The 243,278-nt window shown below is 43.4% G+C and overlaps 1 protein-coding gene across 1 annotated transcript; it reads left to right on the top strand.

The window, feature by feature from the left end:
• The first annotated feature begins 78,479 nt into the window (after nucleotides 1–78,479).
• Nucleotides 78,480–223,108, top strand: DUSP22 (dual specificity phosphatase 22). Its single transcript, XM_077492108.1, has 7 exons — nucleotides 78,480–78,722; nucleotides 120,960–120,993; nucleotides 134,660–134,742; nucleotides 178,748–178,797; nucleotides 192,714–192,788; nucleotides 194,884–195,055; nucleotides 221,649–223,108. The coding sequence occupies exons 1-7, from the start codon at nucleotides 78,702–78,704 to the stop codon at nucleotides 221,835–221,837; spliced, it is 624 nt and encodes a 207-aa protein (XP_077348234.1). The 5' UTR covers nucleotides 78,480–78,701; the 3' UTR covers nucleotides 221,838–223,108.
• Nucleotides 223,109–243,278: the final 20,170 nt, after the last annotated feature.

Raw genomic sequence — 243,278 nt, 5'->3', positions numbered from 1 at the left:
TCATTCAGAAAGTCCACCGAAGGTCCGTCGGGAAGACCGTTAGACCTAGTCTGCTGGAAAGTCCGGTTCTGTGTACGCGCCATTACCCTAACCCCAGCTCTAACCCTATCTCTACCCCTAACCCTAAAATTTAACCCTAACCCCTAACCCAAGCCCTATCATGCGACTTAGGATAAATAAAGGTGCCTGCACTACTTTGATGCAACTTTTATGTGACTTGAGTGACAGAGAGTGTAAAATTGCTCCAAAGTCACACTCCATAAGTAGAACTGTCATACTTTCCTATTGGCCCCCTATAAGAACTTGGTTGCAGTTCTGAGTAATGGCCAGTAGATGGCAAAAGCTCAAGGCTGATTGTTACAAGCTTAGAGATCACAAAATCACAGATCTTATAGATTGGTATGAAAGTAAAACAGGATCAAGCAGAGGTGGGCAGACAAATGTTACATCATTGAAAGCCATTGGAATGAAAACATTTCCATAAAATATTTTAAGGGTTTTCAAGTTGGTCAATAAATTTGTATAGGGATAAGTGACAATGACCCATCTCTGTGCTACCCCACTACATTATTTGTAAACTGCAAAAAATAAAAAATAAAGTGTGCACTGACAGGCTGCTGCAAGCTGCTTCCAAGACCTGGCCATATAATTACAGAGAAAGGACTAAAATAGAACAATAAGCATTTAATACATTCTGGCAATTTTTTAATGATTATTTTACAAACACTCATTATCACTCTTAATCAATAACTATAGTTCAGACAATTAAATATTAGGATATTTCACATGAGCTAGTTTTCTGTATCTATATGTCATTTTGACACCTGTGTGCAACCCCTTGCAAAAAAAACAAAAAAAACCCACACAACTATTGTATATGGGTTTCCCCAGAAATACTGATTATCCTTCCAAATCCACCACCGCTCAGACCAACACCTGTCTTCAGCAGTTCCCCTCTGAATATTAAAGGTTCTCCTCCAGTGGTTCTTTAGTCACCCACCCAGTACTTCCTGTCACTGACCGCACTACACTAACCAAGCTTGTCTTCTTATATACCTTTTTCTATGCACACATACAGTATACTCTGTACATACAAACCCCAGCACATTAATTTAAAAAAAAGAATAAAAGCATGCAGGGTTTGGAGTGAATTACAAACAGGGTGCAGGGTTCTGGGATGAGCTACAAACAGATTACAGGCTTCTGGGATGAGCTATAAACAGTATGCAGGATTCTGGGATGAGCTATGTACAGAGTGCAGGGTTCTGGGATGAGCTATGTACAGAGTGCAAGGTTCTGGGATGAGCTATGTACAGAGTGCAGGGTTCTGGGATGAGCTATGTACAGAGTGCAGAGTTCTGGGATGAGCCATGTACAGAGTGCAGGGTTCTGGGAGGAGCCATGTACAGAGTGCAGGGTTCTGGGATGAGCCATGTACAGAGTACCATGCAAGCCCGGCTGGTCAGGAAAAGGGGTGGGTGCATTGGGGAAGGGGGGTGCACTGCGGCCCTCCCATCCCAAAGCACCTTGTCTCCATGTTGATGAGGACAATGAAATCTTCCTGACAACCCTGGCCGTTGGTTGTCGGGGTCTAGGGGCGGGGGGCTTATCAGAATCTGGGAGCCGCCTTTAATAAGGGGGCCCCCAGATCTTGTCCCCCCACTCTGGAGTGTCAGTGCTCGTCGGGTTCTCGGATTGGGGTAAAGGGCCAATCCCAGAAGCCCTTTACCACGTGATCGCTCCGTACAATGACGGAGCAATCATTGTCAACAAACTGTTCGTTTCTCTCATCTGCTCACACCAATTGCATCAGCAGAGGAGGGAGAGGCTGCAGCATGAGGCTGCTTGAGTTTTTTTTTTATCTATTCCAAGTACCCAACAGTGCCACATCTGTGCCCCAGCAATGCTAAATCTGTGCCCATCTGTGCCCCAGCAGTGCCACATTTGTGCCCCATCAGTGCATATCTGTGCCACAGAAGCACTGTACAGTGTCCCATCAGTGGGCATCTGTGCCCCAGCAGTGCCACATCAGTACCCAGAAGTGCCACATCTGTGTCTCATCAGTGCTTTACGGTGCCCCATCAGTGCCACGTCTGTGCCAAAATGGAGCCACATCTGTGCCACAGCAGTGCTCTACAGTGCCCCATCAGTGCACATCTGTGCCCCAGCAGTGCCACATTATTACCCAGCAGTGCTACATCTTTGCCCAGTAGTGCCACATCTGTGCCCAGCAGTGCTCTATCTGTGCCCCATCAGGGCTTTACAGTGCCCCATCAGTGCACATCTGTGCCACGTCAGTACTCATCAGTGTCACTCTATCAGTGGATCATCATCAGCGCCTATCAATGTTGAAAAATGTGTTTTTATTTTCTTTACACATTTTCCAAAAACTTGTGAAAAAAATAACTTGTTCAAAAGAATCATAACGCCTCATAGCATATACATTGGGGTGTTTTCTTTTCAAAATGGGGTCATTTTGTGGGCGTTTCCATTGTCCTGGTGCTCCAGGGCCTTCAAAAGTGTGATAGGTTGTCAGGAAATTATATGTGTGATTTATGTCCCTAGAATATAAAAATAAAAGGATAGGGCGCGCTATGGGATTTGTTAACCAGAGAGTATATATAATGTGATGTAGGTAAGAGCAGCCTCTATTATGTTTCCATCCTAATGGATGGAATAGTAAGAAAGGTGAGATAGAGAAAATAGATATGGCGCTATACCTTTTTAAACTCACTAAATATAGGTGTCATAAAAATGTACAGATTTTCCAGCTTGCTGGCTAATAATTTTAAACTCTTAAAATCCTGAATGAACCAAGATATACTAAAATAATAAACCCAATAAATATGGTGCTAAGAATCAGTCAATATTAAATAGTGAATACAGAAGTGAATATAAATTTTCCAGCGTGCTGGTTAAAAATAAGAATAAGAATAAGAATAAAATTAAAAAGTATGTGTAAATGTGAATTCCACAATAAAATAAATAAATTAGATAGCTGAGGTAAATGGACAAATGATAGTTACTAAACTCAATCTATAATCAACAGTGAAATTCTAAAAATTATACTCAAAGTGCCTGTGACTGTGGTCACAGCGCAACCAAGTGCCTTGGTCTGCAAATTCAGTAAAATAACCATAAAGCAAAAACAAAACCAAAAAACTTCAAATTTGTACAGTTGTGAACCCAAGTGAAAAATAAAAAATAAAAAGTGCAACAAATATATACACTGTGTTAGGTTTCAAAAAATTCCCAAGTAAAGATAAGAAAATTGGGAAAAAAAGAAAGTATAAGTAGTAATAGAGATTTAGTCCATAATGTGAAAAAATCTTGCGGTGACAAATCAGATATGAAAGTCTATTTGGGTAAAATTTAAAATAAAAATGAAAATTAAATAGTGAAAAAAGATTTTCTATGTATAGAAGAGGAGTGGAGGGAGTAACTTCGCTATCCGTTCGTATTTATGAATTTTGCTCTCACCAGAGTTACGACCCCGTCCGGGGTGGATCAGCCTCCACAGTATAAGCCACTGTGTCGCTTCTTGGGCTGTCTTTGCTGTAATGCTGGGGAGATCCCTCGTTCCTCCGTGGGGATGTTGTACCTCGTATTACATGTAGTAAAAAAGAGGACTTTCCATGGTATAGTATGTTTGCAACTCAGTTTATTTGTAACAACTTAAAAGTACTCACATTTAGTACGATAAAACACGTATTGTAAAAAAGCGTTCGGAACTTCCGCTCGGCTAGCACGCCGTTTGCACTGGAGGTGTACGTATCTGGCCACGCCCTACGCGTTTCGTCATTCAGACGTCATCTGGAGCGGCCATCTTCATACACCTTTCCACTTATATAGGGTGTAGTTACCAATCGCGCATGCGCGGGACCTAACCGCCATGTTTGCTAAGGGAATCGCCATTATTAAGCCGATTTTTGTGCCGGCTGTGCAGGGAATGTATCATTGTACCTGCTGTACAATGATACATTCCCTGCACAGCCGGCACAAAAATCGGCTTAATAATGGCGATTCCCTTAGCAAACATGGCGGTTAGGTCCCGCGCATGCGTGATTGGTAACTACACCCTATATAAGTGGAGAGGTGTATGAAGATGGCCGCTCCAGATGACGTCTGAATGACGAAACGCGTAGGGCGTGGCCAGATACGTACACCTCCAGTGCAAACGGCGTGCTAGCCGAGCGGAAGTTCCGAACGCTTTTTTACAATACGTGTTTTATCGTACTAAATGTGAGTACTTTTAAGTTGTTACAAATAAACTGAGTTGCAAACATACTATACCATGGAAAGTCCTCTTTTTTACTACATGTAATACGAGGTACAACATCCCCACGGAGACACGAGGGATCTCCCCAGCATTACAGCAAAGACAGCCCAAGAAGCGACACAGTGGCTTATACTGTGGAGGCTGATCCACCCCGGACGGGGTCGTAACTCTGGTGAGAGCAAAATTCATAAATACGAACGGATAGCGAAGTTACTCCCTCCACTCCTCTTCTATACATAGAAAATCTTTTTTCACTATTTAATTTTCATTTTTATTTTCAATTTTACCCAAATAGACTTTCATATCTGATTTGTCACCGCAAGATTTTTTCACATTATGGACTAAAATGGAAAATTCCTATCAAAATACTTACCGTAATTTTCCTTTCCTGATGGACTCCATGGCAGCAACGTGTGGCAGCAACGTGTGGGTTAAGTCCCACCTCCACTACCCCATAGGACACTACTCCCATAAATCTTTGCTCCCTGCCCCTGGCCGTGTTCGGTAACTAGCCTACTCCAGCCATTTGAGAGGGAACTCCTGCTGCCATGGAGTCCATCAGGAAAGGAAAATTACGGTAAGTATTTTGATAGGAATTTTCCATTTTCCTGACAGACTCCATGGCAGCAACGTGTGGGAAATAACTCGCCAAACACACCCGGGTGGGCAAAATGCTGAACAAAAGATTTATTTAACACTGTCGGCCGACAGGACTTTCAAACCAAAATCAACAGAGGATAAAGATGCTGGCTCAACACAATAGTGAGACATGAAAGTATGAATTGAAGACCAGGAGGCCGCTCTGCAGATTACATCAGGCGCAACGTGACGCGAAGCCGCCCATGAGGTTGAGAGACTTCTGGTAGAGTGAGCTGTAACCGCCTCAGGAGGAGCCAAGCCCTTCTCTCTATAAGCCCATTGAATTGCCTGGACCACCCAAGCAGCGATGGATCTAACGGAGGCCTTGGCGCCTCTACTTTTCCCGTTAAATAGCACGAAGAGGAAGTCAGATTGACGAAAAGAAGCTGTAACATCCAGATATTGTTTTAGAGTAACTCCCAAATCGAGTGGATGTGGATCCTGACTTCCAGCAGAATTGAAGGTAGGAAGAGTGATTTCCTGGTTTTCATGGAAAACAGAGGTAACCTTGGGATTTGTCCCCAACATCGGAATTAGGACTACCCTATCTGGAAAGAAGGTGAGAAAAGGTTCCTTTGCGCCTAGAGACTGAATTTCGGAGATTCTCTTCGCCGAAGTTATGGCTACCAGAAAAGAGGTTTTAAGAGTTAATTCTCTGATTGAGAGCGTTTTGTCAAGTTGAGAGAAGAAATCTAGAAGCAATGGAAGGTCCCATTTGGGGAATCTAGGCTTCCTTTGTGGCCTAAGCCTGACTGCTCCTTTGAAGAATTGTTGGACCAAGGGATGATTGACCCATGCGACTCCAGAAAAAGCTGAAATTGCTGAAACCTGGACCCGGAGAGAACTAACCGAAAGGGAGATATCCAATCCTGACTGCAAGAAGCTTAAAACGTCCCGGACTGTCAGGGTATTACAGGAACTGGACCTTGAAGACAAGTGATCTGCAAACTTCGCCCAAATTCTCTCATATACCCGGTTAGTACTACTTCTTCAAGCACTAAGAAGAGTGGGAATGACTTCTTCAGGACAGCCTAAAGCCTTCAACCGTCCCCTTTCAAAAACCAAGCCTTTAGGCGCAGGTGATCCGGCAAGGATGTAATCTCGACCCTTGAGACAGAAGGTCTGGCCTGGATGGTAAAGGAATTGGATCCCTGACACTGAGGAGCATCAGAAGCGGAAACCAGGGTCTGTTGGGCCAATAAGGGATTATGGCTATCACTTCTGCTGTCTCTGACCTGAGTCTCCTCAGGAACTGATGAATAATAGGAGTTGGGGGAAAGGCATAGGCCTTGTGGAACCACCATTTCTCTGTCAAGGCATCCACCCCGTAGGCTTGAGGATCCCTGTACCTTGAATAGTACCTCTCCAGTTTTTTGTTGCAGGGAGAGGCAAACAGGTCGACTTCTGGGGAGAGCCCCATTGTCAGGATCCAGTTGAACACTTCCTCGTGAAGAGACCACTCGTTGTTGTCCAGAAGTATCCGGGAAAGAAAGTCTGCCTGAACGTTCTGAATCCCTGGGACATAGGATGCTGTCAGATCCTTCAGGTTCCTCTGAGCCCAGGTCATGATCGGTTCCACCTCCTGGAGAAGGGATAGACTTCGGGTACCCCCTTGCCTTCTTATGTACGCCACTGCTGTGGTATTGTCTAGCCTGAGTGAGACCGAGGCTCCTGAAATCAGATGCCGAAAGGCTAGCAGAGCTTGAAAGGCTGCCCTTAACTCCAGGATGTTCGACACCGTCCCTCTGGAGGGGAGAATCCAGGTGCCCTGAGCCACTTCCGCCAGACAGTGGGCGCCCCAACCCCTGTTGCTGGCATCTGTTGTTATGGTGACCCATGAGATGGGGAGAATGGAATGGCAGTTGCAGAGATTTTCCCATTGGAGCCACCACAGAAGGGAATTCCTCATGGATAAGGTGATCCGAATCAGCTGGGTTTTGCTGCCTGACCATTGATGAAGGAAACCCTTCTGAAAGGGCCTCATCCTCCACTGTGCCCACCTCACCATCGGAATTGTCGCTACCATAGTGCCTATAATTTTCAGGCACTGGAGAGCCTGGAGATGAGAGGCAGAGAGGGCTGGACGGATTCTGTCCCTGACCACTGACAACTTCTCTTCTGGTAATGAGATGGTGCCTCTGACAGTGTTGAATAGGGCCCCTAAGAACACCAGCCGCTGCGATGGGACCAGCTGGCCCTTCTCCAAGTTCAAGATCCACCCGAATTCCTGTAGGGTGGAGATGACCTGCTTTCTGTGTACCAGAAGTTGATCCTTGTCTCTTGAGCCAACAACAGAAGGTCGTCTAGGTAGTGATGTAGACGAATCCCTTTGGTTCTGAGAAGAGCTACCACTGCCAACAGTACTTTTGAAAATACACGAGGAGAAGTTGATAGCCCGAAGGGAAGGCATGTAAATTGAAAATGGCTTTCGCCCACGGAGAAGCGGAGATACTGCTGGTAATTTTCTGCAACTGGGACATGAAAATAGGCGTCCTTGAGGTCTATGGAGACCATCCAGTTCCCTGCTTGAACAGATTGTTGAATGGTGGATAATGACTCCATCTTGAATTTTTCTTTTTTGATAAAACTGTTCAAGTCAGTTAGATCTATGACGGGCCTCCAGGCCCCGTTCTTTTTCTGGACCATAAACAAAGGAGAGTAGATTCCCATGCCTCGCTGAATGACTGGAACATTGAGCCAACAAAGATTCCACGTAGGCTAGAAGAATTAGCCTTTTTTCGTCTGAGGCCGGGAGAGAGGTGGGGACCCATCTGAGCCTGGGAGATTCCTTGAAGGTCCAAACATGACCTGAGGAGACGGTCTTGACGGTCCAGAAGTCTTGGATCGAGGCTGCCCAGACATGGCGAAAGTGGAAAAGACGAGCCCCCACCTGCCCTGTCTGAGCGGGCCCAACCTCAAAAGGATTTAGTTGGTTCCCTCTCTCCCTTTAAATCACTTTTTGTAGATTTTTTAAAAGAGGATTGTCTTGATTTCCAGGACCGGGAAAATTCACGGCCTGGTCTGTAACTGCGAGCTTCCCTGGCTCGTTCCTGGTACTGTCTCTTTGGAAAATACCTTCTCTGGGATTGCAAACGCCGGTCCTGGGGGAGGAACCCCGACTTCCCACCAGTGGCTCGGGTAATAGCCTCATCCAACTTATTGCCGAAAAGGGAGGACCCTTCAAAGGGGATACGGCACCATACTTGTTTTGAGGCTGGGTCTGCCAGCCAAGGGCGGAGCCAAAGAGCCCGTTTAGCCGTAACAGAAGAAAGCATCACCCGAGCCACCAGGCGTATGATGTCGATAGAGGCCTTCCCAAGAAAGGCGGAGGCCAGCCTAAGCTCTTGGATAGGCGAGCTCTTAGCTGTATCTTCAGAGATATTTCTAAGTGTCTCATCTACACTATCTGTCCATATCTCCATTGCTTTGGACATAGCGGCCAGAGCTAGCGCTGGCTTACAGGCCATTCCTGCTGTGAGATACACTCTCTTCAAATCAGCATCAATCCGTCTGTCCAGAACATCCTTAAAAGACACAGTATCCTCTAAGGGAAGGATGACATGTTTCACCAGCCTCATGACTGCTGCGTCTACCAATGGCGCTGACTCCAAATGCTTCACCTCTTCTTCATTGAAAGGATAGAGTTTCGAAACCTTCGATAGCATGGAATTTTTCTTCTCCACCTTGCCCCATTCATCTGTGATAATCTCACCTAGCTCAGAGATAAAAGGAAAATGAATCCGTTCCTTCTTTAATTGCTTAAAGAATTTTCTTTGTTTGGAAGGAGCAGCCACAGAATCTTCCCAGTTCAGTGTCTCTCTAACAGCTCTGACCAGAGGAGGAAGTAGAGCGAAATCAAAACCCACACAGGGATCACTTTCATCAGAGTCACTGTCAGATATGGCAGCTGAGGGGTGGCTATGCGCAGAGGATTCCCAAGTATCCTGCAGCTGAGTCTCCCTTCCTGGAGAAAGTGGCGGCTCTGCCGGGGAAACATAGGACTGGCCCTCGATATTTCTGAGGGACTCCTTAACAACTTTTTCCACCAGGGTTTTAAGTTGTTGATCCTCGTCACCCCTTTCATTGGAAGCCTTGGCGTAGCAAGGATCGCATAAAGATTTTCCTGCCGGTACAAGAGCTCTGCACCCCCAACAGGCACTAGCTGAGTGACTAGATTGAGTCCTCGAGGAGTGCGATCGTTCCTCACTACGGTGTCCTGATCTTGAGGAGGAACCGTAATGTTTTGATTTGGAAGAGGAGTGCCGGTGATGCGACTTGGAGGAGTCGCTCCCTCTATGAGAGCTGTGATGCTGTTCTGACCTGGAAGGACTGAAACAGGAACAAGACAAGAAACCACAAGAGACAAGACATCAGGACAGAGCTAACAGATAAATACCCCTCCCCCACCAGACCTTCAGGTGATCATTAGAAATACCTTTTATGAGAGGGCTGGCCACAAACAGGCGGTAAAGAATCCATGTCCTCAGCGATATCCATACGCGCTGAAAAGATGACAAGGGATCAGTGCAAGGGACAGGGAAGGGATAGCCACCCTGTCCCAGAATGCCACTTACCAGTAGATGCAACACAGAGGCAGGGGGAAGTCACCGCAACAGCCCGCAAGCATTCCCAAAGCTTGCAGACTAATTCCCCGTTTAAATAGCCCGCCCCTGTGATGTCACCGCCGTGCCTGTGCGCATGCGCGAAACAGCGGCAATTTGCCGCTATCGCGCATGCGCGAAACCAAGCCTCGATCTCAACCGCGTTCGCGCATGCGCAGTACGGCCGAAAACGCAAACCCGGAAGTAGAACGGCGGCTGGAACGCGGAAGAACCAGCCGCCATGCCTGCACATACAAACAAACAGAAAAAAACGAAGACAGATAAAAAATACAAAAACTGCTGCCATAATGAACTTATAGAACCTCTCACCACTCCCACCACGATCGATCACTCGGCCGAAGATAAGGTAAGATGACACCGGACTTTCCAGGGGGCAAAACAGGTCACCTGCTAATAGCTGGCTATCCGACCAATGCGCAGCCTGCCTGCCAGTGGCCAGGACATGGGCTTCTTCACAGCGCCTCTTCCACTGCCCACTCCATACCCTGCTAATAGCTAGGGCTTAGCGGAGTAATGCGACTTTCCAGACCCAGAGTCGCAGACCGGCCGACCTCGATCGTGGGGATGATAAATCTTCAGGTAGAAAGACCACCTCTGGGTCCTTCGGAGGAGGACAAAAAAAGAACACGGCCAGGGGCAGGGAGCAAAGATTTATGGGAGTAGTGTCCTATGGGGTAGTGGAGGCGGGACTTAACCCACACGTTGCTGCCACACGTTGCTGCCACACGTTGCTGCCACACGTTGCTGCCACACGTTGCTGCCATGGAGTCTGTCAGGAAATCTCTATTATTACTTATACTTTCTTTTTTTCCCAATTTTCTTATCTTTACTTGGGAATTTTTTGAAACCTAACACAGTGTATATATTTGTTGCACTTTTTATTTTTTATTTTTCACTTGGGTTCACAACTGTACAAATTTGAAGTTTTTTGGTTTTGTTTTTGCTTTATGGTTATTTTACTGAATTTGCAGACCAAGGCACTTGGTTGCGCTGTGACCACAGTCACAGGCACTTTGAGTATAATTTTTAGAATTTCACTGTTGATTATAGATTGAGTTTTTAATTTTATTCTTATTCTTATTTTTAACCAGCACGCTGGAAAATTTATATTCACTTCTGTATTCACTATTTAATATTGACTGATTCTTAGCACCATATTTATTGGGTTTATTATTTTAGTATATCTTGGTTCATTCAGGATTTTAAGAGTTTAAAATTATTAGCCAGCAAGCTGGAAAATCTGTACATTTTTATGACACCTATATTTAGTGAGTTTAAAAAGGTATAGCGCCATATCTATTTTCTCTATCTCACCTTTCTTATGTCCCTAGAATGCCTGATAGTACTCCCTGCATGTTGGGCCTCTGTATGTGGCCAGGCTGTGGAACAGTCTCACATGTGGTATCACCATACCCAGGAGTAGCAGAATGTGTTTTGAGGTGTAGTTGTAAGTATGCATATGCCATGTGAGAAAAATAACTTGTTACTATGACAATTTTGTGAAAAAAAAAAATCTTAATTTAGCAAAGAATTGTGGGAAAAAAATAAAACATGAAAAAATTCACAATGCCTCTTACTGAATACCTTGGAATGTCTACTTTTGAAATAGGGGTCATTTGGGGGTTATTTGCACTTTCCTTATGTTAGTGTCTCAAGAAATGAGCTAGGCCGTCAGTACATCGGGTATGATAAATTTTCAGTGATTGGCACCATAGCTTGTAGACGCTATAACTTTCACAAAGACCAAATAATATACACTGATTTGGGTTATTTTTTACCAAAGATATGTAGCAGTATACATTTTGGCCAAAATTTATAAAGAAAATTACTAATTTGCTAAATTTTATAACAGAAACAAAGAAAAATGCATTTTTTTTAACAAAATTTGCAGGCTTTTTTATTTATAACGCAAAAAATAAAAACCCCAGTGGTGATTAAATACCACCAAAAGACAGCTCTATTTATATGAAAAAAAGGACAAAAAATCCATATGTGTACACTGTTGCATGACTGAGTAATTGTAATTCAAAATGTGACAATGCTGAAAGCTGAAAATTGGTCTAGTTAGGAAGGGGGTTTAACCACTTCAGCCCTGGAAGATTTTACCCCCTTCCTGACCAGAGCACTTTTTGCGATTCGGCACTGCGTCGCTTTAACTGACAATTGCGTGGTCGTGTGATGTTGCCCCCCCAAAAAAATTATGTAAATTGTAAATATCCCTCAAAAATATGTAAAGAAAACTTTTTTTCCTCAGTTTAGGCTGATATGTATTCTTCTACATATTTACAAAAAACACAAAAAAAAAATCGCAATAAGCGTATATTGGTTTGCGCAAAAGTTATAGCGTCTACAAAATAGGGGATCGTTTTTTGGCATTTTTATTATTATTATTATTTTTTTTACTAGTAATGGCGGCAATTTTTATCAGGACTGCGACATTATTGCGGATACTAAGTGAAGGGGAGAAGAAGAGTGTAGAAGATATGACAGATCGCTACTCATACTCTGTATGAACAGAAGATCTGTCTGTTCTCCCCTCAAAGATCCAGGATCTGTGTGTTTATTTACACACAGTTCCTGGTTCTCCATGTGCCCCGAGCAATCGCGGGAAACCGGCGGTGATCGCGACCACTGTTGCTTCGCATCGGCTCCGTGGGCGAGAAGGGGGCGTGCGCGCCCCTAGTGGTAAAAAAATAAAAGCGACATAACATGACGGCGATTCGCTCAGTCGAGCCGTTTTGCCACAGTACAACTGCGGCAGCTGGTCGGAAATCTGTTAAAGTGGTTGTAAACCCTTAGGCTTGATTCACACTAATGCGTTTTTTTATGCATTTTGCAGAAATGCAAGGAATTTTTTTAACATGGGTTTCTATGGAACATGTTCTTCACATCAATGCATTTTTGTGCCTCTGCGTTTTTGGAAAGGGTCGGGGACTTTTTTTCATGCAAAATGCAGCGTTTTGCATGTAAAAGAAGTCAATGGACCTGCATCAAAAAGTCAAGTACCGCGTTTTTACCGCGATTTTGCCACGATTTGGGTTTTTTTTTTGCTTTTTTTTTCATTTTTTTTCACTGTATATAGCTGGTTGCTAAGCAACCACAGTGTAAATAAAAAATGCAAAACGCAGCAAAATCGTGGCAAAAACGAGACAAGCACCATAAAAAGCACTGCAAAAACGCTCAAAAGCAACATGCATAGATGTGAATTGAGCCTTACAGACCACATCTCCCTACAGGTAAGCCTATAATAAGGCTTACCTGTAGGTACTGGCAATATCTAATAAACCTGTAAAGTTTAGATGGTATTTACCATATACACTTGCACCGATGTCATTGGCACATGCGCACTGAAGAAAGGGCACGATCATGCCGCTTCTATAGTGCCCGTACCTTGACCGTTGGCTCCAGCACACATGCGTGAGAGTGACGCCACGCGACTCCAGCCAGTAACAGAGCCAAAGTCCACAGCCCAGAAGGAAGAGGGGTGAAGATGGATGCTTCCTGCAGTGGGGACAGCGTAGGCTTCTTTTGTAGGTAAGTACCATATAATGGGCTAGTATGCAATGCATACTAGCCCATTATGTTTTTACTTTGCAGGGTTTTCAGTAAACGAAAGAGGAAGTAAAACCCATCAGGGTTTACTTTCTCTTTAAGGCTGGCTTCACACCTATGCATTTTTAGTGCTTTTTGCATTTTGCAGATTTGCCCTACTGTCCATTTAACATGGTTTCCTATGGAACACGTTCTGTAGTGCAAATGTGCCAAATGCAAAAAGCACTAAAAATGCATAGGTGAGAATCCAGCTTAAGGCCTGTTTCAAACCTATGCAGGTATCAGTTTGCATATTCCAGGTGCATTTTGCATTTTCCAATACACGCTTTTGATTTATTGAAGTCTATGGAACCAAAAACCAGATAAGGCTGGATTCACACCTATTCATTTTTTGTGCTTTTTCCATTTTGAAGGTTTGCACTACAGAACGTGTTCCATAGGAAAACATGTTAAATGGACTGTAGTGCAAATCTGCAAAATGCTAAAAGCACTAAAAATGCATAGATGTGAATCTAGCCTAAAAGTCCCTGGCCCTTTCCATAAAATGCACAGATGTGAACTACATTCATAGGAAACCATGTTAGATGGGCTGTAGTGTGTTTCTGCAAAACTGAAAATTCACAAAAAAATGCATAGGTGTGAACCAGGCCTTAGTGCATTTTCAGTTTTGAAGAAACACACTACAGTCCATTTAACATGGTTTCCTATGGATGTAGTTCACATCTGTGCATTTTATGGAAAGGGCCAGGAACTTTTTTGTGGTTTTTGGTTCCATAGATTTCAATGGATCAAAAACGTGTATTGAAAAAAACACAGAATGCATCTGAATATGCAAACTGCAACCGTCATAAGTGTGAACCAGCTTTAGTGCCTAGTGGGCAAGTGGTTATATAGCCAATGCATTTTGGGGATTCAAAAGGTAACTGCCTTCTTTGGGGGTTCAGATAGTATATAAACCTGGGAGGCCTCAAAATGGCAGAATTACTACAAATAAAGCTGAACTCATGGCACAAAAATTTTGATATAAAAATATTTCTCAGTAGCCATAAAGGATATAGATCCACATTGTGTGCACCAAATGCCTTCGCAAACTCAGATTTTATCTTGTAAAAGTAGCAGTGACATCACCACTTTCCTATACATTGCTTGTTCAGAGAGCAGAGCTGTGGGAGGGTCCCAGCAGACACACCCACTACAGACTACTTGTAGAAAACTACAAGAGGGGGGTGGAGACAAGACCAGTCATCCTGCGCAAGGGGATAGATCAGCAGTGACCGGTCTTTATTACAGGAAACTTCTAAACAGAGGAAACATTTCACATTAGATTACTGCAGTGATTTGAAGAAATACACAAAGCACAGTAGCACACCAAGATGCAATGAACTATGCACATGACCCTTGTATTTAGACAATATTTACTTATACCTGAGTTCAACTTTAATTGATTGATGAAAAAATTAATTACACAGTGCCCAAAATAGCAGCAGCAATGTGTATATCCAACATCTAATTCCTGAAGAAGGGCGGTATGTATGAACCCCCTGAAATGCATTGGATGTTTTACAATGTTCTCCCAAATTAACTCTAAGCCCTTGTACACACGGTCGGACATTCCGACGGAAAATGTCCGATCGGACCGTGTTGTCGGATAATACGACCTTGTGTGGGCTCCATCGGACTGTTTCCGTCGGAATATCCGACCGACAAAGTTTTAGAGCTAGACTATAAAATTTTCCGACAACATGATCCGATCGGACTTTGTCCGAACGTTTGTAGAGAATTCCGATCGGACAAAGTGCCACGCATGCTCAGATCAAATTCCTAGACCAAAGCTATTGGCTACTAGCCTGAACGTAGTCCCGTCGTAACTAAATAACGTCATCACGTTCTGAACGATCGGATTTTCCGACAACTTTGTCCGACTGTGTGTATGCAACACCAGTTTCGGACAAAATCCGATTTTGTTGTCAGAATGTCCGACCGTGTGTACAAGGGCTAACATAAAACGTTTTTGGACCCTTAGCTCATTGGTCTGGCACTCTTTTTGGATACATCCACAACACTGGTTAAACACAGCAGCACCACACTCATGAGGCCTTCACTCTGCTCTCTCCTTCAGTCATGTTTAATTGCAGCACACTGGGCCACTGGATTTTTGAGTCCCCTTATTGCTGCTCAGCCAGGCAACATACAATTTCCAACTTCCACTCATAGTGAGTAACCAGTCCATGGGCTTGTTTTTGTTGTTTTATTGAGGAAAATCTATTTGGATAGCAATGAGGGGTTATGGGATGCCCAACTTGAACTTGATAAGAAAACTTGGACACACTTCCTTCTCTATGTACACAAAAATCAATTCAGGACTGTACTCCCTCTGGAATAATGTCCCCTTGGTGAAACGTACTAAGTCCCAAGCTTGCAGGAGCTCTATGTCCTCTTGGTGAACTCTCAAAGTGCAAAGGATTTAGGTTAGCTGTGACACTGTCCCAATGAAGGCTTGTTAAATATTGCATTGGCAACCTTATGCCTTATTTTCCCTGGGGTGATAGGTAGAGGTACTCACACTGTCCCTTGAATCTTACTGCCTTGGTCAAGACTGCTGTTCAGGCCTCCTGCTGTACAGGTCTTCCCATGCTAGACAGGGTGTCTGCTAGATGAGACTGAAGGGTGGTGAAGGTCTATCTCTTCAGCTTCCTGTTCTTCCTTCCTCAGTGCCAGCCTGGAGGCAGAGCCCCCTAGCCCTGGGGTCCCCTCCCAGGCATCACAATCCTCAGCACTCCATCTTCCACCCGACAACAACCCCCCAACTGGCCAGGCTCTTCAATATTTATGGGCCAATCTTACCACCCTGCCAAGCCTCCTGCCTGGGGATTGGTCAAACTCTCATAAATATTCAGATCTTTGCCTCTGGACCTCCACCCACTTGTTTGTAGAAGCTTCCATGAACCTCCAGAACCAGGGGGAGGTGATAGAGACCTGGTCTGAAGAGCCTTCTAGCCTAACCACAGCAATTACCCAGACAAACGGCCAATAGGCTGGTTGGTTCACGCATACAATGAAATAGTACAGCCCAGGGATTATTAGGATTAGAAAACCCTTGTATAACATCTTTCCAATGTAGAATATCAGATCAAATAGGTTGTATATGTGGTCAATCCCACCAGATGTGTACGTGGGTGGTTATAGCCCCACATCCTCTCCAGCAAGTTTTGAGGACATCAGCATTATCTATGAGGGGGGTGCCTAGGACCCTTATTCTGAAAATGATGAACTACAAAGATAGGGATACTATTCTGCAGAGAGCTAGGAAACTATCAGATATATACGGATGGATGGATGGTTCAAAGATAAGCTTTTTTCTTGATTTTTCAGCAGCAGTGCAGCGTAAGAGGGCGGGATTCATGGAAGTGAAGCGGCGACTGAGGCAGATGGATTTGCTCTATTCTATACTCTTTCCAGCTAAACTCAAAGTAACGGCAAGACGAACATGGGAAGAATATGAGTAAGGAAAAAAGGGCGGAGAAAGCACCATCTTTTTTTTTTTTTTTTTTGCGGCCTTCTCAAATCAGATAGCCCCTATGTATGTGTTATTGTTTTTTTATGTTAATAATGTCCTTGTCTGTGTATGTTTGTCCTGTATGTTGATTTATGTGCACCTTTTGTATTATATTTTTACCTGTGAAAATAGGGGGGAAATGCTGCGCTAAATCAAATCAAAGTGGAATAAAAATAGCGGCTAACACTCAAAGTCCAAGTCAAAATACCAAAAAACTATGTAGCGCTAAAAAAATGTAACCTAGTGAAAGGAAACATCCAAAAAATCAACCTCAGTGTGCTGAAATCGATGTAAAGTGACCCAAAACAACCTACAAAGTATTTGTGTAAGAGATAGGATCATACACAAAAGTACGTGTGAAATGAATAATATAACACAAAATTAAAACACAAAGAAACACAAGTGTCCATGTCCACACGGATATATGTATAGATGGAAATGTTCTTTCTCCTCAATCTCCAACTGAAGTTGAAACATATAATCAGAGTAGACTGTTGGATGCACTTATGGACACTTCAGAGAAATTCACAGATGAGAGGTTGGGTATTCTTACCGGATAAGGTGGGCGCACGTACCGTACGGCAGTGTGTCAAGCAGGCTCGTACTACTGGATTCCTGATGGTATTCGGGTGCCAGGCTGAGTTGCGCCAGTAAATATGCGATTCCAGGCCACTCGCTAGTTGGTTTGCGGCTCCAGAACACTCGACAACCAGATCAATCCAAGGGACGATATTAATGGGAAGGTAATCGTCAGTACCCAAATATAAAAAAGGAAGAAAAAAGGAGCTCCATATGGCACAGGTCAACCAAAAAATGGTTTATTAGAATAAACGTTATCTTACAGCGAAGTGCAGGATAAAAAGTATAGTAATCAAAAGAGATAAAAAGCAATGTGGGAAGCAGGAGGTGCTGGTCCCTTGGATTTGCAGATTTACTGGCCCAACTGAGCCTGGCACCCGCATACCATCAGAAATGTCTGCGACCGATCATGGAGCTGTGGCGGGAAACAGTCACACTGATCCTGGATGGCAGCACTTCTTCCTCTGCGTCCGGTCTTCTCTTAACCTCGCTGGTCTCTGCCCTTCTCCCAGGCAGCCTGTTGGTGTCTCTTCCTTCCCCCTTGAGTGAGTATCCTGGGGTGTGTAGTTTGCCCCCAGGAGATTACAATGGTACTGTCTCAGTTGGGGACTACAAGATCCTCTGGCTGGTGATTTAGCCCTGTTCCCCCTACCAATGATGAAGCAGGGGAAGGAGCAGAACGAACAGCTGCCTGTGCGAGCGCCGTTCACATGCTGTACAGTGAAGAGGGATGGGGGAAATTTCCCCAGCAGCTGCTGACAGGCTCTGTGTTCCGTTCAGTGAGCCTGTCAGTGTGTGTGTGTGTGTTGGAGGATCCGGAAACGGACTGAGTGGCACCCACTACACACCCCCCTACCAAAGAACCTTTGGTCCTCCAAAGGCGGTAAAGTCCAGGACTTGTTACATGCATTTTTCATACATGAGCACAGAACAGTTTAGTGAAAGCAAACAATTTACATGGGTATAAGAATCTTGCAGAGGAACCTCCCACCACTTATAATAGGAGGGAAGGTTATCCTGCCTACAGGCCATCTTTATTGGGACGGCCCAGCTAGATGTGCCAGGGGGTGAGTTAGGGTCACCCACCACCAAATCTGGGGTGGAAAGATCAGGCCTTTCAAGAGTCCTTTGAGAGGTGAGAACGACCTCCTCAGAGCTTTCTCCCAAAAAATCTTATGTCAGTCTCTTGGGTGAGCGAATAACTCTTCTCTCTCTGCTCTCTAGGCTAAGGTGTTACAGGCTCACTAGACTCTTCCTCAGCCATTTCTCCCTTCTGCAGGTCAGTTTCTTCCTCTTCCACAACAGGTCTTTCTTCCTCCACTATGGAAGAATTAAAGTCTTTGGGATCTCCTGCCGGCAGAGAAGATTGAGTGTCTTCCATGTCTTCTAGGGGTTGACTCTGAGGTACAAATTCTGGTGCTGGGTAATTGGATCCCACACAAAGGAAAAAGTGTGAGGAAAACAGACAATGGACACAAAGACACACAAGGAATGACATACAAATAACAAAAGAAATCAACAGAATGTTGCACTCTCACTCTGTGGTCGATGTTTATCTTGTTTCGCTGCCTTGGGCATCTGAGGCAGCTTGGATCTTCCCATAGGTGGTCTTCAGATTTCTCCTCAGATGATCCACATACCCTCTGTGGGAAGCTGTTGAGGTATGGTCTAGGGACGTGTCAAATACCAAGTCAACCGGCAGCTGAGCCTCCCATCCGAACATCAGCCGACAAGGAGAGTAACCTGTGGCATCATTTTTGGTACTGTTGTAAGCATGTGCAGTGGCCACTATATACTTGCTCCAGTGCTGCTTTTGTTCAAAAGCCAGAGTCCCAAGCATATCCAGGAGAGTTTGGTTGAATCTCTCCAGCTGAGGATCTCCGAAGGATGATATGGGGAGGTTCTTGACTTTTTGATACCTAACAGGCTCAGGAGTCTCTTGATAAGGGTACTCTCAAAGCCTCTTCCTTGATCAGAGTGGATACGCCGGGGCAGACCATATTGTACAAAGATTTTCTCCACTAAGATCTTGGCCACAGTCAATGCCTGTTGGTCTTGTGTGGGAAAGGCCTGGGCATACCTAGTGAAGTGATCAGTCACCACCAGGATGATTCCCTGTCCACTCAGTTCAGGCTCCAAGCACAGAAAGTCAATGCACACCATCTCTATGGGTCCTTGGCTTTGAAGATGGCCCATTGGGGCAGCTCGGTTAGGCAAAGTTTTCCTCTGTATGCATCCTATGCAGGAGTGGCAATAGCCCTCAACTTCAGCCCACATGCAGAGCCAGTAGAACTGGTCCCTCACCAGTTTGAACGTCCTCTCAAGCCCTAGGTGACCATGGTTGTCACGTAGGGCAGTTAGAACCATCTCTCTATGCTTCCCGGGTAAGAACAACGACCATAATTTTGAGGATAGTCATGGGGGCCCCTTTGGTAGACCACTCCACTGTGCAGCTGCAACCGATCTCACTCTCTGTGCAGCAGATGGGCATCCTTCTGGGAGTCAGTAAGTAGCAAGTCAAGGCGTCGGCTCTCCAATGCCTTCAATACCAAGCTACAAAGAGGGTCTTCCATCTGGTCCCGTCTCAAGTCTTTCTAGGAGAACTTGGGCAGGTCTTAATCCCTGACTTGGGTGACATTACAATAACACCTTGGGACAACAGCCGCTGAGACCCAAATGTCTTTGGCCCGTGACCCACCTCCAGATTGATGTTCTGCTCCTTGATTAAAAGCTTGTACACCTCCTGGAGAGTCTCTGGAACTGTGGGTCCTTCTTGACAAAACGTCTGCATCTTTGTTTCCGACTCCCGGTTGGTACTTCAGGCCGAAGGGCGGCCAACCCCCTGTGACCAGTGCCGTCCAACTTAGCGGTAGTGAGGATGTATGTGATGGGATTATTGTATGTCTTGATCACAAATTCTGCTCTGTGCAGATAAACCCTCAGTTTATCCACCACTGAACACTTCAAAGGCAGAAACTCAAGTCAGTGGCTACTCCTTCAGCAGACACAATATGGCCATTGTCATGGAGTCTCTTCAGGACCTTCTCCAGATTCTCTTCTTGCTCCACTAGTGTTTTTTTAGAAGATCATGATGTTGTCTGGGTACACCAACACCTCAATCAGGTTCATGTTACCCACTGTTCTTCTCCATCAACCTCTGGAATGCGGCTGGAGTGCCAGACAGGCCTGGAGGCATCCGTTCAAACTCAAAGAACCCCACTGGGGTAATGAAAGCCATCTTCTCACGGTCTTCAGGGTGCATATAGTTTTGGTAGTACCCACTCTTCAAATCCAACACACTGTACCGCGTCACCCCTGACAGGCTATACAGGGCATCTTCTATCCTTGGGGTGGTGTATTGGTCGTGAATGGTTGTTGGGTTGAGTGTCCGAAAGTCGATGCACAACCTCAGGGAACCATTTTTCTTCGGGGAAGCATATGGAATCCTGGAGTCTCGGATGATACCTGCTCTCTTCAGTTCTGCCAGCTGTTCATGCAGGTCTTCCAAGTCCCTTAAACAAATCCATGAGACTATTTCCCTGAATGGCTTATCCTCTTGAAGACAGATCTGGCGTTGGGCATTTTTTGCACACCCCACATCAAACTCACTCTTGGTGAATGCAGCCTGTCATCTAAGGAGTCTTGGCCCCTTCCTTCCATTCAGGCAAGAGGGGAGTATTCTTTGTGTAGAACTCCTTGACAGGGATCCCATCCTTCAATCCCCTTACCATATCAGAGCCTGTGAGACTGGGGTGGTGGGATTCCCTTATCCCAACAACATCCAAGCTGGTATATTCACAGGTGAGGCTGTGATGTTGCGGACACTAACCGGAATCTTCCCATGTCTTCGCTGCAACGCCTTGGTCGATATCACTTCTGGGATTATCTCTACCCCCGTATCTTCTTCAATTGAGCTTGGCAGACGCTCGCAAACAAGCCACCTCACTGGGCTGTAACACCTTCCCACACTGGTCCAGGCGCCATATCTTCCCCACTCCTTCAGCTGGGGCCTTCCGCTCTTGCACCAGGTACTGGTAAGCTTGTCTCAGCATGGAGTGTACACCCGTGATTGAAGCGCAAGGCTCCAGGACAAGATGGGTCAATAGATTTCTGGCAAGGTCAGTATTGGTCCCTATGATCAGGGAACTCTTGCTGGCCCCTGGTGGGCGAGGACAAACAACTGCCAGGATGTTGAAGGTCTCTGTCTTTCCAGCCACAGAAGCTTGAAAGGTCAGCTTTACTGGTAGATAGCGGTCATAGGATAAATTATAGGTCTCAATACCCCATATCTCTTACTCCTCCAACTTCTGCAATGGCAGGTGTTTAAGGTGCTTATAGCAGAAGTCTCAGTAGAGTCTCAGGAGGACTTCGGTGTAGATTTCATCTACTTGGATGGACACAACAGGAGAGGGTCCCGCGAGCTTGGCAGGGAACTTGCAGGATGTGGTAGCCTTGGCTTGTCCTGTGGCCTGTATCCATGCTTCTTTTTTTTTGAAAATTATTTTTTTATTTTGTTTTATACAATACATGTTATAACAAGCCACCCATTGTGGGAAACAACTGGCCACAAACTTACAGGTACAGAAAACAGTACAACATAAAAGGTATCGCACTAACTTGTGATGTATCCCCCCCTAACTTTGCCCAGATAGATACACAAACATTCTTACCTCCAGCCAGAGGCAGTCTGCCATAACACAAGAATACAGTTCTGCGACTTCCCATATGATATAGCAAATATCCTCCGTGGAGTGGTGACGTTCTCCTCCGCCCCACCCAATAGTGACATGGTTCAATTAAGGAGAGTTGCCCATCCCCAAATACGCAGTGCACCAGTTCTTCGACCGCTCACTAATTTCTAGCCCTTCAAGGCAATCTCCTCTCCGAGTTACTATGCCTAGCAAGGATCCTGGGCTGTGTTCTAGTGTGATTAATCTGATGCTGTGTCCATGAAAGCCATCCACCCCCATAATCCTTCTCAAATTTGTTCAGAGCCCCTCTGCTCAAGTATGTAGCCTTGTAAAAGTGTACTGCCTTGTTGACCAATGTTTTCCAAAGCCCCATACACACTATCAGTTTTTATGCTGAGTTTTCCTTCAGATTTACCAAAACCATATAATATGAGGTCAAACCTTAGGAGTTTCAATTTGTATGCAATCAAGCAGGCCCTTGCACTACATGGTTTTGGTAAACCTGAAGGAAAAACTCAGAAGAAAAACTGATAGTGTGTATGGGGCTTAAGACTCCAAAGTCGGTGACACAGAGCTCTTCCATGAAAGGATAATGTGCTTCTTAGCATAAAACAGTAACAGGGTAAGAAGGGCCCGAATGGAAAATGTAAAAAAAAAAAAATGAAATTGTAAAAAAGTAATAATAAAAAATTATAAAAAACAAACTACTAACGCTGCTTTTCAGACACTGCCCTACTGCTATGTGTGTACGTATATGTGTATATAAATATATATATATATATATATATATATATATATATATATATATATATATATATATATATATATTATATACACACATACTGTACAGTATCTCACAAAAGTGAGTAATTCCCTCACGTTTTCGTAAATATTTTATTATATTGTTTCATGTGACAACACTAAAGAAATGACACTTTGCTACAATGTAAAGTAGTGAGTGTTCAGTTTGTATAACAGTGTTAATTTTCTGTCCTCTCAAAATAACTCAACACACTTAATTAATGTCTAAATCGCTGGCAACAAACGTGAGTACACCCCTAAGTGAAAATGTCCAAATTGGGCCCAATTAGCCATTTTCCCTCCCCAGTGTCATGTGACTCGTTAGTTTTACAAGGTCTCAGGTGTGAATGGAGAGAAGGTGTGTTACATTTGGTGTTATCGCTCTCACTCTCTTATACTGGTCATTGGAAGCTCATGGCAAAGAACTCTCTGAGGATCTGAAAAAAATAATTAAAGATGGCCTAGGCTATAAGAAGATTGCCAAGACCCTGAAACTGAGCTGCAGCACAGTGGTCAAGACCATACAGCAGTTTAACCTGACAGGTTCCACTCAGAACAGGCCTCACCATGGTCGACCAAAGAAGTTGAGTGCATGTGCTCAGCTTCATATCTAGAGGTCGTCTTTGGGATATAGATGTGTGAGTGCTGCCAGCATTGCTGAGAGAGGTTGAAGGGGTGGGAGGTCAGCCTGTCAGTGCTCAGACCACACTACATAAAATGGGTCTGCATAGCTGTCATCCCAGAAGGAAGCCTCTTCTAAAAATGATGCACAGGAAAGCCTGCAAACAGTTTTCTGAAGACAAGCAGACTAAGGACATGGATTACTGGAACCATTTCCTGTAGTCTGATGAGACCATTTATTTGGTTCAGATGGTGTCAAGTGTGTGTTGCGGCAACCAGGTGAGGAGTACAAAGACAAGTGTGTCCTGCCTACAGTTAAGCATGGTGGTGGGAGTATCATGGTCTGGGGCTGCATGAGTGCTGCTGGCACTGGGGAGCTACAGTTCATTGAGGGAACCATGAATGCCAACATGCACTGTGACATATTGAAGCCGAGCATGATCCCCTTCCTTCGGAGACTGGGCCGCAGGGCAGTAATCCAACATTATAATGACCCCAAACACACCTTCAAGACGACCACTGCCTTGCTAAAGAAGCCGAGGATAAAGGTGATGGACTGGGGTTATGGACTGGCCAAGCATGTCTCCAGACCTAAACCCTATTGAGCATCTGTGTGGCATCCACAAACAGAAGGTGGAGGAGTGCAAGGTCTCTAACGCCCACCAGCTCCATGATGACGTCATGGAGAAGTGGAAGAGGACTCCAGTGGCAAGCTGTGAAACTCTGGTGAACTCCATGCCCAAGACAGTTAAGGCAATGCTGGAAAATAATGGTGGCCACACAAAATTTTGACACTTTGGACCCAATTTGGACATTTTCACTTAGGGGTATACTTACTTTTGTTGCAAGTAAGTTTAGACATTAATGGCTGTGTGTTGAGTTATTTTGAGGGGACAGAACATTTACACTGTTATACAAGCTGTACACTCACCTCTTTACATTGTAGCAAAAGTGTAATTTCTTCAGTGTTGTTACATGAAAAGATATAATAAAATATTTACAAAAATGTGAGGGGTGTACTCACTTTTGTGAGATACTGTAGATACATACATACACACACACACAAATGTGTGTTTGAGCTTTGGGGTGCACACCTTAATGCAATAGACTGCGCAGACCTATGTTGACAGATATAGTGCCTTGAAAAGGTATCCATACCTCTTGTCATGCTACAACCAAAAACATAAATGTATTTTATTGGGATTTTATGTGATAGACCAACACAAAGTGGCACATAATTGTGAAGTGGAAGGAAAATGATAAATGGTTTTCAAATTTTTTTACAAATAAATATCTGAGCCCCCCTGAGTCAATACTTTGTAGGACCACCTTTTGCTGAAATGCACATCTAGAGAGTGAAATTGTTGCTCATTCTTGTTTGCAAAATAGCTCAAGCTCTGTCAGATTGGATAGAGAGCGTCTGTGAACAGCAATTTTCAAGTCTTGCCACAGATTCTCTATTGAAATAGGTCAGGACTTTGACTGGGCCAGTCTAAAGCCGCGTACACACGGGCGGACTGTCTGGCCAACTTAGTCCGTCGAAACACATTTCAGCGGACAGTCCGCTCGTGTGTGGGCTTCAGCAGACTTTTTCAGCGTGCAGTCTGGCGGACTAAGTATTTCGGAATTTCCGTAATATTGTCCGTCGTACTTTGGTTTCAGCGGACAATCCGCTCGTGAGTAGGCTAGTTCGACGGACTAAGTATGGCGCATGCTCAGAAAGGATTTACACGGCGAAAGGTTGCATTGCTGTGTATTGGACTTCCTATTTCTAGTCCCGTCGTACGTGCTGTACACGTCATCGCGCAAACTTTCGACGGACTGTTTGTGCATCCGTGTGTGGTCAAGTCCGTTCATTCGAAAGTAGGACGGACTGTCCGTCGGATTGTCTGACGGACTAAGTTGGCCATACAGTCCGCCCGTGTGTACGCGGCTTAACACATGAATATGCTTTGAACTAAACTATTCCCTTGTAACACTGGCTGTACGTTTAGGGTCATTGTCCTGTTGGAAGGTGAACCTCCACCCCAGTCTCAAGTCTTTTGCTGACTCTAAGGCCGCGTACACACGGGCGGATTGTCTGCCCAACTAAGTTCGTCAGACAATCCGACAGACAGTCCGTTCAACTTTTGAATGAACGGACTTGACCACACACGATGAGCAGACAGTCCGCCGAAAGCTTGCGCGATGACGTGTACGGCACGTACGACGGGACTAGAAATTCGACGTCCAATACACTGCAATGCAACCTTCGGCGTGTAAATCCTTTCTGAGCATGCGCCATACTTAGTCCGTCCAACTTGCCTACACACGAGCGGACTGTCCGCTGAAACCAAGTTTGGACGGACAATATTACGGAAATTCCGAAAGACTTAGTCCGTCAGACTGTCTGCTGAAAAAGTCAGCTGAAGCCCACACACGAGCGGATTGTCCGCTGAAACACGGTTCAGCGGACTAAGTTGGGCAGACAATCCGCCCGTGTGTACGCGGCCTAACAGGTTTTCTTCTTAGATTGCCCTGTATTTGGCTCCATCCCTCTTCCCATCAACTCTGACCAGCTTCTCTGTCCCTACTGAAGAAAAGCATCACCACAACATGATGCTGCCACCACGTTTCACAGTGGGCATGGTGTGTTCAGGGTGATGTGCAGTGTTTGCTTTCTGCCACACATAGTGTTTTGCTTTTAGGCCAAAATGTTAAATTTTGGTCTCATCTGACCAGAGCACCATCTTCCACGTGTTTGCTGTGTCCCCCACATGGTTTCTCGCAAACTGCATATACGGGACTTCTTATGGCTTCTATCAACAATAGCTTTCTTTTTGTCATTCTTCCATAAAGGCCAAATGTGGAGTGCACATCTAATAGTTGTCCTGTGGATAGATTCTCCTGCCTGAGCTGTGGATCTCAGCAGCTCCTCCAGAGTTACCATGCACCTCTTGGCTGCTTCTTTGATAAATGTTCTCCTTGCCCAGGCTGTCAGTTTAGGTGAACGGCCATGTCTTGTTAGGTTTGTAGTTGTGCCATACTCTTTTCATTTTTGAATGATGAATTGAGCAGTACTCCGTGAGATGCTCAAACTTGGGATATTTTATACCCTAACCCTGCTTTAAACTTCTTCACACCTTTATCCCTGACCTGTCTGGTGTGTTCCTTGGCCTTCATGATGCTGTTTTTTCACTAAGGTTCTCTAACAATCCTCTCAGAGCTTCACAGAACAGCTGTATTCATACTGAGATTAAATTATACATAGGTGGACTCCATTTACTATTTAAATGACTTCTGAAGGCAATTGGTTGTCCTAGATTTTAGTTAGGGGTGTCAGAATAAAGGGGGATGAATACAAATGCATGCCACACTTTTCACATATTTGTAAAAGAATTTTAAAACCATTTATCCTTTTCTTTCCACTTCACAATTATGTGCCACTTTGTGTTGGTCTATCACCTAAGATCCCAATAAAATACATTTACGTTTTTGGTTGAAACATGACAAAATGTTGAACATTTCAAGGGGTATGAATACTTTTTCAAGGCACTGTATATACAAATAACTTAGTTGAGTCTCACTGACTGAAAGATTTGGAGTAAGGAAATTCAATACTATAATCAGTCTACTTCCAGGGGACTCCTCAAGGCGAATAACCCTGAAAGCAGAGGTCACCACAGAAACAATGACATATTGCAAAATGATAAAACACTAACAGATTGACCACCAACTCTACTTAAGTTGAGCTCTGTGGGTTCAGGCAGAACGAGGGCAGAGTCCAGGATTGTGTCAGGCCACTCCCTTCTATTTCGTGACACCACAGTCCCAATAAACTGTAAAAGCACAATATATATTTCAATGTAACCACTCTAAGCCCTTGTACACACGGTCGGACATTCCGACAACAAAATCCTTCGGATTTTGTCAGACGGATTTTGTCCGAAACTGGTGTTGCATACACACGGTTGGACAAAGTTGTCAGAAAATCCGATCGTTCGTAAAGTGATGACGTTATTTAGTTACGACGGGACTACGTTCAGGCTAGTAGCCAATAGCTTTGGTCTAGGAATTTGATCTGAGCATACGTGGCACTTTGTTCGATCGGAATTCTCTACAAACGATCGGACAAAGTCCTATTGGATCATGTTGTCGGAAAAATTTTATATCAAGCTCTCAAACTTTGTTGGTCGGACATTCCGACAGAAAAAAATCAGATTATCGGATTATCCGACAACACGGTCCGTTCGGACATTTTCCGTCAGAATGTCCGACCGTGTGTACAAGGGCTAAGTCTTGAGTCTTAAAACCCACTCACTTAACATATTGTAGCACTGACCCCGGAAGGAGCTGCTGAATTTTTATTGGGCTTACCATTACCTCACCTGCTCACTGTATCCGTCTCAGGGGTCCCATTGCAAAGTAAATTAAAGAATGTTAGCTCCGACACTTAGTCCTTTTTCCGAAGATTTATTTGAGATAAACAAGGTTTTGCAATAGAGGGCTAGAGGGTTACAGGTACCTTGTAATTGTGGGTTAGAGGTATTTCTTTGATCCAGAGGACAAACAGCTACCACAGACTGGATCCAGCAATCACTGGATAGGCCTCTCTCACTGACCTAGCAGCCGGTGGGATGCTCAAAGTCTCTGCCACAGACTTGTCAATTTAAATGAAATCGTTGTACAATCCTCTGCCATAGGAAAGCACAACCATCAACTTGATAAGAAATTGAAGAGTTGACACACATACCAGTTTTCTTCAGCCTATCCGGCAATACTGTGTGGTAGGTGACCCGGGATGCATCCTCCAACTGAGTCTCCATGCTCTTCCAGAGATACAAGCCTTGTTGCTCGGTCCTCTCCTGAAAAAGTTCTCCCCTGGATCCTCCAGTCGCTTGGCTTCTCCCCGCCGGCAAGACAGCGCAGGAACTCCCCTGGATCGATAGGCCCCAAGACATTTGGGCCTACCCTATCACTTGCAAAGCCTCGGGCCAGCCGGCCCCGAGACACAGGAACAGGCAGCACACACCCCAGGCCAGGAGGGCCATGAGTACCTTAAGTACCCCCACCCAGAATACACATCGAGTGAACCACTACCACTGGGCTATTTCCGAGTAAAAGGGGTAGTCAATGCATTCAGCCTGTTGCATTTCCAACACTTACCGGTGGTGACAGCAACACCTACGGCCAAGTGGGAACTAGCACAACCCAGCTGAACTGGTATAGAAACCAGAACTTTGAAGTAATTAGTCTGAGCCAAAATGCAGCTTCAGACAACTTAAATTTGCAAAAACAATAGCATCTGCTCATTAGGAGCAGGGTGCTACAATATTCCTGTGTGTATGTATGGGCCTATATGGCACCAGTGACTTTAATCACTTGAGGGGAAATATTGTAGTCCCTTGAAAGAAAAAGGCCTTGAATCTTCAGCTAGCTCTTTTGGAGCAGCACTGGAGATATCCTGAGAAGCAGATTACAGTAACTTAGGCTGATGTCCTGGCAATGCAGGGGAATGTAAAGTATGCTTGTGGTGTCTTTAAGCAGGATTAACCCTGTCTTTGCTAGGCAGGGAGTAAGTGTAGCACAGGATTCAAAAGGTTTAAGTGAGAAAAGGACAGCCTTGTCTGCATGCAGTGTCTCCTCTGATAAGGGTGTGGGCAAGTCTGCATCAGAAGGCCCAAAGGAGAGATGTCCTGGAACAGGTTCTTCAGGTTGCCCAACTGGGAACGCCTCATACCTTCAGAAATGCATCTCAGGTGGGATGTCTGTAACTGACCGTGGCGCTGTGGCAGAAAACAGTCACACTGACCCTGGATGGCAGCACCACTTCCTCTGCGTCCGGTCTTCTCCTCGCCTCGTGGTCTCTTCCCTTCTCCCAAGCAGACTGTTGGTGTCTCTTTCTTCCCCCTGGGGTGTGTAGTCTGCCCCCAGGAGATTACAATGGGACTGCCTCAGTTGGCGACTACAAGTCCCAAGATCCTTTGCTCTGGAAGCTCTGGCTGGTGATTGGCTGCCTGTGCGAGCGCCAGTCGCATACTGTGCAGTGAAGAGGAGAGGGAGGGTGGAGAAATTCCCTGCAGCTCCTGACAAGCCAATGGTGCTTGCTGCTGTCAGTGAAGCCTGTGAGAGCAAAAAGAAGAGAGAGAAAATGTGCAGATGAGCACAGTGTGAAGAGAAGAGAAGGAGGCAATCAGTTCATGTGTTGAATAGGCGCATGCTGATAGGAGTGGAATACAGAGTGACAGGAACAAGAGCTCTTGTACTGATTGATTTTCAATGTTCCATCACAAGGTGAGAGATGGCTCAAGTCAGCTGAGGCACAGAGGAGGTGGGTTGAATGATGATGGCTGCTATTCAACCAGTTGACCAGCCTCCAATCCCAGTTGACGCCTAACCTAGCAGTGTGGCGTTTTAGAGCACAGACCGTACTTTTATCTTAAAATAAAAGAAGTTTGGAACCAAAAAAAGCAAAAAAACTTTTGTCTGTTTAAGAAGTTAATGTACTATGAGCTTTTTTCTACCTCTCCAACACGCTTATTTTTGAGCACTTAAAGCCAGTGTCTAATGTGAATTCCAGCGACTGATTATTACTAGCTGAATTACCCTGGTGGGGACACACAGAAGGATCCTGTTGGGATTTCTTCTCCAGCAGGTGGCGTTGGTGTTCAGCCTGAGTTCCTGCGATTGATCATTAACAGCTGATTTTCCATTATAGAGACATGCGCATATAGATCATTTTAGGATCTTTGGATCTGATAAGCTGTCATCCTTAGTATGGTGATGAAGTATTTTTGGATATGTTTGCACTGAATCTTTAGGCTCTCTTCACACCAAAACCGGCCGCGGATCGCACAATAATGCTGTGCAACCCTGTTCTCCATTTCAGGGATGAATCAGGGCCCAATCTTTGCCTGATTTTTGCCCTGAAACGGAGCCAAAGACGCACATGCAGTGCGCTCTGCAGCCGCCCCAGAGATATGTAAACCGTCTCCATTGAGAGCCGGTCACATTTTCCTGTTATGGAAATTGGATGCGGGGAAACCCATATTCATCGGTGTGAACCCAGCCTTACTCCTGGATTGTTTTGGATGGATTTTCATTGGATCTAGCAGTTGATTCACAGATGAACTAATTTTTATACACCCAATTTATTGTTATTAAGGTTGTTTTAACATAATCAACATTATGAACTCACCTATTAGAGTTTTTTTTTTTTTTTGCAATATTTTTTTATTTCATTTCAGGACTTTTGTTTTTCAGACTTTGTTTCACTGGTTTATTTCAATTTTTTTTATCATTTTGTATTAATTGTTTACACACATATATGCAAATACCATAAGTCTATGAACTTATACATTTAGTTTTGACAGCACACTTTACACTTAATACCATATTCAACCAGGGGGCCTGAGGACATTTTGCAGAAAGGCGGCTCAGATTGGAGGTGAGTATTGCAGAAAAAGCAGCTTTTTTATTTTATCTTATTTATTATAATTTCTGTTATTTGGCTGGAGTTCTGCTCAAATATGTATGTTAACTGACTACATAATAAATAATTGAAATATGTTTTTGATATGGTGGTCACATTTCTTGAGATAGGATTTTTATTGAACACTATTTCTGGTTGGAAGTTTTCAGAAAGTATTTTCCTGTCAATGATCATGACAGTCCGCATTAGGCTGCAGGACTGTAAGACTTTCGTTCTTCTTGTAAACGCCCACTGACATTTCACCTTATGAAAAACCACTGATACATACAGCAAGAAACACTGCACACTTGTCAGACACAGAGAGAAATATAGATTTTCCTATTTGAGCAGTTGTATGACCAGGCAAAACAAGAACACAATATGATTAAACCTGAACTGGGAAAGTACAAATCCTCACTTGCAGTGGGGTTGCTCCTGCACTGCAATGGGTTTAATACTCTTTTACATCTGGTGCATAAGTCAATGAACAAGCAAGCAAACCGATTGAAAGATGCTGTATTAGATACATGACCAATGCCCTATAAGCTGGCAATAACTTTACCTGAAGCAATGTAAAACCATATTATATTTGATGCAAACAGGGTTAAAGTATTTCTCATCAACTAAACCAAGAAAGTAAAGATATTCCAGGGCACACCACACATATAGCCCCAATAGCAGGTGGGTGTTTGAGTTTCTGACAAAGGTGCACCCCTGGAGTTTGTTGAAAGTAACTGGCGTCTAATTGTCCGTGTTGGTGTCAGGGCTGGGCTCAGCCCTTCCTTCGCAAAGCTAGCTGCTCAGCTGTTGGCTAATTGCCAGCTCCTTTCTCTCCACAGTGACTCATCTGTTGATGATCCTGCTCGTCAGTAGGGATGGCGAACGGTTCTCCCGGCGGTCGTTTCGCAGCGAATTTCGGCTGTTCGCGGTCCGCCCAATCGGCGGATTATTGCCGCCGTTCGCCCAGCGGACTTCCGTGTTTACTGTGTAAAAGAACTTTGACCTATGATGACACATCCATCATGGGGTACAGGACAGCCAATTGAGACATTACAGCACATGGACACTTGGACATCCCCCCTAACTTATAAATAGACCCGATCCAGCGGTCATTTTACTGTCACTATAGGGAGAGGTTGCTGTGTGGAGCAGGGAGAGACTGCAGTGACCCAAATCGCTAGCTATTTGGTCCACAAAAGTTCTTTTCAGGACTGGTATAGGTGTTAGGTGTAGTTCAGGATATAGGTTTGAGGCACTGCTGTGCTACTGATTGTTGCAGCAGCCTGTCTTTTGTCAGTGTAGAGAGAGGGACAGGATGCTGTGTGCTGCAGGGACAGTCAGTTTAATCATTAGCTGTTACTATTAGGTCCACAAAAGTGCTATTCAAGTTATTGTTCCAGCAGCCTGTGTTTTGTCAGTTTAAATAGGGACAGGCAGGAAGCTGTGTGTGAGGCAGTGAGGGACAGTCAGTTTAATCAGTAGCTGTTACTATTGTCCATAAAGGTTCTTTTCAGGACTGGTATGGTAATAGGCTTGTACACGTATAATATTCTTTCTTCCAAATATAGAAAGAATATTATACTTGACTGCTGCCCTTCTGCTGCAGTAGTCCTTTATCAGTATAGGGACTGAGGTACAGTCTGCTAATCATTCACAACCTACTTGTTCCACAAAGGTCCTTATAAGGACTGGTAAGGTATAGGGTACTACAGTACATAGGGTTGAGTGAGGTACAGTCTGCTATTCCTTAAGGACTGGTATAGGTCCACAATATATAGGGTTAGAGGTGCACTACTGCTGACTGCTGCCCTTCTGCTGTAGTAGTCCTTTATCAGTATAGGAACTGAGGTACAGTCTGCTAATCATTCACAACCTACTAGTTCCACAAAGGTCCTTGTAAGGACTGGTAAGGTATAGGGTACTACAGTACATAGGGTTGAGTGAGGTACAGTCTGCTAATCCTTAAGGACTGGTATAGGTCCACAATATATAGGGTTGAGGTGCACTACTGCTGACTGCTGCCCTATTCTGCAGCAGTCCTTTATGAGTATAGGGACTGAGGTACAGTCTGCTAATCACAACCTACTAGTTGCACAAAGGTCCTTCTAAGGACTGGTAAGGTATAGCGTACTAGAGTATATAGGGTTGAGTGAGGTACAGTCTGCTAATCCTTAAGGACTGGCATAGGTCCACAATATATAGGGTTGAGGTGCACTACTGCTGACTGCTGCCCTATTCTGCAGCAGTCCTTTATGAGTATAGGGACTGAGGTACAGTCTGCTAATCACAACCTACTAGTTGCACAAAGGCCCTTCTAAGGACTGGTAAGGTATAGCGTACTAGAGTATATAGGGTTGAGTGAGGTACAGTCTGCTAATCCTTAAGGACTGGTATAGGTCCACAATATATAGGGTTGAGGTGCACTACTGCTGACTGCTGCCCTATTCTGCAGCAGTCCTTTATGAGTATAGGGACTGAGGTACAGTCTGCTAATCACAACCTACTAGTTGCACAAAGGTCCTTCTAAGGACTGGTAAGGTATAGCGTACTAGAGTATATAGGGTTGAGTGAGGTGCAGTCTGCTAATCCTTAAGGACTGGTATAGGTCCACAATATATAGGGTTAAGGTGCACTACTGCTGACTGCTGCCCTATTCTGCAGCAGTCCTTTATGAGTATAGGGACTGAGGTACAGTCTGCTAATCACAACCTACTAGTTGCACAAAGGCCCTTCTAAGGACTGGTAAGGTATAGCGTACTAGAGTATATAGGGTTGAGTGAGGTACAGTCTGCTAATCCTTAAGGACTGGTATAGGTCCACAATATATAGGGTTGAGGTGCACTACTGCTGACTGCTGCCCTATTCTGCAGCAGTCCTTTATGAGTATAGGGACTGAGGTACAGTCTGCTAATCACAACCTACTAGTTGCACAAAGGTCCTTCTAAGGACTGGTAAGGTATAGCGTACTAGAGTATATAGGGTTGAGTGAGGTGCAGTCTGCTAATCCTTAAGGACTGGTATAGGTCCACAATATATAGGGTTAAGGTGCACTACTGCTGACTGCTGCCCAATTCTGCAGCAGTCCTTTATCAGTATAGGGACTGAGGTACAGTCTGCTAATCACAACCTACTAGTTCCACAAAGGTCCTTATAAGGACTGGTAAGGTATAGTGTACTACAGTATATAGGGTTGAGTGAGGTACAGTCTGCTAATCACAACCTAAAAAGCACACCGTACTATATGGCCATACCCACCTGTTTGAAGAGGTTGAGCGGTGTCATATTTTTGGGGCCCAGCAGCAAGTTGCTGGTATCAGTGCTGCTGTTAGTGCTCTCTATCTCGGTGCTGGTGTCAGTGCACTCTATCACGGTGCAGGTGTCAGTGCTGTATATCACGGTGCTGGTGATCATCTCCTGCACCCTCTTCTTTGCCTACCCTGACCTTCCCTCGCCTCCATTGTCTCAAGAGTCCTGAATTGTCAGAATTTCACATATAAAAAAAGAATGCTTGTAGTTGTCGATCCCAGATTCACCTCATACATGTGTTATGTCATTGGCCATGTGGTGGGACTATGTGTGCACAGCTAGTAATTATTTTGTGGCTGCAAATATGACCTGCAGGTTTGTAAAGTTCACCATCCCTGTGCTGTGCTGACTTCCTCCTGGGGCTGTACCTCTGCTGTGCATATTATGAGGGGCTCCCACCATCCCCGTGCTATGCTTATTATGAGGGGCTCCCACCATCCCTGTGCTGTGCTGACTTCCTCCTGGGGCTGCTTATTATGAGGGGCTCCCACCATCCCTGTGCTTTGCTGACTTCCTCCTGGGGCTGTTTATTATGAGGGGATCCCACCATCCCTGTGTTGTTCTGACTTCCTACTGGGGCTGTACCTCTGCTGTGCATATTATGAGGGGCTCCCACCGTCCCTGTGCTGTGCTGACTTCCTCCTGGGGCTGCTTATTATGAGGGGCTTCCACCATCCCTGTGCTATGCTCATTATGAGGGGCTCCCACCATCCCTGTGATATGCTCATTATGAGGGGCTCCCACCATCCCCGTGCTATGCTGACTTCCTCCTGGGGCTGCTTATTATGAGGGGCTCCCACCATCCCTGTGCTGTGCTGACTTCCTCCTGGGGCTGTACCTCTGCTGTGCAAATTATGAGGGGCTCCCACCATCCCTGTGCTGTGCTGCCTTCCTCCTGGGGCTGTACCTCTGCTGTGCATATTATGAGGGGCTCCCACCATCCCTGTGCTATGCTCATTATGAGGGGCTCTCACCATCCCTGTGCTGTGCTGACTTCCTCCTGGGGCTGCTCATTATGAGGGGCTCCCACCATCCCTGTGCTATGCTGACATCCTCCTGGGGCTGCTTATTATGAGGGGCTCCCACCATCCCTGTGCTGTGATGACTTCCTTCTGGGCCTGTACCTCTGCTGTGCATATTATGAGGGGCTCCCACCATCCCTGTGCTATGCTCATTATGAGGGGCTCCCACCATCCCTGTGCTATGCTGACTTCCTCCTGGGGCTGCTTACGGTGCAGGTGTCAGTGCTGTATATCACAGTGCTGGTGTCAGTGCTGTATATCACGGTGCTGGTGTCAGTGCTTTATGTCACGCTGCTGATGTCAATGCTCTCTATCACGGTGCTGGTGTCAGATCACTCTATCACGGTGCAGGTGTCATTGCTGTATGTCACGCTGCTGATGTCAGTGCTGTATATCACGGTGCTGGTGTGAGTGCTTTATGTCACGCTGCTGATGTCAGTGCTCTCTATCACGATGCTGGTGTCAGATCACTCTATCACGGTGCAGGTGTCATTGCTGTATGTCACGCTGCTGATGTCAGTGCTCTCTATCACGGTGCTGGTGTCAGATCACTCTATCACGGTGCAGGTGTCATTGCTGTATGTCACGCTGCTGGTGATCATCTCCTGCACCCTCTTCTTTGCCTACCCTGACCTTCCCTCTCCTCCATTGCCTTCATGCGCTCCACAGTCCTGAATTGTCACAACAATTTCACATATAAAAAAAGAATGCTTGTAGTTGTCGATCCCAGATTCACCTCATACATGTGTTATGTCATTGGCCATGTGGTGGGACTATGTTTGCACAGCTAGTAATTATTTTGTGGCTGCAAATTTGACCTGTAGGTTTGCAAAGTTCGCCTCCCATTGAAGTCAATGGGGCCCGCCAGCGTTCGCGAAACATCCCGTCGGAAGTTCGTCCATCACTACTCGTCAGTTCTGCCTACTTAAAGTGGCGTTTCCCCCCCCCCCCAAAAAAATATGAGTAAAATTCGAAAAAAAAAAAAAAAATTAAAATTGGAATTTTTTTAAACTCACCTCTAAATGCCTATTGCTAGGGGGTCCCTTGTAGTCTGCCTCCTTCAGTGCCTGGGCACCCAACGTCACTTCCCCTCGGCACACACAGTAAGAATGCCAGCGCCGCCGAGCAGAAGGGGGGATGAGCAGAGCTTCGTTCCCCCTCATCGCTGGACCCTGGGACAGGTAAGTGTCCGATTATTAAAAGTCAGCAGCTGCAGTATTTGTAGCTGCTGACTTTTAATTTTTTTTTTTAAGGGGCAGCCCACTTTAAACCGTCCAGCCCAGATGATCTCTGCCTTGGTCACATCTCTAGAGACGCTCTCCTGTGTTCCTGTTAAAGACTTAGTTGGCTGACATTCCTTTTGGCTCCAGATCCTGCTTGCTGTTCTACTATGCTCATCTCTGGCTCCCTGACATTTTGGCTTGTCTGACTATCCGTTCCGGTTACTGAACTGGCTATGTTTTGACTACGTTTACTCTGCTTACCTATTTATTATTAAACAAGTGTGATTTAACTGTACCTCTGTCTCAGTCTGATTCATGGTTTCTGACAGTAGGCAAAGGCCATGAATTCAAAAGATGCAGTCACCGCATGGATCAGTTTGCCATTGCATTACAAAAGCTCCTGAGTCGCACGGCTCATCTGGAATCTCTCACTGTGGCTGCTTCAGTACAACCTGTGTTGCAGGTCTTTTGATCAATATTTGAATCACTAACCATACCTGCTATCATCTTTAACCTGGAACCTCCACACGCTTAACCACTTGAGGACCGCCGTATTGCCATTGTACGTCAGCACAATGGCACAGGCAGGCACAATCACGTACATCTACGTGATTGCCTTCCAGCGGGTGGGGGGTCCGATCGGACCCCCTCCCGCTGGTTACGGCGGTCCGATTCGGTCCAGGAGCGCTCCGTGATGAGGGGATGGCCGTTGGTTTTCGGTCACCCCCTCTGGATCGCTCCTGGCCAATGAGAAGCTTCCTCCCCTGTGTATTGTTTACACAGGAAGGAGAAAGTGATGTCATTCTCCTCGGGGCGGTCTTTTTGACCGGACTACGAGGAGAAGAGTAAAAGTAAGTGTGCACCATCACTACACTGACATGTAGGTACACACAGGCACACAAACCCCCCCCGATCCCCCCCCGATCGCCCCCTGATCCCCCCCCCGCCCCCCCTCCCCCCCCAGTCACAGTGTCACTGATTGCATTGATCATTTCTTTACTGATCAATGCATTCAGTGTCAGTTGTGACAGTAAAAACTGTCAGGACAGTTAGTGTTAGGTCCAGGGTAGCCCCCTATCACCCCCCAATAAAGATTTAACCCCCTGATTGCCCCTAGAGTTAACCCTTTCACCCCCTTTTGCCAGTGTCACTAAGCGATCATTTTTCTGATCGCTGCATGTGTCGCTAGTGTCGCTAGGTAGCTAGTTATTTTTTTAGGTTCACCGCCAGGTTTTTATATCGCTAGGTACCCGGATATACTACCCAATAATGTTTTTAACCCCCTGATTGCCGCTAGTTAACCCTTTCACCCCCTTTTGCCAGTGTCACTAAGCGATCGTTTTTCTGATCGCTGCATTAGTGTCGCTACAGTCGCTAGGTAGCTAGTTATTTTTTTAGGTTCACCGCCAGGTTTTTATAGCGCTAGGTACCCCGATATACTACCCAATAATGTTTTTAACCCCCTGATTGCCGCTAGTTAACCCTTTCACCCCCTTTTGCCAGTGTCACTAAGCGATCACTTTTCTGATCGCTGCATGTGTCGCTAGGTAGCTAGTTATTTTTTTAGGTTCACCGCCAGGTTTTTATATCGCTAGGTACCCCGATATACTACCCAATAATGTTTTTAACCCCCTGATTGCCGCTAGTTAACCCTTTCACCCCCTTTTGCCAGTGTCACTAAGCGATCGTTTTTCTAATCGCTGCATTAGTGTCGCTACAGTCGCTAGGTAGCTAGTTATTTTTTTAGGTTCACCGCCAGGTTTTTATAGCGCTAGGTACCCCGATATACTACCCAATAATGGTTTTAACCCCCTGATTTCCGCTAGTTAACCCTTTCACCCCCTTTTGCCAGTGTCACTAAGCGATAATTTTTCTGAACGCTGCATCAGTGTCGCTAGTGTCGCTAGGTAGCTAGTTATTTTTTTAGGTTCACCGCCAGGTTTTTATAGCGCTAGGTACCCCAATATACTACCCAATAATGTTTTTAACCCCCTGATTTCCGCTAGTTAACCCTTTCACCCCCTTTTGCCAGTGTCACTAAGCGATAATTTTTCTGAACGCTGCATCAGTGTCGCTAGTGTCGCTAGGTAGCTAGTTATTTTTTTAGGTTCACCGCCAGGTTTTTATAGCGCTAGGTACCCCGATATACTACCCAATAATGGTTTTAACCCCCTGATTGCTGCTAGTTAACCCTTTCACCCCCTTTCACCAGTGATCACAGTATAAGTGTCACTGGTGACGCTGGTTAGCCAGTTAGTTATTTAGGTTCCCCGTCAGGTTTTTATATAGCGCCAGGGACCCCCATATACTACCTAATAAAAATTTGAACCCCCTGATTGCCCCTAGTTAACCCTTTCACCACTGATCACCGTATAAGTGTTACGGGTGACTCTGGTTAGTTTGTTTTTTATAGCATTTTATATTCAAATCCGGAAGGCAGTGCTTGGTTTTCGGGGTCCCGTACGTGGCTAGGCTCCCAAAAAGTCCCCCACATGTGGTATCCCCGTACTCGGGAGAAGCAGCAGAATTTATTTTGGGGTGTAATTTGACTTCTGCCCATAGCATGTGTGAGCAATATATCATTTAGTGACAACTTTGTGCAAAAAAAAAAAGTTTGTAATATTCCCGCAACTTTTGGCAAAATATAAAATATTCCATGGACTCAACATGCCTCTCAGTAAATAGCTTGGGGTGTCTACTTTCCAAAATGGGGTCATTTGGGGGGGTTTTGTGCTATTTTGGCATTTTATGGCCTTCGAAACTGTGATAGGTAGTGAGAAGTTAAATCAAAAATTTGCACCCTTAGAAATCCTGAAGGTGGTGATTGGTTTTCGGGGTGCCGTGCGCGACTAGACTCCCAAAAAGTCCCACACATGTGGTATCCCCGTACTCGGGAGAAGCAGCAGAATGTATTTTCGGGTGTCATTTCACATATGCCCATAGCATGTGTGAGCAATATATCATTTAGTGACAACTTGGTGCAAAAAAAAAAAAGTTTGTAATATTCCCGCAACTTGTGGCAAAATATAAAATATTCCATGGACTCAACATGCCTCTCAGTAAATAGCTTGGGGTGTCTACTTTCCAAAATGGGGTCATTTTGGGGGGTTTTGTGCTATTTTGGCATTTTATGGCCTTCGAAACTGTGATAGGTAGTGAGGAGTTAAATCAAAAATTTGCACCCTTAGAAATCCTGAAGGTGGTGATTGGTTTTCGGGGTGCCGTGCGCGACTAGACTCCCAAAAAGTCCCACACACGTGGTATCGCCATACTCGGGAGAAGTAGCGGAATATATTTTGGGGTGCAATTCCACATATAACCATGGCATGTGTGAGCAATATATCATTTAGTGACAACTTTTTGTAAATAAAATTTTTTTTTTTTTTTTTTGTCATTATTCAATCCCTTAGGACAAAAAAAAAAAATATTCAATGGGCTCAACATACCCATCAGCAATTTCCTTGGGGTGTCTACTTTCCAAAATGGGGTCATTTGGGGGGGATTTGTACTGCCCTGCCATTTTAGCACCTCAAGAAATGAGATCGGCAGTCATAAATTAAAAGCTGTGTAAATTCCAGAAAATGTACTCTAGTTTGTAGACGCTATAACTTTTGCGCAAACCAAAAAATATACGCTTATTGACATTTTTTTTACTAAAGACATGTGGCTGAATAAATTTTGCCCTCAATGTATGACTAAAATTTAGTTTATTCGATTTTTCTTATAACAAAAAGAAGAAAATATCTTTTTTTTTCAAAATTTTCGCTCTTTTTCCATTTATATCGCAAAAAAAAAAAATTGCAGAGGCAATCAAATACCATCAAAAGAAAGCTCTATTTGTGGGAAGAAAAGGACGCAAATTTCGTTTGGGTGCAATATTGCATGACCGCGCAATTACCAGTTAAAGCAGCGCAGTGCGAAATTGCAAAAAGACCTCTAGTCCTTAAGGTGTATATTGGTCCGGAGCTGAAGTGGTTAAGTGAAGGTAGTCCTGGCCAAAGACGCAAAATTCTATTGTGGAGAAAATAAAAGCTGAGCCGCTTTTTCATTAAAAAATGACTTTTCATTGGAAAAACAAATGATTTATAAGACATATTTACAGACTACTGGCTGTACACTCCTGTGGCCAGAAAGACCTTCTAGCTTAATTGTTGGTATGTTGACTTATCAACATATGTAAACACAGACAATTCTACATAAAATGGAAGACATACAAAAGACAAATATGACTTTAACATGGCTAAACTACTTTTCAAATCACACAGAGATTTCTTTAATTTAGCCATTGAGGGACCAAACATGAGGACTAGTGAGGACTAGGATTCCTGGGACAGCTGACCACCAGACCTATGGAGTCAAACCTCTCATGTGCCAGGAATACTTAACCCTTTACACACACACAGTCTAAGCAACAGAGACTGGTCTCTACTTAGCAGTCCATCAGCCATTTAATTACACACTCTTAAAAGGGACAGCTACACATGCACCACCCACAGTAAGGCCCCAACTAAAGCTGGTCAACTGTCAGAAACCATGAATTAGACTGAGACAGAAGTACAGTTAAATCACACTTGTTTAATGCAAAGGCCACAGTAAAATGTGTTATCAGAAGTAGTCTGTAAGTACAGAGTGCAGAATCTACAGAGAGTAACAGAGGAAATCATTTTTATAGGAGAGTCCTTACTAGAAATTATGCAGTTTTATTTTTACACCCCCTTCTGTCTACAATGTAGCGGAAAAAGTAGAGTAAGAAACTAGAAAACTTTTGTCTGAATGTTTTCTTATATTTTATCAAACCCCTAAGGGGAATGTTGGACTCTCTCCCTATGGGATTTGGTTTGGAAATGTGTTACTCACTTGTTTATATTTTGTCTCAGCAGCTGAAGTCCTCCATTTGGATCTCACAGAGAATGTTGCTGATCTTTTAAGGTTTTTGACAAACTAATTTATGTATTTCCTCCCCAATTCCAGATCCTAAAAGTTTGGAAGGACCTAAAACTAAAGCCAGGTGACTTTTGGATTGTTAAGAGACATTTATATATAAGCAAATGTTTGAAGACTCAATACAGCATCTTTTTTATGTACAGTTGTGTAAAACTTGAACCTGGATCCACAGGCTCAGTCACCAAGCTCCACAGTGCACAGACTCCAGCGATAGATCTGCACTGTACTATTCCCGCAGTGGTTTGCCTGAGCTCTGGTAATTTTGCCTTTGGACAACTGCTATATATTTATCCTCCTCTCTATGCAGAGAATTATGGGCCTGTAGTTCTGCAGCCATTAGCCTCCATTCAATTGTATTGAGCAGCGCCCCTTAAGGACTACATATCCCCTATTCTTTAGTGGCTACTGTTGCCAGCAAAGGGGGGATCAGGGAATCCACACAGAACCACGCTATACAGAATAGGGCAGCATCAGTAAGGCAGTGAAAGGACAGAGTTGGCTGAAGGGCACACAGCCCGCCACTCCTCTCACAAAACAGGGGGAAAGGTGGGTTGAACCGGAATACACACAGTAGGCGGCTCCAGCAGGGAGGAGGAACTGGGGATTTCACAGCCACTCCAGCCACCGCTATATATACACAAAAGTGAGTACACCCCTCACATTTTTGTAAATATTTTATTATATCTTTTCATGTGACAATACTGAAGAAATGACACTTTGCTACAATGTAAAGTAGTAAGTGTACAGCTTGTATAACAGTGTAAATTTGCTGCCCCTCAAAATAACTCAACACACAGCCATTAATGTCTAAACCGCTGGCAACAAAAGTGAGTACACCCCTAAGTGATTATTGTCACACATTTATTTAGTTACTCCTGAAATTCATTTTTATTTATTTTATTTAATTAAAAAATGTATTTGTCTGAAAATCCGAAATAATTAAGTTCGAATCTGTCATTGAAGGCTTATGGTGTCTGTCGAATGCTCTAAGAAGATTCGACAGAGCAGCTAAACTGTACAACGCCGCAATCGTACATTTCCGGTCGAATGTTCCACCTACAAGCTATAGTAGAATTCTAATGTATGACACTAGTAATAATTATATTTATTAATTATTATTACTAGTCAACCAACATTAGAATTCTTCTATAGCCTATGGGCGTAGCATGTGACCATAAATGTCGATCTTTTCTCTCTATGTAGAATAATCATGGACTAATAGAGTTAGGTTAGGCACATTCAACCTTTTTTGCTATTGTCTCTATAATGTGGAATCTTTTCTTTCTATGTCGAATCTTTTCTCTCTATATAGAATAATCTTGGACTAATAGAGCTAAGGTTAGGCACATTCGACCACAGGTTCGATGGACACAGATCGCTATTGTCAGCGTCATGTCGAATCTCCTATCTATATCGAACTGTTGTCACAACGAAAACAAAAATAAAGCATTTGTTTATGTTGGATCTTTTGGTTTTTGGATTATGCACATTTGTTATAATGATAACGAATATACCCAAAATTCGGATGAAAATGCATTCGAACGAAAACTAATGCACATGTCTATTATTTTCCAGCATTGTCTTAACCCTCTTGGGCATGGAGTTCACCACAGGTTGCCACTGGAGTCCTCTTCCACTTCTCCATGATGAAATCACAGAGCTGGTGGACATTAGAAACCTTGCACTCCTCCACCTTCTGTTTGAGGATGCCCCACAGATGTGCAATGGGGTTTAGGTCTGGAGACATGCTTGGCTAGTCCATCACATTTACCCTCAGCTTCTTTAGCAAGGCAGTGTTCGTCTTGGAGATGTGTTTGGGGTCATTACCATCTTGGAATAGTGCCCTGCGGCCCAGTCTCCGGAGGGAGGGGATCAGGCTCTGCTTCAGTATGTCACAGTACATGTTGGCATTCATGGTTCCCTCAATTAACTGTAACTCCCCAGTGCTGGCAGTACTCATGCAGCCGCAGACCCCACTCCCACCACCATGCTTGACTGTAGGCAAGACACACTTGTCTTTGTACTCCTCACTTGGTTGCCACCACACATGCTTGACACCATCTGAACCAAATAAGTTTATCTTTGTCTCATCAGACCACAGGACATGGTTTCAGTAATCCATGTCCTTAGTCTGATTGTCTTCAGCAAACTGTTTGCAGACTTTCTTGTGCATCATCTTTAGAAGAGGATTCCTTCTTGGATGACAGCCATGCAGACAAATTTGATGCAGTGTGCAGCGTACAGTCTGAGCACTGACAGACTGACCCCCCCCCCCCCCACCCTTTCAACCTCTGCAGCAGTGCTGGCAACACTCATACGTCTATTTCCCAAAGACAACCCTTTTGTCTAAATTGGGCCCAATTAGGACATTTTCACTTAGGGGTGTATGTACTTTTGTTGCCAGCGGTTTAGACATTAATGGCTGTGTGTTGAGTTATTTTGAGGGGACAGCAAATTTACACTGTTATACAAGCTGTATACTCACTACTTTACATTGTAGCAAAGTGTAATTTCATCACAGTTGTCACATGAAAAGATAGAAAATATTCACAAAAATGTGAGGGGTGTACTCACTTTTGTGAGATATTGTATGTACCGTATATATATTATATACACACTGTATATATGATTTATAGGCAAATCCGTGGAAGAATCCAATTTTTGTGTTTTTGACTAGTGATTCATCTCACTCTTAATGTTGGTTGAAATTGGCTGAGTAATTTGATTTATGAAACTGAGAGAATGAGATTGTAAAACTGAAAATATTGGCAAGTGATATTTTTGTTTGTAGTGTATGAAGTGTCTTATGTGTTTTTACCAAGTAGACTTTATAGCATATGCTACTTCAAATGTAAAAACGTGTTTGTCTGCACACTTTATTAAAAAGTAATTGAACCATAGGATTTTTCTCTAAGGCTAGGCTTAGGCCGCGTACACACGCGCGGACTGTTCGCCCAACTTTGTCCGTCCAACAGTTTCAGCAAACAGTCCGCTCAAAATTAGCATGGACGGACATGCCCACACACGACGAACGAACAGTTTGCTGAAACCGTGCGCGATGACGTGAACAGCACGTACGACGGGACGAAAAATACGACGTCCTATACACTGCATTATAGCTTTCGGCGTGAAAATCCTTTCTGAGCATGCGCGCAACTTTGTTTGACGAACAAGCCTACACACGAGCGGGCTGTTCGCTGAAACAAGGTTTCAGCGGACAGTTTTTCGGAAATTCCGAAAAACCTTGTCCGTCCAACTGTCCGCTGAAACTGTCCGCTGAAAGCCCACACACGAGCGGACTGTCCGCCCAAACACTGTTCAGCGGACAAAGTTGGGCGAACAGTCCGCCCGTGTGTACGCGGCCTTACATGTAGGCATGTGCGTTTGATGCGTTTCTGCCACGCAGATTTTTGGCATATTGTGCATATTTCATGCACTTTTTTTAATGTGTTTTTAGTTTGTTTTGTGTTTTTTGGGGAAGTGGTGATGTTGCTGGTAGGTGTCTGTTGCCATGCAGGAAAACACACCAAAAACATGTACATGCATTTTTCATGTGTTTTTTTTTATGCAAGTCTAGGGAGCCAAAAACGCACCATGCTGCCTGTGAACAGGACCCATAGGAAATAAGGTTAAATGGATTGTAGTGCTTCTGTGGATCTGCGAGCGCACTAAAAAAACGCATAGATGTCAACCTAACCTAAGGCCTGGGAAACACCTTTGCCTTTTTATGTGAGTTTGGGAAAGCACAGAAACGCTAGTGTCATAAAAATACACTGATTCCAATGTAGTTACATTCTATGTATGTATTCTTGTCTACACTATATTACCAAAGGTATTGGGACACCTGGCTTTACACGTACATGAACTTTAATCGCATTACAGTCTTAGTCCGTAGGGTTCAATATTGAGTTGGCCCACTCTTTGCAGCTATAACGGTTTCAACTCTTCTGGGAAAGCTGTCCACAAGGTTTAGGCGTGTGTCTATGGGAATGTTTGACCATTCTTCCAGAAGCGCATTTGTGAGCTCAGGCACTGATGTTGGACGAGAAGGCCTGACTCGCAGTCTGCTCTAATTTATCCCAAAGGTGTTCTATCAGTTGGCTGTCAGGACTCTGTGCAGGCCAATCAAGTTCCTCCACCCCAAACTCGCTCATCCGTGTCTTTATGGACATTGCCTATGCATATGTCATTGGGCCAAGGAAGTTCTGTGCCCTTGTCACTGCAGCAGGAGGCTATGGAGCAAGATGATCCATCTGAGCCTTTGATGGGAGGAGGTATGCTAAAGTTCATTGCAGAAATGGAATCGCCTTTGCATGGTCACATATTTGCTGTGTCTGAATCAAAAAGATGAAAAAGAGGATAATGATTTCCCCCAAAACCTTTGAAACATTGAGTGATAGAAAAAGCTGTTTTTGTTCATGACTTGCCTATACAACATAATGGAGGTGTAGTTCCTATGTATGGTGCAGTAGAGGGCGGCAGAGAGCAAGCTCATCTCCTGGATGAGACTCCTACCTGTGTAAGGCCGCGTACACACGCGCGGACTGTTCGCCCAACTTTGTCCGCTGAACAGTGTTTGGGCGGACAGTCCGCTCGTGTGTGGGCTTTCAGCGGACAGTTTCAGCGGACAGTTTGACGAACAAGGTTTTTCGGAAATTCCGTAAAACTGTCCGCTGAAACCTTGTTTGAGCGAACAGTCCGCCCGTGTGTAGGCTTGTTCGTCAAACTAAGTTCCGCGCATGCTCAGAAAGGATTTACACGCCGAAAGTTATAATGCAGTGTATAGGACGTCGTATTTTTCGTCCCGTCGTACGTGCCGTTCACGTCATCGCGCACGGTTTCAGCAAACTGTTCGTTCGTCGTGTGTGGCCATGTCCGTCCATGCTAATTTTGAGCGGACTGTTTGCCGAAACTGTTTGACGGACAAAGTTGGGCGAACAGTCCCCGCGTGTGTACGCGACCTTACAGAAAGCCAGTGAAGGGTGTGCAGACCCTGTTGTGAAGAGTGCTGATAAGGACTCCACTGTTGGCAACTCTTTAGTTACTGGTAATGAAATAAGAATTACCAAGGGTAATATAAATTATAGTTCTGTGTCAGAAGTCTCTGCTCCATCTATTCCTGACAATAATGTTGTTTCTACCTTACCTAATGAGGGGTCTATAACTACAAGTGATATTTCCTATGCTGCAGCGGTGGCTGCACCGGTCCCAAGGATGAGTAGGCCCAGTTATTCTGCGGTCACTAGGCATGATGTGAGTGAAAGTTAGGTCAATCTGACACCATCTGGTAGCTCCTGTAAACAATGCAATGCGGTCAAACTGAGGTGTACTGGAAAAGCCCCCCCCAATAGGAGAGATGTGATGTACCATAGTCTGGGGATGGGTTTTAAAGCAGAGGAGACTTTTGCCCTTATCAGCCTAATTGGGTTATACGAGTATGAGCTCTTCTTTGCCAAGGTGGAAGGATAAGATGTCTTTTGGGAGAGGTGTGAGCAGAGGTGGAAGGAGTCCCCAAGATGGGCAGGTTTGTCACCCAAAGTAGTCTCTTGCCAACCATTATACAAAAACTTTACCATTTTAGTACATAATGAGTCCATTCCTGCTGCGGATCTGGTGGTGTTGTTGGGGAGATATGTGGATGTCTAAGCCCCCTTGAGGAAAGTTTTAGATGATAGGTGGGTATGGACATTATTAGTAAAACTGCATGTCACGGGTAATGTTGTTAAGCACATTCCTTCATCTGTTTTTATAGGTCGAGACAGGATTATTACGTTTTATGCAGGGTAACCGATGCTGTGTCATTGCCGTGGTGAAAAGGGGCATTTTTCAAGCTCATATTCTGTGCAAAAATGTTCCCTCTGTCAGGGCATGTTGCAAAGGACTGCAAACGTATTCGTTGTAATCTCTGTAACAAGTTAGGTCACCCCTATAGCCTTTGCCCTGAAGCCCTCCATAATCAGCCGGAGGTGGTGGAAGAACTACTGAGGATGGAGGAAGAGGAACATGGGGGACAGCAAGGGGTTGATGGAGCTGTTTCAGCTAGTCCTGAGGGCCCCCCAGGTGTCAGTTTCCCAATCTGAAGGTGTGACCCCTCTTGTGTCTGCTACCTAGTCTGTGCTCCCTACTGTGTCCTTGTGACTTTTGTTGTGTGTTCTTCCCCAGTGTTTCAGGTGTGCAGTGTTCCAAAAATAACTAAGTCATCCATATTGGCTGAGGCTGAGGGGCAGATTCATGCAGATCTGAGGTGGCAGCTTCATCAGGGCCTTCCCTGAGGCAACATAAGACCTCTAGTGGAGGTTCTAAGGTGAAGAAGAGGGAATTTGCCACTGCTAATGATGTAGATGAGGGCTTTCAGGATAATGCTTCAGGGGAGGAGGGAGAATGGACCAAGGTGGGGAGAAGGAGGAATAAGGTAGTCCTGACCTCTGCCTTTGTGGTTTCATCTTTAGAGGTAGATGATCTACCTCTGGGAAAGAAGTTTGGGTCCTTATCTGAGGGGGAGAAGGAGTCTTTTAAATCCAGAAGCTCAAGGTCTCCAGTAAGGGGGGAGGGAGTTCAGGCTAAGAAACAAGGGAAATCACAGCAGAAGAGGTAGTCAAAGCTACGGACTGGCTATTAAGAAAACACCTGGGATTGACGGCTGAATTTTATAAGACTTTCAAATCCAGCTTGGTACCTTATCTTGTGGAGGTATTTAAAGTGGGGTACCCCCTAAAAAAAAAAAATTAAAAGTCAGCAGCTACAAATACTGCAGCTGCTGGCTTTTAATAATCGGACACTTACCTGTCCCGGGTTCCAGCGATGCGGGGGAACGAAGCCCCCCCCCTCGCTCCCCGCTCCGCTCGCGGCGCCGTCATGCATACTGTGGGCACCCGGCTGTGGCTTCACAGCCGGGCACCCACTGCGCATGCGCGAGCGGCGCAGGGCGCCGTGATACGCCGTACAGTCACCTGGGACACGTGACAGGTCCCAGGTGAATGTGCGGCGCGAGGGGAAGTGATGTCACCAGCCCGGGCAATGAAGAAGGCAGACTACGAGGGACCCCCTAGCAACCGGTATTTAGAGGTGAGTAAAAATTTTTTTTTTTGCCAATTATTTTTTTTTTGATTTTTTTTAAGATTTTTAAGTGGTTTTATTTTTTGGGGGGCAACTCCACTTTAATGGCTGTCTGCAAGAGGGTTCACTTCCTCCCTCCTCCCTCCTCTGCTGTGATTCTGTTGTCAAAAGGAAAGGATCCCTCGATGAATGAGAATTGGTGCCCCATTAGCCTTCTCAATGTCGAAAGAAAGATTCTGGCGAAGACAATTTTCTGGCGCTTGTCGTCAGAAGCAGACAGATTGATTTCTCATCAGCAGCACTGTACCGACCAGGACAGGAGCACTTTTTCAGTGGTGTTAGATGTCCAAGAGGCTCTGGAAAATTGCAGGGCTGAAGGCTGGGGAAAGTATTTGCTGGCATTGGATCAGACGAAGGCTTTTGGACGAACTTCCGACGGGACGTTTCGCGAATGCGAACGCGGCCGAAAGTTTGCGAACCGCAAAGTTTTGTGGCGGGCCCCATTGACTTCAATGGCAGGCGAACTTTAAAAACCTACAGGTCATATTTCCAGCCACAAAATAATTACTAGCTGTGAACACATAGTCCCACCACATGGCCACTGACATAACACATGTAGGAAGTGAATCTGGGATCGACAACTACAAGCATTCTTTTTTTATATGTGAAATTTTGACAATTCAGGACTCAGGAGCGCATGAAGGCAATGGAGGAGAGGAAAGGTCAGGGTAGGCTATGACGAGTGTGCAGGAGATGATCACCACCAGCACCGTGATATAGAGCACGGACACCAGCACCGTAATATAGTGCACTGACACCAGCACTGTGATAGAGTGCACTGACACCAGCACTGTGATAGAGTGCACTGACACCAGCAACATGATATAGAGCACTGACACCAGCACTGTGATATAGAGCACTGACACCAGCACTGTGATATAGAGCACTCACACCAGCACCATGATAGAGTGCACTGACACCACACCAGCACCGTGATAGAGAGCACTGACACCAGCACCGTGATAGAGAGCACTGAGACCAGCACTGAGATAGAGTGCATTGTAGGGCTGAAACAACTAAATCGATTAATCGACAACTAATCGATTATGAAATTAGTCGATTACTATTTTCATAATCGATTAATCGGTCAGTAACATAATGGGGTTAAAAAAAACTAAAATGAGCCCTTTACAGTACAAAAAGAGCAAATAATCACTACTGAAAATATTACTTTCACAGTTCTACAGTAAAAAAATGAACCCCTTACAGTAGTGATCATCTGCTTTTTTTTGTACTATAAAGCAACATGATATAGAGCACTGACACCAGCACCGTGATATAGAGCACTGACACCAGCACCGTGATATGGAGCACTGACACCAGCAACGTGATATAGAGCACTGACACCAGCACTGTGATATAGAGCACTGACACCAGCACTGTGATATAGAGCACTGACACCAGCACCATGATAGAGTGCACTGACTAGGGATGAGCTTCGAGTTCGAGTCGAACTCATGTTCGACTCGAACATTGCCTGTTCGCCTGTTCAGCGAACAGTGAACAATTTGGGATGTTCGCAGCAAATTCCAAAAGCCAGAACACCCTATACAAGTCTACGGGAGAAATCTAAAGTGCTCATTTTAAAGGGTAATATGCAGGTTACTGTCCTAAAAAGTGTTTGGGGACCCGGGTCCTGCCCCAGGTGACATGGATCAATGTAAAAAAAAGTTTTAAAAACTGCAGTTTTTTCAGGAGCAGTGATTTTAATAATGATTAAAGTGAAACAATAAAAGTGTAATATTCCTTTAAATTTCGTAGCTGGGGGTATCTATAGTATGTCTGTGAAGGGGCGCATGTTTCTGGTGCTTAGAACTGTCCCTGCACAAAGTGTCATTTGTGCAGGAAAAAAAGTCTTTTAAAATCACTTGCGGCTAAATTGATTTATTCATTGATAAAAAAAAAAAAGAAAAAAGCGTGGGGGTTACCCTAAATTCAATTACCAGGCCCTTCAGGTCTGACATGGATATTAAGGGGAACCCCGTGTCAAATTAAAAAAAAAAATTGACGTGGGGTCCCCCTAAATATCCATACCAGACCCTTCAGGTCTGATATGGATATTAAGGGGAACCCCGCATCAAATTAAAAAAAAAATTGACGTGGGGGTCCCCCTAAAAATCCATACCAGACCCTTTATCCGAGCACGCAACCTGGCAGGCCGCAGGAAAAGAGGGGGGGACGAGAGAGCGGCCCCCCTCCCTCCTGAACCGTACCAGGCCACATACCCTCAACATTGGGGAACCCCTGGCTCCCTTCACCAGCGTCAGAGGGGGTGGGGTCAGGTGACGAGTGGCCCCGCCCTCCTAATATAAGAAACGTCAGCGCTGGGATCTCCGCAGTGTCTCCGCAATGGAGACAGAAGAAGGATGTATGGATAGCGCTGGACTGAGAGATCCCCCATCGCTGGATATGATCATCCATCGCTGGACCCCGGAGATTCGTCGCTGAATAGCAAGAGTGGATTAGCACCGCTGAAATCTTTTTTTTATTTTTTTATTTTTAATAAAGGAATTTTTCAAAAGTGTGTTTGTCTTATTTAACCATTTTTACACTTTCTTTGTGAAATGGTAGGGGTACTTTTGTACCCCCTTACCATTTCAAACAGGGGGGGGCGGGATCTGGGGGTCCCCTTGTTAAGGGGGGCTTCCAGATTCTGATAAGCCCCCCGCCCGCAGACCCTCACAACCACCGACCAGGGTTGTGAGGATGAGGCCCTTGTCCTCATCAACATGGGGACAAGGTGCTTTGAGGGGTCACAGACCCCCAAAGCATCCTCCCAATGTTGAGGGTATGTGGCCTGGTATGGTTCAGGAGGGGGGGGCGCTCTCTCGCCCCCCCTCTTTTCCTGCGGCCTGCCAGGTTGCGTGCTCGGATAAAGGGTCTGGTATGGATTTTTAGGGGGACCCCCACGTCAATTTTTTTTTTTATTTGATGCGGGGTTCCCCTTAATATCCATATCAGACCTGAAGGGTCTGGTTATGGATATTTAGGGGGACCCCCACGTCAATTTTTTTTTAAGTTTGACACGGGGTTCCCCTTAATATCCATGTCAGACCTGAAGGGCCTGGTAATTGAATTTAGGGGAACCCCCACGCTTTTTTTTTTTTTATCAATGAATGAATGAATTGTCGGCTAATACAGAGAACACTCATTGAGTGTTCTCTGTATTACGGGAGCCGACAATTTAGCCGCAAGTGATTTTAAGAGACTTTTTTTCCTGCACAAATGACACTTTGTGCAGGGACAGTTCTAAGTATGGGAAACATGCGCCCCTTCACAGGCATACTATAGATACCCCCCAGCTACGAAATTTAAAGGAATATTACACTTTTATTGTTTCACTTTAATCATTATTAAAATCACTGCTCCTGAAAAAAACGGCCGTTTTTAAAACTTTTTTTTGCATTGATCCATGTCCCCTGGGGCAGGACCCAGGTCCCCAAACACTTTTTAGGACAGTAACTTGCATATTACCCTTTAAAATGAGCACTTTAGATTGTGAACGTTCGAGTCCTATAGACTTTTATAGGGTTCTAAAGTTCACACGAAGTTTAGGTCTGTTCGCAGGTTCTGGTGCGAACCGAACAGGGGGGTGTTCAGCTCATCCCTAGCACTGACACCACACCAGCACTGTGATAGAGAGCACTGACACCAGCACCGTGATAGAGAGCACTGAGACCAGCACTGATATAGAGTGCACTGACACCAGCACTGTGATATAGAGCACTGACACCAGCACCGTGATATAGAGCACTGACACCAGCACTGTGATATAGAGCACTGACACCAGCACCGTGATAGAGTGCACTGACACCACACCAGCACCATGATAGAGAGCACTGACACCAGCACCGTGATATAGAGCACTGACACCAGCACCGTGATAGAGTGCACTGACACCAGCACCGTGATAGAGTGCACTGACACCAGCACTGTGATATATAGAGCACTGGACCTTACAAGGACCTTTGTGGACCAAGTAGCTAGTGATTTGCAGACTGTACCTCAGTCCCTACACTGATAAAGGACTGCTGCAGAATAGGGTAGTAATCTGCAGCAGTGCACCAAAACCCTATATATTGTACACCTATTCCAGTCCTTACAAGGACCTTTGTGGACCAAGTAGCTAGTGATTTGCAGAATGTACCTCAGTCCCTACACTGATAAAGGACTGCTGCAGAATAGGGCAGTAATCTGCAGCAGTTTACCACAGCCCTATATATTGTACACCTATACCAGTCCTTACAAGGACCTTTGTGGACCAAGTAACTAGTGATTTGCAGACTGTACCTCAGTCCCTACACTGATAAAGGACTGCTGCAGAATAGGGCAGCAATCTGCAGCAGTGCACCACAACCCTATATATTGTACACCTATACCAGTCATTACAAGGACCTTTGTGGACCAAGTAGCTAGTGATTTGCAGAATGTACCTCAGTCCCTACACTGATAAAGGACTGCTGCAGAATAGGGCAGTAATCTGCAGCAGTGTACCACAGCCCTATATATTGTACACTGTGAGGGGTTAGCTCGGCAGCGGGTGTGTGTGACCCCCTGGATGGGTACACAACACAAAATCAGGCACAGCAGACAGCGTTGTAGGTGCAAAAAAACAAAAGGTGCGGTTTATTTATGCTACATGCAGTGATACATAAAACAGCCAAACAAAAATAAAACATGAAAATAAGTCCTGGTCAGCTTGACCTCTAACTACACACTTAGATTTCCCTGTCTAACAACTGAGAGCAGCCTTGTGCTGCCCCAGTCCCTGTCCCTGTCGTAGAGGTTTGCCACACAGGCGTTAACTCACCGCACAGAACAGGTGTCACACTCCCCAGTCTATACAACACAAAAACTGGTTCCAGGATGGAGCATCTCCCTGAGCATGCTGGGGGTTTTTGTAGAGGTCTTAATGAGCCCACTTACTTCAGCTGGGCTCATTAACTCTTCCCCTCTAATTGTAAAGGTCTGCATAAAGCCTGAATCTAGGGCACACATATTTCCCATCCTGGATACAACCAGGTGACTTTACCTGCGTGCTGCCACATACCCCCCCCCTCTTGTTTCAACCTTGGGGTTGTAACACAAGCAGTCAGACACGCATGTATCCGAGGCAAAGCATCCACATTCCCCATTTTAACACCAGGGCGATGCTTAACTGTAAAGTTAAACTCTTGTAGGGCCAGGAACCACCTATTTACCCTTCTATTGGTCTCCTTGTTTTGAGCCATCCACTTTAAAGGAGCGTGATCAGTCACCAGGTCAAAGTGCCTACCTAGCAGATAGTACCGAAGGGAATCTAGAGCCCACTTCACTGCTAAACATTCCTTCTCAATCGTGGCGTAATTTACCTCATGGGACTTCAACTTCCTGCTGAGGTAAATGACTGGGTGCTCTTCCCCGTTCCAGACCTGGGATAACACTGCTCCTAACCCAACGTCTGATGCATCAGTTTGTACCACGAAGTCCTTAGAGAAGTCTGGTGAGTACAACACTGGCTGGCTACATAAGGCTGTTTTTAAGGACTGAAATGCTTCTTCAGCCTCTGGGGACCATTTAACCATGACAGACTCTTTCCCTTTTGTCAGGTTGGTGAGAGGCACCGCCTGAGAAGCAAAATGGGGAATGAATCGTCGATAATAGCCAGCGATCCCCAGAAAGGCTCGTACCTGTTTCTTGCTGTTGGGACGTGGCCAACTCTGTATGGCCTCGACTTTATTTACTTGGGGTTTTATCACCCCCCCTCCCAATAGTGTACCCAAGATATTTGGCCTCCTCCTGTCCAATGGTACACTTCTTTGGATTGGCCGTAAACCCAGCTTCCCGGATAGAGTCTAGGACTGCTTGTACTTTTGGCAAATGTGAGACCCAGTCTGTGCTATGGATAATCACATCATCCAGGTAAGCTGCAGAATGATGGGGCCTCAGAATCTTATCCATTTTCCGCTGGAATGTTGCCGGTGCATTCTGTAACCCAAACGGCATTCTCTTATATTGGAATGCCCCATCTGGGGTTACAAACGCAGTTTTCTCCTTGGCCGACTCGGCCAGGGGAATTTGCCAATACCCTTTGGTGAGATCAAGAGTTGTCATATATTGGGCTGTTCCCAGCCGGTCAATCAACTCATCTATACGCGGCATGGGGTAGGTGTCAAATTTTGTAACTTTATTTAATTGTCGAAAATCATTACAAAACCGCCAGCTCCCATCAGGTTTGGGCACTAGTACGATAGGACTGGACCAGTCACTCTGGGACTCCTCTATCACACCCAATTCCAGCATCCTCTGAACCTCCCCACGTATTGCCTCCCATCGGGCCTCTGGTATTCTATAAGGTTTTAGTTTTACCCTTTCTCCTGGCGGGGTGATAATGTCATGCTCTACGCCAGATGTTTGTCCCGGAAGCTCAGAGAAAATCTCTTTGTTACGAAGTACAAACTCTTTAACCTCCTGTTGTTGGGGTTTCGATAAGGTGTCTGCTATTCCAACCTCAGGAACTAAGCAATCAGGCTGTACTTGTGACAAAGTCTCTGCGACTAGGGATTCCCTATCCCTCCAGGCTTTCAGCAGATTGACGTGATAGATCTACTCCGGCTTTCGCCTTCCTGGCTGTCTAACCCTGTAGTTCACCTCACTAATTTTTTCAATTACTTCATATGGACCTTGCCATTTGGCCAGAAATTTGCTTTCTACCGTAGGGACTAGCACCAAGACCCTATCCCCCAGGGAAAAAGTACGGGTCTTGGCCCCACGGTTGTACACTCTCTGCTGTGCTAACTGCGCTTGGGTTAGATGTTCCTTTACAATTGGCATTACCTGTGAAATTCTATCTTGCATCAGGGTGACATGCTCAATCACACTCCTGTGAGGAGAACTCTCATTTTCCCAAGTTTCCTTGGCGATATTCAGCAGCCCTCTTGGGTGTCTCCCATAGAGCAACTCGAAGGGTGAGAAACCCGTAGAGGATTGGGGTACCTCCCTAATGGCAAACATCAGATAGGGTATTAGACAGTCCCAATTCTTTCCATCTCTATCCACCACCTTCTTTAACATTTGTTTTAGGGTTTTGTTGAATCTTTCAACCAACCCATCTGTTTGGGGGTGATACACAGATGTACGCAATTGTGTCACTTTGTACAACTTGCATAATTCTTTCATAACCCGGGACATAAAGGGTGTACCTTGGTCCGTAAGCAGTTCCTTACAAATACCCACGCGGCTAAAAACAAGAGATAGCTCTTTGGCTATGGTTTTGGCAGAGGTATTTCGAAGAGGAATTGCTTCCGGATAACGGGTGGCATAGTCCAATATAACCAAAATGTACTGATGCCCCCTGGCGGACTTCATTATCGGACCTACCAAATCCATTGCGATCCTTTCAAAGGGGACCTCAATGATAGGAAGAGGTACCAGCGGGTTACGGAAATGTGGCATAGGTGCCGACTTCTGACACACCGGGCAGGAGGAACAATAATTTTCTATTTCCTTCATGACCCCAGGCCAATAGAATCTCTGCAATATCCTCTCTCTGGTTTTCTCTGTCCCCAGATGACCTCCCAGAATGTGCCCATGGGCCAATTCTAACACCAACTTCCTGTAAGGTTTGGGCACTACAAGTTGCTCAATGGTTTCTTCTGCCCTTTGAGCCACTCGATACAGCAGGTCCCTTTCCATAGTGAAGTAAGGATAAGTGCAAGTCTTATCCGGGTTCACTAACTCGCCATCTATTTTCACCACATTTTCCCGTGCCTTTATTAGGGCGGGGTCTTTTAACTGTTCTGTGGCAAAAATTTCCCTGTGAACCTCAAGATCCGAAAACTCCACAGACGGCATGTTTTCATCTGAGGATGTTGGCTCCTCCCCAGTTTCTCGAGTTTCCCCCGCCAATACCGACAAGGGAAATTCAGGAGAGTCCTCACCACTCCCAGAGGAATTCTGGTCATCTTCCTGGTTTATAGGGGCACCAGTGGGGGGCTCAGGACAATCCCAGAGTTCCCAGAATTTTGGAAAATCCCTTCCCACAATAGCATCATGTGGTAAGTGAGACACTAACCCCACCTGATGAGAGAGGTTACCTTTGGGGGTCTCAAAAAACACTGAAGTTACAGGATACTCTCGGGTGTCCCCATGCACACAAATAACAGCCACCCTGTTCTTCCCAGAGACCTCTGTAGTAACTAATTCAGCTTTTATCAATGTTACCAGGCTACCTGAATCCAGCAACACATCAACATTTCTACCATTAATACACATTTTACATAAATGTTTCTCAGGTCCCCGAATGGCAGTGCATGCAACTGTCGCAAACAGCGACTGACGTCTCTCCCTTACAAAGTCACATTGCATAGGCTCATCCACAACGGGGCAATTGGCTGCAATATGTCCCTCTTCCCGGCAGCGGTAGCAAATAATCTTTTTCGCTGCCTCTTGCAGCATGGGCTTCCTGGGCTGCTCCCGCCAGACCTTAGGTAGAACTCCCACCCTCTCACTCTCTCCACCCTCACCCCTTGGAGTCATCTTACCCGCCACTGGAAATGATCTGGTCTTAGGGTGGAAAGTCCGTGAGTCCCTGGAAGAGGTGGTCAGGTTCTCTGTAGCCAAGTACCTCTCAACCAGAGCCACAAGTTTATCTGCATTTTCTGGGTCTCCATGGCTTACCCAATTTTGGATGGCAGTAGGAAGAGCTCTCAGGAAACGATCCATAACAACAAGTTCCACAATGTTTGGTGCGGTCAAAGTCTCTGGCTGCAGCCACTTCCTGCTCAGGTGAATGAGATCATACATTTGAGACCTGGGGGGTTTTCCAACCTGAAAAGTCCAATTATGCACACGCTGAGCCCGGACGGCCAGGGTGACACCCAGCCGTGCCAATATTTCTGTTTTTAGCACCACATAGTCTTTTGCTTGGTCAGGCTCTAGGTCATAATAAGCTTTCTGCGATTCCCCAGTTAACAGAGGGGCCACCAGTCCAGCCCATTGCTCCTTAGGCCACTTTTCCCTTTCAGCAGTCCTTTCAAATGTGGTCAAAAACACCTCCGGATCATCCTCTCCAGTCATTTTTGTCAATAAACGGCTCACACCAAAGGATGCGATATTATTGTAACCACTTGCTTCATTGGTCTGCGGACGTTGCTGTATTAATGTCTCTATTTTCTGTTGAAAATTCTGCTCTTGTTTCTGCAATAGGTCTATAAAGCGGGCTTCAGATTGCTTCTGTGCTTGTTGCTGAGCTTCCAGGCTCTGCTGGTGAGCTTTCTGCTGGGCTGCAAGGCTCTGTTGTTGAGCTGCAAGGCTCTTTTGTAAAGCTGCATTTGTTTGCTGCTGATTTGCATTTGCTTGCTGCTGGTTTGCATTTGCTAGAGCCAGCTGTCTCAGTATCTCCTCCATGCTGGCCTTTTAAAAAAATTGAAAAAAAACTGCCAAAATTCTCCACCAACTGTGAGGGGTTAGCTCGGCAGCGGGTGTGTGTGACCCCCTGGATGGGTACACAACACAAAATCAGGCACAGCAGACAGCGTTGTAGGTGCAAAAAAACAAAAGGTGCGGTTTATTTATGCTACATGCAGTGATACATAAAACAGCCAAACAAAAATAAAACATGAAAATAAGTCCTGGTCAGCTTGACCTCTAACTACACACTTAGATTTCCCTGTCTAACAACTGAGAGCAGCCTTGTGCTGCCCCAGTCCCTGTCCCTGTCCCTGTCGTAGAGGTTTGCCACACAGGCGTTAACTCACCGCACAGAACAGGTGTCACACTCCCCAGTCTATACAACACAAAAACTGGTTCCAGGATGGAGCATCTCCCTGAGCATGCTGGGGTTTTTTGTAGAGGTCTTAATGAGCCCACTTACTTCAGCTGGGCTCATTAACTCTTCCCCTCTAATTGTAAAGGTCTGCATAAAGCCTGAATCTAGGGCACACATATTTCCCATCCTGGATACAACCAGGTGACTTTACCTGCGTGCTGCCACAACACCTATACCAGTCCTTACAAGGACCTTTGTGGACCAAGTAACTAGTGATTTGCAGACTGTACCTCAGTCCCTACACTGATAAAGGACTGCTGCAGAATAGGGCAGCAATCTGCAGCAGTGCACCACAACCCTATATATTGTACACCTATACCAGTCATTACAAGGACCTTTGTGGACCAAGTAGCTAGTGATTTGCAGACTGTACCTCAGTCCCTACACTGATAAAGGACTGCTGCAGAATAGGGCAGCAGTCAAGTATAATATTCTTTCTATATTTGGAAGAAAGTATATTATACATGTACAACCCTATATACTGTACACCTATATCAGTCCTTAAAAGGACCTTTGTGGACCTAATAGTAATAGCTAGTGAATAAATTGACTGTCCCTGCTGCACACAGCGTCCTGTCCCTCCCTGCACTGACAAAAGACAGGCTGCTACAATCACCAACACAGCAGTGCACTGAACCCTATATACTGTACACCAATACCAGTCCTTAACCACTTCAGCCCCGGACCAATAAACACCTTAAGGACCAGAGGTCTTTTTCCAATTTCGCACTGCGCTGCTTTAACTGGTAATTGCGCGGTCATGCAATATTGCACCCAAACTAAATTTGCATCCTTTTCTTCCCACAAATAGAGCTTTCTTTTGATGGTATTTGATTGCCTCTGCGATTTTTATTTTTTGCGATATAAATGGAAAAAGAGCGAAAATTTTGAAAAAAAAAGATATTTTCTTCTTTTTGTTATAAGAAAAATCGAATAAACTAAATTTTAGTCATACATTGAGGGCAAAATGTATTCAGCCACATGTCTTTAGTAAAAAAAAATGTCAATAAGCGTATATTTTTTGGTTTGCGCAAAAGTTATAGCGTCTACAAACTAGAGTACATTTTCTGTAATTTACACAGCTTTTAATTTATGACTGCCTATCTCATTTCTTGAGGTGCTAAAATGGCAGGGCAGTATAAACCCCCCCCCCCCAAATGACCCCATTTTGGAAAGTAGACACCCCAAGGAAATTGCTGATGGGTATGTTGAGCCCATTGAATATTTATTTTTTTTGTCCTAAGGGATTGAATAATGACAAAAAAAAATAAAAATTTTTACAAAAAGTTGTCACTAAATGATATATTGCTCACACATGCCATGGTTATATGTGGAATTGCACCCCAAAATATATTCGGCTACTTCTCCCGAGTATGGGGATACCACATGTGTGGGACTTTTTGGGAGTCTAGTCGCGCACGGCACCCTCAAAACCAATCACCAACTTCAGGATTTCTAAGGGTGCAAATTTTTGATTTCACTCCTCACTACCTATCACAGTTTCGAAGGCCATAAAATGCCAAAATAGCACAAAACCCCCCAAAATGACCCCATTTTGGAAAGTAGACACCCCAAGCTATTTACTGAGAGGCATGTTGAGTCCATGGAATATTTTATATTTTGCCACAAGTTGCGGGAATATTACAAACTTTTTTTTTTGCACAAAGTTGTCACTAAATGATATATTGCTCACACATGCTATGGGCATAAGTCAAATTGCACCCCAAAATAAATTCTGCTGCTTCTCCCGAGTACGGGGATACCACATGTGGGGGACTTTTTGGGAGCCTAGCCACGTACAGGACCCCGAAAACCAAGCACTGCCTTCCGGATTTAAATATAAAATGCTACCAAAAAAACTGTTAGCGATCGCAGGGATCAGGCCTGACTCTGCGATCGCTGCAGTTATGTGTTTAGTGTTTTGTAAGTGACAGTGATCGATCGATACTGCACTTGGGTGGGCTGGGCAGAGGGGCAAAACGCAGGTGCTAGCAGGTATCTGGGCTGATCCCGCTAACAATGCGTTTTTTTGGAACCCTAAACTGCTGGGGACGCTAGTATAGATCTGATCAGATCAGATATTGATCTGTTCAGATTCTATACCACTACGGGAGGTTTATGCTTTGCGTGTGGGTGTTAGCGGTACTGGCACTAACCTAGCGCTGCCTGGGGCGACGCAGACCCTGACCCTAAAACCTAATTGATATCACCCGCCGGGTGATCAGGGGGTTAAACCTTTATTGGGTAATAAATGGTGGGTGCCCTGATGCTATAAAAAGCAAACTAACCAGAGTCACCCGTAACACTTATACGGTGATCAGTGGTGAAAGGGTTAACTAGGGGCAATCAGGGGGTTCAAATTTTTATTAGGTAGTATATGGGGGTCCCTGGCGCTATATAAAAACCTGACGGGGAACCTAAATAACTAACTGGCTAACCAGCGTCACCAGTGACACTTAAGCAGCGTACACACGGGCGGACTGTATGGCCTACTTAGTCCGTCATACAATCCGACGGACAGTCCGTCATACTTTCGATTGAACGGACTTGACCACACACACCACTTTTTGAGCGGACTAATACGGCGTACTAAGTCCGCCATACTATCCGCCCTACTTTTGAAATGAACGGACTCGCCCACACACGCGGAGGAAAGACCACTCATTTCGAGCGCGTCTCCAGGTAGGTGGGGCCCGCGAAGGAGACGTCGCTGACCCCGCCGCCTGGTATGGACTTAAAGGGGAACCCCAACGCCGAAAAAAATCGGCGTGGGGGTCCCCCCCAAGTCCACAACAGACCCTTGTCCGAGCACGCTACCCGGCCGGCCAGGCCGCGTGCCCTCAACATGGGGGGGTGCCTTGGGGAAGCACCTTGTCCCCATGTTGATGAGGACAAGGGCCTCTTCCCGACAACCCTGGCCGTTGGTTGTCGGGGTCTGCGGGCGGGGGGCTTATCGGAATCCAGGAGCCCCCTTTAATAAGGGGGCCCCCGGATACCGGCCCCCCTCCCTATGTGAATGAGTATGGGGTACAATGTACCCCTACCCATTCACCTGTAAAATAAAAGTACAAAAAAAAACACAACACACGAGATAAAATACTTTATTGCACAGCTCCGGGGGTCTTCCGTCTTCGGGGGTCTTCTCGCCGGACTCCTCCGCTAGCAAAAGAGCTACAAGAAGATAGCGAGGGAGCCACCTCCCTCTGTCATCTGCTGGTAGAATTAACTTGATCAAGATGATCTGGATGCCACAATTGCTGTACCAGTTACATAATTCCCCGGTCTGGATTAGAACGGACTGGTTTAAGAAAATTGAAACCCCATTCAGGGAATTGATTTGGAAGAAGGGTCAGGCGCGAATAGGCTTACAGACATTACAGTTACCTATAAAAGAAGGGGGAGCGGCAGTTTCACACCCTCGTAGCTATTTCTTGGCTGACCAGCTGCAACATCTGAGGGGAGTTAGTATTGCAGAGGACAGGAATGCAAATATATACGACTGATGTTGCAAGGAGCAATGCACAGTAATTTGGTTGAGGCCTTGGAGGCAGATTCTTTCTCTCCTGGGCTTCCTCCGTTAAAATTAATGTCTAAGGTATGGCAGGCAGCTAAAACAATCATGGGATATAAAGGGATATCTGACTATTCCCCCGATTTGGGATAATACATTTCCGCCAGAGCTTATGCCCGTTGGTAAAATAAAAGAATGGGAGGTTTGTGGCATCAGAAAACTCGCTCAACTGTATAATGGTAATACTCTTAAATCCTTTGCTGAGTTGAGGGAGGAGTATGATGTCCCAAACCATTCATTCTATCGGCATCTCCAAGTCAGACACGCCCTGAGCGCTCAGTTCACTGCATAAATAAAATGGTGTTGAATATCCCTTATACAAAATATAGTCAAGGCCAGTTCGTCTAAAGGTTTGATATCTGAGATATATGAACAAATAAGTGGGAAAATAATTAATGGTGAAAGATTGGCTAAAAATAAAAGTAGATGGGAGGAAGATTTGGGAGAAAAAAAATCACTGAAGAACAATGGAAAAGAATAATGGAAATGAGCTCCCAAGTGTCAGTACCCCCTCACAAAGAATGTCACAATTATTTTTGATACATAGGGCTTACTATACCCCAAAGAAACTTTTCCGGTATGGATATAGAGTAGATGATAAATGCCCAAGATGTAATGGAATAGGGGATTTGGTTCACCTGATGTGGAGGTGTCCAAAACTATTTAGGTACTGGAATTACATACTAGAGGAAATTAATAGGACCTGTGGGACCAAGTTGGAGATGGATGCCACATTATGTCTGCTGGGGAAAATAGAGGATAACAGCATATCTAAAAATATCAAGATTGCTGTAATAAGAGGCCTATTTCTAGCATGAAAGATAATTTCTCAAAATTGGCAATCCGTAAGGCCCCCCACAATAGAAGAATGGGGGAGGGTGATGGATGCTAATGTATTGAGGGAAAAAGTGGTATTTAATTTGGATAGATTCTTAAAAATGTGGCTGGATAAAATGGGGTGCCCATTATAGTGGTTAAGGGAGACTATTTAGAAAGTGTGAGGAGTGAGATGTAAAGTGGGACATGGTGAGGATAGGTGATAGAGAGTAGGAAATTAATATACACTATCTCTATTGAAACACAAACAACAAATAATGTGATAGATTGGAAAGCTTAGAATGCACGGGAAGGTGGTGGTGTGGGGGGGGGGGGGGGGGGTTATAAAGAGGAAATTGGCACTAACTGGGGGAAAGGAAACACGATAGGCGTAGCACATAAATTTTGGTTTGCCACCCCTGTTCAAGGGATCATCTCCTGATATGCTTTATAACAAATTGCTCCCAGCATCGGTTGAAGGAAGATGGGCAAAGAGCAATGGGTTTACTCCAAGTTATAGAGGATTTTCCCGGTTCTGCCAACTGATGGGGGAGGTAAAAATGGTTTGGTAAAATGTTCCTTTTTCTGTATTTCTCTGTTTAAATTGTATGTGCCTTTGGAGAGGTGCTGTATTTATATGTATGGAAAGAAAGGAAAATATAATAAAAAGAAAGCAGTTAAATAAAGAGAAAGGTCCTGCAAGTCAACAACAGGAGTCTGAAGAGGAGTCAGAGGAGGATGGTGCCAGGGCGGATGAGGAGGAGCAAGAAGAGCATGCTTTAAACCTTTCTGGGATCCCTGTTGTTGTGCGTGGATGGGGAGAGGAGAACGAGGAGGACGACATTATCCTGGATGATGAGCAGGAGCCAGGCCACCACACCGCTTCCAGTTTAGTGCAAATGGGGGCCTTCATGCTCCAGTGTTTAAACAGGGACCCCGTATAAAAAGCATAAGGGTCAAGGACCAGTACTGGGTGGCAACCCCCCGGTACAAACACAAAATGGCGGATATGTTACCACCGTCACAGAGGGCTGTCAGAATGGAGCACTTCCAGGCCTTGCTTCGAGAAATGCTGCATTCTGCTTTTGCGTGCACTGGCAGAGGAGGAATTCCCACTCCCAGAAAAAGAGTTGTGGGTACTAATCCAACAGCGCCTGCAAGAAGAGGGTGGTTTGAAGATGTGTTGGTGACTTCTGATATGAGGTCATTCTTTCAGCTGACCCATCGACAGGTCTCATCCAGATCCAGCATCAGGGAACGCCTAGACCGACAGGTGTCTGACTACATCGGGTTAATGGCCGATGTGGACGCTCTGAGGAGTGATGAACCCCTGGACTACCGGGTGGGCAGGCTTGACCTCTGGCCAGAGCTTGCCCAATTTGCAATGGAACTGTTGGCTTGCCCCTCATCCAGTGTCCTGTCCGAAAGGACGTTCAGCGCAGCAGGGGGGATCGTGACCGATAAGCGCACTCGCCTAGCTCACGACAGTGTTGACTACCTCACATTTCTAAAAATGAATGAGGCATGGATCTCAGAGGAATTCAACACATGTGACCAGTAGACCATGTATATCTCTATAAACGATTTATTTAATCGAGCACACAGACCTTTTTTCTACATTTGGTTCACTTCCTTGTACAAAAAAAGCACACCGTACTACATGCCCGTACCCTCCTGTTTGAAGAGGTTGAGCGGTGTCATATTTTTGGGGGCCAGCAGCGAGTTGCTGGTATCAGTGCTGGTGTCAGTGCACTCTAGTACGGTGCTGGTGCCAGTGCTCTATATCACGGTGCTGGTGTCAGTGCTCTGTATCACGGTGCTGGTGTCTGTGCACTCTATCATGGTGCTGGTGTCAGTGCACTCTATCACGGTGCTGGTGTCAGTGCTTTATATCATGGTGCTGGTGTCAGTGCACTCTATCAAGGTGCTGGTGTCAGTGCACTCTATCACGGTGCTGGTGTCAGTGCTCTATATCACGGTGCTGGTGTCAGTGCTTTATATCATGGTGCTGGTGTCAGTGCACTCTATCACAGTGCTGGTGTCAATGCACCATATCACGGTGCTGGTGTCAGTGCTCTCTATCACGGTGCTGGTGTCAGTGCTCTATATCACGATGCTGGTGTCAGTGCACTCTATCACGGTGCTGGTGTCAGTGCTCTCACGGTGCTGGTGTCAGTGATCTCCATCACGGTGCTGGTGTCAGTGCTCTCACAGTGCTGGTGTCAGTGCACTCTATCACAGTGCTGGTGTCAGTGCACTCTATCACAGTGCTGGTGTCAGTGCTCTATATCACGGAGCTGGTGTCAGTGCACTCTATCACGGTGCTGGTGTCAGTGCACTCTATCACGGTGCTGGTGTCAGTGCACTCTATCACGATGCTGGTGTCAGTGCACTCTATCACGATGCTGGAGTCAGTGCTCTCACGGTGCTGGTGTCAGTGCACTCTATCATGGTGCTGGTGTCAGTGCTCTCTATCTCGGTGCTGGTGTCAGTGCTCTCTATCTCGGTGCTGGTGTCAGTGCACTCTATCACGGTGCTGGTGTCAGTTCTCTATATCATGGTGCTGGTGATCATTTCCTGCACCCTCTTCATAGCCTACCCTGACCTTTCCTCTCCTCCATTGCCTTCATGCGCTCCTGTGTCCTGAATTGTCAAAATTTCACAGATAAAAAAAAGAATGCTTGTAGTTGTCGATCCCAGATTCACTTCATACATGTGTTATGTCAGTGGCCATGTGGTGGGACTATGTGTGCACAGCTAGTAAGTATTTTGTGGCTGAAAATATGACCTGTAGGTTTTTAAAGTTCGCCTGCCACTTAAGTCAATGGGGCTCGCTGCGAACTTTGCGGTTCGCAAACTTTTGGCTGCGTTCGTGGTTCGCGTTCGCGAAGCGTCCCGTTGGAAGTTCGTTCATCTCTGTTAAGGAATACATCAACAAATAATCTCAGCTGGACAATAGAGAACAAAACTTACAATGCATATCATGTGAAAATTATATAGTAATAATGAAGAAAAGTTTAACAAAAATTGTTACAATACAATATCAATACAATATCATCACATCACGTGACTTCACGTGATGTGATGTCACGCGTAGGGACGGGAAGGAAGCTGACTGTGGATGCACTTGCTGCTGATTACTAGAAAAAGGCTTTTTTCTATCTATTAATGTGTGAGTACCCTGTGTATGAAAATTTTTAATAAATGCTATTTGTGAAATACTACACTATGGTATTCCCTCTCTATTAATCTATTGGGTCCTCTGGAGCAATAAGAATAAAATTCAAAGGAGAAGGTGACCGAATTTACCAGGAGAGAAGACATATAACGAAATCTATATACCTCTATGCGAATCCCTCCTTGCTATAGGTAAGGGGCCACTGCCCACTAAAGTGTGATCACAGCGGGATTAAGCACTGGGAGATCCACACCTCAGTTGAATTTGCACAAGTTTGCATAAAGCACTTGCACTTAAAGGAGACTGTTGTTTATTTATGGACTTGAATATTTATATCTTTTTATTTTTGATGGATTTCAATATGTATATTTAATCTATAGAGGCCGGATTCATTCTGATATAACGTATGTTACAGCCGGCTCTGTAGTGCGTTTACTACTATATTTTTTTTTTGTTTATTCTAAAGTTTATTCCCATGTGATCAGGAGAGGGTGCCCTCTTTTTGGTCTAGGTATACTCTTTCTTATTTTCTTGTATATCATTTGTTTATTATTAGGGTAGTTCACTTATATCACCTCTGGAGAGTGTTTACTTATTTGCACATTTATAAGACGCACTTGGCACTTTATGATCAATTCACTGTTTTTTGGCTTTGCACTTAATTGAAGCAGTTGTGTTTCGGTGGAGGTTTTCAATTGACTCTGTAGTGCGTTTACTTTTTTTTTTTTTTTTCTGCACTTTATCAAAATAGTAATCTTTTAAGAGACTGTTTTTAGTTACTTACCTTTTGTTCACTTGATTTTCATTTGTTTGTATTCTATCACCTCTGTGGTGTGTTTATTTTATTTTATTTAATGTAGCACTTTGCACTTTTTGATACTATTCAGTAGACATTTATAGATATATATTTTTATATTACACTATTGATTTATGTAACTAGGCATTATACTTATCACCCTCGGAGGGCTATTTAATATAGGGACAGCGCAATACCAACATATCTTTAGTGACAAGTAGGTATAGATAAGGGAGGTAAAGATCAGGAATAGAGAAAGAGTAAAAAAAAGGAAAGAAAAGAAGAAAAAGAATAAGAGAAGCGGTCGGCGAGATTGCATGGATCCCCAAAGGTTTGCAATGCAAGGCTAAAATATCTGCGGGGGGACTATGGTTCTAGCAAATGAGTATCAAAGTCTGAGGGAAGAAAATATTTCCACCATGGTGTCCAGGTTTTGCGGTGTTGGGGGATTAGGTCTAGGATGGTAGCTTCAATTTTGCTATGAATCATAGCTTGGGTGACTCTATTTTTCACTTCCACTATACTTAATTTCGAGGTTTTCTAGGTTCTGGCTACAGTCTGTTTAGCCGCTGTAGTAAGTTGGAGAAGGAGACGAAGTTGGGCTTTTGTATAGTCCCCCTGCACATGGTTCAACAATGCCAGGGATGGGTCAGGGTCTAAGGTATCCCGAAGTAATGTGGAGGCCATGTGAAATATTATTGTCCAAAATTGTTACACAATAGGGCATGACCACCAAATATGGAAGTGCGTACCCCTCTCTCCACAGCCTCGGAAACATATGGGTGGATAGTTCGGTAAAAATGTAGAAATCCTTGCTGGGACAAGATACCACCGCATGAGGACCTTATAGTTTGCCTCCAACGCTACAATGTTATGTGATAAAGATTTTGTGTTGGTCCATATGCTTGCCCAATCTTCAGCATCCAGCTTGATCTGTAGGTCCTTGGACCACTGTGCAGCATAAGAAGGGAGGTTAGCTGGCGGGGAGGTGAGTTGATTGTAGAGATGTGATATGATGCCGGAGCATGTGGGTCTGAGTTGCAAATACCTTCATAGATTGATAGGTCATCCAAAGAGGAGCAAGAGCCTATTACTGTTTGGGCAAAGTGGGCAATTTGGAAATAGCGGAAGCATTCATTAGGAGGAAGTTTGGCTTGAGACTGAAGGGCAGGAAATGTTTTAAGGGCGGTATCAGTGACCAGATCACAAATTCGACTCAACCCTGCTTGGGACCAGAGCTGAAAAGAACTTAGTTTGGTAAAGGCTGGATAGAAAAGCGGTTGACCTAGGAAAGAGAGTAATGGGGAGTGAGGAGATATTAATTTGAAAGGGTCACATAAACTGTCCCATAGCCTGAGAGAGTGGTGTTTGACGGGGTTGGTTATAAGGCCACTGGTGGAAGAGGGCAGCCATAATAAGTTAAGCACCACAAGGGTGAAAAGTTCTAGCGCTTCCAGACTGACCCATAGTGGTATTTCAGTTTTTGCATGTAGTAGGGTTATTTGGGCCAGATGGGCTGCATGGTAATAGCGGGCAAAGTTAGGAAGTCCTAGGCCTCCACTAAGTTTTCTGCAGAGGAGAATGGATCTAGTCACCCTAAGTTTTATGGAGCCCCATATGTATTTACGTACCCGGGTCTGAAGGATTCAATGAAAATAGGAGGAGATTGCGATTGAGAGAACTCTGTAGAGATACAGAAGTTTTTGGAGTAAAGACATTTTAACAGCCGCAACCTGTCCAAGCCACGAGACACAAAGCGGTCACCAGGCATTCAGCAGGGAGGACAAGTGTGACAGCATAGTGAGATAGTTTGCCTGATAAAGAAAAGCGGGATTACCAGTTAGCTTTATCCCGAGATATGGTATTGATGATGTTGACCAGAGAAAGGGGAAGTGGTCCTGTAGGTGAGTGAATTCCTGTTGTGGGAGAGACACGTTGAGAGCCTTAGACTTGGATTGATTAACTTCTAAACCTGTTATATTAGCAAATTTGTCCAAGATCCGAATGAGCTTTGGGAGTATGGTGCGAGAGGAGGTTAAGAAGAGGAGTGCGTCATCAGCGAATAGGCAAATTTTGTGAGACGTAGATGCAATTTCCAATCCTTTGATATCCGGACTCGCTCTAATCAAAGCAGCTAGGGGCTCGATCACTAGAGCAAAAATTAGGGGAGAGAGGGGGCATCCCTGTCTGATCCCCCTTTGTATTTGGAAGCTATCTGAACGAAACCCCGAGTACTTAACATAAGCTTGTGCTTGATTATATAGGGAGCTAACCCATTGTAGAAAATACGGGCCCGAAGCCCCAGCGACATAGGATAAAGTGCAGCTAGGGCCAGAAAACCGTATCAAATGCTTTATATCCAAGGATAAAAGGTGCATTGGTATTTTACAAGATCGAGCTAGATGTTGGAGTAGGATAACCCGTTGGATATTGACGCTGACTTGTCATTGTGGTATAAAACCCACTTGGTCTTTATAGATTAGCCCCCCAATAATCTGGTTAAGACGTAGCACCATCATTTTGGCTAGAATCTTGATGTCCAGGTTAAGTAGGGAAATGGGCCTGAAATTGGACCAAAGGGGCTTAGGTATCATGGCTATTATAGCTGTCAACGTGTCTCGGCCAAAGGAATAATGTTGGAGTAAAGCATTAAAAGAATTAGAAAGAAGTGGAGCTAAAGTAAGTGTTGGAGGGGCCATCAGGACCAGGTCGTTTATGGGGTTTAAGAGTTTTGATAGCTAAGAGGACCTCTTCGGCTGTGATGGGGCTCTCCAGGGACTCACAAATGGCGTTCGACAATGTGGGTATTGGGATATCTCAAAATAATGCCTCAGCCTGAGTGAGAGGGAAGGAGGGTTTTGCTTTATATAGTTCCTCTAGCAAGAGAAGGCACGTAAACATAAATTTGAGCTAGCTGCGCACATCGTAACTTTATTCAAAAAAGAAAAGAAAGAATTCCCCGTGGGGTTTTCTGGTAGCAAGAAAGGACAATCACTTTGTAAAAGTCAACTAACTATTTTTTATTATCAAAATCACTCGTCAAATGACATTAGAGTACAAAAAATGTATTAAAATATGAGCTCTGGTGTACAATAGTGTGGAAAAAATTAGTGCAGGAAAATAAATACATATACATAATACTTTCAATCCATTGAAGTGGTAGTTTGAATTAAAGTCCCTACAGTATAAATTTCATAGCCTGAGACATTATACCCCTATGGATTTCGACCATGGGATTTACCGTAATAGTCTTCCTCAGGGGGTTTCAGATATCTCTGCAATAATATCAATATATAGATTACAAGCTGTGACATATCCGGGCTTAAATGAGTCTGTTTTGTTCGCACCTTTTCTAAAAGGTTACAGTTCAGGTAAAACCAGCTAGGATGGTTTTATTATTTGGATTCTATTCAATACAGTTTAATATTGGGATTTGTTTACAAAAAGGAAGGAATTATATGCTGCAACAACTCAAAAGGAAAAAAGAACAAAATAAAAATCTAATTATTATAACTAAATTAAAAAATCCCCCCACCTCATCTCGCACCCCTTTCCATCGTTATTGTGTATTTTTATAATAATGTTTTGTTCTTGGGGTGGTAAATGAGATCTTGATGGGATCTGTCATAACCTTTCAGAAAATACTTAAAATCTGTGGCATACCATTTATATTTATGTATTACCTTAAGACTTCTATACGTTATAAATATATAAACCACCAGAAATAATAAACAAAATCCCTTCCGTCCTTGCTGGATCCGGAAAACACTATAAAATATAATAATCAAATATATTTTTTTTATTTAAGTATATCACAGAATTTAGATTCATAATTCGTTTTTACAACTTTTATGTTTTTGGTTTTCCGTTTCACTGGCTCTTTCAACAATGATGTATCAGGATTTGATAATATTTGTACCATCAATTACAATATTCTAAAATAGTACAATTTAATACGAAATTGAATTCATTATTGATTACTGTATGTTTTTTCTTCCATCCCCCTTTTTATTTTTTTTTACACGCAGGTGTCTGGGTCCCCATTGTGGAGTCTACCCCATGTTATAATCATTTGTTGGGTCTTTACGGGCTTCCCGACATGGTGGGGAGACACATAAAAATCAGTGTGTGTCTTCTTTCAACAGCCCTGTCATTTTCAAGTTCCACCACAAGATGGGGCAGTTCCCATGCCGGCAGCGTTCCGTGATCGCAGCGGGCGGGATGCGGTTGAGATGCGCATGTGCGATGGGATTTCGATAATAAAAATAGCGATTGTCCTTTCTTGCTGCCAGAAAACCCCACGGGGAATTCTTTCTTTTCTTTTTTGTATATAGTTCCTTTAGCCTCTTGTGGAACCCGGAGAGTACTTTAACTGGGTTGCTAGTGTAAATATTTTTATCTAGTTAAGCCTAGTCCGGGCGACGAAGGCGCATTGCCAGGAAGGTATCTGGCTTGGTGGCCTTGGTATAAATGGTGTGATTGGATCTGCGTATGGCCTTATCAGTCAATTCGGCAAACAGCAGGTTCAATACAGCTTTGGCCTTCTCTAAGGCTATTCTATGGGGTTCAGCAGGAGAGGACTGGAATTTAAGAAAGCAATGGTGGAAATCCGCTTTCGGTTGGGTTATTTGTAGCTTTTTATCGCGTTTAAGATGAGTGGACACCGAGATGCACGTGCCCCAGATCACCAGATTGTGTGCTTCCCACAGTAGGACAGACGAGATGCCAGGGGTGGAGTTAGTTAATAAATAATCTTTAAGGGCAAGTTGAATATCTAGACAGTACGACTGATTGGTGAGGTGCACCTCATTAATGCACCAGGTGCGGTCTCTGGATTGTGGGATCAGGGAGGAGATTGTGGTAATTACTGCACAGTGGTCCAACCAGGTGATAGGTTGTATAGTAGAGCCGAGCAGGATCGGGGAGGATGCAACCGAAACAAAAATATGGTCAATCCTGGAAAAGAACTTGTGAGGGTAAGAATAATATGTATAGTTTTTCTTAGAAGGGTTGCATTCTCGCCAGGTATCAAGCAAAGAGGCTTGCTGGAGTCGTTTCTGAAAGATTATGGAGGGAGAGTATTGCTCAGGGGCGTAAGGAGATTTGTCTAGGTGTGGGTGTAACGCTAGATTAGAATCGCCACACAGAAATAGTATGCCTTCGCAGTGAGTACATATCACTTGGAACAAATGTGAAAAAAGGGGCTTGGGTTGCTATTTGGGGCATAATAGGAAACAGTAGTGGTTTCTTTATCTTGTAATAGATCCACCAGTATAATATATCGGCCTTCAGGATCCTTAATTTCAGTTAATAAAGTAAAGGGAAGAGTGTCATGAAGGGCTATTAAGCTGCCTCGCTGTTTCGTAGTGGCGGAGGCAGTGAACACTGGGACAGAAAAATGGGTTTCCTGTAGGGCCACTATGCTACCTTTCAGGGACGCAAATGATTGAAAGGCCTTAACCCTTTTGTTAGGGGAGTTAAGGCCCTTAACATTTAGAGAGAGTATGTTCAAAGGGGCCATCCGGGGGCATATAGAGAATTATTAAGAGTTGCCTCTAGGGTCATGCCATCTGACCGACTAGAAAAGAGAGGAAAGGAGGAGAAGCAAGAGCAAAGCAGAAGGAGGAAACAAGAGAAATAAAAGGGTAAGAGAGGAGTATTGTAGGGCAAACAAATGGTCATGGAAAAGCAGAGAGGTTGGACTTTGTTGTGCGACCAAATAGTGCACAGACTCACCAGCAGGCCAGCCAGCTGGAGGGTGGGTGCACCTTAGGAGGGGGGAGCAGTGACAGCTCCCCACTGCAAACCTGAGATAACAAACCTACTCGTGAATGTATACTCTTAGGGTGTTAACAGCTTACCTAATATTTCAACAAAAACAGTAATATAACCTATCATAATCAGAACTACAACTATAAGGTTATTATACCTCAGAGTAGGGAGGGTGCTGGGAAAAGGGGAAGAAGGGCAGGTGGAGCACATGGAGAGCTTAAAAAGATGAGGCAGGGAGGAAGGGAAGGTTAGGGGGGAGAAGGGAAGTATGTGGAGGGAAAAGGAAGTAAAGGGAGAGGGTAAGAGATGAGGGAAGGGGGGGGGGGGGGGGAGAGGGGAGGGGAAGGGATGAGAGGGGAGGGAAAAGAAAGGGAAGGAAAGATAGGAGGGGAAGTGAAGGGAAACTAACGTTCAGAACATCTTGGGCTACAATAGGTAAATTCCTGTGCGGAACGTGACAGCATAGTTACAACATGATAGCTTTAAAAATGAGTATAGCAGAGGTATAGATCAATTAAAACTTATAAACTAAAAAGTGCAATGAGTTATCAGATGGAACATACATTCAACATCAGGTGAAAGAAAAATAAATCTGAACCTGTGCAACGCCCTGAGGGTGGAGGGGAACTGCGTAGATCACCCCTTAACTGTGAGGGGGAACCCACTACAAAACAGTCCCCCTGTATCTTGATTGAAGAAACATCGTCAGAATTGGAATGTGGAATTTCTAGAACTTTAATCAAGAGTCCGCTGTCGGTACAGGGGAAAAAAGCAAAAGAGCAAGTTATTTGAGCACACTCAGCGGGGTATATATAGTTGCGGGTTATTAGTGCCATCCTGAGGTGAATAGGAAGGGGTCCCCTTCCAAATTGAAGAAGGGCCTGGTTGGGACCATTTTGGAGAGGCAGCATATGGATGAGCAGTAGTGCGGGCTGGCATGCGAGGTAACATAGTCTCTGATTGCTGGGCTGGGACGGTCAGATGAAGGGATTCAAGGAGATGTTGAAGGGAATCAGGTGATGTGCAGGAGTGTTGCTGCCCTTGGTAAGAGAACTGCAGGGCGAAAGTAAAACGCCATGTGTATTTCAGCTGGTGCTGCACTAGGATTTGGAGTTGAGGCTTCATTGCATGACGCTTGGCTATTGTAAGGGGGGCCAAGTCAGCGAAAAGTTGGTACGTATGGCTCTGGAACAGGAAGGCGTCTTTGTTGCGAGTGGCAGCAAGCAGTTGTTCCTTTGTGCGGAAGAAGTGCACTTTAATAATAATGTGCCGTGGTGGACCATCTGTTTGACGGCGGGTGAGAGCACTGTGAATTCTATTGAATTCTAAATGTTCTATTGGTACAGAGGGTGAAAGTTCTTGAAATAGGGCAGTGGAAAAAGATTGCAGATCATCTATTGTTTCAGGTATGCTGCATAGGTGCAGATTGGATTTGCGGGAGCAGTTCTCTGCATCTTCCAATCGTGAGAGAAGTGCGGCATTCTCGTCATGGAAAGCTGCCTGCTCTTGGGCCTGCTCCTGGAGAGTGAGTTCAAAATCCTCCACCATGGTCTCCAGGTCCACTGTGCGTTGGCCTAGCTCCCCAATCTCAGGGGACAGTCTATTTGTGATTTCATCCGAGGTAGCTTTAAGGGCCCTCTGCAGCATAGCTTCCATATATTTGAGGAAGTCTGACTGGGACATACCTGAGGGCGGCAGGGTAGGAGAACCGCCGATGTGAAAATCAGCTCCGTCTTCATCGTCACTGTCAGCATGTCCTGATCTAGCTGGGGAAGCGACGTGCTTTTTAGCTAAGGCCTTTGCCGCCATTTTGGGCCAGAGCTTCCTTAATGGGTTTTGGCTTGTTCTTGCTCCGGTGACCCTTCAGAACCATCCCGGGAAAGGCTGTGATGTACCGAGAGGTGATTGCTGTTGTAGTGGGGGTTGCAGGGCGGCTCGGGTGCACGTTGGAGTCCTGATAATGCAGCGGGGAGTATGGAGCTCTAGTGAAACACGTCTTCCATGTCGAGCCTTGCATATGCGCTCCACCAATTTGAGATTTTTTAATTCCTCATCTACATCAAAATGAGCCTCAACCAGATCATTGTTTGCGTCAGTGAATTCACACAATTTATTCTCCACATACTCCAGTCTGTCACCAATTTCCACTGTCTTTTTTAGACTGCTGCATGAAGTTAATCATGTCTTGCTGCAGAGCTCCCATTAACCACTTCGTACCCGCACTATAGACAAAAGACTGCTGGACGTCCTCCTGTTTACTCTTTCCCCGCGCACCCCCAAGGGGAGGGGGGCAAATCTGTGTTGGCCAATCACAGATCGCTGTAAATTACCAATCACAGCGGCCATTCACAGTGTGATTGGAGCTTCCAATGAGAGATGATCTCAAATGTAAACATATGAGATCATCTCTCATTGCCAGCTCTCCCTCCTCACACAGAGACCATGTGTGAGGAGGGAAAGCGACCTGTGCTATAGTGATTGAAAGTGTAAAACATATACAGTATTACAGTGCCCACAGTGCCATCTGCCAGTGCCATCTTCCAGTGCCACGTGTCATCAGTGCCATGTAGCATCAGTGCCACGTATCAGTGCCATCTGCCAGTGTCACGTGTCATCAGTGCCACATATCAGTGCCATCTGCCAGTGTCACGTGTCATCAGTGCCACATATCAGTGCCACCTGTCGTCAGTGCCACCTGCCACATCAGTGTCACCTGTCAGTGTCACCTGCCACATTAGTGTCACCTGTCATCAGTGCCACCTGTTAGTGTCACCTGTCAGTGTCACCTGCCATATCAGTGTCACCTGTCATCAGTGCCACCTGTTAGTGTCACCTGTCAGTGTCACCTGCCACATCAGTGTCACCTGTCAGTTTCATCTGCCACATCAGTGTCACGTGTCATCAGTGCAATATATCAGTGCCATTTGTGATCACTAAGAATGTCACAAAGATTATTTTCAGCCGAGGAGGCATACAATATTCCTGCAGCCGACTAGAGCAACGGGGAGCTCTCCGCTTCAGATTCCTCCTCATATTCAGATTCTGAGTCTGACGTGGACTACGAGCCTGTCCTAAGCAGTGGTACAATGACAGCCTCAGATTAGGAAGATGAGAGTCCGTCCGTCAGACAAAGGCGTACTGGTGAGGAGGCAGTGCCATCCACCAGCAACGCAGTGCCATCCACCAGCACCTCAGTATCTCAGCAAGAAAGGCCAAGTACCAGTGGGGTGTCACCTCAGCTCCAAAGGGTTAGGTCCCATGCCAGCCTTCCCTATTCCCTTCAAAACCCCTTGTGGCTTCCTCCTAATTCAGGAGAAGCTAACATTCCCCCTTTCACGGCCCACCCAGGAGTCCAGGTGGACACAAAAATTTTTTCCCTCGATAGACTTTTTACATTTAATTTTTACTGAGGACATGCTTGCATCGATTGTGGCCCAGTGCAACCTGTATGCTCAACAATTTATAGCAAGTAACCCAGTGTCCTCTTATGCCCTATGAGTGGAGAGCCCTAACAGTGGAGGAATTTAAAAAAAATTTGGGCCTCACATGCCACCAAAAGAAAGCTCTATTTGTATGAAAAAAATGACAAAAAATTCATTTGGGTACAGTATTACATAAGTAATTGTCATTCAAAATGTGACAGCGCTGAAAGCTGAAAATTGGTCTGGGCAGGAGGGGGGTTTAAGTGCCCAGTAGGCAAGTGGTTAAAGACATTACAATTTCTTTAATGGTGGAGTCTGAAACTGGTTGCCCTGTGGTGGGGATAGCATTAAATTTTGCATCATATGGATTTTAACATTTCCTTCAGAAGTATCAATTTTTCTTTTCTGTTTAGGAGGGCAGATAATATTGTTGTGAGAATCTTCATTGTCACTGGGATCCAGCGCCATGCTGTGAGGAGAATCCAACGCCATTCTTTTTCTCCTTAGGCTGCTTTCACACTGCAGCGGGAGCGGCGTCGGCAGTAAAGTGCCGCTATTTTTAGCGTCGCTTTACCGTCGTTTTAGCGGCGGTGTGCGGGCGCTAGCGGGGTGGTTTTAACCCCCGCTAGCGGCCGAAAAGGGGTTAAACCCGCCCGCAAAGCGCCGCTGCAGCGGCGCTTTGCCGGCGGTATTGCCGCGGTGTCCCATTGATTTCAATGGGTAGGAGCGGTTTAGGAGCAGTGAATACACTGCTCCTTCACCGCTGCAAAGATGCGGCTAGCAGAACTTTTTTCACCGTCCTGCCAGCGCATCGCTCCAGTGTGAAAGCCCTCCGGCTTTCACACTGGAGTTAAAGGGGCCGGTTTTTTTCAGGCGTTACACATGCGCTATTTTTAGCGCTGTAACGCCTGAATACCGCCCCAGTGTGAAAGCAGCCTTAGTCCCGGCCGAGTGCCGGTATTTGCTCAGTTTCCCTCTCCCCGCCCTCCCCCCCCCCCCCCCCCCGCATGTCGCCTGATTGGTCACCGCCGTTTCCAGGACTATCTTGTGTGTCCAGGGCAGGGGCAGATCCAGGGGAGGGGGGCAATGAGGCAATTGCTCCCCCCGAGAAAATAATGAGCGCGTGAGCCGGCGGGGGACTGAGCAGCCAGCGGGTGAGCGAGCGGACAGGCAGGCTAGTCAGTGAGCAATCATGCCAGCAAGCTGGCGTGTGACTGAGCGAGGCGAGCAGGCAAGTGTTATCGGGAAGCCGCTCCCCTTCTGAATATGTGACTGAAGGGATGTTGCGTTGAGGCCATCTTGATACTCCCGCACTTGTCCATCGTAAGCCTAGTGTTATAAGTCACAAGCGGACATCTTTATACACCCACCAGAGTTATGCTTTTCACAGTTATTTTTAACAGCAAACTCAACTTATAGTTCACTAAATAAGCTGAGTTTACTGTTAAAAATAACTGTGAAAAGCAAGACTCTGGTGGGTGTATAAAGATGTCCACTTGCCGACTTCTAACTCTAGGCTCACTGCTGATAATTGGGGGTGTACCAAGATGGATGCTGCTGTCTTCTTCCTCGTCGCCGCTGTCTTCTTCCTGGCCGCCGGTTACCCACTAAAAACAAAAAAGGCCACTCTTATCCCGAGGCTGTCTTCCTCCATTGGGACGTCCCCCACTGTCTGACATCTCTTATATAGCCATGAGGCGTGACCATCCAATGAAGAGAAGACAGCAGTGGCAAGGAATAAGACAGCGGCGGCGAGGGAGAAGACAGCAGCGGTGAGGGAGAAGACAGCGGCGGGAGAAGGCGGCTCGGGGCTAGGGATGAGCTCAGGCGTGTTCACATGGAACACGTGCAGAGCCCGCCAGGAAGTTGGCACAGTGCTGCGCTAATCACAGGCAGTGAGATATTGTCCGATCTCTGCAGCCGCGCATCAGGGCAATGTCTTACTGCCTGTGATGAGCGTAGCGCTTCGCCGACTTCCTGGCAGGCTCTGCACGTGTTCCATGCGAACATGCCTGAGCTCATCCCTACTTGGGGCATACTTCATGAACTCCAAGAGATCACTATTCAATACGACAGAGATACTCCAGCAGGCTGAAGGCTCACATGAATCCAAAGCTGTGGGTGGTGACGCTAACTTGTACAACTAGACTGTAGAATTAAATTTATATCAAATCAGACAGGCCTTTGCACTAAGTAATGGTAAATCTAAAGGAGATTGTATAATCATATTGTATAGTGTATGGCCAACTGTAGATCTACCAACAACTATATAACCCAAGAGCCTGCCTGATTGAATAGATTGACTGGGTAAGTTTAGGAAGTTCCTCATATTAGTATTTGGTAAATATACGATGGAGTGTACAAAGATTGCATTGTCAGATTGCAATGTGCATGGTGACACTTAAATGTCCCCTTTGACGGACACATATGACAACCACTGTACTGGAAAAAATAATAAGCCATATTTGTGCCTACAGTGAGGGGGGTTTACTAAAACTGGAGCAGCTGTGCATGACAACCAAACAGCTTCCAGCTTTTATTTGTAAAGCGCTGAACAAGCTGAAGACAGAAGCCGATTGGCTGCTATGCACAGCTGCGCCACTAGTGAACGTTTAGTTTCGTTTTGTAGCTGCAGCAAGCAACGCTGATAGGAAAGGGAGGTGGGCGTCCAGCAGAGGGCAGTGGTGAGCCTCATGTGACGGGAACTCGCCTGTAAACAAGGAGTCAGCATAGGAGGAGACGGCGCAGAGCGAGGCGGACCGAGAAGGGAGCAGCTTCAGCTGTTACTGAGTGATCAGTCCCCGACAGACTGAGCCCAGCCAGGCCATCCCACACACACCTCTGTACACATGTTCTAGCAGGACACACATTCAGGGACACTACAGATCACACAGCTTTGCTTCCTGTTGTCCTAGTCAGTGCAGCCCAGACACAGCCATGGGTAATGGAATGAACAAGGTATAGTACATGTGCATGGCTTTTACACTATATGCTATGGAGGGGGGCTTCTGATGGGGGCATGCTCCCTGTGCTGGGTGTGATCAGGGGCATCCATGCTGCTTCTCCTGTCCTTGTTTATCTTATTGACTGTGAGCTCTGTGGGTCAGGAAACCAGTCTGCATGGTGATCTCACAGAGGGGTGTGTCATGTCTTACAGGCATGTTCTACAGATTCTTATTAGGACATGTTCTAGGATGACACACGTCATCTGTATAGAGAATGATCAGTGATTGCACATTGATACAATCCCTACCGCTAACATCACTTGGATGTTTTACCATGGGATCATTATCACTATTATTATTATTATTATTATTATTTTATGACATGTTCTAGGATGACACATGCCAACTGTATAGAGAATGATCAGTGATTGCACATAAATCCAATCCCTACCACTAACATTGCATGGACATTTTTACCATGGGATTATTATTATAATCATAATAATAATAATATATTTTATGACATGTTCTAGGATGACACATGCCTCCTATATAGAGAATGATCAGTGATTGCACATAGATCTCATTCCTACCACTAACATTGCATGGACGCTTTACCATGGGCTCGTCATTGTTACTATTAAGGATTGTTCACACTATTGCGATGCGAGAACCCTGCGAATCAACCGCATCGCACCCGACACACACGGCCATATGCGAACTGCTGGGGAGTGTCATTATATGTTAATGACACCCCCATTTCAGCTCGCATATCGCACTACGAACTGACAGTTCGGACATGAATTGGATCGCATATGTGTGAACATATGCGATCCGATTCTGGTCTGAACAGAAAAAAGGGTCCTGTGCGTGTTTGCACCGAATGCAGTGCGATATCAGCCATACTAACTGTATGGCTGACATTGCATGTAATGTGAACAGCAGTGGCGCTGTGAATTACATGCGATGTCTGGTATCGCAATAGCGTGAACTTATTATTGTTGTTATTATTATGACATGTTCTAGGATGACAGGTCCTTCTCATTGAAAACAACGGGGCATCGCTGTAAACACGCCGCCAAAGCGTCGTTTACAAGCGGTTTTAACCCTTTTTCGGCCACTAGCAGAGTGGTTTTAACCCCGCTAACGGCCGAATAGTGCCGCTAAAACACCGGTAAATCGGTGCTAAAAATAGTGCCGCTTTACCGTCGCGCCCACCTGCCCCAGTGTGCAAGAAGCCTAACAGCAGGAGATCATTCACACTGAACAAAGCACTCAGTTGAGCTGTGGTTTTATGGCCCCAGTGACTGCCCACTTAAACACAGCAATGCAGCCACCCAGGGCTGTAAAATTAAATGACTTGTTGCATACGGCAAATGGTACCGCTTGCCACGTCACCTGCCACATCTCACTTGCCACGTCACCTGCCACATCTCACTTGCCACGTCACCTGACACAAGTTGTGGAATTTTAATTCAATACCCCTGCAATAGTCAGTAGTGTAAGATTCATCCATCCATACTGTTAGCGTATGGAGTGGGGTGGGGGGGGAATCAATTGATTTCTCTCATTCAGATCGCTTTCTCACCATCTATGAGAACTCCTTGTCAATAGATGTTTGAAAATGCACGCTTTAACACTAGTTACCTTGTGATTTTAGGCCCGTATGATTTATGACAGACGTGTAGCAAGTTCAGTTTATAAAAGAGAATTTTGACTTACTAAATGAGGTTAAGCTAATTTGAATATATTCTTTTCCAAGAATATCCATTTATGTAAAAGAGAATAAAAAATAAATCTGGATTTTTGTTTGCATATGATTGGACAGTTAAAGTTATCAAAGTTTTAGCCTCATTAGGAGAAGCAAAATGCAGGTAATAACATCAAAATAGTTTTTTTCCAAGCCATTAACATTGTTCTGTGCATAGTCTGGATGTCCCATGTCCCTGCCAAATATCCACATCAGTAGATATATCTATCCTCGTGGCTTGTTGAGGTTCCATTCACACTAGTGCAATTTCAGATGTGACTTGAGTCGCACAGAATTGCATGACAATGGGCATTGCATTGTATTCAATGGCGCCCGTTCACATCAATGTGACTCAGCACAGAACAATTTTTGGAAAAGGTTCCTGTACAACTTTGTGTGCGATTCCAGCAGGATTTTGGGCCCATAGAATATAGAAACCATCTCAAAGTTGCACTACATAATTGCGCTTAAAATCAGATCACAGCAGTGTGAACCTAGCATAAGTCTGCTGCAGGTGGAGATACTCTCAGCTTAAGAGAATTTCTGATGACCTGATTTGCCCTAAGTGACCAGCTTCACATAGAAACAGGCATTTTTGGAAGCTATTCTCTTACTTTTGGGCTAGTTTTGTGGCTGAAAACGTTTCAGTTTTGCTGCAAGTGAAGGTAGTATCATGGAACCTAGTGTGAATCCTTTTCCGAAACCCCAACACCACTAAAGTGTATGGTAGGGTATTCTGGAAATGGCTTGATGACATTGTAGTCCATTTCAGTATAGTAAAGGAAAAATGTTCCTTTTATCAGTTCATGCCACTGAGTACAGCCCAACTGGTAACATACCTGAAAGCCCTGATCCACGGAGGTTCCCCGTGTGGCTATGCCCCACGCTGTATTGCCTTCACAAAGAAAACCTCCATCTGTCTTTTTTTTCTGAGTATACAAATTGTGGTGATGTTCATTCCTATGGGACAGCCATATTCTGCAGGACTACTGTAGGCCACCAAGTTTCTTCATGCCGTCTATGTCCTGTTTGGGAGATTTCACATTAAAGTAGTGGTTCTCAACCTTTCTAATGCCGTGACCCCTTGATAAAAGTTCCCAAGTTGTGGGGACCCCTAAGAGTAAAATTATTTTTGTAGCGTGGGTTGTCAGCACCCATGGCAAGACAAGTAATTTGCGCCCCTAACCCATGGACATTTAGCGCTCCCCGAGTCCCTTCCACTCATACAGTATTAAACCCCTTATAGTACATTTTAGGATGTACCACTCTTTGTTCTCCTTTCTTTCCCTTTTATCTCTCTATCCTAATTTCTTGCCCCCCCCCCCCCCCCATCTTTTTCTAGCTGTCATTTTTGTTCTTTCTCTTATTCTTTCTCTCCCTTTTTCTTTGTTTCCCCTCCCCTCTTTTCCTCTCCCTTCCATGTATTCTTTATTTTTATTTCTTCTCTTACTCCTTGGTGGGGGGTGAGGAGAATGGGATGAGTGGCAGTGCTGGTGGTGGGTGGGATGAGTGGCAGTGCTGGTGGTGGGTGGGATGAGTGGCAGTGCTGGTGGTGGGTGGGATGAGTGGCAGTGCTGGTGGTGGGTGGGATGAGTGGCAGTGCTGGTGGGGGGTGGGATGAGTGGCAGTGCTGGGGGGAGTTCTGATCAGCCTACTTGGGTGCTCTTGATCAAGATCATCTGCTTATCTGAAAACTGTAGTGGGGACTTCTAATGGCAACCATAGTCACAGGTATTGTTACTCACTGTGTGTCCAGCTCTGTGGTGTCTCGCAGCAGTGACCCCTATGCCGAAATCGGGAGATGGGGTCTCCTCCAGCCCCTCCCACTTCACATTCCTCACCAGTCAGCTGACCTCTAGTCTCTGCCCCCCCAGCCATGCCGTGATCTGAATGGGCAGCAGGGAAGAGGCTGAGTGGGCTTCAGGAACAGTCCAGCTGGGTGGCCGCAAAAAAGCTAGGCGAGCAGTGCAGGCTTCAGGAACTGCCCAGGATTTGGTGACCCCTGGCAAATCGTCATTCGACCCCCAGGTTGAGAACCACTGCCTTAAAGTGTTATTAACAAGGTTTTACCCCCTTCCTGACCAGAGCACTTTTACAATTTGGTACTGCGTCGCTTTAACTGGTAATTGTGCGGTCATGCAATGCTGTACCCAAATGAAGTTTTGCGTCCTTGTTTTCCTACAAATAGAGCTTTCTTTTGGTGTTATTTGATCACCTCTGTGTTTTTTTTTTTTTTGCGCTATAAACAAAAAAGAGCGAGAATTAAAAAAAAAAAATATATATATTTTTCTTTTTGCTATAATGCATATCCCAAAAATGTTTAAAAAAAACAAAACAAATTTCTTCATCAGTTTAGGCCAATATATATTCTTCTACATATTTTTGGTAAAAAAAAAAAATCCCACTAAGCTTATATTGATTGGTCTTCGCAAAAGTTATAGCGTCTACAAATTATGGGAAAGTTTTATGGCATTTTTATTATTATTATTTATTTTATTTATTTTTTACTAGTAATAGCGGTGATCTGCGATATAATATTATTATTATTATAAATTTTTTTTTTTTTTTGCTGTATTGCAACGGACAGATCGGACACTTTTGACACGTTTTTGGGACCATTGACATTTATACAGTGATCAGTGCTATAAAAATGCACTGATTACTATGTAAATGACACTGGTAGGGAAGGGGTTAACACTAGGGGCCGATCAAGGGGTTAAATGTGTTCTAACTGTATAGGGATAGGACTGAGTAGGAGAGGAGACCTATTGCTGTTCCTACTTACTAGGAGCAAACAACATGTCTGCTCTCCTCTGACAGCACAGGGATTTGTGTGTTTACACACACAAATCCCCCATGCTGGCGCTTGTGTGTGGCCGGTGGTGACCGCTAGCCACCTGCATCGGGTCCCCTGCCGTGCAGTGGGCACACGCATGCCCTCTGGCGGCTCTTAAAGGAAAGCCCGTACGGGTATGAGGTTTCGCGTAGAGATGCTATTCTGCCCCCATAAATAGACGAGAGCCGGTCGGGAACCCATTAAAGTCTTTTTTGTTATTTTTAACCAAAAAAAAAAAAAAAAATTCATACTTATCTGCTATGTATAATGGTTTTGCACAGAGCAACCCAGATTCTCCCTTGCCAGCTTTCCTGGCCCCTCCTATTGTATTTTTATACTGGGCTTTGTGTGGGTATTATAACACCTATCATATACCTATACTGGGCTTTGTGTTGGTATTATACCAGTTATCAAATACCTATGCTCGGGTTTCTGTGGTTATTATAACACCTATTTGTATACCTGTACTGGACTATGTTTGAGTATTATAACATATTGTTGTTTTTCTGTACATGGCCTAGAAATGGTTATATAATGCGTCTGACCTTGATAAGTCTTTGGACCTGTTCATTGTGTGTGAGTGCTGCTGTCATATCATCATTTTGCTGCTTCCAGATTTAAAACTGCTAGTTCAGGACAATTTTCACATCTGATTTATTCTTGTGGACTTGGCCAGATATTCATTTGGTGCAGGTCATTGCACCATCATTACAAGGCATAAACACTATATGGCAGCAGCAAACCTAAACATCATAATCTTTTACTGAAAAAGGGAAGATTTGTCAGTTAATTGCAAGTAGGTGAACATACTCCAGTATGATGTACAGTAGTACCTTGGATTGCAAGAATAATTAATTAATTCAGAAACATGCTTGTAATCCAAAGCCCTCCTATATCGAAGCGAGTTTCCCCATAGGAATCAATGGAAACTCAGATAATTTGTTACGGTGTCACTTCTAGTGTGTGCAGTACCACATGTGGCCAGAGGTGGGGGGGAGGCACCGGAAACACTCGGAGACTGAGTGTCTCTTAGCGTCACCAGCACCCCCGCACCTCTGGCCACATGCGGTACTGCGCACCCCACAGGCTTGAATCCTGCTCGGGTTGAAGACGATGCTCACAAATCGAGTCAGGCTCATTGCGAAATGCTCGTAAACCGCGTTACTCGCAATCTGAGGTTTTACTGTATATACGGAAAATTATTTTAAACCTGTGACCCCTTGGGCCTGCTGGTAATGAGCTGTTGGTATTTTCCTGCTTTGTTGACAGACTGACCACAACTATATTCGTCATTGTGAGAAAAATGACATGCACATTTCACACACATTTGGTTTGTACTCTGCTGATGCCACTATAGATTCATACCTATTAACTGCCCTTTTCATGCGCTCTTGACTCGCACACACCTGAAGAACCTCCATTACAAAGCTTGTCCCTTTTAAATATTATAGTGCTCATAGAGCAGCAGTTACATGGACATAATGATGAATTTAGTGCGGACACCCAATCATGGCGAAAGAAAATTACCGATTGAGGAGTAAACGTCCCACTGCATCCACACAGAAATGGCTTTCTATTACAATCAACCTGGAAAAAAAAATCTATTACAGCTACCCTACTACTAAATAGTTGGAGGGGTGGGTCACAGATATTCAACACAGATTTTGACATCTTTTCTAGTTTTGTAAGTGAGAAAAGGTGAAACTGGAAAGCACCTGAAATACAATAGGAGAGGAATGTGCAATCTGTTGGCAAGGCATTCACTATGGTTTCAGTGGTGGGGCCTTTAGAAAAGCTAAAAATGTTTTTTGTTTGTAGGTCATTGGGCTTTGTCTCTCATATTAACCACTTCAGCCCTGGAAGATTTGGCTGCTGAATGACCAGGCCATTTTTTTTTTTGCGATCCAGCACTGCGCCGCTTTAACTGACAATTGCGCGGTCGTGCGGCGCTGCACCCAAATGAAATTGACGCCCCTTTTTTTTTTTTTTTTTCCCCACAAATATATATATATTTTTTTGGTGGTATTTGATCATCTGTGCGGTTTTTATTTTTTGCGCTATATACAAAAATAGAGCCACAATTTTGAAAAAAACCCACAATATTTTGTACTTTTTGCTATAATAAATATCCCCATTTAAAAAAAAAAAAAAAAAGCAATTTTTTTTTCTCAGTTTAGGCCGATGTGTATTTTTCTACATATTTTTGGTAATAAGAATCGCAATAAGCGTATATTGATTGGTTTGTGCAAAAGTTATAGCATCTACAAAATAGGGGATAGATTTTATAGCATTTTTATAATTTTTTTTTTTATATACTAGTAATGGCGGTGATCTGCGATTTTTAACAGGACTTGCGACGTTATGGCAGACGCATAGGACACTTTTTTGGGACCATTAGCTTTTATACAGCGATCAGTGCTATAAAAATGCACCGATTACTGTAAAAATGTCACTGGCACGGAAAGGCTTAACACTAATGGGTGATCAAGGGGTTAACTGTGTTCCCTTGTGTGTGTTTCTAACTGTGGGGGGGGGGTGGGGTCTGACCTAGAGGAAATTACAGATCATGATTCCTAGCTATTAGGAACTCACGATCTGTCTCTCCTCACAGAACAGGGATTTGTGTGTTTTCACACACATGTCCCTGTTCTGCCTCTCGTGCCTGCGATCGATTGTGGCCAGCGGGCATCGCGACCGTCGGCCACGAGCATCGGCACCCCCGCAGTGCAACAGGCACGCCTGCTATTCTGCTTTAAAGGAACCGACGTACAGCTAAGGCGGCTTGCGGGATTGTCCCTTTGCAATCACTTTAAGGTTTTTTGCATAAAAATGTAAAGTGATTCTGTAGTCAGAACAAGCATTAAAAGACAATACTATACCATGATCGTTGGTTAGTACAGCTAAAGGCTGCTGTATGACAGTCTACAAGTACAAAGTACTTCTTTTACCTTTGCATAGTAATTCAAATCCTCCTTTGTGTCTCACACGCTCCCCCTCCCGGACACTGCCGATCACAGTTGGAGGGCTTCAGTAAATGAAGCAGTGCTGTCAATACAAAAAGCAGCGAGCTGGACTACGTGTGGCTAGGGGTTGCAAAACTTATACCGCGTTTTTAAAAGTGGAGGTCTGCCCACCACTACAAAAATTAAAAGCTGCTGGCTTTTAATAATGGGACACTTACCTGTCCTGGAGTCCAGCGATGTCTGCACCATAGCTGATGGTTTCCATCGGGTGCTGCCTCTGCCATTGTGGGTAATGGAACCCGGCAGTGTAGCCTGACGGCTTCACAACGGGAACCCTACTCTGCATGCGAGAGGCACTGCTTTGCTTCTCTCTCCTACTGTCCAGGCAGCAGGGGGGTAGGAGGGAGCCAAGCGGTGACGTCAATGGCCACGTTTCCGGCAAGTGGGGACAGGATACCTGTCAAAGACGGGTACCCGTTCCCCCCTTCTCCTCCTCCCCCCCCCCCAAAGGTGCCAAATGTGGCGCCAGAAGGGGGGGGGGACAAATGAGCGGAAGTTCCACTTTTGGGTGGAACTCCACTTTAAGTACGCAAGTGTGAAAGGGCCCTATAGGTATACACAGGAGGTCAGTGAGGCCTAGTCTCAGTAACAGTTTGCCAAGTCATTAAAGAGATAATCTGACGGCAGTGTGACGAGTATAATTGAGACCTTTTTGAAGACATCAGAGCTGTTTTTTTCCCAGGTAGGTTGAGCAAAGACCATAAAAGCTTGCCATGTAAAGGTAAGGTGGAGATAGAGGGAGATAATTCCATATCAAGCTTCTCTGTATAGTAGATGTTTTAGCTTGTTTTTGACATCAAGAATGCTTGGCACTGTAGAGGAAGTGCATTTTCCGAGTGGCTCTACGACAGATAAAGTGCCGTTGCGAGCAGCGGGAGAGTCTCTCGGTTATTTCGAGGTGGGCTGACCTCCCAGTGAACCTTAGCCAAATAGTATTAGCAATGGATTCTTTGGGGTGGAACACTGAGAGGCCCCATAAATTAAGCAAATCCCAGTAGTTAGAAATAGGTGGACACAACCAAAGATGATACTTAAAGTGGTTGTAAACCCTTACAAACTACTTTGACCTACAGGTAAGCCTAGATTAAGGCTTACCTGTAGGTCCAAGAAATATCTTCTAAACCAGGGGTTGACAAATTTGCTTTGAATTTAGGAGCCAGTTAAAAAAGTTAGGAGCCAGTTTTTTTTTTTCAGCTCCCGGGGTAAGGCCACTCATTTTCACCCCCTATCCCTAACTCACAATGGAGCACCCAGTCAATAACTCCATTGAAACGCTGTTACATCAGGGGTATGGGCTGACCATAAAGAGTAAGGGTGGCAACAGGTGGCACTGGAAGGCACGTGGAACTGCCAGATGGCACCGACAGGTGACACTAGTTGGCATTGGCAGGTGACACTGGTTTGGAACTGGCAGGTGACACTGGTTTGGAACTGGCAGGTGGCCCTGGTTGGTGATGGCAGGTGGCCCTGGTTGGTGATGGCAGGTGGCCCTGGTAGGTGATGGCAGGTGGCCCTGGTTGGCGATGGCACTAGTTGTCACTGGCAGATGGCACTGATTGGTGGTGGCACTGGTTGGTGTTGGCAGGTGGCACTGATTGGCGGTGGCACTGATTGGCGGTGGCACTGGTAGGTGGCACTGGTTGGCGGTGGCACTCGGCACTGGCAGGTGGCACTGACTGGCGGTGGCACTCGGCACTGGCAGGTGGCACTGACAGGTGGCACTGGTAGGTGGCACTGGCACTGGGTGGTGGCAGGTGGCACTGGGTGGTGGTTGTAGGTGGTATTGATTGGCGGTGGCACTGGTTGGCACTAGCAGGTAGCACTGATTTGTGGTGGCAGGTGGCACTGATTGGCGGTGGCAGATGGCACTTGTTGCCGCTGGCAGGTGGCACTGATTGGCGGTGGCAGGTGGCACTGATTGGCGGTGGCACTGGTTGGCGCTGGCAGGTGGCACTGGTTGGCACTGGTTGGCGCTGGCAGGTGGCACTGGTTGGTTGCAGGTGGTATTGATTGGAGGTGGCACTGATTGGTGGCAGGTGGCACTGATTGGCACTGGCAGGTTTCACACGGAGCACTCTGTTACTGAAATGTAACAGAGGAGCTGGCGGGACCCTGCCGGGGTGTGAAACTGACAAGTAACAGAGAGGTGGATATGTCAGATTTCAGCCTGATGTCGGGGTGGGCGGGACTCAGCAGCTATCAAACACCAGCCAACGATTGGGCTGCTTAAGAAAAGGGGCGGGCCACATACACGTAGCGGCCCGCCCAGATCCCATTGGCTGGTGTTTGATAGCTTGCCGGGTCCCGCCCCCACCCCGGCCGGGTCCCGCCCACCCCGACATCAGGCTGACAGATCCTCCTCTCTCCATTGCATGTCAGTTTCACACACAGCGCGGTGCTGCAGGGTGTGAAGGAGGGAGGAGGACGGCAGTCAGTGTTAATGCTGCTGCATGTCTGGGGCATCGATAGTGAGTGGGCTGGTGGCAGCTTAGGCGCCAGGTCGCGATTTCTGGTCGCATTGGCGACCTGGCGCCTGGGGTTTGTCGAGCCCTGTCCTAAACCTACACGGTTTAGGAGATATTTGCCAAGGCGCATGCGCCGCTGTCTACTGCCACTGAGCGTGCCGCTGTCAACGGTGATATGCCGCGAGTGGCAGCTTCCGTGCGCATGCGCGGGAGTGACGTCATCGCGGCTTCGCCGAATGACAGCGCCGGAGCAGCGAGACCCACCGAGAAGATGGAGGCTCTGTACACAAGGGGACATCGTGACTTCGCTGGCTCCTGTGTCAGGTAAGTGACACATAATGGACTACTATGCGATGCATAGTAGTCCATTATGCTTTACCTTTGCAGGGAATCAAAGAGGAAGTAAACCCATCAGGGTTTACTTCCTCTTTAAGAGAAGGACTATAGGAGCTGCATAATGGACAGCTAGCTAACTGAGAATTTTCCTTTGCTAAAAGAAATGGGATATAGGCTCTGTGGATCATTTTAAATTGCAATTCTCTCCATGTCTCCCTGGTTACAAGCTTCAGAACCGTATTGTAGCTGCTGATAAGTTTATCAGCAAATGTATTATCTGGGAAATATATTCTTCAATAAGATACCAAAGAAGAGGTTTTGTGAAGCATAAAGGAGTTGTAAAGGCAGAAGGTTTTTTTATTTTTTATTTTTTTTTTATATCCTAAAGCATTCTATGCATTAAGATAAAAAGCTATCTGTGTGTAGCAGCCTCCTCAGCACCCCCTAATACTTACCTGAACCCCATCTGTCCATCGATGCCCACAAATTCCTCTGCCATCCGGAACTCTTCCCCCCCCAATTGGCTGAGACACAGCAGTGGTGCAATTGGCTCATGCGGCTGTCAATCAAAGTCAGTTAGCCAATCGGGGGAGAGATGGGCAGGGCTGAACAGCAGCTCCATGTCTGATTGGACACATAGAGCTGCAGCTTGGGTGCCCCCATAGCAAGCTGCTTGCTGTGGGGGCACTCGACAGGAGGGGGGGGGGGGGGTCCAGTAGCAGCAAAGAGAGACCCGAGAAGAGGAGGATCCAGGCTGCTCTGTGCAAAACCAACTTTAAGTTAAGGGGCTGGTAGATGTACAGTAGGCTCTTTTCTGATGCAAACGGTCAATCAAGGATAGCTGAAATGTCTTGGCCTTACCTGCCATGATATGGAAATATTAGATAATGTTTGTTCTGACTACAAGTTTGCTTTTACAAGTTGAGGACACTGGAAAGGCTACACGCACCCAAAAAATAGTCTGCAAGATACACAGAAAGTGTGTATATCACGGCTGATCTATTAAAGCCGCAGAGCTACATTTTACTTTACAAATAATATCTAATAACATGTAAGGAAAAAGATTAAAAAACGATTGCGTGCATATGTTTAATAATAAAAGTTGGTAGAAGCCTACACTTTAGTAAATCAACCCCTTTGTCTCTTCAAGTGATCTTAAAGTGGTTGTAAACCCTTACAGACCACTTTGACCTACAGGTAAGCCTACATTAAGGCTTACCTGTAGGTCCAAGAAATATCTCCTAAACCTATACGGTTTAGGAGATATTTACCCAAAGAGCTACCGCTGTCTACGCCGCATGCGCCGTAGACAGCGGCGCGCAGGCGCACTGGGCAGGCCGCAGATAGCGGCGATATGCCGCGAGTGTCGGCTCCCATGCGCGGGAGTGACATCATCGCGGTTCCGGCGAATCACAGCGCCGGAGCAGTGAGACCCGGAAGTTGCTCTGGGATACATGGCAGCGGCGAAGAGGAAGACAGAGGACCGCTTCGGGGGCTTTGTACTCAGGTAAGTTATTCATAATGAGCTAGGATGCTATGCATACTAGCTCATTATGCCTTTGCCTTACAGGGTGTGTTTTTTTATTTTTTATTTTTTTTGCCTTTACTTCCTCTTTAACTCCAGGTAGACAGCTAAATACACAAGATGAAATACATATATCGGAACTCTTTACCTGCTCAAAGATTTCTGTCCAGGTCTGAAATTTAAGCAGACCTGTCTTGTAGTGCATTTGGGGAACACTTGCAGATCTTGCCCCTACCCCAGCTTGTGACTGGATGGTGAAAGGAGAAGCAGAAGACAGATGATGATCTGATATCTGTGTCTGTTTTATACTATTATTAGCATGCTCCTTACACTGCAGCACAAGTGATTGGCTCATTATTTTGCTTCTTACTCACTTAGTATGAGCTGTGCTCTATAGAGATTGCAAGAAGAGGAAAACGAGTCACATTTAGCTACTTGCACTGCATTAAAAATAATTTAATTACAGGCGGTCCCCTAGTTATAAACATCTGACTTGCATACCGGCTCCTACTTGCAAATGGTGGGAGACAACAGGAAGTGAGAGGAAATCTACCCCTAGGAAGGGAAATTCTCTCCTGTAAGGGTCCTTTCACACGGGGCGGATCAGTTCTGATCCGCCCCGTGGATGTCCGTTTGCTCAGCGGGGATCACTCCGCCGATCCCCGCTGAGCAGGGAGATGACAGGTCTGTCTCCGCACACTGTGCAGGGACGGACCTGTCACAGCGCCGCTCTCCCCTATGGGAGATCGGATGACGACGGACCGCAGTGCCCGTCGTCACCCGATCCGATCCGCAGACGGATGGAAAAATAGCTTTTTCCTCCGTCACACTTTTTCGGATCGGAGCGGGTCGGATGTCAGCGGACATGTCACCGCTGACATCCGACGCTCCATAGAGCTCTATGGAGCACCCGTTCAGGTCCGCCTGAAAAACTGACAGGCGGGCCTGAACGGGACGTTAGTGTGAAAGGGGCCTAAGAGTTAATATGCAAAAAAGGTGTCCCTGCTGAAGCTTTATCACCAAGGCTTGTTTCTACATCAACCCAAAATGTTCAAAATCCAATTATCATTGGGACTGAAAGTGAGATGAAATCTTCTGAACAGGGGCACAGACATCAAAACAAATGTTACACGGGTGTTAACCCTTCCCTGTGCTATCCAAAAAGCTTAAAAATTGTTTTTTTTGGCTGGAGCTACAATTAAAAAATGTACCTGTTCCAACTTTTTTTTTTATTTTATTTATGACAGAGAAACCGATCCACAGGGATCACAGTACAGAAATAAGACAATTGTCACAAATATGCAATAAAACATCCACATATAATGCCCCCTCACAGTTTCTATAGGACAAAAGTCTCAAACATGAGAGGAGTTCGATTTTGGCCCTGTGGATTCAGTGACCCTTCTATTTTTTATTTTTTATTTTTTTTTTATTATTTTTTTACGTTTATCAAAGCAAGAAGCGTGATCTAGTACCACTAAGAGAGGAAAGAGCGGAGAAGAGTAAAGAGAGGTATAGGGAAGGGGGGAGGATGGGGAACATGGGCCTAGTGGGTGATGCCCTACGGGGCTGGGTCCCCTTAGCTACCCACACTGGGGGCAGGGAGTCTGGTCCTATCTGGTTGAATTGTCTAGTCAGGTCTTCTAAGTTTCTGTCCCTCTTCAGAATATTTAAATGCGTTTCATGCCTGCCATGTCCTGGAGTAGCTCTCCTGTCTATGTTGGCTGGTAAAGATCAAGTCCTCCATCATAACCACCTCATCAACTTTGTGAAGCCATTGGGCTATGGATGGCGGGTGAGGAGATTTCCAATTCAATGGAATGCAGGCTTTTGCCGCGTCCAGGAGGTGGCGAACCACAGTTTTTTTTGTTTTTTTTTTTGTACGCTCGGGGCCGGGTGTTCGTCGCGTGGAAGAGGAAGAACGCCGGTTCGTCCGATATTGTCCAGTCTGTGAAAAGTTGGGTTAGCCGTCAGACTTCTGTCGAGTAATGTCGTAATCGGGGGCAGGACCAGAAAATGTGTAAAATGGTACCTTCTCCAGTTTGACATCACCAGCAGCGGTCGGAGGTCGCTGGGAAAACTTTATGCAAGGGGGGGGGGGGGTTCTGTACCAGTGTGTAAAGATCTTATAGTTTATTTCCTGGGTTTTAGCACAGAGGGAGCATTCATGAGTGAAGTTAATGATGTTTTGTGAAACCTGGGTCGTAAAGTGGTTGTCTCTTCTCTCTCTCTCCCACTTGATAAGGCTTGGGGGTCGGTAGTCTCCGGGGGTGGTTCCATCAGTATGGCGTAGGTCAGCGAGAGGGTATGCATAATTACCCCAGTCTCGGTGCAAATCAACTCTAGGGTTGTGAAGGGTTGATGTGTATCATTGGGTGGGGGCGAGAGACTCTTAAGAAAGTGGCTGAGTTGTGAAGCCCTCAGGAAGTCCAGTTTGTACCGACCGCTAGGGTCATTCAGTTCCCTATGTGTCCTCCACCTTCCCAAGGTACTAAAGTGGGACGCTTGAAATAGTCCCGTGGTCCAGAGGTCTATAAATTTCTTGTCCCGCATGCCCGGTTCAAAACGGGAGAGGTCGGGTTTTGACATTAATTGTGAGCAAACTTTGGCCGTGGTGCCTATCGGGGTGGTGAGCGAGGGCAGACGGCAGTGCGGAAAAGCACCAGGGCGTTCTGTGAAGTGGTATGTCATACTGATCCTGTTCCAACTGTGCCCACAGCTTAACTTCTCTATGTCGGCACCAATCAATCAACCTGCTAAGAGGGGCTGCCTGGTAGTATACTATGACTTCCAGCAATGCCATTCCCCCCCCCCCCCCCCCCCCCCGAGACTTTGGGAGGGAAAGTACTTTCCCGCTCAGCCTGGGGTGTTTTCTGGCCCATAGGAAGCGCGAAAAAGTGGCTTGGACCTGCTTAAAGTAACTACTGGGTACATGAAAAGGAAGCGCTTGAAGGAGATAAAGAAATTTGGGCAATATTGTCATTTTGAGGATATTGCAGTGGCCAAGCCACAAGTGGAGGCCGTTGCTCCATCCGTTTAGTAGCCCTTGTACTGTTTTCAGCAGAGGGGGGGAAGTTAAAGCGGACCTCCACCCTAAAGTGGAAGTTCCGCTCATCTGATCCCTCCCCCCCTCTGGTGCCACAATCGCCACCTTTCAGAGGGGGGTGCAGATACCTGGATAATCCAGGTATCCGCACCCACTTCCGGGACAAGCTCGCCGCAGATGCCCTGCCCCCCCCCCCCCCGTTGTGTTCTGGGAAACACACAGTTCCCAGGACACAGCGGGGACCAGTACAGACGCGCAGCGCAACTCGTGCATGCGCAGTAGGGAACTGGGCAGTGAAGCCGCAATGCTTCACTTCCCCATTTGCCTGACAGAGGATGGCGACGGGGGCGGCAGAGAGACGAGTGATTGCTCGTCATCTGCCGCCGACATCGCTGGACCCTGGGACAGGTAAGTGTCAATTTATTAAAAGTCAGCAGCTGCAATATTTGTAGCTGCTCGCTTTTAATATTTTTTTTAAAGGTGCAGCTCCTCTTTAAGGTTGTACAGCTGGGATAGGGAAGCAGGGATAAAAGTGCCCAGGTATTTCAGGGCTACGTCGGTCCACTTTAGCTTGGAGCTGTTGCCGGGGTATTCCTATTCCCATGGCTTACGATTTGGAGAAATTAATCTTTAAGAGGCGGCCGTAAATGTCAAATTCTCTTGGGAGGTTCGGCAGCAAGACCAGGGGGTTCGAGAGGGAGAACATGAGATCATCCGCTTATGCGGAAACTTCATGCGGCATTTCCTTGACTCTAATGCCAGTAATGTCCGGGTTAAGTCGGATGTGGCGCAGGAATGGTTCCAAGGTCAAGGCGAATAGCAGGGGTGAAAGAGGGCATCCCTGCCTTGTCCAGTTTGTAATGGGGAATGTCTCTGAGAAAAAAACGTTCGCGCTTACCCTGGCCAATGGTGCGGTATAAGCTGCAGTAGTCCAATGCATAGTTTTGGGTCGGGTCTTTGCCCTCCTTAGGAATGACTGTGATTTGTAATAGGGATATGCAATTAGCGGACCTCCAGCTGTTGCAAAACTACAAGTCCCATCATGCCTCTGCCCCTGGGTGTCATGCTTGTGGCTGTCGGAGTCTTGCTATGCCTCATAGGAATTGTAGTTCTGCACCACTGGAGGTCCGCTAATTGCATATCCCTGAAATAGTAGGTTGTGAGACCGTCTGGACCTGAGGCCTTGCGTGTTTATATCTGCCTGGAGTTGAGCTTTAGGCCTCACGCACACTGCACATTTTTGGACATTTTTACAGCTGCTGTTTTTGGTTTCAGACATCTTTTATTTATTTATTTTTTTTTTTTTTTCCTACAGTCAATAAACTTTACAGCATATTATCCTATGTGCCCATGCACACATAGGCTGTTATCAACTGTTTTGGGTTCGGAGCGTTTTTTGGCTAGAGGGAGCAGGTGGAAGAAATGGACAAAAAAATGGTATCCTCCTGTGTAGTTAATAGTAAAATACATTAGTCTACAGTAGAACACCCTGGGAAAGTACTCATACAAAAAAGAAAGTAATAAATTACTTTTGTATTAGGCTATGTAATTGTTTTTCAGTGATTCATTTACTAAATACAAATATCACACATACAATAACAACACATCAGCACCTATTAGTAAATGCAATATGTGATAGTAGAGTTGTGCCCATACATAGTCATGTGCCATGCATATTGTTGGTGTAAAGTATGTCAACCATTTGGGAATTTTTCTAAATTTCTCTATAAATGGTTGCTTATTCTTGTTTTAATCCAAGTCAAAGTAATAGGTCAGTCTTGAAAAAAATGATATGCATGCTATGTTTTACATCGAAAAAATCCTGTAAACAGTTGCGATCGCTTATGAAAAGTATATATAATATAATCTATAATACAGACATATAATATCTCTCTCATTTTATAAAACCTAACTCTAACTTTGTTTTTAAATGTTATTTTAAATCCCTTTCCATTCCTACTAAATGCAGCTGCTTGTCAGGTCTGTATGCAGCATCAACTACACAAGTGTACAAGGCTGTGTTGTAGTAGCAGGAATATTTCCTGTTCTGTTCCTGAAACAAAATCGAGTAGGGCTGACCGCTGCTCAGCCATTCACAGGAAGCCTTGTATCTTTATGAATGAATACAAGGCTTCCTCTGATTGGTTGAGGTGGAGATTGTGAGATATCCTTCCCACAATCTCCACCTCAACCAATCAGAGGAAGCCTTGTATTCATTCATAAAGATACAAGGCTTCCTGTGAATGGCTGAGCAGCCTGACACAATTTTGCACCGACAACAGACAGGAAGTCATTGTACTGCTGCCAGAACACAGCGCTATATACTGTATGTATTTGTCGAGTTTTGTCCGGCTATGGATGAGCACCTAATGTTTCGCACCTCATCCAGAGAACGATTATTCAAAAGAGGGGGAGGTTTGGGAAGGGATTATAGCAGTGCTTACAAAAAATAATGGAAATCGTATAAATATATATATAAAAATATAATAGTTTTTAAAAAAAATGGTTTAAAACCAATAACACAACATGACAATTTGTTGATTTTTGTTGAACATCTCCATTATGGTAGTCAAATATAGAGGTTTCCATTTGAACAGAGATTGAGCAATCGTATGTTATCCCGACATGTTTTGCCTTATGCTTTTCTGGGGCAACAAAAAAAAGTTTTTAAGTTGTACATTAAATTAACTGGTTACAAGGATGGTCTACCATCAGATACCTATTCAGTTTTGTAGAAGACAGATTTAACTTATTCCTTGACTCCTCCTACACCATATTATTGCACAAAAATAAAAAAAGAAATTTGCTGTCCAATAACTATTTTTATAGCAAGCCGCAAAACAGTTTTTGCTATTTATTAGCACCGTTCCGATTTTTTTTTTTTTTTTTTTGACCAGCACAGCACCAATCAGCATTGTGCAGACTCCTAGTGCAAACATCCTCTGCTAACATATAGAGCAATTGTCAGCTTCCCCCTATAGATCTTCCCCCACATACTGCAAAGAACAGGGAAAGATCACGTGACCACTAAACAGCGCTGCTGAAATAATGTAATTAAGGATGAGCTCAGGCGTGTTCACATGTTCCACATGCAGAGCCCGCCAGGAAGTCGGCGCTGCGCCGACTTCCTGGCGGGCTCTGCACGTGGACCATGTGAACACGCCTGAGCTCATCCTTAAATGTAATGAGAGGAAATAAAAATCTAAATATAGTGGCAGTCCCAAATCCCGTGTTATGTCTTTTGGGTTTTGTAAATTCCAATAGCTTGCATTGTGATCAGTGGCAATTATGAGACTTTTAGCATGTGTGCTAAACGTTTCACCCAACTCTCCTGCTCCTGGGGACTGGATTTGTGAAATGGATAAATATGTAATGTTCGAAAACATACTTATACTCAACGCAACACTTCTCAGACGTTTGAAAGATGCGGAGAAAATGTATAGATGCATCACGTTCTAATTTTAATCTATAAGTAGGATTGGGTATATTTTTAGTGGAGGGGGAAGGGAGGGTCTGTCAAAGAAATGAAATGACAAGTTTTCTTATGTTATTTGCTCCGAAGTATCTCTGTATCTCCGAATATCTGGGAATATTCTGGGAAGAATTAGATGTATTAAATGTACTAATTCTGATATTGTTTGGAATGGTGATTTGACTTTGGTTAAAACGTTAATCTCCCCTTTTTTCTTTTCTTTTCGTTTTTCTTTACTTCTTTTTTTTTTTTTTTTTTTTTTTTTTTTGTTTCTTTCTTTTCTTTTTTTTTTTTTTTTTTATTCTTTAAAAATATATATATTAGAATAGTCACATGATATTTATGTATTAGCCAAACTAATTATGACAATGTAACTGAAGTTTAATGGTATTTTTGGGTCCCATAGGCTGAGAAATCCTAAAAAGCAAACGTAAGCGGTTGCTAGACAATTTCTGTAAACATGCAATGCATACAAGCAGAGTATTTTGAACATGTAATTACATATGTCACACAGACTGTTACATTTGTTGTGTTTCTAGGCAAGCAACATATTGTCATCAGTTAGTTTTGTCAGTACACTTCCTTTTATGTATCTACTGTATTTGTACATGAAAGCTTGTATTACAGGGAGTGCCACTAGTACTGTATGTCATCGTTTCTTGGCACTAACTCAATACCTCCTATAGCAAATATGAAAATAAACCTGCCATTAAAATACATACTTCACTTATACTTAACAGTATTGCAAGATACTAAGTTTGTAGGTTAAAAATCATTATCTCTTACAAAACAAAACAAAAAAAAAAAAAAAAAAAACAGGGATGTGCTCAATCGTGTCACTTGCAACTTTTAGGCCTCATGCACACTGGACCTTTTTACAGCTGCTGTTTTTGACTTCAAATGTTTTTTTTTTCTGTAGCCAGTAAACTCCCCAGCATGTTATCCTATGTGTCCGTGTGTCCTATGTGTCTATGCACACATAGGCTGTTGGCAGGGGTGTCAAAAAACAGAACTAGTGGGCTTTGAGCGGAGTTTTTCAGCCGTAAAACAGCTGTAAGGGCTCATGGCGGTTATTTTTTTTGTTTATAGCGCAAAAAATAAAAACCGCAGAGGTGATCAAATACCACCAAAAGAAAGCTCTATTTGTGGGGAAAAAAAGAACATAGATTTTGTTTGGGTAAAATGTAGCACGACCACGCAATTGTCAAGCGACGCAGTGCTGTATCGCAAAAAATGCTCTCGTCATTAAGGGGGTAAATCTTTCCGGGCTGAAGTAGTTAAAAACGCAAAACAATGCTGAAAAAAAACTGCTTTTTTACAGCTGCTGTTAGAGGCATACTAGCTCATTATGTCTTTGCCTTACAGGTTTTATTTATTTATTTTGTTTTGTGGGTATACAACGGCTTTAACTGCCTCTAAACGCCCCTCCATGTTGGCCCATGTGTCCATGCACACATAAACTGTCAGAGGCATTTGGAGGCATAAGCATTTAGGGGCAGTAGAAAAAAACGACAGCCTATGCTTCCAGGAGCAGTAAAAACGAAAAATGCTTCTAAGCGCTGTAACAAGCCGCACTTTGTCATTTTTACATTATAGGGAGTTATTTTAATGAAAAACCGCTAACAGCAAAAAACATGGGAAAATGCGCAATAACACTAATGTAAAAACGCGGCTAAATGTGGAAAAACTGGCATTTTTAAAATGTCCTGTGTGCATGAGCCCGGACTCTGGCTGAAAACTGCTTAACCACTATCCGACCTGCTAACGCAGATATACTGTGGCAGGGCGGCTCTCCTGCGCGAACGGACGTACCTGTATGTCAGTTCGTAAAAGCAGGATAGCTGAGAAGGGCGTGCTACAGGAGCAGGTCCTGCGAACTCCATGTCCACCGACGGACCGCAACCAGTAATTGGGAACAGTGATCTATGTCATGGTTCAGTAAGTCCATACCCCCTACAGTTAAAACATGGTGAGGGAACACATGCACATGTGGCTACAAACATGCCTGAGCTCATCCTTAGAGAAGATTCTCATCAAGAGTGCCCAACTATGCTCGCCCTTTCTAGCTCCTCCAAAAAGCCGTACTACAGCTACTGTAAATGAAATGTTGGGATTTCAGCAAATTTTATATATATATATATATATATATATATATATATATATATATATATATATATATATATATATAAATATAATAGTGTGTGTGTATGTGTGTGTATATATATATTTATATATATATATATGCAACTAATGATTATTTTCATAATCAATTAGTTGGCTGATTATTGTTTCGGTTAATAACCTTAAAAAAAAAAAAAAAAGTGGATCAAATTGACGTTTATTTTCAATCACAGTGACAGGAAAATTTGGAAATAGAAAACTTCTTAGTCAAAGGAATTTTCAGACAATGTATGTGGTTTTCGTTAAGAAATTACATTCATTTTAAAAACAGAATGATAAAAACCAAGTGAAAATTTCAAACAAAATTCTTCCATTCAGCGAATGTACAAAGATTTTTTTTGTCTGAATATTCTCATCTGAAAATGGATCTGTGTGACCAGCATAAGACTCTGAACACACCTATGCAGTTTGCTTTTGATCTGTTTCTGCAGTGCTTTTTGCTGTGCATTTTTGATTTTGGCGCACGTGATTTTACTGCAATTAGCATTTTTGCCTTTTCTTTGGGCAGATTAAAAAACACAAATTGCTGCAAAAATGCATTACATGCTTTTCTGCAGCTTCTCCATTGAAGTATATTGAACCAATAAAGCACCATTTTGCGTTAAAAGTCCCTGACCCTTTCAGATGTGAACGTGTCCCATAGGAAACCATGTTAATGAACTGTAGTGCATTTCTGCAAAAGGCACCAATAAACACACAGATATGAACCAGGTCTAAGACGTTTAGTAAAATAATGGGGTTAAAAAAAAACAAATTAGCCCTTTTATAGTAGAAAAAAGCAAATAATCACTACTGTAAGGGGTTCATTATTTTTACTGTAGAACAGTGAAAGTAATATTTACAGTAGCGATTATTTGCTCTTTTTGTACTCGAAATTATAAATTAACCCCATTATGTTACTGGGCGATTAATCGATTATGAAATTAATCGATTACTATTTTCACAATCGATTCGTTGTTTCAGCATATATATATATATATATATATATATATATATATATATTACACACACCAGCAGAATAGATCTCCTGCGCGAATCAACAGAGATCCATTCTGCTGCCGTGTATACAGGATCTGGTCTGGAAATGGTTATTCTTCTCATTGCAAGATTTCTTTGAAGAAAACCTATCCGGAAGGAAGCATGGAAGCTTCAACTGCTGCTCTTAACTTTTGAAAATGTTAGTTTCTAGGCTATAATGGTGATCTTCTTGGAGTACCTTTAAAACAGCCAGGCAATTGGCATGTTCAGAATGAGATCCCAATTGGCAGCCTCCTTATTTTCTTTATGACTTGTATATGGTAAAGACCTCATCAGCAGGACAAAGTAGCATTATTACATATAAGTTTTTTTTTTTTTTTTTGTTAATGTCTGACATAATGATTTTCTAAATGTTCAGCATGCGCGTGTCTGCTGTATAATGGTTTGGAAGACAGACTAGCGCTGGCTGTATTTAGAGGCTGACATCTCCTGCCTTGGTATTCGGAACAAGTGTAGTACAGGGCATTCACTGGACCTATTTTTATTTGCTGTTGGTCACTTAAAAATAGAAGCAAGCTGTTCTCCTCTCCCTTTGTGTGCAGTGGCATTAGGTCAGATCTGAAATGATTCCCAGGGGTCGGCTTTCTTTAGACGGGCACAGACGTATTTGGATTAAAATTCTTATGGTGCCGAATATTTTACATTTTAAGGCCACTTGTGGTTGTCAAAACAGAGGTTTGTTTCTGCACAACAGTAGATTGGGAAATATTGTACCTTTAGGCTCGGTTCACACAGGGGGCGATGCGAGGCGACACGACTTGCCTCGCCGCGACCTGCCGCGACCTCAGCGGCGACTTGCAAATTACTTCTGTATAGAAGTCAATGCAAGTCGCCCGAGGTCGCCCAAAAGTAGTACAGGAACCTTTTTTCTAAGTCGGAGCGACTCGAGTCGCTCCTCTTAGAACGGTTCCGTAGTACAGAACGGGGGCGACTTGTCAGGTCGCGGCACGGCAAGTCGTGTCGCCTCGCGTCGCCCCCTGTGTGAACCGAGCCTTTAGGTATGGCAATGATGATAAATGTATCCAGTGCAGGATTAACTGACAACAAAAATCGGTAAAAATCTGTACTTTTTAATTTGACAACCAGATTTATTTTCTGTGTCTGTGAAACTGCCTTCATCTGTCACATTGTTTGGTTTTTGTTGACATTTATGAAACCATTATCCATTTTGGATATTAAACTAAACCATGAACATTTTGGTTCTTGCTGTGGTTAAGTGTAGCCAACCCCCAAAAAATGTCATTGAAATTTTGCAGTTTACCTGCCTTTTTAGATGTGTCGGCTGTATTAGTTTTCTTTTAGCAGGCTTTTTTATTTTCACCTTGTGATCTTGCCAAATCTACACACCCTGTCCTAGGGTGACAATGTTCACCCGCCGTACTCTCTATATAGAGGGGCAGCGTTGTCAGCCTGGGCTGCTCTCCTGATTTGGACTACAAACACCTCCCCTCTTCTCATCTTCATTAATCTTCAAAAAATAGAAGGGAGGTGTTGCGTAGTTCTCTACTAGTCGTGTCACATTCATCCAGAAGCCACTCCACTTTAGAGACCTCTGCTATTACCAGTGGCAGGCATTCTATATGGGGTGCAGGAGCTCTCCCCCCCCCCCCAATCTACATGCAGGGTGCCAAACGTATGGCTTCCAATGTGTTGTGTTTTTTTTTTTTTTTTTTTTTTTTTTAAGCACTTGATTAAAGCCAGAGTCTTGGGGGCTTGGGGCACAGATCACTGTACCCTGAGCCCACACAGTTGTGTTACAATCGCAAATCCATATTGGCTATTGTCTTCCTGCTTCTCCGAATCAGGAAGCCTCCATTGACCGAGAAGGGATGCTATCGTTTTGGCCATTACGGGGGTGAGGAGGGTTTACGGGAAGATCTGGGAGATGGCCATCGTCATCGGAGTGATCTCTCATCGCCACCAAGAGCGTGGGGGGGGGGGCGTCTTCTTGCCGTCCTGGGGGGGGGGCAGGGCTCAATTGGTCAGTTTACCGCCACCCCGGCTGGAGCACCAGCTGCCACTGGCTATTGCCCTGGTATCTCCTGGGTCGTCTGACCTGCCAATGTTTACCATTACGGTTTAACTGAACTTGTCTGTTATTTTTATATTATGTATTCTGGTCATATGGCACTTTTGTACCCTCTTATTGCATCTTGGCAACGTATCTGTTGTCATCCTGTATCTACCATTGTGTACCCTTGTTCTCATGGTTTTTTAAACTATATATACAGTTCATGTTACATTTGCTGTTCTCTCAATAAAATATTTGCACAAGAAAAAAAAAAACTGTTAGCACCATTTTACAGGATATATAGAAGCTTTAGATGTACTCTCCAGTGCAAGTGATTGGAAGTTTCTTCCCGCTGTAGTCCCATTACTCAAAGAGCCTCTTCTCATCTGGCTGGTTCGGGGAGGGCGGAGGCTTTCCTTATCCTTTTTTTATTGCTACGCTGCCTCAGTCTTGGAAAACCATTGAGTGAAGTGAGTTTCCATGACTGGAGTTATGCTGTGCCAAAAAAAGAAAAGCAACTGTGTGTACTCTTATAGCCCCTGAGGCTTTCGTCTGTGACATTGTAGACAGCTGCTTGTTCAGTGGGGCAGTCCCTAAGAAGGGTTTTCCAACTTTTTTCATGTCGGGGACTACTTTGGGATTTTCTCTTGTGTTCTGCTTTGTAAGCTGCTGTAGGCAAGATGTGCTGCTGGCCCCTGCTTTCCTAGGCCTTCTGTACACGGCCATATGAATTTGTGCACCAATAAACCTGCCAGAAGTTGGCGGAAAAAATGCCTTTAATCTTGCGTTTTATGTGTATTTGCAGGCAGTGGGTTGATACGTATTTGTGCACCTTATAAGGGACATTTGTGCACCTTAACATCTTGCCGACTGGTCCACAGCAATATACGTCGGCAAAGTGGCACAAGTGCGCAAAAGGACGTACCCGTCACTCCGTTATCAGCGGCTAGCGGACGCTCTGTGTGCCGGTGGCCTGCGATCGTGGCATGGAGAGGCAGAACGGGGAGATGCCTATGTAAACAAGGCATTTCCCTGTTCTGCCTAGCAACATGACAGGGATCTACTGCTCCAGTTGATTGGGAGCAGTAATCTGTCATGTTCTAGTGAGCCCACCCCCCCCCCCCCACAGTTAGAACACACGGAGGGAACACGCTTAACCCCATTATCGCCCCCTAGTGTTTAACCCCTTCTCTGCCAGTGACATTTACACAGTAATCACTGCATTGTTATAGCACTGATCGCTGTATAAATGTCATTTTAATAAAATCTCTGATTGCCGCCATTACTAATAAAAAAATAAAAAATAAAAAAATTATAATAAGAATGACATAAATCTATCCCCTATTTTGTAGACGCGATAACTTTTGCACAAACCAATCAATATACGCTTATTGCGATTATTTGCAATATGTAGAAAAATTCATATTGGCCTAAACAAATTAAGAAATGTGTGTTTATATATATATATATATATATATATATATATATATATATATATATATATATATATATATATATATATATATATATATATATATATATATATATATATATATATATATATATATATATATATATATATATATATATATATATATATATTTTTTTTTTTTTTGGGGGGGGATATTTATTATAGCAAAAAGTTAAAAATATAGATTTTTTTTTTTCAAAATTTATGCTTTGTCTTTTTTTTTTTTTTTGTTTATAGCTCAAAAAATAAAAAACGCAGAGGTGATCAAATACCACCATAAGAAAGCTCTATTTGTGGGAAAAGACGTCAATTTTGTTTGGGTCCAACATCACATGACCGCGCAATTGTCAGTTAAAGTGATGCAGTGCCGTATCGCAAAAAAAGGGCTTGGTCAGGAAGGGGGTAATTCCTTCCCAGGGCTGAAGTGGTTAAATAATACTGCTCATAAGCTCCTCCAAATGCCGCATTCGGGCATTTTTTTTAATGCTTTTAAATGCTGCTCTTAAAATCTGGTTCTAAATGCCCAATATGCATGACCACTTAGGCTAACGCTGAAATTTAGTTTAAAGGCATTTGCTGCAAAGCAGGGTTTTTTACTCGTGTGCATGAGGCCTAAATGCTGCTTCACTGAACTTAAGGTCTTCAGACGAAAGAGTTAGCAGTGGACAGTACAGCCTTAAGTAAGTATGTTGGCTTGGAAAAGGGAGAAGCAGGGGTGTGCCTTGCCGTCCTAGGTTATGTGCCTGTGTGCGTCTATTGATGCATACAATGTAGAGAGGCACAACTGTAAACCCTGCATTGCAAGGGTGACTCCATAGCAAAACAAAACAAAAAATTAAATAAACCAGGGCAACCTAAAACAAGAAATCTGGAACGGGTTGTAGCACCAGCTTAAACCATACAGTGGGCAAGGACTAAAAGCTGCATACACAACTAAGGGTTTAAAGCCCAACCCTTAAAAGAGGAAAAAAAAAAGCACGCAAACCCCTCCAGGTCCTTAAGTGCAAACGGAGCCTCCATCGCTCCCCTGATACCCGGTGGCAACGGTGTTTCTAATCTTCAGCCCCTTGATTGGCTGGGAAACGGTAAGTGACGTATGACAAATTTTGATTCGCTGAAGTCCAAAGTGGATGGGTTTGCGGTGCAGCGCACAATGTTAAACAAGCCAATTAGAGCCTCACGCTCTAATCACGTGCTTGTTAAACAGTGACGGACCTAATAGACACCTATTACTCTGGCACCCTGCAGAGCACTGCACACACATATAACGATTTCTTTTTAAATAAATCATAATATGACTAATATTTTTTTTAACTTTAAGATGTTAAAAAATGTTAGTCATATCATTTATAAAAAAAAAAAAATCATTCTATAAATTGCATTCCTATTGGTGCACCCCTTATGGACCAGCCACCACTGGTGGTTGGCATAAACTCCATATATTGGAATCCTAGTACTGCACGGGTGGCACTTGTCTCTATTCGCTGTGGCCATTATTCTACTAAACTATTGGCTGCCCATTATATAAAACTGGTTGTGATTCCTTTTTGCATCTATAGATTTCCCTGAATATGGTGTTATGGTTACTGCTGACCACTTGGCCTGTTGGCCTCAGAAGGTTGTTCTAGTTTCTATATTTTAATGTCACAATACTTGGGGGGGGGGGTCGGGCAGAGGGGAGTCTAAACTATGCTGTGGAATTAAAGCAGATCTTCATGCTCAAGAATTTTGTTTTTATTAAAGTCATCAATCTTGGCCAATTGAAAGGTAGTTATGAAGCACTTGCATTGGTTCCCCCTGATTTTGAACCCCTCTAGTGTGGAGGCTTGCTGAGATGTTGATTGTGAGATTTCTTTTAAAAGATGGGGTGAAAATGCAAGCAGAGCCTCTAATGTCCTTTTGGCTACAAATAGAACTCAGCACTTTGGCCCTTTCAGCGGGACCATATGAGACTTGACTTGCACTGCTGAAGAAGTGTAGACCTAGAAATCGGAAAGTGCCTTTTCTTGTCTGTGAAGGTGATTGTTATAAGAGACATACATTTTTGCGGAGGGTATAGATCAACTTTAAAGTACGCCTGTCACTTTTCCTGCTTAGGCCAAAGTGACGGTTTTCTTGCTAACCCTTTCTGAAACTTACCCTTGCTGCTTTTTCCCAGCTGATCCATTCACCTGCTAGAACCTTCGCAATACACAGTATTTTCAGGTAAGGGGAAACGCCTGATCTTTTCCCTTGTACACACGGTCGGACATTCCGACGGAAAATGTCCGATCGGACCGTGTTGTCAGATAATCTGACTGTGTGTGGGCTCCATCGGACCGTTTCTGTTGGAATATCCGACTGACAAAGCTGGGCTATAAAACTTTCAGACAACATGATCCGATCGGACATTGTCCGATTGTGTGTGTAGAGAATTCCGATCGGACAAAGTGCCATGCATGCTCAGATCAAATTCCTAGACCAAAGCTATTGGCTACTAGCCTGAACGTAGTCCCGTCGTAACGAAATAACGGCATCACGTTACGAATGATCGGATTTTCCAACAACTTTGTCTGACCGTGTGTATGCAACACCGGTTTCGGACAAAATCCGACGGATTTTGTTGTTGGAATGTCCGACCGTGTGTACAAGGGCTTTTACTTGTCCTCCTACAATACAGTGCATAGCGCAGGAGTGGCCAATCGCTAGGCTCATGCTTTGCCATAAGAGAGTGTCATTAGCCCGGTTTAAACTCGACATGATTTTTCATTTAGAGGTCCAGTAGAAGAACAGAGCAGTGGGAGAGCACGTGGAAAGTGGCACCTGTCACTGGGATGTTGGGGTTTTAAGCGCAAGTGACACTTTATTCTGAATGCAAAGTGACAGGTTCACTTTAAGGAAAACATTTCTGTTTGTGTTTATCACATCCAGAACAGCATAAGTGCCATGGATTTTTGAGTTTAAGTAGACATCATTAAATGGCTTGCAATAAAACAAGAAAAAATCATTATTGAAAACTCCACTTTTTTTAAGGAAACTGCAAACTGCACAGTAAAGACAGATGTTGGCAGGCTTGAAGTATTGTAAAGGATGCAGTATAATGCCTCTGTCATCTTGCAGTTAATCATACATACACTATATCACATGTAAAAACATCCTCCCCTTCTGTCTGTAGTTGGTTACAAGAATATTAAACTGTTGCTATAGCTGGAGGAAGTGAGTAAAGCCTCGGTAGAGTCCCTTTTTTATGCTCTTACTGAATCAGAACAGTGACAATTCCCTTTTATTTCTCAGTGTTAATGTTCTCAGCCTGGCTCATACTGTCCTATGTTTCATAATAAATAAATATATATATATATATATATATATATAAACACGCACCTTCATTTTAGGGGGGGGAGTTTCAGGAAAAAAACTTACGTTTTAAATAAAGAACTTTGAAGCAAAATAAGGGTCCAAGACCATCAATCAGTGCAGCCTCACCGTTGCCCATCTGCAGTTTGATCAATGCCATCTGCTGCAGCCTTACAATTGCCCATCTGAAGCCTCACAATTGCCCATCAATACAGCTTCATCAATTCCCATCTGCAGTCTCACAAATGCCCATATGCAGCCTCGCCATTGCCCATCTACAGTCTGATCAATGCCATATGCAGTCTGATTATTGCCCATCAATACAGCTTCATCAATGCCCATCTGCAGCCTCACAATTGCCCATCAATGCAGCTTGATCAATGCCTATCTGCAGCCTCACCATTGCCCTCAATGCAGCCTGATCAATGCCCATATGCAGCCTCACCTCAGATTACTGCTGCCTCGGAGGGGACAGGGAGGGGGACGGGACGAGTGCCATCAGATTACATACAGCGAGAATCTCCTGTTTACTCGGCAGCTTCTTTAATACAAAGTCCCGCCTCCTGGACCGGCTTCTATGATAGACAGAACACTGGTCCAATGCCAGCCTGCCAGATGGGACTTCCTATTACAGAGGCCGCTGAGTAAACAGGTATGTATGTAATCTGACGGCGCTCATCCTGCCCCCCTCCCCATTTCCTCCTACGTAGCCCAAATTGCAGTATTGGCATATAACATGCACACACTATTTGCACCTGATTTTCAGGGTGAAAAAGTGCGTGTTATACGCTAATAAATAAATCTAAAATGTAAATTAAATGCAGAGCTTGATGTGACAAGATAAGTCAAAGCACTGAACTGTCAGTTGGCTCAATATATTCAAGGAGCATCAAAATAAAAGGTGTGCAAGGGTATAGGTCACATTCTCACGGTATATTCACTCCCAACTGTGGGAAGAATCCAGCCCACGCAGATACAGACTAAAGTGTTAAAGCGGAGCTCCACCCTAAAGTGGAACTTCCGCTCATTGGAACCCTCCCCCTCTCCGGCGCCACAATTGGCACCCTTCAGGGGGGTACAGATACCTGTACAGTACAGGTATTTGCACCCGCTTCCGGCATAGATATCCGCAGAATCTGCGGATATTTACGCCACTTCCTGCGGGTCCCCCGCTGTCTGCTGGGAAACGCACGGATCCCAGAGACAGCGGGGACCATCCTTATTGCGCAGCACGACTCGCGCATGCGCAGTAGGGAACCGGGAACCGCAGTAGGGAACTTCCTGATTCCCATATCCAAGATGGCGGCGGCAGCACCCGAGAGACGATCGAGAGATCGGCTTCGGGTGCTGACATCACGGGCGCGCTGGGCGTGTAAGTGTCCTTACACGCCCAGTCATCAGTCATCAGCTGTAGTATTTGTAGCTGCTGACTTAAAAAAAAAAAAAAAAACGGCGGAACTCCCGCTTTAAACTGGAACTTTATTCTGAAAATGAAGTCCTACTAGATCATTTCATGCTGGCCCGTTTTGTGGTTATAGCGATGTACTACGTTTAAAAATTGCCTATACGATTTAAAATCCATTAATGTACTGTCTCACCCTGCTTGGCACAAGCTCAGTTGCTCTCTATTTTTAGGCACTGTGATGAATTTGTAGAGATCTGCTGACGGCCTTAAAGTGTCATTAAGCCCTTCTATCCTTTACAGCCAAGGAAGCTGCTTCTGTTTGATCTGCAGTGGTGCTGCACATGTCATCAGTTATGACACCAGCCATTTGATGGTTTGACAGTTTAGTTGAGGACACGTGCAAATGTGATGCTGTGTACACACTGCTGGACTTTTCGACGGACTTTCGGTGGAGGTCCGATGGACTTTCTGAACAAACGGACTTGGCCACACATGACCGCACTAAGTCTGTTCGAAAGTCCGTTCGTTTTGAACGTGATGACGTAAACGGGACTAAAGGAAGTTCAACAGCCAATAGCTGCCCTTGCGTCGTATCTGGTCCATCTGACTAGCACACAGACTAATGGTTTTCCCGATTTTTTTTTTTTTTTTTTTTTTTTTTTTTTTTTTTTTTTTTTTTGTCTGTCGGACTTGAGTCCATCGGCTAGATTTGAAACATGTTTTATTTCTAGGTCCGTCTGACTTTTAGGGAAAAAAAGTCCGCTGGAGCCCACACACGATCGAATTGTCAGACGGATTCCGGTCCGCCGAAAAGTCCGATAGTGTGTACGCAGCATGAAAGTTAGCAATTACGACATTCCAGGAATGTAATTGGTTTTTGAAACTTGATGGATTTAGTTCCGCTTTATGATTTACTGCTGTTCAGGGGCTCTAGGCTTCAGCAAAATGGCAGCCTCCAGCAAAAAGAAACCGGAGCAATTCTGGAGGTAATTTACAGCGTACACTCATTTTTGGTAGCATAATTTATTCATGTGGAATGCATGTTCCTGTGCTAAAGAACATTATTTTTTTATCACGTTGGTATGGGTAAAGTTCTACTTCAAGGCTGCTCCGCATGCACAAAGCAGTGACAGACTGACAGACCACAGCTGGTGTTTAGATGTAGCTGCACATGGAGTGATTATCTGCAGTTAGAGAAAAGCAATTGCCTCTGAAGGGATGCAGCTTTTGTCCAAGGGCGATCATCTGTCCCTAACAGCAGGTAATTGGTCCATATACAAGTACACTCAAACACTTGTCGACAGCTGTTGCATAACGCCAGTCATTGCTTTGTGGGGCTTAAATGACTGCAAATGTCCACAAGCACCTATGAATTTAGTCACAGAATGCTTTCTGCAGCTGGAAGTAAAATGCCTTTAGAATAAAAAGCTTTGCAGTTAATTTATAAACTAGCCACAGCTTGTAATAAAAAAAAAGTCTGTCCCTTGCCAGTAGGCTAACTTTGCTCTGTGTGGAAGCAGTGGTCTCTTTGCAAAGTCAGACACGCCCCCTGTTGAGCACTGTACAATCAGCAGGCAGTATGAGCGTGGCTGATTGGAGAACTCAAGTTCTGTCTAGTTCAGGGGGCGGCATGTGAGACCTGCAGAGAGGGCAAAGGGCCTTCCCTACAGCATACTGGCTGGGGACAGGCTTTCTTAATCTGGCTGTGGCTGCTTTCCTAAGATAACAATCAAGACTTTGCACATGTTTTCTTTTGATGCATACTGGAATGTAGTTAGCTAGTTTAAGCTGGATGTTTAATTGGGCTTTAACTCCGTCACGATGGTAAAACAAATCTTAACGTCTCAAACCAGTTTTGCAACTTTGACATGTGTTGTTAAAGTGGTTGTAAGCCCTTACAAACCACTTTGACCTACAGGTAAGCCTAGATTAAGGCGTTATATATATATATATATATATATATATATATATATATATATATATATATATATATATATATATATATATAATTATATTATAAACAAAACTGACCCAAATTAGTTTTAAAAAATAATTTTTAAAAATGTTATCTGTATATTTCTTTCCATAACTATGTCCTACCACCAAAGAACAAGCCAAAACAAATTCATCTACTCCTGACAACCACAACAATACCACATTTGTAGATTTTTTTTTTTTTTTTTTCTTTCCCAGTAGTAATAGTAATTTGTGCTTTTTTTTTTTTTTTTTTTTTTTAAATGTATTTATTTATTTTTATATTCAAAAGTGGGGCCGGACTCCCACATGCTAATATGCTAGTATCCCTTTAAATCTGTTTGCATAGCAATTTCCATACTCCGCTTATCGTAAAACAGGCTTGTGTTGACATAACAAACGACTGCTTCCTTAACCACTTAAGCCCCGGACCATTTTGCTGGCCAAAGACCAGAGCACTTTTTGCGATTCGGCACTGCTTCGCTTTAACTGACAATTGCGCGGGCGTGCGACATGGCTCCCAAACAGATGTATTTTTTTTTCCCCACAAATAGAGCTTTCTTTTGGTGGTATTTGATCACCTGTGCGCTTTTTATTTTTTGCGCTATAAACAAAAAAAGCGACAATTTTGAAAAGAAACGCATTATTTTTTATATTTTGCTAAATTACAGCGTTTACAAAATAGGGAATAGTTTTATGCCATTTTTATTAAAATATATATATCTCTTTTTTTTTTTTTTTCTTATTAGTAATGGCAGCGATCAGCTTTTTTTTTTTTTTTTATGGCGGACACATCGGCCATTTTTGACACATTTTTGGGACCATTGTCATTTATACAGCAATCGGTGCTATACAAATGCACTGATTCCTGTGTAAATGACACTGGCAGTGTAGGGGTTAAGTGAGCCCTAGGGAGTGTTTCTAACTGGGGGGGGGGTGTGGCTGTGTATGACACGTCACTGATCTCTGCTTCCGATCACAGGAAGCAGAGATCGGTGACACTGTCACTAGGCAGAACTGGGAGATGCTTGTTTACATTAGCATCTCGTACAGGCTGCAGCGGTGCTTTGCGGGCGGTTTTAACCCTTTTTCAGGCGCTAGCAGGGGTTAAAACCGCCCACTAGCGACCACAGACCGCCGCTAAAACGACAGTAATGTGCTGCTAAAAATAGCGGCGCTTTACTGCCATCGCCCGCACCGCCCCAGTGTGAAAGGGGCCTTATACTACAAAAAGAGCAAATTGCTACTGTAAATATTACTTTCACAGTTCTACAATAAAAAAATTAACCCCTTACAGTAGTGATTATCTGCTCTTTTTGTACTAATAAAGGGCAAATTTTTGTTTTTCTAACTTCATTATGTTACTAAACATCTTAGACCTGGTTCATATCTGTGTTTTTTGGTGCTTTTTGCAGAAACACACTGCAGTCCATTTACATGGTTTCCTATGGGACGCATTCACATTGAGGCTTTTTTTAGCTGCTTCGTATTTAGAAAGCGTCAGAGATGCAAAACGCTGCAGAAATGCATGCAATGTGTTTTTGCAGCAATTTGTGTTTTTTAATCTGCCCAACAACAAATTGGCCAAAAAAAAATCAAAAACGCAAATCGTAGCAAAATCATGTGCGCAAAAATCAAAATGCACAGCAAAAAGCACTGCAGAAACAGATCAAAAGCAAACTGCATAGGTGTGTACTGAGCCTTATGCTGGCCACATGGATCAATTTTCCGACGAGAATATTCTGATGAAATATCGTTTACATTCACTGAATGAAAAGATTTCGTTTTTTGAAATTTTCACTTGTTTTTAACCTTCTGTTTTTAAAATGAATATAATTTCTGAATGAAAACTACATGCACTGTCAAAACTTCTTGATCAAAGGAATTTTCAATTATTTCCAAATTTTTCCATCACTGTGGTTGAAAATGAACATCGATTTTTGACCCCACTAATGATTAGAAAATCGGACAAACGTTCTTAAAATTGCATTTTTTTTTATTTTATTTTTTTAAAGGAAGACATTTACACTAACTTATATACCACACTTTTTTTTTTTTTAAGGTTATTAACCGATTTAATCAAAACAATAGTCGGCCAACTAATCGATTATGAAAATAAACGTTCGTGGCAGCCCTACACTGAAACGTTGCTTCTGTTACAAAAGATGTGATTGCCTATTAACCACTTCAATACTGGGCACTTTGGACACAGCTGATCACGTGGTAAAGAGTCTGTCAGAGACTCTACCTAGATTGGAGTTGCGGTGTGTCAGACTAACACGCCACAACAATGATCGCCGTAATGCGATGCACGCCTCCGTCCGCTCAGGATAACACAACCACTTTGTCGATGTCATTTTGCTATGTGGCGGGTGGCAAGTGGTTTAAAGCTTTGGACCCGTCCTGGATTGCGTTGTGTGCTTGTGACATTCTTTAGCTTTGAATTGCCATGACCATGGAAATCGCATTGTTTTCAATTGTGTCCATTCAGATCGGTGCATCTCAGCGATTTTGGAAAAGGTACTACTTTAATGTGACTCCAGTGCGATTTTGGCCCCATAGAATATTCAAACCTTATCATAGTTTTATCCAAGTAGCACTATATAATCGTACAAAATCATGGCAGCAATGTGAACCTAGCCTTAAAGATACAATTTGGGGGGGAGGGATGGGCATTGACTGATCACTGTTCTAGCTATCTTAGCCCATCACAGTGATCATGTGACCAAGAGCTAGTCCTCCCAGCTTCTGATCCTAAGTAGGAGACCCTGATGGTGACAGCTTTATGCAGTGCGCTCCTAACACAAACACAGAAATGTGGCCCCACAGAAGACCGACTTCAGCGAGGCTCCATATGTGCTTTGTGCTTACACTCGGCAGCGGTTTTTGCTCAAAAACCCAAACGTGCCCAGAGCACGTTCTGTTTATTGTAAAGAGATATTACCAGATTCTATTAAAACATTCAGGGATCTTAAAGGTTAACTTAAGACATGTCATGAGAGAAATATGTACACTGCTTATAGCAGCCTTTCTCAACCTTTTCAACACAGAGGAACCCTTGAAATAGTTCTCCAGTCTCCAGAGCTAGAAGCAAAACATTTTTTTCATTTTCGATAGCAGAAGGGGAGGGTTATATTCCTGTTTTTTATTTATTTTTTTGTTTTTGCCATCTGTGTCCCTTTTGTGGAGATTTACCTTCACTTCCAGTCCCATAACCAAACACTAAGGGAGAGGAAATCCATGAAAATGAAGGGAAGCCCTTGGGGACCCCCAGGTCACCAGAACTGGTGTCCTCATTGGAAGGTTTCTCCCTTATTACTTTTCTGGGGACAACCCCAAAATTTTGGGATTTTATTTTACTTTTTGCTTTCAATGATAATGGTAAACAGGACAAATAGAGAGGGGGGATCTCCCTAACAGGCACACAGACAGCAATAAAAACTGACCGATGTTCTAATCCCTCTCTGCTCTATCCAAAATGAAAAACTTTTGCCGTTTTAGTTATACGTTAATGTTTTCTAGCCACTGGAATAGAGTTACATGTATACATCGCTCCCACCTGTCCCTGATTTTGAGGGCCTGTCCTTGATTTGGAACAAAATCCACCTTTCCCTCTTTCCTCCTCATTTGTCCCTCCATTTTGGTCTGATCTTTATAGTTGAATATAAAATGAACTTTTTATCTTTCAAAAAGTGTTTTCCCAGTGCTAAACCTTTCATCCAATTTCTAAACTCCAGCATTTAATTTTCACAAGCCAGTATAAAAGTAAAAGTGGTATAGCCATGAACACTGCTCTAAAATACGATTGTAAATTACACAATGGGGCTGATTTACTAAAACGGGAGAGTGCAAAATCTGGTGCATGGTAGTCGGCTTCTAACTTCAGCTTGTTCAAATAAAGGATATGTTCAAATTTTTTTCAGATAAAAAAAATGCATTTATTATTATTTTTTTGTTGTGGACCTGTAAAGCATCTGCTGATCATAGGTGTAATTTCACAGTCCTGCAGATTTTCTGTGTATCTGTTTGCCTGTACCTCTGATAAAGACAGGCAGTTACAACCTAGAGACAGGAAGCTCAATGAACTTCCACAGCACTCCATATCACCCTGGTAGTTCATTGAGCACTATAAGCCACAAAGGCTTTTGGGCCTTGTCGTTTTCCCTTTTACAGAGCATTGTGGATGAATGACATGGCCATGTGGCCTGCACAGCCACATCTTTTTTAGATTGTGATAGCTAGTCCGGGGGAGAAGATTGCCCGGTAACTGTCAGAACAGGGGATGGGGGAGAGCGGGGGCTGGTGCATATGTTACACCCTGAAGATGGGTGTAGCATGTTACAAAAGGTGAACTTATCCTTTTTTAAGCTTTGACAATAAAAAATGGAAGCTGATCGATGTCTATTCAGAGCTGCACCATATTTTGCACACTCCACTGTAGCTGTTTTCAGAGGGGTGAAAAAACACCCCAGCCATGCATTTTTTTTCCTGCCATGTGCATGAGGCCTTAAAGTGGTTGTAAAAACACATATAAATTATTTTGATTCTCTCTGTTTTAGGTCACTGTTCAGTACAGTGTGTGTTTTCCTAAAATTATAATACTAAATACCTTTACAGAGTCCTGCTGTGCTGTCATGTGACCTCCCTCTGCTTCCCTTCCTGACTGAGTACAGTGGAAAGGGCTGAGATTCCTCTCTGATGAATGCAAGCTAGCAGAGGGAGGTCACATGACAGCACAGCAGGGCATTGCAAAGAAGGTATCTAGCATTATAATTTTAGGGAATCACACTGCACTGAACAGTGACTTAAAACAGAGAGGATCAAAGTAAGTAATACGTGTTTATTTACTTGACATGCACTGGAACAGCTGCAGGGAATAGAATTACACAGGCACGAGAGGAGAGGATTGGCTCTCACACAGACTATGGAAGAGCCGGAGAGGGGAAGATGCAGAGATGCTGAGGAGAGAGCTTGATGAGGGAAGCAAGTAAATTGATCACGCTATCAGAGATCAGCAGTCATGATAAACGTGGTCAGTTTACAGAGGGGGAGACATGAACAGGCAGCCCATCGGAGCAGAGCTGAAGTTTGTCAAGTCATCAAATGATTTTTGTATGACTGTTTGTACCACTGTTTAAAAATCTACTAGTGTATGGCCAGTTTTGCTTCCCAATCTACATGTTTTCCATTTAGTCGAAAATACTGAAGTCAAAGAGGCCCATGGTAAAGAATGACAGCCAGGCAACTTACATTTTCAAAAGTAGATGAAGAATGGCAGCTTCCTTATTTCTCATTTAATACTTGTTATATTCACTTTTAAATGAAAGAAGCAAATATGTCTCCTCTGGCCATCTAGACATGAAATATGAACAAAGCTTATTCCTCTCTGGTGTGTACTTGTCTCAATTAAGAGCACTAATGCCACGTACACACGATCGTAATTCTCGTTGGAAAAAGCTCTGTGGTTTTCCCGACGGAATTCGGCTCAAGCTGTCTTGCCTACACACGGTCACATCAAATTCCGTTCATTTAGAACGCGGTGACGTACAACACATACGACGTGACTAGAAAAAGGAAGTTCAATAGCCAGCAGCCAATAGCTTCTGTCTCGTAGTTGAATCTGAGCATGCGTGATTTTTGGCATGTCGGAATTGCATACACACGATCAGAATTACGGATAGAAAGTTTTTCTGTCGGGAAAATTGAGAACATGCTATCAATTTTTGGCTGGTGGAAATTCGGACAGCTAAATTCCGTGGGAGCATACACACGGTCGCATTTTCTGATGAAAAGCTCTCATCGGTCTTTTTCTGTCCAGAATTCCGATCATGTGTACGCGGCATTAGTGTCATTTTTGACTGATTTGTTCCTCTGCTATCAGCATGAATCACTTCTGATAAGTTTTCCTGACAAGAACAGATACAAATGATGCCAGGATCAGCTCTGTCCTTATGAGCTGTTTGGTGGGGGTGTGTTTCTTCCCTCCAATCAGCTCTCTGAGCTATGCATAGTTTGACTTTAGCTCTCCACCCCCTTTTTTTTTAATTCTCAGAAAAGCTTATAAATTCAGCACTTGGAATGGATGTAGGGACGTAAACCCTGCAGATAAACAGTCACAACTTATGTAGGAGAATGTGTTTTTAATCTGTGTATCACCTTAGGCCAGTTACTTCACTGGGTATATGGAAGGGTTTACAGCAACCATAACTAAGTGGGTAATTGCGGGAAAGGGAGGCCCAGATGGCAGGACAGGAAGGTTAATGGTAGTACTAGTTCTGCCAGTTGTCGAAGTTATTCTTGGACCACCATGCAAAAAGTTTGCAATTTCAGACATGTCGGACATATATTTAGAATTAAAAGCTGGTGACTAAGTTGCTTCACCAGCATTTCAATGATCTTGCAGAATTAAGAGTGTAAAAACTTTGTGGTATGGTACCAATCATACATTTTATATTGATTTCTTCATATATATGCTACAAGTAGATTTGCTGTCCTTATGATTTATTGCCTCACAATCCTCCGTGTCTAGCTCCTGTCGGAGAATTTGCTCCCATTTAAAGCGGTATTAAACCCTGAAAAGCGTGCCTTCACACCCCTTGAAATATTCCACATTTTTTTTCATGTTACAACAAAAAAGGTAAATGTATTTTTTTGGGGGATTTGGAAGTGGCACATAATTGTGAAGAGGAAGGAAAATGATAAATGTTTTTCAACATTTTTTTTTTACAAATAAATATGTGAAAAGTGTGACATGCATTTGTATTCCGCACCTCCTGAGTCAATGCTTTGTAGAACCAACAGTCACTGCAATTACAGCTGCAAGTTTTTTGGGATGTGTCTCTACCAGCTTTGCACATCTAGATTAGAGAGTGACGTTTTTGCACATTCGTATTTGCTCAAGCTCTTGTCAGATTGGATGAAGAGCGTCTGTGAACAGCAATTTTCATGTCTTGCTACAGATTCTCAATTGGACTTTACCTGAGCCATTCTAAAGCCTCATATACAATCCGATTGTTGGCCAACCAAGCGTCTGATTTTGTCCAAAGGGCGTGTGCAGGAAACTTGTCTTGCATAATAATGGTACACAATTGTCGGCCAACAAACACGAATGTAGTGACGTCCTACAAGGAATTTCAGCTCTCGAGTGCCACCCTTTGGGCCCCTTCTGCTAATTTCATGCTTGGTGAGCATTGATTGTGAGCATGTTTTTGTATGTTCGACTTTTTTGTGTGACGGACTTGTGTACAGACAATATGAAAATCGGACAACTGACCATTTTCCGCCGAAAATTTACTATCTATTTGTTGGCCAAAAGTTGGACAACAATTGTCCGAAGGCGTGTACTGATGGTCTGATTTTAGGACAATAGTCTGTCAACAGAAAATCCTCTGCCAACAATCAGATCATGTGTATGAGGCTTTACACATGAATATGCTTTGATCTAAACCATTGCATTGTAGCTCTGGCTGTATGTTTAGGGTCATTTTCCTACTGGATGGGGAACTCCGTCTCAAGTTCAAGTCTTTTGCAGTTTTGAACAGGTTTTCTTCTAAGATTGCCCTGTATTTGGTTCCATTCATCTTCCCATCAACTCTGACCAGCTTCCCTGTCAGTGCTGAAGAAAAACATGCCACCACCATGTTTCACAGTGGGGATGGTGTGTTCAGGATGATGTGCAGTATTCGTTTTCCGCCACACATTTACTTTTAGGACATCTGACCAGAGCACCTTCTTTCACATATATACTGTGTCCCCCACATGGCTTCTCGCAAACAGGACTTCTAATTGCTTTCTTTCAACAATGACTTTCTTGCCACTCTTCAATAAAAGCTAGATTTGTGGCATGCACAACTAATAGTTATCCTGTGGACAGATTCTCCCACTTGAGCTGTGGATCTCTGCAGATCCTCCAGATTTACCATGTGCCTCTGGGCTGCTTCTCTGATTATTGCTCTCCTTGCCCGACCTGTTATTTTAGGTGTGTAAACACACACGCATATCCCTGTTCTGTTCTGAGAGGCGATACAGATTGTGCGTTCCTAATAGCTAGGAACCAGGATCTGTCATCTCCTATAGTCAATTTCCTCCCCCATCTGTTAGAACACACAATCAGGGAATACAGTTAACCTTTTGATCGCCCCCAAGTGACATACAGTAATCAGTGAATTTATATAGCACCGATTGCTGCATAATTGTCAATCGTCCCAAAAATGTGTCAAGTGTCCACCATAATGTCGCAGTCATGATAAAAATTGCAGATCGCCCCCATTACTAGTAAAAAAAATATAAATATAAATATAAATGAGATAAATCTATCCCCTATTTTGTGTACGCTATAACTTTTGCATAAACCAATCAATATACGATTATTGCGATTTTTATTACTAAAAATATGTAGAAGAATACATAGTAGCCTAAACTGAGAAGAAAAAGGGCTTTCTTTTAAATAAATTGGGGATATCTATTATAGCAAAAATGACAAAATATTGTTTTTTTTTTTCTTTCAAATTTGTCGCTCCTTTTTTGGTTTATAGTGCAAACAATAAAAAAAATGCAGAAATGATCAAATACCACCAAAATAAAGCTCTATTTCTGGGATGTCAATTTGGTTTGGGAACAATGTCGCACGACCACGCAATTGTCGGGTAAAGCGACGCAGTGCCATATCGCAAAAAGTTTTCTGGTCATTGAGCAGCCAAATTGCTACTCACACTTTTTTATAAAGATCAATAGGCATATAACAGTATAATACTGTGGTCACTCAACGGATCCCCGGTGGATGGTGGTGTGTAGATGTTGACATGAGAGGTGAGGAACAACTGGCGGGACATCCATCTCGTTGTCTCAGAACCAGCATGGAATGCACTCCGGGTCACATCGGAAGTGACGTCAGAACATGGAGATAACGTTTCAAAGCATCTGCTTCTTTGTGAGATCTAAATGTCTAGTTAACTGTTATATACCTCTTGATCTTTATAAAAGTGTGAGTAGCCATTTGGCTGATTTGATTTAAATACACCATTTAATTAAATACACCATCTTCTGCTGCACTTAGTTTGGTGCACCTTGCATTTCTCCTATATTTGAATTGGGGGCATCAGAGTTAAATTGGGCTGAATACAAATACTCGCCACGCTTTTCAGATATTTGTGTAAAAAATGTTGAAAACCATGTATCATTTTCCTTCCACTTAACAATTATGTGCCACTTTGTGTTGGTCTATGACATAAAATGGCAATAAAATACATTTGTTTTTGGTTGTAAAATGACAAAATGTGGAAAATATCAAGGGGGTATGAATACTTTTTTAAGGCACTGTATGTTGCAAGGTGTGTACTTATCAAAAGTTTGGGTAAGAGAAATGGATAAAATATCTAAAGTGATTCTAAGGGCCGGTTCACACTGCGGCGCGAGGCGAGGCGACACGGCTCGCCTCGCCTCGCTCCCGCAAGTCGTCCCCATTGAGTACAATGGAACCGTTCTGAGAGGAGCGACTCGAGTCGCTCCGACTCAGAAAAAAGGTTCCTGTACTACTTCGGGGCGACTTCGGGGGCGACTTGCATTGACTTCTATGCAGAAGTCCTCTGCAAGTCGCCCCTGACCCCCCCTGCAAGTCGCGGCGAGGAAGTCGGAGACGCCTCGCCGCGGCTCGCAGTGTGAACCGGCCCTAAAGGAAAAAATTTTTATTTAAAGAAAATAAACAAACATATTCTACATACTCCCTCAGTCAGTTGTTTTTCTTAGAGCAGCCCCGGTCCTCTTCTTCTCAGATTCCCTGCCGGAGCTCCTGGCACCTCCCCTCTGCTGAGTGCCCCCATAGCAAGCCCCTTGCTATGGGGGCATTCGTGTGTGTGCTCTTTGTGCCAGTTCTGTGGGTCCATTGACAAACACAGCGTGGCTCGGCCCTGTCCCCCACCCTTTCCATGCTGACTGTAAATACATCAAGATAAAAAAAAACGTCCTCCTTCGCAACTCCTTTAATTCATAGATTGCTGTGAATGAATGAGATGGCTCTGCAGGTGGAGAGGATCCCCCCGCCTGTTGTCACATGGAGAAGGGCTCTGGCAACAGGAGACGAGTGAATAGGAGAATGTTGCATGTTACATGTTGCATGTTACACCCTTAAATATTTGTGTAACTTGTAACATGCCCCTAAAGGAGAGCCTATCCTTTAGCAGGTTTTCCACGAGCTTCAAAGAAAGTAAAGTCAATGGGACCCGAGTTGCCATTTAGTTTTCTATATATACTTGTTACCATAGTGACCATGAAGCAAAATATGGTTTTAGAAGATATTTTTTTTTTCCATGGTTAAATAGTTTGTGCAATATTTTGACAGTTTCTATTTGAAACAAAATATATATTAATTCAGTTCTGTTTTCCACAGATTCTCCCTGGCCTATTCTTGGGGAACTTCAAAGGTATGTTCATTTTCTGTTTATATACTTTTTGCTAGCAGTTTTTTATTTGAAAGGACCAGTATCTTTTTAAAGCGGAACTAAACTCATGGCAATAACCTCATTCCAGTGATGCCGCTGTTGTTAATACCCCGCTTGCCTCTGGGGTAGATTTATCAATCTTGTTGCATACCAGGGAAGTACAAAACAGGAGCAAAGAGGCAGATTTAATAAGATACCAGAGAGTTTGTGTGAGTAATTCCTCCCTCTGCTGCACAAACGTAGTACTTTGCCAGAATTAAACAATTTCCTAACAACTTCATTCTTTTTGTTTTAAAGGGAAAATATAATTGTACGGGGCTAAGGTTAATGTAGATTAAGTTTCTCTTTCAATATTTTTATTCAAGTTTTTCCACTTAGAAATTACAATCTCAGTATTTGACATCATTAAGACACAGAGAGGCAGAAATCTTATAATATTACAACTCAAATAGCATAACAGTAACCGTAAGAAAAAAGGTAGGTCCGCATATGCATGGCTTAAAAGGTGGCTCAAAGGATAATTAGATCAACACATACCGGAATCCAGTGTTTATCCTGCTCTATATGAGAGCGGCGTGGCAAGTACTGGGACCCCGCCATCCGGCCCTCAATTCCGGCTCCTGTACCATAATCAGTACAACCTAATAACCGTACTGTAATCAAAGGCACATATGCGACCAAAAACAAAGAACTCCCCCGGTAGAGAAGGGGAAAACCAAATGAGATAGCTATCATAGACTGAGATGAGTGAAAAAGAGTAGAGAGAGGAAAGAGAAGAAAAAGGATAGAAGAGATAGAAGAGGGGATGCACTCCGGCTCCGGGGGGGGGGGGCCCCGAACCCTGGCGGGCAAGGTAGACCCATTAGACTGTAACCAGGTCCCTAATCCACGGACCCCACACTCTATTGAACCAAGCCATTCTATCAGTTAGTATTGCCGATAGACGTTCATTCACCATAATCCAGGACAGTTTTGTTTTAAGTAAATAAAAGGGTATTACTGGTGACCTCCACGATTTAGCTATAGAGACCCTTGCCGCCACAAATATGAAAGCTATAAGCGTTCTCATTGGCTTCGATGCCCCCTCCACGGGGCGCCCCAGCAGCGCGTGCAGCGGCGACTTCCGAAGGTTCACTCAGGTCAAAGAGTATATAAAATTGTACCTGCGTATCCAGAACCTTCGCACCTTAGGGCATGACCACCATATATGATACATGGTCCCATCCGCTTTGCAACCTCGAAAGCACCGCGGGGACACCCCCGGAGCAAAAGCACCCACTCGAGCTGGAACCATATACCACCTCAGTATCACCTTGTAGTTTGCTTCAATCAGAGAAGTATTAATAAGGGCTCTAGATGCACTTTGTACTACCTTATACCATTCTTCCATTCGCAAGGTACATTGCATATCTCTTTCCCATCTCTCCATATAAGGCAGCTTCTGAGAGGTCGGGAATAAGATATTGTATATCATGGAAATATGACCCTTGTGGTTGTCGTATGTCCTGCAGGCGATTTCCATTGGGGTACACGTAGTGAGGTCAGAAGTGCGACTTAATGTTGCCAGAAAGTGCGCTATCTGAGTATAGCGATAGAATTCCGACCTCGGGAGCTGATGTCTATCTTGTAATGATACTCGCGACAAGGCCCCTTTATGGTCGCATAGGTCAGCTATGCGCAGCAAACCTTTATTAGTCCACCATAAAAAATCTTGAGGCCGTAGACCCGGGGCAAACGGAGGATTATTAAGCAGAGGGGCTAACGGGGCATGCCTTAGATTAAGTTTCTTTAATGCAAAGCCATCACTATACAAAGGGTACCCAGAAAAGCTCTTCCTGTAAACCAAGACAGTACATACGTTTTTTCAGCTCGCTGTGCCACTCAATTCTGCTCTTGTCACATGCGTCTTGATGTCCGTGTTGCAGTGGACTTGTTCACACTGCAGCCGCTACTCTGCCAGTCTAAGAACTCTTATTCATGTTTACTGCAATACTCAGATTTCGGGCGCTGAAACATCAACTGGCGAATAAGCACGATCCAAGTTCCTCACTGTTTATCCCGGGTGGGTCTGGCCCCTATCGGAAATTAGTCGCTATGTGGGAGTTATAGGAGCTGTGGACTACTGATTAGGGAGTCATGTAATGTTCAGATAAATAAAGACTAGATGAAATCAATGATATGTGCATAAACCCTGATGAAGCAATCTGCGAAACATGTCGCTTTCCCTGCCTGTCAACGCTTCTTTGAGATGTTAAGCATCATTCTATGGTCTATTTATTATGTTATGTATATGTGTGTGTGTGTGTGTGTGTGTATGTGTGATATATATATGTATGTATGTGTATGTGCATATATATATATATATATATATATATATATATATATATATATATATATATATATATATATATATATATATATATATATATATATATATATAGTGTGTATCTTTTTATTATGAATTCTATTTTTGATACTTTGTAATTAAACTATATATATATTTTTTAAATCTGATGTTGTTGGTGCTCGCCTTATTCACAGACTTATTGTCTCCGTTTAAAATCCCATTATGTTTGCATGAGATTCCTCTCTTGCTTCATGCTTTAAAAAAAAAAAAGAAAACGGTAACGTTAGCCCAATTTTTTAAAGTAAATAGATTACTAACATGTCATGCTTCAAAATTGCACACACTCAAGGAATGGCGCCAAACATCGCTACTTAACCACTTCCATACTGGGCCATTGTCATATGGCGTGTGCATGATCTCTCTCTCTCTCTCTCTCTCTCTCTCTCTCTCTCTCTCTCTCTCTCTCTCTCTCTCTCTCTCTCTCTCTCTCTCTCTCTCTCTCTCTCTCGGCGGGCGTCATATGATGTCCTTGGCTTCCTGCCGGCATGGGGACACACACGCCGCGTCACCAAGGAGCCGATGTGTGTACCTGGCAGCTGCGATGACCGCCGGGCACACACGATCTCTCCTGACAGAGCAGGAACGTGGATCAATGTGTAAGCACACACCGATCCACGTCCTGTCAAGGGAGAGGAGACAGATCGTGTGTTTCTAGTATATAGGCACACCGATCGGTCTCCTCCCCTAGTCAGTCCCATCCCCCCACAGTTAGAACAAAGAGAACCCCTTCTCTGCCAGTGACATTTACACAGTAATCGGTGGCTCTTTATAGCACTGATCGCTGTATAAATCTTAAGGGTCCCATTAAGTGTCCCATTTGTCTGCCGCAGTGTCGCAGTCACGATAAAAATTGCAGATCGCGACCATTACTACTACAAAAAAAAAAAAAATGCCATAAATCTATCCACTATTTTGTAGACGCAATAACTTTTGCGCAAACCAATCAATATATGCTTATTGTGATATATAGATATATAGATAGATAGATAGATATATGTGTTTAAATTTTTATTTTATTTTTACCCAAATTATGTAGAAGAAAACTTATTGGCCTAAACTCACAAAGAAATTTGTTTCTTTTATATATTTTATGGGGATGTTTATTATAGCAAAAGGTAAAAAAAAAAAAAAAAATATATATATATATATATATATATATATATATATATATATATATATATATATATATATATATATATATATTTTTTTTTTTTTTTTTTCAAAATTGTCGCTCTTCTTCTGCTTTTTTTTTTTTTTTTTTTTTTTTATAGCGCAAAAAATGTAAAACTGTAGAGGTGATTAAATACCACAAAAAAAAGCTCTATTTGTATGGAAAAAAATGATCAAAATTTCATTTGGGTACATACAGTGTTGCATGACTGCGCTATTGTCATTCAAAATGTTACAGCGTTGAAAGCTGAAAATTGGCCTGGGCAGGGAGGGGGTGAAAGTGGCCAGTATTAAAGTGGTTAGAGATACGCATAGGCGATGCTTAAAATGTTTTGAGTTACAGAGGAGGTCTAGGGATAGAATTATTGCTCTCGCTCCAACATTCGCGGTGTTACCTCACGTGTGGTTTGAACACCATTTTTATGGATGGACTTTCGTATGCGTTCACTTCTGCGTGCAAGCACACAGGGACAGGGGTGCTTTAATTTTTATTTTATTATTGTTTAATTTGACTTTTGTTTAAAAAAAAAAGTGTCAAACTAAAAACAAAACAAAAAAAAAACACTTCTTTTTTTTTTTTTTTTTTGATCGCTTTCATTTCTATTTCAAGGAATATAAACATCCCTTGTAATATGAATATGGCATTACAGGTCCTCTTTACAGCGAGATATGGGGCTAATGATAAGACCCCACATCTCACCTCTAGGCTGGGAAGCCTGAAAAAAACAAACAGAAAAAAAACGATCTCTGCTTCCCAGCCGAGTCAGCACCGTTTGTTTGAATGCAGAGGCCGGGCGTGTCATCATAACATCGCGCCCGGCCTCCGAACGATCATAGAAACTCCGGCAACCATCTAAACAGCCGCTATAATCATTCTTATGGTGTAGGGAATCGCTGGGCGAAAAAGATAATATCTGAATGATGCCTGTAGCTGGCAGAAGCTTCTTTGAACTCACCGCTCCTCCACCACTGCTCCCCATTGAAATCAATGGGACAGTGCTGCTATACCGCCAGCAGAACGTCAATCCGGCTGTGTTTTGTGGGTGGATTTAACCCCTTTTCGGCCGCTAGCGGGGGTTTAAAACAGTCACGCTAGCGACCGAATAGCGGCGCTAAAACAACGGTAAAGCAGCGCTAAAAATAGCACCACTTTACCGCCGACTAACCCCCCCCCCCCCCCCCCCCCCCCCCCCCGTGGCTTGGTGTGAAAGGGCTCTAAAAGTAAATTAAAGCCCAACTCCAGGGCAGCTGGGGAAAAAAAGCGTGTTTTGTCTAGGGGTACAGAAAGGTTGCCTGCGCCCAAAAGGGTGCGACAGCTTGACTCATGTCTCTTAGGGATGAGTCCTCACCAGTGTGCCTTAAGCAGTAGTAGTAGTTGGTAAGTAGAAAATAATCTTGTTTATTTAATCAAAGGGAGAGAACAAAAGAATTGGCGTGTAAGTAACTGATTGTCAAAGTATTGCTTTTAAAATCATCTGACAGTCATTGTAAATTGTTTCATAAATGTATATTGTTTGACTCATAAAGTTTGAATATGTTTTTGTTGCTGGAGACCTAAGGATTTCAAGAAGAATGGATCATGAATCTGATTTTGCGAACAAATCGAGATCTTAAAATATAATATGAAAGCAAGTCATTGGCGGAGTTTTGGTGTGCAGCACTGGATATCTTCCCAAGACTTGGTGGAAAAGCACTCCTATGTTCTTACTCCATTTGCAACAACATGCTTGTGTTAATATGGTTTCAGTTCTCCTTTGTCAATCAAGATAAAATCTTGGAATCGCTTGAATCCATAGGAATACCTGCGTATTGCAGTCAGCAAGAAAGTTCTATGTGCTGACAAAATCATGAATGACAGAGCTTCCCACTTTTTGGGCCCGAGGGCATGGAAGAGTGTCCTGACTATATATGAGCCATTGGGGCACACTGCCCTGGGCAGGTGGAAACTGGCCCAGCTCTCTCACTTTTTGAAGCCCTTGCCCAACAGTGAGAGCTTTCGCAGATCCTTAACACCATTCGAAGACCTGTGCTTGGGTGAGGGGCCGATCCGTGGGTCTCTTTTCCCAATCGTATGGGATCTTAATGGATCTTCTATCTCAGGGAGACCCGACGTTTATAGGAAAATGGGAGAGGGACCTTGATGTCAGGTTCTCGACGGAACAAAAGACTCGAGTGCTTCTTTTTGCACACAGGTCTTCCTTGTGAAGCAAATACCAGGAAATCACATATAAGATCTTGACTCGCTGGTACAGGACTCCCACAGTCCTAGCAGCCATGTTCCCTGGGCATAGTCCAGAGTGTTGGAGATGCGGCGCACATGCAGGTACGCTGCTCCATATATTTTGGGAATGCCCACAATTGTCCCATTTTTGGGGGCAAGTTATCAAGATTATACTTGACCTCACAGCTATTGATCTTAGGGATAACCCAGCGGCGATCTTCCTTTAACCTGGCTCCACTTTCTGGTAAGAGATTTCGTAAGTCACTTTTAAAACACCTCCTGAACGCAGCCAGGGCATGTATACCTAGTATGTGGAAGCAGCAGGCCGCCCCGACAGTATCTCAATGGTTTGCAAGAGTTTGTGACATCTATCGAATGGAACAGCTTACATCATCCCTGAATGATAGAGAGGAGGAGCACACCGCTCGATGGATGCCTTGGAGCCTGTTTAGGTATTCCGATGCATACAGAACTTACTTGTGACACTTGGCAAGAGAACAGAGTGGCGGTCCCGGTCTGGGCACACCACCGGGGTCCCCACAGTCTTTATCTCCACCTGGGGATCGTTTTGGTCCACCCCACCCCCTTTATTCCCTTTCTACCTTTTGACCAAATTTACCCCCCCTATTTTCTTTCTGATCCTTAACCTCCCTACCCCCCGCCCCCCTTTCATTACCTCTCCCACACCCCCCAATCCCGATAAAAATAACTGGTGATTGCAAGGGCCTTATCGAACTATTTACCCAGTTTTCTTTCTAAAGACTGTTGGCCTTGGGAGTGGCCCCGACTGGGCTTTCCATGCTGCGAGTGATCCCAAGCCATTAAAGAAGACCCCTCGGGGTCGGCCCAGGGGGCACCACTCCAAGAGCCACATTAATATAAAAGAGAGTACTGAGCGGGAGAACCAAAGACGCCAGTAGGTGTTAGGGCCTTAGCTACCCTAGGTCTGATACTGCTGTAATATGATAAGCTACCAAATGCTTCCCAACATGTACTGAATGTATTATTCGATGTAATGAGAAGATTGGGTGTCTATTGTTTGTTTTACCGTTTGTTTCTGTATTACCTGCAATCCATAAATAAAGAATAAAAAAAAAAAAAAAAATAAAAATTGTGAATGAGAAGTAGGAGCAAGAAGTCATTGAATTTTATGTTCATAATTGGGATTGATTTTACCTTTCAGCAATTAGAATCTAATTGCTCAATTTCCAATCATCCGCAGCATTGTAAGTGGATCAAGTTGTGGTTCAAAAATCAGAAATTGGACTTCTTCATCCTAAAATATGATATTACTTTTGTTGGGGGGTGTGAACATTAATCAAACATTTCTGGGGGGTGTGGGACAATGTCCCTACTGGGGTAGGTGAATAAGCAGCTAGACTTACCTTATTTCTCACACCTGCAAGTTTCCTTTTTCGCTTCTCTGCTGGTTACAGGCTCCCTGATGTCATTATGCATATTGCAGAACTGGCATTCGTGCTTTGTACATAAGGATTTTGAGTGCCTGCCCACATCTCAAATAGGGCCGGAGAGCACTGAATGTTGGGGTTAAGAGGAATACTTTAATAGGTTATTCTGTTCCTGTAGACCTGGGCAGTGAATTAAAATTGAATTAAAATTCAAGGAGGTCCTGCCACTTAAAAAAAAAAAAATTTCCAGCCAAGGTCTGAATCACAAGTCTAAATGACAGAAAAAACTGCGCTAGCAGAATAAAGTGCTTGTGCATGTATAGTGCTATGACAAGTGAAGTACTAAACTTATAACGCCGTAATATAACAAGTGCTGACAAACGTGCTTAAACAATTAAAAGTGCTGAGTGCTTTAAATAGTGCTTTCAATGATGATGAAAAAACTCTATTCCTTGATGTGATGATCCCCTCTGCTAACCCCACTCACCAGAGTTGCTGGACTCTCAGCTTTGCAGTCCAGAGGTCAGAGAGAGCTTAAAGAATGGGGGAGATCATGTATAGACCATCTAGAGACTTAATCCATAGGTTCTCAAAAGAATCCAGAATGTTGGAATATGCCAGGGTGAAAAAGAGAGAAAACGTACATGTGAAGTACCTCCGATACACACTGCGCTGCTAACATATGTCGCTTACAAGACATTTAGATGAAACGGGCATCAGCGTGTTTCCGGGTCCACACCTTCATCGTGTGTTCCACAGAAACCAGAAGTGGCGTCACTGCTTCTCAATACCGGTAATACGTCAAAACTCTTATACTGGGTGTTTCTCATATAGTTTCCCCTGCATACACTGGTGACTCCATGCTGTTTGAATTTTTTTTCACTTGCGAAATCAAAAGCCACCTTTCAAAACTATTAGATATTACCCTCTCCACTCTTGCTCAGAAGGTTATTTCCTGTTTCCATCTTCTCTGCTAGGCATGTGTCCGAACTGGCCCTTTTTGTCCTGTAAATAACCCTTCTAGGTCTTGACAAGGTGGTTTTGAAGAGCTAGTCTTCCTTCTCAGAGTGGCTTTCTCTTTTTACCTCAAACCAAGACATTGTATATCCCTCACATTTTTGTAAATACTTTATTATATCTTTTCATGTGACAACACTGAAGAAATTACACTTTGCTACAATGTAAAGTAGTGAGTGTACTGCTTGTATAATAGTGTACATTTTCTGTCCCCTCAAAATAACTCAACATACAGCCTTTAATGTCTAAACCTCTGGTAACAAAAATGTGTACACCCCTAAGTGAAAATGTCCAATTTGGGCCCAATTAGCCATTTTCCCTCCCCCGGTGTCATGTGACTTGTTAGTTTTACAAGGTCTCAGGTGTGAATGGGTAGCAGGTATATTAAATTTGGTGTTACCGCTTTCACTCTCTCATACTGGTCACTGGAAGTTCAACATGGTATCTCATGGCAAAGAACTCTCTGAGGATCTGAAAAAAAGGAATTGTTGCTACACATAAAGATGGTCTAGGCCAGTGATGGCGAACCTTGGCACCCCAGATGTTTTGGAACTACATTTCCTATGATGCTCCACTACACTGCAGAGTGCTAGAGCATCATGGGAAATGTAGTTCCAAAACATCTGGGGTGCCAAGGTTCGCCATCACTGGTCTAGGCTATAAGAAGACTGCTAAGACCCTGAAACTGAGCTACAACATGGTGGCCAAGGCCATACAATTTTAAAGTTTTACAGTTTTAAATGGACAGGTTCCACTCAGAACAGGCCTCGTCATGATCTACCAAAGAGGTTGGGTGCACATTAATCGTTAAAAAATTGTGATCTCGATTCACCCCCTCTGACGATCTCTCCTGCAGAGGTTGCCAATTCTTTCATATAAACAAGTGGAGAAACTATCTGCGCACTCAGCTGTCAAAAGAAAACATCCAGTCTGCCAAGTTTTTTTTAACTTGCAACATTGTAACGAAGTTTCCTTCTTAGATCAAAGGTATAGAACTTCTGTGTAAATAAATAATCTGAGCAGACTGCCAAGTTTTCAACAAATTTAAAGAGTTGAAAGGACTCTTTAACCACTCTTTAAAGGAAGTTTAACCACTTTAATGTCTAAATCTTTTTCTGACGCTTCTTAACCGCTTAAGGACCGCCTCCTGCACATTTGCGTCGGCAGAATGGCATGGCTGGGCACAACCACGTACAGGTACGTTGCTCTTTAATTGCCCAGACCCGGTCCTGAGCTCCGTGACCGTGGCCGCGGGACCCACAGACTCGATCGCTGCTGGTCTCCCGCGATCGGGTCACAGAGCTGAAGAACGAGGAGAGGTATGTGTAAACAAAACTCTCCCTGTGCTTCCTAGTGTGGCTGTCACCGATTGTCTGTCTATTCCCTGTTAAAGGGGAAAGATGATCAGTGACATCACATGCCAAGCCATGCCCCTCAACAGTAAAAAAAACAGACACACATCACACTTAACCCCTCCCCGCCCCCTAGTGGTTAACTCCTTCACTGCCAGTGTCATTTACACAGGAATCAGTGCATTTAAATAGGTCCCAAAAATGTGTCAAAAATGTCCGATGTGTCCGCCATAATGTAGCAGTCACAATAAAAATCACTGATCACCACCATTACTAGTAAAACAAAAAAATATATTAATAAAAGTGCTATAAAACGATCCCCTATTTTGTTTGTAAACACTATAACTTATGCGCAAACCAATCAATAATCTCTAATTGCAATTTTTTTTTTTTTTTACCAAAAATATGTAGAAGAATACGTATCGGCCTAAAGTGGGAAAAAAATTAATTGTATTTATCGGCGTATAACACGCGCCGGCATTTAGCACGCACCCCAAGTTTAGGAGGGAATTTAAAAGAAAAAAACTTTTAGGAGGGAAGTTTAAGGAAAAAAACTTACATTTAAATGCCCATCAATGCAGCCTTGTCGGTGTCATTTGCAGCCTTGTCAGCTATTTGCAGGCTTGTTAGTCATTCGCAGCCTTGCATTGCAGCCTTGTCAGCTATTTTCAGGCTTGTCAGCTATTTGCAGGCTTGTCTGTGTCTTTGCCATTTTAAAAATGGCGCTGCCGAGATACAGAGCGGATGTCCTGTGTATCTCGGCGGCGCTTGTTCTCGGTGGCTTTCGGGTATTTTCGGCCGTTCTCGCCTATTCGAGCCCTTCTCGCGGCTTTCGGCTTTCCGAAAGCGGCCGAATGTGGCCAAAAATAGCTGAGGACGGCCGAAAATACCTGAAAGCCGACGAGAGCGGTAGAGAAGGTTAGGAACGGCGGGGGATCGGTGTATAACACGCACCCCCGATTTCCCCCTGATTTTAGGGGGGAAAAGTGCGTGTTATACGCTGATAAATGCGGAAGTGAATCTCATTTTAGCCAGAATCGTGCAGCTCTACTGTGCATTAACAATATGTTTGCATACGGTACATACACTATGGGGGTTATTTACGAAAAGGTAAATCCACTTTGCACTACAAGTGCAAAGTGCACTTAAAATTGCACTGAAAGTGCACTTGGAAGTGCAGTCGCTGTAGATCCGAGGGGGACATGCAAGAAAAAAAAACAGCATTTAGCTTGCACATGATTGGATACACTTAAAATTGCACTGAAAATACACTTCCTATCCATTTTCAGTGCAATTTTAAGTGTAGTTTGCCCTTGTAGTGCAAAGTGGATTTGCCTTTCGTAAATAACCCCCCTATATTTCATATCAAAATTCTACATTACTTTAAAATTTTTACTGACTTAAACCCCAAAAAAAAAAACAATTGACTGCATAACACTTATAATGTAAGTTAGAGTCCCTTTGGGATAGGATACACATGTAAAGCTTGTACTCCGTTTGGCATTGACAACTACAGATTAGTATATGCTGGTCATAAATTCAGTCGGTGCTAATTCTACCTATCATCATATGTCTGGAAAAAGCCTCCGTGTGTCACTGGAGGATTCATCTTCTCAAATATATTGTTACTGGCAGCATTAGAGGTTTGTTAGAAACTCTCGCAGGTCCTTGGCTGTATCACTGGTCATGTGAGCATTTGACTTATTTGCTTATCATAGTACTCCATGTGCTATAAACGCACAGATGCTCTGCTGCTAATCTTCTTAATGGATAACAGATTGCATGCAGAGCACTAAAGTATGACTAATAATACTTGTACACATTTAGATGCAACCAGCCCATGTACCCATTCAAATAAAGCAGGTAAACTGATCTTTATGCCTTTTTTAAATGCTTTCCTTTTCTGTGTACCTACAGTAAACCCAACTAAGTGGGGCCAGGTTACAAGCTACTTTTGCAAAATTTTGGAAGAGTTTTTGTCATGTTACAGGAGCCCTTTTGGGATTTTAAAAACTATTTTTAATCTGTTTTCCCAAGTGATACCAGCCTGACATTGGACAGTTATTTGGTCTCTGCTGAAGGGAAGGATGGGAGTTCAGAAAGGTTGGTTCTTTCAGCAGGGATCACATGATTTGGGCACTGTAGGACTACAAAACTGTAACTTTTTAAGCTTTGTAAAAAAAAAAAAAAAAAAAATACCCCTTGCAGTGTACTGAACAGTCCATTGATGGTGCTTACTCATATTAGGCCCGGAGCTTGCGAAAATAACTCATTACTCATAATAATAATAATGTGCCCCTATACTCTACAAAAAAAGTCATGTACCGGTAAATTATTAGCAGCCATTAGGTGTCTGCTCCTATCTTCTATTGTAGCACTAGGTGTGCTTTCCAAAAAGGATGGGAGTTCAGAAAGGTTTGCTTTCCAAAAAAATGCAGATGCCTACACATACCTGCAGCCACCCTTACTACTTCCAGAACAGTTTCTTACAGAGAAAACTTCAAACACTTATGGCTAGCATTAGACTTTGAAACTGAGCCCTTCTCCTCGCACATTCCTATTAGCCAATCTTTGTGATGGGCACATTCACATTTTTGTTATTTAGTTTTTGCAACAGGTGGAATTAACCATTAAAAACATGTTGTGTACATAATTGTAGCATATGTTAAGATTGGCTATAGTATGTTGGCTTAGCCTAGTCTCTCTTTAGCCATGCTAAATCCAACATCCTGTCCATGACCACCATTCTGTATCTTTTTTTTTTTTTTTTTTCTTTCTTTTTGAACGTCACTCGGTGCTTCTCTAAATGTTTTTGGAATCCTAGCAATGCTATACTGTGTGTGTGTGTATATATAGAAACTGTATGCTAACTTGAAGCTTTGCTTTTTTCGTTTTTTTTTTTTTTTTTTTCATTTTAGGATTTATATCAAAAGCGCACTCAAATGATAATTTAGTAAATCTTTTACCAACCTAAATATTTCAAGTATATTTATAGCCAAATATTTTTATATTCGTTTTTGGATAGTCAGGAAGGATTTGGAACCCCTGTCAGGTGTCAAAACCTTCGGAGGCTCAATTTTTTAAAAAAATATTTATTTTCCTATCTGGTTAAAAGGTTGTCTCCAGGACAAGAAATAATGGGTAATCTCTCTAAGGGTGTCAATCCAATATACAATCTGATTTATACAGTCTCCTTTAGATTTACTGTCAGCTATGTAGTACTGTGAGAGCCTTCTGGATTAGATGTCTTCATATTAAAGGAGAAGTCCAGCCTGAGCTCGTTTGGCTGGGCTTCTCCTATGGGGCACAGGAGTGCAAATCGTTTTGCACTCCTGTGACCTGTTTTCAGAAGCTATCCGAAATCAGTCCAGTCACCGCGTCATCATGACAATTTAAGTCTGGATCCGCCAGGTGACTGGACTGATGCATGTCTCAGTGAGTCGCTGAGAGACTGAGACGGCCTCTCCCCGTTCATCGCCAGCTCAGCACTCCAATGAGCGTGGAGATGATGACTGACAATATTTATCACGCCTTAAACTAAACCCAGATACATTTGGCTACTCCTTAATTATAACCTAAATTTTAAATTGTAAACTCTCTTGAACAGGGCCTTCCTGAACCTCTTGCATTGGATTGCATTGAAATGATACTGCCTTTATTTTATAAAATGCAGCAAAACCTTCCGCTTTATATATCTTTAATAATAACATAATATGCATGTACCAGTGTAATGCTCCTCATTTCAGATTATTGTTATTATGTGATAGATTGAGATTAACACTTGATGTGTACAGCTCTAGTACGTCACGTCTCATCACCTACATCTCGCTTTACCCTGTAATAAGTCTAGGCCAAAATGTCACTCTGATAATTTGTAAGATTAAGATAACCCCCTTTCAGCAAAGTGATAGCATGGCTAACTAGGTCATTTGACTAATCTCTGGGTTAAATTTAGAATATCTTTTGCTTGATGCTTAGAGCAGTCCTTTTAGATGTATGATAATTGTAAATAAATTAAATTGACCTTTTTCTACGTTTTTTGCAAAAAACTTTGTTTTTCTTGTCCCTACAGATGCTCGTGATATTGAACAGCTTCACAAAAACAACATTACTCACATTTTATCAATACATGACAGTGCAAGGCCAATGTTAGAGGTAAGCTTAACTGCCTTTCTTTTTTTCTCCTCTTGTTGGAAGAGTAACTTTTTGACATCCTTCCACATGTCTGTCTTTGTAAAATGAAATGTACAGACAAGGGCATCTCATGAAAATATTCTAATTTCATAAATACAAGCAGGGTTTGAAGATCATGGTAACTTACATGAAAGCAAAATATAGCTTTACTTTAAGCTCCGTATTAGTGTATTGATTATTTGGCTGTATTAGGTATGTGAAATATCATTGCAACCTTTTGGATTGCTAGACATTATGTCATGTTCTGTGTTTAAAGGATGGTGACATCATTGAGCTAAAACTGTAGCTAACATCATCTGTCACTGAGAGCACACTCTTGGGTTCTTAAATTAGGGAGTGCAGAGTGCAGTAGCCTATGGAAACCAGTTAGTTTCCACTAGTTGTCAGCTGAGATTATTTTTGAATTGTTGCTTTGTGTTACTTAACTTTTCAGTGCATGGTGCGTAAACCGTAACCTAAAAGCAAACCTCTCAACTTTCTGAGATAAGGAAAGGACAACTAAGCAGGGTGGACATGGTCTGACTACAACAAAGGGATTAAATATGAAAGAATGTATCAGCCGAACTCCACTGTTGGCTCCTCTTGCGGTATTTATTAATTGTCAAAAAAGTGACTGTATAGAACGTCTCCATCTGAAAACCAACCTTTCTTGATGCATTTTACCACTCCTGGCTTGCTGGAATTACTTCCTCTTTCCTTGTGAGCAAGCCAGAGGTGGTGAAATGCATCAAGGAAGGTTGGTTTTCAGGTGGAGATATTGTTGTATTCAGTCACTTTATTGACAATCCATAAAAAAGGAAAGAGGTGCTAAGAGTAGATTCGGCTGACACATTCTTTTATATGTCTGGTGGAGAGTGGAGCCCGACTATAGTGGCCAGCGCCCGGATTGTTCATGTATAAGAGGGGCATGTCTTGAGTGGAGCCATGATTTTGGGTATATTTTTATCAATGGGACTAAGTGACCATAATTTGTGTGATATAAAAGTAATGGTAATGTTAACCACTTAAGCCCCGGACCATTTTGCAGCTAAAGGACCATACCACTTTTTGCGATTCGGCACTGCGTCAATTTAACTGACAATTGCATTGTCGTGCGACGTGGCTCCCAAACAAAATTGGCGTCCTTTTTTCCCCACAAATAGAGCCTTCTTTTGGTGGTATTTGATCACCTCTGCGGTTTTTATTTTTTGCGCTATAAACAAAAATAGAGCGCCAATTTTGAAAAAAATGCTATATTTTTTACTTTTTGCTATAATATCCTCCAAAAATATATATATAAAAAAAAAAACATTTTTTCCCTCAGTTTAGGTATTCTTCAATAAGTATCAGTGGAAAAGAAGTATTCCTGCGCCACGTCAGGGAAATAGAGGGAGATAGGGTACTGCTGCACACACTGAAAGGGAAATATCTGAACCCCGGGGAATAATGAATAAGAAAGGTAGTGGTGCGCTGTACACAAAGAGGATATATCTATTGATAAAAGCAGTATATAAAATTCGCAATGGGGGGATATTAAGTAAACAATACCGGTCTGGGTATGTCTATGTGACTAGTTTAAACAGCAACACTCATTTCTACTAATGGTCCACAGCATAAATACATAAAATAGTGAAAATTCATATAAAATCCAAAGTGCAACGTGTTGCGATCCTGTAGTCGCATAAAAGTGCAAATATTCCAATGTACCGCTGTGGCTGATAAAACAATAATGCTCGTTGCTATTAGTGTAAAATCTACAACATGAAACCGTGAAACAATAAAAACAAGAAATAAGAAAAAACACAATATAACATTCAAAAGTGCAGCGTGTTGCGATCCTAAAATCGCATAAAGTGCAGGTTTTCAGCTGTGGTGCACATAGGCAAACCTTCAAACATAAATGATAATTAAGTGACAAAAAATATAAGTGTATCAGACACAAAGTCCGTTTTCAGTGCAAAGTGCTGCGATTATTCTCAAAATCGCATAGACTTCTTCAACAAGATATACGAGCTGTTACAATGGGAAGGGCAGTGGTGCTGGTGGAAGGGGAGAATTATTAGCGACTTTTAAATCGCACCAGCAAGTTTTTTTTTTTCCAGGAAAACAGAAAAATCAATCTACTCTTCCTTAGGTGGTTTATTGAATATAGGAGAATCGTAGGCACATTCGGGGCACTCCCCCCACTATGGATAGGCTTTTCACGTCTTTTTATAGTTATCTTCCCTTCCCCCTCCCCCCTCTTATGATTAATGATTGTTATTATGTCCATTATCTTTCTCACGTTTTAATATAACTGTTAGATGAATGGTGTTATTCACTCGGCGATATACGTCATTTCCGGGTACGTCTATATTAAAAAAAAATTTATATATTTATTAATTATGCGACTTTTACCCTAGTGCTTTAATAATTTTAATTGTTAATTTTAATAAAAAAATTCCTCTAATATTTTAAAGATTTTCTCCAGGAATTTTTAATAATTTCTTTCCTTTCCCCTCCGATTATATTAAATGTAATTTTATTTTTATTTCCCCCTTATAGTTATATATATATATATATATATATATATATATATATATATATATATATATATATATATATATATATATATATATATATATATATATATATATATATATATATATATATATATATATACCTATTGGTATATACATACACATATCTATTAATATATTTTTCATATCTTAACAGTGTATGGTTTATTCAGTGCCACATAACTCAATACGTCCCTTAACTAGCAATCTTGCTTGTTTTATCTGTGTTCACATTTCTTTATTTATATTTACATATGTAAAACGGTCCTCTATATCCAGTATGTTCACTAACCATTCTGTGACATATAACTAACTATATCAATGGTGCCGGCCGCATTTCCTGTTTAATGGATAGATGGGCGGGTGCCTTCTATCCATTTCCGGGTTTTAAAACGCAATAAGTATGCCAGACACCAAAAAAATGGCCGCGGTGCCCTTTCCGGCGACATTATCAACAACAAAATGGCCGCCGGCTGATTTCCGGGTCTCCATAATGGCTGCCATATACTAGCGCTGTTTAAGCTATTTAAGGACACTTCCTACTGTTGTGTTTATACCCTGATGAAGTCACGTGACCCGTGACGAACACACGTCGGGACACAGCAACCAGGAAGTGACGTAGACCGAGCCCGCAGCTCGTTTATACACTGCTTGTACAGACTGTTTGTGAGTATTTTTAAACTGTTTTAATAACAATAAACCTGTTGAAGCACTTTACACTATGGAGTATTCTTCCTCCATCTCTGCTTAAACCCATGTATATGCCATACCCCCTTAAAGGGACCATATCATTGGTCAGGACCTGGGCACCCCACATTAAAGGGAAAACTCCACTAAAAGGATCCCAAAAAGCTCTCTATATATATATATATATATATATATACGCTGTTACCTTACAGCAGTAAGGTAAGGGGACATCCATTACTGGTATATACGGGACCACCAAGGCCATATCCCCTTCCACCAGCACCACATCCCCTTCCACCAGCACCACTGCCCTTCCCATTGTAACAGCTCCACATCGTATATCTTGTTGAAGTCACATCCTATGCGATTTTGAGAATAATCGCAGCACTTTGCACTGAAAACGGACTTTGTGTCTGATACACTTATATTTTTTGTCACTTAATTATCATTTATGTTTGAAGGTTTGCCTATGTGCACCACAGCTGAACACCTGCACTTTATGCGATTTTAGGATCGCAACACGCTGCACTTTTGAATGTTGTGTTTTTTTTTTCTTGTTTTTATTGTTTCACGGTTTCATGTTGTAGATTTTACACTAATAGCAACGAGGATTATTGTTTTATCAGCCACAGCGGCACATTGGAATATTTGCACTTTTATGCGACTACAGGATCGCAACACGTTGCACTTTGGATTTTATATGAATTTTCACTATTTTATGTATTTATGCTGTGGACTATTAGTAGAAATGAGTGTTGCTGTTTAAACTAGTCACATAGACATACCCAGACCGGTATTGTTTACTTGATATCCCCCCATTGCGAATTTTATATACTGCTTTTATCAATAGATATATCCTCTTTGTGTACAGCGCACCACTACCTTTTCTTATTCATTCTTCAATAAGTGTTTATTGATTGGTTTGCTCAAAAGTTATATCGTCTACAAAATAGGGGAGAGTTTTATGGCATTTGTTATTATTATTATTTTTTTACTAGTAATGGCGGCGATCAGCGATTTTTAACCAGGTTGGGCACTCCGTCTGTGGCAAGAGAATGGCTGTGTGTTGAGTTATTTTGAGAGGATAGCCATTTGCACTATTATACAAGCTGTACACTCACTACTTTACATTGTAGCAAAGTGCAATTTCTTCAGTGTTGTCACATGAAAATATATAATAAAAAAGGTTGTTGGTTCAAATCCCAACCACAACAATACCTGCCTGGACTTCCTGTGCCTGCATGGGTTCCCAGTTACTCAGTTTTCCTTCCACGCTCTGCTGGTAGGTTAATTGGATCCTGTCTAAATTGACCCTAGTATGTGTATGTATGAATGTGAGTTAGGGACTTTTAGACTGTAGGCTCCTTGAGGGTAGGGACTGTACACTGTATGTGAATGTACAATGTATATGTAAAGCACTGCGTAAATTGACAGTGCTATACAAGTACCTGAAATAATATAATAAAATATTTACAAAAATGTTAGGGTTTACTCACTTTTGTGTGTGTATAATATATATATATATAGTGTGTGTGTGTGTGTGTGTGTGTGTGTGTGTGTGTGTGTGTGTGTATATATATATATATATATATATATATTATATATATATTATATATATATTATATATATTATATATAATCTCTCAAAGCCTAGCAGGAAACTTTGGTTTGGCAGGGCTATCCCTGAGTCTCAAAGGCAGCCTGGCTCCTCTATCATTCTTGTCTGGACTCTTCAAATCAAGTGATAAACATGGTGAAATCCATGCCTAGTCTCCTTTTAGAGAAAATTCTCCATATTTAGGTCTGTTTTATGACTGCGTTGCATTGTAGTAAATTATTGTAAGGTTAGTTTTCAGTATACTCAAGGTCATTTTAAACCGGTTTGGTTTATTTGTGTAAAGGGTGTGGTTGAGGTATTAGGCCTAGTACACACGGGCTAAATCTCGGGCACATTAGCCGGTTCAATAGAAACGTTTGGCTGGCCTTTGTCGAAGGGGCATGACTGAAAAAGGTCTGCCGATCGGTTCCCGATCAGCACTCTCAGCCAGTGGCTGAGATTGCTGTACTAACGTAGATGGTACAATGACTCCTCCTGAGCTGTTAGGTTTTTTGTTTTTTTTCGTTCAGAAAACATGTGTACCAGGGTTAACACTACTCAATTCACTTTGAAAGCAGGATAACTCTAGAGGAATTACTAAACTGCAGGGGTGTGCTACATATGTTTTCTCCTATACTTAGAAATGATTACATCTTCCTATTGTGAAGTTTGCTTTAGTAATGCAGTTCAGGGGTGTTCTGTTTTCATGTTGAAAGTTCAAAAAGGCCATTATAAACGGCCTTAAAATGGAACATAAGGAATATCCCCACCGCTGCATTCGGTAACATTTGTTACCTGCCTTGGCGCACTGAAGTGTAATGTATACTGAATAGTACAACAAAGCACCTGTACAGGCATACATGTAAAGATTTCTTTTGTTCAGCCTGCTAGAAATTTTCTTCTGACTGTACACAGATCGATGCATGCGCATCTATGTGTACAATCTCTGCCCATTGTGGGTGCAGGAATAAAGTAACTCCCTTGTGCATTCGTGGGAGTTATGTTGACCCCATGTAAGCTAATCAAGATTAATAAGGACATTAGACTTGAGAGAAGGCTAGGAGAAGATGTCGGCGGTGGCTGTAGGGGAAGGCATGGATGTCACATTGCTGGAAGGGGAAACTTTGGGTAGTAAATTTGCTTTAATGTGTAGATATCCTCTGCACATTATGGCAAGAGCCCTGGGGGACCTTCATGTTTTTTTAGTTCTGCTTTAAGTGCATTTCTTTACATATGTTTCTTGGTTGACTTAAAAGCAGCTTTAGGGTGGCAGAAGTACTCCAGGTCCAATCTGATAGCCAATAGTAATTGGTATTTTTCCATAACTAGGGATAGGTTGTGTCAAGTGTCAAGCGGCTCCAGTGTCATGGGATTTGAATGAGTGAGAAGTTGCTTTTTTCAATCCAAGTAGGGAACCCACCTTTCTATAGACCATTTAGCCTAGCTATACAATGCATCTAAATACTGCAGGTACTTTGTTTTTCCTTCATCGTTTTGACAGACCGCTTCTGTGCATGGGAAGGTGTGTCACTCGCTTGGCTCTGTGCAGCCTCATCTCACTGCTGCATCTGCTGAGTAAAGTACTATGCATTACAACCCTGACACGTGAAAAACACACATGTCCCCAGGAAGGGAGGTTCCTCTTCCTTGATGAAACTGGAAAAGTCTTTAAAGTATGTTTGTTTAAAACTAACAAACAGCAAACCTGGAAAGCAGGCACCTGCATATACTGTCTGATAGATTGCACAGTTCCCTGGGAGCACCATAGTTGACACAATTGGGTTTATTTAGGAAAACTTGGGAGTGCAAAATCTGGTGCAGCTCTTCATAGAAACCAATCCGCTTCCAGTTTTTTTTTTTTTTTTTTTTGTTGAAGCTTAATTGAACAGGCTGAAGTTAGAAGTTTTAGGAAATCAACCTTAAATGTTCCTGTTCCCACTACTGGTCCTAAAGAATGATGGGTGGCCTCATTGACTGATCTGAGTGTATGCGGCAACAGTCCCAGGAGCAACCACTGAGAAAATGGATAGTAGTGAAAACCATTAAGGTAGGAGCAGGGTTTGCTACACACAGACCAGTTCTTAGAAAAAAAAAAAAGCAAAAAATTGCAGATGCCACTGTTACTAAAACCTCTCAATTTGTCCTCTTGGTGTAGAGGAGTAAGTTGTAAATAAAATATGAACTTACTGGGGCAACCTTGAAGTACTTGCTTTGTTGATATGATAGCATGGCACCAATGGCCCTAGATGTCAACTTTTTGCAACCTGAATTTAAAGTAATTTGTAGAACTAAGTGCAGATGGTTTATAACATCTTTTCAGGGTTTTTGTTTATTTTTATTTTTTTCCCTCTCTGTGTCCTCAGATTCTAAAGCCTATTACACACCATTAGTTTTCTTTTCTTACATCAGGGGACACAGAGCCATAGTAATTACTATGTGGGTTATATCGGCGTATCAGGTGCTGGACACTGGCACGCCCCTTAAGGCGTGAACTTCCCTCATATAACCCATCCCACTACTGGGAGTCCTCAGTTTTTTGGCCAGTGTCTAAGGTGTTTGGCATGAGTAAGGATGTGTTGTACTGAGCTTCACGGGCAGTAATCCTTTGAGAGCCAGCCATCCTGACCGGATCCATTCTGATGTCTCCGTAATGGACTAAATGAATGGTACCCGGACCTTGTAATCCTAAGACACAAGGTTTTGCTTGCGAATGCTTTAAAGAGCTGGCCCTGGGATCTAGTACTTTTTGGTAGTAAGGCCAATAAAAGTTTACTGGCAGGGTCTTCTCGCAGGTCCAAGATTGTGGGTCAACTTGAGTGTTCCCTGGTTCCTGAAGGTTTCCTTTTTTTTTTTTTTTTTTCCCAATTAACGTTTTATTTATTTTTCGCTGTTTCGTAAGAAGGTAAGCAGTACATGTATACAGTAGAAGCAGCGTACCTTCAAAACATTGCAAGGTTAGGATTAAACATACAGGGTGTAGCGTTGATTCACAGGTATATGCGACAGCGTTAAACAAACTGGCCGACTGTGTACTGCGGAACAGAAGACACCATAAGTCAGCTATCCGTGCCAACACCCGTATAGCCAGATAGGGTCTACAACTTGACCTGCGTGCCAAACTATAAGCGTAGAAGAGAGAGTCTGCTTTGTAAACAAAGAGAGAGGAAAAGGAAAGGATAGAGAAGAGTAAGGTAGTAGATAGCCAGAGGTCCGTGTCACCATACCTACACCGGTTCGCCCTTAGTCCTCCAGCAGCCGCCATCTCTCCCAGACCAGATCGTGTTCCTCCAGCCTGTCCCATATTCTAGCAGTCATCTTTTCCATGAGTTCTACGTCCTTAATCCTGGAGTATAGGGCTTCCGCAGTTGGGGGCAATTGATTCTTCCAGTTAAGAGCTATCAAGCAATGGGCTGCAGTCAGGACGTGCCTAAGGAGCTTCCGGAAGGTTTCCTTTTAAGGTCTCGGAGCCTACCGTGAAGGGCGAAGATTGGGTTTTTATCTCTGGGAAAACTGCTGCGAGGATAAGGTAGGGTAGATTTTCTCGGGAATCTCTCCTTCCATGTATTGTGTTGTGATGTCATGTCTGTGTCACCACTGGGGGCTGTATTGAGGACTCGCCATTCTGATGCTGGGAACAGCAGAAGCTCCACTTTCCTCTCTGTCCAAGCCAGCTCAGACCTTCAGGTAAGAGAAAGGGGGGTCTGATCACTTCCTGGGCCCCCAGATTGGTGATTTTTGTCTGATTGAATGGCAGCCAGCTGCCTTTTTTGTCTTTCATGAAGTTTTTTTTGGCAAGCCACGGCCGCTCGCTGAGCGGAGGATTTACCCCACCCGCCCGCCATGATGCCAGCGCTCGCACAGGAGATTCAACTTCCCTGTTTGAAAGAGGAAGGGGGCATGGCTAAATGGTGTCAGACGCCGACCTCACGTGTAGGAAGTATTTTAAAGCTCTGCAAGAGAAGCTGCTGCCTCGCGGTGGAGGGATAGAGCAGAGTGGTTGGTCAGGTTTGGTGACACAGGCATTCCCCTTTGACAACATTGTACTGTATAGCTAGGATTAATAGCATTTATTGTACTATAGCCTAGCAAGTGAAACATTCTTTTGCTGGTAGTGCCTCTGCTTTGTGCTGTAAGCTCTGAGTGGCAAGGGAGCCAAGAACTCCTCTAAGGGTTCTAAGGGGTCACAACTAAGACCCTGTCCAAAAGAAGGTCATCCTCCTCTGAGAGTGTTGCGGCCAGTCAGATTGAGCCATCAGGGGAAGCTGTAATTGCAGTCACTCAAGACGCTTCAGCCCCTGAGTATGTTACACATGAAGTGTTGTCTTCTACCATTGCTGGTTTAGAGAAGTAACTTGATGTGATTTTATCCCTTCAGAGTGGGGTTAAACGCAGTAGATCCCCATAAAGTGCTCAAGATCCTCCTCTGGAGGTTCAGGATGCCGGGGATAAGGCAGATCTTCCTAGAGATTTGGAAGATACTGGCTTATCCTCTTCTGAGGATCCTAACACGGAAGGAGTATCACCGCAAGAGAGCTTGCTTGTGCACGCTCTCACCAAGTTGGTTCACTCAACTTTTTTTTTCTAGCTGCAGCGCAGGCTTCTGATGATCCCATCTCCAAGTTAGAATCATTAAAATCATCCTCTGGCTGGGGATGCCTTTCCTATCCATGTGTGGCTTAGAAAGCTTATGTATGCAGAGTGGGAACATCCGGATATGCAGTCTTATCCTCCTAAGAGATTCTCCAAACTGTATCCTGTAGAAGTGGATTTCAATAAGAAATGGGGGGTTCCAGCGGTTGATGCTGCAATTACCTCTGTAAATAAGAACCTCACGTTTCTGGTTGATAATGCGCTCATGTTAAGGGATGCAGCAGATAAGAAACTGGAGCACCTTTCTAAGAACCAGATGGCTTTATCAGGTTTAGCAGTGCAGCCGGTTCTTGCCGCAATGGGTATATGCCAGGCCATTAAGGAACAGTTTGAGGAGATGCTTAAATTTTTACCTGTTGAACATGTCCAGCAGTACACTGCTTTAACAGACGCACTGTATTTTACAATAGATGCTATGAGAGATGCGTCCATTCAGATCTCACATCTGATGTTGGGACTGGTGCATTCTCGCAGAATTCTTTTTGCTTAAGAGTTGGTCAGCCGAAGCACTGTGGAAGAAGCTCCTAGTCAGTTTCCCTTTTCATGGTGAACGGCTATTTGGAGAAGATTTGGATAATGACCTAGAGAGGATTTCCAATGGCAAAAGCTCTCTGTTACCAGTAAAGAAGAAATTTTGACATTTCTCATTTAAGCGGCCCTCTTCTCCTGTGCCAGGGACATCGGCCTCTAGGCAGTCTCGACAGCCTCAGCCATCAGGTTCAAGGGGAAAACCTCAGGGACAGCACCAAGGTCAGAAAAGATCTTAGGGAAAGAAGCCCACCAAGTTGAGTACTAAAGCCTCCTTATGAAGGGGCGCCCCCACTCGCTCGGGTGGGGGGGAAGGCTCCTTCAATGTTCAAAGATCTGGCAGGAGCAATGTCAGGACAAGTGGGTGGCATCTGCGGTTTCTTTAGGTTACAAACTAGAGTTCCAAGTTTTGCCGTCTCCCCGGTTTCTAAGGTCAAGTGTTCCCAAAGACCCAGAAAAGACAGCGGCTCTCCTTCTAGCACTGGACCGGACCATCTGCTATCCAAGGCAGTCATATCAGAAGTTCCCTTAGAGAAACAGGGCACAGGTTTTTATTCAAACCTCTTCACGGTCCCAAAACCAAATGGGGAAGTAAGATCTATTTTAGATCTCGGAGATCTAAATCAGCACTTGAACATCCGATCCTTCCGCATGGAGTCAATCCGGTCGGTTGTAGCCATCCTCCAAGGAGGGGAATTTTTGGCTTCAATCGATATCAAGAATGCCTTTCGTCATGTGGCAATATTTCCTGCTCACCAGAGGTTTCTGCGATTCGAAGTAGAAAACCGTGATTTTCAGTTTGTGGCTCTGCCATTCAGTCTAGCCACAGCTCCTCGGGTGTTCTCAAAGGTTCTGGCTCCTGCTTTAGCCAGATTAAGGGCTCAGGGCATAATGGTCCTAGCCTACTTGGATGTTCTACTCTTAGTAGATCATTTGGTCTCCGGGTTAGACCACGGTCTGGGGACAACGGTAAACTACCTGGAATCTCTAGACTGGCTTCTGAACCTAGAAAAATCCTCCTTGAGGCCATCGAGGAGAGTACAGTACTTGCGACTAGGCAGGGAAACGTATTTCTGCCTCCAAAGAGAATCGGTTCCATTGTAGAACTAATCCATCTCATCAAGGCAACGAAAAAGCCTTCCATTCGGTTGTGCATGAGACTGTTGGGAAAGATGGTGGCCTCCTTCGAGGCCATCCCTTACGCACAGTTTCATTCAAGATTGCTACAAAGCGCAATCCTGTCAGCCTGGAACAAAAAGGTTCAGGCCTTAGATTTTCCGATTCAGCTGGCTCCCGACGTACTTCAGAGCCTAAATTGGTGGCTGATATCCAGCAACCTTCAAAAAGGAAGGTCATTTCTACCTGCCACTTGGAAGGTAGTAACTACGGATGCCAGTCTTTTAGGCCGGGGAGCGGTCCTGGAAGAGGATTCTGTCCAGGGGAAGTGGTCCAGGTTGGAAAGGACTTTGCCTATCAATATTTTGGAATTTCGGGCAATTCTTCTGGCTCTAAGAGCCTGGATGGTCAGACTGAAGGGCTGTCCTGTCAGGATTCAGTCTAACAACGCCACGGCTGTGGCTTACATCAATCATCAGGGGGGCATGAGGAGTTGTGCAGCCCAGAGAGAGGTGAATTACGTTCGTTCTGTCTGTCTGTCCTCTGACTTCCTTTTCTATTTTGTTGTGACCCCCACCCCCCCTTCAGTTGCCATTGCTATGGGACATCCCACGTAGTAATTACTACGGCTCTGTGTCCCCTGATGTAAGAAAAGAAAATAGGATTTTTAAAACTGCTTACCTGTAAAATCCTTTTCTTTGATGTACATCAGGGGACACAGAGGTCCCTCCCTTCTTATACACTTTTATTGCTTGGCTACAAAACTGAGGACTCCCAGTAGTGGGAGGGGTTATATGGAGGAAATTCACGCCTTAAGGGGCGTGCCAGTGTCCAGCAACCTGATATGCCGATATAACCCACGTAGTAATTACTACGGCTCTGTGTCCCCTGATGTACATCAAAGAAAAGGATTTTACTAGTAAGCTGTTTTAAAAATCCTATTTTTTTGCAGCTTTGATCGGAGCCGTTGTACAGATGTTGGTAGAACAATCTCCCCTGCTGTTCTAGTGTGTCCTGACAGGGGGACGGCCCTCCTTCAGAACACTGCTATTGGCTGAGAGCGCTGATTGGGAGCTGGTGCAGCTGCTGGTTTTTCATCATGCTTGTCCAACAAAAGCCGGCCAAGTGGACCGGCTGCCATACACACGGGCCGAATGTCAGTTTTTATTTGCCGCCTGATATTCGTCCAGTGTGTAGTAGGCTTTAGGTCTGGTTCACATTGGTGCGTTTTTACATGCAATTTAGCACTGTCCTAATCAGTGCAACGCTGCACCGATTTTAAAAAGTAGTTTCTGCACTACTTTTTGTGATTTTTGGGGGTGCAATTTTCATTGACATCTGTGCAGAAACACGCACAAATGCCTGTGAAATCGCCGCCAAAATTGGGACTGACATGCAGGAGTGAAATCGTGCGAGTTCAGCTGAATTCCCGCAGCTCAGTGTGAATCTGGGCTTAATCCTTTTTTTTTTTTTTTTTCACTAGAACAGAAAGTGATATAAAATCCCCAACTTAATTGTAATATTTGAATGCATTGTTGTCAATGATGAATTAACCACGTCAGGGGGGGGGCGTGTCTGACTTCCGGTATGTGAAGACCTGTTCCTGAGAGCTCCTGACCGCGCCAAAATCCTTAACTTATCCTGACCAGCCTGAGAACCAGGATCGCCCCGCTGAGCAGTTCACTCGATGCGGGAACACACCGGGCACATGAGCATGGTCAACAAATACGGCCCGCGGGTAGGTGGAAAGCCCGCGGACCGTTTAGCCCGGTTCGCACATGAGGCCGGCCAAGATGGCGCCCGGACGGGTGCAGGGACACATGGCGCAGCGGAGCTGAATGCAGGCCGGGACACCGAGGGGGATCCAGACTGACCTGATCTCACGGATCCTCTGGCTACTCCCCTGCCATCCCCTCCGCCTGATGCAGAGGAAGGAGGCTCCGGTGCACAGGTAAAAGAACCCACGCTGGCTCAAATCATGCACTCTATTAAAAGCTGCCATGCGGTGCTATCTACCCAGATAGAAACCATCCGAGTAGACTTTGCTATACTGAAAGATGATGTCCAGAAAATCAGGCAGAGGGTCAGTGAGGCAGAGCAGCGCATCAGCACAGTGGAGGATGACCTCAATCCCTTAATGGTGCAGGTGAGAGATACTGTGGCAGACAGCAAGTCCCAGGAGGCCAAATTGGGGGACATTGAAGACCGCCTTCGGAGGAATAACCTACGCTTCTTGGGGTTCCCGGAGGGTTCCGAGGGAAAGCAGGCAGAAGAGTTTCTGTTATCCTGGCTTAAACAAACCTTTGACACAGACTGCTTCTCTCACCTCTTTGCTATTGAGAGGGCTCATAGAGTCCCACTGAGGGCACAACAACCTGGCAGGTATCCTAGACCCATACTAGCTCGCTTTCTCTACTTCAGAGATAAATAAGCCATATTACGCAAGGCCCGCAACATGCCTGAGATACTGTATAACAACAACCGGATAACTATTTTCCCTGACTTCTCGGCTGCGACACAGAAGCAGAGGGCGGCCTTTCAGAGTGTGAAAATGAGGCTGCGGGACCAGATTACATGTGGTCCAGGGAGGGAAAACACAGTTCTTTACATCACCCAGGGAGGCCAACAACTGGATCGAATCCTTGGGCCCGGCTTGATGAACACTGACATACCTGTTGTGGAACCGGAGGACGGCGAAAGATGTTCAGCCAGTGATTACCTGACAAATGACACACCAGAAAGCTCACATTGCACTGAAACTTGAAGTATTGCTGCACTTGAACTGTTCCTGCGGCCTGGCAGGCTGGGAGAAATCCTGCTAGCGACGCGGTCTGTACTTTGCTCTTTTGGAATCGCATACCCACCCTTGATCCCCCGGTCCGGCTGGACTGGGAGTATTCCCCTCTCAGGGGTGAACCTGTCTATTGGTTTGCAGTTTGGGGTACAGGCTCGTGGGTTGTTTGGGGCTACGGCAGGGTGGGGGGAGGGGAAGTTCTGATCCACGGTTATGGATCACAGTTTACTGCAGATGGATCTTCTGACTTTTGCACTATTTTTTATAACATGTTCGTATTGTGGGGTTTGAATGTTCCCCCCCTATTTTGGGGGGAGTTGTTACTGCTGCTCTATAATGCACTAGGAGGCATGGGAGGGTGGGGTGGGGTGGGATGCTCTGCCGGCTCTATGTGGATCCCAAACACACCATTCATAGACGCTGTCACGCTCCTTACTTGTTGATTTTAGTACTCACTCACCATACAATCACTTAAATTGATATCGTGGAATGTGAGAGGCCTCAACTCCAAGATTAAACGTGCCTTAGTATTCAAATATATCCAAAAACATAACCCAAGTGTAATCTTTCTCCAGGAAACACACCTGACGGGATCTAAGACATTGGCCCTTCATAGGGCTTTTGTGGGCAGGGCGTTCCACTCTACGTATTCCAACTATGCCAGAGGGGTCTCAGTCTTGGTTTCCAAGACATTATTGTGTCATACTAAGGTGGTCAAAACGGATCGTATGGGTAGGTTTGTGGTTCTGGTGTTGGAATTAGACAACAGAGTGTATACGTTCATAGTTGTATACATTCCCCCCCCCCCTTTTACTATAGAAATATGGGGAACAATAAATGGAGGCTGCCCTCCGAGTTGCAGCGGGTCCCATTATTCTTGCTGGGGATATAAATGTGGTGCTCTCACCTGATGCCGACAGATTTGGAATGGCGCCTAAGCATGGTTCCCCCTTGGCTCAGTGTATTGGGTCATATAACCTGGTGGAGGCCTGGAGGTGGAAAAACCCACATGTTAGAGCTTACTCCTGTCACTCCACCACGTTTAATACTCTTTCTAGGATTGATTTATGTTTTGTGTCCAATGAATTACTGCCGAGAGTGCTGGAGGCCCAATATCTGCCTCGTGCTGTCTCGGATCCCTCCCCACTTCTGGTCACCTTTGACATGGAGAGACCGAGAGGGTACGTGGTGTGGAGGTTGAGCCCATTGTGGCTCAAGGAGGAAAGTTTTGAGAGGTCTACGCAGTCGTCTATTGGTGCCTTTGGGTTGACAACCGGGCAGGGGCCCCTGTCGGAATCACCTGGGATGCGTTTAAGGCCACACTTAGGGGCTCGGTAGCTGGGGTTATTAAACAACTTAGATCAGATAGGCAGTGGAAACTCCTGGAGGCAGAAAGGAAGGTGACAGATGCAGAGGTGGAATGCATAGCAAACCCCAATTCCGATACATATAGAGGTTGGAGGGAAGGGGTGCGCCACTTAGATCTTGTCTTAGTAGAAAAGACCCGGAAAAAACTTTTTATATCAGGCGCAGCGCATATTTGAATTTGGTAATAAGAATAGTAGCCTGTTGGCATACCTGGCCCACTCGCAGCAAACCCCAGCTTCTATCCCATGTATATATGACAAGCATGGGACCTTATGTACCACACAAACAGAAATAGCGCACGCGTTTGTGCAATTTTATTCTGAATTGTATTCTTCTAGGGTGGACTATGGGGAGGAGGAAGTGCATGACTACCTGGCCCCCATCCTGCTCTTAGAATTGGGGGTGGAGACGGTGCAGGACCTGGAACTTCCCATTACTGTCGAGGAGACACTCGCTGCAATTCGTGCCCTCAGCCCGAACAAGACGCCAGGTCTGGACGGCTTTCCGGCTGAGTGGTACGACACATATGCGGACAGCCTGGCCCCCAGATTGTTGCAAATGTTTATAGCTGCTTTGGAACAGAGGGAGCTTCCCGAATCCCTGAGGGAGGCGCTTATTGTACTGATACCGAAACCGCACAAGGACCATGAGCTATATGAGTCCTATAGACCCATATCATTGATTAATGTTGATGCCAAAATATTAGCAAAAATGTTGGCCCTGAGACTTAATAGGGTGATAGCGTCTGTTATTCATCCGGATCAAACGGGCTTTATACCCGGGAGATCGACGGCGATCAATCTTAGGCGTCTGTTTACCATTCTTCAGTCGGAGGGCCAGGATCCGGACACACGAGTAGTGGTGTCCCTAGACACGCATAAAGCTTTTGATTCCATAGAATGGTCCTATTTGCTAGCGCTCCTTGGGCGGTTGGGCTTTGGCCCGAGATTTGTGGCGTGGGTGAAATTGTTGTACACTAGGCCGAGGGCGAGACTCAAAGTGAATAATATTATTACAGACCCATTTGAGATTACAAGGGGCACTCGGCAGGGGTGTCCGTTGTCGCCCCTGTTGTTTGCCCTAGCTATTGAGCCACTGGCAGCGAGCTTAAGGTCCAACTTAGGAATCCAGGGCAAAATAAATGACAGAGAAGAAAAAACCTCCCTCTATGCTGATGATATGCTTCTCTATTTGGCAGACGCAGGGGACTCACTGAGGAATGCACTGGACCAGATTTCTAGGTTTGGTGCATACTCTGGATTTAGAGTAAACTGGAATAAGTCCGTGCTTCTCCCTTTATCCCCCGGATATGATCCTGATTTGTCACCGGAAGTACCCTTAAAGAAGGTCTCCCAGTTCCGTTATTTGGGGGTTGAGGTGCAGTTACCACTGAGTAATTGCACTAAAAACAATATCTCACCTCCTGATCCTAAGACTGAAAGAAAATCTGCAGACATGGCGTACCCTGCCCCTTAACCTTCTGGGTAAAATAAATATATATAAGATGATATACCTTCCTCGTTTTTTGTATCTGTTGTGGCATGCACCGATTTACATCCCTAAAAAAGTATTTCAGGGTATCAATAAAATCCTGGTATCCTTTTTGTGGGGAGCCAAACCGGCTAGAGTGTCATTGGACACGTTGCACCTGCCGATTCGCTTGGGAGGTCTGGCTTTGCCAGATTTATAGGGTTATTATCTAGCCTCCCAATTGACACATGTGCACTGGTGGGGCTTCCTAGCACTGGATATTGCCTCGGTGGCCACCCAGGCGGCCCAGGTCCACTCTTATGAGGCACTAATCAATGTGCTATATAGGAACGGTCCCTATCCTACACATGGAGCTGGTATCCTGAAGCTATCCCATAAAATATTCCATATCTGTAATGCTAAAATGAAGGGAACTAGCCTAGCTGAGTCGCCCAATGCCCCCCTGTGGCATAACCCCCAGCTGGTGGAGATCTGTAAAATGCTGGATGGGGAGTGTTGGGCGAAATATGGGATTAAGTACTTTTTTGGGCGAAATATGGGATTGATCAACTTTTTCGAGAGGGAATTTTCAAATCCTTTACACAATTTAAGACTGAATACAAACTGCCTAATACATTTTTTTTATAGATATTTGCAGCTACGGCATGCTGTATGCACACAATATGGTAGACAGGAGGTGATACTGACCCCTTCTAAATTAGGACAGCTAATAACTGAGGAGGACCACACCAAGCTCATATCAAGGTACTATTTGGCTTTAATGGCATCTTCCTCTGTCAGGAAGGGCAGGGTGTCCGCACAATGGAAGTCGGACATTCTGTCCATCACAGAGGAATCCTGGGAGGAGGTCTTGGACACAGCCCTCCCATCGGTGATTTCGGCTAGAGACAAACTGATACAGTTTCACTATCTCCACAGGATCTATTATACCCCACTGAGGCTCCACAAAATGGGAAGGACGGACTCCCCTGAGTGTTATAGATGTAGAGGGGCGGTGGGGGACTTCTTTCATATGGTCTGGCTGTGTCCGGAAATTGTAAAATTTTGGAGAGCAATCCTTGCATATCTAGAAGATGCTTTAGCCCTACCCAATATCTATTCTCCTGCTCGGTGTTTGTTGGGGGTGCTGGAGGAAGAAGGTATATCTACATCTCAGAAGTCTCTATTTAGAATACTTTTTTGTTATGCTAAAAAAGCAATTGCTCTTAAATGGAAGGAGGCCTCCCCACTTTCCTTACAATATTGGATTGATATTGTCAACGGCTCACTGCCGATGTATAAACTAACGTATACAGCCAGGGGAAGCACTAAAAAGTTTGACAAAATTTGGGCAGGCTGGATTCAATGTGCTCCGTGTGATGTAATAACGGATTAGGGTAGGGAGGGAAGAGGAGTAGACAGTTGTTAAAGTAAGGGGTCTATGTAATGCTCAAGATCTTGCACATGATGGTGATTCTCTTCTCTAAAAACACGTTGGCATTGGTGAAGAATTTGAAGGGAAGCTGGTGCCTACATAGAGCAGTAGGATGGAAATGTTGTTGTTATTTGAAGATTGTAACTAAGCAACACTGGTCTCTGGAGTCCAGAGTCGATCCCTGGATGTACAATTTGAACATGTTGTATACAGATGTGGAATGTTACTTTTGTTTATTTGTTATAAAGGAAAAAAAGAATAAAATGTAACCTTTAAAAAAAAAAAAAAAAAAACACGTCAGAGGATGGAAGAGGGGTAAAGGTAGTCGGTCATGAGAAAAATGTGTGCTGCAACTGTCCTACTTACCCTCTGGCCTCAGTACTGTGAGCTAGTGACCCAGAACAAGCATGCAGGAAGTGAAGTCTGATTCACATTCTTTTCTTGGGCAGTGACTGAAGTACTAAAGTCCGAAGATTTATCTTGTGACAGATATCCTTTAAAATACTCCTGCCCTCTGATGGCGATGACATATTGGCCCTAAAAATCGATGTTTAAAAACAATTCTAAATTGCATATGTGTACATATTGTACAGATCTATTGGATCTTTTTTTTTGGAGCTTGCATTATTTGCTAGTAGGCTAAAAAAAAAAAAACTTACACAAAACTTGGAACCGTACCAGTTTTTCCGGCTCACAAAAGGACAGCAAGAAGACATGCATGAAAAGTTTAAATACACCAAAGGTTTAGGAAGAGATATGCAGAATGTCAGCAGTACTTAAGTGTTAGTACAAGAGGTCACATCCTGGAACTGGGAGGGTGGATATCTGAGCGGTATGATAAGAAGCTGTACTCTACTGAAAGTGACAATAAATGATATCCTTATTCTCCAGAAATAATATATACACATCCACTGCTTTATTAGGCTCCATTTGGCTACTTTCACTCTGGGGCGGTGAAGGCGTTGGCGGTAAAGCGCCGCTAGTTTTACCCATCATTTTAGCTGCGCTTTTTTGCCGCTAGCGGGATGCTTTTAACCCCTGCTAGCAGCCAAATAAGGTATTACTAGTGCCACTGGCAAAGCGCTTTGCAGGCGCTTCAGCAGCACCACCCATGCATTCCAACAGTATACCCACCACCCCAAAGAAGCTGCTTGCAGGACTTTTTTTTTTTCCGTCCCACAAGAGAACCACCCCAGTGTGAAAGCACACAGGCTTTCACACTGGAGTGACAAGAGAGGCGCTTTACAGGCACTATTTTTAGCACTAAAATGTCTCTAAAGTGCATCAAATCGCTTCTTATTGTAACATCTATTTAATATCTTCTGTATGCTCCCGAATCTCTCCTTTTTCTCCCACACCTTTTTGTTTGAAACAAGCAATGCATGTTAGTTATGTGCACTACTCTATGTACACTACATATCTAATAGTCCGTAGAATGTATTAAGGTGAAAAACCATGAGGGTTTACAACCCCTTTAAGAGCATATTAACCACTTGAGACCCGCACTATAGCCGAATGGTAGCTACAGCGCGGATCTCCTTTGCCGGGACTACGTCTATTGACGTCGTCCTGTGCACGAGCGGTCTGCGCGCCCCCTGAGGGGCGCGCGCGGCACGCTCTGTGATCGGCGAGTCTATGAGACTCGCCTGATCACCGATCCAAACAAGGGGTCGGTTATTACGTGATCAGCTGTCAGCCAATGACAGCTGATCATGTGATATAACGGAGCCGGTTATCGGCTATTATTCCTCCTCGCGCTGAAAAAAAAAAGAGCCTGTCCCGATCACGGCCAGCCCTGCCAGTGCCCACCTGCCCCCTGCCAGTGCCCACCTGCCACCTCATCACTAAAGATCATTAAAAAATAAGTGCCCCCCCCTCAGTGCCACCCAGCAGTGCCCACAGTGCCACCCAGCAGTGCCCACAATCTGCCTCAACAAAGGTGCTGCACCCCAGTGCCACATATCGGTGCCCATCAGTGTCATCTACCAGTGCCCATCTGTGCCACCCATCTGTGCCATCTTATCTGTGCCCATATTTGCCCATCAGTGCCGCCTTATCTGTGCCTATTAGTGCCCACCAGTGCAGCCTATCAGTGCCGCCTCATCAGCACACTTCAATGAAGGAGAAAAATGACCTGTTTGCAAAATTTTATGACAAACTATTAAACATGATTTTTTTTTTTTTTTGCATCTTTTTTTGTTTGTTTAGCAAAAAATAAAACTCCCAGCTGTAATTAAATACCACCAAAAGAAAGCTCTATTTGTGGGGAAAAAAATTATAAAAATTTCATTTGGGTACAGTGTTGTATGCCCACGCAATTGTCATTCAAAGTGCATCAGCGCTGAAAGCTGAAAATTGGTCTGGGACTGAGGGGGGTTTAAGTGCCCAGTAAGCAAGTGGTTAAAGAAGAGTTCCCCTAAAAAAAATAAAAAAAAATGAAAAGTCAGCAGCTACAAATACTACAGCTGCTGACTTTTAATAATCGGACATTTACCTGTCCTAGGGTCCATTGATGCGGGGGAACGAAGCCCCGCTCATTCCCCCCTCCGCTCAGTGGCACCGGCATTCTAACTGTGGGCACCCAGCAGTGGCTTCAAAGCCAGGCACCCACTGCGCATGCCCGAGCAGTGCCGCACACCGTGATTGGCCGCGCAGTCATCTGGGACCTGTCACGTGTGCCAGATGACTGACAAGAGGGAGGGGGCAGAGTTGAGCCCTTCCTGTGCTGAGGGGCAGTGATGTCACCAGCCCAGGCACTGAAGGAGGCAGACTACGAGGGAGAACCTCTGGGGGAATCTAGGATGGAAAAGCACCTGGGGGTCCTAGTAGATTAAACGATAATTCTCCCACTCTACAAGACTCTGGTCCGGCCGCACCTGGAGTATGCCATCCAGTTCTGGGCATCAGTCCTCGGGAAGGATGTGCTGGAACTGGAGATAGTCCAGAGAAGGGCAACAAAACTAATAAAGGGACTGGAGGATATTGGTTATGAGTAAAGGTTGCGAGCACTGAACTTGTTCTCTCTGGAAAAGTGATGCTTGAGAGGCGATTATAATTTCAATGTACAAATACCCATAAGGGGGACCCCACAATAGGGATTAAACTTTTCCGCGTATGTGAATTTAATAAGACACGTGGCCATTCATTAAATTGGCAGAAAAGCGGTTTAACCTTAGACTACATAGAGGGTTCATTACTGTAAAGCCCCGTACACACGATCAGATTTTTCCAAAGGGAAATGTTGGATGTCACGCTGTTGGCGGAAAATCTGACCGTGTGTATGCTCCATCGGACAATTGTTGTTGAACTTTCCACCAACAAATGTTGGCTAGCATGTCTTAAAATTTTCGGCCAACAAATGTGTGTTGTTGGATTTTCTGATTGTGTGTACAGACAAAAGTCCAAAGTACAAACACGCAGGCTCAGAAGCAAGGACAGGCCAGAAGCGGTTGGTCTTGTAAACTAGCATTTGTAATGGAGAATTAACATTTGTGACGTGGCAAATTATGAAATCTCCAAATGCAGCGCACAATTCTCTTCTTATTTAATGGGATAATAATGAAGCTGCTTTGCTGCTCATACTGATGGAGTTATTGCAAACAAATTTTTTTTCTAGTGATAGGAAGAATAATAAGATGTTTTGTTTTTTTATTTGTGCAAGTTACCACAACACCATTATCCTGTGGTTTTTAAGATCAAAGATACAACTATGTTGGTGTCCCTTGTCAATTTTACATTGTGTTTTTTAAAATGTAACTGCCTATTCCCAAACTGTTATGTGAAGTAAAACACATAGCCAAGTATTATTCTGCACAATTTTCTTATTGTGCTTTAAAAAAATAAATAAAAAATTAGACATGCTATCTGCCAATAGAACTTAACCAAAAAGTGCATTCTGTGCATCCAAAAATATAGAAAATATACCAAATCAAATCATTATTCAACCAAAAAAATAATGTCAAAGCAATAACTCCAAGGCCAATGATAAATAACACGTTATCTCCTCCGATTCTGCAACATGTCTGGTTGACGAACGGCCGTTCAGAAACAAACTGAAAAGCACAAAAAGAAAAGCGCACGTTCCATATAAAAAAAAAAAAAAAAAAGCGAATCAACACTCACCAAACTTCTACTAACACGAAATTAGCAGAAGGAGCCCACAGGGTGGCGCTAAAGAGCTGAAAAACCATGTAGTACATCTAGTATGTCACTACGTTCGTAATTGTTGGCCAACATTTTTATGACTGTGTGTATGCAAGATGAGTTTGAGCCAACACCCTTCAGACAAAATCCATAGTTTTGTTGTCGGAAAGTCCGATCGTGTGTACATAAGATCGTAAGGATTTGGAATTCTCTTCGACAGGTGGTGGTCTCAGCGGGGAACATCAATAATTAAAAAAAACTATTAGATAAGCACCTGAACGACCACAACATGCAGGGATGTACAATGTAATACTGACACAAAAGCATACACAGGTTGGACTTGATGGACTTTTTTCAACCTCGCCTACTATGTAACTATGTGTAAAAATATGAATTTATTCTATGCCAATGCACAGATTGCTTAATTGTACATGTTATCAACCTATGGCAAGCAATGTTGTATACATGTTTTTTTTGTTTATTTTTAAAACATTTTTTACTCTAAAGCCATGTACACACGAGCAGAATGCCCGGCAGAAAAAGTCAGATGGAAGATTTTCTTTGTATATTCCGATCGTGTGTATGCCCCATCGGACTTTTTACATCGAAAATGCTGACAAACCTAGAAATAGAACATGTTCTAAATATTTCTGACGGAACTAATTCCTATTGGGAAAACCGCTGTATGCTGTTCTGACATACCAAAAAACGAAGCATGCTCTGAAGCAAGTATGATATGGAAGCTACTGGCTATTAAACTTCCTTTTTCTAGTCCCATCGTACGTGTTGTATGTCACCGCAATCTTACCGGTCGGAATTTGGTGCGATCGTGTGTATGCAAGACCGTTTCAGCGAAATTCCATCAGAACTCCGTCGGAAAAACCGTCAGTTTATTCTGACGGGAAAACCGGTCTTGTGTACACGGCATTAGTGTTTTACTTGATTTGTTGGTTGTTCATCATGGAAGCAGATAATACTGCTTTGTCTACAGTCAGCCAATAGAGGGAAAATCCAGAAATCTGTATATGTAATATGGTCATAAAACTATGCAACACAAAGCATATAAAAAGAAAATGAAAAGTCACACCATTCATGCTTTTATTTTTTCATTGCCCGCCCAAAGCAGGCCTTTCCTGTTAGTAATGTTTGTTGATCTGTTTACTGTACTAATAAGAATACTGTTTACCCACATTACCCAGCCTTCTCTCTGAACCCTACTAAGGACTGTGGGTATTTAATATGGCAGCATTACAGAATTGTCATATTAGAAATCTGTGCGATTTCATTATTTAGAAATATAAAAATGAGGTCCTCCTGATTTTCCAATCAGAAGTGCAGTGCATTCCAGTGGTTGTTTCAGACTCTAAACTCTTCTGGAAAGCTGTGTCTGCCATGAGTAGCGACCAGTCATAGAAATGATTGCAGCCGTGGCTTAGAAGTACATTAGACACAGACCACAACTGGAACTTTTTCGTGCAAATGATGTGCAACTTCAGGTAGAGTTGCATAATGAAGAGCTCCAGAATGGGGCTAAATGGAAACATTTTACTATGTGGATTATACTGGGGAGATTTGTGTGAATCAAAAGACTACAGATTTGCAAATCATTTTGCAAATGTACCATTTATACATGCATGCATGCATTTCAGCTGTTTACTGGGATTTGTGCTTTACATTTAGGAAATTACCGCTTTCTTTTTCACACACCATGGGAAACAGTGAGGCTAATATTCATTACCTGCTGGGTTATACTTCATCTCCAGGTGAATGGACACTGGTAGACCAAAGGTCTTTAGACAGGAAGTGATCCCCTATATTAACCATACAGGAAGTACTTCAGTTTTTTTTTACCAGTGTCTGCAAGGTAGATGGCACAGTTGTTTGAACTCTCTGAGCTCCAGGTCTCTAGTCCCACAAACGGTTCTTAAATAAATCAAGGGTTTTGACCGATCTGATCCATTTGACACAGGCTCTATATGCTTAGATAAATGGTACTCGAGCCTTGAAAGAAGACTCAAGATCCTGCGAGGTTTTGCCTGTAATGCGGCCTCCGGGCGCTGGACCCTGCGAAGTGGAATCCTGGACAACACAGAGCTAAGGTATTTCTGAAGGGTGTTATACAGGTCCAAGGGAGTGGACCCTAAACATAAAAGGTCATGGTTTATTTGTCTAGATCTGTAGAGATCCGAGGATCAGACTCCTTTTTTTGTTTTACCATAAGGACCCAAGAAAGGACAGGCAGCTTTCAGGGCTTCCATTGCCAATTGAGTCCATCAATTGCTCATTCAGGCCTATGGCCTTTTAGGGTGAGAGCTCATTCTAAATATACAAAAAAAAATTGCGCTAAAGGAAGTGAACTGCAGCCTCCCTGAAAAAACTCCAACAAAGTGGAGCCAGTAAAAACAAATATCTACAAAGGGCTGTTCTCTACACTATATAAAAGTGCATACGGTAAGTGCACGCATAAACAAATTACGTAAAAAAAAAAAAAAAAAGCAATAAAGAATTGATATGTGATGAATTATTGAACTATTTATTGAATTATTTACACCATATGATACACCAATTTTTCTTATTGATGCTGTCTTTGGATAATTATATATGTAGATATATGTATTCATTTGTATTGCACTATTCACTTTTATATTTCAGATTTTTTGCACTTTATCATTATTACGCACGTTGCACTTTTTTCTACAGTGGTTTACATCTGGTTGCTCACATGCACGTAGAAATTCTTTTGTTTTTTGTTTTTTTTACGTAATTTGTATATAGTGTACTTTGCACTTGTAAATAGTGTAGAGAACAGCGCCATCATCCCTTTGTAGATCTTTGTTGAGAGCTCAGTCTACCAGGGGTTTAGGAACCTCTTAGCTTTTCGCCATCCGGTATCTGTGCCTCCAATTTGTAAGGCTGCTACCTGGTCTTCAGTGCATATGTTCACAAAATTTTATCAAGTGGATGTTTGAGCAGCCGAGGACTCGGCCTTCGGCCGCGGTGTACTGCAGGCTGCCGTATAAGTGCTGATGGCTATTGTTTGTCTGGTTTCTCCCTCCCCTCAAGGCTATTGCTCTGGGACGTCCCAGCAGGAAATAGCCTAACACTGTGTCCCATGATGTATGATAAAGAAAATAGGATTTTTTTTTTTTATCATACTTACCTGTAAAATCCTTTTCTTTAACCACTTGCATACTGGGCACTTAAACCCCCACCCTTCCTATCCAGACCAATTTTCAGCTTTCAGCGCTGACGCATTTTGAATGACAGTTGTGCGGTCATACAACAGTGTACCCAAATGCCATTTTTATCTTTTTTTTTCCCCCACAAATAGAGCTTTCTTTTGGTGGTATTTAAACACCTCTGCAGTTTTTATTTTTTGTTAAAAAAAAAAATGTAAAGACCAATTTTTTATTTATTTTTATTTTGTTATAAAAATTATAAAACAGGTAATTTTTCTCCTTCATTAATGTATGCTGATGAGGCGGAACTGATGGGTGGCAGTGATGGGCACTTATCGGTTACACTGATAGGCAGCACTGCTAGGTGGCACAGATTGGCACCACTGGTGGGCATTGATAGGTGGCACTTGTGGGCATTGATAGGTGGCAATGGCAGGTGGCACAGATGAGGCATAATTGCCTCTTCCTCATCAATGTCCCTTGCAGATGAGCTGGTGATCGGCTTTTTTTTTTCTCCTCACGCTGTCAGGGTGAGAAGAAAAAAACGATTACTGAGCTTTTGTTTACATCATGTGATCAACTGCCATTGGCTGACAGCTGATCACATGATAAGGGGCCAGGACTGGTCCCTTACTCGGATCGGTGATCACCGGAGTCTGTGACTCGGGTGATCACAGCGCGCCCTGCAGGTGCACCCATCATATGACCGCACTGTGGCCGTCATTCGGCTATAGTGCGGATGGCAAGAGGTTAAATACATCATGGGACACATAGGTCCCTCCCCTCTTTTTGAGTATTCAGTGCTTGCTACAAAACTGAAGTACTTCCTGTATGGGAGGGGTTATATAGGGGATCACGTCCTGTCTAAAGACCTTTTGGTCTACCAGTGTCCATTCACCTGGAGATGAAGTATAACCCAGCAGTTAATGAATATTAGCCTAATTTTGTGTCACCATGATGTACTGAAAGAAAAGGATTTTACAGGTAAGTATGGCGAAAAAATCCTTTTTTTTTTTTTTTTTTTTTTTTTTTTTTTTTTTTTTTTACATTTTAGGCCTCATTCATGCTAATTGTGAAAAAAGCTGCTTTTAGGGGCATCTTGCATTTTTTTTTTTTTTAATGGCTCTAAAAGCCCCACTGTGTTAGCCTATGTGTCCATGCACACATAGGCATTTAGAGGCAGAAAAAAAAAACACTGCCATGTCCAGGGGCTGCAGCATTGTGGCATAAAATAAAATGCTTATGAACGTGCCTAAACATGCATTAACGCTAAACCTGGCAAGTGCTTGAGAATTTTAGTTCATTTCAATGGTTAGAATAAATTATTATTCTTGCCAATGAAATGAATTAAGGCCAAAGTGCTTCATGTGCCTAAATGCATCTAGACGCGCTTACATGCATGAAATGTTTATTCTGCCAAAGCACTGTTGGCAGGAGGAAAGGTGTTTAGGAGAGCTGGAGAAGTAAGGGTTAAATGTTCCCGTATTGCGCTTCCGGAGCACCTTTCAGGCACTTTGGAAGCTCTGCCCATTAATTTTAATGGGCAGGGAGGTTTGGGAGCGGTGTAACCACTCCAAAGGTACTGCTTGCAGGACTTTTTTTTTCCCCCATCCTGCAAGCGCACACCACCCCAGTGTGAAAGCACTTGGGCTTTCACAGTGGGGAGGCATGAGAGGCAGTTTTTAAGTGCTTTACAGGAGCTATTTTTAGAGCTAAAGCACCTGAAAAGCGCCTCAGTGTCTGAGTCTTTGGCTGGACATACCCTATGCAATTTTCTTATTCAATTTCCTTTAGATTTACCTTCAACTATGTAGTACAAGTGTATGTACTACCTGATTGCATACAAATTGAAAGTGTTTAGGTTTGACGACCTATTACATTTCGGTAAATCTAAGGGCTCATACACACAGGACGATTTAAAAATCCCTACGCTACAGCAGTGCTAAAAAAAATAGCGTTTTTTGGCGTTGGCGTTTTTCTGCATTTTTTAATTAACCACTTGCAGACCGGACCATTTTGCTGGTCAAAGACCAGACCACTTTTTGCGACTCGGCACTGCGTCGCTTTAACTGACAATTGCGCGGTTGTGCGACATGGCTCCCAAACAAAATTGACGTCCTTTTTTTCCCACAAATAGAGCTTTCTTTTGGTGGTATTTAATCACCTCTGCGGTTTTTATTTTTTGCGCTATAAACAAAAATAGAGCGACAATTTTGAAAAAAACGCATTATTTTTTACTTTTTGTTATAATAAATCCCCAAAAATATATAAAAAAACTTTTTTTCCCTCAGTTTAGGCCGATACGTATTCTTCTACATATTTTTGGTAAAAAAAAAATCGCAATAAGCGATTATTGATTGTTTTGCGCAAAAGTTATAGCGTTTACAAAATAGGGATAGTTTTATAGCATTTTTATTAATAATTTTTTATTATTTTTTTTTTTTTACTAGTAATGGCGGCGATCAGCGATTTTTATTGTGACTGCGACATTGTCGGGGACCCATCGGACATTTTTGACACATTTTTGGGACCATTGTCATTTATACAGTAATCACTGCTATATAAATGCAGTGATTTCTGTGTAAATGACACTGGCAGTGAAAGGGTTAACCAGTGGGTGGCAGTGTAGGGGTTAAGTGTTCCTAGGGGTGTGTTACTAACTGTGGGGGGGGTTGGGCTTTCATTTAGTGAACACTGAGCTCTGCTCCAATCACATGGAGCAGAGATCAGCGTCACTAGTTGCTAGGCAGAATGGAGAAATGTTGTTTACACAGCATTTCCTCCATTCGGCCGCTCCGTGAGACGATCGCGGGGATGCCCGCGGCAATCGAGTCCACGGGTCCCGCGACTGGACTCACGGGGGTCCCGACCAGCACGGGAGCGCGCCGCCGGCGGCGCGCTCCCGATGGCAGGGCGGCATTGAATATTGGACGTACCTGTACGCCAATATGCCTGCCCGTGCCATTCTGTCGACGTACATTGTCGTGCGCTGGTCGGGAAGTGGTTAAAAACACTCATAAAAAAAAAATGCTAAACACGCTTAGCCATGTTTTTCGTTTTTACTGCTCCTGGAAGCACAGCCTGTCGTGTGGTTGTTTTTTTTTTTTTTTTTTACCTACTGCCCCTAAACACTTATGCCATGGACACATAGGCTAACATGGAGGAGCTTTTAGAGACAAGTTAAAAAAAAAAAAAAAAAAGTCAAATGCCTCTAACATCAGCTGTAAAAACATCCTGTGTGCATGAGCCCTAAAGGAAAATGTAATAATGTATGGCTACTCCAAAGTAAAGGGCTTTGCAAAAGTATTCACCCCCTTGGCATTTTTCCTGTTTTGTTGCCTCACAACCTGGAATTAACATGGAATGTTTGAGGATTTGCATAATTTGATTTACAGAACATGCCCACAACTTAAGTTTTTTTTTTCTTTTTAATTATACAGCAAACAAATAGGATAAAATAACAGAAAGTCGATATGCATAGCTATTCACCCTCCTAAAGTCAATACTTTATAGAGCCACCTTTTGCAGCTATCACAGCTCCAGGTCGTTTTGGATAAGTCTCTATGAGTTTGCCACATCTTACCACTGGGATTTTTTCCCATTCCTCCTTGCAAAACTGCTCCAGCTCCTTCAAGTTGGATGGTTTGTGATTGTGAATAGCAATCTTTAAGTCTGACCACAGATTTTCTGTTGGATTGAGGTCTGGGCTTGACTAGGCCAGTGATGGAGAACCTTGACACCCCAGATGTTTTGGAACAATATTTTCCATGTTGCTCATGCACTCTGCAGTGTAGGTGAGCATCATGGGAAATATAGTTCCAAAACATCTGGGGTGCCAAGGTTTGCTATCACTGGTCTAGGCCATTCCAACACATCTGTCATAGCCTCAAATCACACACAGAGTGGTACAGGTTTTGCTCAAGAATATCCCTGTATTTAGCACCATCCATCTTTCCCTCAACTGTGACCAGTTTCCCAGTCCCGACTGGGATCTTATTCTTTGAGTGATGTGATGTGTTGGGTTTGTGCCAGACATAGCGTTTTCTTTGATGGCCAAATAGTTGAATTTTAGCCTCATCGGACCAGAGCACCTTCCTCCATACATTTTGGGAGTCTTCCACATGCCTTTTCACAAACTCAAAACGTGCCATTTTTTGTTTTTTGCTGAAAGTAATGCCTTTCTTCTGGCCACTCTGTCATAAAGCCCAACTCTATGGAGCGTACGGCTTATTTTCATCCTATGTACATATATTCCAGTCTCTGCTGTGGAACGCTGGAGCTCCTCCAGGGTTACCTTAGGTCTCCGTGCTGCGTCTCTGATTAATACCCTGCTTGCTCGGTCCGTGAGTTTTGGTGTGCTGCCGTATCTTGGCAGGTTTGCTGTTGTGCCATGTTCTTTCCATTTGGTTATGATAGATTTGATGGTGCTCCTAGGGATCATCAAACATTTGGATATTTTTTATAACAACCCTGACTTGTACTTCTCAACAACATTGTCCCTTACTTGTTTGGAGAGTTCCTTGGTGTTCATGGCAGTGTTTGGTTAGTGGTGCCTCTTGCTTAGGTGTTGCAGCCTTTGGGGCCTTTCAGAAAGGTGTGTATATGTAATGACAGATCATGCGACACTTTGTACACCGGTGGCATATTTTCACTAATTATGTGACTTCTGAAGGTAATTGGCTGCACCAGAGCTTTTTTATGGGCTTTATAACAAAAGGGGTAAATTCATACACACATGGCAATTATCAGTTTATAGTTTCTGAAAAATTGTTTTATTTATATATTTTTCTAATTTTACTTCACCAACTTAGACTATTATGTTCTGATACATCACATATAATTCAGATTAAAAAAAAAAACATTGAACTAAAGGCTGTAATATAACAAAATTGGTAAAAAGCTAAGGGGGTGAATACTTTTGCAAGGCAATGTATATGCATTAACCCCTTCAGTAATCAGTTTATGCACAATAACCCCTTAGCGACCCATGTATGTACATGGGCCCCTTGGTAATAAGTCTTAGTGTATGTACAATAACCCCTCAATAGTCAGTCTTCCACTTATGCACTTTAACCCCTCAGTGACCAGTGTATACATAGTAACCTTTTAGTGACTAGTGTGTGGTGTATGTACTTTTAGTCCTTGTTGGCCAGGCTACAATTCATGCACATTAAGCCCTCAGGGACCAGGGTCCAGTGTACATGCAATAATTCCTTGACCAAGAGTCTCCAGTATAGGTGCATTAATGTGACCCTGTCAGTACCCTAGAAAAAACTGTCATGTCCTTGCAAAATAGAAGGGCTATTATACAAACCTATTTTTGTCCCTAACATTATCCATGTTGGTATTTTGCTTGTTAATTAAAACTTGCTCCATATAAGTGTTTTAAAGTTAATATTTTTTTTTTTTTTTGGATAATGCATATAAGGTTAGAACTCCTGACAGGTTTGAAATGCATAAGTTGTTAGAAAATGTAGGTTTCTTTTTTTTATAGTTACAGGGACAGGAAATGGTGGTACCAAAAATCCAATACAAATCTTAAAGTGGTGTTGCGCCCCCCCCCCCCCTTCAAAATTTAAGTCATACTGTAGCTGCTGACATTTAAAATTAGGACACTTAGCTGTCCTGGAATCCAGTGATGTCAGCACTTCAGTCAATGTTTCAATCGGCTGTCGGGTGCTGCCATTGCCGTGGCTTCACAGCCGGGTCCCTATTGCACTTGCGCAAAGCACGCTGAGCTCTCACTCGCTCTGGCAGCAGGGGCAGGAGGAGGGGGCTGAATGTGTGACGTACTTTACCGCAGAAAGGTACGATGGAAGAGGGAATAGGGTACCAAATAGGGTGCCAAAAGCAGGTACCCCCCCATGAAAAGGTGCCAAATGTGGCACTGGAGGAGGGGAGGAATCGGATAACCCACTTTTGGGTGGAACTCCGCTTTAAAAAAGTTTAACCCTTCCCCAATCTATCTAAAATGAAGCCCTGGTTCACACTGCTGTGAATTGTAATGCAACTTGAGAGTTCAAAGTCATATGCAAGCCGTGATGAAGTTGCACAGATAATTTGGATTCAAAAGCCGTGCCATTGTGAACAAGGGCTAAAATGTCTCATGTTAAAGCAGAACTAAACCCTCCTATTGTTTTCAGCCAAGGAAGCTGCAATCTTGGCCTCTGTTTGATCTTCAACTGCCATGATGGTGCACATGTGATCATTTATGACATCAGTCATTTGATGGTTTGACACTTTGGTTGAGGACACAAGCAAATTTGAGTCGGCAATGGCAGCATTCCAGGAATGTAACTGTTTTTTGAAAGTGTTACATCGATGGGTTTCGTACTTCTTAAAATATCAGATAGCTTTGTTGGCATACTAGGAACTTGCTCTTGACCTCTATGTTCTTTGTGTCTATGCCATTAGAAAGTACTTGTTGCCAGCACAGTACTCTACTGAATAAAGCTTGCCTATTATATTATTGAGCAACAGAAGAAAGATATGTTTAAGCAGGACTGGATTCATTATTTTACACAGTAGCACTGTGCCTATAGGTTGCAGTGGACAAAGGCTTCTCCATGTATGGTTAGTTGATACAGTTTTTATTCTATCATGAGAAGAAACAGTCCTTCCATAAAAGTTGATTTTCACAAAGTTCTATGCCATTTATGACCAGTAAAACCAAAAAAAAAAAACTCTTGAATAATAGTTGATCTTAGCAGAGGGTTGTTGTTTTGGATATCAAGGTGCCTACAGGCTCCAATGATGTGAAAAATGTCCTGCTTACACCTATTCAATGACAATATCATCACGCTAAAGATAAAGTAAAATGGATTCTTTGTGGTCATGATACTGGACTTTCTGAAGTCATACTTGTTGAGAAGTGCAGCACAAGCAGATGTATAACTCTTATAATGGCTTGGAGGGCATCCTCCAGACTTTCAGAGTTCCCACAACTAACCACTAACAGTTTTCATACTGCCAACTTGTTTACACAGAAATTGCAATGTCCTTGAAAAGTTATTTTAATCCCCTGTTGATGGTAAAAGTCAGCTATGGTTTGACAAACCTGAAAGGACTGGCCAGGTGCAAACAGTGATTTGCATATAACAGAACAGAATAAACTTTCGGGTGAACACTGAGGTAACACGTATTGTTACAAATTTTCCTGGAAATCATCCATAATCGCACGCATGGTTTCTACAAAACATCATAATAAAATTACCTGTATAGTTATGTAAATGTGTTTTTTGTTTTAGGTGGGGGGAAGGGAGGAGTATAGCACAGTACAGTACTTTCGTATAGAGTTCTATGGGGCCATGTACGAGTTTGTCAGATAAATAAACCTATTCTAGGAGAAGACACATTATGGGAAAATATAGCTGTTACAACCAAATTTGGTTTCCAATTAAGGTTTTAATATAAAAACAAACTTCTTTTTACAGCGATTTGTTTAATAAGCTCTACAATATTAATCGGGTTGGACTCTGACATTAATACGTGTTTGACATTTGTAGCCATCCGATACTTTTCCATACATTTTTAAGGCTAATTCGTGAATTTATGCAGACATTTGTAATGCCTGCAAGGGCATTTTGAAGGAACAATCCCTTCTAAAAATGAATAGTTGTCCAATTCCTATATGTAGTAACATACTGCATGTATAATGGCTGAAAGATATTGTGAACGCAGAAATGAGCTTTCTACAATGCATACCAAGGTCCATTTAAAACGAGCTGCAATGGCACAGGAAACTACTCTTTTGGCTGCAGGCAAACCTTATCTCCCGCCACGTCTCTCCAACCACCTCTAATTCATCACTCCCATGGAAAGATTAACAAAAAATTGCCCTTTTACTAAATCCATGGTCTAGAGATGACCCAGCCCCAGGTCTTTTCTTTATTTATTTTTTGGTGTAAAGGAAGCATGGTCCTTCCTATGGGCTGTCTAATGTTGGGAGCCTCACTGGATCCAGAAGATGGTTTCTTCAAAAGGGAACTGACTTGGACCAGCAATTGCAGGCACATCTGCAGTGTTGGATTACTAGCCCCCCGTCCCCAAAAAAAGAGCTGGTGAGCAACGTGGGTGGTATAGATGAGGATCAGTACAAGATGCTTCATAAAGTAAAAAAAAAAAATATTTTGCACAGACATGGGCTTTAAAACGGAACTTACCCTTTTGGGTGGAACTCCACTTTAAATTCACCCTTTAAGAGAGTCAGTTATGATTTTATTCATGTGGGGAACTGAGCATGCGATCTTTAGTTCTAATATTTCAGCCCTAATTACGTCAGATGTAATTTAATTTTGTTTAAGCAAGCTTTAATCTGGCCATATGTGGATTAAAATTCACTTTGTTCCTGCTGAATTTCTATCCATTTAGCCATTTGCGTTTTGCTATCTAGTGATCATCACCCGAACTGAATGGTTGGTATGTTTTTGCTTGATCATCACTTGCAACCATTCGGCTGCAGCGCTGTTCAGTGTTTTCTGGCACCCACTGCCAGAATACCATAGCACAGCAGGTGATTCCCCGTTCACCGTGAATGGGGGAATCGGTTATGTTTATTTTTATTTTTTTTATCAGCTGGCTGGCTGACAAGCGAACCATACATTTTTTTTTTTTTTTTTAAAAACACTTTACCTGGAGTATCAGTAATTCAGAAGTTACCTTAAGTCCTAGGCCCATGTCAGACTAGCGATTTTGTGCAAGCTAGAGAAGCTTGTTATTTAATGGAGCTGCTGATGAACATGACAGTGATTTGTAGCTTAATATAGACGCGCCTTGTAGTGCGCTATAGCAGTAACTCTAGCTAGCTAGTCGCCAGAGAAAATAAGCAGAGATTTGTAGTTCCATCTGATCTCTGCTACAAAGATGACAATGTGAGATGATGACCGTGGTTGCCCATTTGCAGACCTCATATGCTCTGTGCTTAGAAGATGGGACTAGTGGTTGAGGTCAGGCAGCTCAGTGGTCATCAACCCTGTCCTCAGGGCCCACTAACAGGCCAGGTTTGCAAGATAACTGAAATACATCACAGGTGATATCATTTGTTGCTTAGTGATTGCAGTATTCTAGTCTGCATCTCCCCAAGGTAATGCATAAAACCTGGCCTGTTAGTGGGCCCTGAAGACAGGGTTGATGACCACTGAGGCAGCTTACAGTTTGAGCATATTTCCCACTTTAGGTGACATCTGTTTTTCTGATTGCTTTAGCAATACTAATTCCTATATTTTCAATCCTGATGGGGTCTTTTTAACGTATCCAAAAAATGAAGGGCCAGTTTAACTTGTACAACCAATGCTTATGCTTATAACCATACATATTTTAATTTAGTTTTCATTTTAAGTTTTTTTGTTTTATGGGATAAAACCCAGAAAGTTCAATCACTGTTCAATATTTTGTCAGAATTTCAAAAGCTTAATTACTCCAATTCCTAACCATCAAAACTAGATAAAGTATCTCCTGAAACCAAAAATCAGCCAAACCGATACAGTGAGAACTTGAAAAACTAGAACAACTTATAAGATTTCCCAATTGTCAAAGATTGAAACAAGCGAGAGTTAAATGTCTAAAACAAAATCAGTTTTCTGTAAAGCGTGATGGAAGGAGTCGGTGAATGAACTGCTCACAAGCACCTTTTCCATCTATGCTGAATATTTCTGTGGGAAGAGTACATCATTGGAATGGCTGACCAACAACCATATCAAATGTTACCACTGTTACAGCATATGTCACTGGGAATATGGGTGATGAGATCTAAACTACAGAAACCACTCGGTTATAATTAATATAATTACTGTGGCTACATTTAGTAATCATTTACTTCAACTGAGAGGCAATGGTTTAAATCACGCTTTTCAAACCCCTTTTTTTATTTATAGCTGCTGTTTGTCTCATGTTAAATGATCATCATACATTTTAATGTCCTTAGAGCACATATATACTTCGACTTGGCTAACACTTTGGGAATGTTCTGGCTGCTAGATATCTTTATATGGGCAGTACTGTGGTGTAGTGGTTAGCACTTTCATCTAGCAGCAAAAAGGGTCACTGGTTCAAATCACGACCACGACACCATCTGCTTGGATTTTTCATGTTCTTCCTGTGCTTGCGTGGGTTTCCTCCGGGTACCCCAGTTTTCCCCTGCACGCTAACGACGTGCTGGTAGGTTAATCAGATCCTGTCTAAATTGGCCCTAGTATATGTATGAATGTGAGTTAGGGACCTTAGGTTGTAAGCTCCTTGGGGGTAGGGACTGATGTGAATGTACAATGTATATGTAAAGCTCTGCGTAAATTGACAGCGCTATACAAGTACCTGAAATAAATAAATATCAATTTCTACTATTGATGATGAAGTAATGGGACATTCATATTCTATTAATGTTTGAATTGAAGACAGTAAGTGGTAGGTCTTTATTATAGGTTTACTCTCTTATAAAGAAGGCCATCATAGCTTCTTGTTGTTGATGTTCCCAAATTGTGTTCACACTTGATAGTATACATGGAAATAAAAGGTTGGCTTAAATTTGGATGGCATCGCTTCACTGCTTCATCAAACTGTGTAGATATTCTTTTTATATTTTTTTTTGAACAACTGTGTATCTCTGCAAAGAATTTGTTTTTTTTTTATATACCTAAATGTAATAATCAACAAAAGCTTTATTTATAAGTCTGTTTTTGAGGAATTTTTGAGAAGAAAACCGCTTGTCCAAAAATGACTTGTGCCAGCTTTGTGTATTCATGTGTGTGCACTGTAGCAAGTAATAAATATGCAGAATGTTGCGTGTGTGTGTGTGTATATATGTACATATGTATATATATATGTATGTATGTATGTGTGTGTATATATGTATATATATACCGTATTTTTCTTACTATAAGGCGCACGTAAAAGCCTAAATTTTCTCACAAAATCGACCGTGCGCCTTATAATCCGGTGCGCCTTATATATGACCTGTTGACATCGCTGGAGTTCTTTGCTTAATGCACCCGGAATGATGGCAAGCACCGAATTAGTTTCCTTCACTTGGGCTTTAACAGTATCTGTCAGATGGGCGCGCATGGAGTCACAGATCAATAGGGATGGAGATTCGTGGAAAAAGCCACCCGGTCTCTTACTGTAAACCGACGTACCGTAAACCTCTCTCAGGTTGTTCTACTGCGTGACTGATAGCGATGAGTTTGAAATCCGCTTCGTAAGCATGTCTCTTAACAGGAGCCATTTTTGGGGCAGCGGGTATACCGTAGAAAATGAACGAATGAATGCGCACACCTCCTGACTAAGATGGCCGTAATGCCCAATCCAAGCAGTGCAGCTTCGTGGGATTACCAAAGCTAGGAAGCTGCACTGCTTGGATCGGGCATTACGGCCATCTTAGTCAGGAGGTGTGCGCATTCATTCGTTCATTTTCTACGGTATACCCGCTGCCCCAAAAATGGCTCCTGTTAAGAGACATGCTTATGATGCGGATTTCAAACTGAAGGCTATCAGTCATGCAGTAGAGCATGGAAATAGAGTAGCTGCGAGAGAATTCAACATTAATGAATCAATGGTACGGAAGTGGAGGAAGCAAGAAGATGCCCTGCGCCAGGTAAAGAAGACCAAACTGAGTTTCCGAGGAAACAAAGCAAGATGGCCACAGTTGGAGGACAAAATTGAACAGTGGGTTATTGAACAGAGAACCGCAGGTAGAAGTGTCTCTACTGTCTCTATTCGACTCAAAGCAACAGCGATCACACGCGACATGGAGATCAACGACTTTCGAGGAGGTCCCTCTTGGTGCTTCCGTTTCATGAAAAGGCGGAATCTCTCTATCCGCACAAGAACCACTATGTCACAGCAACTGCCAAAGGATTACGAAGAAAAGCTGGCCATTTTCCGTACCTACTGCAAGAACAAGATCAATGAACAGAAGATCCGACCAGAGCACATCACCAACATGGACGAGGTCCCCCTTACCTTTGATATCCCTGTAAACCGTACTGTCGAGAGAACAGGGACCAGTACGGTATCTATACGCACTACAGGAAACGAGAAGTCATCCTTCACTGTAGTTCTCGGTTGCCAGGCTAATGGCCAGAAACTACCACCCATGGTAATTTTCAAGAGGAAGACTCTGCCAAAAGAAAAGTTTCCGGTTGGCATCATCATCAAGGCTAACCCGAAGGGCTGGATGGACGAGGAGAAGATGAGTGAGTGGCTGAGAGAGGTTTACGTCAAGAGACCGGGTGGCCTTTTCCACGAATCTCCATCCCTATTGGTCTGTGACTCCATGCGCGCCCATCTGACAGATACTGTCAAAGCCCAAGTGAAGAAAACTAATTCGGTGCTTGCCATCATTCCGGGTGGATTAACCAAAGAACTGCAGCCACTAGATATAGGTGTCAACAGGTCATTTAAAGTTAAATTGCGAGCTGCGTGGGAGCATTGGATGACAGAAGGCGAACACACATTCACCAACACAGGGAGGCAACGCCGGGCGAGTTACGCCACTATCTGCCAGTGGATCGTGGATGCCTGGGCGAAGGTATCAGTCACCAGTGTAATCCGAGCTTTCAAGAAGTCCGGAATTATCACTGAACAGCTAAGTACCGGTACCGATGACAGCAACGAGACTGACTCGGATACTGATGAGAATGATGAGAGGGATACGGGCGTGCTTGATGCCGAAATCGCCCAATTGTTAAACTCAGACACTGAAGATGAAGAATTTGATGGATTTGCGGGAGAAGAATAAAGTGAGTGTCTGTCTGGTTTTGTACGGTATTCACCGGTAACTGAACAGTGTTAAGAGTTATTGAAGAATAAAGTGAAAAAGTGAGTGTCTGGTTTTGTATTTAACTGAACAGTGTTAAGAGTTATTGTTATAGACCATTTTATGGTTATTGCTAAAGAGTTGAATAAAATTTGACTTACAGTACCGCATCCGAGTTGTGTTTCATTAAATGCGCCTTATAATCCAGTGCGCCTTATAGTCCGATGCGCCTTATATATGGAAATATCCATTTTATCAGCCGGTCGTTGCTAGTGCGCCTTATAATCCGGTGCGCCTTATAGTCCGAAAAATACGGTATATATATATATATATATATATATATATATAAAATGTGCTCTGTGTGTGTGTATAATAATCTCTTCATTCCTTGAATTTTTGTAGTAAACTTTTGTCCAGTTTTATTTGCATAATCAGCTGTAATGCTTATTTTATATAAATGTTTTTTTCCAGTGTAAATATTCTCTGTATTGCCCTATTCTTGTTTTGTCATTTTAATAAATGGACTAAAGCAATTGATTTCCTATATTTAGGAAGCATTTTAATTTAGATATTTTGTTAGAAAGCTCTTGTTACAGGATAGGCTACCCTTTTATTTTATTTTTTTATTTTTTTTAGACCTGTACAGCATATCTAGTAATCTTTAAAATATGACTCCACTTTTGTTGAGATCAGTAATCCCCTGGGTGATGGGTTTACATTGCAATGCTTATTGGGAAAAATCAGTGAGCCATTCATTGAAGCAGGAAAGGACACTGAAATTAGATTGAAAAGCAGAGGTCATTTTTAATGACATTAAATTACAATATGGCTCTTACAGCAGTTGTATGTGCTGTAATTATTTTACAGATGTTGAGTTTTGCTTTACAGCAAATACCATTAGTACTGTATCATTGTAGTGAGATGACTCACAATTATTAAACTAAACAAGATATGGAGAAGAAAGTAACACAATAAACAGAGAGCAGAAGGGTTTGGACCACAAGTTTTCAGAAAAAGGAGTTTGAATTCTGCCTTCCATTCTATTGATGTCAGGTCTGGAAATCTGACATACAATAAATCATAGCTGTAGCTACAGTTTGCCCCCCCCCCCCCCCCCCCACCACATTTTTTTTTTTCAATGCTGATTGCAATTTTCAGATCCATTTATCATTTTCTTCTTCAGTGGATTATAATTTACAAATCTGGAGATATATCCAAAAGACACCACATTAATTAAATTTGGAAAAATAAATATATACTAATAAATGATTCTTGTCTTTTTAAAGAACATTTCAAGTGGCACAATATCTAAATGTTTAAGCATATAAACTACAAAGTCTTTTACATATTCATTTGGATATGGGTTACCAGCCAAAGTGCATTCAATATACAGTATGTGGCTGTGAAGTGATTTGATTAGTATTCTTTAGCAAACACTACTACTATATAAAATATAGAACAACGCTAGTGCTTTTGTGGTCATCCCGTAGTCTGTTAGTGTGGTTGATTTACTATATGAGTAGAGGTTGTTTTGCAAAGTTTATGTTCACTTAACTTCGTAAATAAGGTAAAGTTCTGTTCATTGTGAAACCCAATCGTGGCCAAGAAAAATGTTAAAAATTTGATTTTTGTTTGCACTGGATTGTGGTAATTAAACCAAAAAAGAGCTTAATTTATTCACTTAGTGAGCATCGTCTATGCGGCTGATCCGTGCAGCAGATCTACTACTATGGATAACCTCACAGCTGCCAGGTTCTTCTGCCACAGCACCTGTTTTTCATGTGAAACAAAATCTCTCGTTATAGCTCAGCATGTTTCACATAAGCTACTTTTTCTTCTCTCGACATTCAACTTTCGAGTTTCATATGAAACAGCTGGCTTAGTTTTAAAGTTATTTCCTAGTTATTCAATTTGAAGCGTCTTTTTTTTAAATTGTTGGTAGATTGTCTTGAATATACAGTACAATGAAGTTCTTGAAAAGTAATTGTGTTTGCAAATTAAATTCAGCCTTCTGCAAAGGGAAGCAGGGGGATGTTTGCGTTGTAATGTCCTTATGCGCAGTATATTCATACCTCCCAACTTCAAGATTTGAGAAAGAGGGATAGTTTTGGATGGAAAAGGACGCGTGGAGTGTTCTGTGATGAAAATGAGCATGGCTAATTTGCTCTAAATATTGGGCCTGGCTTAGGCTTGTAGGCTTGTACACGAGCCTACACTGGCAGTTACTAAACTGGAATTTAGGAGCTTTGGGCGTTTTTTTATTTATTTTTTGACAAAGCTTCTCAACTCAACTCCATAAAAGCCTATGTGTCAATGTAGAGTTCAGGATCTGCCGTGTTTAGGTGAGCTTCAACACTTTGACCACCGGCCGTGGCAAAAACGTTCTGCATTTTGTTTTTTTCCAGCAGCCATGGTAACTGTAGTACATAAAGCCTAAAAGGAGCATGAGATAAATACTCTGAGCCTACATACTGTATACACTCTACACAGTCTTCAGTCCATGTACTAACACAATATTCCATAAATACAATACTGTGTGAGCCTCACTTACATAAACCCAAAGGATGAAAAGTTACAGAGCTAGAGAGCCAACGCTTTGTCAGAGCATACTTTAAAAAATGTCAATAGTGGCAGATTGCACAGCAGTAAATGCCGTATATATTGGCGTATAACACGAGGCGGCGTAAAACGTGCATTCCCAAGTTTAGGAGGGAATTTTAAGGAAAAATATATTTAAATGGCCATCAATGCAACACTATCAGTGTCCATCTGCAGCCTTGTCATTGCAGCCTTGCCCAGTGCCTTTGCAGCCTTGCCCAGCCGCTGATTATTTAAAATTGGCGCCGATCCCTGCTGGAGAGGAGCGAGCGGCACATACAGTTGTTGCGGACAGGGGGGGACCTGTGGTCATAATGAATGGGGGTAGGGCAGCCCCCCTCGTGATGTGTACCCACAGCAACCAATAGAGACTAACTGTACATACAGCACTGTTTTTACATCACACAAGTTTGCCTTCTTCAATACACCTCATCCATCTGCCTAAACAATATCAACAATTGCATGTGCAGCTGTTCCATGTCATTCTAAACATGCTATGTAATAGTTTTTTATCACACTTTTGTTCATTGCCTGTGAGTGTAGGCACCGAGATGTGCTAGTATCACAGCTGGATCTCTACTAGTCTACAGCACTACACAAACGTTCAGAAACACAGCCTGGATCTGTGGGAGACAGGATTTTGAAATCTGGCATGGTTGGAAGTCAGGAGTATGCACCCCAAGGAGGAATGCAATGCACCAATGTTATTCCTCCAGCTCATCTCTGGATGGACATATCATAGTGAGCTGGAGAATTAATAAGTCATGCAGATCCTCTCCTTGGCTTTTAGTATACAGCGGGGATATGCAATTAGCGGACCTCCAGCTGTTGCATAACTACAAGTCCCATATGGCTTAGCAAGAAACTGACGGCCACAAGCATGACACCCAGAGGCAGGGGCATGATGGGACTTGTAGTTTTGCAACAGCTGGAGGTCCACTAATTGCATATCTCTGGTATACAGTATTGTTGCCAGCACTGTTGTACTGCAATATTCAAAAAAAAACTAAAAGCCTTTTGTAATGTGGCTATGTGCAAGCAGCAATAGTATGTGCATTGTCAAGGCATAACTTTGGGCTGTAATCATTTTTTTTTTCATATGACACCAGGTCTTTGGCATGCTAATTTGTACTGGGCACTGCAAGACAGTGGGAAATTTTGTAGTTGTTAGTATGGCCACCATTACTTTGTTTTTGTATTAATCTTGGCAGTACATTGAAGGGTTACAAAACCTTTTAAACCTTAAAATGACTAACCAAATATGAAAAAACATCTTTCTAGGTGTGTACTATGGAGACAGATATCATTAAAGCAGATCAAAACTAAATTACTAAAATTGTATATCATCTTCAAAATGTAACAAAAAGGGCCATTTCAAACATATTTTCAATACTCCTACACTTTCAATTATGAACATTTATATGTTACTTTCCTATGTAATGACAGAGAAACTCTCTCACCCTTTTAGTCAGAAGAGTTTACTATTATCCAATTTAAAATTTTGGTAAAGACTAGTAATTGCTTGCTGTGTTTTATTACATGTTCCGTTCTTTTGGTTTTGTACATTTATTCTGCACACTTGAATTTGACACCACAGATTTAATACTTACATTTGGAATGTACCGGTAGCTTAGTTTTCAATGGCTTTCTCAATTTCTTTTGCACAGCTAGATGTAGAATTTTTTCAACAGCTAGTAATCAGACCGTACGCCTACAAAGTATATGCAATGGACACAAGCTGTGTGCTTTAATGTCAGTACGATCAGGGTTTGGCTAATTCGTTTAACACAGCACTTAATGATTTCAGAGTGTGCGTTCTGCTGGGAAGGAGGTGAGAATGAGGCCATTCTCCTTTACACCCTGGATCTGGGTCTCCCCCCTCCACTTTGTTCAGCAGGGATTTCCCAACTAAGTCATCAGATTTCTCATCAATACTTGTTCCACTAACAAAAGTGTAAACATGAAACTAATACATTTCAAAGAAAAGTGTTGCGAGTAAATAGTTGCTGACTTTGCTTTCTGAAAATGCTAGTTGTCTGGCTGCCATACTTATCTGCTTGCATCGCATACCCAGAACGTATACAACATGCAGACAAGGACTTTGGATTTACTTTCGTTATCCTGATCTGCATACTTTTTGTAGGTCAGTGACTGTACATTAAGGGGCACTTCACACTACATGCAGTCCAGTGCGTTTTTTTGTGGTGTGAACCAGCCCTATAACTAGTGGGTCAACTGGAATTTTCAGGATGTCAGCCCCCCCCCCCCCCCCCAATTTATCTGGATGGCATAATTTATTTCAAACTACCCCAGTGTTTTGAGGTTTTATTGTTTCAGTGATGTTATTTCCATATGTAGGCAGTTGTGACTTTTATTGCACACACACACACACACACACACACACACACACACACACACACACACACACACACACACACACACACACACACACACACACACACACACACACACACACACAGTTCAATATATGTAATGCTTTAGAGGACTGTCAGAAACTGCAGACCTGATGGAGCAAATGAGGGTCAGGGTGTGTGCACCCTATTACATTTTTGGCTAGTGATAGGGTGCAGAAGACAATAGGAATTTATTTTTATTTTTTAAGGAGTCCCCTTTACGGGGGCTTTGGTGAAATATCAGGAGGACAACTCTCCATCTCCTTCAGCTTTCGCTTTAGCTGAACACATACTTTTTCCTATCACTGTATTTTTGGGATGTTTTTGTTTAAATAAAAAAAATTAATAAATAAAAAAATTTATGAAAATAAAAAAAGCCGCCGAGAGCGGCCGAATGTGGACGAAAATAGCCGAGAACGGCCGAATATACCCGAGAACGGCCGATAATACCTGAAAGCCGCTGAGAGCCGCAGAGAAGGTTAGGAAAGGAAGGGGATCGGCATATAACACGCACCCCCGATCTCCCCCTGATTTTATGGGGAAAAAGTGTGCGTTATACGCCGATAAATACGGTATATTGATGTGTTCCCTATTAATGAGCTTCCAAAAAATGCGATTGTGCAGTTCAGCATGTTGTAGTAGTCTTACAAAAAAGTACACTTTTATTTATTTCTCTATTCAAATTATACAATTTTCTCTCCAGGGCCTGAAGTATCTTTGCATTCCAGCATCTGATTCACCAAACCAAAACTTGTAAGTAAGCTTTTCTTCTATTCTTCATGTGGACAATATAATATGCACGTTATTTGTGTGGCCTCAAAAAAAAAAAAAAAAAGACAGTTGGCATGCAACTGGTATTTAAATACTTATCGGATTAAAAAAAAAAAAAAAAAAAAAAACGGATGTATGGACTTAAGGTAGAACAATTGGCAAAACCTTTTTTTATTTATTTTTTTGTCATTTTTTTTTTTTCATTTTGGATAAGTAAGAGAGGGTTATAACCCCTGTCAGATTTGTTTTCGTTATCTGTGTCCCATTGCAGAGATTTCCCTTCATCTCCTGTCCCATAGCCAAACAGGAAGTGAAGGTGAATCTCAGGAAATATAGGGAATTCCTTGGGGACACCTAGGTCACCAGAACTAGTGTCCCTATTGGAGGATTTCCCCCCTGTTACTTTTCTGGGGAGAACCAAAAACTTGTGATTTACTTTTACTTTCAATGATAATTGGAAACAGGACACATAAAGAGTGTGAATCTCCTTAATGGGGACACAGACAGCAATCAAAACTGACAAGTGTTCTAATTCCACTCTATTCAAGACTTAAAAAAAAAAGTTTTGCCGTTAGTTATACTTTAATGACCATATTCAGCAAATAACCACTAAATATGCCATACAATCCACAGGGCATGAGCTGTAATCCAGAAAGATCGTAAGTTTAATGATATGTTGCATGTAATCAAGACATGCGTAAAAACCATGGTAGAAATTAAAATATCCTGCATCGCAAATATGTCAACCTCCTTTAGTGTAATGCCACTCAAAAATTAATTACAACGTTTATGAGAAGCATATATGTTGAAGACTTTGTGATGACAGGCATATGTCACAAAATCAGCAATTCAATGTGAATCCCAATGACATCCTTATTCTGAGCAGTCACAAAAAGCTTTAGCCGGTATACTCGGGCATCAATGGCGTCCCTCCACATACATCCCAGGGTCATCAGCTTACACTGTTCCTTTAAAAAGCTTTGGTTTGATCTCCAGCAACGCCAAGTGGCTGCAGTATAGTCTTGGCTGACCACCTGTTGCTCCCCAGGTCGGCCCTGGGATGTATGTGGAGAGACACCATTGATGCCTGAGTATACCATCTAAAGCGTTCTGTGACCTCTCTGAGGAAGGGGGTCATTGGGATTCAGTAAGCCTTGCATCCTGCCACTATTTATGGTGACGGGTGGACACAGTTGGCACTTTTTTGAGGAACAAGGAAGTTTATTAATCTCACACATTTGAAGGAGAGCATTTTGGTTTGCTGGAATTCTGGGACTATTTCTGATCACCATCTATATGCTCTGGGCATTGATTTTTTTTTTTCTTTTCATATATACAGTGGGGAAAATAAAGTAAGATCTCCTGCTGATTTTGTAAGTTTGCCTACTTACAAAGAAATGAAGGGTCTATAATTTTTATCATAGCTGTATTTTAAATGATAGAGACAGAATATCAACCAAAAATAGAAAAATAAATAAATAACTCATAATACAAAATGTTATAGATTGAGTTGCAGTTTAGTGAGCAAAATAAGTATTTGTTCCCCAAGCAAAACATGACTTGGTGGAGAAACCCTTGTTGGCAAGCACAGATGTAAGACGTTTCTTGTAGTCAGTGACCAGGTTTGCACACATCTCAGGAGGGATTTTGGTCCACTTTTTTTTTTTTTCTTCTCTAAATCCTTCAAGTTTTTGTAATGCTTCATTATTTAAAAAAAACCAAACAAACAAAAAAAAGAAACCCATTATACTTGCCACCTCTGAGCTTTGCACAGAGTAGTCCTGCCCCCCCACGGTGCTTCTGGCTCCTCTTCTTCTCAAGTGCCCCCACAAAGAGATACTTTTCATGGGGGGCACTTGTGTGGGCATGCTCCCGAGTTCTGCTGCTGCGTCCATTTGCGCAGACAGCAGGACTCAGCCCCACCCCCAGCTCCCTTGTCACTGGATTTGATTGTCTGCTATCTATCCAATGAGGACCTGAGACAGCGGCTGGAGCTGCTGTGCTCAGCCCCGTCACTGGAACGATCAGGCTCAGGTAAGAAAAAGAGGGGGTTTGGAGGGGATGCTTCAGCACAAGAGGTTTTTCACCTTAAAGCGGGGTTCCACCCTAAAGTGGAACCTCCGCTGATCGGATCCCCCCCCCCTCCGGTGTCACAATTGGCACCTTTCAGGGGGAGGGGGGTGGAGATACCTGTCAAAGACAGGTATTTACACCCACTTCCGGCATAGACTCCCGTGGGAGTCTACGCCATTTCCTGTCCTGCCGCGCTGTCTGCTAGGACACACACGGGTCTCAGAGACAGCGCGGAGAATTCCTATTGCGCGGCGCGACTCGCGCATGCGCAGTAGGGAACCGGGAAGTGAAGCCGATTCGCTTCACTTCCTGATTCCCTCACCTAGAATGGTGGCGGCAGCAGCCGAGGGATCGATCGGCCTCGGCATCGCTGGAACCTGAGACAGGTGAGTGTCCATTTATTAAAAGTCATCAGCTGTAGTATTTATAGCTGCTGGCTTTTAATATTTTTTTATTTTTTTTTGGTGGAATCCCTCTTTAATGTATAGAATAAACAGGAGGGCTGGGGGTTGGGACTTTGAATGAAGCAAGCAGGTGTAAAACATTTACATTTATTGGAAAATCAGTGGTAAATGCATGAGGGTAATCATGAGTACGCCAAGAAAACCAATATATTCCATTGAATGGATAAACATGCAGCAATAACAATTGACCACTAAAAATACAAATCACATGTTATAAGTGATCATTGAGTAAGTAAAACATATAGTTGGCATATAGTAGCTCTATGCATTTTGTGGATTCATCCACTCTTCAGGAGCATGCACGTGGAAAACTGAATGCTGTAGTATAATAGTAACAAGAATATCTGTAAGGTCTGACCCTGTCACAGAAAGGAGGAGATTAAATTAAGTAATTAGAAGTAATATTGCCTAGGATAAACCCCCCCAAAACCACTCTCAAAAGTACTTACATTATCTGTATCTATGCAGTAGCAATGTGCCAACATGAATCAGAATAACTCCATAGGGGTATCACTGGTGGGAGCCGAGGTGGTTAACCAGTTGCCGACCGCCGCACGCCGATGTACGTCGGTAGAATGGCACGGGCAGGCATAAGGACATACATGTACGTCCCTTGCCTCCCGCGGGTCGGGGGCCCGATCGGGCCCCCGCCCGGTGCCTGCGGCGGTCGGTTTTCGTCCAGGAGCGATCCGGGACGAGGGGGCGGCCATTCATTCATGGCCACCCCCTCGCGATCGCTCCCGACGAATAGAAATCCCCGGTGACATCACTTCCTCTCCTGTAATGTAAACACAGGAGAGGAAGTGATGTATTCTCTCCTCCGTGTCGGTATTTTTCGTTCCGACACGGAGGAGAGCGGATCGGTGAGTTGCACCAACACTCTACACACACAGTAGAACATGCCAGGCACACTCACACCCCCCCTTTACCCCCGATCACCCCCCCCAATTACCCCTGCCCCCCAGTCACAGTGACACCAATGTCATTTTTTTTTTTTTTTTGCATTGGTGTCATTTGTGACTGTAATAACTGTTAGGGCAGTTAGAGTTAGCCCCCTTTAGTTCTAATGTACCCCCCTAACCCCCCCAATAAAGGTTTAACCCCGTGATCACCCCCCGTCGCCAGTGTCACTAAGGCTGGGTTCACATTGCAGCGGTTTATGAGAACGAATGTGATTCGCACCGCACTGCAGTGCAAATCACATCCGATCTCTGTGCGATTCGAGTTCAGCCATTCGCCGCACCCGCCGCAAATTCGCACGGGACCCTTTTTTTGGCCCGCAGCAGAATCGGATCGCATGGGTGTTCACACCATGCGATCAGAGTTTGCAGATCGCACTGCGATATGCGAACTGATCTGGGGGTGTCAGTAACATTTCACTGACACTCCCAGCAGTTCGCATAGGGCAGTGTGAACTGCCGCCGGGAGGCATGCGATGCGGGAACCCGCCGCGGATTCGCGGCGTTTCCGCATCGCTCCAGTGTGAACCCAGCCTAATAAGCAATCATTTTTCTGATCGCCGTATTAGTGTCACAGGTGACGCTAGTTAGGCAGGTAGGTATTTAGGTTCGCCGCAGCTTTTTATAGCGCCAGGGACCCCCATATACTACCGCATAAAGCCCCCTGATTGCCCCCTAGTTAACCCTTTCACCAGTGATCACCATATAACTGTTACAGGTGACGCTGGTTGGTTAGTTATTTTTTTATAGTTTCAGGGCACCCGCAATTTATTACCTAATAAAGGTTTAACCCCCTGATCACCCGGCGGGTGTCATTTGTGACTAATAACTGTTAGGGCAGTTAGGGTTAGCCCCCTTTAGTTCTAAGGTACCCCCCTAACCCCCCCAATAAAGGTTTAACCCCGTGATCACCCCCCGTCGCCAGTGTCACTAAGGCTGGGTTCACATTGCAGCGGTTTATGAGAACGGATGTGATTCGCACTGCACTGCAAATCACATCCGATCTCTGTGCGATTCGAGTTCAGCCATTCGCCGCACCCGCCGCAAATTCGCACGGAACCCTTTTTTTGGCCCGCAGCAGAATCGGATCGCATGGGTGTTCACACCATGCGATCCGAGTTTGCAGATCGCACTGCGATATGCGAACTGATCTGGGGGTGTCAGTAACATTTCACTGACACTCCCAGCAGTTCGCATAGGGCAGTGTGAACTGCCGCCGGGAAGCATGCGATGCGGGAACCCGCCGCGCATTCGTGGCGTTCCCGCATCGCTCCAGTGTGAACCCAGCCTAATAAGCGATCGTTTTTCTGATCGCTGTATTAGTGTCACAGGTGACGCTAGTTAGGCAGGTAGGTATTTAGGTTCGCTGCAGCTTTTTATAGCGCCAGGGACCCCCATATACTACCGCATAAAGCCCCCTAATTGCCCCCTAGTTAACCCTTTCACCAGTGATCACCATATAACTGTTACAGGTGACGCTGGTTGGTTAGTTATTTTTTTATAGTTTCAGGGCACCCGCCATTTATTACCTAGTCTCACTAGTGTACCCCTAAATTTAGGGGTGTCTACTTTCCAAAATGGGGTCATTTGGGGGGGGGGTTTGTGCCATCTTGGCATTTTATGGCCTTCAAAACTGTAACGCCCTTAGAAAGCCTGAAGGCGGTGCTTGGTTTTCGGGGCCCCGTACGCGGCTAGGCTCCCAAAAAGTCCCACATATGTGGTATCCCCGTACTCAGGAGAAGCAGCAGAATTTATTTTGGGGTGTCATTTCACATATGCCCATGGCATGCGTGAGCAATATATCATTTAGTGACAACTTTGTGGAAAAAAAAAAAAAAGTTTGTAATTTTCCCGCAACTTGTGGCAAAATATAAAATATTCCATGGACTCAACATGCCTCTCAGCAAATAGCTTGGGGTGTCTACTTTCTAAAATGGGGTCATTTGTGGGGGTTTTGTGCCATCTTGGCATTTTATGGCCTTCAAAACTGTAATAGGTAGTGAGAAGTGAACTCAAAAATTTACGCCCTTAGAAAGCCTGAAGGCGGTGCTTGGTTTTCGGGGCCCCGTACGCGGCTAGGCTCCCAAAAAGTCCCACATATGTGGTATCCCCATACTCAGGAGAAGCAGCAGAATTTATTTTGGGGTGTCATTTCACATACGCCCATAGCATGTGTGAGCAATATATCATTTAGTGACAACTTTGTGTAAAAAAAAAAAAAAAAATTTTTTTTTTTGTCATTATTCAATCGCTTGAGGCAAAAAAATAAAATATTCAATGGGCTCAACATGCCTCTTATCAATTTCCTTAGGGGGTCTACTTTCCAAAATGGGGTCATTTGGGGGGGTTTTGTACTGCCCTGCCATTTTAGCACCTCAAGAAATGAGATAGGCAGTCGTAAACTAAAAGCTGCGTAAATTCCAGAAAACGTACCTTAGTTTGTAGATGTGACAACTTTTGCGCAAACCAATAAATATACAATTATTGACTTTTTTTACCAAAGACATGTGGCTGAATACATTTTGGCCTAAATGTATGACTAAAATTGAGTTTATTGGATTTTTCTAATAACAAAAAGTAGAAAATATCATTTTTTTTCAAAATTTGCGGTCTTTTTACGTTTATATCGCAAAAAATAAAAATCGCAGAGGCAATCAAATACCATCAAAAGAAAGCTCTATTTGTGGGAAGAAAAGGACGCAAATTTTGTTTGGGTACAACATTGCATGACCGCGCAATTACCAGTTAAAGCAGCGCAGTGCCAAAGTGTAAAAAGACCTCTGGTCATTTACCAGCAAAATGGTCCGGTCTGAAAAGGCAGACCAGGACTGGACAAAGATGGTTTCCAAGAAAGGAAATTCCAAAAAGTAATAATGGTCAACAATGACCATACGTGCTAGAAACAATAGTGAGATTGTAAAATAGGTTGAAAACTCATTATGTGGGACCGCCCTGCACTACGCATCGACGTCACGCTTTATGTGATGGAACTGCTGGACCATGTAGATTGACTCACATGGTGATTCCAGCTTTTTATCTGTACACATTGTGGATCACTCAACACTTATTTATGCTGCACCTTTATTTTATCTTACCCAATCTCTTTGGTTGATATGGTTTCTTAATATTTTTCATTTTCTATGTACTTCACCCTTCCAATCATTCTAACTTTCTACTCTCACTAACTTAACCTTACCTATACACTCATTAGCATTTCATTATCCTATCCTTTACCAAGTTTAGGACAGATGACCTATTGTACCACATAATATGAGTTTCCAACCTATTTTACAATCTCACTTTTATTTCTAGCACAGTCATTTTTGACCATTATTACTTTTTGAAATTTCCTTTTTTGGAAACCATCTTTGTCCAGTCCTGATCTGCCTTAACCACCTCAGCTCCCACCAGTGATACCCCTATGGGGTTATTCTAGGGGTTTATCCTAGGCAATATTACTTCTAATTACTTAATTTCATCTCCTTTCCGTGACAGGGTCAGACCTTACAGATATATTCTTGTTACTATTATACTACAGCATTCAGTTTTCCACGTGCATGCTCCTGAAGAGTGGATGAATCCACGAAATGCATAGAGCTACTATATGCCATGTTTTATGCCAACTATATGTTTTACTTACTCAATGATCACTTGTAACATGTTTGTATTTTTAGTGGTCAATTGTTATTGCTGTATGAGAATGAGGAAGTGTCTATAGGAGATGGTATGTATCGTAGGGTGACACTTCGAACGCACCAGTAGTAATGTGCCAACATCCCGATATGGGTTACATAAGGAAAAAAGACCAATATTGGGTGGACTTTATACGGCACATGAGTATTCAATCTAAAAAGTATTAGAAATATTTTATTTAATTATCAAAAATATCATACACATAAAACAGTCACATAGTACAGCAATTATTTTAATAAAACAGTGTTGCTTGACCCATATTGCCTGACCACTGATATTCTCCAGTAAAGTATATAATACAATAGTTAACAATACAAAGCCATTGGTTTGGTCTCCAGTAGTAGAAAAATATTCAGAGTCTCAGAGAGTGGTGTCGGGTATGTGGGTCCGTATTTTTAGTTGACAAGATAGCTCGACATGTTCCGCGCTAGTTTAGTGCTTCTTCAGGAGTGATTCGGGATTTGAAAAGCTCTAAGTGTAAACATTTTTCAGCTTGCTGGTAAGCAAGCAAAAGATGCTGCGGAAATGTTCATGGCTGAGAGTCACTTTGTATATACCCTTCACAATTGAGTGTGTCTTTAACCACAGATAGTATATACTGGACACTTAGATCAAATGGCCAGACCAAAGTATCACCCGCTAAATTGCAATCTCCTGAAGGAGAGTGAACACCTCCACCATAGCTGAATCCTGCTGCATCAATGACAGAGCCGTAGGTATATATACTTCCTCCAAACACGACGAGTCCCCCTCTTTAAGAAGGTACATGTACAATAATGCCAATGAATATCTAAATGATTCAGAGAAGGATACGGAGAAAGTGCTGTGATCAGATGAGACCAAAATTGAGCTCTTTGGCATTAACTCGACTTGCCATGATTGGAGGAAGAAAATTACTGACTGTGACCCTAAGAACACCATCCCTACAGTCAAGCACGGAGGTTTAAACATGATGCTTTGGGGCTGTTTCTCTGTTACAAGTACAGGCCAACTTTGCCACATTGAGGGGCAATGTATTGTAAAATCTTGGATGAGAACCATCTTCCCTCAGCCAAAATATTGAAGATGGGTCGTGGTTGGTTCTTCCAGAATGACAGTGACCCAAAACATACTGCCATGGCAACAAAGGAGTGGTTCCAGAAGAAGCACATTAAGGTCATATAGGGGCCTAGTCAGTCTCCAGACCCTAATCCTATAGAAAATTTATTGGGGGGAGCTGAAACTTCAAGTTGCCAAAAGACAGACAAGAAACCTTTAAGGGTTTAGAGAAGATCTGTAAAGAGTGGACCAAAATCCCTCCTGAGATGTGTGCAAACCTGGTCACCAGCTACAAGAAACGTCTTACCTTTGTGCTTGCCAAGGGTTTCTCCACCAACTACCAAGGCACTACTCTGCATCTATCATTATGATTTAAAAAGCGTAAACACAGTTGATTGCTAATAAATCGCTTCAGCCAAACACTAACCATGAGTGAAAGAAAAGTTTTTGTGTTATTCATATTCTCTGAAAAATGGCCAAGAAATAATAAATTCTGCCAGGGTATGTAAACTTATGAGCACAAGTGTATGTGTATGTATGTGATATATATATATATATATATATATATATATATATATATATATATATATATATATATATATATATATATATATATATATATATATAATTATAATTCAGAATTTGAGAATGTCTTGCTGTGCATACTGGGTAAATCCATTTGTGTAATGATGCCATATCTGAGTTGACAAAGGACAGATGGGAAAATAACATACCTTTCTAAAAAAAAAAAAAAAAAGCCTGACAAACATTGAAGTAAAAAAAAAGTTAAAGGGGTTGTAAAGCTTCAAGGTTAAACCTCCTGGGATGCAGCAGCCCCCCACAGCCCCACTTTTACCTGAACCGAGCCTTTCCAGCGACTATGACGAGCACACCCACTCCAGCCGGTGGAGTTCACTCAGGTCCTGATTGGATAGATTGATAGCAGCACAGCCATTGGCTCCCGCTGCTGTCAGTCAAATCCAATGACGCGGGGGACAGGGCCGAGTCATGCTGTTTGTGTCAATGGACATTCACTCTCGGGTCCTGATTGGATAGATTGATAGCAGCGCAGCCATTGGCTCCCGCTGCTGTCAGTCAAATCCAATGACGCGGGGGGCAGGGCCGAGTCATGCAGTTTGTGTCAGTGGACGCAGCAGCAGAACATGGGAGTGCCCCTGCCCAAGTCCCTGAGGAAGAACGGCTGTCCAACGGGGCACTCAAGAAAAGGAGGAGGAGCCAGGAGTGCCGCTGAGAGACCCCAGAAGAGGAGGATTGGGGGCCACTCTGTGCAAAACCAACTGCATAGAGGAGATAAGTATGATGTGTTTGTTTTTGTTTTTTTTGTTTTTTTTACATATCCACTAAAGGTGATGTGAAGGGGAAGTCCCTGTCACTATGCAAAAGCAAACTCAAAATTGATTTGGCTACACATACTATCCTGGAACACTATGCTCTAGTTACAAGGGTAATGCGTCTTATTTATAGTTTGGATGTATTTTCCTGCACATGGGTACTCAAGCAGATGGGCATAGATGAGCAATTGTTATACATCATCAAAAACCCCAAATGTAAAGGAAAAGTGTAGTGTATTATCAGCAAGGACACATATTAAGTTATTATTGCAGTACTTAGAACATACCTGCTCTCATATTTTATTCTTGTTCATTGTGGAGATTTTGTAGATAAACTGCTTAAGGAAAGATAGGTTAGCTACTACTATGACTCTAACTGCAATCAAACTGTTCTAAAAGACAGATTATTTCAACTCTTTGTCCATTAATATTCATTCAATTTCTTTTAAAGGCAAGAAGTTTAAGTAACTGACTTGGATAGTTTATAGATAGGCAACTTCTATCCTCATATTGATTAGTGGTTCCAAATTAATAACTACTACTGTAGTAGGGAACAGACACAAAAGATATGCTCAGCATCTTTCCAAATAACCGTTCTCCTTTATTATGACGCATTTGAAGGTTTTTATACACATGATTACGTAGGTATCACATTAATATTACAATTGTACATTTATGGTAACAAGGGGCGTAACATAGGCAGGATAATTCTAATCAGGGCTCGAAAGAATGCAAAACATGTACTGAAAACATTATTAGTACCCTGTGCACAGTGAGGGCAGTGTGCAATACATATAAAATAGAATATAATTATATACAGCACTTACAAATTTCCATTACAGTAACTGAATTGGACTTGGTAGCCTATTGCAATCCTTGTACAGCAGAGCTCAAACTGGAAACAAGGGGGGGGGGGGGGCAGCACAGGGAGCTATTCAGTAATGCTCATGTACTAACAAGGAGAATGCTTATAGGAAGAGAGAGCAATGTAAACGAGAAGAGTGCCTCTGTCTAAACCACTGTTTCTTAATTCCTCAAGGCCCACCAACAGGTCATGTTTTTGGGGGTTTCCCTCAGATGAAATGGCTGTGGTAATTACTAAGGCAGGGAAACTGATCAAATCACCTGTGCAAAATAATGGGAATCCTGAAAACATGACCTGTTGGTGTGCCTTGAGGACTGGAGTTGAGAAATGCTGGTCTAAACTAACATTCACAAAAGTCTAACTAAATATTATTTACATTACATTGTCATATATATGCTTCAAACGTGTTGTGCAAAAATCTTCTTCCCTCAGTAAAAATATGCAAGACAATTTCATGCATATACCAAATTATATCACGTAGATCAGATTTGGAGCACAGAGCGATCATTAACATCCTGTTTGCAATATCCCAGTTTTAAAACTCGCCTATGATAAAATGTTATTTTTACAACACCTGTTCCAAAGTTTTATTATGTCCCTGACATATTCTGCTAATGTTACCGGACAAAAACTGCATAAATAGCAAATCTAACCCTTCCCTGCGATTCTTTAGAAGTAGGTGCCCTGATTTTATCAAGATTTTGTAAGTTCTACCTTCTGTATCCTGCCTGAACAGAGAGTCCTTTCCAAATATAGCATTATCACTGGTATTGGCTACAGGCAGATGTTTAACTGTTTGTGTTTGGCAGCATAACTTAATGTCTTATAGTAGAGCATTAGATGCGTATTGTTGCACTATTATAGCTAATAAATGGGACATACTGTATACAGTTTGTGATAGTAGATTTAGACACATGACCACATCCTGGCACAATTTGAATTGCACAAGAAACTTGCTTTTTATGAACAGTAAGGCTACTTTCACGCTGGGGCGTTGGGTAGAGCTGGGCGATTTTGTAAAAAAAGATTCGAATCGACTTTTTTTTCTTTTGATGGGACACCTCGCGGACTAGGCCGAAGCCACGGCCTCGCCTAAAAACTCAGCGCTGATCCTGGTGAAAAAATAAATAGATTTGCTGAAATTTTGAATCTATTTGACCTCTCAACTTGATTCAAGATTTAAATAGATTTTTTCCCCAGCCCTAGGGGGCGTCCGCTCTTTTTAGCGGAGCTTTACCGTAGTTTTTTTGGGGAGGTTTTCGGCCGATAACGGGGTGCTTTTAACCCCCGCTAGCAGCTGAAAAAGGGTTCAAACTGCCCAGAAAGTGCCGCTGCCCATTGATTTCAATGGGCAAGGGCGCTTTATGATCGGTGTATACAGCGCTGCAAAGATGCGGCTTGTAGGACTTTCCGGCATCCTGCCAGTGCACCGCTCCAGTGTGAAAGCACTCAGTCTTTCACAATGGAGTGAGGTGGAGAGGCTCCTTGCAGGAACAATTTTTAGCGATATAGCGCCTGTAAAGCACCCCAGTGTGAAAGTAGCCTAAACAAATGAAGAATGAGAGCGAGATAGAGATCTAGATCTATAAATATAATACACACACACACACACACACACACACACACCATATATATTTGGACACATGCACAATGTTCGTACTTTTGGCTCTGTATGCCACCAGAATACATTTAAAACAAAACAATCCAAATTAATTTGAAGTGCAGACTTTCAGCTTTAATTCAAGGGGTTGAACATAAATATAAAGTACAAATTTTAGGAACTGCATCCATTTTTATACACCGCCCTCGGGACATGGTTGTTGGTTATAGGTTTATATAAGTGTGAGATTAAAACATGCTATTATTGTAAAGTACATGGCAACACAAAATTTGTCAAGTGACAGGAGAGACCTTTCCAATTCAAAAAATTCATCAACTATTTAAACCATGTCCTTTGCAATTTGTAGGCTGCACCATTCATCCACTTAGACCCTTTTCACACTGGGGTGTTTTTCAGGTGCATTTGGGCTAGAAATAGTGCCTGTAAAGTGCCTTAAAAACTGCTCCCCTGCAGTCTGTGAAAGCCGGAGGGCTTTCACACAGAGACCATGCGCTGGCAGGACGTTAAAGAAAACCTCCTGCAAGCAGCATCTTTGGAGCGGCGAAAGAGCGGTGTATATACCACTCCTAAACCGCTCATGCCCATTGAAATGAATGGGTGCCACTTTGCGAGTCGTTTTAACCCCTTTTTCGTCTGCTAGTGTGGCACTTTTTACCCCCCCCAAAAACAATGGTAAAGCACTGCTAAAAATAGCGTCACTTTACCGCCTACGCCCAGTGTGAAAGGGGCCTTACAATAAGAATTGGTGAACATTACTGCAGTGGTTGCAACTCTGATGCTTGCATCCATCCGTACAATGTATCCAAACACTTTTTATGAGGTGCACAGGGGAAAGGAGGTGTGGGGGGGGGGGGGATATGTTTTCATTCATGTCTTCCAGAATAGCAAGCGTTGATTTACCAGATCGAGGAGATGATTTGCATTGTAAACTTTTGTAACACAAAGGGGTTGAGTTACTAAAATTGGAGAGTGCAAAATCTGGTGCAGCTGTGCATGATAGCCAATTGGTTTCTAACTTCAGCTTGTTCAATTAAGCTTTGACAATAAGGCCCCTTTCACATGGGACGGATCTGTGATGAGCCGCCCCATGAACATCTCTTTGCTCAGCAGGGAATGCTCCGTTTATCCCCGCTGAGCCGGTTGATGACTGCCCTGTCAGATCTCCGCTCTCCTCTATAGGGGATCAGATGAACACGGACCGTCTATCCTTGTTCATCCGATCCGCTCTGCAGACGGATAGAAAAATAGTATTTTCCTCCGCCTGCAGAATCGGACCATAGCGGAGATTGATAATATCGGGTGTCAGCGGATGTTCATCCCATAGGGATGTATGTATGTCCGGGTTTCATCTGAAAACGGATGGATGAAATACGGACATACAGTCGGCGCCTGTGAAAGGGGTCTTAAGTCTGGAAGCTGTTTGGTTTCTATGCAGAGCTGCAATAGTTTTGCACACTCCAGTTTTAGTAAAATCTCCCCCAAAGTGTTTTAAATGTGCTTTTTTGCTTTTTTTTTTTTCAATACAATTTGGGAAATTGGGACTGAGTGCAGAGTGTTTGCTACCTTCATCCTTGAACAGCATATTGAAGTCTTCTCTTGCAATTCAGTTTCCCCCAGAATTAAAGACTGATAGGGTTGAGCAGGTAAGCATCTTGTCTACATGCATACATTGCAACTCTGCACCGCTAAATTTTCATCTAGTGTCTCAGTTGTCCGGACAAACATTTAGAACTGGCTTATAAACTATAAATTGTAACTAAGTGCTATCTGTGTTCAACCTGGAATGTTTAAATACTGTTATAACCATTGCTTTCCTATTATGTTGTTTCTAAGGATACAACACTTTAAAGAGAGTACAGCATTCATCCATGAGTGTCGGCTGAAAGGAGAAGGATGTCTTGTTCACTGGTATGTACAGCTTTGATGATCGACAATTGCAATGACTACTTTTTGGCATTTATTTTGTAAACCAAAAAAAAAAAAAAAAAAGGTAATAGCTGAAATCTGTTTGCTCATTAATGCAGTAATGTCCAATTACTACATAAACTACAGGTCTATCTTTAACTAAACTATTTTTAGCCCCCTGCCCCCCTAAACGAATCTGCTTTAGCAAATGGGTATATGTCTATAGCCTTCTAAATCTGGATGTTGAGAATATAAGGAAGCATCAGAAAGTTGCATGCCAAAATCCTGATAAATGTCTGGCACTTAGTTGTGAAAGGATGGTACAAGAATGATCTTCTCTACACAATATGTCGTGTAGCCAAGGTATCACATATGGGTAAAAAAGGTTTAGCTTTTTTTTTTTTTTTTTTTTTTTTTTTTTTTTAGAAACTCTAAGGTCTCATGCACACAGGACATTTGGCCCCTGTGCATGAGAGCCTGGAGTTTTTGTGCAGGCAGATGGCACAGGCGCACAAGTCAGCTCCACTGTCGGCAGCCTGCACAAGTCTGAGAGGCTGAAAGATGCTGCTGCTGGATGGTGCACTGAGTAATTCTAACTTTTAGGGCATTTTTCACCCAGGGACGAATGCCTGGAATGCACACTTCTTGCGTTACGGGCATTTCTCTCTGGTGCGTCCCAGGCATACAGCCTCTCAAAGACTTTTACAGACTGCATGGCTGGGCGCTGCACTGTTGCCTTCTGCCTGCAAGAAAATGTCCAATGTGCTTAAGGCCTAAAGCCCCGTACACACGATCGGATTTTCCAACGCGAAATGTTGGATGTCGGGCTGTTGTTGGAAAATCCGACCATGTGTATGCTCCATCGGACAATTGTTGTCAGACTTTCTGCCAACAAATGTTGGCTAGCAGGTTTTCAAATATTCCGACAACAAATGTGTATTGTCGGATTTTCCGAGTGTGTGTACACAAGTCAGTTGGACAAAAGTCCAAATTACAAACACGCATGCTCGGAAGCAGAAGCGGTCGGTCTTGTAAACTAGCTTTCATAATGGAGAATTAACATTCGTGACGTAGCAAATTTTAATGAAAACTCCCAAATACAGCGCACAATTCTCTTAGAGATAAATAGATAGAGATATATCTATCTATCTATCTATCTATCTAATTTTATCTCTGTTTTTAGTTTATTTTTTATTTGGTCAAGTTACCACAACACCATTATCCTGTAGCTTTTAAGATCAAAGATACAACTATGTTGGTGTCCCATGTTAATTTTACATTGTATTTTTTAAAATGTAACTGTCTACTCCCAAACTGTTTGAAGTAAAACACGTAGCCAAGTATTCTACACAACTTTTTTATTGTGCATTAAAAAAAAAAAAAAGATACATTAGACATGCTATCTGTCAATAGAACTTAATCAAAAAGTGCATTTTATGCATCCCGAAAATATACCAAATCAAATCATTATACAACCAAAAAAATTATATCAAAGCAATAACTCCAAGGCCAATAATAAATAACATGTTATCTCCTCCAATTCCACAACATGTCTGGTTGATGAACGGCCATTCAGAAACAAACTGAAAAGCACGAAATGAAAAGCGCAAACTGAAAAGCACTAAATGAAAAAACGCAAAAAGAAAAGCACGAATCAACACTGACGAAGCTTTTACTAACACAAAATTAGCAGAAGGAGCCCAAAGGGTGGTGCTAAAGAGCTGAAAAAACACATATTACGTCACTACGTTCGTCATTGTTGGCCAACATTTGTGTGACTGTGTATGCAAGACAAGTTTGAGCCAACACCCTTCGGACAAAATTACACAGTTTTGTTGTTGGAAAGTCTGATCGGGTGTACAAGGCATAAGGCTTTTTGTGAGTCTTCTCTGTGACTGTGTAATGTTATGATAGGCTACTGTTATACAGATATTGGACTGCTGTTACTGTACATGTATCTAAACCACCTTATACAGCTATTGTACAGATACTCCCATCACTCCCTTTTTCTTTTCTTTACTTTTCTTATATTCATGGACAGCTAGAGTTGCATGCTTTAAAGCTGAGACAACTATTAACTCATCTTGTGCTCTTTAAGCTTGGCAGGTGTTTCCAGGAGTGTGACTTTGGTAGTAGCTTATGTAATGACAATTACAAATTTGGAATGGGAAGACGCGTTGGCAGCTGTTAAAGGGGCAAGGACGTGTGCCAACCCTAATATGGGTTTTCAGAAGCAACTTGAGGACTTTGGAAAACGTGATGTCCACCATGTAAGTAATCAATGAATGTATGCTTAAATTAGGGCTGTAATATAAAAAAGGTTATGTAAGCTTTTTTGTATTATTTTTGTAAATAAAGAAACTTGATATATTGAAAAATTGCCTGGTTGGCATAGAAATTGGGGAGCTGCTGTTGCTGACTTGTCTTTAAAGGTTCAGACTCTGGGATTTTCATGACCGATTCCTCTAAGCCAGAGATCTCCACACGATGGCCCTCCAGCTGTTGCAGAAATAAACGTCCCATGAGGCATTGTAAAAATCTGACATTCACAGACATGACCAGGTTTGATGGGAATTGTAGTTCTTGAACAACTGGAGGGCCATAGTTTGGAGACCCCTGCTCTACGCTATACCTCCCTGCTGGCTCTTGAATGCTGGGTGCTGGGAATAAACCCGAGCTGTCCATGTTCATATCTCACTCATTTAGAGATGGGAGGGGGGCTGAGAGGAGAGTTCTTCTATATATGCTGAGCCAAGTACAAAATCAAGGCACCCAATCACATCTTAAAGTGCATCATACATCCTAAAAAGGAATAAAGTATATGGATATATATTATTGCCTGAAACGCATCATATTCTACTATTAGATTTCCTAATAGTATTCCAGGACAACATTGGGTGAAAAGTGTTAGAGGGGGCAGTCCTAGAGTGGGGATTGTGGCTTGTTTTATGAAATAAACTTCAATTCCAGTAATGCCAGTAAGTAATTGTGCTGCAAATTTAAAAATGACTTGCTAAGCTATTGCTAGACTTGCCAGGCTTCACAAGTTTGTTGCGCAATTGCAGCAAAACCACATTGCATGACTCCAGATCAACTTTCTTTGCAAACATTCTGCAAGTCTGCTGCAAGTTCTGGTTCAGACATGTTGTGCAATAGTCATCCCACCACAGGGGTCACTGTGGCTGAATTTTCATTCTGTAGACTTGCAGAGCTCTTGCCGTAGACTCACCACTGCAACTTTGCTCTTGTTTAGAGACTTGCCAGTGAAAATATGCAGCAAGTTAACAGACTTGCAATTCAACATGCCAACATTTTGTGGCAAGTTATCCTTGCTGTCTGGGGGGGGTTTGTCATCTTAAAGTGGAGTTCTGCTGTGTGCTGAACCTGGAACATCAATAAAACAAATGTTTTTCATTTATCCTCTACTCTCCATCCTGAAAGCAGAGATGGATGTCTCACAGAGGGCACAAATAATCCCAGGAAACACATGGAGGGTGCACAATTACTGGGTTACAGAAGTGATCAGGTGACTTTATACAGGCGTATCTCAAAAAATGTGAATATCATCAAAAAGTTAATTTCAGTAATTCAATTCAAACAGTGAAACTCATATATAGGGCTGCAACTAATGATTATTTTCATAATTTAATTTATTAGTTGGCTGTTTATTGTTTAGATTAATCGGATAATAACCTTAAAGTGTGGTGAATAATTTTAGTTAATACGTAAAGTTTAAAATAAAAGGCAATTTCTTCTTAAATATCTATCTATATACAGTGGTAAATATAAATAACGAATTATATGGTTAGGGAACAAAATCTCTCATTTAAAACAATGTTAAAAAGCAAGTGAAATTTTCAAACGATATTCTTTCATTCAGCAAATGTACAAAGATTTGGCCAGCATAAGGCTCGGTTCACACCTATGCCGTTTGCTTTTGATCCATTTCTGTAGTGCATTTTGCTGTGCGTTTTAGCACGTGTGATTTGCGTTTTGCATTTTTTATGCTTTTTTTTTTTTTTGCCCAATTTTTGTTGTTGGTCAGATAAAAAAAAAAATGCAAATCGCAGCAACTACGTACTACATGCTTTTCTGCACCGTCTCCATTGAAGTCTATTAAACCAAAATGCACCATGCTGAGCTTCCCAGTGAATGGCTATTGGGGGTGTCAGGACAAGTCTGATCATTGGAGGAGAACAGGCCGAGTTCCCAGCATAGCTACAGAACTTATCACGTTGTGCACTCATGCCTAGTCTGGTCAGTTTTTAATAGGATAGCAAAATTACATAATCAAGTCTGATACAACAGAACCCGCACATGGTAAAACACTACACCCCCATGCCTATATTTCCCATGTTGCCTGCCTGTTAATCTAAATAATGCGAATACTGTCTTCTAAAAGTCCACCTCTATCACTGGTAGGAACACCAGGGATTTCATACAAGTACATGGTTCAGCAGGCACATATCAGGCAATGCTGGGTTTACATATTCTTTAAAAAATAAGTGTATTTTAAAAATATCTTAAAATAATATAAAACGCCTTGCAAACCTAAACGTACAGTTGATCTGGAAGAAACCCTTATAATGCATAGCCCAATTTTGCTCTTGAAATCCTTCCTTGTCCCCTATTAATGCAAACAACTAGATCAGAAAACCTGAAGAGACCAACTATCTTGTTAACGAGATCAGGTTGGATGGAGAATTTTGACTAATTCGCTGTTAGTTTTTGCCGACTTAGCAGGGTTAAGCTGCGCACACCACAGAAACAATATTATTGTGGAGATCTTCAACTCATGTAAGCATCTGGCTCTGTCTGAAAGAAGATAAATCGGAATGGATGGAAGCAAAAAATAAAAAAGGCAAATAAAACCGAGAACATTAACCACTAGAGATCCGCGCTATAGCCAAATGACGGCTACAGCGCGGACCTCCTTTGCCGGGACTACGTCTATTGACGTTGTCCCGTGCACGAGCGGCCTGCGTGCCCCCTGAGGGGCGCGCGCGGCACGCTCTGTTATCGGCGAGTCTATGAGACTCGCCTGATCACGGATCCGAGCAAGGGGTCGATCCCGACCCCTTACCACGTGATCAGCTGTCAGCCAATGACAGCTGATCATGTGATACAACCGAGCCGGTAATCGGCTATTATTCCTCCTCGCGCTGACAGCGTGAGGAGAAAAAAAAAAGAGCCGATCACCGGCGGCCGTGATCGGGACATCAGTCCCGATCACGGCCAGCCCTGCCAGTGCCCACCTGCCCCCTGCCAGTGCCACCTCATTAATAAATAAGTGCCCCCCGTCAGTGCCACCCAGCAGTGCCCACAGTGCCACCCATCAGTGCCCACAATCTGCCTCAACAACAGTGCTGCACCCCAGTGCCACTTATCCATGCTCAGTGTCATCTACCAGTGCCCAGCAGTGCCACCTATCAGAGCCACCTATCAATGCCCATCAGTCCCATCTATCAGTGGTACCTATCAGTGCCCCTTAGTGCCACCCATCCGTGCCATCTTATCTGTGCCCATCTTTGCCCATCAGTACCGCCTTATCTGTGCCCATCAGTACTGCCTTATCTTTGCCTATCGGTGCCACCTTATCTGTGCCCATTAGTGCCGCCTTAACTATGCCTATCAGTGCCCAATAGTGCAGCCTATCAGTGCCGCCTCATCAGCGCACTTCAATGAAGGAGAAAAATGACCTGTTTGCAATATTTTATAACAAACTATTAAACATGATTTTTTATTTTATTTTTTATTTTGCATCTTTTTTTGTTTGTTTAGCAAAAAATAAAACTCCCAGCTGTAATTAAATACCACCAAAATAAAGCTCTATTTGTGGGAAAAAAATGATAAAAATTTAATTTGGGTACAGTGTTGTATGCCCGCGCAATTGTCATTCAAAGTGTATCGGCGCTGAAAGCTGAAAATTGGTCTGGGCAGGAGGGGGGTTTAAGTGCCCAGTAAGCAAGTGGTTAAAGGATATTTAACCACTTGCCGACCGCCGCACGACGATATACGTCGACAGAATGGCACGGGCAGGCATATGGGCGTACCTGTACGTCCCTGTCTTCCCGCGGGTGGGGGGCCCGATCGGGCCCCCCCCCCCCCCCGGTGCCTGCGGCGGTCGGTATTCGTTCGGGAGCGATCCGGGATGAGGGGGCGGCCATTCATTTATGGCCACCCCCTCGCGATCGCTCCCGACTAATGGAAATGCTCTGTGACATCACTTCCTCTCCTGTAATGTAAACACAGGCAGAGGAAGTGATGTAATCTCTCCTCCGTGTCGGTATTTTTCGTTCCGGCACAGAGGAGAGAGGATCGGTGAGTTGCACCAACACGACACTACACAGTAGAACATGCCAGGCACACTCACACCCCCCCTTCACCCCCCCAATTACCCCTGCCCCCCTAGTCACAGTGACACCAATTGCATTTTTTTTTTTTTTTGCATTGGTGTCATTTGTGACTGTAATAACTGTTAGGGCAGTTAGGGTTAGCCCCCTTTAGTTCTAATGTACCCCCCTAACCCCCCCAATAAAGGTTTAACCCCGTGATCACCCCCCGCCGCCAGTGTCACTAAGGCTGGGTTCACATTGCAGCAGTTTGAGAACGGATATGATTCGCACCGCACTGCAGTGCAAATCACATCCAATCTCTGTGCGATTCGAGTTCAGCCATACAGATAGTATGGCTGAATTCGCGCCGCACCCGCCGCAAATTCGCACGGGACCCTTTTTTTGGTCCGCAGCAGAATCGGATCGCATGGGTGTTCACACCATGCGATCCGAGTTTGCAGATCGCACTGTGATATGCGAACTGATCTGGGGGTGTCATTAACATTTCACTGACACTCCCAGCAGTTCGCATAGGGCAGTGTGAACTGCCGCCGGGAGGCATGCGATGCGGGAACCCGCCGCGGATTCGTGGCGTTCCCGCATCGCTCCAGTGTGAACCCAGCCTAATAAGCAATCGTTTTTCTGATCGCTGTATTAGTGTCACAGGTGACGCTAGTTAGGCAGGTAGGTATTTAGGTTCGCCGCAGCTTTTTATAGCGACGGACCCCCATATACTACCGCATAAAGCCCCCTGAATGCCCCCTAGTTAACCCTTTCACCAGTGATCACCATATAACTGTTACAGGTGACGCTGGTTGGTTAGTTATTTTTTTATGTTTCAGGGCACCCGCCATTTATTACCTAGTCTCACTAGTGTACCCCTAAATTTAGGGGTGTCTACTTTCCAAAATGGGGTCATTTGGGGGGGTTTGTGCCATCTTGGCATTTTATGGCCTTCAAAACTGTAACGCCCTTAGAAAGCCTGAAGGCGGTGCTTGGTTTTCGGGGCCCCGTACGCGGCTAGGCTCCCAAAAAGTCCCACATATGTGGTATCCCCGTACTCAGGAGAAGCAGCAGAATTTATTTTGGGGTATCATTTCACATATGCCCATAGCATGTGTGAGCAATATATAATTTAGTGACAACTTTGTGAAAAAAAAATAAAATAAATAAAAGTTATTTTCCCGCAACTTGTGGCAAAATATAAAATATTCCATGGACTCAACATGCCTCTCAGCAAATAGCTTGGGGTGTCTACTTTCTAAAATGGGGTCATTTGTGGGGGTTTTGTGCCACCTTGGCATTTTATGGCCTTCAAAACTGTAATAGGTAGTGAGAAGTGAAATCAAAAATTTACGCCCTTAGAAAGCCTGAAGGCGGTGCTTGGTTTTCGGGGCCCCGTACGTGGCTAGGCTCACAAAAAGTCCCACATATGTGGTATCCCTGTACTCAGGAGAAGCAGCAGAATTTATTTTGGGGTGTCATTTCACATATGCCCATAGCATGTGTGAGCAATATATCATTTAGTGACAACTTTGTGATTTGTTTGTAGATGTGACAACTTTTGCGCAAACCAATAAATATACAGTTATTGACTTTTTTTTTTACCAAAGACATGTGGCTGAATACATTTTGGCCTAAATGTATGACTAAAATTGAGTTTATTGGATTTTTCTAATAACAAAAAGTAGAAAATATTTTTTTTCAAAATTTGCCGTCTTTTTACGTTTATATCGCAAAAAATAAAAATCGCAGAGTCAGTCAAATACCTTTAAAAGAAAGCTCTATTTGTGGGAAGAAAAGGACGCAAATTTCGTTTGGGTACAACATTGCATGACCGCGCAATTACCAGTTAAAGCAGCGCAGTGCCAAAGTGTAAAAAGACCTCTGGTCATTTACCAGCAAAATGGTCCGGTCTGAAAGTGGTTAATATAGGGCTCCCTGATAGGGCCTGGGGTGGAGCCATGCTTAGAGGAGAGGTTATAAAAACCACCAGGTGGAAGTGGCTGGCCTCTTAGTCTGAAGACATGAGGGGAGGTAAGCAAACACAGGAAGATCACTGCATAACCATGACAATAGAATATTATATGACACAGTGATGTATAAAAATAACAAAATTGTATTAAATACATAAAAATTCCTTATATAGTTTAAGACATATGTAACAAAAATATGAAACCGCAAACTCTGTATACACCCGTAAACAGCCCCTACAACAACAAGGTGAGCAATTGCATCAATAGTCACAAAAAGGTGTAATCATGAACTATGATAAACACTCAAGACCAAAGTATGAGAAAAGAGACACAGCCCAACATGTTTCGCATGGTGGCTTCTTCAGGAGTTTTTTGTTGACAGAAGTTGGTGCAATAGACTTGATTCAGTGGGGAGTAGTTCTGGAAAACCTCAAAAGAGGCGTTCCCACCAGGGCACCGCAGAATGGGTCAAATGTCTGTCTCCATCATGTAGGTCTGAAACCAGCCAAAGAAAAACTGTCCCACAAAGCACATCAGAAATCATATACACAGGAATTGGCGATTCTAAGCTAAATTGAGCAAAGTTCCGCCATGCTGTACTGGGAGGGCTAGGGTTTTGTCTCGATAAGGGGGGGGGCACGTACCCCCATCATGTCCTTTTGGTTTTTAGAGAAACCCCGTGAGTTGATGTTCATTATAGAGCTCAAACAGCTAACTACACAGATGTAATACATATGCAGGAGCTTTTTTAGCTGGAAAATGTTTTGTATTTCTGTATATCTGGTTCTGAGATTTTCACAGTTCTGCAGCACAGCACTGGAAAGGGAGAGGACTGATTTTTTTTTTTTTTTTTCCTGCTGCAGTTAGGTTACTCTCCCAGGCTGTGACTGGACAGTGAAAGGTGAAGTAGCACAGTCGTGAGCTTTTCTCTGTCACTCTGCTCTCTCCTACCAACATTTTAGCACATGTGCACTGCCACACAACTGATTGGCTCCTTGTTCTACTTCTCGTTCTCTCAGTCTGAGCTCTGCTGTACGGGAGATTACAAAAGGATGATATCAAGCTGAATTTGGGTACTTTGTGCATTTAAATAAAATACATTTATTAAAAGGCTGCACTAATTTGTGCCTTTTTTACCCTTGTATGAAGTTTAGCTTTAATAAACTATTTCAGGGACTTAAAAGCATTATTGCTGTCAAGAAAATTGAATGAGAGTCCTCCATAATTTCACATATTTTAAAGTAATAAAATCTCTTCTCGTGTATAGGGCACGTACTATTGTTTGTTGTGCCTGTTAGATTTTAGAAGCTTGTAAGTTAGAACTTCCAGGTCCTGCTGTCTGCAGTGGTGGCTGAGCTACAGTAACCTCAGAGCTTCGGGGAAGGGGGAACCTGCTTTGAAACTAGGGGACCTGAAAACCGCTACATGCTGCAGCAACAAGTGTACTGTAATTATAGCATATACACATGGGACCTAGAATTGGAAAACACCTGAATTTTTCTGGAAGGCATACATTAAATGTCTCTGTAGTACTTTATTATGTCTGAAACACTTCTTTTTTGTGGTATCCTTCAGAATTGACAGTGCAGAAACATATTTGCAATCATTCATTTATTAGATAATTAATGATTTTAAATATAATTTACAGCCCTGGTGCCCAACACGCGGGCCCTGTGCTGTTGCGCACCATATAGATAGCAGAGTGGTTGCCGCCCAGGGCTGTCACCCAATCAAGTTAGGCTGTCCCTCAGGGATCTTCAATATCTCCCGAGGCAACTGGAGTTTGTGGGTGGAGCCAGGGGTGTGGCTGTCTCCTGCACTCCTCCCAAAGACTGTTTCACTCAAGCTGAGGAGGAGAGACCACAGCAGCCTCAGGAGTGTTCAAATCTAGCAAAGCTGTAAGTGACTAAGCACATTGTCATAGCATACAGCCCTAAACTGCCACTATACTGCTCTATACTACCCAAACCTGCCACTGTACCACCCTATACTACCCAAACCTGCCACTGTACCACCCTATACTAACCAAACCTGCCACTGTACCACCCTATACTAACCAAACCTGCCACTGTACCACCCTATACTAACCAAACCTGCCACTGTACCACCCTATACTACCCAAATCTGCCACTGTACCACCCTATACTACCCAAACCTGCCACTGTACCGCCCTATCCTACCCAAACCCGCCACTGTACCGCCCCATACTACCCAAACCCGCCACTGTACCGCCCTATACTACCCAAACCCGCCACTGTACCGCCCTATACTACCCAAACCTGCCACTGTACCGCCCTATACTACCCAAACCTGCCACTGTACCGCCCTATACTACCCAAACCTGCCACTGTACCGCCCTATACTACCCAAACCTGCCACTGTACCACCCTATGCTACCCAAACCCGCCACTGTACTGCCCTATACTACCCAAACCTGCCACTGTACCGCCCTATACTAAAACCTGCCAATCGGTGCCTATAGTAGCCAATCATATTTTGTGCTTATTTTATTTATTGCAGTCAGATCATGAATATACTACCAAAACCTGCCACTGTACCACCCTATACTACCCAAACCTGCCACTGTACCGCCCTATACTACCCAAACCTGCCACTGTACCACCCTATACTACCCAAACCTGTCATTATACCGCCCTATACCACCCAAACCTGCCACTATACCACCCAAACCTGCCACTATACTGCCCTATACTACCCAAACCTGCAACCGTACCGTCGTTTACTACCCAAACCTGCCACTGTACCGTCATATACTACCCAAACCTGCCACTATACTACCCAAACCCTGCCACTATACTGCTCTACACTACCCAAACCTGCCACTATACTGCTCTACACTACCCAAACCTGCCACTATACAACCCTATACTATTCAAACCTGCCAAATGGTGTCTATAGTAGGCAATCATATTTTGTCCTTATTTTATTTATTGCAGTCAGATCAATGAATATGCTTTATGTTGATATTGTTAAAGTTGTTAATATTTATTTTTGTAACCTAATTCTGCATAAAACCTTTAACACTGTGTCATTAATTGAGATAATTTACAAGGGGAGTATTTAGGGCCAACATTAGGGGTTGGGTGGGCCAGCTGTTGGCTAGTAACTCTTAAGGCCTATAGTATGTATTACACAGCGCTATCACTTTTAATAATTAATTTTCTGCCTGGACTGCTGCTGTTCACCAAATGCAAATATACAGTTGTACTCATAAGTTTACATACCCTGGCAGAATTTATGATTTCTTGGCCATTTTTCAAAGAATATGAATGATGACACAAAAACTTTTTTCACTCAAGGTTAGCATTTGGCTGCAGCCATTTATTATCAATCAACTGCATTTACTCTTTTAAATCTTAATGGCAACAGAAACTACCCAAATGACCCGGATGAAACATTTACATACCCCAGTTCTTAATACCTTGTCTTGCCCCCTTTAACGTCAATGACAATTTGAAGTCTTTTGTGGTATTTATCCAGGCTCTTTATCTTCTCAGATGGCAAATCTGCCCATTCCTCTTGGCGAAAAGCCTCCAGTTCCTGTAAATTATTGGGCTGTCTTGCATGAACTGCACATTTGAAATCTCCCCAGAGTGGCTCAATGATATTGAGGTGAGGAGACTGAGAAGGCCACTCTAGAACCTTCACTTTATTCTGCTGTAGCCAATTACAGGTCGAATTGGCCTTATGTTTTGGATCATTGTCATGTTGGACTGTCCAAGTACGTCCCATGCGCTGCTTCCTGGCTGATGAATGTTCCTCCAGTATTTTTTGATAGTATACTGCATTCATCTTGCCAACAATTTTGACCAAATTTCCTGTGCCTTTTGTAGCTCACACATCCCCCCAAAACATCAGCGATCCACCTCTACCTTTCATCATAGGCCCTGTTGACTCCTCTCCAAATGTAGCATTTATGGTTGTGGCCAAAAAACAAAATTTCCCTCATCGTCTTTCAGGACAGCCACTATGAGAGATAGACTCCTCCTCTTCCTCTGGAAACACTGCGCCAGCCCATAAATTCTTACTTCCCCTGCCGGACCTCAGTTATTAGTGTTTCCTCCGGCGGGGAGACACTGTGCAAGGAACCAGGCCGATCAGTCGGGGAGGCTGTGGCCGTTTTGTCATTAAAGAACCCGGTTGAAAGAAGCAGGGGCTTCGTTTGGAGAAAGCTGGGTTCAAACCGTTCGAAACCAACGTCCGCGTGTTGGGCGGGTCGAACGGTTTACTTACCTCACCTAGGTACTGCCACCCCTTCCGAGTCGAGCGCGGCTTCAGGTCGTGGGGGACTCCTATCGCGTCTACAGGGACGCAGCTGGCAAGCCGTTCGGAAGATTTCCCTGTACAAGGGTACAGTCCGCCCCTTTTTTTTCTTTGAACCGAGCGGGCCGAACAACGTCGTATCCGGCGGAAACGAAGGCTTGACCTCGAATACGATCGACTTCCGGTTCCGGGTCGTGGAGCTGATAGGAGGGCCGGGCACAAGCTGGAGAGGAGTTCGGAACGCGCACAGGCAGCGTGGAACTCTGTAGTAAGCAGCCACCTGCAGTCATGTCGGAAGCTCAGGCTCAAACAACAGACTCTATCTCCAGCATTCCTAAGGTAAGGGCACCCTGGGGAGGGTTACTCTCTATCTAGGATCCCCCCACCCCAATGTATGGTTCTATCATGGGGGGGGGGCAGACCCCCTGGGTGGCCAGGGGGGAGGGGAGGCTCAGATTCCTTCTTCTAAAAAAAAGGGTCTAGTGCACTCCCAGGGTTGTATCCCGAGCTTTGGATTGACTTTGTCTTTTTCTGTTTTCTCTTTTTTCCTTTTTTTTTTTTTTTTTTTTAGAAAGCTACGGAAAAAACTAGGTCTACGCATAGCTCTAAAAAGAAGTGTGCCTCCTGTAGGGACATTTTAGGGGAATCTTGGACCAAAGTGTTGTGCAAAGGCTGTATTGACTCCCTCGTTAGGGAAAGGGAATCTGAACAGGAGTCAGGACTAGCAGCTTCAGTCAAAGAGCTCTCGTCCACCTTCTCTTCTTTTAGGTCCCTTTTTGAAAAAATTTCAGCTTCCCACGGGTCCATCTCCCCAGGATACAACCCCACCTCTAGCACAGAGTTCTGCTCCGGTCCAACCTGCTAGTACAGGGGGGACAGAGGTTGCAGGCCCTTCAGGGACAGGTAGGGAACTTCCAGACAGTTCCTCTTCCGATTCCCAGGAGGGTTCCCAGGGGGAGGACCAGGACGGGGGGTCCAGGAAAGCCTCCAGATATAAATTATCCCTTAATGAGGTAGAGGACCTCTTAAAGGCAATTTATGCAACCCTCGGTATCCAGACGGATAAAAAGCCCCTAACCCTGCATGACCAAATGTATTCAGGTTTGGGGGAACCAAAAAGAAGGGTTTTTCCAGTGCACAAAGTTTTAATGGAAACAGTTAAAAAGGAGTGGCAGGATCCGGAGAGAAAACCCTTTTTATCTAGATCCCTCAAAAGAAGGTTCCCATTTTCAGAGGACCCGGCATGCCTTTGGAATAAAAATCCCAAATTGGATGCCGCTTTCTCCCAGGTCTCCAGACACACAGATTTGGCGTTTGAAGACATGGGGGCCTTGGCAGATGTCATGGACAAAAGGATTGACTCTCTGCTTAAAAAAACATGGGACTCGGCTATCGGCAATTTAAAGCCTGAAATGGCAGTTACAGTTGTGGCTCGCAATTTAGAGCACTGGCTCTCACAGATCCAACAACATATTGAGGCAGGCACAGATAAGGAAACCATTCTGTCATCCTTCCCTACTATGCTGCGAGGGTTCACTTACATAGCAGATGCCTCTGCTGAGTCCGTCCGCATGTCCGGCAGAACGGCGGCTCTAGCCAATTCGGCCAGAAGGGCCCTCTGGTTAAAAACATGGCCAGGGGATAATGCCTCCAAGATAAAGCTATGTGGGATACCTCTGACGGGGACCTCCTTTTTGGCCCAGGGCTAGAGACTGTTCTAGACCGGACAGCGGACAGGAAAAAATCCTTTCCTCTTAAACGGAAAACCCCCGTACAAACTAAAAAGGGGTTTCGTCCGCAAGGGCGTAGGGAAACCTCTAAACCAGAGGGGAAAAAGAAAACCTGGCCCCAAAAAGGCAGGGGCAGAGGAGGGGCGATTTTTCGCCCTCCTGTCCAGCCCCGTAAAACCCAGTGACATTCCAGCTACAGTGGGAGGAAGACTGGGGGCCTTTCTACCACAGTGGGAGACAATATCCCCCAATCAATTTATTTTAGGGGTAATAAGAAGGGGGTACCTCTTGGAATTCTTAAGACCACCCCCTCAAAGGCTCCTTGTCACGCATCTACCCAGGTGCATGGTAAAGGCCGAGGCCTTGCTAGAAGCTCTGAGGGAATTGGAGAATCAGGATGTTATTCTCAGGGTCCCAAAAGCAGAAGAGGGAAGGGGGTTTTATTCTCACATCTTCGTAGTGAAAAAACCCTCAGGGAAGTTAAGGTTGATTCTGAACTTAAAGCCCCTGAATGCTTCAGTGACATACAAAAGATTCCACATGGAATCGATCTTTTCAGTAAAGGCTCTTCTGCCCCGCAACTGTTTCATGGTATCTCTGGACCTACGGGACGCGTATTTACACATCCCTATAGCGGAAGCCTCGCAGAGTTTTCTACGCCTTGCCATAGATTTAGGGGGAGAAACAGTACACTTTCAGTTTCAGGCCCTGCCATTCGGGCTATCCTCTGCACCCCGCATTTTTACCAAGGTCCTGGCAGAAGCCATGGCCTTTCTTCGGCTCCAGGGGATATGTATAATAGCCTACCTGGACGACCTGCTTTTATTTGCAGCATCCCCAACACAGTTGGTCAAGGATCTCGATCTAACCAAAGGGGTCCTTACAGACCTGGGGTGGCTTCTGAACTTGGGAAAGTCCAGCCTGATCCCCTCACAACAGATCTCCTATCTAGGTTTCCTGTTGGACTCAACACTGTTGAGAGTTTTTCTACCAAGAGAAAAGGTACAAAAGCTGGACAAAGCGGTGGCCTCTCTTCAGAGCAACCAGCTGGTTTCCATAAGGGTTCTGATGTCAGTATTGGGTCTCCTTACATCTACCCTCCCAGCAGTGCAGTGGGCAGGGCTACATTTTCGTCCCCTACAGACCTTCATCCTAGGGGTGTGGGACCACAGTCAGGAGGCTCTAGACACCCTAGTACATATTCCACACCAGGTAAAGAGATCCCTCTGGTGGTGGAGGAAAATGACAAATCTGTCGCAGGGGCGTCTGTGGCTCATCCCGGTTTCTCGGGTAGTGACCACAGATGCAAGTGGAAAAGGTTGGGGGGCACATTTGGGTTCCCTTCTAGCCCAGGGCACTTGGGAGGACGGCGAGTTGACTCGATCGTCCAACTGGAAAGAATTAAGGGCAGTGGGACTAGCCCTCAGATTCTTCAAAAAAGAGCTCCGGGGTCACCACATTCAGGTGCGGTCGGACAACTCTTCCGTAGTGGCCTATTTAAACAAGCAGGGTGGCACGAGAAGCAGAGCCCTGTTGTCTTTAGCGACAGAGATCCTGTCCTGGGCCGAAACCTACACCCTTTCGCTCTCAGCAGTTTTCCTGAGGGGAGACAAAAACGTGGTAGCAGACTTTCTCAGCCAAAAGAGGCTGAGGGAGGGCGATTGGGTTCTCAACCAGGAGGTCTTCAATCTCATAATAAAGAGATGGGGGTCTCCAGAGGTGGACCTGTTCGCGTCCAAAAACAATGCAAAAACCCCCTGTTTTTTTTCCCTAAAAAAGGGGAGAGGGAGCCTTAGGTGTGGACGCCTTGAACCAGAATTGGCACTTCAGAACTTGCTATGCCTTCCCACCTCCAGCGTTGTTGCCAGCAGTTCTGAGAAAGTTTCAAATGGAAAGCACATCTCTGATTCTGGTGGCTCCACATTGGCCCAAGAGAGCATGGTTCTCAATGCTAAAGCAGTTGGCGGTAGAACCTCCCTTACTCTTGCCCCCTCGGGACGATCTCCTCTCTCAGGGGCCAGTCCTCTGCCCACAGGTACGCCAGTGGAAGTTAGCGGCCTGGCTACTGAGGAAGGGTTATTAAAATCTAAAGGATTTTCAGAGAGACTAGTTTCTACCCTCCTGGACAGTAGGAAGAAGGAAACTCGCCAGATCTATGAAAAGGTCTGGTTGCGTTTCAACAAGTGGTGCGCAGAGAGCTCTTTCCCAGTACGGAGCTCCTTCGCAGTTTTGGAATTTTTACAATGTGGGGCAGATAAGGGCTTATCCATTAGTACCCTTAGGGGTCAAGTATCAGCCCTCAGTGTTTATTTAGAAGATCATTTGGCTGCCAACCCATGGGTAGTCAGGTTCTTTAGGGCCCTGTCCAGACAGAGACCGGTCCAGGGTCTGTCCTTTCCCAGATGGGATTTATCTTTAGTTTTACAGAGCTTAACTGGACCCCCCTTTGAGCCTTTAAAGGAGTGTTTTCTGAGAGAGCTTACTCTGAAGACAGTGTTTCTGGTAGCAGTAACAACTGCCAGGAGGGTCAGTGAGATGGAGGCCTTATCAGTCAGGGCTCCCTTTTGCGTTATTTTTCCGGATCGGATAGTTTTAAAGACCGATCCAGCCTTTTTGCCGAAAGTGGCATCCAGCTTTCATAGAAGCCAGGAAATTGTTTTGCCCTCTTTTTGTCCCAATCCCTCCGGTGAGAAGGAACTAAAATTTCATTATTTGGATGTTGGATGTATCCTACACTATCTGGAACTGACCAAGACATTCAGAAGGTCAGATTTCTTATTTGTTTTGTTTTCCGGGGCCAGAAAAGGTTGTAAAGCGTCCCGGCGCACTAATGCTAGGTTGCTCAGAGTAGCCATCGAGCAGGCTTATTCAGTTGCAGGGAAAGAAATCCCAGTGGGTATTAAAGCACACTCCACTAGAGCTATGGCAGCCTCCCATTCAGAAAGAGCGGGAGCAATGCCAGAGCAGCAACATGGTCCAGCTACTCCACTTTCGTAAAACACTACAGAGTGGATCTGGTGTCGGCAGGTGAGCAGACCTTTGGGCGAAAGGTTTTGCAAGCTGTAGTCCCACCCTAACTGGTAAGTGCTCGCTTATCCTCTCATAGTGGCTGTCCTGAAAGACGATGAGGGAAAATTAGAGTTACGCTTACCGGTAACGTCTTTTCCAGTAGTCTTTCAGGACAGCCCTAGTTCCCACCCGAAAATTGGGGGGGGGGGGGGGGAGTCTTACAAAAGACCAGAGCGCAGCAAGATAATGGTATTTGATAAATATGTTATTAATGTGTTCTTGTGTCTCCCCAGCTGGCCGGAGGTATTCTCGATATAAACTGAGGTCCGGCAGGGGAAGTAAGAATTTATGGGCTGGCGCAGTGTTTCCAGAGGAAGAGGAGGAGTCTATCTCTCATAGTGGCTGTCCTGAAAGACTACTGGAAAAGACGTTACCGGTAAGCGTAACTCTAATTTTTGGTCTCATCACTCCAAATGACTATGCCAGAAGAATTGAGGCTTGTCTCTGTGCTGTTTGGCGTATTGTAAGCAGGATACGTTGCGACATTTGCGTAGCAATGGCTTTCTTCTGGCGACTCGACCATGCAGCCCATCTTTCTTCAAGCGCTTCCTTATTGTGCATCTTGAAACAGCCACATCACATGTTTTCAGAAAGGTCTGTATTTCACCTGAGTTTTTCTTTGCATACCCAACAATTTTCCTGGCAGTTGTGGCTGAAATTTTAGTTGGTCTACCTGACCATGGTTTGCTTTCAACAGAACCCCTCATTTTCCACTTCTTGGTTAGAGTTTGAACACTGCTGATTGGCATTCTCAATTCCTTGGATATATTTTGTAGCCCTTTCCTGTTTTATACAGTTCAACTACCTTTTCCTGCAGATCCTTTGACAATTCTTTTGCTTTCCCCATGACTCCGATTCCAGAAAGGTCAGTCCAGCACTGGATGAAAGATGCAAGGGTCTGTCGGGACCTTTTATACACATACACTAAATTACAAGCAACCAGATCACAGGTGAGGATGGTTACCTTTAGTAGCCATTCAAACTCCATTTGTGTCAACTTGTGTGCATGTTATAAGGCCAAAATCCCCAGGGTATGTAAACCTTTGATCAGGGTAATTTGGGTAGTTTCTGTTGCCATAATGATTTAAAAAGAGTAAACATAGTTTATTGATGATAAATGGCTTCAGCCAAAAACTAACCATGAGTGAAAGAAATGTTTGTGTTATTCATATTCTCTGAAAAATGGCCAAGAAATCATAAATTCTGCCAGGATATGTAAACTTTTGAGTACAACTGTATTGGCCACTTATTAACAATGTTTTACTCCACTCACAGCGCTGGCCCTTCAATGATAATCTATTTCCATCAAAAATCAATCTATAAAGCGATTATTTTGTTCTTGTGTATAAATAATATATACATATGTGCAACCGATATAGTAAAACAACATAAAGTGCTATTATTATAAGTCCCAAAATAAATATTCATCTGTTCATCAAGTGTTTTCAAATAATTTGTGTTTAAAGTGCTTCAGACTTTCAATAAGACATCATTAAGGTGCTCCCTATACAAAATGCTTCAGTGCAGCTCCTATGATTTCTCAATGCTTCATGCAGCACTCTGTGCTCTGACACTCAAAGTCTGACTTTGTGCTTTTCAGCCACAGGGTAGTCACAGCAAATATTGATTTGATTTAAAAAAAAAAAAAAATCTGTTTGCTAACTTTGCATTTAGTAAATTGATAAAAAGAATGAACAATTAAAATACACACTTTTGAAAGCATTCTTGGTTTACATCATTTTTTTTTACACCTTCACTTGCACAGTCCACATATATACATATACATTTTATAATATATATATATATATATATATATATATATATATATATATACACACACACACGCCTTAGTATGTTGGTGTCTGACAATTATTCATGCACTATATATACACATCAGTAAGGCAAATATTACTACCACTATATATCCATATGTCGTTTAATTTGACCCTCTCAATCTGTCATATTTTACATTTTTTGTTGACAACCAAAAATGCTGCCAAAATGCTTGATCAGCTGTGCCTTCGTTCCCCCTAATTAGAAACTTCCTCACAGAGGCATGGTTACAGCTCTATCTTCTCTAGCCCAAGAAGCATCAAAGGTTCCTCCGCCATGTTCCCCTGGTGACATTATCACACCATGTAATAATAAAAATGATGATTACATTTCTTTAGATTAAATATAATTACCATTGCTATAACTGATCTTGTATGTAGTGTTTTTAAAATCATATACAAAACATAGTATATAATAACTTTTATTATAGTTAACGGGGCAGTAAGAAATCTGCTTGAGTGGAAATCTGGGCTCCAGAAAAATAAAATACCATGAATCATGCGTTTTTTTGAATTTTTTTGTTTTATTGCATATCACAAGTGGAGGATACTATTCCCACCATAGATCAGTAACCCACCCTAACCGTAATACCACTAGTCTATTTGACAATGTGCGTATCATTTGGGATTTCTGTGACAAGCAGCTAAGGCCTAATGTACACGGGACACTGAGGCAACTTCTTCTGAACAATTTTTTTATTTTTTTTTTGGCAGCTTGAAACCGGAGTTTAAAAATGCCAGTTTAGTCGCGTTTAGTGGTGATTTGCCACGTTTGCTTCTAGGAGTGTTTATTTAAGATAACTTCATAAGACCCTCCAAAAGCACAAAAAAAAACCCCAGTATTTAACTGTTTAAGCTGTTCTATGAGACCAGAGTGAGTAGCAGCAGTGTACTTGTATCTGCCTCAATCTTGGGGCTTTTACTATGGATCCCATAATGAGCATATGTGAGGAAAAAAGGCAGATTACATTTCATGCAACTATGCTTGTCGGGGTCAACTGGTTCAAATCTAATGTCCTATAGGTCAAATTTGAGTAATACTTTGGCTAACAGCAATGCTAGTGGTGTATGGGATTGGATCATTTTTTATGTAACAAAAAATAGGGCACCTTTAAAAACACTTCTAAACTAAAACACGGCTAAACGCCGGTACACGTTTAGACACGTTTGGCGTCTGAAACATCAAAAACTTCAGTGTCTGAACTCATTTTTTTGCCTTCAAAGAAATGCCTCTAAACGCAACTGCCTAAAAACAAGATTAACCACTTACGGACCGCCCGCTGCAGTTTTACAGCAGCTGTTTGAAGGAAGATATTGTTATGGCAGCAGCTAGCTGCCATAACTCCAATAGCCCCTTCTTCAGCAGGCGGTCCGCTACAAGACAAAAGTGGTCTCTGCAGCGGATTTGAAAAGTCGCATTTTTTAAAGATTTTTTTAAAAAAAATTTTTTTTTTTTTATTGCATTTTAGTCTAAATATGAGATCTGAGGACTTTTTGAACCCAGATTTGAAGGACCTGTCATGCTTTTTTCTATTACAAGGGATTTTTATATTCCTTGTAATAGGAATAAAAGTGACAATTTTTTTTTTTTTTTAAACAGTGTAAAAATAAAAAGGTAAAATAATGATAATAAAAAAAAGTTTAAACACACCCCGTCCTGCCGAGCTCACGCGCAGAAGTGAGTGCATACTTGAAAACAGTGTTCAAACCACACATGTGAGGTATCGCGCGATCGGTAGAGCAAGAGCAATAATTCTAGCCCTAGACCTCCTCTGTAACGCAAAACATGCAACCTGTAGAATTTTTTTAAACGTCGCCTATGGAAATTTTTAAGGGTAAAAATTTGTCGCCGTTCCTTGAGCAGGCACAATTTTGAAGTGTGACATGTTGGCTATCAATTTAGCATAACATTATCTTTCACAATAGAAAAAAAACTTGGCTAATTTTTCTGCCGTAGTATTTTTTTATTCAGAAAAGTGAATTTTTTTTTTTTTTTAAAGTGAGCTTGTAAGACCGCTGCGCAAATACAGTGTGAAAAAAAGTATTGATGACTGCCATTTTATTCTATAAGGTGTTAGGAAAAAAATATATAATGTTTGGGGGTTCTAAGTAATTTTCTAGCAAAGAAAACGGTTTTAAAAATGTAAACGCCAAAATCTCAAAACGAGGCTGGTCCTTAAGTGGTTAAACAAACCTGTGTACATGTACACATAGGATAACATTGGATGAGTTCAGGGGCAGCTGAAAAAAGCATCCAACTGCCTCTGAACGTCCATTTACCAGCAGTAGTGTACATGAGGCCTTACATGATGGTGAAGGCCAATGCCGCGGCCAGCAGTGGTAGATGATTGTTTTACTGTGTGGCTGGTGCGGAGTGAGCGATGCCCGGATTGTGCTGGACAAGCAGACCACAGTTGTACAGGACTTGCTGTGGAAGCAGATATTCTGGGTGTCCACTGTTTGGAGGCCTGGTTGTTGCCATTGAATGTCCTTGAGTCCAAGGAGTGGGTGCACATGATACAGTGTTATTCACCTTAGGAGTGCAGAGAGCTGAGGTGCCGGCTGATATGGAGAGCAGTATTCCCGTCATCCTGGGCACTGGAGTAAATCAGTGAAGAGAGCTCAATGTGTGGAACGATACAACAACCTGCAGACTAGAGCAATTCCAGAGGCGTTGAATGAAGATAAGTGGATTGGGGCTTCTAGTGATAGCCAGGACAAAGTACAGGCAAGCCAAGCAAGCTTGAGCAGTGGACAAGGAATGTACTGTAAATGTATGGGTAAGTGTGGATGGAAGCTGGGGAGAAGATGTGACAGACCCAGACAGGGAAGAAAGCTGGACTGAGAGCAGGGCTTGGTTGCCTTGGACCCAAACTTATTCTTCCCAGCTTGTTCCCTGGATGGGAAAATGGGTGAGCTACAGATTTGCATTGCGCAGCCGAGAGACATGGGAGAGTGTTGTGCACTCATCTTTTCACAAACTTGGCTTCACAGGCTTCTGTTCAGACCTGATGGGATGCAAGCATCGCATAAGAAGTGCAGGGCGAGGGCCTGTTTATGTACATCAGGGATGGCGTCAGAGCAGTTAAGCTGGATTTGCAGGGTACACCAGACTTGATAAAATGTTGCCCCTTTTATCTCCCAAGAGAATTTATTATTAATTTTTATTTCTGTGGTGTATATCCCATCTGACACATTGTAAAGTTGCACGCAGTTGATCTGAGTCTGTGAATGCTCAAATGGTACAGAAGTACTTTGACAGAGTTTTGTATAGTGGCAGGTGACTTTAATAAAGCAGAATTGAGACCAGTGCTGCCAATGTTTCAACATCATGTCGAGCTCCCCACAAGGGGAAGAATAACTTGAACCACATTTACACTAATATGCCTGGTGGGTTTAAGGCTAACTCTCACCCCCCACTTGCCCACTTGGAACTATCGGACCATATATCAATCTCTATGGTACCTTCTTACTCACAGGATATTAGAAGAAACCCGTACTAAGGACTGATGGAGCAATTAACACCTTACGTTAAAAGAACCGGGTGATAGTTATTTAGGGATGCTGCTACCACAGGCATTAAGCAAGACATCGCAACGTGCAAAAAGGAATTTCATGGAGGTGGGTGTGGCTTAAACCATGCTACATATTGCACGTGAGGGGAAAAGTGTTGGGTGTCAGCGCCGCAATACAAAAAAACAATTTGTTGATAATATACCAATGCTGTACCTAAAATTAGAAGAAACTAATAACAAAGCAAAAATATATATATAAAGGGCGCAAAGCAATCAATACAAAAATCAAATGTCAAATTAATAATATACACTGTATCTAATTAATAGAGTGCACAATAAAATCATCAGATAAACCATATTGCAAGTGGCTTACATGGGGTGTGGTTTTATAGAGTGTGAGATGACTTGCATAGTGAAGAATGTAGTAATGTTAAATAGGGAATGTACAGTGCGGAGTGCATGGCGGTGGGTAGTATGTGCAGGAGAGGAGTGCAGCATGTATGAAGGTGGGTATAATGTGCATGTGAGGAGTGTGGCATGTACAGCAGTGAGTAGTATGTGCAGGATGGTGTCAGTAGTTCTTTATTTTTATTTTTTTACAATTTTTATTTTTTGTTTTTCACAATGATTGTCAGTAGAGTCAGTAGAGCAGTGCGTCAGTAGTTTTGTTTTTATTATTTTTTACAATTGTTTATTATTTTCTTTAATTTTTTTTTATATTTTTTTCACAGTGCTTCTTATGTGGCGGTGATGGTGCCAGTAGTTTATTTATTTATTTTTTTTACAATAATTTTTTTTTGGGGGGGGGAGGGGGTTTGCTCAGTGGACAGCGTTGGTAGGGCAGGGGGGTGGTGCCAGTATTTTTTTTTTTTTTTTTTTTTTTTTTACAATTTTTTTTTTTTTTTTTTTTTTACAATTTTTTTTTTTTTATATATATTTTTTTTTAATCAACACTGTTGGGGGGAGGGGGACTTTGGTAAGATATATCAGGGGTCTAAATGAAACCCTGACATCTCCCCTTTGAGACAGGGAAAGAGCTTGAGGACATTGAAGATGAATGGACAGAAGACAGCGGCTCTTGTCCGTTCATCAATTGAGCAGAGTAGACACAGAGGTTACTCTGCTCAGTTTTCACAGGACACAGGAGCGATCTTGCTCACTGTGTCCAATTCACAAAAGGAAGGGGTCGGTAAGTGACTGGTCCCTTCCTCCACTCCATACTGACAGAATCCCACAGCCTGCAGGATCAATGCAGCAGGAGGGACAGCTGTGATCACCAATCTCCCTGAATAGCTTTTTAGCCGACAGCCGTGGAAGGGGGGAGAGGAGAAGCGGCTGTCAGTTATACAGGGAGATCGGTGCAGCAGGAAGGACAGCTGTGAACACCGATCATCCCTGACGGTGAACCAGGGGACAATACAGGATCAGCCCCGCAGCCGGGATATTGGGCAGCACTTGCGGGTGTCCGGGAGCTGCCCCCCAAAATGTGGGAGGTTCCCGCCCTTCGTGGGAGATTTGGGATGTCTGTTAAGCCAAATGTAGATGAGCATTGCTGTGTTGCAATACATGATATATGGCATACATGAGTAAGGCCCCTTTCACACATACGGACAGTATGTCCGTATTTCATCCATCCGTTTGCGTATGAAATACAGACATACATGCATTCCTATGGGATAGCGGGTGTCTGCGGATTCAGTAGAGCTAAAACCATGAGCAAGACGATCCAGTCAGCTACAGGTTTTAAAAAAGACAGACTGGTGCAAGGGAAGGTGTGGCCTCTTATCAGAAGAATTTATGGGATTTTTGCCTGTTTTGATCATCTAAATATGATGAGATTACTAAATTATCTATCCTACCCAGGGATACGGATGCTTTAACTGACAATTGCGTCATACAACGCTGTACCCAAACAAAATTAATGTCCTTATTTTTCCCACTAATAGCTTTCTTTTGGAGGTATTTGTAGTCTGCAGTCTTTATTTGTTACGCTATAAAAAAGCGTCAATTTTGAAAAAAAATAAATAATAATTTTTACTTTCTGCTATAAAACGTTTCCAAAAAAAAAAAAGTATTTATCCATTTAGGCCAATTTGTAAAAAAAAAAAAAAAAAAAATCCTAATAAGCGTATAGTTGATTGGTTTGCAAAAAAGTTAGCGTCTACAAAATGGGGGATAGATTTATGGCATTTTTATTATTTATTTTTTAACTAGTAATGGCAGCGGTCAGTGATTTTTAGCAGGACTGTGACATTGCAATGGACAGATCGGACAGCTAATGGACATTTGACACTTTTTTGGGAACAGGTAACATTACTACAGTAATTGTTGCTAAAAATATGCACTGTTATTGTACTAATGACACTGGCAGGGAAGGGGTTAACATCAAGGGGTTAACTGTTTTCACTCACTGTGTGTTCTAACTAACTGCAGAAAGACTTGATCTGTGTGATCTCCCCTGTCAGAACCGAGTTCTGCAACTGCAGGGAACGATCGCTGATGGCCGGTGGACATCTAGGTCACTGGACACACTCATTGGCTCCATCCATGACCAATGGGAGCGTGTACCAACGGACCGCAGTGTACGAGCCCTACCTACACCTATGGCGATTTGCGCAGCAGACTCAACCTGCTGCAGTATAACTGCGGCCGCTGATCGGCAAGTGGTTGAAGAGATTGTAAAGGTAAAAATAACATGCTTTTACTTACCTGCCCTGTGGAATTGCACAGAGCAGCCATGAACATCATCTTCTGGTGGCCCCTGCCAGCACTCATGGCTCCTCCTCTCCGTCCAGTGCCCCCCTGGAAGCTACTTCTCATGGGGGCACTTGTGCATGCTCACCCCCCCCCCCCTGCTCCCTTGTCACTGACTTTGATTGACAGCAGTGGGAGTCATTGACTCCCGGTGCCCCAGCAAAGCCAGTGGGACCCAGAAGTGAGGGTAGAGAAGAGCTGCAGATGTGCACAGTGCTGGATCAAATGAGGGCTCAAGTAAGTAAAAGGGGAGATGAGGGGGGATGCTGATGCCCAAATATGTTTTACCTTAATGCAAGGAATGCATTAAGGTAAATTAGGCTTTAGAGCCACTTTAAGGTTTCTGCTCAGGATGTGCATTTAGACTTGCTAAGGGTTAATTTCCGGAAAGCTGCAGGGCCTGATAAAATTGCAGGGATTATTTTAAAGAAATGTTTCTATCAATTGGAAGATGTCTTTATGGAAATCTTTAATGCTTTCTTAGGCTAGGTTCACACATGTAGTATGTGTTTTGCAGTACGTTTGCAGAAACGCACTATGGTCCATTTTATATTAGTTCCTAGAGGTCACGTTCACATCTATGCAGTTTCCACTGGTGTGTTTTTTGGAAAGGTGTAGATACTTCAATGGAATAGCAATTCATTTTTGAGGCTCATTTTTCGTCATGTTCTAACTGAACATGCACAGCTAGCCTTAGATCAGAAGGTAGTGTCTTTTTGCCAGAAAACATCAGTAATTGTCTGAGTTCCTAAGAAATCTATTTGTTCTTGTCTTAATGACTATCGTCCTGTGACTCTTCCCCAAATGTAACAAGATGTTTTGAGAAGTTCATTTTAAACCACATTAAAAACTGTATTCCAACAGGGCTGGATAGCTACCAATTTGCCTTTAGAGCTAATCGATCCACAGAAGATGCTATTGCATTAGCCTTACATTCTGTACTGACCCATTTAGAAAGTAAAAACAGTTATTTTTGTATGCTTTTTATTGATTTTAGATAAGCATTTAATACAATCATGCAGATGAAACTTCTTGCCAAGTTAAATTTGCAGGGACCGTGCCCAACCCTTTGTAACTGAATTGTGGATTTCTTGGCCGATACACAGCAGAGGGTAAAGGTTGCCAATTCTAAGACCCTTTTTGTTTACTTTATATACAGTACTTGTGATTGTGTCTTCATCTTCAAGGTTAAACTCTGTTCTAAAATCTGCTGATGGCACCATGTTAGTTGAGAAAATAAGGGGTGGTGACAAGGCTACATATCAGCAGGATATTGAAAACGTGGTGGATTGGTGCAGACAATAATTTTGAGTGCTCTTTTGCCTCAACATATAAGCTTTGTGGAGGGATCAGAGGCATCCCACAGTTCTTTTATCTACTTCAGCAGTAGGTACTTGTAATCCTTCAGAACCTAACTTCTATTCAGCCTGTAGGGCTCAAAATTTGAAGTCCACTAAGCCTTCCGAAGAGCCTTCATAATGAAGTTGTGAACCCACTTCTACAAGTAGGAATGTGAATCCAGATGGATCTTTGTGGAGTTTGCCTAGCAATTGAGTGTTCGCAATGCCTTTATTAGCCCACAGGCTTTGTGTCTGGCACTTCCTTCTGTTGCCTCCCAATGTCTCTCTTGTGCTACTGCAAAAAAACAGTGCAACGTCATTGGTTTTTTTTTTTTTTTTTTTGGAAGGGGTTCCCCTCACCCCATGTCAGAGTGGGTTTCCAGAGTTGTAACCCATGTGGACTCGCACACCCTTTGAAGGCACCTGCTGCTTTTTGGAGCACTGGATCTTGTGTCTACCTCAGTGCCATTTCTACCCATTGTGGGTTTTTCAGACAACCTTCCTTGAATTTTTCAGCTTTTTGTACCCTTGGAAACATTGTATTGGTTTCTGGTTCTCCTCAACCTGTGAGAACAGCAAAAAAATCTTAGTTGTTGCTAGCTTGTGTATTTGATTTACTTTTTTCTCTCAATAAAAAGAAAATCTTTATGATTTTCTTTCAGCTGTTCTGTTACAAGCTGTCTATATGTAAAGTAAAACTAAGTTTTTGACCTATTTTGCAGTCATACTGGACCTAAGAAATGGTGATGATAATGCCTTTAACTCTGGCGCAGGGGGAATGGTTTTTCTTAGTAAACAAAAAAAAAAAACCCACACTCAAAAACAACACAAGGTCACAACAATGAATAGAACAAGACACAATGACAAAATTACCAATAACAGCAATTAGCACCCATAAAACTATACTCTAATAAACAACCCATACAATTAAAATACAACATAGAATAAATAATTAGAAAATCAAACTACCAAAATGCAAATACACTGCTTTCTCTAGCATGACCCAAATAATAATTAACCTAATCCAGATTTAAATCTTCACCTCCAGCCCTCACAGAGGAGAATTATATAACTTGATAGCCACAGGCAAAAAATGATTTTCTGTGGTGCATCGTGGTTATAACAAACCTGTTAGTGATGGTACTGCAGCCTGACAAGTGTATTGTGGAGTGGGTGGGAGAAGTTGTCCAAGATTGAACGTACCTCAAACAACATTCTCCTCTCCAACCCTGTTCTTGAAGACTCCAACTTCAATCCAACAACCTGACTGGCCTTACGAATCAGTTTGTTGAGTCTGTTGGTGTCGGCCACCCTAAGCCTGCTTCCCCAGCATGCCACTGCATACAGGAGAGTGCTGGCAACCACAGATTCATAAAACATCTTCAGCATCATCTTACAGATGTTAAAAGACCTCAGTCTACTCAAAAAATAGAGGCGGCTCTGGCCCTTCCTTTAGAGCAGTGGTTCTTAACCTCAGACCTCAAGTACCCCCAACAGGCCAGGTTATGGAAATGTCTCTTCGATAAAATAGCTGTCCAAAATACCAAGCCATTGACTCTGATTTAATGCACCTGTGCAAGATAAAGAAAAACCTGCAAACTTGGCCTTTTACCTTCTCAAATCCACATAAATCGATTTGTTTTGACCCCTGCGAGTAAATGTACTGCCCATGTAATAACCCCATAGGTCTAGATTGGCCTTTGACCAGCTGGCCAAATGTGATAACCATTATTTAAGATTCTAGATGTCTTGTTTTAAATGCTAAAAAAGTCAATGTGGCATATTTATAAAGTGGTGAATGTGGTACTCAGCAAATATTCACTGCAGGTGAATCAAGTACTGTAATTTAAAATGCATGCAACAGGAAGATACACATGCAGTTAAAGTTTGGTGAATATCTATATTACTGCTATATAAATATAACCTAATCATTTAAAAGTGCATACAGACTACAAGCAGTACATGTTTTCATACATACCTTAGTTTATCTGCTGCTTAAATATTATTTCACCAATCTTAATCTTCTAGCACCGAGTATGGTTGAAGGAGACCTATGGAGAAAGTCCTTTCCTGGATGAGGAGGAAGCCAAGCAACTTGTAGCCAAACATAAGCAGAGGGAAGAAGAGTCCAGCGCTGCAAGCTCGAGCAGACAGTGGAGCAGTCATTTAACCTCTCTCTCTTCCATGGCATACAGCAATTACACAACAGAAACATAATTTTTTTCACTGTAGCACGTGTGTTTACTGTCTAAATTACTTGTCACCACTAAAAAGTATAAAAGCAGACACCACATTGGTGACTGACAATTGTTGATACAGAATTGGTTGGATATGAGTTAAGAGGTCTTAAGAACACAAATTAATGTGTATATTCCTGCAAAGATGAGTATCATTTTGCTGAATTGCAATTTGAGTCAGGATTGAATCTAGTCTGTCACATGAAGAGGGTGAATTCCACTACTGTTGTGTATTCTTGGCATCCTGGCACTTTATTACATATCTCCTTAACGCGGGTCTCCCTAAAAGCTTTGATATTAGTAAGCACTGTTTTATGGCTTTACTGTGCTTCTGTTTTTAACATATATTTTAACGTTTTCTACCTCAATATGCCATTTGTTTGTATATTTACCAAGCTAAACCACTTCCCAATTGCATCCTTAACCAACGACAAAAATGTTGAGTGGAAATTTCTCAGGTAGTACAGTGTCCAATAGTAGTGATTTTACTGTTCTCCTGCAAGACCAATCTGAAGTGTAAACATATGGTGCCACAATAGACTCAGGTAATGTAGACGTCAAGTGTTCTTTTTCCTATTGGCTGCTTTCAAAAGCTAACCATTCTTTTAGTGAAAGAAAAGGTGGCCACACAATATCTGTAAGGAGTTATTGTATTGAGATCATGCACTTTATATAATAAGCAAGAACTTAGTTTAAAAACATATATCTAGGTAAACGTAGCCCACCATGCTTCGAATTGTAGAGCACATAGAACTGTGGGATAGCGCCATAATTGGAGACAAATTTGTGTATTATTACTTTTGTGGTTACTAAGAATTTATGCATAAAAATGGCAGGGAAATATCACGTGCTAGTTAGGACTTTGCACTATATTATAAAGAATACTGAAGGATGACAGCCACATTTCCAGACTTAATAATGAAGTTAGGAAAGTTGCTGTACTCTGATCATTCACATGCCACCTTATGGTCTTTCATCGTTAGGTCACACGTATGGCAGTTTGATCAGACAATACTGAAGGCTTTGTGTAAAACTTGAACTGGGCATCGAGAGCATCTTTTCTTCATGTGCTATGTGGTTATTAAACTGAAAGGATACATATATTCCTCTGGATAATTGTTTCTATATAAATACAAGCCATGTTAAAATGTTTTTACATTCCCACTGTTATACATGTGGACTGTTATTGTGTGAATTTTTTTTTTCATATAGGAAAGGTGGATCCAAATAAAACAAACTGTATTCTGTCAATGTGTGGACTTTTCTGACATTTTATTTTATCTCCATCATGGTTTTTGGTCTATAACCAAAACTGAACCTAAAACTGCAATATGTTTGGGTGGACTGACCCTTTAAAGAAGAAATTCCTAACTGAATGACATTTCACTTGTTGAAGCACTTTGTATAATTTTTTTTTTATTTTATTATATGCCATTTGAATCCTTTCTTCATTCTTTGCAGCAGCAATAGGGCTGATTTACAAAAACCGGAGAGTACAAAATCTGGTGCAGCTGTGCATGGTAGCCAGTCACCTTCTAACTTTAGCTTATTCAATTAAGCTTTGACAAAAAAAACTGGAAGCAGATTGGTTTCTATGCAGAGATGCACGAAATCTTGCACTCTCCAGTTGTATTAAAGCAACCCCTGTCTATATGCATGCATTTTAGTGATCGCTGCATGGCAATTCTCACAATGGGCTTCTGAATAGTGACAACAGTGGAACATGCTTGCCTAATATGTTCTGAAATGGCCTCTTGGCTCCATTGGAAGCCTGTGTGACTAGATATGCCAGTGAATTACAGTGAAACTGAATTACAGTGAAATTCACTGGTTTGAATTCCACAATTTAAAACTACAACCATGATCAACAGTCTCGGGTAAATACTTTGAATCAGACAAGCAACAAAAGCAATGATATTGATAATGTCAGCAACATGAGTTTTTTTTTTAATGTACATCTAAGGTTGAAAATCATAAAATGTTTTACCCAGTTCAGCTATCACACTTGTATATCCCTTTATGGACCAGAGCAATTTTTACATTTCAGCTCTAGGCCTACTGATGAGGAATGACATCGTTTTTGCTAAAGGATGACAAAGATCTAGATACTTCGTTTTTTTTTTTGTAAAAATTTGTTAGTGATGGCCTAATCGAGAGAGAAAACCATGTTCCACACCTAGGGGACACCAGCTCGATATATAATGGAAAAATAAGTATTGTAGAAGATGGGCTACTAAATTGTAATCCTCATGGTTCAGGTAAAACACACACACACACACACACACACACGAGATATAGTTAGTAATTTCATATTAGCATGCATTCAAACATATTTACAGTAAACTGTCCCCAGCGGGAAAAAAAAAAAACACACGCACACTCCACGTCACAAAAACGTACCTTTTAACATTGAATGTGTTGTGGGGAGACCAAACAAGGAAAAAGACATTCTACCTCACTGATATGGAGCATATGAGAAACTTGGTCACCATGTATAGTGTGGGCTATAGTAAAAGACACACCTAATGTGAATAAATAAAGCACACATAAGTAAGAGACCAGCGTTCCCATTTCACTAGCCATGTTGACAACAGCACATGAGATGGTCAGACAGCATAAGTGCTGCTTCACTAACCTGTATAGAGGTGTGACAGGAGCACATAAGTTCAAACTCTAGTAGAAAAAAACTGAGCTAGAAGTTTGCATCTAGGTACAACATTAATCGGAGTTAATGCACCTATAAACCACATCAAAAGAGAGAAAGAAGCCGATAAATATCCTCTCACCAAATAAACCATGCAGACACTCACCATTAGGAAAGAAAAAAGATACACAAACTCACCACAAAGCAAGGAACATTCCATTAGATGTCCGGTCCATCATGTGTAAGAAAGTCTGCACTAGCACCCAAGACATTAAAAAGGAGTCCAACAGAAGATGTGTGTCTGGGTCTCCCGTGAGCCCACTGATCCAGCAAAGCAACCCCCACACAGACCTGCCCTTAAGGCAACCAAAAGAGGGATGGTCACTGCAAACTGGGTGGGTCCTCTCTCAATTGACCAGTTAAAAAAAAAAAATGCATAATGAGGAACTCAAACACACCTGCATAGGGGTTTATCTGGACCATGGCCATAGGGTCATCCCTTCTGCCCTAAAAGCGGAAGTGATGTAATGGTGTGCTAACTGGAAATGATGTCAGAGCTCGGTGGGCAAAGAAAGACAAGGGCTGGCAAACCGCCAGCCAGGTCCAACGCCACAGGATGATAGTCTTTGTACTTAAAAACTTTCTCTGGCAATATTGTATTCAAAAACATATTTTCTATGGAGTCTATAAACAAAAGATGATGGAATGCAATTTTTTTTTCTGATTTCACAAGTAGTAATAAAAAAAAAAAAAGGGTGCCTGTCATTACAAATTCCACATTTATGCTATAATGTCTCCTATGTATAGTATATAATTCTTCCTGACACTACAGGCACTGTTCTGGTTGTCGGGTTACGCTGAATTAGAAAGATCAACACACACTCAAACTATTTAGATGAGCATCAGTTGTCACCAGAACACGTGTCCCAATAGGAAGGGTTAGGGCCCTTTCACACCTGATGTAGTTGGATGTATTTTTGACTGGACTCCATCTGCATAGACCATCCAAAATCCAGGCTATCCTATGGGCTTTTCACACCACTGCAGTGCAGAAAAGTACAGTATTCTGCATTTTTCCACACCGCAAACGTGCAAAATGCATGCAAACGCGCACTGCAAAGCATCACAGTGCACAAAGAAGCCCAAGGAAAGAAATAAGAAGGAAGTGACCTCACAGGACAAATGCAGGTAGAAAGACGCACATCAACTGTATGTAGAACATGTATCAAATGTATACATTGGTAAAAGGAAAAAACATGCAGTTACTTGCAGTTTTTGGTGTGAAAGGGGCCTTGCCCTATATTCCTGTTCTGGGGACATTTGAGCATTTTGGTTACTTTTAGTCCAGGGGACAATGGACACCAAAACAAATCGTGAGCATTATTTACATATTAAATAAAGGCTTCTTTTCAAATTGTGTGCTTTTTCATGCAACACTAAAACAAAAAACCAACAAAAAAGTTTAAATATCAGTGGTTATAAATAGAAAAGTAACAGAAAAAAAAAGAAAGTATGTTAACCACTTGCTTACTGGGCACTTAAACCCCCCTCAGTCCCAGACCAATTTTCAGCTTTCAGTGCTCTCACATTTTGAATGACAATTACTCAGTCATGCAACACTGTAACCAAATGATTTTTTTGTCCTTTTCTTCATACAAATAGAGCTTTCTTTTGGTGGTATTTGATCACCTCTCGGTTTTTTATTTTCTGCGCTATAAATTAAAAAAGACCGAAAATTTTGAAAAAAAATGAATTTTTCTTCGTTTCTGTGACAATTTAGCAAATTAGCAATTTTTCTTCATAAATTTTGGCCACAATTTATACTACTACACATCTTTGGTAAAAATAACCCAAATTTTTGCATATTGTATGATCTGTGTGAAATTTATAGAGTCTACAAGCTATGGTGCAAATCATAAAGATTTGCAAAAAAAGATCACATCTGATGTACTAAGGCCTATCTCCATTCTTGAGACCCTAACAAGCCAGGAAAGTACAAATGCCCCCCAAATGACCCCTTTTTGGAAAGTAGACATTCCAATGTATTTAGTAAGAGGCATATGGTTAGTTATTTTAAGTTGTCATTTTTTCCCACAATTCTTTTCAAAATTACGATTTTTTTTTTTTTTCCACAAAATTTTCATTGCAATAGCTTATTTCTCCCACACAGAATGTGCATACCACAAATAACACCCCAAAATACATTCTCCTACTCCTCCTGAGTATAACGATACCACATGTGTGAGACTTTCGCACAGCCTGACCACATACAGAGGCCTAATTTTGAAGTAGCACCTTCAGGCATTCTAGGAGCATAAATTACACATTTCATTTCTCAACCACCTATTACAGTTTTGAAGGCCCTGGAACACCAGGGCAATGGAAACGTCCAGAAAATGACCCCATTTTGGAAAGCTAACACCCCAATGTATAATCTATGAGGCATAATGAGTCTTTTCAATGGTTCATTTTTTCCAGAAGTTTTCGGAAAATGTGGAAAAAAATGAAAACGCATTTTTTTTTACACAAAGTTGTCCGTTTATAAGATATTTCCAACGCATAGCATTTACATAGCAAAAATAACACCTCAAAATACGTTCTACTACTCCTCCTGAGTATAACGATACCACATGTGTGAGACTTTTACACAGCCTGACCACATACAGAGGCCTAATTTTGAAGTAGCACCTTCAGGCATTCTAGGAGCATAAATTACACATTTCATTTCTCAACCACCTATTACAGTTTTGAAGGCCCTGGAACACCAGGGCAATGGAAACTTCCAGAAAATGACCCCATTTTGGAAAGCTAACACCCCAACGTATAATCTATGACGCATAATGAGTCTTTTCAATGGTTCATTTTTTTCCAGAAGTTTTCGGAAAATGTGGAAAAAAATGAAAACGCATTTTTTTTTTACACAAAGTTGTCCGTTTATAAGATATTTCCAACGCATAGCATTTGCATAGCAAAAATAACCCCCCAAAATACATTCTACTACTCCTCCTGAGTATGGCAATACCACATGTGTGAGAGGTTTACACAGCCTGACCACATACAGAGGCACAACATGCAAGAAACACCATCGGCGTTCCAGGGACACGTAGCCTGCACATACCAAGAATTACACCCCCAAATACATTATGCTAAGCAAAGGGTAAAGAAAAGATTACCTGTGGTTTTAGAAGCGCAGTTGTCCACAGGAGGATATCACTGGTCCAGGCAGCAGGCAGGGACTTGGTCAGCAACAGCGAACACAGTTTTTTAGGCAGCAGGCAGGGATACTGTCCATATTACAGTCCAGGGTCAGTGCAGAGATGTCAGCAGTGCCAAAAATATTGGTCCTGGTAGTAGGCAGGTCCTTGTGGTGTGGTCAGTGCGGCATGATGGCAGTAAGTCCTACAGGCAGCAGACAGAAGTAGAGCCTCGTTCAGGACAGAATGGGGATAGGGGTAGAGGCTTCTCCCTCCCAAATCTCTTTGAAGCCTCCGAGTCTCCAGACCCTAATCTAGGAATAAGAAAACAAAGAAAATTGTTTTCTTCTTCCAGAAAAACTATACTGGAGCCCCTCACATATGTGAGACCCCGTGTTGAATCCCACTAGTCCAGTTGCAGAATACAAGATCAGTCCAAGAGGCAGGCAAATATCGTGGTCAAACAGTCCAAGGTCAGTTCCAGATCAGGCAGAGATATGTACAGAATCGTTAGACAGAAGCATGGTCGAATAACAGTCCAGGGTCAGTTCCAGATCAGGCAGAGGTATGTACAGAATCGTTAGGCAGAAGCATGGTCGAATAACAGTCCAGGGTCAGTTCCAGATCAGGCAGCGGTATGTACAGAATCGGCAGGCATAAGAGTGGTCAAATAACAAGCCAGGGTCAGTTACAGAGCAGGCAGTGGCATAAGGGGTGTGAAGGTGTATGAAGGCAGGAACTGAGGATTATGTTTACCATACTTCACTAAAAATGTATTGAAGTATGGTAACGCCGAAAACAGTCGCCTATACAGAGGCCTGGTTGGGAAGGACATTGTGCACAATAATAAGATGTGTCTCTTCTGACTCCTGCTTTGGTACACACCTTACATCTTTTTTGGCGTCTTTTGCCTGTTGGTGTGGGGGGGATTTTATCCGGAAAGTGGCGCTCGGAGAGTCGACTAACGTCTGATGTGATATTTTCTGGTGGGCCGTTTGGGAAAATAAGGGCTGTGAAAACGTTGCGGTAAATGACATATGAATTATAAATGGCCAATTGAAAAAAATAAATTGCTACTTTTTTGTACCAATGATATGTCTGTCTTGTGACCAGATATGGTTCCATCATTTGGTCGTTGAAGTCGACTCCTCCCATGAACAAATTATATTCGGAAATGCATTTGGGTTTCTTTACGGGGCCATTCCTTCTGGGGATTTCCACGAAGGTATCGTTGTGGATAGAAGATAACATGTATACATCCCTTCTGTCCCTCCACTTCACTGCCAGAACCTCCTTGTTTCTTAGACTTGCGGTTTCTCCTTTCCGCAGCTTCTTGTTCACCAGACTTTGAGGAAAGCCCTTCCGATTCTTTTTTACAGTGCCACATGCTGGCGTCTTCTTCCGGTGAAGGTTGTGGAACAGGGGCAGAGATGTGTAGAAGTTATCTACATAGAGGTGGTAGCCTTTATCCAGTAGGGGGTATATGAGGTCCCAAACAATTTTTCCGCTGGATCCCAAGTAGTCCGGACAATTAGGGGGCTGTAGCTGGGTGTCCTTCCCTTCGTACACCTTGAAGGAATATGTGTACCCTGTGGCTCGGTCACATAATTTGTAGACCTTCACCCCATAGCGGGCCCTTTTGCTGGGCATAAATTGCTTCATTCTAAGCCTGCCACTAAATTTAATAAGGGACTCATCCACACATATGTGTTGGTCCGGGGTAAACAATTTGGGGAATATTTCTGAAAAATAATTTAGTATTGGTCGAATTTTGTAAAGGCGGTCATAATTTGGATCATTTCGTGGAAGGCACTGGGAATTGTCACTGAAATGTAAGAACCTCAGGATCATCTGATATCTGGTTCTGGGCATTACCGCGGAGAAGAGCGGTGAGTGGTGGAGGGGGTGGGTTGACCAGTAGGTACGTAATTGATTTTTTTTGTTGAGTCCCATATTAAATGTGAGGCCTAAAAAAAGCTTGAACTCCTCCACTGTTAGGTCTCTCCATTCGTAGGGACGGGCATAATAGGAGGTTGGATTTTGAAAAATAAATTGTTGTGCATACAGGTTGCACTGGGCCACAATTGACGCCAACATGTCCTCCGTAAAAATTAAATTAAAAAAATCTATAGGGCTAAAATTCTCCGTGTCCACCTGGACTCCTGGCTGGGCGGTGAAAGGGGGAACATTGGCCTCTCCTGAATTAGGAGGAAGCCACAAGGGGTTCTGAAGGGCATAGGGAAGGCCAGCATGGCTCCTAACCCTTTGGGGCTGAGATGACACCCCACTGGTACTTGGCCTTTCTTGCTGGGGCACTGCGGTGCTGGTGGACGGCATGCGGTGCTGGTGGACGGCACTGCATTGCTGTATGACGGCACTGCGGTGCTGGTGGATGGCACTGCCTCACTAGAACGCCTTCGCTTGATGGGCCGGATATCTTCCTCCTCGGATTCATCAGTCAGTGTTTCACTGCTGAGGACTGGCTCATAATTTACGTCGGCTTCAGAATCCGAATCCGAAAAGGAATCTGAAGAGGAGAGCTCCCCGTTGCTCTCGTCGGCCGCGGAAATAATTTGGTACGCCTCCTCAGCAGAAAAGACACGTTTAGCCATGGTAGCACTGATGGGCACTGATGAGGTGGCACAGATGGGCGCTTTTGAGGTGGCACAGATGGGCGCTTTTGAGGTGGCACACATGGGCACTGATGGGTCGGCACAGATGTGCACTGATTTATTGCACAGATGTGCAGATTTATTGCACGGATGTGCACTGATGAGGCGGCAGATGGGCACTGCTGAGGCGACAGATGGGCACTGCTGAGGCGGCACAGATGGGCACTGCTGAGGCGGCAGATGGGCACTGATGGGTCGGCACAGATGTGCACTGATTTATTGCACGGATGTGCACTGATGAGGCGGCAGTTGGGCACTGCTGAGGCGGCAGATAGGCATTGCTGAGGCAGCAGATGGGCACTGCTGAGGCGGCAGATGGGCACTGCTGAGGCGGAAGATGGGCACTGCTGAGTCGGCACAGATGGGCACTGCTGAGTCGGCACAGATGGGCACTGATAGGTCGGCACAGATGTGCACTGATTTATTGCACTGATGTGCACTGATAAGGCAGCAGATGGGCACAGATGGGCACTGCTGAGGCAGCACAGATGGGCACTGCTGAGGCGGCACAGATGGGCACTGCTTAGGCGGCACAGATGGGCACTGCTGAGGCACAGATGGGCACCGATTGGTACAGATGGGCACTGATTGGCACTGGCGGGCACTGGCGGTGCACAGATGGGCACTGGCGGGCACTGGTGGTGCACAGATGGAGCACTGGCGGTGCACAGGTGGGCACTGGCGGTGCACAGGTGGCCACAGGTGGGCACAGGTGGGGTAGATTTGGACGCAGGTGGGGTAGATCTGGGCACAGGTGGGGTAGATCTGGGCACTGGCAGGCTTTATATTAGGTTTATACTGCACTGGCACTTTTGTACTGCTAGAAAACACTCACTATCTCGTTCGGTCTCCTCACACGCTATCACTGTGTGAGGAGACACGTTCGGCAATGGGTGATGATCTCATTTGTTTACATTTGAGATCATCACCCATTGGAGGCGGCGATCGCGCTGTAAACGGCCGCTGTGATTGGCCGTTTACAGCGATCTGTGATTGGCTGTGTCCAGGGGACACGGCCAACACAGATTTTCCCCGATGCGCGCTCCCGGGAGCGCGCGGGGAGCTCTTAAAGGGGACGACGTCAATAGACGTAGTCCCGGAAATTGAGATCCGCGCTGTAGCCGTCATTTGACTATAGCGCGGATCTCAAGTGGTTAAAGTATTTCACCATACCTATGTGTAAAATCATAAAAACAATATTGTTTCAACCAATAGTATAGGAAAGGAAACTCTGGCAGAATGGGTATAACTGCTTGAGGTATTAAAGTGGGTGTGAACTCCCATCTCTGACTTTTACCTATAGGTAAGCCTATAATAAGACTTGCGTATAGGTACTGTAAATAGCTCCTAAACGGTGCACGTTTTAGGAGTTATTTACTGTACATGCAGCCAGTGACCTCACCATGCGCTGTGAAGGAATGGCCAACCGGACCATTCCCTCAGAGTCATGTGCCGTAAGGGGCGGCTCATGCGCGGGAGTAACGTCATCACTGCTTTGGCCAATCACACAGCCGGAGTCCGCAAACCCAGAAAGGAAGACCGGGTGAAAATGGATGCCCTCTCAGCACGGACAATGCTTACTAGCACATTATGGCTTTACCCTGCAGGTTTAAAAAAAAAAAAACAGCAGTTTACTACCACTTTAAGGGCCAGCAGCTATAGCAGGGATATGCAATTAGCAGACCTCCAACTGTTGCAAAACTACAGCTCCCATCATGCCTCTGCTTCTGAGTGTCATGCTTGTGGCTGTCAGAGTCTTGCTATGCCTCATGGGACTTGTAGTTCTGCAACAGCTGGAGGTCCGCTAATTGCATATGCCTGACCTATAGCCTCCTAAAGCCATTGCATGTAGCTGAAACATGTTTAAAACCGTAATTAACAAAAAAAAAAAAAAAACATTCATAGCTTTAGTGAACATAACAAAGAATGTCTCATATTGTGCAGGCAGCAGGATCATGTAGAAATCATCACTGCACGGATGGTCCAGTCGACAGCTTCTTTGAAGGTACTGTGAAAAAGTTCCCAATAAGGATCTGTTCAGTGGCTGAACCATATGCAAGCAGCTTAGTTAGCCCACTATATAAGAGTAAAGACTTGGCAGGTTTTATTGTGACAGAGTTGTATGCAGAGTGTACTATCTCAAAGACACTAGTCACAAATATTTTTAAGTGCATTTTTGATTATTTGGGGCACGATGCAGAATTTTCCTGCAACAAATGTTAGAAATTTGGCAGCTGAGGTTAAAGTGGCTGTAAATGAAGGTTTTTTTTTTAATCTTAATGCCTTCTCTGCATTAAGATAAAAAGCCTTCTGTGTGCATTAGCCACTCCAGCACCCCCAATACTTACCTGAGCCCCATCTCTATCCAGCGATGTGCACTATTGGCTGGGCTGTACAGGACTCTGCCTCCTATTTTGAGGAGACACAGCAGTGGCACCATTGGCTTCATCAAACCAAAAAATAGTTGGCGTACAAATGAATGGTCCCTTTAAAAAACGCTTATCTATCTCGTGGGATATTCGTTATTTAAATGAGTGTCCTGTAGTTGGTCTCCATGTGCAGCTGTTAACCCATTATGGACTTGGCTAAAAAAAAATATTTGCTGCACCATTGGCTTCCGCTGCTGTCATGCAAAGTCAGATAGCTAATCAGGAGAGAGACGGGGCGTGGCTGAACCAGGGCCTCTGCACACGGACACACGGCTGTGCAGATCGGCTCGCGTGCCCCCATAGCAAGTGTAGTGCCCTGCTCCTGATGGGCAGATGCTATTGTTCTTTTTCAAATGTATTTGTCTAAAGCTGTAGTTTGGCTTAGACTAATTTCTCTAAAAGTTCTGGTTTCTATACCAGTCCAGCCAGGTTGCACTGATTCCCACTTGACCGTAGGTATCGCTGTCACCGTCGGTGTGTGTGGAACAGCAGCAGGCTGGATGCATTGAAAGCCACATCTTGCTTGGAAATAGTTCAGTGGGTGTGGTTTCCCTGCTGTGCATTCTGGGAGAGGGTATTTAAGGTACTGGTGCCATTTTTTGGGGTCGGTTCTATCTGTCTGTTCCCGGGTCCCTGTCTTGGGGTCCGCTATCCAGACCCTATGGCCCTCCTGGCCTGGGGTCTGTGTTGCATGGATCTGTGCCTCGGGCCGGCTGGCCTGAGGCCTCGCAACTGAGAGTATAGGCCCAGCAATGTCTTGGGGCCTACTGATCCAGGGGTGGTCCTGTGCTGTCTCGCCTGCGGGGAGAAGCCAAGTGACTGGAGGATCCAGGGGAGGACTTCTCCGGTGGTGGACTGAGCGCAAGGCTGGTGTCTCTGGAGGAGCCTGGAAACTCAGTTGAAGGCTGCAACCCGGATCAATATCCTTATAGTATTGCCAGGTCAGCTGAAGGAATCTGGTACTGTATGGTAGTTCTTCCTAAAACTCTCAAAACCACTAAGTTAAATTGACAGAGTCTGTGGCAGAGACTTTGTTTAGCATTTCATCGGCTGCTAGGTCAAGTTAGAGGGGCCTATCCGGTGACTGCTGGATCCAGTGTGTGGAGCCGTTTGTCCTCTGGATACGACTAATACCTCTAACCCGCAGTTACTAGGTGCCTGAACTCCCCTTTATCCTCTAACCCTTATTGAAGGACTGTGTCTTTTGTCTTTCTTTGGTGTTATCCCTCAATAAACCTTCAAAAAGGACTAAGTGTTGGATTTATCATCATTTGGCTACTTTCCACGGGACCACCCTAAGACGAAGAGGCGAGCAGGTGAAGTAAAGGTAAGCCTGAATAAAACCAGCAGCTCCTTCGGGGGTTAGTGCTACACAAGCTTCTTGCTGTGGGGGGAACTCGACCGGAGGGAAGGGCCAGGAGCACTGAAGAGGGACCTGTGAAGAAGAGGAGGATCTGGGCTTCCCTGTGCAAAACCACTGCAACAGAGCAGGTAAGTATAACATGTTTGTTATTTTTTATACAATAAAAATTTTTACTTTACAATCACTTTAAGCTGTGGAAACATAGAATGGGCCTTTACAGTGCTGGATAACTAGACTAGACCAAGAGAGACGGTAAGAGCTGGTAATTGTGGCAGATATCTTTTTTTGGGGGCAATATAACCATCACAACCTAGTCTGTAGGCATCTGCAGCAGTGGTTTTGCAGTCATTGGTAATCCATGATCAGTTTGTCTTAAGAAGGTGAGTCAATCCAAACTATCACAATGTAGGTAGCATCACCTCTTTGTAACAAAAAACCTGCTGAGCTGATGGGTCAGACAGCATACTAGCTGCAGGGCAAGCCAGCAACTCCAAGGTATAACTGTAAACCTCAGTTAGAGGTCCAGCTTTTATATCCAATAGTTTATAAGGTTCTCGCCTATGAGTACCTGCGCTAGACCTATACCCGATGGAGTCCACAAGAATGTGGTTCAGGCACTGCTTGTGTCTCTTTCCTACAGCCAGACCTTGTAGCTCTGGTTAAATGAAAAAGCACAGACACTACCTTTGCTGCTCCTTTCAGGGATCAGATTGAAGGCATACTGGTTGTCAAAGGGGATTCTACCATGGGAAATGAAGCAGAAAAGTCCTTATGAAGCGTGTCCTCAAAGTGCTGGATTTTAACCTACCTGTTTTCACCTTATCCACCTTCTCCAGCTGCTTGAACATTACTGCCTCTTGCTGCTCCCTGCCTAATGTCCCTTCTCTTTATGGTCATGGTGCTATCTTCCTCATCCTCAATATCTGAAAGAAGGAATGCTTGCACGTGACCAGGATCATCCTCCTGTAGCAAGTCAGTGATCCTACTACCTCCTGCATATGCTGTGTCTGTATAATGTGGCCAATCTAAGATAGAAAAGACAGACGTTCCATGCCTCTAGATCAGGGATATGCAATTAGCAGACCTCCAGCTGTTGCAAACTACAAGTCCCATCATGCCTCTGAGTGTGTCATGCTTGTGGCTGTCAGAGTCTTGCTATGCCTCATGGGACTTGTAGTTCTGCAACAGCTGGAGGTCCGCTAATTGCATATCCCAGCTCTAGATGGTGAGGTCCAAATACCACTTCCTTCTGCAGAAGCTGCTCACCTCCTACTTCCTCTCTAAGCAGAACCTATGCCTCTCAATTTAGGCCTGTCTTTAGAGGCAGATTTAGGCCTGTCTTGACAATTCGTTTTTATATATTCGACAATATACCAATGCAGAGAAATTCATACACCGATACCATAATCCAACAGTTTCAAAACTCAGTGTATCAATGATATAGTTTTCCCCCAACCCCCCCCCCCCCCACGCCAACCACTATACACCCACCAACTTGTATCGAGTAAACAGTATCACAATATTCTGTCAAGAACTAATTCAACAGGAGCCAAACCAGGGGGGTCTAGTCCTCTGTGTTGAAAGATATACTTTTCTAAATGTAATGTGTCACCCAATTGGGCTATCCACTCCTAGCTTGAGGATGGGTCATTCGACTTCCAGTTTCTAAGAATCAATTTGTGTGCTTGAAATAGAGCCCTTGGCCCTTGCTATTACTATTGTTTCATAACTTTCTCTACCTGCAGTTTGTCCCCAGAACACAAGGCTTGGGATCAGCAGGAATTACTTGGAATATCCTATTCAGAGCAGGGCTTTTTTTTCTCAGAATAGGTGCAGGAACTCACCCTCCCCAATCAACGCCTCACCCCCCCCCCCCCCCAAACCCACCCCTATTCCTGCCCCCCAATACTGCCATTCCTCGGGAAAGAAAAGTAAATTGTTGCCAAATAATGGGTGTAGTCAAGGCTGACCTTCTCCTCCCTGTGGCCACAGCTCACCTCCCCATCCACAGGTCACTTTCTCTTCTCTCATCCACAGCTCATACCCCCCCCCCCCCCCCCCAACACACACATGCAGGTTACCTTTTCCCCCCATGCACAGATTACATTCTCTTCTCTTGTCTGTTCACCCCCTACCCCCACAGCTCACCACTCCCCCCACTCACAGGTTACCTCCCTTTCTCCCCCCCCCACAGCTCACCCCCCTCACAGGCTACCTTCTCTTCTCTCATCCACAGTTCACCTCCCCCCCACAGCTTACCCTATCCCCCCTCCACAGCTCACCAACCCCCCACTCACAGGTTACCTCCCTTTCCCCCCACCCCCCACAGCTCACCCCCCTCACAGGCTACCTTCTATTCTCTCGTTCACAGTTCATACACCCCCCACAGCTCACCCTTTCCCTCCCTCTTAAGAGCTCACCTCCCCGACCCACAGGTTACCTTCTCTTCCCTCGTCAGTTCACCCCCCCACAGCTCACCTTCCCCACCCACAGGTTACCTTCTCTTCTCTTGTCATTTCCTCCCCACAGCTCAGTCTCCCTCCCCTTTCTACAACTCACCTCCCCCACCCACAGGTTACTTTCTCTTCTTTCATCCACAGTTCGACTCCCCGCACAGCTCACCCTTTCTTCTCTACGGCTCACCCCCACCCACAAGTTACCTTCTCTCCCTCTCAACAGTTTAAGCTTATCCCCCATCCACAGCAAGTTCATCTTCTCTGCCCCCACATTCCACAATTCACATTAGCAGCCCCCTCCCCCCCATCCACAGCTTACACCCCCAGTCCACTAACCCCTCTGAACCCCCACCCATACCTTGTCTTTCCCTCCTCCACATTTCACTTTTGCACCCCAATCCACAGCTCTAAACCTCTACAACCCCTCATCTTCCACCTCTGCATCCCAAGCCCCCCCCCCCCAGCGCTCTGACCTCTGCAGGACATCTACTACTTCACAGCCTCTACTCTCTCTGCATGGCCAACCCCTTTCCCTCTGCAGCTCTCTCGTCTGTATTGGTATTAGAGCAGTAAAGCAAACGTCTGTTCTGTCAGATCAGTTTTTTTTTTTTCAGCTTACTGTTCAGTCTTCTCCATGCAGCTCCACCTGTCAGAACTGAGGAGGAGTTTCAGAGAGCTTCACTCGGCTCTGTGCCACACAGATCTGACAGGCAACAGGCAGGGATGGCTGCCTCTGAAATCCCCCATTAATGCCGACAGTTGCGTCATGTGCACTCGGTTCTAGGGCACCGATCAGTCAGATGTGGGGCACGTGCCCTGGATGCCGGTGCTAGCATACAGAAGTTGGTGCAGGAAGTGAATTGTATAAAAAACTTCCTCTGCCGGCTTATGTTTTATGCGACAGGCTGCAGGCTGCAGGCTGCAGAGGAGATGGTGCCTGAGGTGGTGGAACTGCGTTTCGACTGAAGCCCTGTTTCAGAGAATCCAGGATGCTCCTCCAATAAAGGTGTATTAGGTGTACAAGAGTTGAATTGGATAATTAGATCACCATGTTCTCTAGAACATCTGGTACAGGTTAGGTTCTCTCTTAGCCACAATTTGAATAATTTTGCAGGAGTAAATTTGACCCTGAGGAGAATATATAACTGCGGTAAACGACGTGTAACATTAAGGGAACAAGATTGTACTGCCTCTTCCCACTGTTAATACCTCAAACGCTCCCACATCCAGCTCCTATCTACTCTCAGCTCTCGAGGGGAAGTCTTTTAGAAAAATTCACAGTAGAATATAGTAACATCTGCATATGAACCCTTTAAAAATTTCCACTTCTGACATGTGGTTAAATATTGGAGTTGGTGACTGTACCCAGTTATCAACACTGGCTTGTGCCCTGCTAGCATGTTGCAGCTGTAAGTAATAAAAAGACATAGATTGTGGAAGGTGCAATCTATTTTGCAATAGAGGGAAGTGACACAACCTACCTTATGCAAAGATCGCGGCTTGGAATAATGGGCTATCTACCAGATGGGGCTGAATCTAGTAAGACCAACAACCTCCTGCATCTGCCTCACCTTATTCCACACTTTTTGCATATGGGAGTAGGTAGGAAAGAGTTTATTGGACTTGACGGTCAGGGCTTCCAGGCCCATGGCCACATTCACTCCCGTTACATAAAGGAGAATGATTGTGTATGGATCCGCAGGACCACCTTCTGGAACCATGGCTCTGGCAATGTGTTGCAATTGAGCATTGAGGTTATATAACCAGGGGTTTGGTAAGGCCAAGCCTCCGTCCTTCTTTCGTCTCTGCATTTGTTCGAGTTTACTTGAACAAAGATCTGAACATAGAGTTGATAAAGCAAAACATTTTTAGGGGCATAACCATCAGAGTGTTGTGTAAGACATAGAAGCTGTGGCATAAAAATCATTTTGATTAGGTTGCTTTTCCCTACCACTGAAGCCCCGTACACACTGTCAGTTTTTCTGCTGATTTTTTCCTTCAGATTTACCAAAACCATGTAGTACAAGGGCCTGCCTGATTGCATAAAAATTGAAACTCCTAAGCTTTGACCTCATATTATATGGTTTTGGTAAATCAGAAGGAAAAACTCAGCAGAAAAACTGATAGTGTGTATGGGGCATGAGAGTTTAAGTCTGGACCAAATTTTGGCCTTATCTCTAATGCGGGTGAGTAAGGTGGATAAGTTCAGATGGACATAATCAAGCAGGCTAGGGGTAACGTATATGCCCAAATACCTAAAACTAGAGGAAATGGGAATGTTATGGAGAACTGTCTCTATATTACAGAAGGTATCATCTAACAGGATAATTGAAGATTTGGACCAATTCATGGTGAGTCCTGAGTACGCAACAATTATTTTTAATAAAGTGGTTTGCCTATGTTTAATGGCAGCTATGGCAATAATCAGCTGTCCCTAAACTATCCCAACTGGCTTCTGGGTACTCATCCTCTTATTGTCAGGAGGCTGGCACATAACAAATCTCCCTTATTGGTCGTTCTAAGCTAGCAGACCTTACTTTAAAGGCCAGGCAGTGCATTATGGTTACAAAGAATTTGGTCTGCTGAATTCCAGCATTAATTGGCCAGGACTGCAAACCTTGAGTAGAGATTTGCCTCAAACCTATCCCTATTTATAGCCCTTCTCAAATTGATCAAAATGAAAAAAAAAAGTTTGGGGTGCAGATATAAACTGTGACAGAATGCTAGCCTCTTGCATTGCAATTATGGGCCCTGGCATTTGGGGGGACGGTGCTCTTTGTGAGCTGTATGCCTGGGGACCCCTGAGGTGGTGTTACTTTGGATTCAGGTCCATGTCCCCCCAAGACACACAGACTCTAGGAACCCTGTATATGCCATATTAGAAATAGTGGATGATTCGTAATGCTGGGACAAATACTGTTAGGAGATGCTGATGTCAACTCCAGCCACCTGTCTGTTTGTTGTCTGCTATAATGTAAATTAGTCTAGTATGAGTTGTTACAGCTTCTAAGAGTCTTGCACTAATTGTTTGTGCTAATTAACCCTGCAATTGTATGAAGGAGTTCTGTGTGGAGCTGTATGATAATGTGTATTGTAGTTAGGGAGTCACATCGGCTGCTTTAAGGGATTAGTTAATTAGCTCATGTTGATTTATGTTTCTGGTTACAGGTGTATTGTTAGAGTAATATGAGCAGGAGGTAGGAACCTCCTATTTAACTGTATTCTTGTATTAATAAACTGTCTGATGTTTTACCCTACACTGAGCTACAACTAGTGAATGGGAAAGCTAAGGGGTCTTGGATTGTGTGGTACCGGACACAGAAGCAATACGGCGGACAGACTCATCTTGAGTACGGGGGTTCCGTCACATAAACCCGAGAACAAAAGTATATTAAATTGCAACTTACTGTGCCTGCAGGTGATTGCACTAAGATTTCAGTTCAGTGCAAAGGAAGTTACAAGGACACTAGAATTATGGCAAGATCAATACTAGCATAAAACATACTTAGCCTGAAAAAAGAAAACTAAGGCAGCTAGCCACCATATCTAAGAACTGGTTAGCTGCAATATAGTTTAATGTGTTGTGACATGCAATGCAGTCTTGGGGATGTAATATTAACCTTCACAAAGGAAAAAAAAAATGTATTCCTTCTAACTTACTAATTTGCCTCCTCAACTTGTATTACAAAATGGAGTTTAAAATAAACCTGATGACTGAAATTAAAGCAACGGTTGGTATATTTATATCCAACAAAAATGTGGCTGCTTTCTTGTCTTTACATGACTGAACATAAGGTTATATCTGAAAGACAAATATGCAAATATTGATGTTCTGCGAATTCTTGTGACACAGCAAAATTCCCATTTAACCTACTATATAGCATAGTTTTTGTGTTACTGAAACACACTGCAGTTCATGGGTTAAATGTAGTTAATTATGCTCTATTAAAATGGAGTTCCACCCCAAAAAAAAAAATGGAATTAATGTACATGAAAAAATTAAAACAAAAATGTTTTACTTACCTTTTTATGCCTGTTGCTATGTGGTTCCTCGAAATCTGCCTCCTTCAGCACCTGGGCTCCTGACGTCACTTCCATCCGTGCAGGAAGGGAGATCACCTCTCCCCCCTCCCACACACGACAGGTCCCAGATGATTGCGCAGCCAGTCGCTGTGCGGTTCACGCATGTGCAGTGGGCGCCCGGCTGTGAAGCCACAGCCGGGGCGCCCTCAGTTAAAATGCTGGCGCCGCAAAGCGGAGGGGGAGGCGAGCGGGGCTTCCATCCCCCGCATCACTGGACCCTGGGACAGGTAAGTGTCTGATTATTAAAAGTCAGCAGCTGCAGTATCTGTAGCTGCTGAATTTTTTTTTTAAGCGGAACTCCACTTTAACTTCCCTTACTGATAGAAATGTAAAAAAATAAATAAAAAATTAGATTCATTATTTATTTTTTATTTGGGAGTTAAAATGGCTAACTGACTGTGGTAATTGCCATTCAAAACTTTTTTCTTTTAAGAAATATCTTTCCAATTTGTATATCCATCCCACAGTCAAATGTGGATTTAGAGTAGAACCCATAGCACTAAATTTTGATGGGTCAGGGATTAAGAGTCACAAGTGAAAATACAAGATGAAAGAAGTGTGTAAAAGGAGCTTTCCTCCCAGCTGGTATACAAGTTGTAGAGGAGGGATAGAGTGACTCCACCAAGCCTTTCAAAGTACCACATACCGACCTTCCAGAGGTTTGGAAGAATTCAACAAACATTAGTAGGTCCATACAAAGGAATAGACAAAGATGTAATCCTCAGTGCATGTTTTATTTGGTTTATGCTTACAAAAAGATCACAAGCCAACATGTTTCCTGGGGAATTTATCCCATTTTGGGACTGCAAGAAACAGTAAAAAAACTAAAAAATAAAGTAATACGCAAATGAAAATCAAATCTTAAAGCTTATAATGCAATAGGATTCTCTGAAATAACTGAACTACCGGCTTAAAGATTTAAATGCTTGGTCATTGTTGCCCAAATACTCACATCACATTAGCGATGTAATGCAAGTTTCAAAATGAAGAAAAATAAAATACTTGACAAAACTATGGTTTGGTGAAGGAGATGTGTGTTTGGATTAGGTACATACACTATATTACCAAAAGTATTTGGCGCCTGCCTTTACACTCATATGAACTTTAATGGCATTTCAGTCTTAGCTCGTAGGGTTTATTGATTTGGCCCACCCTTTGCAGCTATAACAGCTTTAACTCTTCTGGGAAGGCTGTCCACAAGGTGTAGGAGTGTGTCTATGGGAATGTTTGACCATTCTTCCAGAAGAGCATTTGCGAGGTCAGGATGTTGGAAAAGAAGGCCTTCCTCACAGTCTCCGCTCTAATTCATCCTAAAGGTGTTCTATTGGATTAAAGTAAGGACTCTGTCTAGGCCATTTACGTTCCTCCTTGTGACATCTCCCAGAGGATGTCACAAGGAGTGACAAAATTAGTAGGAGGGACCTGAGAGGCTGACGAACATGGAATCAGGAAGGGATTCTCAGTGTGTAAGGCCGCGTACACACGCGGGGACTGTTCGCTCAACTTTGTCCGTCAAACAGTTTCAGCGGACAGTCCGCTCAAAATTAGCATGGACGGACTTGCCCACACACGACGAACGAACAGTCCGCTGAAACCGTGCGCGATGACGTGAACGGCACGTACGACGGGACTAGAAAACGACGTCCTATACACTGCAATGCAAACAATGTAAATCCTTTCTGAGCATGCACGGAACTTAGTTTGACGAACAAGCCTACACACGAGGGGACTGTTCGCTGAAACAAAGTTTCAGCGGACAGTTTTTCGGAATTTCCGAAAAACTTTGTTCAGCAGACTGTCCGCTGAAACTGTCCGCTGAAAGCCCACACACGAGCGGACTGTCCGCCGAAACACTGTTCAGCGGACAAAGTTGAGGGAACAGTCCCCGCGTGTGTACGCGGCCTTACGGATGGAGGGAGCACTGACGACCAGGGCTGCAGAGCCAGTTGAGAGGTGATACATTCGTCCTAGCACAGTAGCATATACACAAAGGCCTGATTTAGTCATTTTAAATGTGAGTGTATATTTGTTGTATGACGATTTTGACTAAATTTTAAAATGGTAAAGCACTTTTGCAAGATCTGATTGCTTTGCTTGTGGCTGAGACTGGAGTTCATGGGCAGCAATAAGGAGGCAATATACTAAAAGGTGATTGACATGGGAATTTATAGATAGGCAACTCCTATCCTCATATTGATTAGTGGTTCCAAATGAATAATAATTACTGCAGTAGGGAACAGACACAAAAGATACACTCCAGAGCTTTCCAAATAACTGTTCTGCTTTATTATGATGCAATTGAAGGTTTTTATACACATGATTACGTAGGTATCACATTAATATTACAATTGTACTTTTATAGTAACATAGGCAGGCAAATTCTAATCAGGACTTGAAAGAATGCAAATGTGTACTGAAAACATTATTAGTGCCGTGTGCACAGTGACGGCAGTGTGCAATACACATATAATAGAATACAATTATATACAGAACTTACAAATTTGCTTTATAGTCTCCTTTATTTTGATCACTAACCATACCTGCTATCACCTTTAACCTGGAACCTCCACACACTAAGCC

The sequence above is a fragment of the Lithobates pipiens genome, unplaced genomic scaffold, assembly GCF_037356315.1.
Source record: "Lithobates pipiens isolate NorthernLeopardFrog02 unplaced genomic scaffold, aLitPip1_a1.2 Scaffold_19, whole genome shotgun sequence".
NCBI lineage: Eukaryota > Metazoa > Chordata > Amphibia > Anura > Ranidae > Lithobates > Lithobates pipiens.
This window is presented reverse-complemented; position numbering and strand designations above follow the sequence as displayed.

Bases quoted from the DNA above. Each gene is read 5' to 3' on its own strand.
- DUSP22 (XM_077492108.1), top strand. From the start codon at position 78,702: ATGGGTAATGGAATGAACAAG. The intron at 134,743-178,747 runs GTAAGCTTAACT...TTTTCTCTCCAG, and splicing joins GTGCAAGGCCAATGTTAGAG to GGCCTGAAGTATCTTTGCAT. The intron at 178,798-192,713 runs GTAAGTAAGCTT...GTTGTTTCTAAG, and splicing joins GATTCACCAAACCAAAACTT to GATACAACACTTTAAAGAGA.